Source organism: Diospyros lotus, chromosome 4, assembly GCF_014633365.1.
Source record: "Diospyros lotus cultivar Yz01 chromosome 4, ASM1463336v1, whole genome shotgun sequence".
In the NCBI taxonomy this organism is placed as follows: Eukaryota; Viridiplantae; Streptophyta; class Magnoliopsida; order Ericales; family Ebenaceae; genus Diospyros; species Diospyros lotus.
The window spans coordinates 7,876,465-8,140,105 of NC_068341.1; the positions used below are offsets into that span (position 1 = coordinate 7,876,465).

General features: G+C 35.1%; 14 protein-coding genes and 1 long non-coding RNA gene across 27 annotated transcripts; 7 read left to right on the forward strand and 8 right to left on the reverse strand.

Annotated features, from left to right (window-relative positions):
• Nucleotides 1-4,072: 4,072 nt before the first annotated feature.
• Nucleotides 4,073-5,709, forward strand: LOC127798686 (leucine-rich repeat receptor-like serine/threonine-protein kinase SKM1). Its single transcript, XM_052332232.1, has one exon. The coding sequence runs from the start codon at nucleotides 4,126-4,128 to the stop codon at nucleotides 5,584-5,586; it is 1,461 nt and encodes a 486-aa protein (XP_052188192.1). The 5' UTR covers nucleotides 4,073-4,125; the 3' UTR covers nucleotides 5,587-5,709.
• Nucleotides 5,710-21,900: 16,191 nt separating this feature from the next.
• Nucleotides 21,901-27,222, reverse strand: LOC127800271 (uncharacterized). Its single transcript, XM_052334787.1, has 2 exons — nucleotides 26,237-27,222; nucleotides 21,901-22,270 (listed from the first exon to the last, which is right to left on the reverse strand). The coding sequence occupies exons 1-2, from the start codon at nucleotides 27,005-27,007 to the stop codon at nucleotides 22,139-22,141; spliced, it is 903 nt and encodes a 300-aa protein (XP_052190747.1). The 5' UTR covers nucleotides 27,008-27,222; the 3' UTR covers nucleotides 21,901-22,138.
• A 10,219-nt stretch (nucleotides 27,223-37,441) lies between these two features.
• Nucleotides 37,442-43,119, reverse strand: LOC127800535 (uncharacterized). The gene is made up of 3 exons (XM_052335194.1): nucleotides 42,985-43,119; nucleotides 37,818-38,019; nucleotides 37,442-37,749 (listed from the first exon to the last, which is right to left on the reverse strand). The coding sequence occupies exons 2-3, from the start codon at nucleotides 38,005-38,007 to the stop codon at nucleotides 37,496-37,498; spliced, it is 444 nt and encodes a 147-aa protein (XP_052191154.1). The 5' UTR covers nucleotides 38,008-38,019; nucleotides 42,985-43,119; the 3' UTR covers nucleotides 37,442-37,495.
• Nucleotides 43,120-43,933: 814 nt separating this feature from the next.
• Nucleotides 43,934-47,033, reverse strand: LOC127798944 (probable protein phosphatase 2C 74). Its single transcript, XM_052332600.1, has 5 exons — nucleotides 46,492-47,033; nucleotides 46,016-46,195; nucleotides 45,739-45,909; nucleotides 44,406-44,585; nucleotides 43,934-44,273 (listed from the first exon to the last, which is right to left on the reverse strand). Exons 1-5 carry the CDS (start codon nucleotides 46,930-46,932, stop codon nucleotides 44,121-44,123), a joined length of 1,125 nt encoding a protein of 374 aa, XP_052188560.1. The 5' UTR covers nucleotides 46,933-47,033; the 3' UTR covers nucleotides 43,934-44,120.
• A 14,072-nt stretch (nucleotides 47,034-61,105) lies between these two features.
• Nucleotides 61,106-63,407, forward strand: LOC127800315 (uncharacterized). Its single transcript, XR_008022759.1, has 3 exons — nucleotides 61,106-61,949; nucleotides 62,048-62,538; nucleotides 63,185-63,407. It is a non-coding gene; the product is annotated as an uncharacterized LOC127800315 (long non-coding RNA).
• A 5,615-nt stretch (nucleotides 63,408-69,022) lies between these two features.
• On the forward strand, nucleotides 69,023-76,115 carry LOC127800588 (uncharacterized). Of its 2 annotated transcripts, none has more exons than XR_008022832.1 (7): nucleotides 69,023-69,580; nucleotides 71,838-71,890; nucleotides 72,240-72,332; nucleotides 72,413-72,636; nucleotides 72,781-72,897; nucleotides 73,685-73,751; nucleotides 75,699-75,750. XR_008022832.1 is itself a non-coding variant. In XM_052335291.1 (7 exons), exons 1-7 carry the CDS (start codon nucleotides 69,133-69,135, stop codon nucleotides 75,934-75,936), a joined length of 1,020 nt encoding a protein of 339 aa, XP_052191251.1. In that variant the 5' UTR covers nucleotides 69,028-69,132; the 3' UTR covers nucleotides 75,937-76,115. The 2 variants fall into 2 exon arrangements, 1 of the variants encoding a protein (XP_052191251.1); XM_052335291.1 differs by lacking the exon at nucleotides 72,781-72,897 and adding an exon at nucleotides 75,913-76,115 and having other exon boundaries at nucleotides 69,028-69,580; nucleotides 75,699-75,809.
• Nucleotides 76,116-84,487: 8,372 nt separating this feature from the next.
• LOC127798945 (uncharacterized) lies at nucleotides 84,488-85,039 on the reverse strand. Its single transcript, XM_052332601.1, has 2 exons — nucleotides 84,942-85,039; nucleotides 84,488-84,826 (listed from the first exon to the last, which is right to left on the reverse strand). Exons 1-2 carry the CDS (start codon nucleotides 85,015-85,017, stop codon nucleotides 84,594-84,596), a joined length of 309 nt encoding a protein of 102 aa, XP_052188561.1. The 5' UTR covers nucleotides 85,018-85,039; the 3' UTR covers nucleotides 84,488-84,593.
• A 13,480-nt stretch (nucleotides 85,040-98,519) lies between these two features.
• LOC127799971 (succinate dehydrogenase assembly factor 1, mitochondrial) lies at nucleotides 98,520-107,651 on the forward strand. 4 transcript variants are annotated; one of them, XM_052334291.1, is made up of 5 exons: nucleotides 98,520-98,704; nucleotides 99,532-99,589; nucleotides 104,568-104,941; nucleotides 105,443-105,644; nucleotides 107,150-107,651. In XM_052334291.1, the coding sequence occupies exon 5, from the start codon at nucleotides 107,210-107,212 to the stop codon at nucleotides 107,498-107,500; it is 291 nt and encodes a 96-aa protein (XP_052190251.1). In that variant the 5' UTR covers nucleotides 98,520-98,704; nucleotides 99,532-99,589; nucleotides 104,568-104,941; nucleotides 105,443-105,644; nucleotides 107,150-107,209; the 3' UTR covers nucleotides 107,501-107,651. The 4 variants fall into 4 exon arrangements, with proteins under 4 accessions (XP_052190251.1, XP_052190252.1, XP_052190250.1 ...); XM_052334292.1 differs by lacking the exon at nucleotides 105,443-105,644 and having other exon boundaries at nucleotides 104,545-104,941; XM_052334290.1 differs by lacking the exon at nucleotides 105,443-105,644.
• Nucleotides 107,652-108,274: 623 nt separating this feature from the next.
• On the reverse strand, nucleotides 108,275-163,868 carry LOC127798743 (phospholipase SGR2). 6 transcript variants are annotated; one of them, XM_052332317.1, is made up of 23 exons: nucleotides 160,271-160,703; nucleotides 159,464-159,859; nucleotides 149,209-149,309; nucleotides 148,453-148,659; nucleotides 147,217-147,372; nucleotides 146,769-146,840; nucleotides 146,526-146,678; nucleotides 145,256-145,306; nucleotides 141,113-141,283; nucleotides 139,998-140,147; nucleotides 131,985-132,050; nucleotides 131,348-131,881; nucleotides 131,218-131,272; nucleotides 130,940-131,064; nucleotides 130,518-130,590; nucleotides 121,187-121,289; nucleotides 117,724-117,817; nucleotides 116,505-116,567; nucleotides 113,299-113,350; nucleotides 112,964-113,067; nucleotides 112,160-112,206; nucleotides 108,685-108,950; nucleotides 108,275-108,595 (listed from the first exon to the last, which is right to left on the reverse strand). In XM_052332317.1, exons 2-22 carry the CDS (start codon nucleotides 159,747-159,749, stop codon nucleotides 108,713-108,715), a joined length of 2,901 nt encoding a protein of 966 aa, XP_052188277.1. In that variant the 5' UTR covers nucleotides 159,750-159,859; nucleotides 160,271-160,703; the 3' UTR covers nucleotides 108,275-108,595; nucleotides 108,685-108,712. The 6 variants fall into 6 exon arrangements, with proteins under 6 accessions (XP_052188277.1, XP_052188276.1, XP_052188274.1 ...); XM_052332316.1 differs by lacking the exon at nucleotides 160,271-160,703 and adding an exon at nucleotides 163,733-163,868 and having other exon boundaries at nucleotides 108,275-108,950; nucleotides 159,464-159,808; XM_052332314.1 differs by lacking the exon at nucleotides 160,271-160,703 and adding an exon at nucleotides 163,733-163,843 and having other exon boundaries at nucleotides 108,275-108,950.
• A 109-nt stretch (nucleotides 163,869-163,977) lies between these two features.
• Nucleotides 163,978-190,897, forward strand: LOC127800260 (tubulin-folding cofactor E). Its single transcript, XM_052334773.1, has 15 exons — nucleotides 163,978-164,380; nucleotides 164,593-164,763; nucleotides 167,975-168,021; nucleotides 181,275-181,421; nucleotides 182,385-182,459; nucleotides 184,484-184,593; nucleotides 184,673-184,812; nucleotides 184,908-184,969; nucleotides 187,432-187,539; nucleotides 187,619-187,653; nucleotides 188,943-189,008; nucleotides 189,722-189,813; nucleotides 189,900-189,976; nucleotides 190,067-190,144; nucleotides 190,552-190,897. Exons 1-15 carry the CDS (start codon nucleotides 164,041-164,043, stop codon nucleotides 190,648-190,650), a joined length of 1,647 nt encoding a protein of 548 aa, XP_052190733.1. The 5' UTR covers nucleotides 163,978-164,040; the 3' UTR covers nucleotides 190,651-190,897.
• A 532-nt stretch (nucleotides 190,898-191,429) lies between these two features.
• On the reverse strand, nucleotides 191,430-198,953 carry LOC127800259 (uncharacterized). Of its 3 annotated transcripts, none has more exons than XM_052334772.1 (7): nucleotides 198,578-198,953; nucleotides 197,759-198,069; nucleotides 196,417-196,602; nucleotides 196,190-196,291; nucleotides 196,026-196,100; nucleotides 195,793-195,909; nucleotides 191,430-192,988 (listed from the first exon to the last, which is right to left on the reverse strand). In XM_052334772.1, the coding sequence occupies exons 1-7, from the start codon at nucleotides 198,828-198,830 to the stop codon at nucleotides 191,708-191,710; spliced, it is 2,325 nt and encodes a 774-aa protein (XP_052190732.1). In that variant the 5' UTR covers nucleotides 198,831-198,953; the 3' UTR covers nucleotides 191,430-191,707. The 3 variants fall into 3 exon arrangements, with proteins under 3 accessions (XP_052190732.1, XP_052190731.1, XP_052190730.1); XM_052334771.1 differs by having other exon boundaries at nucleotides 196,029-196,100; nucleotides 197,759-198,072; XM_052334770.1 differs by having other exon boundaries at nucleotides 197,759-198,072.
• A 1,086-nt stretch (nucleotides 198,954-200,039) lies between these two features.
• Nucleotides 200,040-222,488, reverse strand: LOC127799444 (uncharacterized). Its single transcript, XM_052333477.1, has 20 exons — nucleotides 222,209-222,488; nucleotides 221,746-221,813; nucleotides 221,402-221,506; nucleotides 216,799-216,855; nucleotides 216,609-216,676; nucleotides 213,788-213,887; nucleotides 210,947-211,017; nucleotides 210,642-210,742; nucleotides 210,440-210,543; nucleotides 210,285-210,338; nucleotides 209,734-209,789; nucleotides 209,541-209,579; nucleotides 209,282-209,426; nucleotides 207,477-207,658; nucleotides 207,310-207,377; nucleotides 202,904-202,976; nucleotides 202,761-202,822; nucleotides 201,752-202,679; nucleotides 200,919-201,209; nucleotides 200,040-200,531 (listed from the first exon to the last, which is right to left on the reverse strand). Exons 2-20 carry the CDS (start codon nucleotides 221,806-221,808, stop codon nucleotides 200,252-200,254), a joined length of 2,847 nt encoding a protein of 948 aa, XP_052189437.1. The 5' UTR covers nucleotides 221,809-221,813; nucleotides 222,209-222,488; the 3' UTR covers nucleotides 200,040-200,251.
• Nucleotides 222,489-232,819: 10,331 nt separating this feature from the next.
• On the forward strand, nucleotides 232,820-253,856 carry LOC127799238 (uncharacterized). The gene is made up of 13 exons (XM_052333075.1): nucleotides 232,820-233,102; nucleotides 233,736-233,820; nucleotides 233,950-234,020; nucleotides 240,809-240,923; nucleotides 241,022-241,101; nucleotides 246,113-246,197; nucleotides 246,284-246,364; nucleotides 248,615-248,709; nucleotides 248,826-248,876; nucleotides 250,656-250,736; nucleotides 251,732-251,804; nucleotides 251,913-251,990; nucleotides 252,956-253,856. The coding sequence occupies exons 1-13, from the start codon at nucleotides 232,975-232,977 to the stop codon at nucleotides 252,980-252,982; spliced, it is 1,050 nt and encodes a 349-aa protein (XP_052189035.1). The 5' UTR covers nucleotides 232,820-232,974; the 3' UTR covers nucleotides 252,983-253,856.
• On the reverse strand, nucleotides 253,721-256,367 carry LOC127799239 (cytochrome c-like). 2 transcript variants are annotated; one of them, XR_008022569.1, is made up of 4 exons: nucleotides 256,075-256,367; nucleotides 254,767-254,900; nucleotides 254,197-254,306; nucleotides 253,721-254,103 (listed from the first exon to the last, which is right to left on the reverse strand). XR_008022569.1 is itself a non-coding variant. In XM_052333076.1 (3 exons), the coding sequence occupies exons 1-3, from the start codon at nucleotides 256,184-256,186 to the stop codon at nucleotides 254,011-254,013; spliced, it is 339 nt and encodes a 112-aa protein (XP_052189036.1). In that variant the 5' UTR covers nucleotides 256,187-256,362; the 3' UTR covers nucleotides 253,721-254,010. The 2 variants fall into 2 exon arrangements, 1 of the variants encoding a protein (XP_052189036.1); XM_052333076.1 differs by lacking the exon at nucleotides 254,197-254,306 and having other exon boundaries at nucleotides 256,075-256,362.
• A 314-nt stretch (nucleotides 256,368-256,681) lies between these two features.
• On the forward strand, nucleotides 256,682-258,625 carry LOC127799237 (pentatricopeptide repeat-containing protein At4g31850, chloroplastic-like). The gene is made up of 2 exons (XM_052333074.1): nucleotides 256,682-256,778; nucleotides 257,120-258,625. Exon 2 carries the CDS (start codon nucleotides 257,254-257,256, stop codon nucleotides 258,313-258,315), a length of 1,062 nt encoding a protein of 353 aa, XP_052189034.1. The 5' UTR covers nucleotides 256,682-256,778; nucleotides 257,120-257,253; the 3' UTR covers nucleotides 258,316-258,625.
• The last annotated feature ends 5,016 nt before the right edge of the window (nucleotides 258,626-263,641 follow it).

Genomic DNA, 263,641 nt, shown 5'->3' on the forward strand with positions numbered 1-263,641 from the left:
ACCAAAGAATATGTCGTTGTCGATTTGCTCATCGTTGCCACTACCACTACTGATCATCATTATTGCTGCTCATCGCTAGTTGCCATAGTCGCTTGACACTAGTCATCTGCTTGTTGTTTGTCCAGCATTGATGGCCATTGTAGGGGAACAAATGGCAATGATTTTCGATCGCCCCTCCTAGTAATGATTTTGAGCTTTATCAAATTTTTGGGCATTGAGATTTGACTTAGCGAGTAGTGTTGGGAGACCTGATTTTGGGGTTGACTCCTTATATTTAGCTTGGCAAATTGAAACAAAGAAGCCATTGGAAATGGCTAGAAACCCATCATTGAACAAATATATTAAAAAATTTAAATATCATGATGGAGAGAAAATATATAGTTTTAAAGTCGAATAACATGCATCTCAATATCAAAAACTCTCTTGTGCTATAATTTGTCAACCTTTTGGCCACTAACAACTTTTTTTTTTCTAAAACTAGTGTTCACCCATGTAATGTACGGGAAGTGTAATCATAATAAATTTAAGAATTAAATTTTAATTAATATTAAAAAAATTATATATTAGTCTTGAAAATGTAATATCTTAAATCTTAATTAGTATTAAAAAACTCATGCATTGGTATTGTAAACAATTAAAACTAGTGATTGATTAATTATTAAAATAAAATTATTTATAAATTATAAATATAAATTAAAACTTCTAAATGTGAGAAAACATGAATATTTCAATACTAATTAAAAATTCATTTGAAATTTTTAATTTCAGATATTAAAATTTAATTTTTGCAGTAATAACAAAACTTTGAAAATATGAATTTTGACTTATTTTTCTTTCACTATGTATTGATTTTCTTGCATAGTCTTGCAAATATGATATGTTAAATCTTAATTAATATTGAAAAATTCATACATTAATATTTATTTTTTAATAATTGAGGAATTATTCAAAAATAATATTATAAATATTTTTGATAAATAATATTTATAAAAAAATATTTATTTTTAATTCATTGAGAAATTATATATCTATACATGACTTAATTAATAATTTAAATTACCTATTCAAATTTTCTATTAATAATATTTATTTAATTGATAATAAAAAGTTTCAAGATACTTTATAGGAGATCTTCAATTGCTTTGAAATAATAATAAGTACTAAATATAAATTATTTTTATTTTACACAAATGAACAATTTTTTTATGAATTAATTAATAATTTAAGTTATTTATTCAAATTCTTCATAAATAATATTTATTTTTGATTGATTGAGGGATTAATTGAGAAATTAATAAAAAATAATATTATAAATATTTTTAATTAATAATATTGATAAAAAATAATACTTATTTTTAATTAATTGATGAGAAGATTAATTGAGTTTAAAACTAAGTTATAAATAAATATAATAAATAGTATTCGAAACCCCTGCTTAATTTTTAATTTAATTACTATATTTAATTTATTAAAAAATACAAACATTTAATTACTGCTATTTTTAGTAATTAATACAAGTTTTGAAGGAAAAATTATTTTACAAACTATCATACTTTTATACATATAAAAAGTCGAATAACATGCATCTCAATATCAAAAACTCTCTCTTGTGCTATAATTTGTCAACCTTTTGGCCACCAACAATTTTTTTTTTTTACTAAAACTAGTGTTCACCCATGCAATGCACGGGAGATATAATCACAATAAATTTAAAAATTAAATTTTAATTAATATTAAAAATTTTATATATTAGTCTTGAAAATATAATATCTTAAATCTTAATTATTATTAAAAAAACTCATGCATTGGTCTCATAAACAATTAAAACTAGTGATTGATTAATTATTAAAATAAAATTATTTATTATTTTATATAATTATTTATAAATATAAATTAAAACTTCTAAATGTGAGAAAACATGGATTTTTAAATGCTAATTAAAAATTGATTTGAAATTTTTAATTTCAGATATTGAAATTTAATTTTTGCAGTGATAACAAAACTTTGAAAATATGAATTTTGACTTATTTTTCTTTTACTATGTATTAATTTTCTTGCATAATATTGTAAATATGATCTGTTAAATCTTAATTAATATTGAAAAATTCATACATTAATATTTATTTTTTAATAATTGAGGAATTAATCAAAAATAATATTATAAATATTTTTTATTAATAATATTTATTAAAAAATATTTATTTTTAATTCATTGAGAAATGATATATCTATACATGACTTAATTAATAATTTAAATTTTCTATTAATAATATTTATTTAATTGATAATGAAAAATTCTAAGATACTTTATAAGAGATATTCAATTCCTTTGAAATAATAATAAGTACTAAATGCAAATTATTTTTATTTTATATAAATGAACAATTTTCTATGACTTAATTAATAATTTAAGTTGTCTATTAATATTCTTCAAAAATAATATTTATTTTTGATTGATTGAGGGATTAATTGAGAAATTAATCAGAAATAATATTATAAATATTTTTAATTAATAATATTGATAAAAAATAATACTTATTTTTAATTAATTGATGAGAAGATTAATTGAGTTTAAAACTAAGTTATAAATAAATATTATAAATAGAATTCAAACCCATGCTTAATTTTTAATTTAATTACTATCTTTAATTTATTGAAAAATACAAGCATTTAATTACTCCTACTTTTAGTAATTAATACAAGTTTTTGGCGAAATTTTTTTTTTGCAAACTATTTTACTTTATATATATAAGGATTATCTTACTTTTATATATATAAAGATATTATATATTATTATATTATATAAAGATAAAATTTTATTTAATGAACAATTTTTGTGACTTAATTAATACTTTAAGTGTATATTAATATTCCTCATAAATAGTATTTATTTTTGATTGATTGACGGATTAATTAAATATTTAATATTCACATAATAATGTATTAAAAAACTCATGAGTAGTATTGAAAAAATCATGTATTTAAAATTTAATATTAATTTTATAATAATTAGTACTTATTATTTTTAAGTAATTAAAAATTTTAAATTATTAATACAAATTACTAAACAAAAATTATCAATGCACTAACTACTAAATACAAATTATTAATATAAGTTTTGGAGAAAAAAAAAATTCAGACTATCTTATTTTTATATATATAAAAATTTTAATTTTTTCGCTGCATCTCACTTTCTTTTATTTTCTTTTTATTTTATCTGACATCTCTTTATCCAATGTGCATTTCTCATTTGTCAAATTTAACCTATTAATAGAGAAATTAATTAAGAGGTAACTATGTTCTATAATTGAAACTATAAAATAAGTCAAGTATACTATTGAAAAAAATATAAAATTTTATTCTAAAATAAAAACTACATTGGAATTCAACATTTTTTTTAATAATTTGCCTTATATATTAAAAAAAATTATTACATCATCATATTAATATTAAATATAATTTATTGAATTTGATATATGTAAGAGTATTCATTCAATCTATATTAACTCTAAATTAGGATTGAAATTCTTAATAATCCTAAATCGATAGGGGTAGAACGAGATCAAATTAGTCTTAATTGATTTAGTATATTTTTTTAAAAAATATATATTTATTTTTAATAAAAAATGAACAAAAAAATGATAAAGTGACAATAAGAGAATGTGAATGGATAGCTCTAACATGTGAATGGATTAGTCTTAGATATATAAACTCTTTACTAAGTTCAAAACCAGAATACACCTAAATTTAACTTCATCCCATTACTAAATAAATTTAAAAATGAAACTCGGAAGTTATTTATTTAACTAACTAAAAGGATTATAATTAATAATCTTATTGGTTATTAAAGCGTTACCGAGCGACTGTGTTGATTTACGACCCAAACCCGAAACCCGAATTGAGCAGCCGACGAGATTGACTGCTCCCCCTCCCTCCCTCCCACACAGTCAACCCGCCCACCATGACCAGCCCCACTGGCCTTTTCCAGAACCGACACGTGCTTTTGCTTATCCTTTCGTTTTACTCTCCGCGTCGCCCCACCACCATTAGTGGTGTCGCCGACGGACTGCTATAAATACCCTCTCCCCTTCACTCATTAAAGAAACAATCCAGACATCATTAATTATGTCTTCGTCTCTACCACCTCGTCGTCTTCTTCCGCAGCTCCTACTCCTATCCTTACTCTGCTCCCTCTGGTGTCGCTCTGTCACTGCAGCTTCATGCCACAAGGACGATGAGGCGGGTTTGCTGAGTTTCAAGTCTGCCATTACGGCGGACCCCTCGGGAATGCTCGCATCCTGGAGATCCGGCACCGACTGCTGCGCCTGGTCCGGCGTCGCCTGCGGCGAGAACAAACGGGTCACCACCCTCCAGCTTTACGGGCAACCCGACAAGCCCAATGGCTTCTTGTCGGGTACACTCTCCCCGTCTCTCTCGAAACTCCATTACCTGGTTGGAATTTACCTCTTTAATCTCCGGAATGTTTCGGGTCCTTTCCCGGAACCGCTTCTCGGCCTGCCAAATCTCCAGTTCATCTATATCGAAAATAATAAGCTCTCTGGTCCGATACCCATAAATATTGGTTCCATGACCCAACTTTATGCGCTTAGCTTTGCTGGGAACCGGTTTTCTGGCCCGATACCGGGTTCGATATCCAGCTTGACTGGGTTGAGTCAGCTCAAACTTGCCGGCAATCTTCTCACCGGGACGGTGCCGGTCGGTATAAAGCAGCTCAAGAACCTCACCTTCCTGGATTTGCAGCGGAACCGACTCACCGGCGCCATACCCGACTTCTTCACATCGTTCCAGGAGCTCAGAATTCTTAGGCTTTCTCACAACAAATTTTCCGCGAATATTCCGGCATCAATTTCGGCGCTTGCGCCGCTTCTCATTTATCTGGAACTGGGTCACAATGCTCTGACGGGACAAATCCCTGCTTTTCTGGGAAGTTTCCACGCACTAGACACACTGGATCTTTCATGGAATCGCTTATCAGGAACCGTGCCCAAGAGCTTCGCAAATCTGACCAAAATCTTCAATCTCGATCTCTCTCATAACGCACTCGTCGACCCATTTCCGGTGATGAACGTGAAAGGGATCGAATCGCTCGACCTTTCATACAACCGATTCCACTTGGGGAAAATTCCTAAATGGGTTACTTCTTCTACGATAATATACTCTCTCAAGCTAGCAGGGTGTGGGATCAAGATAAAGCTAGACGATTGGAATCCAACGGAGACGTATTTCTACGACTACATCGATCTTTCCGACAATGAAATATGGGGCAGTCCGGTTAAGCTGCTGAACCGAACAGAGTACTTGGTCGGTTTCTGGGCGGCCGGTAACCGGCTACGTTTCGATATGGGGAGCCTGAAATTTGCGGGGACCTTGAAGAAGTTGGATTTGTCGCGAAATCAGGTGATGGGGAAGCTGCCGGCGGCCATCTCTGGGCTTGAGACGTTGAACGTTAGCCACAACCATTTGTGCGGTCAAATACCGGCGGCGGCGGGGGCGAAATTCCCGGCGAGTGCATTTGCTGGGAACGATTGCCTCTGCGGTGCTCCGTTACCACCCTGCAAAATGTAGCTTAACCTTGCGCTACAGCCTACAGGGAGACGAAGTTGTGTGTTTAGAGATGAGATGCTTTCATAAAGACAGAGCATGCAACTTCCAGAATAATAATAAGAACACGAAGGTTTCTTTGTTTCATTTTTAGTTTTTAATTTTTTAAATAATAAAAATGTGTTTTTTTTAAATAAAAAAATTTAAAATAACAAAAAATATTTTGAATGTTTTCATTTAAATAAATTCAAAGTTAAAATATATTTATTTAATTATTTATATTTTATTATTATAATAAAAATATTATAAAATTAATTAATTTTAAAAAATATATATTTTTAATAATATATTAATATTAAATAAAATATTATTAAAAAAATATTTATAAAATTTTAAAAGAGCGTATTTTTTAATTTTTTATTTTGAAAAATAATTTTTTAAAATGATAAAAAATGTATTTTTAATTTTTTTAAAGATAGATTGTCAAAATATAAAATTAAAAATTAAAAATTATAAAACAGAGAACATTTCTGAAGTTTTCTTATAATTTGATGTTTAATTTCAATTTTGTTATATCAATTTACTTTTAAAGTTTAAAAGTAAAAGTATTTTACGAAGCTAAATGGACAAAACTGATCTGTTGCCGACACTAACGTGGCAACATATGATTGGGGGTGGGACCCAATTGGGTCTCACTGCCCAAAATTGAGGCTTTAATTATTTGACGTTGACATTGAAGTGGCAAATAATTGTTGCCTGGGCAACAGATAAGGACTACCTAAATGGATCCTAAGTTTTAATTTTTTTTTGGGGGGGACCAATTTGAAAAATTTAGGACGTTGCCTTTATGTCATTTTCAGATTTTGTTTGTTCTCAATTTTTCAAAACATCCAAACACGTTTAGTTATTTATTTTTAAAATTGTATTTTTTAAAACACCAAAAAATTTTACACATAAAATTGAAAATACCAAAAATACATTTTGACCATTTTCAACCAAAAACACGGTGTAAAACCCAAAACATGGAAAATACCTCCATCTACCTTTCTGTGTTCTCTCTCTCTCTTCTATATTATCTTAACTCTTCTTCTATGTGAAACACCATCGTCGACTAAGATCAGTCATTTGGATCGCCGCCGTTTGTTCTCTTCCAGCCACCATCGCCTCAGATCGACCCTCTCCAACGGCCACCGTTCGCCCTCTAGCCAAGATCACCGTTCGCCCTCAACAACCACTACCGTTTGTCCTCAGCCACAACCGTTGTTCATCCTCCAGCTATCGTTTCTTCCAGCAACTCATATCGGCCTAGATTCGCGGCTTCCTCCAGCCAGATCCACCATCTCCTCCAACTAGATCCACCGCTTCCTCTACTTTTCATCTTCTACTCTTCCTCTTTAAGTTTAAGAGGAAGAGCAAGGAAGGCAGTTGCCATTGCATCACCATCTCCTTTAATGTTTTTTAAAATTATTTAAAAATAAAAAATACAGTGTTACAAAAATACACTTCATTGTCTTTATATTCGTTTTAATTTTTTAAATAATAATAATAATAATTAATTATATATTTCTTTTAATTTAAATAGCCATTAAATGTTGAAGTAGCTTATTATTATTAAGATAGATTCTTAGACATTATTATTAACAAGTAGATATACACTATACACAAATAAAATAATTAAAAATTGGGTTAAGTAGACGATATTTTGGGAATAAAATAATTTATTTGATGATATTTTAGGAATAAAATATTATAAAATATTTTTTTTTAAAATTTAAAAGTAAACGCATTTTCAATTTTCAGTTTTGAGAAACAATTTCTCAGAATGACAAAGAAAATGCATTTTCATAAATTTCAAAACAAACACTCAAAACACAAAACTCAAAATGAATTCAAAACTCAAAACTCAAAAATGAAACACAAAGAGAACACGACCTTAATTGTGTCTTTCTTCTCTTTCTTATCAAAATAAAGAAGAAAAAATTAGTTCAACACAGCTGAAATGCTTTAACAATTTGGAAGCAATCTTAAGCGGTTAATGCTCCCTCCTGGTTTGGATTACAAGTAATGATTTTTTATAACAGTCAGTCAAATATGACTAAGAAATATGAAAAAATAAAGATACTTCTAAATTATCAAAAATTAGTGTATACTTGTGCTTAAAAATACAGTATAAATAATATTAAGATTAAAATATAATTATAATTTATACGTATTATATTATAATAATTTTGTTTGTATTAAATGCTCTGCAAAACTCAAACATATAAGATTTATAATGTTCACTAATATTGAAAATCAAAATATAAGGGCAAGTAAACAAAAAATGTAAACATTAAACAAAAAATAAAAATTAAAGTTATTGTATATTTGTTAACATTTTATAATAAAAAGAAAAAAAATTACTAAATTTATATAATAAAACATATAAATAAGTACTCTATAATCTGAACAAATTAAATATCAAACAATACATATCAATCGTTGCCGGTCGCCCTGACCGTGTCATCAACGGGAGGACCTTGGTTCGAGGTTGGAGAACCTTAAATTCCCGACCATGAGTGGTCGATAACTCTTGTGTTCCTAACCATTGGATTCTCCGACCATATGTGGTTAGGAATTTTTTAATTTTTATATTATTTTAATTTTAAAAAATAAAAAATAATAAAATAAAAATAGAATTAAAAAAATAATTTTTTTAAAATATTTGCATCTTTAAGTAACTTAACGGGATAAATTAATCAATTTCACATTTCTTCAAATATCAAAGATTCAACACCTAAAGATAAAAATATTAAATTTTGAATTAAGCTTCATACTTTAAATAAATTTTTACACTAAAAACAGCATTTGATCATCAATGATTTAAAAAAGATATTTTTATTTCTTTTAGATCATCCATGTCAAATTCTAAATATCAAGTTCTTATACATTAAAACTTACACTATTGGTATTTTTTTATTTAAAACTTACATGATATTTCAAAACTTATATTGTTGATATTTAGAATACTTAAAAATTAAGTATTAAATGCTTTTAAAATTAGAATATTCAAAACGATACTCTTTAAGAAAAAAAAAATCATAGTCTATGATACTCTTTATTTTATAGTAGTCAAGTAGACACAAATTATAATTATAATTTTATTTTATTAACAGGTATACGTAAATAGACACAAATTATAAATATAATGTTTCTAATTTTAAATATCGATTAAGGTAATTTTATCTAATTTTGTTTGCTTTCTATTAATGTTTCTAACTTTAAATATTTTATCTAAAAATATTTTCACAAAAAATGAAAAAAAAACAACGGGAAAGGGACAGACTCACAAAACCCACCCATCAACAATTTTCAAACAATACCAACAAAAGTTTAAATAATTCAAAAATAATTATTTTTATATCAATCAATTTAAAGAAGAAACCCAGCAAACGCTCACACTCGTATCGCCTCTTTAGCTGCCTCCCTTGCACCAAAACCCACCCATCAATAATGTCATGTCCCCCATTTCTCCTTTTTTTTTTTTTTTTTGTTTCCATATTTTATATTTTTTTATTTTATTTTTTCCTTCCCATCTTCTTCTTCCTTCTCCTTCACGGATAGTCAAAACCTTTTTTTTTTCTATATTTTATATTTTCTTTTCTTTTTCTCTTTTTTTTTCTTTATTTATTTTCTTTTTTCCTTCCCATCTTCTTCTTCCTCCTGCTTCTCCTTTTTTTTTTTTTTTTTCTGTGTGTATATGCATATGTGCAGGGGTAGATCCAGAAATTTATGTAGGGGGAGATTGAATTTTTTTTTTAACATGTAAAATTATACATCACAAATTTTGGGGTCCCCTGCATATGTGTGTGTAAATGCCTGTGTGTATATATATGTATGCGTATATGTGTATATATATCTGTGTGTGTTTGGTGGCAACAAAGGGCGAGCAATGGTGTGGGTGGGGGTCTGTGAGAAAGAGAAAGAGACTGGGGGAATAGGTGGGTGGATATGTGAGAGAGAGAGGCAGTGAGGGAGGGAAAGGGATGGTTTTGGGAGGGAAAAAATGTTGGTATTTGATCTCAGCCATTGATTAACATTCAAAATTCATTTCAATCATAAAATCAAACTGTATCTTAGACATTTTTAAAAATCGTTTTTGTTAATGTATTGTAACCCTGTATAATCGGCCAAACCAACCAAGAGAAAGCACAGTAAAATAGAAACAAAAACGAACACAAGAACACAAAGCTTTACGTGTTTGGATCAATAGATCTTACTCACAGCAAAGGTTCCACCTCTAGTCAATCCACTATGAATGTTTTCGATTACAAGAGATTACGACGGCTTACAATAAAGAAATCAAGATCAATATACAAGTACAACGGTATTGAATACAATATTGAAAACAAATACACTTTTAAGAACAAGAGAGAATCTGTTCAACCTGATCTCACGATCAAGACAAGTATATGTGTTCTTATCAGTTTCAATCCCACACACCTCAGGCGATTTCCAACAGAGATTAAACAATACTAACACTTACCAATAGATCTTACCAGCAAGCCGATCAATCGAACAAGATGAGGATTTACAAGCGAGAGAGAGTCTCACTTCATGTGCGCCGAACATAAGGTTTCAAAGAATGAGAGGAATAGCGATCTGAATCAATTAGAGCATGAAGTTGCCCATATATAGCAACAAGCAATGAGCTGGGTTGAGGCAAATTGCATGGGCCACATGAAAAATGGGCTTGGCTCATAAAACAAATCTCGGTCCAATGGCTATTGGCCCACAAAATAATTAGCAGATCATATACACATTTAAACTTTAATTTAAATATAAGTAAGATAAAACCTAAATGCATATATCAAAAAATGCAACCAGAATGCACATAACAAATATATGAAAATACATTTTGAATCATAAATCCTAATAGTTTTATTTTATTATATAGATGTTAGGTTGTTTGTGTATCTGACAAAATGAGATGAGGGGGAGAAGTGACCCCGGACGAGGGCCCCACCCCCAGAGAACAAATCTGTTCAACTATAGCTAGATAGAGTGGTCGCAGATGAAGGTCTTGGAATGGACGCCCACAGCTTGCTGAATATTATTATAATAAGATATGCTATTTGCATAGAAAATTGTTTATAGAAACATTTACAAATACGAAAAATTAACTATTTTGCCCCTATATAAAGTCCATCTCCTCCCAAAAATCTTCAGAATGATTGACCTCTATTTTTCACAATATCTCTCTCGTCCTCTTTCACTCTCTCAAGAACAAACAACAGTCTGGTTTAAAATCAGTTAAACACACAAGTAGGTTTTTGGTTTGTTGAGTTTGAGCACAAACAACAGCTCCCCAACGAGTTTTAAAGGAAACAAATGATATTGGAACAATTGATTTATGATTTTTAGCAGTTCTTTCTCTCTCAGCTGATATTTCTTTCAATAGAAATCAGCTGATATTTTTATTTACAAAAAAAAAAAACCCATTGAGCAATATTAAAATTGATTCTTGTGTATAGGTGATCAATAATTGATTTTTTAAATGTAGCTTAATGAGAAATGAAGTCAGTGGCAAATGGAGATTGGAGGTAGATTACATCTTTTGCAAAACAACATATTATTTAACTTTCAACTGTCACGGTGGTTTTTGTTGTAGGCTACAGGACTGGCAGAGATAGGAGCAGTTGCGGGAGGTAAATCAGTCGAAATGATCGGATTGAGCAGTCGAATTGCTGGATCTTCACAAGAAAAGCTGATGTTTTTCTCCAAGAATGACGATAAACGTCATCAAGGTGAGGGGCGATGGCACTAATCCAACGACGAGTCCGCTTCTAGTTTAAATTTAGAGCACAGTGGTCGGTGGAGAATGATAGAGAATAGTGGAGAACAATAGGTAAAGTAAAGAACGAGGCAAAATTGATTGCCCGCTTGTCTGTCCGCCTTTTTGTATTCAAGTGCAAATTGGGTCCAATTTCTCGCACAAATTTGATACAAAATATCTCCAATTTATCATGATACAAAATAGCACCAATTTGATACAAAATATCGTTAATTTCCTGCACCTGTAAAAAGCCTTCTGTACAAATAGCATATCTCTAATTCTTTTATTAGGCCATCTCCAAGGCGAAGGCCAAACCCTCACTAAGCCAAAATTTGATAAGAAAACCGCTGAAAATCATCTCCAACAGCCTTCTATATCCAACAATTTTCTTTTTAAATTTTTATGGAGCTTCAAATGGCTCCCTATAGTTGAGGGATGAAAATTTGCTTCTCAACTCTATTTCGCCAATGGCTTTCTATTGTTGAATTTGAAAAAGATGTCGATAACGAGATGCAACAGCGACTGCGAGGAGCATCGACGGTGGTGACCAGTAGCGATGAGGAGAAGGTCGTCTTCTTCGAATTGAACGAGGACCAGATCGATTTTTGTATGTGTGTGTATATTTGAACGAGGACTAGAAATTGTTTGGGGAATTTCTGTGCAATTGTTTGGGAAATTTTTTTGTATATTTATTTATTGATTTGTGTATTTAATTATTAATTTTGTGTGTGTTAAAATTATAAATAAAGTAATATAAATAGAATTTAAGTTTATAAAAATAAATAAATGTGATAGGGAGTGAAATAAAGATTGTGAGTTGGAACATGCATAGTTTTCAAGACAAGTAAAAAACAGAGAGTGATTTGTTATAATATTGTAGAGAGTGAGATTGGGAGGTGAGTTGGAGATGGCCTTAGGCAATCTCCAACAATCCTATCTTCAGCTTGACAAAGCTATATGTGGTGTGAATTTTGTAAAAATTGAGCTCCAGCAGAGCTCACTATTACCATTTTTCCTTACTAAATTTTTGATAACATTGAAATGGCTCGTCAATATTGGCAATTGAATTTTTCTTATTCTCTCTGCCCCCGCCCCCTAATTGCTCAAGGCGGGAAGAGAGAACCAGACGCGAGAGCTTTGTTCGATTGGAGAAGACTAGTTACAGGCAATGACAGAGGCGAACAACGACGAGCAGTAGTACCAGATCCAACGACATACACCAACGATGACAACGACAATAACTACGAGCAGCAGCAGTAGATCCAACGATGACGGGCACGAGCAGCAGTGGGTCTTTTTCTGTAAGTCTCAACCTTGGCGTATTCTTTGCTGGTTTGTAATTGATTTTGTATATTTTGTATTATATGATTGATATTTTATATTTATGTATTTGGTTATTGAGTTGTGTATTTAATTATTGATTTTGTATATGTGTATTTGATTATTGATTATGTATATATGTAAATTTGATTAATTTATGTATTTGATTATTTATTTTATACATATATATATTTGATTATTTTGTGTATTAAGTATTCAAAGATAATAATTAAAGCACTGAATTTCATCACATAGAACACAACAATTTTAACCAATACCAAGAGATTTGAGTAGGGGTGTGCAATTTTTCGGTCTAACCGAACCGATCGAATCGGCCGGTTCGACTCGATTATTTAGCTTAGCGGTTTGCTATTCGATCTTTAGATTAGTTTATGGCCGGTTCGATTTTGTGGTTCGGTTTGTTCGGCCGCTTACCCTAAGAAACCGAACCGGCCGATATCTAAAACGACGTCGTTTTGTATTTCTCAAAACGACGTCGTTTTGCGCTTAGAACCCATATACCCAACTCGACCCTAGGTCAGTTCGTTCGATCGAAAAGCTTCCCGAGTTCAGAGAGAGAGAGAGAGAGAGAGGCGAAATCGGAAACCCTAACCCCCCATTCTGAACCGAACCCCGACCGTTGCCGTTGCCGTCGTTCGTTGTCTCTGCCTTCCGTCGCCCTCAATTCCTTCGTCGCCTCTCCCATCCATCGCCTTTCCCTTTGCTGTTAGACATCGACTAGTCACATAGGTGACATGTGAGTCTCATGACTCTCATCGCGTCTCTCTCTCTCTCTCTAAGTTTCTGGTATTTAACTTGTTTGTTGATTTTGCAGATATAAGCGTCGAATCGTCGATCGTCACCATCTGTCTGCTTTCCATCTTCCGTCCACTCCTAGGTATTTTTTGATTTATTTGTTTTTGTGGTTTTGGTTTTGATATGCTATTGCTACTCAACAGACGACAGTTGGAGTTGGTTTGGTTTTGTGGTTTTGTAACTTTATTTTGTTTTGTGGTTTTGAGTCTTAAGTCTTAACTTCGTGTACACAGTACACTGTTGCAAGTCACTTATGCTGACCGACCGATTAATTAAAATGTATAGTTGTGGTTTTGTGTTTGCATGTTTGGTTTGGTTGGGTAGAATTAAATATTTATTTCTTTATTTTGTGTTGTCTTGAGGTTCATTATTAATTTATTGATGAGAAAAGACTACATTCCTAATTTGTTAATCAACTGATAAATATGCATGATTTATGTTAATCTATGTAAAATTGAAAGAACTTACTAGAACTACTGAACTAGAATGTATTTAATTAATAGAATATATTTAATTGAAAAAAAAAGAACTCACTAGAATTAGAAACTAGGGTTTTCTCTCTCTCTAGGTTATAATAACAGAATACATTTAATTAATAACACTATTTAATTAAGTTATTAATAGTAGAATACATTTAATTAACAATACATTTAATTAAGTTATTAATAGCAAAATATCCTTGCATAGTTGCACAATACAGACTAAACAAACAATATACTACTTATGAACATAGGTTTCTATGGATGCTAGTGGTGGTATTATTTAAACCCCACTAAGGTTATCATTCCAAGGCCATTCAAATAATAATAATGACAACATTACTATTATTTGAAAGAGACTAATTTTGATAATATTATTGTAATGTAATAGGGAGTATAAGTGTTATTACACTGGTACTTCATTCGAAATGGCAGCCTCAACGTCTCCATCTTGCAATGTACGTAAAGTCATACTCCTATATGATATTTTTGTAATTGATCCTTGTTTTCATGTGTTGGGTTTCCTAATTTATATACATAGATTCCCTTTCCAACTATAATCTTTAGTCTTAAAAAATATTTAAATTAAATTAAAATTACTCTTTAATCTTTAAATACATTTAAATTAAATTAAAATTACTCTTTCATCTTTACTCTTTGTCTTTAGTCTTTAAATACATTTTAATTAAAATTACAATTGTCAATTGTATTAATTTAATTTTAGATGGCAAGAGATGAAGACATGACTCACACCACAAATATTCCTAGTGTGGATGATAGTTCAAGGCCTACACCACCAATAGCACCAACCCAAGATAACCAACTAGAAAATGATAGAGGTACAACATCACTTGGTAAGACAAAGAGAAAACCAATAAGAGGTAGGTCAGAGGTTTGGGATAATTTTACCAAATTTACAAATTTAGAGGGTGAGATTAAAGGGAGATGCAACTATTGTTCTAAGGAGTTCCACTGTGATCCCAAAAAAAAGGGAACTACAGCTTTAAGGAATCATATAGAAAATTATAAGAAACACCCTCATGCATTAGAATCTTGTCAAATGGAATTACATTTTCAATCAACTGCAACAGGGGGTGGGAGAGAGGGTGGTGATAATGTTGCTTCAGTGGTTAATTGAAAATTTGATCAAATGCTCGCAAGAAAGGCTTTAGGTCGCATGCTGATGGTAGATGAGTTACCTTTCAAGTTTGTTGAGCGTGAGGGGTTTAGACACTTTGTGAATGTTATTTGTCCAAAATTTCGGTTTCCTTCACATTCGACTATGACACGTGATTGTTTTGAGTTATTCAAAGAAGAAAGGTTGAACATGATGAATGAGTTAAAAAATTATTGTCAAAGAGTTTTCTTAACCACTGACACTTGGACTTCAATTCAAAGGATTAATTATATGTGTTTGACAGCGCACTATATTGACAATACTTGGATTTTAAAGAAAAAATTGGATTTTAAAGAAAAAAATCTTACACTTTTGTCCAATATCTAGTCATAAGGGTGATGCCATTACTATGGCAATTGAGAAATGTCTCATGGGATGGGAACTTGATAGAGTTTTTACTTTGACAATGGATAATGTTAGTTCAAATGATGTTGTTGTGGCTAATTTCAAGAAAAAAAATGGCAAAATGGGATACTAGCATTATGAATGGGCAATATTTGCATATGAGCTGTGTGGCTCACATTATAAATCTAGTTGTACAAAATGGGTTGAAAGACCTAAATGAATCGGTAACAAGAGTTAGGGATACAGTGAGATATATTAGACAATCCCCAACGAGATTGAGAAAATTCAAACAATGTGCTGAAATAAAAAAAAATTGAATGTAAGGGCTTGTTATCGTTGGACGTTGCAATTAGATGGAACTCCACCTACTTGATGTTAGAGACCACTCAAAAGTTTGAGAGAGTTTTTGAGAGATTTGATGAAGAAGATGCTTGTTTTAAAGTTGATCTCAGTACAAGTAATTGGAATACTGACTTGAACCAAGTTATTACTATTGATGGGAGACCGAAGTCAGAGGATTGGAATAAGGTCAAACTTTTTGTCAAAGTGTTGAAACATTTTTATGAGCTAACTTTGCGAGTATCGGGTTCATCATATGTCACCTCAAACACATTTTTTCATGAGCTTGGTAAGATGCATTGTCTCTTACAAAAGTGGTTGGAGAGTGACGATTTTGAAATGGTGGAAATGAAAGAAAAGTTTGATAAATATTGGGGGGATCCGTACAAAACAAATAACTTAATTTATATTGCTGTGGTGCTGGATCCAAGATACAAGTTAGAATATATGGAATATGTATTGAAAGAGATGTATCAGGGTGAGAGAAGAGTTGGTGTAGTTTTATTATTAAAAAATTCCCTACATGTTTTATATGAGGATTATAAGAAGAAGTTGGGACCTCGAGGTGATGTTGGAGAGCCATCTGAAGTGTCTACTCCAATTGTTGTGGCGGATGACGAAGACGATTCTGAAAATCCATTTTTTTCTCGCTTTAAAAAACATAAGTGTGGCGGTGGTAGTAGACCCACTATTGTGCCTTCAGAATTGGATAAGTATTTTAGTGAAGTGTGTGAGCCTCCAGCTAAAGAATTCAACATTTTGAAATGGTGGAAAGCAAATTGTCATAGGTTTCCTATTCTGTCTTCGATGGCTCGAGATGTATTGGCAATTCCAGTTTCTACTGTTGCGTCTAAGTCTGCATTCAGCACTGAGGGTCGAGTACTTGATCCATTTAGGAGCTCTTTATCTCCTAAAGTAGTTGAAAGTTTGATTTGTACCCAAGATTGGCTTCGGTCATTTACCACCCCAATAAGTGTTGAAGAAAACTTGGAGCATGTTGAACAACTTGAAGAAGGTAAAACTTTACTCTTTTTTAAATTTATTTAATAGTTAGTTCAATACATGTTATTTTGTTATTAACTAATTCATTTTGCTTAATGATTTTAGAATTGTCAAAGGTTATCATAAACAGCAGCAGCTCAACGTTTAATATGAAAATTTAGATTTTTGATTTTGAAGATTGGTCACATTTGTAAGTATATATGTTTTTTATTTTCTAGTTATATATATTTTAGTTTCTGTAAATTAGTAATGTATGTGCTATGGGGACTATCTAAATAAGGTATTTAAATAAGGTATCTAAATAGGGTATTTAAATCACTAATATATATTTTAGTTTCTGTAAATCAATAATGTATGAACTAGTGCCTAGTGATGTATGTGATATGGGGACTATCTAAATAAGGTATTTAAATTCAAGGATTCAGAGATTTGATTGAAACTTTCATGAGAATGCAATCGTGGATATTGAAGTAGTTAAAGCATGAAACATTTCAAGCTTGATCTGAAATAGCTTGTAATGACATTGAACTGATGCTGTAGCAAGGTTTTTGTGAACTGTAGGATAGATCAAGAGGCTTTACAATCCAATTAACATAATGGATTATTTGAATTGTTAATTTATGTATGATATTAGCACGGGGAATAAACAAAGAACACCTAATCTGTAGAATTTTAAATTTTATTTACCTAGTTGCAAACTCATGCAGCCGATTCTATGAGCAGGAAATTATTATTCCCAGCTTGTGTTGCCATGAAAATACATGATCCCACCCCTCTCATTGGTTACCATACCACCTATGCAGAGACTTATAGCATAAGAACACTTACATTCTTCAGATATATGTCTGTGAATGAGAACTTTTCAAGTCAACTTCTGATCAGTGAACAAATGATTGATAATTGTTCATTCCTCATTTTCTTTATGCCTCTTGAGTTCTTGACATTTCAGATTAAATTGCCCATAATGTTTTTTTTGTTTTTTTTATTATGATTAATGGTTGTAGCACCATAACATGAATTGCCATTGCATTTTCTTGTGATTGGCTTTCTGATTGTTTTTTATTGTGATTAATGTTTTAGTTGATGGTATGATAATGCAACGTTCATGTTGTCTGAATGCAGTTTGGCCCTTTGGGGTATGATAATGCAGTTTGTGATTGACTTTATGTTGTTTTAGAGGGCGTTGCACCTAGGAAAGTAAGAATTATTATTGTCCAGTCCAGCTATCACAAGGTAGGTACAAAACAACAGTCATTTATCAAGTCTTTCTTTTTTATATACTTAGTCGAAGTTTAAAATCGATTTGGTCGGTTTCAGTTATTTCGGTTAGCTTAGGGTTTGGTTCGGTTCAGATATATACTTAGATACGGTTTAGTTCGGTTTACCGATAATCGGCCAGTTCGATTCGGTTTAACCGATTGCACACCCCTAGATTTGAGTATGGAAACTGAAAACTGTTAATCAATTTTAATCAATGTCCAACAATTTTAATTAATGCCAAATTTTGTTATGAAATTATTTCAAACAATTTTGTTAAATAATTGCTTTTTAAAAAATAGTAAATTGATTTAAAAATATATTAAATATTAATAATATTTAATATAGTAATATTTATTATTAAATTATAAAATAAATAATAAAATTTTATAATAGTTAAAAATATATGTAAGATAAAATAAATAAAATTAAAATTTATTAATAAAGAAATAAAATAGGAAGTTAAATAGAGAAGATAATAGGGAGTGTTGTTGGAATAGATATAATTTTTGAGACAAAATTAAACTAGATAGTCAATTATTTATAATATCTCTAATGGAACACCAAATTTGGTGATGGCACAAACTTCAATCATCAAATTTGATGTTTGGTGGTATACTATTCACCAAGGCTAAATTTGTTTTTTTATTTTATTTTTAATTTTTCCTCTTTTACTATAATTTCAAAACAAATTATTCCCTTTATATTATTTATTATTTTTATTATATTGTATATTTTAATTAATAATTATAAATATAAATTAAATCATTATAAAAATATATATATCAATAAAAATATTTTATTAAGATCTATAAAATGAGTATAATATTTAATATATTTTAAAATATTTAATATATATTATAAATACCATATTAATATAAAATGAACTAACTTTGTTTATATATATGATAAATTTTTATTTCAATAGTTACTTAATTGAAAGATAATATTATTAATGCAAAAACTCAAAAATATAATAAAAAATAATAATATTTCAATTAACTTAAATTAAAAATACACAATGAAAATAGAAATAAAGTTTAAAATTAAAAAACAACAATATGGCTTAAAAATAAAATACTTTCTGTACTTAATTCTAAACTACCATTTAAAAATTCGAAATATCATCTCCATTTACTCCGCAACAATTATACTTAATTCTAAATTAACATTAATTAATATTGATTAAACAATTATTTATAGGATATTCTTTAAAGATATTTTTTGTATCAATTTGACGTTGGGCGGTTGGAGTAAACAAAAATTTGGTGTTACAAAATTAGTTTAAATTACTATTGGACACCAAAATGGTGTCAAATTTAGTGTTATATATTGGAGATGCTCTTAGTGGCTAAGAAATGGCTTCACCCACCACTATAAATAGTATTCTCCCTTTCTACATAAATAAACAAAATTCAAAGGCTTATAGGCTCGCCCTTTTTTAAGATGATTTTTACATAAAATTGTGTAAAATTTTAAATTTGACTATTTGATGATATATTTGAATAAATGTCATTTAAGTTATCATTTATATAGTTCTGTGTTTGATTTGAAATAATATAATAATCTACTAGAATTTAACAAAAAGAGTAAAATGGACATATTATTGAATAATATAAATAAAATTTATTAAAATACTAATATTTAATAAAAATAAATTATAAAAATTTTATTATTAGATATTGATAAATTATATATAATTATTATAAAATATATTAATACAATATTTTATGTTTAAATTTAAATTGAATTTATAAAAATGTTAAATATATTAATACAATATCAAATATTATATAATTTAATTGTTTTATGTTTAACAATTTATATATATATACATATATCAAATATTATATAATTTATTTGATACAAATGATATATTTATATTCTTCTTTACAATAAATCTTTTTCTCTCTCTCTCTCATTCCTTTACCGCTGCTCGCATGTTCATTTTTTTCTCCAATAACCATCACATTCCTCTTGCTGTCGTCTTGCCTCTCACCACCACTTGGGCTTTCCCTGCCTTGCCTCTCAACGTTGCCTCAACCCTTGCCTCTCATTGTCGAATGCCGCTACATCATTTATTTTTACCGTATCTCGTCGTAGCTGTACACCCTCCTTAATTGTTTCTGCGTTGTCTCTTGCCACCAACCCTCTTGTTGCCTCGCCTCTTCCAGCTGCATCTTCCTTCTTCGTTGTCATTCATTGTTGCTTCACACCTCCTCCTTCTGTTGTTGTATTATTTCTCTCCGCTGTCTCTTGTTGCCAAAAATGCATTTTCGTCTATTTTATATAATTTGTGAAATAACCCAGAAACGTTTTGTAAATTACAGAAAAGACTTGAAAAACATTTCGGACGATTTTTTCTGTTTTTGAAACATGAAATGATTTGAAAATACCAAAACAACATCTCCAAACCATTTTCGTGTTTCAAAGCTCATAACTTACTCATTAGGCCATTTCTGGTGATCAAGTCGCTGAACCTTTCATACAACTGATTCTGATTGAGGAAAATTCCTAAATGGGTTACTTTAATAATAGTCACTCAAAGCTAGTAGGGTGAGGGATCAAGATGAAGCTGGATGGTTGGAAGCTGAAAGTAACGTGTTTCTATGACTACATTGATATTTCCGACAACGAAACACGAGGTGCTTAGCTTACCGATTTGACCACTTATAAGCTACTAAATTAGATTATAAGTTACATAATTTTTTTTTTTCATGTGTTTGACAATATTTAAGAGTTTTTAACAGTACCAAGTTTATAAACTATTTTAACAGTATTTGAGATAAGTTGTCCTCCCTAGCTTTTTGTATTAACCAAATAAATTATAAATTTATCCTCAAACAAAACACATATTCCCAATCTTATATTCTTATTCATCCCTCTACCCTTTTTTGTTGCCGTAGCCATGGCCAGACCCTCCTCCATGTTCGTTGCTGTTGTTCACTTCCTCCATGGCCATCATCATCGCTTTCATTTTCTTCTCCGTTCACTATATATATATATATATTTAATTTTTATATATTTTAATGTATATTAAATTAATATATTTAATATTTTTATAAATTTTATTTATATTATTCAACAACATATTTATTTTTATTTTTTTGTCAAATTCTGATAACTTATTAACTCTTTCAAACCAAACACATAACTATATAACTGATAGCTTAAAAATATATTTATTGAAATGCGTTATCAACTTAAATACTATCCAAACTTTTAAATTTTATATAACTTATAAGCTAAACAACTTAAAAGTTACTTTTAAAAAAGGTCAGCCAAACCGTCTAATTTGCTGAACTGGACCGAGTACTTGGTGGGTTTCTGGGCTGCCGGCAACCGGACATGGAGAGCCTGACATTTGCTAGGAATTTGAAGAACTTGGATTCGTCGCAAAATCTGGTGTTCGGAAAGCTGCCGGCGGCCATATCTGGCCTTCAGATGTTGAACGCTAGCAACAACCATTTGTTCAGTCCCAATACCGGCGGCAAAATTCACGGCGAGTGCATTTGCCGGCAATGGTTGACTTTGCGGTGCTCCGCTAACACCCTGCAAAATGTAGCTTAACACAAAGAAGAAGACGACACCTTGGTTCCATGAATTGAAATTTGTACCTGTGTAGTTATAGTGCTTAACCTTTCTCAAAAATAATTTAAGTTCGTATCTGTTGTATTATTAATCCATAAAGATTCTAACGTTACTTCCCCATTTTATCAAACAAATGCAATTCACTGGCCTCAGCATCCGAGACATTAAGCTGATATGTTTCGGGGGGAAACATCATGTAACAAAGTGAAGCAATAGAAAAAGAAATTCACTTTCAAGTTCATACGCACACTGTAAATGATGAGAGTCTCACGGCAACTTCTATATATGTTTATGCATAGCGCAACCCAGGGTGCATGAATTGTACAGGCAACAAGATAATGACTAGGCAATTTTGGATTTTGTCACCCCTCAAGAACTTAAATACATACATACATACATAAACTGTTTTTGCTTCCCCATTCCACAACCCGAACTTCATCTCAGGCTCATCACAGGCCATGGAGTCACTCCTGTAGCAGGCAGAGATGGCCGGATGACTGGCACCCGTTTCACCACTGAGAAAGCTTCATTGAGACGTGCAGCCCGGCTCATGAACTGAGATACCTTCTGCAGATAAGTGATCAAAACAAAAATATTACTCACCTCTGGTCATGTCCCCTGGTGAAAAAAAAATTTCCCTTCACCTAGACGATGACTCGACTGCTGTAACCAGAAAGCAATCTTGGACCAAGACTGGTTCCTCGCATATAACATAGTCAATGCATGATAAGGCACATTTGACACGCTGCAAGTTCTGTCAGTGAATCTCGAATACCATATCTTATTTCCACTTGCACCACAACAACCCAGACATCAAAACCTGAATACCACTAAAACTGACACCCAGGTTCCATACCAGGAAGGAATTAGGTCAAAGGTTAGAGGGTGTTTGGCTTAGCTTATTTTTTGGGTTAAGGCGAGCTCATAAGCTCTTTAACAGCTTAATATTTTTTCCTAAATGTTTGGCAAAATTGGAAGAACTTATAAACTACCCAGCTTATAAGCTCTTCCAACAATTTTTCAAGAGCTGGCAGTGAAGCTTATTTTTGGGCAGCTAATAAGCCATCCAAAAAAGGCTTTTATTGACCACGTAAAAGACCAAACCGCCCTTAAAATAAAAAATCTCCAACTAAACTCCTGCAGCTTATAAATCTCAAAGAATGCATCAATGACTTCCTAGTTGAAACTTGTATAGTAGTCTAACGCTGGGTATTCATGCAAGAATCGGTTATGCAATATCTTGGATTCTGGATCAAAACATTGTAAGGCATAAAACAGCTTATTGTACCAGAAACTACATATTTTATAGGGTTGGCAACCAATAAGTAAACTCAGACCAAACAGTAGATATAGGAAATCTTCCATCCTACATTTTTAAATGAGGTCAAAGTTAAAGTACTTGATAACATTATAAGAAGAAGAATATCACCAAATGGTTAGATTACAACAAGAAGAATATCACCACATCTTAATCTCCCTAGGTGGGATCAATTACATGAATTCTAACTCACTAATCCTCTGTATCCATCACCATATCTTTTGTAAGACCATTAAATCCTATGTTGTGCCTAACAGTTATGACTAGATTTTCTTAGGTCTCCTCTTTTCCTAAAACCACTATTTTTCCATCCACTTTTCTTAGTGGTGCATTTATTATACTTCTTTGTATGTATTCAAGCCATCTTAATCACATCTCGCACCACTCCGACCTTCACTTATAATTTTATCTTTCTTGTTGAGTAATAAAAATTAAATAGGTCAAAAAACACTAAACAAAACCATTCAAAAATTTGCAGACTATTAAAACTGTAAAATGACAAAATTGCTAGCCCTTTTTTTTACCTTCCAATATTTTGGATGAAAAATACAAATTTAGTTGAACATTAAAATCAATATATATAACTCTCATGTACTTTGGACTAAAACAACACATGAATGAATCTGTTTAAATCTAATGTCACTTGTGTTTCATGTGCTATTTTGGCCAATGAAATATTTAAAAATTTGGTGTTGTTTGCAGATGATATTATGTTGGTGAATGAGACAAAAGAAGACGTGAATGTTAAGCTCGAGATATGGAGAAACACTTTAGAATCTGGAGGTTCTAAGTTAAGCAAATTAAAAATTGAATACATGGAATATAAGTCCAATAAAAATACAACTGTGTCAAACCAAGATAAGATAATTTTATATCTCTCTTAGATCAACCATCCGAAAAAAAGGGAGATTAATGAGAATGTTACCCATAAAATTGAGGTAGAATGGTTAAAATGAAAAAGTGCATCCAAAATTTTACGTGATATTTTAGATTACATTAAAGATAAAAGAAAATGTTACAAGACAAGTTATAAGACCAACTTTGTTGCACGGCACATAATTTGGGCAATAAAGCACCAACATGCATAAAATATAAGCCTAGCAAAGATCAGGATTTAACATGGATACATGGTCATATAAGAATTGATAAAATTAAAAATTAAGTTATTCATAATAAGGTTGGAGAGGCTTCTATAAAGATAAGATGTATGAGATACGAATAAAATGGTTTGGTCATGTGAGAACAAGACCAATCGAGGCTCCTATGAATAGAATGGATCGAGTATTTAGTAAAAGAGGTAGAGAAAATCAAGAAAAAATTTGTGGGAGATATGGACCTCACAAAAGATAAGGTTGCAAATAGAAATAACCAGCAAGTTAGAATTTATTAGAGCACTACAAGGGGCTCAAGGAGTTATTTGTGACCAATAACATTTTTACCCATAAAATATTCTTATGAAACTAAGGACTGTTACTTTTATATTCTAGATCAAAGTATAAGGGCATTATATGCTGACTTTTGAAGTATGTGAGAACTATGTGTTTTTTTGTCCAAACCCAAGGGGTAGAAGGTAATCATATATTTTTTCTCCAAACTTAAGTTATGCTTAGTCCCAGTACTTGGGATGAATACTTGAGAAGAGAACAACAAATGGATAAAAGGTCTTCAAAATTATAAGCAACTCACCAAGGGAAAAAAGATTTTCAAACAGAGTTTCAAAGCCTAGGACATATGTTTGAAATTAAACAGTTCAACTAGTGATGATTTGAAATGATTTGAATTACAACTAGTGACCATGTCCAAACAAGATAAGATCCTATGATCTGAACATTTTTGGCCCTTTTGCCTGCATTATACTTGGATCATTAGAATCATAAATTCTACTAAAAGCTTAATATGTTGGGAAGGCACATTTAATTCACCAGTAATGGCACAAAGCCATGTACAAGCATCTGGAAGGCATAAGGAAATGCACTGACCACATGGTGCAGATAGGCATGACTGTTAGGCCATACGAGTAGTCCCTCATTATTCAGACATACGTTAGGGTCCATAACCCAACAACACAACCTAGACTGGTCCTAGTGCCAGACATTAGGATTGTCATTGCTACCAACTCTCTTAAAAGTTAAAGTTATTAGAAAACAGGTACTAAATGTCTAACAGTAATATTGCAAAACCCAGAATAAGGTGGACAAGGGGGACAACTGCATTAAGAAGCTTGTGTGGCTGTTAACTCTCAGATAATTATGCAAGCAAGTGCATAGAGGCACGTTGAGGATCTCATACCCCCAACAAGGTGTAGTGCCAAAGGCCTGCAGCCCCTTTTTGACAAAAAGGGTTCAATCTAATATAACAGCTCAAGATGTAAAATAACTCAAAACAAGATAGCCTCGGATAACATCAGAATAATCAAAGGTATGGACCAATAAAGGTAATCTATTCCATTAAATATGTAAACACCAGATTTGTTGTGTGACAAACTTTTTTATTCCTAAAATACCCTCCAATATCTTACTTAAAAAACAAAAATTAATTATGCTAACAATATTTGCACTCATGACCTCTTTAAATTCAAACAAATTTGTGAACAATTTTACCACTACACCAAGACATTTTATTTAGAATTTTGCCCAAAAGAATAAAAATTAAACTACAACCATCAAGCACCACCCATATTTGCACGTGCATAGCACGAACCACTCCTCCAGTAAAAATAAAATCAAAACAGAAAAAGAGGGAGGCAAAAAAGCATTAGAATAATCCAGCAGACAGCAGAACCAATCATGCCCAAGAAGAACCTTATAGATAATTAATTATACTCATCCCTAACAAGTCATGCCAAAAACATGTTCCAATCACTAATGCATGACAATTACCTAATAAACTATACCAAGATTACAAAACATGATAAACTATTGGATTAAAATTCAAACCTTCCACTTCATTTTGCTGTTGAGAAACTTAAGGGTAAGACAGATAAGGCATACACTTCTTTATTTACAAACTTTATCAGGTTAGCTTCTATTTTCCAAATCCTAAATCCTAAACTCGTTTAAGAAAAATTATGAATTAAATTCTCAGGACAACCTACTAACCAGATTATCTGCCAGAGCTAAATGAGGCAAGCGTAACAGCAGTTAAAACCTTAATTCAACCAAAAGCAACTACCAGACGCCTTAAAACGTAATAATCAAATGATTTAGAAACATAACCTTATCATCCATGGTAACCTTCAGCTGCAAGCTTTGCCTCTTCCGCTTCATTTTATACAATCGGCGTCCCAAGATAATAAAGCCCATAACAGCTGCAGCCACCGAGAAGGTCCATACTGGGTTGGCCCTGAAAGCACAATATTTCAAGAACTCAAGTGGAACCTTCCACCACGCAACAATCCTCTTATCTCCCTCGCCGCTCTTCCCTGCTCCAACGTCCACATTTTCTTGCTCCGGTAGCTCCGACTGATTTGGGGAATTTGCAGCATCACCAAGATCCATCACATCACGGTTCCCCGAGTCCCCAAATTCCGCAGAAAGTGGCCCGATTCCCCCAGAATGAGGGAGGGATTTTCCCAAATCCTCACCCTCCGCTCCAATTTTTCCAGTCTCAGTAAAACCTAATTCGTGTTTAGGGTCAAATTCGCCAAATTTCGCACCATCGGAGTGATCGCTCCCGGAATCAGTCCAAAATTCGCACGATTCCTTCCTGGGATACGTTGCTTCAGTCCCAGGATCAATCCAACTCGGATTATCAGACTCAACCGAAGCCTCCTCGCTGGCAGCAACGCCAGTCTTGACGTACTTGCCCTGGGAATCGAGAGAGAAGTAATCGGCTCGAATCATACCTTCAGACCCACCTCCATCGATCCCCTCCAAGTCCCAAGCCCTCGCGTTGTCGACCGACTCAGACGAGTTAACAGAGGCAGCCTCGTCGGAGCTCTGGAGCACCTCCCAATCGTCGTGAAATTCCCCGGCCTCGCCTTCCATCGGGAAATTGTCGGTGGACTCAGAAGATCAAAAAACGAAACGAGATGAACCGACAAAGAGACAGACAAACTGCAAACCCTAATAAAGAAAGAAAATCAGAGCATGATGACGATGGCGAGATCCTTACACAAAGAAAAGAATATATACACAACACCCACACACAAACATGCGCACACAGAGCGAAGGGAAGAGATAGAAAGCGGTCGTTTTGTTTGGTAACCCACTCTTAGAGAGTCCTTTAACTTCCACATAATTTTAAATAATTTTTATTTACATATAATTTCATTTCCTCTATCTACGTATAATAAGATTTTTTTTTGTCAAATAAATATAGAAGCTTTTAATCTTTGGCTAAATTTAAATTTATAATACTTTCTTACATACAGATGTTTTATTTTTAAAAATTATATTATTAATAAAAATTTTATATAAATAAATTAAATATACATATATATTAGGTTCTTGGGATGATCGCTTTTGCGTGGTCCTTGGTGCTCTTGATTACGTTAGACAAAATAAATAGTAAGTTGAGTTTTTAGTCCTTGCGCAGGGCAATGATGAAACTCGCAATTCACCGGATTGACACCGATATATTACTCATTCGACTGTTCGACCTATGCCCTAAAGGCACTATATATTATGTCCTTATTAATAGATAGCATTGAGGTGAAGTATTAAATATAATATTGACATCTGAAGTACAAAAATGGCTCGGAGGTGTTGTTTTGACATTTTTAAACTCTTTCTCATTTTGAAAATGATAGAGACGGCCCAAAATGTCTTTTAGATTGTTTCTGTAATTTGGGAAACGTTTTGGGGACGTTTCACAAATTACAGAAAATTGCAAAAAAAAACATGTTTCTCGCAATCGATAAGTTCCAATGTTCAGTCCTCTTTTTCTTTTAGTTCTTTGCATTTTTGAATCCCAAAATTCCTGCATCAAAGCTTGTTGCTCCCTTGTCGTTTCATCACTTTCGGTCATCGTTGCTTCTTCTTGCACATATTTGTGTATGAAGAAGGCAGAGAGAGAGAGAGAGAATGAGAAGATTGCTACATTGTTGGATGGATAGAAAAAAAACAAAAAAAAGCGCAAAATTGAAATAGCAAGAAAATGGATTAAGACTATCTCCAACCCAATCCCAAATTTGGGGTAAAACCCTCTCCAACCCACCCTCAAATCCTACCCCAAATTTGGGGTTGTGAATAGTATTACCCCAAATTTGGGGTTGCATTATTTCTTGACCCCAAATTTGGGGTAATATGTTTATTCCTATTTTGTCTCTCCCATTTTAACTATAACAAAATTTAATTCTTTTTGTATCTCATATTTATATATTTTTACATTTTTATTTACTTATTATTAGTATTAATAATATTTAAATAATATTAATAAATTATAATCAATTAATGAATAATAATTAATAAATGCACTATTAGAAATTACTAAATAATAATTGATTAATTTAATTTTTACGTTATATGTAATAATATTTTTTTAATTTTGTCATGTTTAATGTAATGTTTTTATTAAGTGAGATAGTAAATATAATACTTTTACCTTTTAATATTATTAATAATTATTATTTTTAGTTAATTATGTAATTTTTAGGTAATAATTTAAATTGATATATAATAAACAAGTAAATAATTTACATTATAAAAAAATGTTTAGAAAAAAAATAAAGAAAAAAATAATAAACTATCCCTTTACCCCACCAAATTTGGGGTAAAGCTTACCCAAATTTGGCTTAAAACTAGGGTAAAGGGTTGGAGATAACCAAAATGATAAAGATGATCTAAAATGTTTTTTGGATCGTTTCTGTAATTTATGAAACGTTTTGAGGACGTTTTACAAATTATAAAAAATTATAAAAAAAAATATGTTTCCAGCGATCGATAAGTTCCAATGTTCAGTCTTCTTTTTCTTTTAGTTCTTTGCATTTTTGAATCCCAAAATTCTTGTATCAAAGCTTGTTACTCCCTTGTCGTTTCCTTGCTTTCGATCATTATTGCTCCTTCGTGTACATATTTGTGTGTGAAGGAGAGAGAGAAGATTGCTCGGATAGAAAAAAAATAGAAAAGGGCGCAAAATCGAAAGAGCCAAGAAAAGGGGATTAAAGATGTTGGGGCTGTTGCCTTTTTCTTTAATATAAAATATATTTACATGCAAATCTCGGTAGCCAATGAGACAACAATTCCCCTTTATCCAATTTCTTTCTTGCATGCACAATAATGCACCTCTATCAGTCCATCTCCTCAATTGTCTTTTATTCCTTTCAATTTGATTGACAATTTTTAAAACTCCTTTGTAATTAATTAATTTATCCTTATAATATAATACATGCATAACAATTATATATAAAATATTATATAATAATTAATTACACATTGAGAGTATTTTTCATAACATTACTTGTACATATATTATCAAAATAAAATTATATATTGAGGGAACGTTTGTTAATCAAGATATGGGATAAAAAATCTAAGATATGGGAAATATTCCAAATTTTTGTCTTTTTTAATATATTTGTTAAATTTATCTGACCATTATTAAAAAAAATTTCACGTGACTTCTTATCTTATCTTTTACAAATAAATTTATCTGGTCCCCTCCAAATAAATTTATCTGACATTTTATATAGATAACTATAAATTACATATATACCCTTGTATAAAAAGCTCACCTTTCCTTCACCTGCTCATCTTAATTATTTTATTTTATTTTCATTGTTGTTCATTGTTCATATTTCTTTCATCTTCACGTTTTCACATAAACAACAGAGGAAGGTATATTCAGATCTTCTTCATCTTCTTTTATTTTATTTGTTGTTAATTTTTCTTTCATCTTCTTTTTCTGTAAATCTCCTTCTATTTCCTCCGATCGACGTCGCCTCCGCCGCAACTAACTTCTCATCCGATCGTCACCTCTACCGTAGCCTACTTCACTTGCCATCATCGTCTCCGTCGTGGCCTTTGTTCTTTTTTATTTGTTCAAATATTTCTCAAAGTGCTATTACCGGTGGTCTTCTCCGTCGCCGGTGATCTCCGCTGTAGAGTGTTGCTACCATCTTCTTTGCTCTTTGTTCAAATATTAACGGTTAATTTGCTATTTTATTTGTTCTTTGTTCAAATATTAATTGTTAATATGCTATTAACTATTAATCTCCTTGGCTGGTGAATCTTGCAATGATAGGTAAGGTAAATCTGCTATTTGTTAAATTTTGATTCACCTTAGGATAGGTAATTAAGATTAAATGCCTTTATGAGGAATGCTAATTTTTAATGTTTTTTTTTTGCTGGTATATGAAGTGGTTTAATTACTCTAGAATCCACAATATACTTATTGGATTGCCCTCTGAATAATTGAAAAGGCACATACTTTGATGTAACACACTATTAACAATTCTGTTCGCTCAAAATGTAATGCACCGTTAACAATTCATCATATCCTAAAGTTCATGTTATTTAGATAGCTAAGATTAATTTTTATATAACATTCCCAGTCCACAATGTGACATCTTTTTTAGTATTTAATTGTTCAAGAATAATCATTTATGCGTTGAAAAATAATCTTTTTTTGCCTAGAAGTTCTTATTTACCTTTTTTTTTTTTTCTTTCATTTGTAGTCGTAATGTATAATATAGATCTTGAGAAGTTTGACATTGAATGGGACTAGAACTCTTGGGACATTGATAATGATCTTGAGGGATTGATAATTGTAATATGTTGGTTGTTTAGATCTATAGCAAATGTTGTTGTAGTTGTTGCATATATAAGTATCAAAACTTAGTTTGGATGAATTTACCTCAGGTAAGGAAGAAAATTCTAGTAGAGATCTAATTTACATCAGAATTAGGTCACTAATGACATAACTGCAATATGCACCATAAGAATGGATATGAGAATTTTTAGTTTGCTACCTAATTTGTTGAGTCATGTTGGTTTAAAAGAAATTAGGTTTGTCACAATAGAAGAGATTGTGGTTATTTTTCTCAATATTTGTGTGTATTGTATGAAAAATAGCTACCAAAACACTGATTGAACTAGATTAGGGAAAACCATTAGTAAGGTTTTCCATAAAGTTTTGTTTGCCATCTTAAAACTTTGCCCAATGATGATTGTGGATCTTGAACCAATATCAACAAACAACTTAGAAATGCCTTGGAAGTTTTTTGAGGTAATATTTTATAGTAATTTTGAATTAGCTTTAAATTTATACATTAATCATATATTAACGTTAAAATATTTTCATTTCATATAACATCGTTTAGGTGCACTAGATGACACCCATATTAAAATAACAATGTTTGAAGATAAAAAGACTCGTTACAAAAATAAAAAGGGGAAATTTCTACCAATATGCTTGGAGTAGTTGATAGATTTGGCAAGTTTGTATACGTTTACCTATGATAGAAATGTTCAGATAGTAGGGTTTTGAGAGATGCAATAACCAAACCTAATGGCTTCAAAGTTTCAATTGGTAAATTACATAAAAATTTATCTTTAAATTTGGCAAGTTATTAGATATTTAACTAATTAAATAATTTTTTAACATTTACAAGAAAATATTATTTTGTTGATTATGGCTACACAAATGTACCTAGTTTTTTGTCACCATTTAAGGGCCACCAATATCATTTAGGAACCTTCGGAAGTGGATATTCTCCTGTTAGATATGAGCCCTTAAGACTAATTCTAATAACACAAAAGAACTCGATCTTGTAATTCTTTAAATATTATTTAAATAATAAGTTTATATTTTATTTAAATTATAAAATAGTTTAAATTAAACATATATATATATATATCATTTAATATAATAAGGAGTGGATATCATTCTTAAGTGTTAAAAATATGTGTGACGGATAATTCACAATTCATTATGTTGAACCAACTTGCTCATATTAATTAAGTTTTAATTATTAATAAAAATATTTTTATGATATAAATATTTTCTCTTATTCAAGCGAAAATTAAATTTATTTTGAATTAAAAGAGAATTGCTTTTTAGACATGTTTTCTTGTTTTAATCATTTATGTCTCAAAAACTTATATTTGAATTTTCAAATCTTGATTTCCCATGCAAAAAGTAAATTTATTTTGAATTAAAGGTGAGACATGTTTTCTTATTATTTGAGAAAGTTTAAATATTTTTTGAATTTCAAACTTCATATTAACCATTTCTTTAGTGGCTAAAATGCTTATAAATACCCCAAAAGCTTTCAAACGCTCCCAAGCAAAGCATCCAAGCAATCTGAGACTCTCGAATCATTATTGCCCATCCACTAAAGAGTCACAAGGCAAGAGGAGAAAAATTCTTCAAGTTTTCTACGACAAATCTGAACTTCTCTATTTGAGGTTATAAATTTATTTATTTACTTAAATATTATTGCCTTGTATAATTTGTTCTTAATTGTTTATTTGTGTTGAAGTGTGGGCAAATTATTTGTAAATATTTAAATTATTATTGAGGATTATATAGGTTTCCTAGATTCGTCAAAATCTAGGTGAATTTAGTTTCCAATATAAGTTAGGGAGAAAACATTGGTATCGTGATTGCCTAGAACCTGTTATAATCTAGGTGTGTATCAGTTTTCATGGTGAGTTAGTGTAAAAAGCTTGGTGAAATTATTTTAGTGAAACCCAAATGGTGGTTAGAGTGGATTAGGTGTATGTGAAGACACTAAATCACTATAAATTGTGTTATGCCTCATTGTATTTATTTTTGTTATATCTTGTGGCTTACATTTATTATTAATCTCAAATATAATTTATTATATTTATCAAATATATGTTTTTCAATAAAATTATTAATCAAGAATATTTATTAAAATTGAGAAAAATTTTAATCACTCAATTAACCCATTTCTTAAGTGGTCATACCCTAAGTAACCAACATATTATATTATAAATATGTTCCTGGTCATAGAGTTCATAACTTGAATAATAGTAACTTGCAAATGCCAGCACATTGTCTTCCTTCTTGTTCAGCATGGGACATTGGAAGATAAGGCTGGTGAGTCTCGTGCCATTCTATATCAAATATAGAAGGAAGATGAATAGGTGCTCGTTATAGGAACGAATTCACTGAATGTGACTGTTAACATTGAATCACATGGGTTTTATCTCACGGATCAATGATTCAATCTTAACTATGGATGTGCAACTAGTTCTTAGATTTGAGATGACATGGATATCTATGTATTGATGGATTAAGATATCAACGATATTACATGGTTGTTTTAACCAGGAATAATGATATGTATCTATGTGCCTAGTTCAGTAATACATGAGGTATGTGTGCATCAAATATGAAATCTATCACCTCGAGATTTATGAAGAGGATATCTTATGCAATCCAGTAATCACCTAACGATGAATTCTTGGTCGAGGTAATATGACGATGGAATATGTGTTCCATAAAGGTTGTGTTATATTAGTCGAGATTGATTTTGGGTCTGATCATATAACGAGATTAAGAGATTTGACATGTTAACCGTGATTTTATATTTTTTCGAGATATAGGATGATAGATGGATTGTAATGCATGGTATTGTAATAAAAGATTCACAATATCTGCTTCACATTAAATTGGGTAATTATGGTATATTACTAAATGTTACTCATGATTTATGAGAATTAATAATTAATTAATTCTCGTTACCAATTTAATTATGAATCCAAAAAGTTTCACCTAGTAAGAAATCACTTTAACGAGAAGAATGATAAATTAGTAATTATGGTGTATTTATTTATTGAATAAATAAGAATAATTAAATGATTATATTATGAATATAATTATTTAATTATTAATAATTAGATCCAATTTTTTGCTATTACATTGAACCCGACTCAATGGCAACTAGGGTTTTCAATGGTGCTCTATTAATAGGATCATAAACCATGAATCAAATATAAGTGAATCTAGATTCAGTTAGGATTTTTTTAGAATTTTTTTTGCTTTTTCTATTGAGACTCTTGGATAAAAGTGGTTTTGAGTGGACTGACTTGGCATCCTATATTTGGAGGATTTTATGGCGGGTTATCAAATAGTGAAATCAGATTTCGTCAACAGGTATTCCTGTATCTAGTCTTCGAGTTTTGTAAACCATATTTTCTGAAAATATGATGCTTGTAAAATCAATTTTATTTCATTGCACATGATCAGATCATTGTAATCTAACACCTCATTCTTCAAATTATGAGAAGTTCTTCAATTGAAGATATTTCCAAGCTTGCTGTGTAGTTGAGAGAACTTTCGGTAGTTTAAAGACTTGTTGAAAATTATTAGGTTATAGATCTTATTACTCTATTAAAACAATTAACAAAATATTTTTGACAATTTAACAATTACTCATATATGAAGCTGGGTTGTATAGAAACAGAAATGAGAAATGACATGAAATGGAAATGAGGAAATAATATTTAAAAAAAATAAAAAATTGTGGGGAAAACAGGTAAATAAAAAAATATAGGGATCTTTTTGTAAATATAATTTTAATATAAAAATTATAAAAATACTCATTTAATCTAAAAATAAATATAAATTTCATAATAGATTCAAATAAATATAAACATAAGTTCTATCATCTATAAAACATGATTTATTAATTAAAAATAAATAATAAATTAAAAAAAACAATCAAACATAATACACACTACAAGAGGTTTGATTTTTTCCGGCGGTTAAAAAACTGCCGGAAAAAGTAAAAAAACCGCCGGTAAAATTTTTACCGGCGGTAATTTCATCTGTCGGAAATACGTCCGTCGGAAAATATTACCGGCGGTTTTCAACCGCCGGGAAAAAAAATTACCGACGGTTTCTTTAAACCGCCGGTAAAAATAAGAATTCCCGACGGTTACTAAAATTTGCCGGCAAAGTTGTTTCTTTACCGGCGGTTTAAAACCGCCGGTAAAAGTCGCCTATTAAAAAACTTTTCCGGCGGTTCGAAACCGCCGGTAAAACATAATTACCGGCGGTTTAAAACCGCCGGTAACGGTATAAACCGGCGGTTTAAAACCGCTGGTAACGGTTTTATACCGGCGGTTTAGAACCGCCGGTAAAATCCGGCTATTTTAAAAAATTTGCCGGCGGTTCAAAACCGCCGGTGAAACATAATTACCGGCGGTTTAAAACCGCCGGTAAAATCCGGCTATTTAAAAAAAATTGCCGACGGTTTAAAACCGCCGGTAATAATATCATTACCGGCGGTTTTTAAACCGCCGGCAAAGGTATTCACGGCGAAAACCAAAAACGCACCAACAATACTAAATTTTTTTTTTTTAAAACCTGTATACCTGTATAACATTAATCAAATGCAATCCTGTATAACAAAAAATCACGAACAATTTTAAAAAATTCACCCACTACACACAACTAGTATAACAATTGTATAATAAATCTATTTAAATACCATTACAATTTTAAAAGATCAATCTTGTCACATCTCATTACACAATACCATTTTGTACATACAAATCAACCCCTTAAACTAAAACATGTCCGAGTGACCTCAAATAACCCTTGACTACACCACCATACTGCTCCAACCAAAATTGCATATTATATTTTTTCGATCTGCATTGAAAAACAATATATCTATAAGTATGTGCATTAACTATGAAATTACATAAAACATGTTCAAAATTGCATAACTATATACAAAAACACTTACATCTGAGACCCTCCATGGTATTGTAGTTTTACTGTTATTAGCATCCCTCAAGACACGCATCCCAGAAAATTGTCGAGGCAATGGATACAAAGGTTTCAGCACTTTCTGAATACTAATTTCAACAAATTCATTACCTAGCTCTACTCCCCCTACAGATTTGGTCGGATCAATGGATACAATAATTGCCTCAGCAACAATATGGCGAGGTATTCGTCCATTCATCAAGTGAACAAATTCACTAATCTGTTATATCATACAAAATAATAAAAATTACTTAGCATATAATATCATGAGTATCCATACATACATACAATTTAAGCTTCCAAAGCACACAGAATGATAAGCAATCACTAGCCTTAGTCCCAGTAGATGTGGCCAAAGCACACATTAACAAACTAAAGAAAAGAATAAAGAAACTTTTGGCAGCCACAAGCACATATTATCAAAGTTCCCAAATTTCCACAAGCACATATTATCAAAGCATGATTAAAGTGCGACAATCATGAAAGTTCTTCCCACACATTGGCAGGTCCACAAATTTCAAGCATCTAATCTATTTGATAGCGAATTACCTCTAAATGATGATCATATTCTGGTATTGATAATCCAGCACATTCAGCTTCGGGTGATGGTGTGCTTGCATGTGTAGCAGAAGCACTAGCATATGATGATGGCTATATTTCAAAATAGTTTAGTTAATATATATAGTAAACATGTAATTTTAAATCAAATGCACTAATGAACGACATACCTGTCTCGGTTGTGGTATATTGTCTGGAGCTGGTGGTATATGTCCCATTGCCTCAAGTATTGCACGAACTTGCATTTGAACTTGACTTTGGATTTGAACTTGAAATTTTTCTTCTAGCTCGGCAGTAATTTGCGCACGCATTTGGTCATACTGCTCTTGAGGCACTTGATATTGTTGTCTTTGTCTAACCTTAGTTGGGCATGTTCCAAGTCCTCCCATCCTTACCCTGCCATGCCCATCTTTGCCTAGTATTTGAGTAAAGACATCCTCTAGCGAATCTGGAGTTTGTTCATCTGTGGGTATTTGTGACAACCTTTCATCCATTTGTTCCTCAAAAAACATTTCACAAGTTAGTTACATAAGTCGACAAGTAAAAGAAACAAAATATATCTACAACTTTCAAATTTTAGAAATACATACGATTACATATGAAGATGTAGAATCTACTATCTCTCCGCTCTTTTTGGTGTGTGTCTTTTTAAAAAGCTTGATTCTATCTGGCTCATCTCCACTTTCAATAGTCATCTAAAAACATATATAAGATATGAAATATATTAAATATTTAAAGTTTAGGCATTACTAATTAAATTATCAATAAATATATATAACTAATATCCATTCTATTCTTACCTGGTGTTTAACCTGAGGATGTGATCGCCTACCGCTTGTGTGACCCATCTTTTGCTTATCTCGATTGGCACGATTTGTCACACTACGTTCCTACTTGTAATATGATATTAGAACTAAGCATAGATAATCCATCTGATATATCTACCCATACATAAATCATACATACCTGTGTTTGCTCACATCCCCAATACTCCACAAGAATCTTCCACTGTTCTGGGTCCACCCCAGGCGGTATTTTTGACAAACGAGCTGCATCTGTCTCATGGCAATCATAATGCCTCTTCAATGTGGCTTTGTATTCTCTCCATTTCTTGGAAGCATGTTGCAAGCAAATTGATTTCCATGTTGTGGGTACATCAGTGTTATCCTGCAATGATATCCTTATTAGAGTATAAAAGTTTAGAGTCAGATAACTAAGAATCAGAGATGTTATTTACTTACCAAGACCTCTTGCCAGATGCGCTCCTTATATGGTTCCATCCCCGGTGATCTCCAATCAGTAAATGTAAGGGGAGCAATACTCCTTACCATCACACCTAGTTGGGTTTCCAACTTAGTTGCCATCTCCCCAACTGGTTGTCCTTCAGCATCAAATTCAATATGAATCTTCTCCTTTCCCCACTTTGAAATTTGTCTTGATATTCCTCTTCCTTTCTTGGCAGTAGATGACATAGAGCTTGTACCTGCTAAAACATAATACCACAATAAATTCAAATTGAATTAGGAAAGAATAATAATTTTTGGTATTTACCTTGCTGACTATGTGAGTTTTGGGGGTTGGATTGTGAGTGGATCAAGTCCTCTTCGGGATGATGTAGATGTGGCGGGACTGGGTTTGGGTTTGGATGATGGGATGGAACTGATTGTGAATCATCGTGGTGTGAATCTATACTACGTGACATGGATCCAAATGGCCAACGAGTCTGCCTCTTAGGTGCCATCAATGTAATTGCCTATTATTGATTTGAATGTAAAAAACAATCTGTTAGCATATCAATTTAGGTTAAACAAAAATAACAAATCAAAACATAAAAAGCTAAAAACATAAACATATATACATACCACATCATTAAATATTATGCAAGGAAGACATATATATGCCACTTCAATATTAGAAATCATTATCATCACTGTGTGCAGTATAAGGAATGGAATTGTCGTCATCATCTGATATATCGACTAGCATACCATCCTCATCAGATTCTCCAGAAGAGTAGTCTTCATCAGATTCTCCTAACTCTGCATGTAAGGACTGATCATTGTTGATTTCAACATGATTACTAATTAAAGCATCTTCCTCGTCACAGCTCCCTACCACATTTCTTTTACCCATGTTATACAAATCTCTAGGTGTCATCTTCATGACAACGTACCATTCTTCATCAAGAGGATCAGCCACATACCACACTTGTGATGCTTGACTTGCAAGTATAAAAGGTTCGTCTGTTGGTTTATTCTCTTGATACATTAAACAATTAAAATTTACAGTTATGAAATTCAAACTGTCAACCTTCATCCCTCTGTTATTGTCAACCCAATCACACTTAAACAAAACAAATTTGAATTCGTTAGAGTATCGTATCTCAACAACATCTGTTAGGACTCCATAAAAGGTAACATCACCACTGATAGGACGTTTATCTTTTGAACTAGCATAACTTTCAGTATTTGCATTTAATAATACTCCACTGTTTTGAGTCATTCTTCTCCTTTCTCGACGCCTCGTGTGGAATTTGAATCCATTTACGATGTACCCAGAATACTTCCATGCCCATGAGTGAGGCCCAGCAGCTAATGTTTTCACTTCATTGGGTACATTGTGACCACTTACTTGCAATTCATAAACCTGTTTTGTAACATGTTTATAATTCATTACGCAAATAAATATATGCAAATTCTAAAATGAGTAGATATGGATGTTTAGGGTGTGGTGGCAGCATGTTAAGACTTACATGTTTTTGAAACCATGATGGGAAGTTTTCATGGTGTTTTTGTGTAATTTCACGATTGCTAGCACATCTTCTTTCCAATCTAATGGATTGTAAGTGTGTCCTGCATTGTATGCAAATGATAAGAATTATGAAATTAAAGTACACATTTTTTTTATTATGAAATAAAATTGATTAACCAGATTAAGTTATAATAATCTTACTCTCGATAAGATGAAATTGTACTACAATTTGCTAGCACATAACGATGGGCTTGTTGCAATGAAATCTCATCCAATGTGACTAATTTCCCCTTTTTTGGGATAGGTTGACCATGTGCACCCTCATAATTTCGAACCGGCCTATTAAACTTTGTTTCCACATCATCCAAATACCTTGCACAAAAAGTCAAACACTCTTCTGCCAAGTAACCTTCAGCAATAGATCCTTCTGGATGACTTCTAGTCCTTACATACTTTTTCAATGTCAATAAGAACCTACATGATAAGTTACATTATCAAGTAAATTCACAATATTTACTTAAAAACGAACAAACAAATTCACAAATTAAAAAAATCATGGCTTAATATACCTCTCGACTGGATACATCCACCGAAACATTACCGGTCCCGCAATTTAGACTTCGTCAGGCAGGTGAACAACTAAATGCTCCATTATATTGAAGAAGCTCGGTAGAAATATTTTCTCGAGGTGACAAAGCACCAATATAATGCGTGACCTCAATTGGTTACACTCGTCTACTGTAATGTTTTTAGAACACAACTGTTTAAAGTAATTGCATAATTCAATCAAAGTTTTACTGACATACTTTCTCTTGAACACCCTCCTAATTGCCAATGGAAGCAAATGTTGCATCAAAACATGATTGTCATGGCTCTTAAGTCCACTCATTGTGTGTTCTTTGAGTTGGACACGACGTGATATGTTTGATGAGAATCCATCGGGTGATTTTATACTTTTCAATACTTTCAAAAATATATGTTTTTGTTCTCGATTCAACGTGAAAGATGTAGGAGGTAAATACTTCTTCCCACTTAAACGATCTTCAGGATGCAACTTTTTTCTTATCCCTAGTTCTTTCAAATCAAGACGTGCTTTCAAGTTGTCCTTTGATTTACCTGAAACATTTAATAACGTCCAAATTATGTTGTCACAAACATTTTTCTCAATGTGCATGACGTCGAGATTATGTCGGATCAAATTGTCTTGCCAATATGGAAGCTCAAAGAATATACTATGTTTTTTCCAACCACCCATTCCTCTCCCAACACTAGCGCCAGAATTCTCACGGTTTCCATACATCTTCTTAACAAATTCAACATCTTTGAATACATCGTAGCCAGATAACTGAGGAGGAGCAACACGGTTTTCAATAGTCCCATCAAAATTCTTCTTGTCTAACCGAAAATGATGACTCATGTCCTCCAAGAATCTACGGTGACCCATATAACAAAACTTACCACCATGTTTTAACCATTTGGACTCTGTCTCTTTCATATTTCAGCTCCATTAAAATAATTTATATATCAAACCTGCTAAAAATAAGGATTCAAAGATTGAATTATGCAACTTTTATAAGAATAATATAGAAAATATATACAAAATATTAGCACAGACAATTTCCCTCATCAAAAAATGAACGTGCCATATACAAAGATCTCTCTTGTGACAAAGACCATCAAGAGAATCAATAGCCATCTGTTAATCATGTCTTCTAATAGTGGAAATGGCAACCGATTCAAATCCCCTAGCTATATATATATATATATATATTAATGGAAATGGTTCTAAGTTTGGTTCAAAGAACCCATTTCGTGGAAGCTGCGTACATTCATTGGGTCACAATTTCAATTTAATTGATACATTATTATTAAAAATTAAAGAGTTGTAGGTGTTTATGTCTACACGTGTATTTTTTAATTTTTTAATAAAAAAATAATAATTAAATTAAAATTTTATCTCTAATTTAGATAAATAATAGTACTCTTAAATATATTTATGTATGTATACAATTTTTGTATAAAATTACATAACTTATCTTTGTTCGGATGTTGAAATTATTATTGACATATTATTTTATTACATAATTCTATAAATAAAAAGAGTGAAAGCCATAGGGATATGAAAAAGAGTGAAAGCCATAGGGATATGAATCTAATTGCCATTACTTTCTTTCTCTTTGCTGCTTCTATGCTTTTCTTCAGAAATGAATATATCTAAAACTTCTTCTAGCCTCAGGTTTTTTCTAAGAGGGTAGGGTGTTTGAATTGTCTAAAGCACATCTGATGGGGACAAGCAAGTAAATTTTTGGGTAATTATTATTGTAGGATAAAATATAAAAAATAAAAACGTAATATATTTATTTTAGAAGATTTATTTCCTTCTCCATTTATTTATTTCCTAAGTAGCTCTAGAGAGATTGTGTTTTCATGCTAGTTAAGATATAATTCTCTTTTTAATATATTTCTTAGTTAGTCAAAATTTTTAATTTATGTAAATCTTTTAAAAATGTATTATTCAAAAGATCTAATCATTTGAATTTGAATATTAAGAATTGATTTGAGTTTTCGAGAATAAATATTTCTCTTATTCTTCTTTTTAAGTTTTATGTACCAACATTTGTGTATAATGTAAGGATGAATAAACAAACAAATACATAGAGAAAGAATTAAAAATCATCAATATACAATTAAAGACAAATTAATGAAGGAGGTTGGGCTGATAAGCTAAGTTAGTTGACTTTTTTGTCGACTAGTTGAACCATCGAGTATATGCATTATAAATCAAGTGACATAAGAGTTTCAAGTGTTAAGGAAAAAGCTTGATGTTTAAAGTTATCCCGCATGTGAGTGTAGTTTCCACCTGTTGCTTGGCTGGGAGGTGATTACAAGAGTGGAAGAGATCCCTACCATGCATACCCCCAAACCAATTCTTATATAAAATAAACCATACCTAAATAAGCCACCACCCCTCACTTCACACTAAATAAACCATACCTAAATATAAGGACTGAGAAATAATATATATATATATATATTATATATTATATAAAATTGGAGTTGTATGTTTATATAATATACTAAAGGAGTGGACTGTTAAAAAAATAATAAATAAGTAAATAAAATTCATTAAGTAATATTTAATAGTTACAGTTTAGTTTTTAAACAAACTACTGAATATATTTAATAGGCCTAAAACATGCATAAGCCACCAAATAAGAAACTAGCTGTTACAGAGGATATATAAGTTGGATAAGAAACTACTGCAAACGTATTTTTCATTGGATATATAAGTTGACATGATCTGTATATGATTATATAAAATTACCAGTTTATTGAGAAGCTAGCTGTTACCTAATACCTGAAAAAATAAACTAATCCTCACTAAAGAATTAATTGAATTGACTAAATCTTCGTGGGATCGATTAAAAAAAAAGTGTGAACAGGAGTTGATTTAACAATTTAAAATAGTATCCAAGCAACCAAAAGTCTTGAGTTCAGATTTAATTAATCTCACCACCCAATTAATTAACTATTTAATTGTGAACAGGAAAGTACTTAATTAACTAGAATCTCTTAATTTTTAATGAACCCGATTAAAAATTGTGGCTGGCCAGGTATAACAGTGGCAAAGTCTCATTCTTGTTTTGCCCAAGTCCAAGGTAGCTCATCATCGCTAATTGCATCTATAAATACAGACACCAACTTAGCCTATAAATGCAACCAAAATCAAAGCACAAAGCACAAGCATATCATAGCATCACCACTAACTGGTAAAACAAAATCAAAGCACAAAGCACAAGCATATCATAGCATCACCACTAACTGGTAAAACAAAATCAAAGCACAAAGCACAATCAAATCATAACATAGATGATGCTACTGATCTGGAACGGAGAAACAGAGGATCTGGGATAACACGCAAGATTCATACGTATAGAGATACATTATACACAAGCTGGAGACAAACCTGATCAAGGAAGAACAACTATCGCGGAGCAATCGAACTGTAATTTACCCCAATTCCAATCACCACTTCTCTGGTTGCATGTGCGACTGATCAGTGAGCGAGGGAGGGCGAGGCCGAGGGCGATAGCGCCTGAGAGTGAGCGAGGGAGGGCGAGGCCGAGAGCGATAGCGACTGAGAGTGAGCGAGGGAGGGCGAGGCCGACTGAGAGTGAGCGAGGGAAGGCGAGCCGAGGCGAGCGAGCGAGGGAGGGCGAGCCGAGGCGAGCGAGAGAGCGAGGGAGGGCGAGGCGAGGCGAGCGAGGGAGGGAAGGCGAGGCGAGCGAGGGTGATCGAGGGAGGCAGCGAGGCGCGAGGGTGATCGAAGGAGAGAACCGGTTAGGGTTTGCAGGGGGGGGATTTTGGAAGAAATCGAAGGGGTTAAAGGACGCGCGCGGGGATTATATAGATACTATCCCCGGCGGTTTTATAACCGCCGGTGAAGGGAAAACATAACCGGCGGTTTAAAAACCGCCGGTTATGGTCAAAATCACCGGCGGTTTTATAAAACCGCCGGAGATGTGTATTCTATAACCGGCGGTTTTATAAACCGCCGGTCATGTTGACTCCATAACCGGCGGTTCTAAAAACCGCCGGTAATGCTAACGTTTTACCAGCGGTTTTTAAAACCGCCAGTAATGGTGATGTTTTCCCGACAGTTCATAAAACCGCCGGGAAAACTTCGCCGGCAATACCACTTTCCCTTGTAGTGACAAAATGAAAAAGGAAGAAGTGATTGAATTTACAAAAGAGCTCCAAAATATTTTTGAAATTATAGAAATGGCCTAGAAGTATTATTTTTTATATTCCTCGATATTTCAATATAAAAAATATTTTAAAAACACCAAATATGTGTGTATTTCCCATATTTTAACTGAAGGAGGACATAAATTAAGCCCTCATAAGATCAACAATATCAACAAGTAATCAACTTCTCTCATACCCTTTCAACTTCAAATGTACAAGAATAATTGGGTATATGTACATATACACATATACGCTGAATATCTAATTAAACAACTGATCATTTCTTAACTTAACATAAATATTCTACTAACTATACTAATTTTAAGAAATCCTACAAAGGCTATTACTTTTCTCTTAATTGATCATAAACTGTTGAAGATCGACCACCATGACAGTTATATCGTCGGTGTTGCCTCTTGATCGTGACATTTCTACAAGTTTCTTACATGACTCTACTGAATTCTTCCCGTTATCCAGTACTGCATCAACTGCCTCTTGTTCATTAACCTGCACAATATCAACATACACAGAGAGTTATATGTATGTATGTTTTTTATGTCTAAACAAAAAGAATATATAATGAAAAACATTTAGAGATGATTGCATATATATATATATATATATATAGATGCACAGTACCTTTTCCCATAACCCATCGGAGGCCAATATGAGAAGCTGGCAATCAGCAGTTAAAGACAGCATCTGGATCTCTGGCTTAGCAATGACCCATTCCTTCAAATATCGATCCCCTATAGCTCTTGACACTGCCAGTGATCCATTTACTCTCCACACTCCATTTTTGCAGAATACGTAGCCACCCTGCTTGTTTATCAATACACATGTATACGTACGTTTAGATCCATGCATGAAATGTTAACCATTTCTTTGCAAAAATAGCTCGTTAGTTACTGGATATTGGGTTGATGAATTGCATGTACTGACAAAGAGGGTGATTAATTAATTAAATATTAACAAAAAGAGAGCACCAAAGGTAGGATTTTGTTTTTCTAAATGCAAAAATCAGAATTAAAACTAAAGCAAAATCAAAGTGGGGCTAACAAATCATCTTTCTTCTTATGCATAAGAAAGTACAAAAAAATATATATTATAATTATCCATACTAATGTTGGAAGAAAATGGATAGAGGCCGACAACAAGTGTATGAAACTCAAGGCATGACAACATGATGTTATTGACTTTAAGGATAATTTTCATCCTTTAATAAAGGTACAAAAGTTCAAGTGGCTATCTCTGATCAACATACAATAAGTTATTCTAAACATGTGTGTACTCACGAGATTTTGGAACAAAATGAGAGCAAGAGATCGTGCATGAACTTGGAAGCAGTAGAGGGAATGGACAGAGGGGAAGGACAATGGATTTAGTGACTCACAAGTGTAGTAAGGGGTTGCTTTTATAGGTAAATAAATGTGAATATTATGAGAGATAATCGGCAACTGAAGACTAGATGGATGGGAAGATGGTAAGATATATAAGGCGATCAACAAAAAGATAAGAATAAAAGAATTTGGTCTCTCTCTCAACTGTTGAAGCTCAATTTAGAGCAGTCTCGAGCAAGGGTAAAAAAAAAAAAATCAAACAAAAGATTGCAACATGCAATCTAACTAACAGATTGACCTAATTTTATGCAAATGAAGTCAAACTCTCTAACAGATTTCATAAGTTCAAATAGATTCAATGCATATAAAAAGATAGGATACAAGTTTTTTTTTTTTTTTTTTTAAATTACACGCGCTATCATTCCCGTCTCTTGCCGAACCCGTCCCTCATGAATCATCACAAGGGAGGGGAAAGCCTCTATAGATCATTTAAAGCACCACTTGATTTACAACAACTAAAAGGTACGGGACGATTTATATGTATATAATTTCATGTTTAGGATGAGAGGGGAAACATTTTAAATAATACACCGTTGCAAATATAATACGCGAGGATGGGTCTAGCTGCTTACGGAGCTTTCAATCCGAGATCGCTCATCTTCTCTGCTGAGCCGATGATCCATCGTCAACCCATAAGCTACTCCATTCCTACCCACGACTACTCTGCAATCACCCACATTCGCGGCATATACGCGGCCGTCCCTCACGAGCACGCCGGCGGCGCAAGCTCCTCCGTTAACACCCTGCAACTCATCAGAACAATCCACATATATAACAAATTAAATACATGTTATGTTATATCAAAGCAACTAAAAAGAAGAAGAGGTTGAAAGTTTTCTATTAATTTACCTGTCTGAGGAATTCTTTATCCGTGGCCAAGTAGCCTTCATGTATCGCCGCCTTTATCTCGTATTCTCCAGCTCCGGCGACAAGTTGGTCGAGTTCTTTTATGATGTTCTTTCCCAGATGTTCGCCAGCATGATCGGCGGCTGCGCGGCCGCCATGCCCGTCGATGACAGCGAAAAAAGCCTGGAAAGTAATCAATATTTAGTTATTTGAAACATTAATTATTATAATATGTTTGAAATATTTCGTACGCTCGATGATGTAATAGAAAAGAGATTCGTAACAAAATCTACTACAACAAGGCCGGCCGCATCTCGATATGCCAACTAATACTAATCCAAAATGATGGGTTTTCAGATTAACGTTGTGATGATTGAGTCACAAATATCTCCTTAATTAAGAAAGTGATACTCTTTTTCAAAGTTTAACTTCCTTTTGTTTATAATTCTGTCTTATATCCACTGTTGTAACAGACCAACCTGCTTAGGATCTCCAAGAACATTGAGCAGGATGCTGTTGGAGTCTTCCATAACATCCCTCCTCCCTTTCCTGCTTGCCAAGCAGTATTCTCTCTCTTCAACCTCAAACTCCTTGATCACGGCCATCTCCGCCTTCGTCTTCTCCGATTCCAGAGCTGGGTGGTGGAATTGAGGAAGAACGAGCTTGGCTGGCCTGTTCCGCAACCTGTAGCCGGCCGTTACTGATGGGGCCTTGTCCACCACCTGGCCATCATCGCCATCGTCGTTGCTGCTCCGATCATCCGCAGCCGCTGTATGGAGCTTGTGATTAACCATATCTTCCACTACTGATCTCTCGGCTGAGAAAAATCTGCAGCTCGAGTACTGCCATGAAGATGGAGATGGAGATGGAGATGGAGAGAAAGAGGGAGCTGGGGGAGAGGTCAGAGATATAGCCATCATAAATGTACAGATGAGAATGGATCTGTAAGTACTGATGGAACCAAGAAACAAAGTCGATTATATATATATTGATGAACGAACACGACTACTCTTAAGAAGAAGAAGCAAAGAGAGAATGAAAGATGGTTATATATATACACATGTACGTAAATAAGGGTGTAATGGGTCAATGGGTCAATAAGGAGGGGATAAGGAGGGGATGAAATTGGACATAATTAAGTAACCCAGACGAAGCAAAGCATCTTGGAAAGAGTCAATTAAATCCCATCCAATGAATGATGCTTGTCCTAGTCCTAGCTAGACCTGGTCTTCCACATTAACACACTTGCCCAATATTAATTAATATTCTTATTTCAAAAACAATATTAACCCTTATAAATAAATTACATTATATATATACACACACAAATTTAGATCAAATATTAATATTAATTAAAGGTGGGTGTGACGAATTTATAAATGATATTTAAAATTAATTAATATAGTGGATTCCATATTATATTATATTATATAATAAAAAGGCGATATTATTTTAAAATAGAAGTGAGTTAATTACCTGCCTCACATGGAACTTGGCTGGCTGCCTACCGGCCATGGCACGGCCGGCTTTTTATTAATTAAAAATGTGTGGCAACTGGCGGTGCCCTGCTGTGCTGTCTCATTGCTATCAACTCAACTCATCATTTCCAGAATAATTATTTCATGTTTGACTTGTCACGTGTATCTCCGCAAATTATAATAAAGAGGAAGATTAGATGCTAATTATTAATTATATCGCTGACCTCTCTTGCTCATTCCGAAGGACTAAGTAAGTTTGCAGCCAACAGCAGAACCTCCGACAAATTCAATGGCCATCGTGCGGTTAGTTAAGGTCTCCTTTTCTTAATGCTCCCATTGAATTTGTATAACCTGACGGTGGTGATATAATTGTCACCCCGCTTGCTATTTTGTTAGTTAATTTGTGTCTTTTACGTACGGTATTTATATCTATTATTACACCTAGCTAGCTAATTAATTTGTCTAATCTTTAATTAAAAGGAAAAACAAAATAGAACGTATATGGTAAATTTTTACGTGATTCGATTAAAATGATACCTATTTTACGACTGTTCTCTGACTATTCTGACATAGTAACAATATATTATTCTTCTTGTTCTCTTATTTGTACAATGATTTTCGACCCTATTTTATATATAGTGATGGGTGTTTATAATTGCATAAAATCCAAAATAACATGATAATATTATGGACATAATATGTCATTATCGATTCCATAAAATAGTGAGTGGACTCTGTATTATCAAGGATCTAGTTTGTTTTAGATAAAGTAGGTGAGTCTGTATCTCCGGTTGTTTCATGGCTTTGTTGTTATGCGAGTTGGAGAATCAGACCAGCGAACTGGAAACATTGTTGAGAGTTCGCTTGGTTAGGCTAGCGAGTTGGAGAATCAGACGAGCGAACTAGAAATATTGTTGAGAGTTCGCTTGGTTAGGCTAGCGAGTTGGAAGCGTCGCTGGGAGCTTGCTTGGTTCCACGGTTTGAACTTGGGTCTCAGCGATGTGTGATCTTGTTTTAACGAGCTCTGCCTTGGGTTTATTGGGCTTTTGGTGATTGAACTCGTCTGTCGAGTCGTGTCCAATTTATAAGAAGTGGTGCGGTAAATACCCATAAAAGTTGTCAAGGGGGCAATTACATATTGATCTGAATTTGTTAATTAGGAAGATTTTTTATTAATCAATGGTCTCAATTTGTTACTTAGGGATGTTGCTTGCTACAGGTGGATTTTTCAATATTGATTAAGACGTGTTCATCAGCGCAATAAAATTGAAGCTTTCAAGTTAATTAATTACAAGTGTAGTATAGATGATGTATATATTTTCTATTATTTATTAAATTTAGCGGCGGGAAGGGGACAGTTTCAATTCAAATGGAATCAGAGAAGGCCAATTCCGGCGCATCCATCCATATATATATATATATATATGTATGCGACTATTTCAATTATTTCTAGATCTAATTTAATTATATATGCTATTAATTGATGAGTTCATCCAATTAAGCCAACCAAACTTTACTATTAGTCAACTAAAACTTTTTAACTTCCTTCCAATATTATACTAGTAGTAATGGCATGACATAATTAGTTGAATTAAATTAAAGATAAGCTCCCATTGATGATGCTAAGACCATCTCCAACCCAACCCCAAATTTGGGGTAAAATCCTCTCCAACCCACCCTCAAATCCTACCCCAAATTTGGGGTAATATATTTATTCCTATTTTGCTCCTCTCATTTTAACTATAACAAAATTTAATTCCTTTTGTATCCCACCTTTATATATTTTTACATTTTTATTTACTTATTATTAGTATTAATAATATTTAAATAATATTAATAAATTATAATCAATTAATGAATAATAATTAATAAATTTTGTCGGGTTTAATATAATATTTTATTAATTGAGATAGTAAATGTAATGTTTTTATTTTTTAATATTATTGATTATTAAATTTTTTTAGTTAATTACATAATTTTTAGGTAATAATTTAAATTGATATATAATAAATAAGTAAGTAATTTACATTATAAAAAAATATTTAGAATAAAAAAATCAATAAAAACTATTCCTTTAAGGGTTAGAGAGGAATTAAGTTTTACCTCAAATTTGGAGTAAAGGGTTGGAGATGATCTAAGAGATGAATATGCTTCTCTTTCTCAGCTATATTTCTGCCTATATATATAAAATTTTAATCTCTTAAGTATCGTTGTTTAATTTATATTAAATAACGTTGATGTGACAACTCAAATATAATAATATGAGACTCATCTTATTAAGTTATAATATTAAAAGAATTAAATATGATTGAAAGAAGTGTTAAAATAATTAAATAAAGGTGAGCCTCATATAATTATTATATTTGATTTGTCACATCAACGTTACTTATAGGGGTGCAAATGAACCGAGTCGTTCGAGCTTAGCTCGATGTTTGAGATAAAATCTCATTCGATTTTGTTTGTTAAGATAAACGAGATAAGTTTGAGCCTAATTTTGAAGTTTGATTTGTTAACGAGCTAATTTTTAACTTCCTTTGAATATTATAATAGTAGTAAAAGCATGGCATAATTAGTTGAATTAAATTAAAGATAAGCTTCCATTGATAATGTAAGAGATGGATGTGCTTTTGTAAATCTAGAGTAAGTAATATGGCTTAATTTATATTAAATAATATTAATGTAATAATTCAAATATAATGATATAAGATTCATCCTATCAAGTTATTATATTAAAAGAATTAAATGAGGGTGAATCTCGCATAATTATTATATTTAAATTGTCAACTTATCGGAGATCAATTTTTTTTATATATATATATAATGTTTAATAATTGATATTTTTATCCATCTTGTTCTGTTTGGATCACACTTCAGAGAGTCAAACCGGCTAGCTGTAACATATATACAGTAGCGGAGTCACATATGTTTGAGGGGCAACAAATCAAAAAAATTATGCAACGGTATTTGGATAATTTTTTAAAATTTGTTTTCTCTCAAGTTTGTAAAATTATACATAGAATATACAAGTTGCACAAAATTTTCAAATTTGCCCCCACTTAAAAGCATAATAAAACCATTTTATCTATTTTAGATTTGGAGAGAAGTGATATAATATTTCGTATCACCTTGTTCAACTAATTTATCTATTTTAAAATTATTTAATTAAGAATGACACGTCAAAAACTATTTATATTTGTTAACCATATAGTGTGGTTGTACATATTTTAAAATTAATTTTGAAATTAGAAATTAATTAAATGTATTATATTTAATAATTTAAATAAAAATAAATACAAATAAAATAAAGAGTTAAAATAAAATTGTACCTAAAAGAACTTAGAATGTAATTCCCAATAGAGATCTCAAAGGGGTGAGAGTTGTTGTCGAGGTGACGTCAAAGATTAACGGGATAGAGAGGGGATATTTTTGTTTATAAATAAATTTTATTTTGAGTTTTGATATTTATTTTTGAATTTCACTAAATTTGGTTAAGAATTAAAAATGAATTGTACAAAATTTTATAAAATTCATTTAGTCCAAACGAGGGGTAAAAATTTATTGTTTATTCATACATACAAGTGTGTGTATATCAGTTAGTTATTATATATGAATTATATATGTTTTTTTTTGGCCCCCAGATATTTGCCAAGAACTTGGACCAAAAAATTGAGAATTATTTAAAAATTGAGTGAGTTATAGAATTGGAGACAAGTAACTTCTCTAGCAGTCATGGGAAAATTTTTTAATTAATTTTTTTCAACATAATGTTATCAGAGCTAAATTGAGATGGCTTCCAACGATAAGATGTTCCAACCACAACTATTGCAATTGATCGAGAGAAATTATAGCCAATGAAGTATCGAAATATAGGTCATATATACCTTTCAAGATCTATGAGAAAAATTATATATCTAAATGAATTAACTCTTTTTAAAGAAGACAAGAATCCTCTAAAAGTCAGTCAAGAGAATAATGAGAAGAGCTTTTAGAGCACAAGTCAAATAATTGGATCATAATAAGTTGGAATTCACATTAGTAAGTCGTTGATTTGACTCATTGTCTTGCGTAGTGAGATAAACTCTTCACATGCGATTTACCTCATCTGTTGAAATTAAGAGCACCAGTGGTGGGGGACCGCATACGGGTGGTAATCTCAAAAAAAGGATAAGAAGACACTCTACTTCATTTACCAAGCTATGAATGAAACCATTTGAGTAGATCTGGACAACAACCTCAACAAAAAGGGCTTGAGATACTCTTTGTATTGCATATAAAGGTAAAGAAAAGGTCAAGATGGCATGATTTCAAAACTTTGTGAGAAGTATTTGATTTGCTCAAAATGAATGTGACTAAATAACATATACCAAATATTACATGCCACAAAAATATAATGAAGCTTACAAAACTTATGCTTCGGACTTTCTTCTCTTTTGAAGTGCATGCTTGCACAGCTTAGAACGTTTGAATATTTTAGGGGATGAATTCAAATTAGAAAATTAATCTTCTAAGTGAGGAACATCTTTTCCTAAAAATAAAATATTTATATAAAATGTGTGCATGAAAGAAAATATAAATTTATATCCTATAGTGTCACTTGTGATCATGTTGACCTCATTTGAAGAGCTTTCTCAACTAGTTCTCTAAGAGTTTCTTAGAAGTCCCTGATTAAGTTACCTTGAGTCTAAACGGTGTAGAGAGAAAAATATAGCTATATATAATTATGAATGTGAATAAAAAAGTTAAATATAGTACGTTTTCAAAATTAATTTCTCATAAAATATGAAAAAGTCATGAAGTAAGAGTGTTGGGTTGGAGAGACCCACCTTAGGGTCTTATGTGAAAAAGGTTTTACTTGCTCTCTCAAGCCTTTCAACCTTTTCTCGATCACCTTGATGGTTAATTTTTTATTCTCTTTGTTAATTTTTTCTCTTTCTCTCTCACACTCTCTCTTTTCTTTCCTTTTATATTTTTTTTTTCTCACATTTGTTTTAACTCTCTCAAGTGAGAAACTATCCTTCAATTTATAGCACCCTTAATTTTTCTAGATTTGTGTTTCATTTTTGTTTTTGAAAGCTTTTTTTTCTTATGAAATATATCTTCACCACACATGGAAGAAAAGAGAAAAGAAAAAAAAAGAAAAAGAAAAAATGGTCGATAGGGGATAGCTTCCAAGAGTGTAACAGGCGTGGAAGTTATAAAAAATAACCCCTCTACAAATAGAAAATTCGTTTTTAGCCCTTTTTAGACAAAAAAACGTTTTTACCCCCTACAAACAAATAGTTGCAAAAAATAGCCGTTTTATCACTTTTCACCTCAACCTTTGACTTTTCAACTCCTCACTTTAATTAAAACTTAAGAATAAAAATAAAGACAATATATTACCAAACTACCCTCAATATAAAACAAACAAAGGAGTTGAATTTCTATTTTACCTCACAGGAAAATTCGAGAAACCCCTCATAATTATAATAATAAATTTTTAACTATTAAAATATTATTATTATTTCTCAATATGAATTCTTATTTTTTTAATAATTTAATTACTGGGTGGATTTTGAACCCACGATGAGTCCCCCATCTCTTTTTTATTATTAAATATATGTATTGTTACATATAAATAAAATTAATTAAATAATAATAATTGAAAATTTTAAATATACATGTATTATTAAATAAATAACTGAAAAATTGTTATTCAATGATTCTTATATTATTTTTCAATTGTAATAATAAATACAAATCTTAATTATAATAATAAATTTTCAACTATTAAATTATTAGTATTTTCAAATAAATACTATTATTTTTAATAATAATTATTTTTTTAAAAATTTAATAACTAGTTGAGTCTCGAACCCACGCTCGGTTCCCTCTCTTCATTTTTTTATTATTAAATATATATATGTAATAATATTACATATACAATAAATAAAATGGATTAAATAAAAATAATTGAAAAATTGAAAAATATATGTATTATCAAATAATTAAAAAATTGTTATTCAATTATTATTAAAATAATTTTTTTGATCTTTTTTTTTTCTTGGCCATGGGATTTTTTCAAGTTATCCAATAGTCCAAAAAATAAATTATTGCTTAAAAATTCAAGTATAATTTTTGGGTAAATTTTATAATCATTATATCAATTTAATCCAATGTTATTAGTGGTTAGAACACTTAATCATGTATTGGTTGTGTTTTATTATTATTCCATTGTTGTTTATTATGAATTATAAATTTAATTAAGCCAAAAAATGTAAAAATACATAATTTTTTATTAGATAACTTTGAAAAATCCCATGGACGAAAAAAAAAAGATCAAAAATCCATTTTATTAAAAAATCAGGTTTTGTAGCTCCACAAAACCCAAGCCGGGCTTTGTGGCCCTACAAAGTCTGATTTCTTTTATTAAAATGGTTTTTTTGATCTATTTTTTTTCTTTTCTTGGTCATGGAATTTTTTCAAGTTATGCAACAGTTCCAAAAATAAATTAATGTTTAATAACTATACTTATATTTTTGGATAAATTTTATACTCATTACATCAATTTAATCCAATGTTGTTAGTAGTTAGAACACTTAAACATGTATTGGTTGTGTATATTTTATTATCATTCCATTATTATTTATTGTGAATTATAAATTCAATAAAGCCAAAAAAATGTAAAAAGATATCATTTTTTATTGGATAACTTTAAAAAATCCCATGGCCAAAAAAAAAAAAAAGATCACAAAATCCATTTTTATTAAAAAATCAAGTTTTATGGCCCCACAAAGCCCGATTTCTTTTATTAAAATGCATTTTTTGATACTTTTTTTTTTCTTTTCTTGGCCATGGGATTTTTCCAAGTTATCCAATTGTCCCAAAAATAAATTATTGTTTAAAATTTATACTTATATTTTTGGGTAAATTTTATAATCATAACATCAATTTAATCCAATGTTGTTAGTAGTTAGAACACTTAATCATGTATTGGTTGTGTTTTATTATCATTCCATTGTTATTTCTTGTGAATTATAAATTTAATCAAGTCAAAAAATGTAAAAATACATTATTCTTTATTGGGTAAATTTGAAAAATCCCATGCCCCCCCCGAAAAAAAAGATCAAAAAATTCATTTTATTAAAAAATCAGGTTTCATAGCCCCACAAAACTCGGGCCCACAAAGCTCGATTTTTTTTTTATTAAAATGGTTATTTTTATCCTTTTTTTTTTCTTTTCTTGGCCATGAGATTTTTTCAAATTATTCAATACTCCCAAAAATAAATTATTGTTTGAAAATTATACTTTTATTTTTGGATAAATTTTATAATCATTACATCAATTTAATCCAATGTTGTTAGTAGTTAGAATACTTAATCATGTATTGGTTGTGTTTTATTATCATTCCATTGTTATTTCTTGTGAATTATAAATTTAATCAAATCAAAAAAAAGTAAAAATACATTATTCTTTATTGGGTAACTTTGAAATATCCCATGGAAAAAAAAAATCAAAATATCCATTTTTATTAAAAAATCAGGTTTCATGGCCCCCACAAAACCCGGGTCCACAAAACCAGGGCCGGGTTTTGTGGCCCCACAAAGTCCGATTTTTTTTATTAAAATGGTTATTTTTATTTTTATTTTCTTTCTTGGCCATGGGATTTTTTCAAGTTATTCAATAGCCCTAAAAATAAATTTTTGTTTAAAAATTATACTTTTATTTTTGGATAAATTTGATAATCATTACATCAATTTAATCCAATGTTGTTTGTAGTTAGAACACTTAATCATGTATTGGTTGTATTTTATTATCATTCCATCGTTATTTCTTGTGAATTATAAATTTAATCAAGTTAAAAAAAGGTAAAGATACATTATTCTTTATTGGGTAACTTTGAAAAATCCCATGGCCCCCCCCTCAAAAAAAAAGATCAAAAAATCCATTTTTATTAAAAAATCAAGTTTCATGGCCCAACAAAATTCGGGCCCGCAAAACTCGGGCCGAGTTTTGTGGCCCCACAAAGCCCGAATTTTTTTTTTATTAAAATGGTTATTTTTATCCTTTTTTTTTCTTTTCTTGGCCATGGAATTTTTCCAACTTATTCAATAGTCCCAAAAATAAATTATTGTTTAAAAATTATACTTTTATTTTTGGATAAATTTTATAATCATTACATCAATTTAATCCAATGTTGTTAGTAGTTTGAACACTTAATCATGTATTGGTTGTGTTTTATTATCATTCCATCGTTATTTCCTATGAATTATAAATTTAATCAAGTCAAAAAAGGTAAAAATACATTATTCTTTATTGGGTAATTTTGAAATATCCCATTGCAAAAAAAAAAAAAAAAAAATCAAAAAATTCATTTTTATTAAAAAATCAGGTTTCATGGCCCCACAAAACCCGGGCCCAGAAAATCGGGGTCAGCTTTTGTGGCCCCACAAAGCCCGATTTTTTTTATTAAAAGGGTTATTTTTATCCTTTTTTTTTCTTTCTTGGCCATGAGATTTTTCCAACTTATTCAATAGCCCCAATAATAAATTTTTGTTTAAAAATTATACTTTTATTTTTGGATAAATTTGATAATCATTACATCAATTTAATCCAATATTGTTTGTAGTTAGAACACTTAATCATGTATTGGTTGTGTTTTATTATCATTTTATTGTTATTTCTTGTAAATTAAAAATTTAATCAAGTCAAAAAATGTAAAAATACATTATTCTTTATTGGGTAACTTTGAAAAATTCCATGGTCCAAAAAAAAAAAAAAAGATCAAAAAATCTATTTTTATTTAAAAAACAAGTTTCATGGCCCCACAAAACTCGGGCCGGGTTTTGTGGCCCCACGAAGCCCGATTTTCTTTATTAAAATGATTATTTTTATCATTTTTTTTTCTTTTCTTGGCCATAGAATTTTTTCAAGTTATCCAATAGTAGCAAAAATAAATTATTGTTTAAAAATTATACTTGTATTTTTGGGTAAATTTTATAATCATTATATCAATTTAATCCAGTATTGTTAGTAGTTAGAACACTTAATCATGTATTGGTTGTGTTTTATTATCATCTCATTGTTGTTTATTGTGAATTATAAATTCAATTAAGCAAAAAAAATGTAAAAATACATAATTTTTTATTGGGTAACTTCGAAAAATCCCATGGCCCAAAAAAAAAGAGATCAAAAAATCCATTTTTATTAAAAAATCAGGTTTTGTGGCCCCACAAAGCCCGGGCCGAGTTATGCTTCCCCACAAAGCCAGATTTTTTTTATTAAAATGGTTATTTTATCCTTTTTTTTCTTTTCTTGGCCATGAGATTTTTTCAAATTATTCAATAGTCCCAAAAATAAATTAGTGTTTAAAAATTATACTTTTATTTTTGGATAAATTTTATAATCATTACATCAATTTAATTCAATGTTGTTAGTAGTTAGAACACTTAATCATGTATTGGTTGTGTTTTATTATCATTCCATTGTTATTTCTTGTGAATTATAAATTTAATCAATTCAAAAAAAGTAAAAATACATTATTTTTTAATAGGTAACTTTGAAATGTCCCATGGCAAAAAAAAAAAAAAATCAAAAAATCCATTTTTATTAAAAAATCAGGTTTCATGGCCCTACAAAGCCCGATTTTCTTTATTAAAATGGTTATTTTGATTTTTTTTTCTTTTCTTGGCCATGGGATTTTTCCAAGTTATCCAATAGTACCAAAAATAAATTATTGTTTAAAAATTATACTTGTATTTTTGGGTAAATTTTATAATCATTATATCAATTTAATCCAATATTGTTAGTAGTTAGAACACTTAATCATGTATTGGTTGTGTTTTATTATCATCCCATTGTTGTTTATTGTGAATTATAAATTCAATTAAGCAAAAAAATGTAAAAATACATCATTTTTTATTGGGTAACTTTGAAAAATCCCATGGCCAAAAAAAAAAAAATCAAAAAATCTATTTTTATTAAAAAATCAGGTTTCATGGCTCCACAAAACCCGGGCCAGGTTTTGTGGCCCCACAAAACCCGATTTTCTTTATTAAAATGGTTATTTTGATATTTTTTTTTCTTTTCTTGGCCATGAGATTTTTCCAAGTTATCCAATAGTACCAAAAATAAATTATTGTTTAAAAATTATACTTGTATTTTTGGGTAAATTTCATAATTATTATATCAATTTAATCCAATATTGTTAGTAGTTAGAACACTTAATCATGTATTGGTTGTGGTTTATTATCATCTCATTGTTGTTTATTGTGAATTATAAATTCAATTAAGCAAAAAAAAATGTAAAAATACAATTTTTTATTGGGTAACTTCGAAAAATCCCATGGCCCCCCCCCCAAAAAAAAAGATCAAAAAATCTATTTTTATTAAAAAATCAGGTTTTGTGGCCCCATAAAGCTCTAGCCGGGTTTTGCTGCCCCACAAAGCCTGATTTTTTTTATTAAAATAGTTATTTTTATCTTTTTTTTTTCTTTTCTTGGCCATGAGATTTTTCCAAGTTATTCAATAGTCCCAAAAATAAATTAGTGTTTAAAAATTATACTTTTATTTTTGGATAAATTTTATAATCATTACATCAATTTAATTCAATATTGTTAATAGTTAGAACATTTAATCATGTATTGGTTGTGTTTTATTATTATTCCATTGTTATTTCTTGTGAATTATAAATTTAATCAAGTTAAAAAATATAAAAATACATTATTTTTTATTGGGTAACTTTGAAAAATCCCATGCCCCCCCCAAAAAAAAAGATCAAAAAATCAATTTTTATTAAAAAAATCAGGTTTCATGGCCCCACAAAACCCGGGCCCACAAAGCCCAGGCCGGGTTTTGTGGCCCCACAAAGCCCGATTTTTTTTTTATTAAAATGGTTATTTTTATCTTTTTTTTTTCTTTTCTTGGACATGGTATTTTTCCAAGTTATTCAATAGTGCCAAAAATAAATTATTGTTTAAAAATTATACTTTTATTCTTGGATAAATTTTGTAATCATTACATCAATTTAATCCAATGTTGTTAGTAGTTAGAACACTTAATTATGTATTTATTGTGTTTTATTATCATTCCATTGTTATTTCTTGTGAATTATAATTTTAATCAAGTCAAAAAATATAAAAATACATTATTTTTTATTGGATAACTTTGAAAAATCTCATTGCCAAAAAAAAAAAAATCAAAAAATCCATTTTTATTAAAAAATTAGGTTTCATGGCCCCACAAAACTCGGGCCGGGTTTGTGGTCGCACAAAACCCGATGACATTGTGTAGTTTTGAAAAATTAATTTTTCATGGAAATCAGTATAGATCTGGAATAATATCTATCAAAATATGTTTTATTTACATCCATAAACATACTACATAACCTTTATAAGCAATGTGATCACAGAACAAAACAAATAGAAATGAAATCAATCCTTAGAGATTCAGTCAGTGAAATTGTTTGTTAGAGATAAATAATCTTGTTGAGTGAGATTTCAATGAGATCGCTGTGATTGATGAAGATTGTTAAATGACCCAACAAGTAAAAAAATTGAATGTATAATGAATGACTGAGTTTGGATGGTTTGACAATGGAGAGAAAAAGAGTAACGTGAACGTTGGAACATGAGAGAGAAGAGAAACGCAATATGAAAGAGACAAGGGTATTTTAGTAAATGAAGATAAGGACAATGTGAGATTTCTAATTTAAAATCTCATTAAGAGTATTTTAGGCATCTCATATAAAAGTAGGTATAGAGTGCAATTAGTTTGTTTGATTTGTCAAAAACATTTTTTTTACTAGAAAGTGGTTAAAAATAATTTTTAAATTTCTTTTAGGTTATTTATGAATTTCTCTCGTAAGGGGCAAGTAGCTCCTTGGTGTTGCGAGGGCCCTTACGCCCCCGGGGGGGGGGGGGGGGTTCTGCGGGCAGCCCTACTCCTTCCCTTTTTTTTCTTTCTTTTTTGATATTATATATAAATAAATATATATTGTGCATATTTATATATATACATATGTATATATATATTAAAATATAATATATACTTTATTTTATGTACATGTATGTAAATGTGTATATACATATGTCATGAACATATATACAATTATATATATATAAATTTAAGTCATTTGATCCACTTACTTAGTCAATTAATATTTTTTTAAATTAAACCAAAAAATTTATTTTGTTAAACTTTCAAATATTCTAAAAATATTTTAGAATTTTATAAGAAGATTTTCCAAAACTTGGAGGTCTGCAAGATCAAAGCCCTAGTGTTGACCTTGGCAAATTTTGCTAAACTATTCTCTGGAGACAGATGCATAAAGCATGGGAATTAGGGTAGTCTTGAGCCAATATAAGTACCCTGACAATGCCTCTAACGTAGCTTAAGGCCTCTACCTATGTTAGGGAATTGTATGCCATAGCTTGGGTAGCTCACAAATGGAGACAATAATGCTTGGGACCTCATTTATCATACATACAAATCATAAAAATCTTTTAAGGACTTGATGATATAAGTGATCCAAACACCTGAACAAACAACAATACTACGTAAGTAAGTTGTGCGGGTTTAATAATACTATTGTTTGTAAACCAAGTGCTACTAATTTTACAGCTAATGCCTTATCTAGACATGAGTTTAGTTCTAAAAGGGCATCTCCAACCCTTTACCCCCAAATTTGGATAAGACCTAATTTTTCTCCAATCCTTAATCCCAAATTTGGGATAAAGGAATAATTTATTCTTTTTTTTATTTTTTTATTCTAAACATTTTTTTATAATGTAAATTATTTACTTATTTATTATATATCAATTTAAATTATTACAAAAAAATACATAATTAACTAAAAAAATTTAATTATCAATAATATTAAAAAATAAAAACATTACATTTACTATCTCAATTAATAAAATATTATATTGAATACGACAAAATTTATTAATTATTATTCATTAATTGATTATAATTTATTAATATTATTTAAATATTATTAATACTAATAATAAATAAATAAAGATGTAAAAATGTATAAAGGTAGGATACAAAAGGAATTAAATCTTGTTATAGTTAAAATGAGGGGGTAAAATAGGAATAAATATATTACTCCAAATTTGTGGTCAAGGAATAGTGCAACTCCAAATTTGGGGTAATACTATTCACAACCCCAAATTTGGAATAGGATTTGGGGGTGGGTTGGAGCGAGTTTTACCCCAAATTTGGGGTTGGGTTGGAGATGGTCATTTGGGTTGGGATTTTATGTAATATCCTCAAATTTTGAAAATACTAATAAAAGAATAAATTAAATTAATTTAAATTAATTAAATTAATGTTTTAATTTGAGGCGGTGTGCGTGTGTTGTATATAAAAAAAAAAGAGAGAGAGATATTTTTCTCTCACATGGAAGCTTCTGGCCAAATGGAGAAATCAGAGGAGAGAAACAGAGAGTGAGACATAGAGGGAGCGAGCAGAGAGAGAGCTCACGAGAGATTGCAAAGGAGAGAGCTGATGCGAGAGAGGGAGAGAGAGACGAGGTGCAAGGCGGCCATGGAAGCTGTCGAGTGAAGCTCGGCCATGGCAGTCGAGTGAACCAGTAGCAGCGGTAAGCTTCTTCCCCTTCTCCTCTACCTTGAATCGCTGTTATAGTGGGTAAGTAGGGTCCAAGGTGAGTGTCAATTACTGTTGCACAGTGAAGCTAACTGTAACTATATAATATATATATATATATATATTGAGCACAGTGAGTACACCGTGGGTGGGTGTATTTGGCTTTTGGGCTGTGAGTGTAGCGTTGTGTGCGCGTGTTCAGTGTGTTCAGAGCCAAAGCAGAGGTCCTTGGCCGAGAGTGAGCAGGTCCCTTTTTCCTTCCTTGTTGCTCCTCCAATGTTTGTGAGTATATATATATATATATATGTGCAGTGGGTGGCATCGGTTTCGTGGGTGAAAGAATTTACTGGTGAGCAGGTGTGTGATTACCCAAGTGTTTGAGGTTTGAGGTAGTGTAGCCATGAGTGTAAGGAGCTTTGTAAGTGTGTAAATGTGTAGGGGCAGTGAGTAGGAGCTTTGGTTGGGGGTAGAAGATGCTCCACAGTGAAGGTGTGTGAGTGTAATACCGTGTGTGTTCACTGGGTGTGTTTTGTTTTATATTAATATTGTTATTGTTATTGTAAAGATAAGATTAATAGTAGTAAATAATAATTTTTATTGTTAGCTCCTGGTGATGCTCTCGCTGGAGATGGAAGGTGACCCATGTATATTTAATAGTGTATATTAAGTGTTTATATATAGATATAAACAATAGTAAATAATATATATATTTGTATATTAAGTGAGTTTGTGGTGAATTCGTTGTGAGCTAATTAAGTGAGCTTGCTGTGTCAGTGCGTGTCTAAAACACTAAAGGAAATGACCTTGGATCATGTGTGCAAGGGAAAAATAATAGAATTTTGGGAGTTTTCGGCAAAGGAAGTGATCAGGTACGTGGATAAAAATTAGTAGAGCGTGATATGTTTAAATTATAAATTTTTCGTGATTAAAATTAATTAATTTGGGTCCCGATTGTATTATTTGTTAGGAAATGATTTAATTTGCATCGGGAGCTCGAGTGAGGTCAGAATCAGCTGGTTTCAGGCAAGCTCCTAACCCTCTTCTCGTGTTCTTTAATTCCCGTGAAAGACCCGTGATTTCCTGTACTTTATTCTCTCCCTTACTCTAATTCGGCTCCTAACCTTATTTGTTATTCTTATTAATTTGTTTTAATTTAAATTAAATCTGAGACTTCTATAATTTTATTCGTTGTGAGCCTAAGGGGGTTTGTACCGCCCCCATTCCTTTCGGAATGATGCTGAACCCAGTTGGGGAACTAGGTTCCTAGTCGTGCGGGTTTACTTATAGTTTTTCTCAGATTTATTTATGGTTCGGTTAGAGCTATTGAGCAGTGGGGCAGGGGTCGGTTGTTGGTGACGTTGGGATAGACTATGGTACGACCCTGATGTGGACCGTCGGGTGGACACCCCTAGTCACTGGCCGTTGACCGGTGCTGGGCATTGCTGACTAGCTCTGCCAGTATGTGATTTACTGCATGGTTAGATACATTGTATTACTGTTCATGATTTGATATGCACATGGGTACGGGATGCATGTTGGGATATTCATTTATTGAGTATGCTTGGACACGGACATTCTAGATTCGTTAGGTTGCATCCAGCGCGGCATATGCATGGCGTGTGGTTTACTATGTGGGCGGAGCATAGCTTGATGCCTGGATGTATGAGCGCCTTGTATCACGTTGATGCTCACTACGCCATTGCATTTTTATGTGCATTGCATGGATACTGGTAGTATTTAGTTCTCAGACGGGAGTACCGTTCCGAGGGAGCCTATGGCTCGGTTGTCGGGAGTACCGACGGATACAGGTGACGGGAGTACCGGCCTGGGACAGCGCGCGCAGGTTTGTGGAGACATTTGTTGCCTTTCAGGGCAGCGGCAGGTTGGTATGGGACTTGGGTGCCAAGTGTCTTATGTGGGTCCCAAGGACCGGTATGTGCTTTTATTTTGTTATGCTATTGAGCTGTTGTGTCGTAGTGTCTCATGGCTTGTGTGTACCTGGGGGTTTATTTTGGGGAGAGTTTTCTGGTTATGTTCAGCCTTTAGCCTTTCTTTCCTTATGCTTGCTGAGTCTCTCGACTCACCTTGCTTTCCATCATTCCAGGTAGTGGCGGCGTGGGCCATGGCAAGGGAGTCAGCTTATAGCGGCAGAGTCAGTATGGTGTACAGGCAGTCCCGTCAATCCTTGTCAACTCTGATGTTCGAGTAGGATTTACTCTTTTATTTTGTACTGTGCCAGGTCTTTTCTCGAGTCTCGTGTATGTTGGCACAGGAGTTTGTGTTTATTTATTTATCTTATGACTGCTATGTTAGCGGGGTACCCGTAGTGCGTGCATGTGTTTTTCTTCGCTTCCGTTGCTCTCATCTTTGAGTATGCATGCCGGGGTGATTTTTGTCTCGAGTTTCATTACTTTTCTCCTCCCGTAAGCGCTCCCGTTCGGGTAGTCCGGGTGCTTGGGATATCCGGGCGGGGGTGCTTACATTTTACCCCAAATTTGGGGTTGGGTTGGGTCATTTTATAAACCCCAATGACGGCCACTTAAAGACCTGTAAGTGATTTATTGTTGCCCCAGATCCAAGAAGTACACCAAACCAATCCAGAAATCCTAGAATGGTAGAAAAAAGTGTAAGAAGCATCCCTATCCCCTAACTTGTACAGAATATGTAATGGGACCCTAACTCGCAAAGGCAAGATAGTTATCCCTACCAATTCAAACTTGAAACAAATTATTCTACAGGACGAAAATAATTCCCTTCTAGGAGGGAATGCAGGGGTATCTAAAACCTTTAAAAGGGTCTCCTCCAATTTCAGTTGGCCTGGAATGAAGGGGGAGATGCAAGACTACATAAAGGGATAGGGATGCCTTGCTTGCCAGCATGTGAAGTACTCAACTTAGAAGGGACTACAGCGACCATTGCCCATTCCCCAACAGGTATTTGAAGACTTATCCATGGGCTTTGTATGGGATTGCCTAACGTCTAGCATTGTAGTGCCATCCTGGTGGTGGTGGAGGAAAAACTCAGCAAGTTTGCACACTTTGGATCTCTTCCCCAACAGTACACAACAATCAAAGGAGGTCTAGGTCTTTACCCAGATGGTGATCAAGATCCATAGGTTTTCTAAGAGCATTGTTAGTGGCAGGGACACTTTATTCCTCAGTAAATTTTGGCAACTCCTCTTCAAATTGAGGTTTGGTCAAGTTATTTGACCGTTTATAAGCTACTCATTTAACTTATAAAATATCAAGCTTATTTTGTTACGTATTTGGCTTATTAAAGAGTTTAAAAACTCTCATACTAACTTTTTTCAAAAGCTTCCCACCCCAAGCTTATTTTGCGTTGACTAATTAAATGTCAATTTTACCTTCCTAGATTCAAGTTATTTCCAATCATACCCTATCTTCATCCTCTCCATCAACTGATTTTTTACTGCCAAACCCATCTCTAGCCACCACCTTTCCCGTCGTCTGTCGCCCCAGCCCTAGCCGTTTGCATCTCATCGTCACCATCGCCCTAGCTTGTCATTGTTGCCTTTGCCCCAGTTGTTCGCATCTCGACGTCGCTATTGCCCCAGCTCGTCACCATCGCTGTCGCCCCAGCCATTTGTATCTCGTTGTCGCCTGTAAGTGTGTGTGTATATATATATATATTAATTATATATATTAATCTAATGATAATATATTTGAAGGAGAAAAATAAAAGATGTGTATGTATATATTGTATTAATATATTTTTTAATAATTGTATATAATTTATTAATATTTAATAATAAAATTTTACATTATTCAACAACATGTCTATTTTCGTCTTTTCATCAAGTTCTAATAGCTTATTAGTCATTTCAAACCAAACACATAACTATTAATTGATAATTTAAAACACATTTATCTAAATATATTGTCAGCTTAAACGCTATCCAGCTTAAAAGTTTTACACCACTTAATAAGCTAACACACCCCTCAAGGATGGTATAAAGAGTTATAATGTAGAGAAGTCCCACTTAAGGCCTGTTTGGCTGAGCGTTTTGAATTGTAGCTTTTAAGCTGCTTAACTTTTAAGTTATGTAAAGTTTAAAAATTAGATAACATTTAAACTAATAACGTGTTTAGATAAATATATTTTTAAATTATCAGTTAATAATTATGTGTTTGATTTGAACGGGCTGATAAGGTATTAGAATTTGATAAAAAAGATGAAAATAGACATGTTGAATAATGTAAATTTTTTTTCATTAGATGTTAATAAATTATACATAATTATTAAAAAACAAATTAACACAATATATATATATACTTTTTTGTTTTTCTCTTTCAAATATATTATTATTATATTAGTATATATATACTTACATAAAGTTTCGGCAAACAAGCAACGATGATGGCAACAACCGTAACAGATGGAAACGACAACAATGAATTGCAAATGAATGGCGACGGCGAGAAGAGAAGACGACAAATGAGATGTACAGGGGTGACGGCGACGGGCTGGGGTGACGACAATGGGGATAGATGACAGCGACGATGACGATTAGAGATGGGTCTGGCGACAGCAGAAGACTAGTTAATGCAGAGGATGAATATGGGGTATGGTTGAAAATAACTTAAATCTATGAGAGTAAAATTGTCATTTAATCGATCAACGTAGATAAGATGGGGGGCAGGGTTTTGGTAAAACTGGGGTGGGGAGCTTTTGAGAAAAGCTAGTATGAGAGCTTTTAAGCTCTTTGAATAAACCAAACACTTAACAAAATAAGTTTGATAATTTGTAAGTTAAATAAATAATTTATAAGCAGTCAAAAGAGTAAGTCAAACACCCTTTAAATTAATGGTCAAACGGAAGTGATTGACCAAATTCTAGAAGTCTACCTTAAGTCATATGTTATTGAAGTATCCTCAGATTGGGTGCAATTATTGTCTTGGTTGAACTTTTGTATAAAATTTCTTACCAAACAACCATCAAGATGACACCATACCAGGCCCTTTTCGGGAGAGAACCGCCACAGCTTGTAGACTATGTAAAGAATGGGATCATGGTAGAAGTTGTTGAGTAGGTTTTACTTTAAAAAACTCAAGACTAACCTATAACAAGCTAAGAAAGTCTCAACAGATAACTAGATACAGATAAAATTGAAGAGAATCACTAATACGATGGTATAAATAAAAATAAATTTTTTATCAATATATTAAATATACATAGCGAAATATAACATACATGCTATATATAATTTGAATATTTAAACAACATGCATATACAACAAATGAATGCATAAATAAATGTATACCTATTACTCGATGAAAGGATGGAATACAGAATCAATTTTTGTATTGAGATAAAGTCCACCTCACGTTGTGGTGGTCTTAGTCGATCTACACCTAGTATGCAGTAGGGTATCGCTTCGGTTACTTTTTCCCGTGCTAGACACAAAAGATCTACGTATTACCAGTATATGTATCTCAAGATTATACGCGTAACAATTATATGTATAATTTTTATAATTATTTAGAGGAATAAGAAAAAAGAAGAAGAAGAAGAACATAAAACAATGTCAGAAGATAGGAGAACAAGAGGGCCTCTGCCATTTTTAATTGAATCTCTCACTTTCCCCTTTATCTTCTTTCCCATTTCCCTTATCTTCTGTGTGACCCCTCCTCAATTATTGTTTCAATAATTCAAGAGATTATTATGTAATTTTACTATGCCCTATACACTTTACAAATTTCGGCGTCGCTTTTTACTGTACAATCTTTAATTGATTTCACAGTGCACTATACATTATTTCTATGCACTATTGGCAGGGATTAATGGTCAACATTTGACCAATCAATTTTAGAGATATTTTTGGGCACACAATATCGATACCAAACGCAACACTATATGGGATATAACTTTCTAAGTTTACTATCCGCTAGCAATTAGATAACGCTGAAACCCTTTTTGGTATCGATTAACCTCTTGACCCATCACCAAAACTTCTCTAAATTCCGACGACATTTCGAGAGTTTATAAATAGTGCTTAGCAGTGGTTCATGACAGTATAAGTGGTAATGGAGTCTCATTTCAAGTAAACCTATTATAGTTGACGATTGCCGTGTGCTATAATCTTTCCATCACCTAACGTCCCGATTGAGCTAGAATTATAAAATGATAAACTCACAAACTCAATAACTATGTGTCAGACCTCATTAATGTGACTAGATAACATCTCAAGAAATATATTTCCTGATTTTTAATCTGCCTTGACTAGGGATTGTTTTGTCACATTAATAATAGATCACATAGGACGTTCACTCCATCAAATGTCGACGAGGGCGATGTATCATATTCCTAATACTTGTCTCCATATATCAGTAATACGAAACCACATAGATGAATGTTTCTATTTCACAATTGGATGGTTCGGCTCATTAGCAAATCCCGCATACCAATACACAAAACAATCGTGCCGGTTCAAGTCTAATGATCAACAAACCATCACAACCTAATAACATGACTATTATCCACCATACCATGTTGTCAGTCATCAGCGTCACATTCGATTGATCGTTTACCAATAACTATCCATAGGTTTACTAGTGACATCTCATGTCATATGGTGTTTGACACACTATTCTCCCATTAGTATCCTTATACTGAATGAGATAGTAACTTTTGTGTTAATTTATATTCGATTAATCAAAGTCTTTATCTAAAAAATCTAAGGACTAGGAATAATTTAAGATATTCTATTACTAGAGAATTTTGTCACACAATATCAACAACTTGAGAATAAAATTCTTACACAGAAAATCCACGAACTCATTCATATAATTGATTGGAGAAGATATGAGTGAATATAACCTTGATTTTTATAGATTTATACAAAAAACATAATTAATACATTAAATCAAACTCGTTAGATGTCATCTAAATCTAACATCAGAGCACACAACACTGACAAAAACTCCAACCATATAGACAATATTCCTTAGCTTACAGGGGGAATTACAAATTAAACCCCAAGTATTATGGCCCTTACCAAATGGAAAAGATGATTGGAGCAGTGGTCTACAAGGTTAAAAATACACCTTGTTTTTCATGTGTCATTACTGAAGCCCTTTTATGTCCCACCCCCTAATGAGCAAGTTAATCCTTTACCTAAAGAACATTATGGAAACAAACTTTTAGTCAATCCTTAATTGTCCTTAACACTAGAATAGTTTCATGCTAGGATATGAAGAGAAAACATGTGTTACTATAAACGTAAGGACTCTCATTTTAAATGAGGCCACCTAGGAGAATTACCAGCAATTTGTCTCTTTTTATCCTTTATCTCAAACTTGATGACACGTTTGAATTTGAGTGGGAGGAATAAAAGCAAGTATTAGAGATGAATGCTTACCAATTGCTCAAAAGAGAGGGAGAAGGGAGAGAAGGACACCACCAAGACTATTGGATTAGAGAAAGGGAGAAGCACATGACTACAAGCTAGAGAATTATCAGACAGGGACTTCTTTGTTTCTGTAATTTTGTGGACTTTTTCCTTTTGCAATTTTCAGTTGTAGAGGTCTCAAGATGTAAATAGTGGAAGCTATAGAAGTTCTTAAAAGTGAGCATACGGGAGTTTTGGGGGCCAGTTGTAAACAAGGGGTACAAGGGTGACAATTTAACTTCATTCGAATTATTAATTAGTAATAGTTTGGTTTGAATAAATTAAAAAAAAATATGTATACCAATGGACATCCCGTCACCAAGCAGTCAAGCACTGCCATGAAAGAAAGGGATCATGCCGAGCGATCTCAACAGGATAAAAGAAATGATGGAATCCTGTAGGCTTGACTAGTATGACACTCCACATTCACAAACGCACGCGAGGCGAGTGAGATGGTAGTTCATTATGGTTGTATCAGCAACCCCAATCAATCGCTCTCCAAAAAATCCAATGCCCCACAAACCAATGGCTGTTCTGCTCCATACATGGCACCCTCCTACAACACAAAAATTTAAACAGAAGGGAAAACCACCCCCTTATCCTACCGCCGCTATCCCCTGCCCTGCCCTGCTGCCTCCAATAGAATGCGCGCCCCGGTGAGGCCGCCGCAGCCGCCGCGCCTCTCGTCGCCTCTGCCCCTCCAAGCTCTCAGACCCAGCTTCCACTCCTCTCTCTCCACCTGCTCCTCGTCTTCTTCTTCTTCTTTTTCATTCCTCTTCGGTTTCAGACCGAGGCGCTTCCACTTCCTCAAGCCCTGTTCGTCCCTCAAAGAGACCAAGAAGCAGCAGACCCTCACGAAAGCCCCCACAGCGGCGCCGCAGAGTTTCAGGAGGCTCTTGAATCTTGGCCCCAAGAACGATGATGGCGAGGAGAGCGGCGGCGATGGAGGCCTGGAAGGGGAGACTGCTCTTAAAGGTACCCTTTTGGCGGGGCTGTTTCTTGTGGGTGTGGTTGGAGGGTTTGGTACTGTTGGGTACATCTTTAAGGACCAGATCAACGCCTTCTTGAACCAGTTTTCGGGTTTCATTGAAGGTAATTTCGTACCCGTTTGCGCATTCTTGGCAATTAGGTGTCATTTTCTATGCATTCGTTCGTGGTGGAATCTCAGGTGCCTTCCAGGAAAAAAATGTGAGACTTTTTTAATAGGGTGCTGTTTAAAGTGGAAAATTTCATATATTTTTAGGAATGTGCTGAAATATCTTGTTGGTTCTTTTTCCGCTGGGAGGGCCATGATCCACCTCTGGTTTTCTGATATTATCATGGGATCGAAGATTGGTTTAGATTGTTGTTAAACTTGGTCGTTCTGGATTTGTGCAAATTGAAATGTGCATTGGAGTATATGCTACCATGTTCGTAGCATATACTGAGAGCAGCTTTGAGGATGGTCTTGGTGGCCATGTGTAGTTTCCTGCAATTCTAGTTATGTAATCATACAACAGCAATATACCAAACCTTTGTTCCAATACGTGGGATTGGCTACATGAGTTCTAGCTCTTTAGTCTAGTTATGTGGTCATCATAGTGAAATTAACCACTTCATAAATAGGGAGTAGATAAGTCTCTTGGTGGCCTGATACACGCATAGCCATAGGACAAACAACTTTACAGGCACTTGAAGGGGCATTTTTTAAGTGTGGGATCTGTTTTCAAAAAAAATTACTTTTAAGATTGGATTTGGGAACAGTAAAATTTTGGCTTGAAACCTAGGTATGAACTAATGTTTAAAGAAAAGGATTACATCAGTCCTCAAGACTGTTAGGCCTGGAAGTATGGCTTAGTAGAAGGCACATTATCATCTCAGATTTTTGCCAAATTTGAGCAGAAAAGCTATAGCCGGCAAGATGTGGTGCCAATTGGCACTCTTTTTTTCTTATGAGGTAGCTTAACATTTTGAAACCCTATTTATTCCCAAAACTTAGATAAGCTGTTTATCACCAACAATAATGCATATTGAGTTCTTTCCACTGAGTGTAGCACCATGTATTGCTTATGTCCACCTGTGGAAATATAGCTGTCCTTATGGTTGAGTTCACACACCCGCAAAAAGGGGAAAAAAAAGAAAAAGAAAAAGAAGTTGAGAATTGAACCCTTTGGTGTTGGAACATCCATTACCTTGCATGGTCAAATTTTTTGGCAGACAAGAGAAAATGCAATTGGATAAGGCTGCAGGCAATCAGGGTGAAATCAGGCAGCTACATCAGTACGGATGTGTTTGGTAATAATCTGGTTAAGTGAGGGTGCATAGTTGCTTTGCTGTAAGAGAAAAAAGTGTGGCATTGTATTTTACTTATGGTGGATATATATATATATATATATGATTTCTACTTAAATATGCATAGGCTTGCACCACCTTTTGTCCTTTATCTATTTTTAAGTGTCCTTCAGATTCCAAGTACCTCTTGAGTATTGCCTTTTTTTTCCCCCCCCTTAGTTTTCATGTTTAATACCCCTAGTCATGGTAACTATGAATGGACTGGAAATTAGTTGCTTAGAGACTGGTTTGGAGTTCTGTCTGAATATTCTGGCCCTTTGACCTTGTTCCATTCCCAGCTTTCTGCCTTTAGAGATAGGATAGGAATTCAGTCTAGTGAAGGGGCATTTCTGAGATCTTAAATGTGCTATTGGGACAGTGCGATACTAAAATAAACTTATGGTGGCGATCATGACAGAGGATGTTATATAATGTTCAGTTGGGAAGTTCTACCTTTCCTAACTTTGCTTAATATATACAGGAGCTAAAATCTTTAATCTATCCTTTCCTTTGGGTAAGATGGCAAACAGGGAAAGGAAGTCTGTTGTGCAAAGCAGTTATTTTTCTATGATGCTATGGCAAGATACCAAACAGAGAAAGGAAGCCTGTTGTGCAAAGGATTTTTTATTTTTTATGATGCTATTTATCTGTAATAGAAAAAAGAGAGACAATGCCCATCTTTATGGCAATGTGTATGAAGAGAAAAGCACTCTGATAAGAGCAAAAAGGTTATCAATGAAGTCAACAAATAACCATCTGCTTCTAAACTTTGGAGTAAAATTTTTTTCTGGCGAATTAAACATTGCACAATGACTCTACATCCTCATACAATTCTTGCTCTAGAAATATACAATTCTTATGATTCATATGTCTCCCTTTTGCAAAGGACTATGGTCTAACCAGATTTATTGTGTTAATCTTTTCTGATTTGAAGCATTGGTTTAATAAGATTTTTGAGGTGAACTTGAAACTTGTTTCAACTTCTGTTTCTTCATGAAGCATGTATCTCTTCTGCTATTGATGATCTGTTAACAAACAGGTTATGGGCCAGCTGGATATGCTTTATTTGTAGCAGTTTATGCTGGGTTAGAAGTAAGGCCCTGCCCTCCCTTTAATATATATTGTATTTATAGAAACTTATTAACCTATCTCTGATATCAAATATCCTGTACTTGAGGTTCTTTATGTTAAACTTTGCAAATACTACGTTTGAATTTCTTACCACACAAGGTAAGAGCAGTTGAACTTCTAAATGCTCAGAAATCCATAGAATGCAAACATTAACTCAGATTCTGTGAATAGTTGCTTTAACCTAGTATTTATCTTTGAGCAACATCTGACATTTGTAGGGTTCCTATAATTATTCATGTAGAGTAAAGAGTCAAGATATTGAGTTATTTTATGCAAATTTACTGATAGTTTGATCGCTATGTTGTCATAGATCCTTGCCATACCAGCTATTCCATTGACCATGTCGGCTGGTCTCCTCTTTGGTTCTATTACTGGAACTATCATTGTCTCCATCAGTGGAACAGTAAGTTGAACTATTGCTGATTAAGAAGAACGAAGTTAAAGCAATTGGGTACTTGAACTTGCAACTTCTTGCTCTTTCAGGTGGCTGCAAGTGTTGCTTTTCTAATTGCCAGATATTTTGCCCGTGATCGCATTCTTAAGTTGGTGGAAGGAAACAAGAAATTTCTTGCAATTGATAAGGCGATTGGAGAAAATGGTTTTAGAGTTGTTACACTTCTCCGTTTGAGCCCTTTGCTTCCTTTTTCTCTTGGGAATTATTTATATGGACTCACATCTGTGAAGTTTGTTCCTTATGTGCTTGGAAGGTTTGTGTTTGCTATTTATTATTTGCATGATATTACTGGTGTCCACTTTTCTTGATGTTACCGGTTGTATTGCAGTTCGATAATTATAATCTTTTCAGTTACTGATTGGCATCTTTTTTATTACTGATGTCTGAACTATTTTAGGGTGCTGCTTTTACCCCTGAAACAATACACTTAATACTTTATTTGAAGATGTAGACTGTCATTTCTGCTAATAATGGCATTCCTGACAGAAATCTTTAATTACCGCACTTTTATTGGGTAAGGACCTAAATTTAGTTTCTTCTGTTGGTGTTTTGTTTCCTTGCTGACACAATTCTGGTGTAGATAATGAAAACAAATAGAAAGGTGATAAGTTCCAGGAGGCTTTTCGGTATATATCTCTTGAACAATAAACTAATAGAACTTCTAAAAGGGCCGAGGCATATGCCTCATTGCCTCTGTATGACAGCTAAATTGATAGTAGAGCCATTTATGGTGCTACTTTTCATCAAGATTGTTCTTTCTAATGCTCAATGAAATTATCAACTATTGTATGTAAAAAAGTTATTACTGTCATGAATCATGATGTTTATTCTGCTGGCTGTTTAAATTGCCTTCAAAAACTAAAGTTGTTCACATCTCTGTCCTCTTTTTGTCTGGCGTTACCGCTATGCAATAAGTATATTACTAATGCTTCATCTCATAAGAATGGCTTTCAAATTTTCCATTTAATTTTTGTGGTGTTTAGCATGTGAAATGAGCCCAAAATCCAGACCTTCTGTTATGTTCTTCTGAAGTATGGGATACTGTGTGTGATATAGGCCATATCAACTGTTATCTCTAACAAGTAAAACAATTCAATGAGTAAAGTGCTATTTGCAAAATGACATCTTAAAATTAGCCACAATATCAAATTCCAGAAATTTGCCACTGGCTGAATTGTTGATATGAAGTGCTTGGATTCATATAGATACAACTGCATGTGTTTGGGAACTGCCAAGTGTATTCACACAGAACAGTGTAGTTTGTGTTCAATAGAAAAATTTAACCAAGGTTTGTTATGCAGTTGGTTGGGGATGCTTCCAGGAACATGGGCCTATGTTAGTGCTGGCGCATTTGGGCGAGCAATAATTGTGAGTTTAGTATTTCCTTTTTCCTTGAGTTGCAAAATCTTATTATTTTTTTTTTTCCTTAGTCAAAATCTTATGCTTCCATTTGAATAATCTGAGTGCTGTCTAAGCCACACTTGTGGTCTTCTTCTTTAGGGGAAACCTTCTGAAATTCCATTTTACCATAGAGCATTAAAAAGAAAAAAAATCTAAGAATCTATCCCGTTGTTGACAAATTCTTTGAAGAATTTCCTTCCAAAGCAGTTAATCAACAAATCATTTTCCCAGTTCAAATTCTATAGAATTAGAAGGATTCATTCCAAAGCAGTCATTAGCTTGATTTGTATATTGTTTATAATAAAAGTAAAAATTGTAATTCCATCCATGGTACTTGAAATACTTGGTAAAATGATCTATTCAATAATAAGGGGCTTAGAATGTGAAACTCTGGTGGCAGTCAATAAATAGCATCTCCAATTTAACAACTTTGTGGAAATCTAAATTTTTCTAAAGAATTATCATGGATATTGTCCAAGGCATTTTTACCAGAAACTGGAGTGGGATAAAGGCTGGATATGTTGTTGTTGTTGTGTACTGAAACTGAATCTGTTTAGCAAGCATTTCAGTGTAACAATGTAAAAGCAATGTAAAAGCAGTTGAAACAGATTTAACAGGATATAGATAATACAACTCAGCTCAACAAAGTCTTGAATCCCAATCAATTGGGCATTCAACTATGTGAAACTCGTGTCATCACTCTTATCTTCTTTGACAAATTTTAATGGTTCACTGTCCTTCAACTAATTTAAAAGTTCATATGAATTAGTGAATGTGTCTACGGAATCATAAATAAATAGTAACCCACAGAAGTCTCACATCTTGCATTCCAAGTATCCATGAGATACAGGGCTTCTTTCTTGAAGTACTAGGTGAAGCATGGGCCAGAAATTTTTTCATCATCATTCATTTCCTCTGATAATATCAGCTTTATGTTTGCCAGAGTTAATGTGAAAAATGTTTGCCCTTCAACTCATGCTGCATGTGCATCCACGCAACTTAAGAGCCATGTGGCATAGGCATGAAACTATTTGATGGACGGACCAGCAACACTTGGTGTATATTCAATCCAAAACTTGGATAAGTAGTAGTCAACCTTCTCAAGATTCGACAAGAATCTAGTTTCTACCTTGTGTTTCTTCACCTAAGGGCTAAGTCAAGATATGGGAATACTAGGACCTAGGTTCATTAATGACTTGGCATATACTGTGTCCTTGTTGGATCTTGTGGGTTAGTGGCCATAAATAAGCTTCACAGCTGCAACACAGGCTATGGATATAGTACTATAGATAGTTGAGCAAGTCTTAAGCCAGCAATTTCAAGAAACAGAGGCTATTTTATAAATAAATATCACATACTTACCTGTGCTATCGATCATGTCAAATTCATGTTCAAATGGTTTATGGAATTATTAATATTTTCTCACAAGTGGTCCCTAGAGGCGGACCGCATTTCCAAACTTTCTAACATTCAAATGCATGCTGCTTGTTCCCAGGCGGACCTCGTAGTCATGGGATAAAAAAGCCTTGCATAGCAGCTGAACATTTTTAATGTTGTAACATGATGAAGTCTTTAGTTAAAGGGTTGGTCATAGAATGCTAACAGTATTATGTTACTTCCCTAATTATCTAAGGCCTGCTAAGGCAATTAAATAAATATAATGAGTGATAATGGGATGCAAGTTACTAATCCATGCCAATGAAAAAGAGAAAAATGACAGTAAGAAAGATAATTGTGACTGGACCGAGCTGGAGTTTAATCCGCTAGTGTTTATAATTGCGTTTGTTTGGATGACTTACTTTTTGAAATTTTGCTCCCTAGTTCTCTGCTTACTTCTCCAGCTTTTCATTTTACTATCAAGTTCTGTTACTCCATCAAGCTATGTCTTTATTGTTTTCAAAACGGGAATTACAGCAAGAAGATACTGATCTGGGTCTGTCCGGGGGAAACAGTCAGCTAGTTACACTCGGTCTAGGACTACTGGCAACAGCTCTAGCTGCGGCGTATGTTACAAAGCTGGCTAAGGTATTGTCTTAGCCCCCATATTCTCCATATTTAGATACCTGAAATTGATTATTGTGCGTAAAGAAACAATCCCAAACTTTCATCTTTTGTTTTTGTGATACAGGATGCTGTCAAAGATATTGAGTAGATAATGGCTGATGACTGTTTGAATCAAGCATAGATGATACCGCCCGGATTTATAATCCTGAAGGTGTTAGTTCATGTAAATTGAATTGTATCAATTACCCAAATGAAAGAACTGACAATTTTTTAGCTGTATGGACCATCTACCATGCATTATAGAATTAATGAATGATTTTAGTTGTATATGTCATCTTTATTGGGGATGGGGTTGGGAATTGGACCCCTATTTCGGAGTCTCTGGAGTTGAGAATCAGAATTCTTCCTGTGCCACAAGAAGGGGCATGTAGGAACTTGATTGGTGATGTGCAAATCAATAATAAATTCTAAAACCTTTCAATATATAGCTGTCCATGTATTGGAATTAAGTCAACGTGGAAAGGATCATTCATGAATTCAAATATCAAGTATGTTACCATGATTTTCCATAAATCTATAACGATCCATTTCGAGTAGAAAGGAAAGCTCTTTAGGACAGGAGACACTCAAATCGCCCCTACTTTAGATTTGCCAGGAATGCTCTTACTCACATACCTCTCTTGTAAGTATAATTTGTCAGGTCATTCATACATTTTTTGGGTTTAGGGATTCCCATATTAGTTTTGCAAGTTTTTAAATCTGTTAAATCTCATGGTTGATATAGTCAAAGACCAACTAAGTCAGAAAAGACAAAGTGGGCCATTCATGAGTTTATAAATCTGTGGTTGTATGCCTACAATCCACAAGGGAGCCAACCAAAGCCCACTTATTGGGTGTGAAACTCTTATCAGGGATTTCTTTAGTAACATTCTCTATTAGAAGCCAATTAAAGAAGATGGAGCTTGGGATCCTTTTCTTAAACACATGCATCACCAGGTCTATCACCTTGGTGATAATATTGTACTATTTTCAATACACCAGTTTTAGAATTTCAAAATTAATTAAACAAGACAAAAAAGATATAATAAATGGCAGTTGGATTACAACAAATTACAAACCATCATACTCCCAACAACACCAAAAACATTAAAGGACTTGCATGTAATTACAAACTAACTTTGTCACAATATTCATAGAGGATTCTAGATTGCTTTTTCAGGATTGGAAGCGGCCATAGAATCTAATTATTCTAAACTCGGTAAAATCGTGCTTTGATACTATGAACAAAATAGGGTTTGGAATAAATTCACCTCACTGATTTAATTGATCACGCTAATATATATATATATATATATATAGAATAACATAGCATAATCTAGGATGTTGAAGAATATATAAAGTATATTTTTTAATTTAGGAGAATGTAATTGTTCATTCCTAACCAAAAAAAGGGTGATAGGAGGCGAGGTCGCAACGGCAGGGCGTGAGCTCTAGTGACGGGTCCGTCCGAAGATGGCTGGCACCTGCAAGCACTTCGACGTTCGAGTGAGTAAGAGTAAGAAAATAGACAATGTATTAGTAGGTCAGAGGGCAGAACATACATTGGCTCTAAAAAGAGCTGGTTGATATAGAAGGAGGAGATGTCCTCTTACATGCATGCATCGTGAGTCTGCAAGTGATGAGAGTGACTATCTAGCACCGGTGAAGATTCTCAGATAGTGGCATGGTGGCAACAGAACCCTCATGAATGTAGATGGGATCTAAGGTGGCTGCGCAGATACCCAATGGGGGTTACAATAATGTTTGCTGTAGGCTGGTGCATGATCAAGAGATGGGCCGAGAGGGAGGGCCTAGATTGGGGCCAGAGACAGGTCGAGAAAGGGGGCCAAGATTAGATCGAAATTGGGCCCAGAGACGGTCGAGAGAGAAGGCCAAGATTGGATCCGGATGGTCCAGTAATATATACATGATTACTTTCCTAATCTAAAATATGGATTGAGAAATTTAGAAAGATTTTGTATGCTGTAATTCATTACAATAGCAAAGAAATAAATGCTAAGATATTATGTCATCCAAATTCTCCAACAAATTACAAACCATCATTCTCCCAACGACACCAAAAACATTAAAGGACTTGCATGGATATATATGTATATATATCCCTTGGGCTCTCAACAGGTCTTTCAGAAACTAAGACTCCATGGAGACTCTCAGCGTGGGTCGTCTGGTTCTTCTCCTCTTCTTCGTCGCCTTCGTCCTCTTCCCTAAACATCCATGTTAGCTCCTTCAATATATATATATATATATATATATCTCGTCTTGCTCATGGTTTCTCCCTGTAATTATTGCACAGTACTATACTGATGTGTTCTAATTCTGTATATATAAAACAGGCGGTAGTCATGATGATGGCGGCGGCGGCGATGGAGGCAGCATGAAGAAGACAAAGATGATGAAGTGGGATAATCATGAGGGAGAGGAGAAAATAAATCTGGATTTATGCGTGAAGGACAAGTGCAAAGAGGGTCCATGCTGGTGTTGCAAGATACCAGGCCTCAGGGATTGTTATGGTGATCAGGCTGATTGCGAGGCCCGCTGTCCTCCTTATCATCCTCCTCAATCCACACCCTCTAATTAATTACTTCAGGGATTAATAATAATCCATTCATCTCCCTCCCTGTCCCTCTTTATCTCATTCATTTTCCTTTTTATATTTGTATGCAACTGCATTATTACATTGAATAAATATCGTTATTTAAAGAGTTTATCTCTTTTGTAATTTAAGGGAAAGTGTAATAAATATAAATGTCTATATAAATAATTTTATTTTAATAAATAAGATATAAAATAATATTATCAAATTAACGTATGCATTTTAATGCCTTCCCCACACAAGCAAGATTGCTCACATGATAATAATAGGGACAACATAGTTGGTGTCATGAGCAATTCTATATATTAATAGATATGCAATTTTCTCGTGAGACAATTAGACTATTTTTCAAGTATAAAATCAAATTTTTGAATGAATATAAATTGGGTGGGCCTTGTTTATTTAGAAGCATTGACCATTTAATAAGGGATTGTATGTATATGTAATTTTAGAAAATGTTTTCTAGTTATTTTACTCTAATTTTTAATAAAATTCTTAATTTTCATTTTTTATAAAAATTTAAAAAACAAGTTCAAATGTTACCGAAAGAACTAATTTTCAATCTAAAAAATTACAGAGAAAGGGTCTTTTGTGTAACTTGTGTTAGAAAATGATAGAGATGGAGATAATTTGAAAAATTGTAAAAAATCACATCTTTCAAATATCTGAGTATATGGATGGACCATCCACTCAATGACTGAGATTTAATAATATCATCATATGATCAAATCTTGATGTTACACCCAATATATATACTAAAGTATTTTTGGAGTTGGATGTTTGGATAAGCAGCCCCAATGCAAAGCCCTCTACTTGTAAAGCCCATGGCTAACTTGTATTTTTTCAAGATAATTTTACATGAAAAACTATTAAAAGGTTCACCATCCAGTTCCAACTCAAGCATCACATATATATTACCTGACCATATTCATCAACCAATTAACAATATGGCTAATATTTTGATCAGTTACCAGTTTCAAGACTAATTACACAACAACCAACAGAAACACTACAATAAATGAATTACAATAAATAATTTCGCACTATCATCCTCCCAACCATAACATCACAAAACATTAATTTAAGGACAATACCATTCAGCTTCCATTCCAACAAATCGCCCCTACTTTAGATTTGCCAGGAATGCTCTTACTCACATACCCCTCTTGTAAGTATAATCTGTCAGGTCATTCATACATTTTTTGGGTTTAGGGATTCCCATATTAGTATTGCTAGTTTTTGAATCTGTTAAATCTCATGGTTGATATAGTCAAAGACCAACTAAGCCACAAAAGACAAAGTGGCCATTCATGAGTTTATAAATCTGTGGTTGTATGCCTACAATCCACAAGGGAGCCAACCAAAGCCCACTTATTGGGTGTGAAACTCTTATCAGGGATTTCTTTAGTAACATTCTCTATTAGAAGCCAATTAAAAGTAAAGATGGAGCTTGGGATCCTTTTCTTAAACACATGCATCACCAGGTCTATCACCTTGGTGATAATATTGTAGTATTTTCAATACATCAGTTTTAGAATTTCAAAATTAATTAAACAAGACAAAAAAATATAATAAATGGCGGTTGGATTACAACAAATTACAAACCATCATACTCCCAACAACACCAAAAACATTGAAGGACTTGCATGTAATTACAAACTAACTTTGTCACAATATTCATAGAGGATTCTAGGATTGCTTTTTTAGGATTGGAAGCGGCCATAGAATGTAATTATTCTAAACTCGGTAAAACCGTGTTTTGATACCATGAATAAAATAAAGTACGAAATAAATTCATCTCACTGATTTAATTGATCACGCTAATATATATATATATATATAATAACATATCCTAATCTAGGATATATGTTGAAGAATATACAAAGTATATTTTTTAATTTAGGAGAATGTAATTGTTCCTTTCTGACCAAAAAAGAGGTGATAGGAGGCGGAGTCGCAACGGCAGGGCATGGGCTCTGGTGACAGGTCTGTCTAGAGACGGCTGGCACTTGCAAGCACTTCGACGCTTGAGTGAGTAAGAGTAAGAAAATGGGCAGTGTATCAGTAGGTCAGAGAGCAGAACATACATTGGCTCTGAAAAGAGTTGGTTGATATAGAAGGAGGAGATGTCCTTTTACATGCATGCATCGTGAGTTTGCAGGTGATGAGAGTGACTATCCGACACCAGTGAAGGTTCCCAAGTAGTAGCATGGTGGCGACAGGACCCTCATGAATGTGATGGGATCTAAGGTGGCCGCGCGGATACCCAAAGAAGGTTACAATAATGTTTGCGGTAGGCTGGTGCAGGATCAAGAGATAGGCCGAGAGAGAGGGCCCAGATTGGGCCCAAAGACAGGTCGAGAGAGGGGGCCAAGATTAAGCCGAGATTGGGCCCAAAGACGAGTCGAGAGAGAAGGCCAAGATTGGATCTGGAAGGTCCAGTAATATATATAGGATTACTTTCCTAATCTAAAATATGTATTGAGAAATTTAGAAAGATTTTGTATGCTGTAATTTCATTACAATAGCAAAGAAATAAATGCTAAGATATTATGTCATCCAGATACTCCAACAAATTACAAACCATCATTCTCCCAACGACACCAGAAACATTAAAGGACTTGCATGGATATATATGTATATATATCCCTTGGGCTCTCAGCAGGTCTTTTAGAAACTAATTAAGATTCCATGGAGACTCTCAGCTTGGGTCGTCTGGTTCTTCTCCTCTTCTTCGTCGCCTTCGTCCTCTTCCCTAAACATCCATGTTAGCTCCTTCAATATATATATATATATATACACACATATCTCGTCTTGCTCATGGTTTCTCCCTTTATTGCACAGTACTATACTGATGTGTTCTAATTCTGTATACGTATACGTATATATATAAAACAGGCGGTAGTCGTGATGATGGCGGGGGCGGAGATGGAGGCAGCATGAAGAAGACAAAGATGATGAAGTGGGATCATCATGAGGGAGAGGAGAAAATAAATCTGGATTTCTGCGTGAAGGACAAGTGCAAAGAGGGTCCATGCTGGTGTTGCAAGGTACCAGGCCGCAGGGATTGTTATGGTGATCAGGCTGATTGCGAGGCCCACTGTCCTCCTTATCATCCTCCTCAATCCACACCCTCTAATTAATTACTTCGGGGATTAATAATCCATTCATCTCCCTCCCTGTCCCTCTTTATCTCATTCATTTTCCTTTTTATATTTGTATGCAACTGCATTATTACATTGAACAAATATCGTTATTTAAAGAGTTTATCTCTTTTGTAATTTAAGGGCAAGTGTAATAAAATATAAATATATATAAATAATTTTATTTTAATAAAATATTACAAAAATAAGATATAACTCATAATATTATCAAATTAACGTATTTATTTTAATGCTTTCCCCACACAACCAAGATTGCTCAGGTGACAATAATAATCACAAAATAATTGGTGTCACGAGCAATTTTATATATATAATATATAGATATGCAATCATCTGGTGAGACACTTAATTGGATTATTTTTTAAGTATCAAATCAAATTTTTGAATGAATATAAATTGGGTGGGCCTTGTTTATTTATAAGCATTGACCCTTTAATAAGGGATTAATTGTATATGTAATTTTAGAAAACGTTTTCTAGTTATTTTACTCTAACTTTTAATAAAATTCTTAATTTTCATTTTTTATAAAATTTTAAAAAACAAGTTCAAATGTTACAGAAAGAACTAATTTTCAATCTATAAAATTAGAGAGAAAGGGGTCCTTTGTGTAACTAACTTGTGTTAGAAAATGATCGATAGAGATGGAGATAATTTGAAAAATTGTAAAAACTCACATCTTTCAAATCTGAGTATATGGACGGACCATCCACTCAATGACTGAGATTTAATAATATCATATGATCAAAGTATTTTTGGAGTTGGATGTTTGGATAAGCAGCCCCAATGCAAAACCCTCTACTTGTAAAGCCCATGGCTAACTTGTATTTTTTTAAGGTAATAATTTTACATGAAAAAAAATATTAAAAGGTTCACCATGCAGTTCCAACTCAAGCATCACATAAATATTACCTGATCATATTCATCAACCAATTAACAATATGGCTAATATTTTGATCAGTTACCAGTTTCAAGACTAATTACACAACAACCAACAGAAACACTACAATAAATGAATTACAATAAATAATTTCGCACTATCATCCTCCCAACCATAACATCACAAAACATTAATTTAAGGACAATACCATTCAGCTTCCATTCCAACAAATCGTATTCAGAAAGGCTCTCTCTCAATCCAAATCCATGGAGACGCTCAGGCTCCGCGTGGGCCGTACGTGTTGCAGTCCTCCTCTTACTCGTCGCCTTCGCCATGTAAATTCCCTAGCCATCACTGTTAGTTCCTTCAATCACTGTACTGTCTCTCATCTTCCTCATTTCTCTCTTTACAGTACTATATATATAGTACTGATGCGTTCTTCTGTGTGTGTGAATATAAAATAGGTGATGATGATGATCATAGTGGGGGCAGCATGAAGAGGACAAAGATGGAGCAGCAGCAGCAGGACGAGAACAAGTACTGGGTGAAGACGAATAAGGGATCAGAAGGGGAGAAAATATACCTGGATTTCTTCAAGAAGGAGAAATGCAGAGAGGGTGAACCCATGTTGGTGCTGCTTAAGCCCATTAATCCAGAAGGTTTGTTATTATGACAGACCTACTTGCGAGCTAAACTGCTCTCCTCCTCCTCCTCCTCCTCCTCTCCTGCACGACCTCTTCTCTCTTCTCCTTAATTCATCCCTGATCCAACTTCCTTTCTATTATATTATGCATATGCGGCTGCAATATATATTAAATTAAATTCAATTAAAAAAGCAACCTTTGCGCCACCTATTATGAAATCATAAAATTTTAAATAATGTGACCATGTTTGTTAAACTTCCGATTTTACGAGTATAATTTTATGATTTTTTGCATTGAAAATTCTTACAATTTTATGATTTTAAAGTTGAATTACACTCGATTTTACAATTTTACATGTCGAAAACCCTTTTACGATTTTAATAATCTTGAATGTAACCAAATCTCAATCATCGGATGCATGGTCCACCTATACACTCATAGATTTGAAATATGTGATTTTGTTACAATTAATTTTTCAATTTATCTCCATCTCCATCATCATTTTTCTAACACAAGTTACATAAAAAACCCCTCTCTCTCTCTAGTTTCTTAGATTGAAAATTAGTTCTTTTTGTAACATTTGAACTTGTTTTTTTAAATTTTTATAAGAAATGAAAATTAAGAATTTTGTTAAAAATTAGGGTAAAATAACTAGAAAATATATATTCTAAAATTACATATACAATCCCTTATTAATGGGTCAATGCTTATAAATAAACAAGGCTCACCCAATTTATATTCATTCAAATATTTGATTTGATACTTAGTTATTGTTTGTTAATCAAGATATAGATCGAAAAAAATTAAAATATGAAAAGTATTTATATTTGTTAAATTTATCTTAAAATAAATTATGTGACTTCTTATTTTAAACTTTTCAGATAAATTTATCTTGTCTCCCTTTGGATAAGTTATTTTAGATCTTACATATGAATTATTTTGATATTAAAGAAAAATTATTTTGATATAACCTTATTTTACTTGTTTTAACCAATGTTACCTTAAAAGATTCTAACTAAATTTTGAGTTAGAATTACTCATGAGACAATTGCATATCTATTATTATATAAAATTGTTCGTGACACCAACTATTTTGTAATTATTATTATTGTCACGTACAATCTTGCTTATGTGGGGAACGCATTAAAATACATATGTTAATTTGATAATATTATCAGTTACATCTTATTTTGGTAATATACTTTATTAAAATAAAATTATTTTTATATATAACTTCCAATTTTTTGACAAATGGTTAGAATATAAAACCGTGCATCACATTATATATATATATATTTATTTATTACAGTTGCCCTTAAATTACGAGAGAGAAACTCTTTAAATAACGACATTTATTCAATGTAATAATGCATGCAGTTGCATACAAATATAAAAAAGAAAATGAAAGCGATATGAGGGACAGGGAGGGAGGGAGATGAACGGATTATTAATCAATCCCTGAAGTAATTAATTAATTAGAGCAGAGGGATCTGCAGGAGGAAAAGTAGGACAGTGGGCCTCGCAATCAACTAGATCACCATAACAATCCGTGCGGCCTAGTATCCTGCAACACCAGCATGGACCCTCTGTGCACTTGTCCTTCACGCAGAACTCCAGATGTATTTTCTCCCCTCCCTCATGATGATCCCACTTCATCATCTTTGTCTTCTTCATGCTGCCGCCATCATCATGGCTACCACCTGTTTTATATATACAGAAGTAGAACACATCAGTATAGTACTGTGCAATAATTACAGGGAGAAACCATGAGCAAGACGATATATATATATATATATATATATTGAAGGAGCTAACATGGGTGTTTAGGGAAGAGGACGAAGGTGACGAAGAAGAGGAGAAGAACCAGACGACCCACGCTGAGAGTCTCCATGGAGTCTTAATTAGTTTCTGAAAGACCTGTTGAGAGCCCAAGGGATATATGTATACATATATATCCATGCCAAGTCCTTTAATGTTTTTGGTGTACGTTGTTGGGAGTATGATGGTTTGTAATTTGTTGGAGAATCTGGATGACATAATATCTTAGCATTTATTCCTTTCCTATTGTAATGAAATTACAGCATACAAAATCTTTCTAAATTTCTCAACCAATTTTCTATATTAAGAAAGTAATCCTGTAAATATTAGATTCTCCTAAATTAAAAAATATATTTTGTATATTCTTTAATATCCTAGATTAGGCAATGTTATTGTACATATATATATATATATATCAGTGAGATCAATTAAGTGAATGAGGTGAATTTATTCAAAATTTTATTTTTTTTAAGTAAGAATAATATTAAAAAAAAAAAACAACGCCGAAATACCGACCACAAAAAAAAATCAGAGAGAACAGATCACCAATCACTCTAACCAAACCAAATGAAAATAAAAATAAAGGAATAAAGAAATGTATACAAAAGTCATAAGGAACACCCCAAACTGAAAAGAGCAATAACTAGATCATTTACAGGACATAAACTAAATAGATAACAATCCCATAAAAACAAGACCACATGGGGAACTTTGTTCATGCATGGTATCAAAGTTCGATTTTATCGAGATCAAAATAACTAGATTTTATGGCCACCTCCAACCCTAAAAATGTAGTTCTAGAATATTGTCTCAGCTTAAGTTAATTTATCATCACATTAGTCATAACAAGTTTGTCTCAAAAAAGTATACATTGTGACAAAATCGAATTTTGTCACAATATCATCACTTTTATTGTGACAAAATATTTAATTTGTCCCTAAGCATCAAATCCTGCAATGTATATATATATATAATATTCATTTCTAACTTAAATTTATTTTCTTAATAAAGATAAATGTAGATATGATATCTCTTATTGGAAATTTATTTTTGTATATCTTTTTATCATAAATGTAGATATTATATCTTTTCATGGAAGTTATCTTTCCTATATTTTTTTATTAGCAATTACTTTCTTAAATAAATTTTGATCAATATTTCTAATTAGTTCAGTGTTATTTTTAGAATAAAGATAAATATAATTTTCATATCATGGACTGCTGCCACATGGCATCAGAATTTTTCTATTTGACACGTTTTTGTGTTTATTGAGTTACGACTTTGATGCCCATATATGGTTATATATATATATAACCATTCGGCTCCCATTCCAACAAGCGAATCTCAATCAAAATCCATGGAGACACTCAGCGTGGGCCGTCTGGCTCTTGTCTTCTTCTTCTTCATTGCCTTGGCCATCTTCCCTAAACATCAATGTCAGTTTCCTTCAATAGATATATACATACATATCACTGCACCGTACGTCTCGTCTTCCTCATGATTTCTCCCCTTATTCCACACTAGTACTGATGATGTGCTCTTCAATCGATCATTTGTGTGTATAAGAGGTCATGAATATAATGGCGAGTTAGGCAGCATGAAGAAGACAAAGACGATGAAGTGGGATGATCATGCTGCATGATGAGGGAGAGGAGAAGCTAATTAAATCTGGATTTCTGCGTGAAGAAGACCAAGTGCAAAGAGGGGAGACGATTCTGGAGTTGCAACAGCGCCGGCCCAACCTAAAGCCATTTATGAGGTCGCATAAGGCCCCAAATATTAGAAGAAATTTATAATATATATATATTATTTTATTAATAATGATTTCTTAACCTTTATAATTGTCAAATCACAACTAACTAACTCTTTTGCGATCTTATAATTTGACAATTTAGATCAATTTGATTTGATTGATTGATTTAAGCAATTTTATTTTTTACTTGCTCACCCTAGCTTGTCCATGCCTTCATCATCACACAAGCCTGCAGATTGCTGGCGTGACAATAGCAGCCACAAAATTAATTGATAGTGTAATAAGCAATAGGAAAATAATATGGATGCAACTTATTTATTTACAACCATTAATTAATTGGCCTCTAACCTTTGAAAATCTATATTTTTACTGTCTATTTAATTTTTTTAAAAATAAATTCCAGTCCAAAATTTGAAACTCACCTAATTGGGTATTTTATTGGTCTAGGATTGAAAATCAATTCAAACTAGATTAATTATTACATATTTATAATTGTAAATAATATTAAATACATTCTATCTTAGTCCTTACAGATAAGAAAAAATGACGCATGTGTTCTCAATATATTCTAAAAAAAATTAACAAACGGTTTGATAAAAATCTTAAAATACTTTCTAACCTTATTTTGACCATTTTATATATTGGTTCGAAAAGAATTCAATTTTATATTGATACAATATTATCTTATTCATTTTAACAAATGCTAACTTAAAAACAAACAATTGCTTATGTGAATAAATCGTAACTGATGGAAACGAAATTCTGGTCGTTTCTGTAATTTGCAAAATATTCTCGAGTTGTTTCACAAACTACATAAAATGGTCAGAAGTGTATTTTTAGTGACTAGATGTGGCAGAATCGAAAGATATAGCAACAGAGGAAAGGGTATGTAGTGACAAGCAAGGCGACGACAATAGAGAGAGGGGTATGCAACGGTGGCGAGAGGCAAGGCAACAAGAAGGTAGATGGCGAGAGGTGAGGTGGCGACGTTGAGAGGAAGGTGGCGACAAATACTTGCTAGAAAAGAAGAAAAACATGTAGGTGATTGTAAAGGAAGAGGAAAGCTAGAAAATGGTTTCTTGGAAAGAGGAATATAAATATGATAAATGATATAATATTTAATATATGTATATGTATGTATAAATTATTGAAAAAGAAAAGGAATGTGATGTATGTATGTATATATATGTATATATATACATAATATATTATATAATTATATTTGTTAAGCTTGTGATTTTGATGATAATAAAAATATTTTTATTATATAAATATATTTTTTATTTATTCAAAATATAAATTTATTTTGAATTAAAAGTGGGTACAAAGAGAAAATTTATTTTTAATTAAAGGTGGATTATCTTTAGATATATTTTCTTATTTTAATCATTTATGTCTCAAAAGTTTATGTTTAAATTTTTATATCTTGATAAATGCATTTCTTACTTATGTACATTGTTGTTAAAATTTTGATTTTACGTAAACGATTTTACGATTCGAAGACGTCTAAACGATTCAAATTCCATATAAAATCCAATTTAGGATAAAATCCTATAAAATCTCGATTTTACATATACGATTTTACGCTTCAGAGATTCCCAAACGATTTTACGATTCAAATATCTTTATTGATTTAAATTGTAATTTAGAGGATGCTTCCAACATCTCAATGTCACATAACATCTGACATTGGAACTTATGCAATGAATTGTTATATTTTGCCTCTAAATTGAAACTTGATTTAACATTAATTGCATAAGTTTCAATGTCACATAGCATCTAACATTAATTGGATAAGTTCCAATTTACTTTGATTTAAATTATAATTTTTACTTAATTTAACATTGATTGCATAAGTAAATCAAGACAAACAAGTAATTAATTAATGGACCACCCAACCCCAAATCGGGATTTTACTTGATTTAATCAATATTAAATCAAGAAAAAAATGCAACCTAAATCTAATAGAAGACGTTGAAAGAATCCTCTAAAGAATTTAAGTTATATTTTACCTTTAAATTACCTATATTTTGCCTCTAAATTGCCTATACCAACTTGCTAGTTTTTAAGCTATATTTTGAAAGTATCATCTTTTGAATTATAATAAGGAATAATCAGGTTATTAAAAGATATTAATTTATTTCTACAAAATTACGTTATTATAAACATATATTTACAAAATTTGAAAGGTATTTTTAATTATCTCTAAAATCTTAAGATTTTACGATTCGATTTTATAGACACTTTTTCGAGCCTACTTAAAATCCCGATTTTAACTACTTTGCTTATGTATAAAATAAATTTATTTTAAATTAAAGAGAATTATTTTGAGACATATTTTCTCTTATTCATGTAAAAAGTAAATTTATTTTGAATTAAAGGGGAATTGATTTTAGACATATTTTCTTGTTTCAATCATTTATGTTTTAAAAGCTTATATTTGAATTTTCAAATTTTGAATTAAAAGAGAATTATTTTTAGACATGTTTTCTCTTATTCATGCAAAAGTAAATTTATTTTGAATTAAAAGAGAATTGATTTTAGACATGTTTTATTGTTTTAATCATTTATGTTTCAAAAGCTTATATTTGAATTTTAAATCTTGATTTCTCATGTAAAAAGTAAATTTATTTTAAATTAAAGGTGATACATGTTTTCTTATTGTTTGAAAAAATCTAAACATTTTTTGAATTTCAAATTTCATATTAACATTTTCTTTAATGGATAGTGTGTTTGGAAAATGTATATATATATATATATATATGGGTAAGTATAGAGGTTCAAGGTAGAACAAACTTGATAGAGCATTCAAACAAGAGTGAGAAGCTTCGAAGTGCTGGAAGTGTGCTGGCTTGTGAAATTTTTAACCGTTGGTGACTTGTTTGTAATTGCCTCTTGTTGTAAGTTTTTTATTTTTACTCACTTGTTGTGTGAGGGGATTGTATTTGCTATTAGTATGCTAACGGTTCTTGCTTAGACAAGAGATTATATGTTGATTATAGTTCCAATTAAAAATTAGTATTGATTCTCCCTAGTGAATCTCAAACTAAGTTTTGAGAGAGAAAATTAGGCTCTTTAGAGCTGAACCTCTATAAATTTCTCATGTTTTTGTGATTGTGTGATTTTATTATTATTAATTATAGTGCAATCACTACATATTAAAATTATAAATTTAAGAGTTTTTAAAAGAATTAAAAATTATTAATTAATTTTTAAAAACCCAATTCATTCTCCTCAGGGTATTTTTCTAGGACAACAATATTTATAAAGAAAACTCTTATATTTTTTTAATTTATACTTTATTTCATATTTTCGTTTCTTATTTTTTCAAAAAAATATTATTTTTCTATTTTCATGTATTGAAAACATATTTTATATTCGTTTTCATGCAACCTAAACTGCTAGCAGTCTTAAATGGCTTTCCATGTATGCAATTCAAGGGAATGTTAAAAAGGTTCATCAAACATCAAGCACATGCAGGTATATATATATATATATATAGAGTGAATCAATAATAACATGCATTAATCATATTTACACAGGCGCATTTACTAACATGCATTAATCATATTTACACAGGCTAACATGCATTAATCATATTTACACAGGCGCATTTACTAACATGCATTAATCATATTTACACAGGCGCGCGCACACACGCATATATATATATATATATAACTATTCAACTCCCATTCGAACAAGCAGTACTCAGAAAGAAAGAGACTCTCAATCCATGGAGACTCTCAGCGTGGGCCGTCTGGCTCTTGTCTTCTTCTTCTTTGCCTTTGCCATCTTCCCTAAACATCAATGTCAGTTCCTTCAATTAATAGATATATACATATATATATCACTGCACCGTCTCGTCTTCCTCATGAATTTTCTTTTCATCTGTGTGTGTGCATATATATATATATATATGTATATAACAGGTCATGAATATTATCATGGTGAATTAGGCAGCATGAAGACGACAAAGATGATCGAGTGGGATGATGAGAGAGAGGAGAAATTAGACCTGGATTTCTGCGTGAAGAGCAAGTGCAAGAGTTTAGCCCATGTTGGTGTTGCAGGCTACCAACCCGTAAGGATTGTTATGGTGATGAAGCTACATGCGAGGCCAACTGTCCTCCTCTTCCTCTTTCTCCTCAATCCTCTCCCTCTAATTAATACAGGGAAGGGATTAATAATTCATTCATCTCCCTCCCTGTATCCAATTAATTTTCTTTTTTATTATATATATATATATACATATAGGGTGCGACAACTTAAGTGAGAAACCAATTTATGAGTCGATACAAAAGAAATCTCATTTTAATTTTGGACTTTGCTAAATGGCTAGAATAATGCTTGTTTTATATTATTTTATTTATAATATTTTAATGATATTTAACCAAAAAAATAATTTTAACCTTATAAAAAATTCAAAAATTATGATTAGAAAGGATATTATTGGTAAATAAAATGAATCATAACCTTTCCATTTGTGCAGAAAGGCTCATGAATTCAAGCATCAAAACATGGATCACCAAAGTCATCAATGAATCAATAATAAATAGGCCGTTCAATTACCATAAATAATTTAACACTCGAATCATCCTCTCCCAACAACACCAAAATGTTAATAGCCCTGTTTGTTGCATCTTAATTAAAGAAATTATATCTTCTAGCTTTTTAGATTATAGCTTCTAAAACTTAGAATAAGTTGTGAACCTGTTTGCTGCAACTTCTTAGAAGTTGTAGTTAAGTAGTTGTGGTGTTTGATACCATAAGCTGTAAAATAACTTATTTTTGTATAATTGTCCATAATACCCTTAGTAGTTATAGAATGATAATTTAAAAATTAATTAGTGTATATGTATAAGTTTCAAGTGTTATAAAAAAATTAATTAAAGTATAGAGAGAGGGGAAGATGGCGAGAGAGAGGAAGAGATCTGAAAATGAAGATGGCGGTGGAGAAGAAAAACCCATGATTGCGTAGACAATAAGGTAATTCTTTGTTAAAAATAAGGGCAAAATTATCATAAAAATATAATAATTTAAGCAAAAGTTGCAAAAGTTGGGTATCCCAGTTTTGAAAAAGCCAGCTTCTATCCCTTCTAAAAGCTAGTAGAAACTATAAGTTAGAATTCTATAAGTTAAAATAAACACTACATCTCAACTTTTTTGAACCTAGAAGTTAAAAGTTGTAACTTTTAAACTGCAACAAACAGGCCCAATGAAAGGACTGCATATATTATATATATATATATATGTAACCATTCAGCTAATCCCAACAAAGAGTACATCAGAGCAGAAAGAGACAGACTCTCTGGCTCTTAATCGAATCCCATGGAGACTTTCAGAGTGGGGCGTCTGGCTCTTTTCTTCTTCTTCTTCTTCTTCGCCTTCGCCGTCTTCCCCAAACATCAATGTCAGTTCCTTCACTACTCACCCCTTTCTTTACCACTGTTTCATCTATATATTAATTATTAATTAATCCATCGATATCAAAAACAGGTGGTCGTGAACATGAACATGATGACGATATATGGCGATAATATTGGAGGCAGCATGCATGGTGAAGAGGACGATGAAGATGAAGTGGGATGAGGAGGAGAAAATAAACCCGGATTTCTGCAAAGAGAGCAAATGCAAGCAGCTGGCCGGGGAAAACATGTTGGTGTTGCATGAAACCGGGAAAGTTTGACTGTTACATATGATGATCGTGACGATTGCGAGTTTTTCTGCCCTGCCCTGCCCTGCCCATCCGCCTGCTCCTAATCACTCCTCACCCTCTCCCTAAATTCATTGATGGGTTTCATCCATCTCTCCGTGTCATGCCATGTATATATCTAATTTAATTTTGCTTTATATAAATATAAATATAAATATATATTGACAATAATCAAGGTTCACTAGATTAATTGATTGGATGTCCTGATTCAAATGATTATTGGATATGCATGAATGGATCTAAAAAGGGTTCACTTAACTTGAATATTTTTTTAACTTTTTTTTCACTAGAGTAAAAAGAAAAATAGAGTGATTACCATATAATAATATTTCTCTTTAAGAATGATCATAAGGGTTAATTTGTCAATAAAAAATGTTTGATTTGAGCTATAGAAACTGTTAGGAAGGTGAATCTATCACTTTAGACCCCATTACAATGGGCCAAATCAAGATCTTGAGTGGCGGAGGGGGCAAAGATCTTCTTGGTGAGGGAGGGGCCGGGTGAAGTGGCATATATGCTTTGTGAATGTTACAAGAATTTTGAACAATTTCATCATAAGATTTTTTTTTTTTTTTGTTAATTATAAGGATGTTGAACTACATAATATGAGACCAAAATTTTTAAGCAAACTTAGCAACATTGAATAAAACATATTATATAAAGATTCTTAAAAGAAATTAATTAGAAATCTTGCTCAATTGCCTTATAGGAGTCTTAATATTTTAGAATCATTACATAATTGTCTAATTGTAAATGTTTTTGAATATAGCTTTCTCAATATATGCAATCCACTTATATATATCATTCATTCATTGAACATTAACTCATAAAATATTTTAATTTGGACATATTAAATTATGAAATTTCTCAAGTAATTTGTATTTTATTTCTAGATATATTAATTCTTTATGAAACTTTAGGGGGCAAGATCAAATAATTTTAACATTTTTGTGTAATTATGAATAATAAACCTATTTGATTGTCAAAAATTAAAAAGGGAGAAAGCCTCCACTTTTTGCTTGGGTTTTTAAGTTTCCCATCACCAATAAAGAATTGGTTGGTTACATTGTAGGGAAATAGTGAAAAAGGGTTTAGATGATGGGTATAGAGTAAAGAGTCATGGCTAAGAAAAGCTTGATGGCAACATGGTTTTAGTGTGTTGTGGTGTTGCTTGATCTTGTATTGTCTAGTGAAAGGTAGCATGAGTTCTAGAGAGATTGGTGGTTGCAGAGCATGCAGAGCATAGTAGAAAGAAAGGGCGATGGTGACCAATGACTAGTAACGAAATAGTGATAGTGAAATCAATGATTGGTGTTAAGAGCAATGACTGTGTAATCATCAAATTTTTAAGAAGATTTGAAAATAAGATGACATTTTTTATAGAAAGAAATTAAATGGCTTAAGGGTGTTCTTCTAATTTGAATTGCTGTCCCAAGAGTATTTTGGTAATTTTCAAAATTGGGGTACTAATGTAATTCATCAAAAGTTTTGAGGTGCTTATGCAATTTTCTAAAAATCATAAGGTGTTAGTGTAAATCTTGAAAGAATATGGGATGAAATTGAAAATAAAAAACTTGAAAAGGGACCAAGTGACATTCTTTGAACCTAAAGGACCAATCTACAAGTGTTAAAATGGAAGAGAAAATGAAATAGAGGGTTAAATTGTAGGGTGAACACTGCGATTGACAGATGATCATTTATTTTGTAAAGATTTGGGCCATGGATTGACAAATCTCAGTTAGATTTGGCCTAGTAGTGAGCCTTGGGCAAGAAGAAAGGTTTTGATTGGTTGGATTAAGTGGTTTGGATGTCCAAATATGACTATAAAAGGAAGTTTAAATTGACCAAAGGTTTAAGGCATTAATTGACCTTGTTTCAAGCCAATTGAGGGTCGTGGTTAAAGGAGCTTTAAATTAAGAGATTAAAGCGTATATGCATTGAGTATGTGGTTATTTGGATAAATTATATGTGTCATCATTTAACTATGTTTGGAAATCAGTTCAGATGATCATTTAGATTAACCCCAAAATGGCAAATTAATAGGATGTATGTTGCACATGCATTGTGAATGAAAATGCTTTTGAGCTCTTACGTATTAAATAGTTTAACATTTAATATAACAAATTTAAATTAACATGTTAAGTGATTTCTAAGTTAGTAATAGTAAGGAGAATAAGAAGATACACGACTAGCTCGCTACAAAAGGGCATTGTTATAATTTTACATCATTTTGAATCTAGTTTACGATTTCGATTTAGATGATGTAATTCTAAATCAGTATATTTTATGAATTTGAATTTATATTTAATTAGAATAAATACATATTCAAAATTATATATTTTTTCATCATTAAGTTACAATCTAAACTACATTCTATATATGTATTATTTCTAATTACTGGCATTAACTTCAATTTTATTGAGGAAGTTATGCCAAGAGAGTAAAAAGGGAATTTTGAAAAACTTTTGAATCTAAGAGTGTGTTTGATTGCACACATTTTTCATGAAAAATATGTAATTTCTATAGGAAAACAATCAAATACTCTTAATTTTTTCATGAAAAAATATATATGGCACAACCATTTAAAGTTTCTTTCCATGAAATTCATTTTCCAAGGGAGTGAGATAGTTTTTGTTTTCTAAGCAATATTACCTAGAATTAAATTCTAGGTAATACAATCAAACACACCTTAATTGTAATTATTTAGAAAAACCCCAAATTCCCTACAACATAACATACTTAGATAGAAAGTGGGGTGTTACAAATTGTGTCGTGTAATTAGTGTTTTTCTCTTTGTTTGCTAATTGTCAACTTTATTTTTAGGCCTTTTTTTGGTATACTTATGTTTAACTTGTCTTTTATCAGGGGCTCATGTGTTTAGTTAGTAGTATTTTGCTTATTTGATTATTTAGCTCGTTTGTTCAATCTTGTCTTACCTTTGAGTCACAGTACACCACTCTCCTAGGCATGTTATGAAATTAAAAAATGAGAATATTTTCTTAAATAAAAATAATTATAATTAATTTAACTTCAACTGTAAAATTAATTTTTTTTCTTGGCTCATCTAATGAATTCCTTAACCCATTTTCATTTAGCTAAGCAAGTCATACCATTAATCACTAGAAAAGTCTCATCTTAATCCATTAAAAATAGAACCATTTATTCCATGATCATGAATAAAGGTGATAATTAGAGTTTTAAGACATTTAAATGTATTTAAATTGAATCTCAATAGTATTAACATTTTATATTCTTTTTAAGTATCCTTAGTTACCATATTAGACACCCAACCACTTTGATTAGAGATCTCATGAATGGAGTTCAATGGGAACAAAACTAACTTACACGGTCACTGGGTTGAGCACTTATATATCAATATATATATATATATATATATATGAAGAGTATCTCTAGTTCCTTCTTGTGATTAGAGTGCTCAAATTGTGACTTCAAGGTACGTAGGTTTTTATAGAGTGTTGGTTATAGAAACTGTTTCAACAATTCACCTAATTGAATGTGATAGTGAGATCGCTATTATTGTTGATTGACTACAATAATATAATTTAGATGTTGAGAAATTGTCTTTTAAGCTATCAAAGTGTCACAAAAAGAAGGGCAATCAGGGAATGCAGAGCAATATTTGCCCAATCCCTCAAATGCTTAAGTGAAATTTGTCAGAAGTAGAAGATCACAAAAAATTATTGAGCATTCATAGCAGTATTCATAGCATACTTAGAAAAAAAGGATCACTCCCTATTTATAAAGGTGATGACTGACAGGTTACAAAGTCTCTCCATCTATTTCAAGATTAATTGTTCTAACTTTTAAGAAGAAAACTTAAAGAGAATACAGTTTGCATTAATATTAAGGGACAGTACTCTTGTGTAAGACTACCCGAGAAAGTTTTTACGAACCTCATTAGAGCATTTGGCGAGGGGATCTCCTAGCTAGGAACCCTTTGACTAATAGGGTTTCTAAGGTCCTTTTGCTCAGCAAACTTGTTCTTCTTTTACTTCAGGTATTGTTTTTAATTTTTGGATTTCATCTTTTGTGTGTCTTTTGAAAATAGATTGTGTACACATAAGTTATTATAGGAAATTAGACAATTCCTTAAAGACACTCAATAAAATGCAAGATACGTGTGCATGACTGTAAAACAAAAATACAAAAAATATATAGTGCAAAATTTATTGAAGTGAAGTTTTTGTGTGTCACTTATCGAAGTTTGAATGAAAGAATATTATTCAAAATTTATCTATTCTTATTCTTTCAGTTGAAAATTATTCTTACATAATTGTAGGTTCAAGTTGGAAGACATTGACACTTACTGCATGGTAAAAATATTCTAATTTTTTTTAATAAATTTTTTATAAAAATAAATAATCTTGTGCGGGGGGGGGGGGGGGGGGGGGGGGGGATTGTTTAATTTTCTTTGTTGTCTGTTGACTTAGTTTACTAATTCTATTACTAAAACTCAGCCAACAAAATATACACGCAAAATTAGGGATCAAGTTTTGCAACTATTAAGTAATGGTGAATCGGGAGAGGGCACTTCGGGCGGAAACAAAGCATTATTCTCTCTCCCTCTTAATTACTTTCTCTCACTCAAGGTGTCCCCTCATATAGTTGTACTAATTAACAGAAAGGAAACTACGTACCATTTCTATCCTAAGGAAACGCTTAGCATGGGGCGTCTGGTTGTCTTCTGCTGCTTCTTCGCCATCTTCCCTAAACATCAATACGTATTACTTCCTAACTAGCTAATTCACTACTTTCTATCTCGTTAATAATTTACCTCTCTGAATTACGGATTAAATTAATCCGTCAACTGTTGCTTTCTATCTAGCTATATTCTGGGTGTGTGTGGCCATGACGATCGATCGTGATTGATGAAGAAGAAGAAGAAGAAGATGAAGTGGGATGACGAGCGAGAGGAGAAAATGAGCCTGGATTCGTGCAAAAAGGCACAGAACCTCTGCTTGATGGTTCTTTATTTGTGGAACGGCAGCAACTATATATCTCATGCATGCATGGTGTATAACATTCACCGACAAAATATATTCGGTCATTTGTTTTGGTTTTTTTGCGGCGGTTCTAATGGCCGCGTCAAAATAGGCATTTTGCGATGGTTTTAAAATTACAATTAATAAATTATTTTGCCAGAATTTAAAGAATCGTTGCTAAATTTAGTATTTCTACGACAATTTTAAAATTATTGTTACTAAACTGCTTGCTGACGGTTAAATATTTTAACCATCACAAGACAATTTATTGGATCAATTTAAAATTGTTGTTAAATAACCATCGCTAAAAATAAAAATATAAGCAAGACAATTGTTGCCCTAGATTTATCATCGGGTCAATTATTTCGACTCTTTGTATGATTACTAAAACAATTTCAATAACAAGAAAAAAACCAAATAAAAACAAAATCACCCATTTTAATAGAATTGATTTACTTAGTTTTGTCTCAATATTTCATAAACAAGTTTTATGAATTTTGATTCGATGAGTTTAGTTTAAATTCAATATAAATGGATTCAAATTTGACCGAGTATGAAAAAGAGTAAAGTTTAAGTCAAATCTAACCTATTGATAATTAATAATCATATTTTAAGTAATTTTTGCGAGTAAAAAATTAAATAAATGAATTTGAGTCAAATTTTAAATTCAATGAATTTAATGAGTCTCCTCTTAGACTATTATAAATGGACTTGATTTCATGAATTTGGGGAGAAATAGATTTAGGCCAAACGGTTCAAACCTAACTCATTAACAAGTTTAGAGAAAATCGAGATTGATTGTTTTTTTAAGATTATTAATTAATAAAAATTATTGTTATTTGTTTTTAATCATAAAAAATAATTAAATATTATTATTAATTAACAACTATATTTACAAAAGAATTTTTTAAAATTAAAACTTTATTCGTAAAAGAATTTAGAAAACCTTTATGATTTTATTTTAAAATTATTAGTTAAAAGATTTTAAAATATTATTAAAAGTACTATTATTTGTTTATAACAATAAAAAATAATTAATTTCATTAATAATATATATAATACTAAAGACTAATTAAATTTTAATTCATTTATTAGAACAACGAATGCCCACGGAGAGAACACACGAGAGTGAAGATTTGGAGGGAAGAAGAGTCCTGCACCGCCCGGTGAGCCCCTCCGTCGCTGCCGCTCACCTCCGTCGCCGGTCTCATCTCCATCGCCGGCGAACAGTTTAGTACCGCCACTGCCGACTGCCACCGCCACCGCCCCTGCAAACAGCCAAACACAGGTATATATATATACCCATTTTTTAAAGCTAGATCTACTAAAAATCAGCTGTTGGATGATCTTAGTTTTAGAGTATATTAGGCACCATGACCGGGGCAGACTCCTTATATGCTCCGATCACCGGAAACCATCGTCCACGTTGGCCGGCGGCGTTTTACCGAAAATATATAATGTTTGGCTGAAAGTTAAAACTTAGATATGCAAAAATCTAACCATTGGTTTATTCTACTTTTGGGATGTATAATTCGTCGTAGTTGGGGGAATTTGATGATCTGCCCCGATCGTCGGAGTCACCGGCCGGTATCGGTCGCGGGCGACTTTTAGGCCGAAATTAATTTCAGATCTACTATAATCCAACCATTGGATCACTGCCTTTTTTGTTATGTTAATCACTGAGATGAGAGGAATTCGGTGGTTGGCTTCGATTACTAAAATCACCGGTCGGATGCCAACGGTAAGAATGAATAAAAAAAAAATGAAATATATGAAGAAAGAATACATCTCATGTTACCAAAAAATAAAAACAATGTGGTAGTGTATATTATAAATTATAAACACTAATATATTAAATATGTGATTATTAATATAAATTATAAATAAAAATAACAATATATTTTAAATTATAAACACTAATATATTATATGATAAATAATATATGATTTACTAATATAAATTATAAACACCGATATAACTAATCAAGAAAATAAAAATATAAATTACATGATAATTAATATATTATGTTTTATTGTAAAATATGTATATAAATGTATTCCTTTTACATATTTCTAATAGATTAAGTACTAATTATGTTATAATTTTGTTTTGCAGGATTGCTTTATTTTGTGGAGTTGCGGAGAAATTATCTTCAGTATTTGTGCTGTGTTAGGTATGCAGCCCATAAGTGATGGGAAAATACTCCCTCCGTGTGCCGGTTGATCACCCTTTTTTTATTTTTAAGTTTAACACTTAAGGTGCATTTGATTGGAAGATGAAAAGTGGGGTGGAATTTCAATTCTCACCCCACGCCCTAGGAATTTCAATTCCTTGATTTCAAGGAAAATCTCCATTTTTTGAACTAAGATGGAATTTGAATTCCATGGAAAAAAAAAGTTGTTCGATAGAATTTCCTGGAATTTGGATGGAAAATGAATTTCACCCTCATTTTCCACCCCTATTAAACGCACCCTTAGTTAGTTATTTGATATATGGAGGAGGATGGGATTAAGATTTGGACCTCCAAATGTTATTTTGATTTGTTGTGTGATGAATATTATGCTTTTTTTTTCTTACTTGTGCAATTGGCATATATATATATATATATATTGTTCTAGTTTGGTTGGGTAAGATATTATGTTTTGTTTTGGGTTGTGTATTTTTGTTGTTCCCCCAAGTTTGATATAAATTAGGATTTATTTTGTTTTCTTATTATTTGGTTTTTTGTATTGGTTTTTTTCTAATTTCAAAGCTTAGAGACTCGTCCAAGACGTTCTCAATAGGATTAAGTCTCAAATAGTCCCGTGTTTGGAATTGTTCTTGGATTTTGGTGACTCACTTAGGTAGTGTGGGTATACCAATTAACTAATTTGGGGTTAATTCACAACACGTAGTTCTCCATGTTTATGTTCTATAGGTACATACTTATACTTGAATAACTATATAGTGTTGTGTATTTGGAGAGCCGTGGGGAGGTGCTGTCAAAATTTCTCCAAATTAGTTGATCTTGTATGCTTGCATCAATGAGATTCACCACATCCAAGCATGGGATAGCAGTCTAACCCATTATATCAACTATATTAATGTTGAAATACAAAACTCGTATAATAGCAGTATTAATTAAGTCCCATTTATTGTATAGTAGGATTGTGTTGACATACCAAAATATTAATAATCTGTTATTCCCCCCAATGACAACCACCACTGTAATGGATAAGTCTTGGATTACCAAGCATCAAAATACACATGAATTTGAAAAAGGGTTAAGTCTTGGATTACCAAGCATCAAAATACACATGAATTTGAAAAAGGGATGTACGTAATTTTGGATTTTTTCTTTGCACATTGATGCATTGAAGGCAGAATAAAATGTCCTTGTCCTGATTGTGTTTTTGGAAATTGGGAGACTAGAGCAGTGGTTCATGATCATTTGATTTATAGAGGGTTTCCAAACTAATACACCACTTGGTTTTGGGTCAACTGATGGAGAGATTTTCAATAGCACACCTACAACAAAAAATACTTTACATAGTTAAGATCTAATACATAACATGATCAACGAGGCTTTTAGGATATCTAGACACTATGTGAATATAGAAGGTTGCATATCGCATCAACTAGTAAATGAAGGTGTAGGCAGGATGCCAAAATTGAATCAAGGACCTATGAGAAAACTAAGGCATTTTACAATTTAGTTAGAGATGGAATTCAAGAATTGTATGAAGGATGTACGAAGTATTCAAAGGTATCATTTTTTGGTAAAACTATATCACATCAAGTGCTTTTGCAGATTGAGTAACAGAGGAATGTCTATGATTTTGGAATTGTTAAAAGAAGCTTTCGAGCATGCAAAGATTCTTGATTCCTTTTATGAGGTGGAAAAATTAATTATAAAGCGTGTTCTTAATTACAGTAAGATACTATAAAGACCCTAGGTTTCGAATCTAGGGTTTCTAGTTGACAATTGAGAAAGAAGAAAGAAAGAGAGAGAAATGAGAGAATTAGGAAGAAAACAGAAAGAAGAACAAAGGGAAACAGAGAATGGATAGAGAGAAAATGAGAGGGCTTCAATTAATTCATTCATAATCTCGGTACAAAGTGGCATAGCCTTATATATGGCTAACAACAACAGTTATTTACATTAGTTATTCTGTTATTTGAAGCAGATATTTGGTTATATTGTTAACAGATTTTGCTAACAGTTGTAACTATAAAATAACACATCAACTGTTGCTTTCTGCTATCTCTTAATTCTTCAGGTCACGACATTTCCCTTTCCTTCAAAATTTTATTTTTCTCAAGAAAATCAAAGAAACTGAGCAACTTGAGGAAATTGAGCTAAGAGATCTGGCAAAAATTCCCAAGTATTGTTATCCGAGTGCAATGGGTCCATAGAATGAGTATTTGAATAAGGGAAACTTGGTTCCTGTAGATGCTTCTTGAATATGGCCTCTTCTATCAAGTCTTGTAGTTTTGCCTTCTTTGTTGTCTACTTAACTATTGCAGGCTGCAGCATTTTCACTGCTTAACTCGAAACAAAATATGCTTTCGAAAGAGAGGGATTGGTAATGATCATTAGTGATTTAAGTTCTTCAAACTTGGTTTGATATTCCAAAACCATTCCAACATGTCTCAATTTATTGAGTTCTTCGATAACATCATTCATTTTCTTGTCCCCAAATTTCTCGCAAAATTTTTCCACAAAGTCCTGTCAAACACATTCTTCTCTAAGACTCGCCCAACCTTGAAACCATGCATCTGCTGCATTGTTCAAGTAGGCCGAAGCCCGATTAACCTTCTGAGACTCTCCTATGTTGTAGAACTGAAAAAAACTTTTGACATCTCCTTACCCACCATTTAGGATTCTTACTGTCAAACATAGGAATCTCCCATTTTGGCCTAGGAACAACACTATTGAGAATAGGAATTATTCACTAAATTGTTTTCCATCCTTCTATCATTCATCCTACCGGCCATAAACTCCCTGTCATACACATTTTCCACTTCTATTACAGGAGTTCTAGTTTGTCTAAGATTTAAGCCATTACCTTCCAAGATTAGATCTCCATTCTCCTTGGGTGAAAAATCCTCTAGTAGGCTTAACTATGGAATCTTGGAAAACATCTGCAAGAATCCATCCATCCTCTTGGCCAAACCCTCCATCGAAGCATCCAGCTTGTTTTGCAACGATTGAATAGTTTCATGGTTCTTGCTCGCCCTAGACTCCAATGCTTCCATTCAAGTCTGCAAATTGGTTGCCAGAGAGTTAGTTTGGTTGACCTATGCCTCCAGTTGCTTCATTCGAGTATCGTCCACCATGGCCCTAAACTTGCAGATTCTGGCTGTTGTGGATATCAATCTATGAACCGACCACTCTGATATTAATTGTCAAGACCCTAGGTTTCGAATCTAGGGTTTCTAGTTGACAGTCGAGAAAGAAGAAAGAAAGAGCGAGAAATGAGAGAATTTAGGGAGAAAACATAGAAAAAAATAGAGAATGAATAGAGAGAAAATAAGAGAATTTCAATTAATTCATTCATTTATAATCTTGGTACAAAGCGGCATAGAATTATATATGGCTCTCCATAGTACTTATTTACAGTAGTTATTCAATTATTTGAAGCAACTATTTGGTTATATTGTTAATAGATTCTACTAGCAGTTGTAACTATAAGATAACACTTCAACTGTTGCTTTTTGCTATCTCCTAATTCTTTGAGTCTAGACAGATGCATGCATGTCCAAATGACTGTATGTTGTATTAGAGAGAAGATAAAAATAGGGAGACGTGCAAAGTATGTGTGACACATCTAGATGGAAACTAAGTAGTAGAGGGAATTCGACAAACATGTATGGTGGGGGTAAGAGACGAAAAAACAAACCTGTAAAAGTTTTATGGTACATAAACCACATTTGCAAAGGTTATTTATGTCTTCTAAAACTGCTGAACAAATGAGGCGGTATTCTATGGACAATAACAAAGATGATTTGATGAGGCATCCGAGAGACTCTGAGGCATGCTGTGGCTTCTCCACACAGGCTCCTAAATGTCAGTGGAATTGTAAAGCTTGCATAACTTGAGAGGATTAATCAATCATATGCCAAATCTCAACCAATTTTGTTTGTTGGGCTTGATTGCCTCTTTTGCATCCTCTCATGCATCTAATCATAGCTCCTAAGTGAAATCCCAAACACAACTATTGGACCTTTTTCCTTTGATACTGCTTGAGGTAGGTGAAATGAAAAGGCAAAAATAAGTGCATAATTAGGGCTAAATGCAGAATCAAAACTGAAACTATAATTTAGGATTTAAGAAAATCTCAAATGTTGAATCAAGATAATAAATAACGGAGGCTACAAATGTTTTAAAAGCGTTCATGCTAGGATTATAACAGTGATGAATCCCAGCCTTTGATCACAACTTCTGGAATCCAACCATCAAGTAAGAATTAAGTCATATTTCACAAGTAAATTAAATAAAATTTTCAAAAAAAGTCCAACGTTGGTTCAAAATAACTAAACATCATAGAACACACAAATTGAAAAACCTAGGCTACGTTCTCTTTGCTTTTCAATTTTTAGTTTTGAGTTTTGAATTCATTTTCAATTTTCTGTTTTGATAGTCTGTTTTTAGAGAATTGAAAACATGTTCTCTTTGTCATTTTGAAAAACTATTTTTCAAAATAAAAAAATAGAAAACGCGTTCTCTTTGAAATTTTGAAAATATTTTTTTAATGATATTTTATTCAATAAATTTGATTATTAAGTAAATTATAAATATTTAATGTTAATATATTATTAAAAAAATATATACATTTTAAAGTTGATGAATTTTGTAATATTTTTTCCCATTATAATAATAAAATATGAATAAGTAAATAAATATATGTGTTTTGAGTTTAGAGTTTGTTTTGGATGAAAACACTCAAAACAATTTTTTGTTGTTTTGAGTTTTCTTTACAATTTTTTTTTTTGTTTTCAAAAATACATTTTTAAAAACAGCAAAAAGAACGCGTTTTCATTATTTTAGAAAATTAAAAACTAAAAATGACTTAAAAACAGTAAAGTGAACGCAACCGTACTGTTTGATTGTTCATGTATTTAACCATATGATACTGCCGTTTTTAGTTATGATTGGAACTTGGAACCAGGGTTCACAGAAGAAGCAAAATAGATACGCAGTATTCCCCAAGCTGCATACAAGCAGAACCGTTCATCTACAACAATACAATACACTGTGCACCATCATATGGTTAAGCAAACATCAGGGGCATTATTTGAAGGGAATTCAGGCTGCGGAACACCAGGGGACAAATCAACTTCTGCCCTAATTTCCAGATCCCCGTTTCCTTCTTTTGGCTGAGCAAACAGCAGGGGAAAAATCGAGAATGGCTCGAAGGGAATTCAGGCCGCTGAATACCATCTCTGAATTCCAATGGTTTGTGTCGTTCTTCGCATTCTGCAGTGGCATTGATTTATTCTGGTTGGTGGCTCCTTGATCTCCTGTGAACTCCAGAGCTTTCAGGTACTGATTCTGTTTTTTTTTTTTTTGTCCTTTCCTGCAATTTTTGTGAGTGCATTGCATTATTGTAGATGAATGCTTCAGTTCAGGGAATACTGTGCATCTGTTTTGCTTCTTCTGTGAATCATGGTTCCAAGTTCCATTCGGAACTGAAAACTGCAGTATCATATGGTTAAATACATGAACAATCAAACAGTAGGTTTTTAGACTTGTGTGTTCTATGATGTTTAGTTATTTTGAACCAACAGTAGGATTTTTTAGATAATTTTTATTTAATTTACTTGTGAAATATGACTTAATTATTACTTGATGGTTGGATTCATGACTGCTATAACCCCAACACGAAGGCTTTTAATACATTTGTAGGCTGCATTATTTATTATCTTGATTCAACATTTGAGATTTTCTTAAATCCTAAATTATAGTTTCAGTTTTGATTCTACACTCATTAGTTGACTAATTATGCACTTATTCCGTCTTTTCATTTCACCCTGCCTCAAGCAGTATCAAAGGAAAAAGGTCCTACAGCTGTGTTTGGGTTTTTGCTTAGGAGCTATGGTTAGATGCATGAGAGGATGTGAAAGAGGCAATCAAGCCCGACAAACAAAATTGGTTGAGATTCAGCATATGATTGATTAATCCTCTCAGGTTATGCAAGCTTTACATTGCCAATGACATTTGGGAGCCTGTGTGGAGAATCCAAAAGGTGACTACGATTAGATGCATCTAGAAATTTCTTATATATTGGGAAGGTAACTTGGAGAACTATTTTGAGTGAAATTAATGGCAAAAAGTAGAGAAGTGTTATTTGTAGAGCTTAAATGGCATAATGAAAACTGTATCTGTGTCTATCAAAAGAAAGATTTTCTTGATCTACTCAAGCAAACTGGTACATATGGTCTCAAGAATGGTGATGGTAACAAGGTTGACGAGGAATGATATGAATGAGCTGTTGAAATGCACCTGTATTTGTGTCATTCCCATATTAGCATAACCTATGTTGTTGGAATAGTCTGCTAATTTATATTATCCATGATTAACTCATCTATAAGATGCTATTGGGTTGTGAGGTACTTTAAATCAGCATGAGGACAAGGATTGTTCTCAAACAAATAGACACGTGAAAGTTGAAGTGTTTACGGATGCTGATTGGGCTGGTTCTTGAAATGGTAGAAGGTCTGCCTTAGGCTTTTGCACTTTTCTTGGAGACAGCCTAATACATTGAGGAGCAGGAAGGAATACAGGGCCGCAGCTCATGGGATATGTCAGGTTTTGTGGCTCAAGAAACTTTTGATTGAACTTGGACTAGCTGAGTACAAACCTCTCCTGATGTATTGCAATAATTAAGCCCATCAACATTAGTCATACGTAATTCAGTACATCATCATAGAACGATACATATCAAGATAGATTCATAATTTCATCAAGGGAAAGGCTGGATGAAGATCCAGTATGCATTTCTTCTGTAAAATCAACAGAAAATCTTGTTGGTGTATGTAAGAAAGAGTCTTAGTGACAAGAGGTTTCATTTATGCGTGCAAGATGAAACATAGAGATAGAGTATGCAAGTTAATCTGGTGAGAGATTTTTGGTGATGGCGTGATTATGACCTGACTTTATTTGGAGCAAAATCTGTAACATCTTTGTCATCTCTTCCATACTATAAATTATGCTTGTGGTGAAGAATGTTCAGTCTCAAACCCTTCTAAATAATTCTACTTCTCTTCCACCACCTCCAGTTTCAACTTGCAGATGTAACTAATGTGCATATATGATTGTTCACAATCCTTTCCACCTCGCTAATTTTTACTTTGAAATACCAGTTATATCTCAGTCTCCCAATTTTTGTTTGTAATACATATGCACATAATGGAGTTGAAGAAATTTTTTGCTATTCATGATATTTTTAGTAGCAAAAATTGAATTAACTTCTATGGTTTGGGGCTGTGATCTGTTGGCGGTTTGACGGCAGCCTTTGGAAGGGCTGGCCCTTGGCTTTCAGGAGTGAGGATCTATGGGGGAGAATATGAATAATATATATACATATATTTGCTGTTGGGTTGGAGATTTGTGTTAACTCACTACGAGTAGGGCTGTGCTTAATAACTTATTTAATGAATTTCTACCATTTATTTGACAATAAACTTTTATTCCTTTTTCCTTCTGTCATTTAGTGGTAACGAACATTCTTTTTCTCATGTTCGGTTGCAGTGGAAGGCAAAGAAATACAAGAGAGATTGCAATCAGGAGTCAAGAAGTGAACAAGATGCAATGGGAGGTTCTAGTGGGCCAAAGCTTTCTGGAATGCAGAAGCAAGTGCTTGGTCTATACAGAGGGTTTTTGCGAGCAGCGCGTGCCAAATCCCCTGAAGATCGATCCCGAATTGAATCAATCGTGTCAGCTGAGTTCCGTCGCAATTCGAAAATAGTAGACCGCAAGAATTTCACCTACATCGAGTACTTGCTTCGGCTTGGTAAGAAACAGCTTGAGCAGCTTCAGAGCCCGGATACCATTGGATTGTCACACTTGAATGTAGAACTCTCCCACACTAAGAAGTCCTAATCCCACACTAAGAACTCTTGTACCTTACCTTAGGATGTATCCTAAAGTTTTGTCATCCTCTGGTCTCTGACCGAATGTTTTTTTGATTACTCAAAACTCATGCTTCTCCAACTCCAAAATTCAAAATAAATGTTTTATATGAGAGCTGCAATGGGTTTTGAGCTATTCATTTAATTTAATTCAATCAAAGTTGCCCCAGTTGCCCGCCAGAACTGGACTTTTTTTTTTTTGTGTTTAGAAAAAAAAATCCTAAAATAATTTGATTAGTAACTCCCCCTCCCCAACTGCTGCTCAAGTAAACAAAAATACAATTAAATCAAGAAAAATTAAATCAACAAAAATTACGTTACATGTATTGACGAGAGATTACAAGTCTGATGATTGAAATTGATTTCATCCGATGATAAAGTTTAATTAGATTTCATATATTAGATTTCATCATCAATTATTAAAGTGTCACGAACCAGAAAAGACGCATTTCATGAAACCGGATTGGGTTTCACCATGGGATGAAACTCGCTTGGACTTGGTTCATAAAATCTGAGGCTTAATCCAAAAATAGTAGCAGCAAATTAAGTGAGAATATTTTTATATTTTATTATTTTTAATTATTCTCTCAATAATCTAATTATTTGTACAAATAACATTTTTCAATCAAGAATACCACTCATCTTGCTCCAGTTAAGGCGGTTTTCCCCTTTATATAGGGCACTCCTTTGCTCATGAAAAAAATATAAAATATTTCCAACCAAAAAAGTGCTGAGCCAAAACTAGTTTAAGAATTTATACCACTCCGAAGAAACATTTTCCATTCACATATCTCACTGGCCAATGTAATTTAATACTGTTTATAATGCACAGCAACCTTAATTCTATTCATGCAATTTATCACAAACCATTCTTCTAGCTAGCTTTTTTCTTTTCATGTACAATGCGGAAGGCGAAGAGCCATATGTTCTATTAGCAACAAATTTAAATTTCTGTTGCTCAAGTCTTTTTTCTTTTTTCTCTTTTAACTCTTGAAATTCTACATCCCTAGAGCACTGCATGACATATGCCAGTCTCCTTCAGGACAGGACTTACTAAACCTGTTAACTGCAAAACAAGAATGGTGCAGTTGGTAACTGCACTGCTGACTTTACTGCTGGGAGTCAATCTTTAACTTTGAGGCCAACTAAACTTACATTTGCACAACAAATGGATCAGAAAACTTCAGCTCCTTTTCGCAATCTTCCTTGCACTCCTAGAGAAGTTTCTTACCAAAACTGCGTCAGCAAATGTTAGAGGGAGTTTCTCGTCCATAGCCTCGCTCTGGTTTGACCAGCCTTTAGAACCGTTCTCGTCTTTTGATTTATATTTGGTTTCTTCAAGCAGCTCAGGCTCTTGAGGTATATCTCGATACAAGTGTTTCAGTATGAAAAGGGCTGTATCATAATCTCTCCAATAGTTTCTGAGCATCAAAGTAATTATCAACCAGTAAATCATAAATAAAAAAAAAAATTGATTTTAAGCAGTAACAGAAGACCCAAGCTAATGAAATATCACCAAATGTTCCATTTTTCTCAAACAGTAGAGTTGGAGAAACAAATATTACAAATTATTGAGTATGACCATGCCCCAAAAAATATTCAGGTTTTATGTGAGTTTCAGAGAATTCGTCTTTCAAATATCCTCAAAATTCATTTTGCATGGATTCTGAAAAATCATCAATTTTCAGTGCATAAAGGTCTTTGCTTGCACAGAGGTCAAACCTAGTATATTACTAGAGAACCGAGTTCATTACAAGCTCTCTAGTATAGGCTTTAGTGCAAAAGAACCCACTTTGTGCATATTAAGCAAATCTCCAACAGCCTGAGTACGGTGGGGATCAAGCTATTGAAAGGGTATACATAATTACAGACATGCATAAGCACAATATGGACAATAATTGATCTCCCATGTCCTGAGGCCTACTTTTGGCAAAATGACTCACACAACCTAAAAATGAGGCATACTAGTCAGTTCTTAAAGTAGAGCTTGCATTTTCAATGAATTGTCACACAGATCATCACGTTTACATCCAAGCCAATAAAATTATAGAACAGTAACTTCCAAAATCTATTAATCACACATGCATAGTGACCATGAAAAGAGATTTTTATAGCGGGGAGTCTTTAAGGAATTGGGGATGAGTTTAAACTAGTGTGAATTGGAGCAAAATTCAAACCTTCATCAGGGGCATAGTCTTGGTGTCCAAAACTAAGCTTGTTCAATAAAGCCTCTAGCTAGATATTGTGAGTGAACCTAAAGGACAATGGACAACTATGATGGCTTATAAATTTGAGTGCTTTTTTTTTCTTTTTCTTTTTCTTTTTTTTTTATCTTACATTTGGGAGTTTGGAAAAGCATTCCCCAAGTCTGGGAAAATTGTATCCCAAATGTTTCTGACAAGGTCAGGGTGGCCTTGAGAGTCAAATACTTACTGGATTGTGTTATTATAGACTTCTTGGGGAAGGTTCCCCAACCACTTTGTGTTGGCTAGGGATACAAAAGTCACTGTACAGGATTCTTAAAAGACATTCTCATGAAGATATAGGTCTCAGTTTAGGCAGTCCAAGATTGGAAAATTGACTCAATGGTATTTGTTTTTTGGAATGCTCCATGACCAAGTTTTTACTAGGGATGGGGAGGTCAGCTGGATATGGCACCCAACAAAGGGAGGAGAGCTTTACCTTTTGTTTAGTTGTGGAAAACAACCCTAGTTTTCTAGAAAATTACTCCACATAAAATGGAAAATTAGAAAACTTATTCAAATACAAAAAATTTCTAAATAAAAAATAGAGATATAGAAAGCACAGTTCTCAAAAATTAACTAAACTTGGAAAAATCCCACAATGAGTGTCCAAATTTTCCTTACCAATTTGGAGATTTGGAAAATAAAATTTTCTACAAAATTTTCTCTAAATCCTCTTCATCACCTTCTCTGACACAAGTTCCCCAAATTTCTCTCCTTTTTTTTTAACATGTGAATCGATTTTCTATATTGGAAATTAATTTTCTGTACTTCTACATTTGAATGCATTTTCCAATTTTTCCATGGAAAATGAAAACTAGAGGTTTTATAGAAAATTGGACATAGAAAACTGGAAAAGATTTTCTGCAACTAAACAACCCTTACTGTCTACATTTTTTTTTTTCTAATTCTCTCAGTGATGCTGAATATGGTGGTTTCCCTTGGAAAGAAATTTGGGAAACAAAATCATGATAACAGGTGGCCATTTTTGTTTGGACTGCCTCACTTGCCTCCATCCTCACTATTGCTAACCTTTGAGAATCTGAAGAGGAGACATTCTAACTGACCAGTGCTACATGTGAAAGGACCCCACCAAATGGAATTAAGGTTTGGTGGTAGTGGCGTGCTACAAGTCCAAAGAGTGGAAAATAGTGGACCACCTTCTCTTAATTCCCCAATGGTGAGAGAGACACGGTGCCCTTTTGTTTATTTGTTCAGAATAACTTTATGATGCCAGTCAAAAATTCCAATCTGTTAATGTCTTGCAAGTGGAGCTGTCCAAGGTGAAGTGTGAGAAGTGTGAAACATCACCTTTTCATGTGATGTAAAGCATTCGCAAAGAAAGAAAGGAATATTGTTTTCCTATTTTTGTGGCTGAAAGAAGACTCTTTGTCTATCCTCTTTTAGCTTGTTCTAGATAGAAAGTTTTATAGTGTTATCTTTTCCTTTACTCTTTCCTCTCTTGTATGTAGCTTGCCCCCTTTGACACTGATTCAGGTGATATTTATCTATCAAAATAAAATATGATAGGACTGTACTCTTTTTTCACTCCGCAGCAACTGAGGGTAGCATTTATTGCATTTAATAGATGGTCCAATCCCACTTAACTACTTTCACTCCCTATATTAATAGGAAGATTCTTGCATAACTGGTCTTACAGAAACCCCAGCAATCTAGGGAGGGTAACAGGGTCAGGTATAGATCTGCTTCAATACTAACCAACCCAATAGGAAAATCTTCCCCCATAACCAATCCAAACTTGCAATAGGGCCTTGACTGAAAATCCCATCACCCTTTTTTTTTTCCCTGCTAGAATCCAAATCCATCTCATTGATGTTAAACGAGTTTTGCTAAGCTAGTTTCAATTAGGCTATTTGACACACAGAAAACTAGCAAGATTGTAGAAAAGAAAAAATACCCATAAAAAAAAAGATTGTAAAAAATTTTACTCTTACATGAGTTGGATTTTGGACTTACTAAACAAATATGATGGATACTTTTATAATAAACATGGTTGGGGTCTTAAAGACATGATATACCCTACCCAACCCAAAACCTACCTCAGGTTTTACAAAAAAATCCCATAAGCTACCTTATTATCTGTATATATAATGCATTCCAATACTCAACCTATTAAAGTTGGGGATGGGTTGAAAACCCCCAGTTCCTGGGTCAAATTTCCATTCTAAGCATTACACAAACAGAATCATGAATGTGAATGAATACAAAAAAGAGAAACAATTACTCAGCAAACTTTGACCTTGTAAACTGTAATAAGTTTGTTATTTTAAGCCAATTTATTTCTCAGCAGAATAACAAAAAGTGAAAATGATTGATAAGCATATAAATACTTACTTAAAGTTTAAAGTAAAAAACAAATGACTTACGTATGTGATCCAATCGCTGATATGTATGGATGTTGAAAAGTTTTATTCTGAATTACAAACAATGAAAATAGGTCAGAAATAAATTGAAGTTAACAGCATCTAACCATCCATAAAGATCAAATGCTAAACTTGTTTTCTGAATTACGTATGTGGTTTCACTCTGGTGCTACATGTGCAGGACAACTGTAGAATCAATTGAGAATCTTCTTTTACATTGAATAGTGGCTAGGGATGCTTGGAGTTTGATCTATCTTTCGTATTGATTGTGCATGCCAACCTCAGTTTCAGGTCTAATTTTTGTTTGGGTTCATGCTTGTCTGAGTCTGGTTGTGCCTGGAACACTACATTTTTAGTATAATGTTGTGCATTTGGGATGAAAGGAACAAAACAACTTGTCATGATGTAAAGGGTTTGACTCATACTGGGAACAATCCATCATTGTCGTCTTATTTTAGGGCAAGATTGTCTATAAAACCCCAAGGGCAAAAAGGGAGCATGTAACAATCTGATCTAATTGAGGCATTTTCCCCTTTTTCTTGACTTTTTTGTGCAGATAACCGTTCTTTCATACAGGTTTGCCATCATTATGGCAGTTCTTGTCATGTAGTTTATCTATTTGTAGAAAAAAAAAAAAAAAGGAATAGAATATTATCAAACAATGTATCCAAAAGAATATTGAAAATTTGTAACTTCCAAAATAATCATTCTCATAGAGAAATTAAAAATAGTAAAGAAAAAGCATGAGCTTTAAATGAGTGAAATATAAAAGCTCAGAAGTTGGCATCAAATGTTACAAGTGCATACTTGAAGCACGTGATCTATTCGTCCATCCACACTACCAGTCAATTTCTCCATCATAATTGAACCATATGATCTCTCTTCTTTTGCTTGGGTATCTTCTGGTGTTTCTGCAATATATGAACAAAAAAGGAGGTAGAAACACAGAAGTCATAACAAATTAAGCAGGGCACATGTTGGGTCCCCTGGAAAGGGTCGAGAAAAAGGAAGACAGTCCCTTAAGCAAAATGATTGTTTATTTCCTCTTTTACTTATTACTTTATTAAAGGGGAAAAGGAAATATTCAAAAAGCCCAAAGGCAAGAAACAACAAAAATAAAAGAAAAGGTATATTTGTATTACCATCAAAGTTATCGTTGTTTCTTGATGATTCGCATAGAGTAAGCACTTTGACCTATAAAAAGAAATTGACATTTCAGGATCTGCACTTCAGCTACAAGGGAAAGGAGAAATAAAAGCATGGAAAATACTTATTTTCTTAATTCTCAAAGAATGTACATGGCCCTCTTTTATGGAGGGAGAATGAATACAAGAAAGGAAACAAAGATGATACAAAGAAAGGAAAACTGCAGATTTACAAAGGAAAACAATATACACGAACATTAGGAAACTTTCCTAAGACCAGATTAGGAAGTATCCTAATCTGGTTTTAGAAACTTCCAAAATGCATGGTCACTTCTTCAAGACTTCCCATATCTAGGCTGCCGTATCCTTACCATAACTAGAGTTGTCGTAGCCACTAATACTTCCCCCTCAAGCTGGAGAATGGATATCCACCATTCTCAGCTTGCATACTAGATCTTCAAACCTTTTGTGAAAATATCAGCCTAGATGAAACATGAGGGATTTGAATGAGGCCTACATCTATCTTTTCTTTTATGAAGTGACGATCAATTTCAATGTGCTCCATTCTATCATGCTGGACAGAATTGTGTACAATACTTATGGCTAACTTCTTGTCACAAAACAGCCTAAGTGCACCTTGAGTCTCGATCTTCAAGTCCTCTAGAATGATCCTTAGCCGAAGCAGCTCACATATGCCAAGAGCCATTGCCTTAAATTCTGATTTTGCACTTGATCTAGCCACAACACTCTGTTTCTTGCTCCTCCAAGACACTAGGTTTCCACCTAGGAAAACACAATACCTTGTAGTTGATCTTCTATCAGTAAGGATCCAGCATAATCGGCATCAGTAAAGCCTCTAACATCCAACTCATTTTCTTTTCTGAATAGTATTCCTTTACGTGGGGTAGCTTTTAGGTAGCCAAGGATTTTCCTTACGGCTTGCATATGTTCTTCAGTTGGGTTGTGCATAAGTGTCAAAAACAAACTGATCAGGAGTCATATGGTCAGTGGCACCCGAATCAAGGATCCAAATATCATTTTTATCAGTTTTAGGGGTAGTAAAAGAGGTAGAATGTAAACAATTACCTTGTTGGGCAAATGCACAATTTCCATCATGGATAGTCTGGAGGAAAGCCTTCAATTTGTTGATTTCCTCAGCATTAAGCTGGATAAGAACAGAAGTAGAAGAAGATTTTGTCTTACCAATTATGTCCTCCTCATGCTCCTTGGTGGAAACATAAGCCTGATTCTTTTGTGCCATGCTTCGAAAGCCTCCCATCTTGCTTAGGACAACCTCTTTCCCATGGATTTGAAACATGTCTCTCGGGTATGTCTAGGTTTCTTACAAAAAGTGCACCACAGCCCCTCACGGTTAGTAGGTGGTTTATTTTCTGGTTTCTCTGCCTTAAATCGTGTTCCTTGCTTTTTATTTGAAACCACGGTTGACCCTTCTATCCCTATCTCATTAAGCATAACCCTTCTCCTATTTTCCTCACTTCTTACAATAGAAAACACCTCATTCAAGGAAGGCAGCTTTTCCCTACCAAGGATCTGAACCCTTACTTGATCAAATTCATTATTAAGACCTACTAGGAACTCCACAACTCGATCTCTCTTAAAAATCCGGTTAAGAGCGGCAACATCAACGCTGCACACCATTTTAATTTCTTGGTATTGGTCGAGTTCTAACCAAAGCCCATTCATCTTATTAAAAAACTCAGTCACAGTTAAAGAGGCTTGGCGAGTATTGTTAATCTTTGTCTTAGGGTCAAAGATTACCGAGGCATCTTGAACCTTAGAGTAGGTTTGCTTTATGGTGTCCCAAATTTCTTTAGCAGAAGCTAGAAACATATAGTTTTTACTAACCTCGGGTTGCATGGCATTCCATAGCCATGACATGATGAGGGAGTCCCCTACGTCCTAGGCTAGAAAGGATCAACAACCTTTGGTGGAGTAGAGGTGAGGTGTCCAAGCTTCCCTTGACCTTTTGAGTACAGTCCTCACTAGTTGTGCCCATTGTAAGTAGTTCCTATCATCCAAACGGTAGGAAAGATGCACCCCTGGGTAGCTCTCCAACTTCAGCACTCACCCCAGCTCCAGCACCGGTACTTGCACCAGCAATTTGGTCCACCGGTGATGACTCTCCAGTTGTCATACTGGGTGTGGCTTCTGAAATTTCTGACATGGCAAGGGATCGGCTAGATGGAAATGAAGGCCTAAGGGATATAGCCAAAGAAAAAACAGAGGCGAGAAGGGTAAAGGCAGGGCTCTAAGAGACCGATTTGAAGGGAAGCAGTGACCAGTGTAAAGGGAAGCAATGTTGTCCAAACTAAGGGCGGCATAGATGTGCAATGAAGGCACGATTAGGGTTAGGGTGCAAGGAATGGCTCTGATACTATGTAGAAAATACTTCTTCTCTTAATTCTCAAAGAATGTACATGGCCCTCCTTTATGGAGAGAGAATGAATACAAGAAAGGAAACAAAGAAGATACAAAGAAAGGAAAACTACATATTTACAAAGGAAAACAATATACACCAACATTAGGAAACTTTCCTAAGACCAGATTAGGAAGTATCCTAATCTGGTTATAGAAACTCCAAAGAGGCATGATCACTTCTTCAAGACTACCCATAACTAGGCTGCCGTATCCTTACCATAACTAGAGCTTCCATATCCGCTAACAAAAAGGTATATTAAAAGAAATGAAGCCATGTATAGGATGGACAAATAAACAATAAAATTGTCAAAAAGAGACGTAAAGACTAGTATCATCAGCTTCATGCTGTTTCTAAAGAATACCTCCAGTGGAAGATTTCAAAGACTCCACTAGAAGGGGGAAAGAAAAAAAAAAATTAACAAAAGAACAGCTCTGCTCTCCCCAGAGAAAAGTCAATTTTCTGTAGTCAAATTCTTATGCTCAAGAGAGCACATAGAGGATTCTATAAAACTAATGGTTCACACAGGTGTGAAGCAGAAAGGAAGAGGATAGGAAAGAAAGAAGCTAGTTAAATGTTAATTGGAAAAGTTATGATTCAAGGAAATTTATGAATATTGTGTGTTGCCTGCAATTTTCTCTTCAGTTAGTTTCATATTTGTCATTATTTTGTTTCCCAAAATGTTTGCTAGACTGCTAAGAAAGAACTCCACATTTCAAAGATAATTAATCTGTCAGTTATGCAAGGCATGTCTATTATATCGCACCCTTACAGACTTCAGTTGATCCTTTATTGCCTGAGACCGTAAAGCTAAATCTTCAGTAAATTCCTGCATAAAACATAGTGTAAGAACAGAATAACAGAAATGTATATAATCCAAAATGATATCTGCTGGAGTGTATACTTGGAAACCAATATGCAACCATTTTCCACCTTAGGGGGTGTTTGTTAACCAAGATAAGATGGAGAAAAAGTCAGATATGGGAAGTATTCCGAATGTTTGGCATTTCCAACGTGTTTGTTAAGCTTATCTGACCATTTCCAAAAAACCTCTCATGTGACCTCTTATCTCCTCCTTTCAAGATAAATTTATCTAACCTCCCCCCTCAGATAAATTTATCTGACCTCCCCCCTCAAATAAATTTATCTGACTATTTCAAGATAAGACTCAATTACCTATATGCTCTTTGTAGGATAGTTAATGTCCTTTAATGTATTTTAAAGATTTAAATTTATTAAAAAAACTTATTTATTTAAGTCTTATAATTAATATTATTTAATACATTTTTAAATTGTTATATGTTTTGACAATTTTTAAAATTTAAATGACATTATTCCTTTCATTAATTTTTAAAATTTAAATTTCTCTCTATCTATATATATATTTTATTAACTAATACAATTCCATTCACCAATTTTTAAATTATTTTATTTAATTTTATATTTTATTATCTATTATAAAAATATGTTTTGGCCATTTTTAATTATCTAGGTGGAATTATTGTAATTCCAACAAGAATTATTTCTACTTTTCAACTCTTTTTAAATCTATTTTTGAACATGGATTTAGAAAATAAAATATTATTCTTATTTTTATTTTTTTGACAATTCATATTAATCATAAAATACTATTTTAATCATAAATTTGTTGTTGATGTTAACAAACAATTTTGAATGAATTTGGTAATAGGGATATTTAGGTAAAAAAAACTCTTATCTTGGTGTTTATCATATGCATTAACAAACACATAAAAAGAAAAAGTACAATTATTAGTGGATTCCAAAAAATTTAACAAACACTCTAATAGAAATTTTGGAATACTTCCCAGTCTTATCTTGACAATTCCATATCTTGATCCGAAAAGCATTTCAACCTTATCTTGATGCCTCTTATATTGTTCATTTTAACAAACATCCCCTTTTAGTATAAGAACAGAATAACAGAAATGTATATAATCCAAAATGATATCTGCTGGAATACATACCTGGAACCCAATGTGCAACCGTTTTCCACCTTTGTGGTAGGGGATAATAACTGGGCGTCTACTTATGTATTCCTTACAGACTAGTGGCTCAACTCTGTATGGAAAGGCAAAATAGCTTCATTTAAACTGTTTTATATCTAATTAACTAAATAACATATTCAACATAAGCTGGTCAACAAATATCAAACAAATTTGTAAAAATTTGTTATGAGGTAACAAAAATGTAGTATAAGTGCGTATGTGTATGAGGGTAAGATATGAGGTTGTAGTAATCATACGAAAATTTCTAGGAGTTGAAATAATTAATTTAGTGAAAGTATCACAATTCTAGCAGAAATTGATATGTGGTCATCACCATAACAGAAAATAGGAAAAGGGGAAATTGGGGATCGGCATGCAAAGTGGGTGGGTGAATTCAGCAGGCTCCAAGTGCCAACTGCCTCAATCCAATCCTAGAGTTATTGGAGAACCAGAATAATTGGGTTACTAGATGAGGTATCGTCAAAGAAAAGACAAACAGACACACAAGACTAGGCTGGACACAATATTGGGCATATCAAACTTGGTCTTCTATCAGGAAAAATCAACAATAATCAAGAAAGGTAAAAGACTGAATGAACAATGATTATTTTTATAGTTAAAATTGTAAACAAGTGAACCACCCCCTTTGTAAAGAAAGGATAAGGTTGCATAACAGAGATGACCTTATCCCAACCTCACAAAGCAAGGAGTCTCATGCACTAGAGACGCCCTTTTGGTAAATAAATGTCGTGTACCTAATGGGGAATTATTGTAATAAGTATAAATGCTGATAGGATAGATGTAATTGTGAGAAGTATAGAGATTTGAATGCGGGAAGTGGCAACTGTTTCTGGCGCCAACTTACCACTAGGGCTGAGTATATAAGCTTGCCTTGTTTCATTGTGAAGGCATCAAATACCATTTTGAAATAATTCATTCATACTCCATTTCCCTCTCAAATTCTCTCTCCCTCTCATTTCATTCTCAATTCTTCTCCCTCAGTTTCTCTAATTTCTCTTCCCTCCAACATAATTCCCGCCTAGTTCTCTCTACAAAACGAGAGAGCACTTTGCTGAATCCAGGGGATTCGACAATAAGTAAATTCATATTTCTATTAATTATATCCTAACAAAAGTACTTATGTTGAATATATTCCACTTCTAACAAGATTTCAGCATCCAAGTACATTAGTTTATATTTCTTAACTAATCTCTGTGTTGAGTATTATGAAGCATCAACAAAAACGATGCCGTTTTGGAACTAGGGTGATGGAAGGCCAGATGGCAACCACACACTGGCTACTCCAAAGCGCTGTCATTTTGGAGCCCGTGTGCTTGGAGGGCCAAAACGGCAACCTTCCTTGTCGTTCCGTTTATTGGCACGTTTGATTTGTCCGTTGCATTTTGTCGTGTTGCTTGCTGCTATGGATGCCGTTGATCTGATCATTAGGGCTTATCTCTACCGTTGCTTTGCCTCATACCCTACCTATTTAAATCCTATTATTCCTTGGGATCCGTGACACAGTTGGGTTGTTTTTTTCATGGGGTTTCTTCTTGTTTTATCTTTGTACATGTTCTTCTTCTTCATTTTCTCTAGTTCCTTAAGTATTCTTTCTGATCTGTATGTGATCTTTGGGTGTTTTTGTTAGAGGACCAGTGAGTGTATAGTGAGGGTGGAAGCTTTGTACACGGAGGGTGTAACCATTTTCGACTAGTGCAGTGAACTCTTCTTGTCAGAGCTCAACGTGAATGTAGCCCTATTTTTTAGGGTGAACCATAGTAAAAATCTTGTTGTGTTCCTTTTATGTTTTGCTTACTGTTTTTCGTGTATGTGTATGTGTGTGCTTCCAGCCTTCAATATTTTTCAGATTCATTTGGGTCTAAGTGTTAGAGGTGGCCGAGCCCATTGCTCGTCCCAACACTCTATAAATGTAGTGCAACCAAAAAGAAAAGGAAACCTCAAGTCCACCAAATATAAATTCCACAAAGATTTAGTGAAAAGTAAGAGTGCTTAAGATTGCTTTAGTTGTGACACATTAGCCTAGAGCAAACAATTTTATGCTATTCATTAATTGGGAAATTATGGAGGTAATGCTTTAGAGATGGAAAGAAAATTAAACCTCTTGTAACCTGATATTCAATGTTTTCCTCATTATGTTATAATGCAGTAAAACCCACACTTACACAGTTAATTAGTATTCATATAAGATTTTTCACCTACCATCAATATTTGAGGATTTTGTATTTCTAGTCAATGAAGTCCATATTTTAAGCCATAATCCTCTTCCCATAATTTACAACTATTGTGCAGGATCTGAATGTAAAGATACCACCACAAACACACCCATTCAAAAGTGTTATGCTAAAAAGGTTCTGAGGACCTATGCTCTGTCTCTGGTTTCTTTTTAATAACTTAAGCCTGTTTGAGGAGGGTGGATGGTGGAGGGGAATGGGTGGTAACTCTACGTGCACTATCTAAGACATTTTACTTCATGTTTGGTTCACAAAAACTTGGGCAAACCACAGCTGGCACCCGAGTTTAGCGAAAATATATCCAGCACCCACATGCTATAGAAATGACAAGGACCTCCCCATCTGACCTTGATATGAGGCTAAACCAGTGAGGGTTCAGCCTCAAGCTAGTCACACTGAGAGAGAGATAGAAGGAGGGGGGGGGGGGGGGGGGTGAACGATGGCAATGGGAGTTCATTGCAGAAACCCATTGCGATTGATGGGGTTTGTAGAAATCAAATCCACCTACAACTCATACGTGTTGGTCAATATCAAAACAATCCCTGTGAATATAAACTCCCTTATTCTCCTTCTCTCCTGTGCCTGATGTTCTCCTTCTCTCAGTTTAGATCTTCCCCATGCAAAGCCCCATCTCACAACCTTAGCCATGCCCCTCTCTCTCCTTCTCACCAGATTTCCAATGAACCTTTGGCTGGCCATGGCAACTGGACAATTGCCAATAAGAGAGAGAGAGAGAGAGATGAGGGTAATTTAGGCACTTTTAAAATTTTAACAGCAGTTAAATAATGGTCCGAAAACACAAGGGTACCGCCTATATTTTCACTAAACCTCATGCATGCCCACTATATTTTACCCTAAAATCTTTTACCAACTCAACAAGCAATTGCTGTTATGTTATCCTTTCATTGCACATGAGCTGCAGCAAACCACTGCATATGATCATGTGCATGTAATTTTGTTATTAGGCATGATAAGAAAAAGGTATTAACAGTTGAACCTTGTGAAAGTATTGATAAAGTATTATTGGGTAAGAACCAAGTGACTTGCCTTGCAAAAATACACTGGATCAAGGACAGACTGGAAAGATACTCATTAAATGCTCTTGTTGAAATCATGCAAGGGATGGATGTAATGTGTGAGATTATGATGCAGCTATGAAAAAGTATCATGGCATCAGGAGTAAGATATACCTATATGCCACAGGATCAAATGGATGAAAAATGTTGAACATTTGTCGACAACCTGGGATCTCCTCAGTTATATTTTCTTCTTCCCAATATTCTTGGCCTTTACCTATAAAATCAGAAAGACAAGACGCAAGTAAATAAACAATTCTCAGAACTACACTAAGTTCTGGAACTGGACAATTGTTCAAATATCACTGTAGTTTTTTTTTTTTTAACTCCAGTTGGCCATGTGGAAAAGCTGGGAATTCAGAAGAATGCCACAGAAAATATGTAAAACAACAGGAAATCTTGATTAATTCAAATGAAATGGACCAGAAATATGTTATATAAGAGTTGATTAAATAAAAGACTAAATGTTCATAAGGTGCTGTATACTCCCCAAGTAAATACATTAAAGCAATGAAACACGAGCACGTCACCAAAACATTGATAAGGAATCTTAGAGGAAAGGCAAGGACAACATGAATACATCATAATCCATAAAAGAGGAGGGTTGTGTTAGGTAGCCGACAGCTAACGTAAAACTTAGTTGGATCCAAAACACGAACTCTAGACAAACTATGAAAAACCGTTGGAACATAACCCTTCATAGCGACGCGCTACACTGCTCGCGTGTAGTGTCAAGTGAGTTAGGGCCGTTGCATCGGCACTCGGATGTAGTGACAAATGAGCAAAGATCCTCGCATTTGCTTGGACGGATGCGGGTAAAGAAGCTAGTCCAAAATCAAAACCAAAATCAAAAACAAAATAAAATTAAAAGTCAAAGCCAAAATCAAAATCATAGATTAAGGATTGGGTCATGGAACATAGGAACATTAACAGGCAAAGCTATGGAAGTAGTAGATGTGATGATTAGGAGAAAGATTAATATTATGTGCCTTCAAGAGACGAGATGGGTAGGGAAAAAAGCAAAAACATTATCAGAAACTGGATATAAAATATGGTACATAGGAAATGATCGAGCAAAAAATGGAGTGGGGATTATTATGGATAAAAGCTTAGTAGATGAGGTAGTGGATGTAAAGAGAATAGGGGATAGGATTATTATGGTGAAAGTGGATCTAGGAAGAATGACTATGAATATCTTTAATACATATGCACCACAAACAGGGTTAAGTGAGGAGATAAAAACAAAATTCTGGGAGGACCAAGAGTGACTCATACAAATGATACCAAGAGGAGAGAGTGATTATAGGAGGTGACTTAAATGGACATGTGAGTAAAGACGGACACGGTTATAGAGAGGTACATGGAGGGTATGGATTCGAGGAAATTAATAATGAGGGTAAGTCTATTCTAGATTTTGTTATGGCATATGGGCTCATTATAACCAATACTAGGTTCAAAAAACGAGACAAACACTTAATCACATATAAAAATATCACATCAAACACCCAAATAGATTACTTCCTCATGAGACAAGAGGATCAGTTATGTTGTAGGGATTGTAAGGTGATACTGGGGGAGTGTTTGACTACTCAACATAGACTTTTGGTACTTGACGTCCAAGTAAGAAATTGGAAGAGAAAAAATCATATAAAACAAAATTCAAAAATTAGGTGGTGGGATTTAAAAGGGGAAAAATAATTAATCTTCAAAGAAAAATTAAGGGGTAGAAGGGAAGGGAATGGAGAAGGACAGGCAAACCAAATGTGGAGGGAAATGGCTATTGCCTTGAGAAGCACGACAAAGGTAGTCCTTGGAGAGACAAATGGTAGAGCTCCAAACTTTAAGGAGTCTTGGTCGTGAAATGAAGAGGTACAATTGAAAATAAGAAATAAGAAAACTTGCTATAAGGCTGTATATCAGTGAAGCAATGAAGAAAACCTAAAAAATTATAAAAAAGTGAAAAAGACAGTAAAAAAAGCTGTTAGTGAAGCAAGGTTAAAAGCATATGAGAATCTATATAAACGACTTGATACAAAAGATAGAGAAAGGGATATATATAAATTAGTTAAAGTAAGAGAAAGAAAAACAAGGGATCTAAACCAAGTAAAATGCATAAAAGATGAAAAACAAAATGTATTAGTGAATGAGAGAGCGATTAAGGAGAGATGGAAGGAGTATTTCACAAAATTATTTAATGATGGTGGGGACACAAGAGTTAGGTTGGGACATCTTAGTAACTCCGAAGGGAACGTGCGCTATACATTTTATCGACGCATAAGTTCAAAAAAAATAAGGCAAGTATTAAAAAAGATGAAAAATCATAAGGCAGTGGGATCGGATAATATACCAATAGAAGCATGGAAATGCATAGGAGAAGAGAGCATCTCTTCACTAACGAAATTATTTAACGCGATCCTTAAATAAAAAAAGATGCCAGATAAGTAGAGGAATTGTACTTTAGTTCCTATATACAAGAACAAATGAGATGTTCAAAACTGTGAAAATTACAGAAGAATTAAGTTAATGAGTCATACCATGAAACTCTGGGAGAGAGTAATAGAGCAAAGGCTCAGAAAAGAAACAGACGTCTCGGAAAATCAGTTTGGTTTCATGCCTGGTAGGTTAACAATGGAAGCTATATACCTACTGAGGCGCTTAATGGAAAAGGTATCGGGATCATTAGAAGGATCTGCATATAGTGTTTATAGATCTAGAAAATGCCTATGATAGGGTCCCTAGGGAAGTATTATGGAGGGTTTTAGAGAAGAAATGACTCTGAATAGCTTATATACAAGCTCTTAAGGACATGTATCACGGTGCAAAGACAAGAGTCAGAACATGCGGAAGGGATACTGAACCATTTAAAATTATAATGAGACTGCATCAAGGTTTTGCACTAAGTCCATACTTATTTGCTTAGTAATGGATGGACTCATTAAACACATTCAGATAGAGGTGCCATAGTGTATGCTATTTGCAGATGACATAGTGTTGGTGGATGAAACAAAAGAGAAAGTGAACACTAAGCTTGAGTTATGGAGAATCAATTTAGAATCTAAGGGATTTAAATAATATAGAAGGAAAACAGAATATATGGAATGTAAATTTAGTAAGAATGCAAAAGTGGAGGATGTTATAATAAAATTGAAAGACCAAATCATACAAAAAAAAGACCATTTTCGATATTTGGGATCAGTGATTCAAAAAGATAGAGAAATTCACGAGGATGTCACGCATAGAATTAAGGCAAGTTGGCTAAAATGGAGAAATGCATCGGGGGTGTTATGTGATGATAAAATCCCATTAAAACTGAAAGAAAAATTCTATAAGACAGCTATAAGACCAATTTTGTTGTATGACTCAAAATGTTGGGTAGTCAAATACCAGCATGAGCAAAAGACGAGCGTAGCAGAGATGAGGATGCTAAGATGGATGTGCGGTCATAATACAAGAAAAGATAAAATTAGAAATGAGGTTATTCGTAATAAGGTAGAGTAGTGTCAATCGAGGAGAAGATGAGAGAGACTAGACTAAGATGATTTGGTCATGTGAGAAGAAGACTAAGAAACGCTTCTGTGAGGAGAGTTGATGAAATGGAACAATTAGTCAAAAAAAGAGGTAGAGGCAGACCCAAGAAGACTTTGGGAGAGATTAAAATTTGATATGAAGTGTATGGACCTAAATGAAGATATGACAAAAGACAGAAATACATGGAAGTCTAGAATTTATGTAGCCAACCCCACATAGTGGGATAAATGCTAGATATGTTGTTGTTTAATAGGAGGATTATCTCAAGTATTTGGAGGTCAAATGGCAAAATATGTTTCCTTCTCTTGTATTGAACTTTGAGAGGGAAACATATACACAAGCTAGCCTAAAATATCTCCTAAAATACAAGGATAAAATACAAACAAATTCAAACTAGATTCAGATATTACAAAAAAATCAAAAACTTTGAATTTTGGTTAATTGATCTCTTCCTCTCTTTTCTGGAACTTCTTTATCTCTTCTTCCTGTTATCTCTTTAGTTTGTAATTCTTGTCTTTTCTTCCACAACTACTTTATATCTTGTTTCCCATCCATGGTAGAAACAATTTGAACTTTATTCTTTTCTTATTTATTTTCTTCAACACTCCCCTTCAAGCTGGTGAATATCCATCGTTTCCAACTTGCTTCTAATTGATTCAAAACCTTGTTTTGGCATTGCCTTTGTAAGAATATCTACCTCCTAAGACTTTGTAGGGATATAGAAAAGACTCATACCTCCATTTTCAATTTCTTGTTTGATAAAGTGTCGGTCAATCATTACATGTTTCATCCGATCATGTTGCACCGGATTATTCATGATACTTATTGCTGACTTGTTGTCATTGTACAACCTAATTAGAGAGGATAAAGGTATATTTAGATCCTTCATTAGTTTCTCCAGCTAGATAACCTCACATATATCTTGAACAATCGCTCGATACTCAGCTTCTGCACTGTTACAAGCCACCATAGTTTATTTCTTGCTTCTTCATGTAACTAGGTTACCTCATAATTTTGTATAATAACCCAATGTAGACCTGCTATCCTCAATAGAACCAACTCAATCTGCATCTACAAACCCATAATTCATCTATCCTGGCTCTTTTTAAATAACAACCCTTTCCCTGGTGTCCCCTTGAGATACCTGAGGATGTGACATGCAGCATCAAGGTGTTTTTTAGTGAGAGAAAGCATGAATGGACTTACCACACTCACAGCATATGCAATGTCAGGAGGAGTGAGGGATAGGTAGATTAGTTTCCCAACTAAACGCTGATATCTTCCTCTGTCCACCTGATGTTCACTTTTGTTTTCTTCTCTATAATTATAGTTTGGTTCTAATGAGGTGTTGGTAGGTTTATAGCTAAGTTTTCATGTTTCCTTCAACAAATCTAGAGTGCATTTCCTTTGGAAAATGAAAATACCCTTCTTACTTCTAGCAACCTCCATTCCTAGGAAATATCTAAACTTACCCAAGTCTTTCACTTCAAACACATTCCTTAGCTGCTTCTTGAGTTATATACTTCTTGATTATTATCGCTTGTGATGATAATATCATCCACATAAACAATTAGGATTGTCCTTTTTGCATCTATAGCATGCTTTGTAAACAAGGTATGGTCAGCTTGCCCTTGCTTGTACCCAAGTTGATTTAAAGTAACACTAAACCTTTTGAACCATGCTCTAGAGGATTATTTAAGGCCATATAGGGATTTCTTTAGCTTACATACCTTCCCTTTTCTGTCCTCTATCTCAAAACCAGGAGGTATTTTCATGTAGATCTCCTCTTCTAACTCATCGTTCAAGAAAGCATTCTTTATGTTCAGTTGGTGCAATTCCTAGTCTAAATTAGCTACAAGTGAAAGTAAGACTCTCATAGAATTTAACTTAGCAACTGGAGCAAAGGTCTCCTCATAGTCCAATCCTTGAGTTTGTGTAAAGCATTGGGCTACTAGTCTAGCCTTGTACATGTCAAGGCTGCCATCTAACTTGTATTTAACTATAAACACCCACTTGCTTCTAGCCACCTTCTTGTTATCAGGTAATCTTACAATATCCCAAGTACCATTCTTTTCTAATGCCTGCATCTCATCCATAACTACTGCCTTCCACTGTGAATCCTGTAGAGCACTATATATATATATATATATATATATCTAGGAATCTCAATTTCATCAATACTAGCAGTGGACTAGCAGTGAAAGCCCTGAACTATGGAAATAAGTTTGAGTATATCAAATGATTAGAAATAGGATATTTAGCACATGATCTCACCCCTTTTCAAAGAGCTATAGGTATGTCCAAATCATCAAATTCTACAGATATCACCCTTTCCACATCATCAGTCACTGGACTTGTCTCCGGCTTGGACAATGGACTTTGTTGAGGATCACGAGGCCTTCTAGAATAAACCAATGGTAGTTTTTCTATAACCTGGACTTGGTTGTCCTATTCTCCCCCTTGATCAGTCACAAAGATTTGGGTAGGAATAGTGACTGCTTCAGTGTGCAAATGAGGAGTAGGATGAGAAATAGGAAGTGAGGAGATGGGAAGAGAAATGGAAGGATCCCAATACTACTTTGTACTGGACCTACCGCCCTGCAGAGAAATATTGGGATAAAATGGTTAATGCTCGAGAAAGGAGACATCACAAGACACAAGGAATCTCCAGGTCTGAGGGCAATACCACTTACATCTTTGTTAGGTAGGAGAATAGCCAACACACACACATTTAAGAGCTTTAGGTGCAAGTTTGGAATGAGAAGGATGATAATTATGCACAAAAGCAGTACACCCAAAGTTCCTTGGGGAAAGAGAATTAAGGATCCTAGTATGATGAGGATAGAATTCAAGGAAGACAATTAATGGAGTTTGAATGCAAGAATCTTGGAGGGAAGTTAATTAATGAGATATGAGGCTATGAGTATGGCTTCCCTCCAATAGGAATTAGGGATTGAACTGGTAAACATGATAGATTGAGCAGTCTCAAGAAGGTGGTGATTTTTTCTTTTTGGCATCCCATTCTGTTAACAATTGTAAGGAGAGGAACTTTGATGAGTGATTCCTTGCTCAATTAGATAATGGTTGAATTCATTTAAGAAATATTCTCGGCCATTGTTTGAAGGGAGAACATGGATTGAGGATTGAAACACACTACACACCATCTTATGAAACCTTCTGAAGACAACACTAGCTTCAAATTTGTCTTTCACTAGGAGCACCCAACAAACCCCTGTATGGCATCTATGAAGGTGATAAACCAATGAGTATTAGTTAGGTTAGGAATCCTTGTTAGTCCCCAAATGTCATTGTGAACCAAGTAAAACGGTTTGGATAGTTCATAAAAATGAATAGGATGGAGAATTCTAGTTTGTTTAGCAAGAATACATTACTCACAATGAAATGAAAGTTTCTCTTTATTGATGAAAAGATGAGGATACAATGCTTTAAGGTAGCTGAAACTAGGATGCCCTAAACGTTTATGCCATAACATTATTTCAAAATCTAAAACAGCAAAAAAAGAAGACTAATTATGTAACCTAGATCCAAGGAAATAACAGGATCCTGAAATGTAGTAGAGACCATCATTTTCCTCAACACTTCTAATTGTCTTCCCCGAAGATAGGTCCTGAAATTCACAATGAGATGAAAAGAAAGTTACCATACAATTCATGTCTCTAGTTAGCTTACTCACGGATAATAAATTGCATTTTAGATTTGGAACATAAGACAAATTTTAGGGTTAAGCTTACTAGATATACTGATCATTTTCCTTCAGTCAAAGAAACTATACCATCAACCAAGGAGATTGTTATATCTTGATCACATGTTTCATAAGTTGGTAAGGCCTTAAGTAAACCTGTCATATGGTCTGAGGCACCTATATCTATAATCCAAAAATCTATAGTGAGTCTATGAGAAAGTAAGGATTGCCTAGGTATACCTTGTTTGGCCAGGGATGCTATTGGTTTAGGATTTTTTGTAGGATCAAAGAGTTTTGGTAATCTTGTCAAGTTTAGTATCTGCTATAATAATTCTAGTTGATCTGCGATAAAGTCAAATTGGTTGGTTTCCCAGCTTCAAATTCTACCACATAGGCAAATTGAGTTACCTTTCTCTAATTTTTTGGCTTCCAATTTACTGGTTTATCATGAATCATCCAACAGGTTTCCCTTGTACAATATGGTTGTTACAGTGGTCACACCACTGTTTGTCTCTTTGGGACTCTCCACAAGGTGAGTTAGTGGCTTTCATCTTTAAGGTAGCAAGGGCTGACGTTTTAGGGCTGGCATCATTCTTCGGAAACACTGATGGATTTAACATCGCTTTCTTTTGGCTCTCCTCTCGTCTCACTTCTGCAAAGGCCTCTTATATAGATGGGAAGGTTTAGTTCCAAGCAACCTTCCTCTTAACTTCATCTAACTCAGTGTTGAGTCCATGGAGGAAGTCAAACACTCGCTCTTTTTCCAACATCTTGTTGTATTTTATTCCATCCTCGAAACATTCCCAATTGATCTCATAGAACAAGTCCATCTCCTGCCACAACTCAATCAAAATGTTGTAATATTCAGTGACTAAGTTGTTGCCTTGCCTTGCTGTCCGAATAGCATATCAAATTTCAAAGCACTTAGCAGTATTCTCCGTGTCAGCATATATTTCTTGCACTGCTTCCCATATCTCCTTGGTTATTTTGTAGAATAGGTATGACCTTCCAATCTTTGACTCCACAAAGTTGATTAACCAAGCCATGACAATGGAATTTTCAACTTCCCAAATACCATAGGTTGCTGCTTCCATGTCAAGCATAGGTGTTGCTCCTGTATGTTATCCAACCTTCCCTTTGCCCTTAATCACCAGTAGAATAGATTGAGACCATTCTCTATAGTTAGTTCCATTCAGTTTATGCTGAGTAATCTGAAGAGAGTGGCTATCAAGTGACATTGAAGCGGCAGGAACCTGTGTGACTCTAACCAGATTAGAGACGGTGGATGTTTCACTGGCTGCTTGGTTTCAAGCCATTATGTGTACTCTAGAACTTTACAGCTTGTAGGTTGAGGAAAGAAGCTCTGCCACAAGAACCGATGGCTCTGGTACTATGAATAAATTTGAATAATCCAAGTGAATAGGAGGATTATCTTGAGTGTTTGAAGGCTAAATGGGAAAATAGGTTTCCTCCTCTTGTATTGAATTTTGAGACAGAATATACAAGCTAGCCTAAAATATCTCCTAAAATACAGGGATAAAATACAAACAAATTCAAACTACATTCAAATATTACAAATAAATCAAAAACTTTGAATTTTGGTTAACTGACCTCTTCCCCTCTTTTCTGGAACTGCTTTATCTCTTCTTCCTCTTATCTCTTTAGTTTGTAATTCTCTTATCTTTTCTTCCACAACAACCTTATCTCTTGCTTCCCGTCCATGGTAGAAACAAGTTGAACTTTATTCTTTTCTTATTTATCTTCTTCAACAATTTTGTATGCATATACATGATTACCATCTAGATATATTTCTACTAGAAGACCACTGTTAGATGAGGATTCACATTGATATTTGCAATTACATATATAGATAACATATTGTACACAACATTCTCTTCTTGTGTTTCCGCTTTTTTTTTTCTGTGATATATCATATTAATGCATCAGGGAGTAATCACTGGCTGCTTGAATTGTTGTGGCAACACTTCCTTCTTTTTCTTTCTTGAAGAAAGTTAGCAGCTTATCCCTATGAATTGTGTAGGTTAAAAACAAATCTCAGATTACAGACCGTACCTTATCAATTTCACTCAAACAATAAAAGTAAAAGATATCTTCCAAGAAAAACCACAAAGTTCTTCCCATGAACAGAAAGTATAAAAGTATGCATGCATCAAAATGAAGCAATTATAGAAGTTTTCAAGGATTGAGTAATACCAGTCCCAATACGAATATTGCGGAGGGCAAGAAATACACCAAGGGGAGATCCAACTGCAAAAAAGGTATCTACCTGACAAAGAATCGAGGTAAAATAAGAAATACAATCTAAAATAACATAAGTACAACTGAGGGGAAATTTTGAACCCGTGAAGGGATTACAACACCTAAGTGATTTTCCATGGAGAGAGAGAGAGAGAGAGAGAGGATGGAACTGGATTGTTGTAGCCTTTCACTTCCTACCATTGTCTCTAGTTGCAATTGGTAACCTGCTTTAAACTTCATCATATCCCTCCCTCCCTCCTCCCTCTGTTTCTGTTTGTCTGTCTCTGGAGTGTCACAAACTCAACCAACATTTCATCCATGGAAACAACAGTTACAAAAATGGTTCTAAATTTTAAAATTACAAGGAAAACTCTTACCTTGAATTCTAACTTAGTATATTTAATGTAAGGAGTATAACTCTTTTGCATGTCACTTTGTCCAGGTGGTGGGATTTCAGGAACAGATTGATTCATAATGGTTGTAGGTGGAATCACCTCATTTCCTGTTTATATTACACATCAAATCTCAAGTTTCATATTCATGTAGAAAATTATTCTACCCAAAAGAACAAACCCGCGCCCCCTGAACACCCAAAAAAGCTCAAAAGGCATTAACAGATGAGGACCCCAATTAACATCTAGCTATCTGCATTTACCTTTACTACCACATTGAGACTCCAATTCTGTGATCCTCGCTTTTAGGGAATTAATCTGTCACAGTAAACGTTCTATTCACTTTAGGGGGGGGAACACAAAAATTAATGAACCAAAGTTACTGGATACCACCTCTTCTGTCATCAGTTGGATTGCTTTGTCTTTATCACCGTCAGACACTCCCTCAGATATTCTCATTGAATCGGCCTCTGGAACTCCAAAGTTCATGCTTAAGGCTTCACAAAGACTGTCGCTTTGGTAAGAAAGCATGCCCCTAGAATCAGAGGCTTGTTGCACACTATCTTTCTCCAGTGGTGGTTGTTTCAGGTTCATAACCATTGCAGAAGGTTCAGCTAAATCTAGGGTGACAGAAGAATCTTCCATGTTTTCATTTTCTGGTACTTGCAATGCAGGTCTTTCATTTGCATTAACTTCTTCAAAGGAACTTATCGTGATCTTAGTTTCATTATTTGTTGAGACATTCTTGTCCTGATTGGATGTAGAGTGGAATTCAGAAGATTGGGTGCTGATACTGGGGAAAGATTCTTCATTTTTATTGTGTTCTTTGTACATCCACTCCATTGGAAACGGGGAGGACAAATTCTCTTGATGGCAAAGAATATCATACGAGAGAACACTTCCCAGAGAGTGACCATACAAAGAAACCTACAATAAGCGGAGCATATCCAGAAAATATTCAGCATGAGTCATAAAATTAAATAATTAAAAAGCTTAACAAGGAAAAAATGACATTCAACCAGTCATATACCTTTCCATCATAACCAGGATTTCTCTTCAGGAACTTCAGGTATAAGCAGTTTAGTTGGTTGGAGACCTGGAAAGGAATCATCTGCCGAGTCAAAATATATTGCTACATCTAGTCTTAGGTATCTTGAATCAGATTATCCAATTAGGCAATTACAAAAGAAAATAATTCTCATTGCATTTCTACATGAGAGGAGTATAATGATCTGATGTCTAAGACAATATCACAATCTTATGCCTACTGAAAAATGGTATACAGAATTGAGAGAAGAAGAAGAGAGGAAAAAGAGAAATTGGAGGGGAAAAAATAACTGTTCAAAATCTATTAAGCTAGGGTTAAACAATATAATTCCTATGTACAAGGTACAACTAGTCTATACAGCACACTTAATACAAGCTAATATGAATTCTCAACACTCCCCCTCGAGCACGCACATATCATATGTGCCTAGCTTGGAATAAATACGTTTAACCCTTGTACCTCGAACAGCCTTAGTAAACAAGTCAGCCAGCTGATTTACAATCCCAACAAATGCTGTGGAAATCTGACCAGAAACTAGTTTTCCTCGCACAAAGTGACAATCTATTCCAATATGCTTGGTTATTTCATGAAAAACCGGATTAGAGGCAATATGAAGAGCAGCATGATTGTCACACATAAGCTGCAAAGAACCTGAATCGCCAAACTGCAGCTCCTTAAGAAGCTGTTTCAGCCAAATCAGCTCACATGTAACTAATGCCATGGCTCTATTCTTAGCTTCAGCTTTAGACCTAGCACAACTTAGTGCTTTTTACTCTTCCTAGAAGCCAGATTGCCTCCAACTAAAACACAATAGCCAGAAGTGGACTGTCTATCAAATAGACAACCTGCCCAATCAATATCTGAATAACCAATCACCTGTGTATGACCCTTATCCTCAAATAATAAACCTTTACCAGGTGAACTCTGAATATATTGCAAAATATGCACCAAAGCCTGCCAATGACCATCACAAGTATAATCCAAAAACTGGCTAACCACACTACAAATGCAATATCTAGTCAAGTCACTATAAGATAATTCAGCTTCCCAACTAGTCTCCTCCAACGCCTTGGATCATGAAAAGGCTCCCCCTGTCCAGAAACAAGCTTAGAACTGAGATCTATAGATGTATCAATGAGACTAGAATCCAACATGCCTGTCTCCTCCAGAATATCAAAGGCGTACTTCCTTTGAGAGAGACAAATGCCATGTCCAGATCTAGCAACCTCAATACACCAAGAAATACTGCAATCAATAAAGACAACAACTCAATTCGATCCTTCATCAAATAGAGCCAAGTACAACAAGAATAATCATCAATAAAAGTAACAAAGTAAGAAAAACCTTGTTTAGATTTAACTTGACTTGGACCCCAAATTCAGCATGCACAAGAGAAAAAGGAGAGTCAGCAATTTTATTAATCCAATTAGGAAAAGAAAAGCGTATATGTTTGCCCAATTGGCAAGATTCACAATCTAAACACTGTAAAGAAGACTAAGGTAGGACCATTTGTTTTACTAAAGAAAAATGAGGATAGCCCAATCTACAATGAATTGACAAAGGTGTGGTTGTAGTAACAGTACAAACAAAAATTGTCCAGTATTCTGATCTTGCACCAAAACAGAATTGGAATCAAAGATAACCCAACAATCAAGAGATTTAGTCAAACGACTAATAGAGATTAAATGATAAGGACCATGAGGTACAGGCAGGACTAAATTAAGAGATAATGAAGGCAACGGATTGGCAATATATTAGAGGACTCAATAAGGGAGAACAAAAATTTATTATCAGAAATATGTTGAAAGGCTGCAGAATCAAGGATCCAAGGACTGAGCAATGAATGAGATACACAAACAGAAGAAGAAGAATCTGCTATTGGAAAAGTAACAGAACCTGCAGCTTGTGTAACTGAGGTTACAGAAGGAGATGCCTGCTTTGTTGCCTGGAACTAGCAAAATTCAACTAACTCCTTCCCGGGAATAAGCTGAGAAACAGCACCGGTGTAACACTCGAAATTTTAGAAAGAGAAATAAGAGCGAAACCAAAACCCAAGAGGAAATAGAATTTCTAAAGCCATTGTAGATTACAATAATTTAAAGTTTCAAATAAAATGAAATTGAATTTAGATTCTAAATGGAGATTGAGATAAGAGGGGATTATCCTAGTTGTTGAGGGATTTAAATGGGGTTGGAATTTTGAATTAATGAGGTCCCTTGTACACTGATTGGATCTAGGATTATATTGCCCACTGAGATATTTAATGAGATTTGAATTGATTATGGAATACTATTGTGACTCCCTTGGTTAATTGATGTTTTATACATTGTGAAAAATTGTTAGCTACACCGTATGATTGGATGTGATATACTGTATTGATGATACTTGCTGCATGGCGAATACCGTCAATCTTTAAGCTTGACCTAAGGTCTGGATATCACCAAATTTGAATGAACCCCATTGATATTCCTAAGACTGCTTTTATAACTCACCATGGGCATTATGAATTCACTATAATGCCCTTCGGTTTTACCAATGCACCAACAACTTTCCAAGCCCTAATGAATCATATCTTTGAACCCTACCTCTGCCAATTCGTGTTGGTATTCTTTGATGATATCTTAATCTACAGCTCCTCTTTCACCCAACACTTAGAATACCTTAGAATTGCATTCCAAGTCCTTAGACTCAATCAGCTATGCATCAAAAAGTCCAAATGTGCCTTTGCTCAAACGCAAGTGGAGTATTTGGGGTATGTGATCTCTAGTGCTGGAGTTAGCACCGATCCCAAGAAGATATCAGCTATGTTATCGTGGCCTAAACCAAGGAATGTTAGATCATTGAGGGCATTCCTGGGATTAACCGGCTACTACAGGCGTTTTGTAAGGAATTATGAGGTTATAAGCAAGCCATTTTTTGATCTATTGAAAAAGGACAGCTTTAAGTGGGATGGAGCAAAGGCTGCATTTGGGGATCTTAAACAAGCCATGAGCGAGGTTCCTATACTCGGCATCCCAGACTTTAACAAACCATTTACCTTAGAGACTGATGCGAGTGGAACAAGAGTGGGGGTTGTTCTATCTCAAGATGGCCGACCTTCGGCCTTTATGAGCCAAGCCTTAGCCCCAAGACACCAAGGGCTAAGCACGTATGACAAGGAATTATTGGCAATCCTTATGGCAGTTGAAAAATGGAGACATTACTTGGAGGCGGGACAGTTCATCATAAGAACTGACCACGAAAGCCTTAAGTTCCTGGCTCATCAGAAGTTGAACACTAATTAGCAAAGAAAGGGTATGGCAAAATTGATGGGGTTGGATTTTGTGATTCAATACAAGAAGCGAAGAGAGAACGTGGCAACCGATGCGTTATCATGACGCCATGAGGAAGGGCATTATGCAGCTACCTCAGTAATGATACCCGATTGGTACCAAGAAGTAGCAACAAGTTATGATAAGGGGTCGTGGACAAGGGAGCTAATGGAGCAACTGAGCATCGACAGTAGCAGCAAGCAAGGTTACACCATCTGCAACGGCTTGATTCGATACTGGGGACGGCTGGTGATAGGGGATTGTGAGACATCGAAGGGAAGAATACTTCAAACCATGCGCGACTCACCCCTAGGAGAACATTCGGGAATTCAAAACACTTATAGAAAGGTGAAGCAGGTATTTTTCTGGCCAGGCTTAAAGAAATCAATTATGGAGTACATACTACAGTATGATGTTTGTAAAAGGTGCAAGCATGAATCAGTGGCTAAACCAGGCCTTTTGCAACCTCAGGAAGTACCAGACCGGGCCTGGGCTAACATTACAATGGATTTTGTAGAAGGACTACCACGATCAGAAGGGAAGAATTGTGTTTTGGTAATGGTGGACCAATTGACTAAGTACAACCACTTCCTTAGCCTATCCCACCCTTTCATGGCACAAGAAGTGGCCAGAGAGTTTTTGGATCATGTGGTGAAGCTGCACGGGGTACCCTAGACAATAATATTAGACATATCACGCATGGTTGGCCCATTGGAGAGAGTCAAAGAGTGCTTGGAGGCCTATCTAAGGTGCTTCTATTTTATATAGCCTAAAGGATGAAACAAATGGTTGTCCTTGGCGCAATGGTGGTATAATTCCAGTCACCATTGCTCCATTGGGATGACGTTATTTGAGGCCTTGTACAGGTACAAGCCCAATTTAGTATCAATGATCGGGGAGCCAACCTTAGTGGCAAATGTGGATACATATCTACAACACCGGTAGAACATCTTACAAACTCTAAAGACTGAGTTAGCTAAGGCACAGAACCGGACAAAACAATTAGCAGATAGAAAGAGGAGTGAGAGGGAGTTTGAGGTAGGATAAAGTATACCTCAAACTTAGCCAGCCCCAACTTAAGTCCATATCAAAGCAACCGATGACTAAGCTAAGTCCAAAATTCTACGGGCCCTATTCCATTGCATTAAATATTGGACCAGTAGCTTACAGATTACAACTACCGAAAGGAATCCAAGTCCACCTCGTGTTCCATGTGTCCCTTCTTAGAAAGGCTACTGGGAGTCAAACGGTCAGTCAGCCCCTACCATTGCCTCTCAAAGAGCAGGAGCCAGCAACTAGCCCAGTGGCCGTCTTAGACAAGAGGATGATTTTCCAATAGGGGGCCCCTATCACCCAAGTGCTAGTGCAATGGTCTGCACTACACCCTGACAATAGTACTTGGGAATATCTCCTGGAATTCCTCCAATAGTTTCCCAACACGGCCAGTCTGCTTACCATTCTTGGGGACAAGAATTAGCTCAAGAAGAAGGGAGTTGTTGTGTACCTAGGGGGAGATCTATTGTAATAAGTATGAAGTAAGGGAAGCAAGTGTAATTATACTATAACTATAAACATTTAAATGCAGTAACAGTGACTATTCTGTTTGGCACCAAACTGCTGGGGATCGAGTATATAAACTCGGCCCAATTTCACTTGTAGGCATTGAATCATTTGAATTGATCCATATTCAATTTCTCCCTCTAATTCTTTAATTCTCTTCCCTCTCAATTCCTTCTCCATTCTTTTCTCCCTCTACTCTTTGAATTCTCACCTAAACTCCCCTACTAAAGGAGAAACCCTATCGGATCCAAGGGATGCGACATTATATACATATGAAATTCTTTATTTTGTTATTGATCTATTATGCGAGCTGACCTTCACTAGGCTTTAAGCTCAACACTCTCCCTAACATATTTTTCAAGTAAGCAAGATTAGGGGTCTAAACATGGACTCGGATCCGGGGATTATCAATGGTCTCAGTCTGGGATAGTTTAATTATGAGTGATTTTATCTTATTTCAATTACATAAATATGGAAAGATTTTTAGGCTTCGTGACCTTTAAGCCTTCGTTTAGGGTTCATGACCGATTACACAACCAAACACTGAAATACCACCCTATCCAGCTGACACTAGGGTAGGAATAGAATCGGCAATCAGTTGGTGGTATCATCCATAGATGCCACATTTGCCTTAGGTGGTCGACCATGTAATACATAACAGGTCTCTTTATAATGACCTGGTTTGGGGCTATACAAGCAAAAAGGTTGTTTTCCCCCTTTTCCACCACTGTGGCTGCTTATTCTTAGACGGATTACCAAAGGATGTAGCCTGAGAAACCATAATAGACCACTCAGCTGCTGAATCAGAGCCAATAAAAGTCTTTGAGTACAACACAGCAACCTTGCAAGCACTTCTTCCATAGGAGGAATGACAGGTCCACTGAGGATATGTGTCCTAACACTCTCCAAGTCAGGTCCTAATCCAGCCAATGTAAGCACCATTAACAGTTTATCACGTTGCGCATGCTGTTCAGGAACATTTTTGGTTATTGGAAAAATGATACTGAAGGTTAGCCATAAAGTAAAAGAGTACTGAGCAAGAAAGCTAACAGTCTAGGGGTCCACCTGTCACAGCAGATTGAACCTTTCCCAAATATGTTATCATACCTAAATCCCCTTTTTGAAGATTAAACAATGTACTAATAATTTGTGTACAAACGAAGGATATCATTTGTATAAAGCCTCTGTGCATGTGACCGTCAACTTTCGTAAACACGAAAAAGAGGCACTAAATCTAGTTCAATGGACTGCCACAACACGGAAACAAGCTGTGCATCAATTTATCCCCTCAATGTCCTATCATTCTCTGGTATCTCACTCAATTTCTTAGTTAAATGATCACTAACCCCTTGGCCTCGAAACAACATTTTAACTGAAGCTGACCAGGAAAAATAATTTTTCACATTTAGCTTTTCAGTTGTAATCAAGGAGTACCAGATATATTTGGAACAACAGAAGTGTTAAGAGATTACCTCTAAACAAGTCATGTTGTAATAAACCCTAATTTCAACATCCACTACAACAAGAGACCACAAGAAATCACTAGATTGCAACTCCAGGAATTCCAGAACAGATCACACCAGCTTCAACCAGCAGATCACAGATCAGATTGCAGCAGATCGCAGTCAAGCAGCAGATAGACCAGATTTCCAGAGGGCCAGAGAAGATAGATCAGATCCAGCAGATTGGATCAGAGATCCAGAGAAGATCAGATCCAGCAAAGATCAGATCAGAGATCCAGAGAAGATCAGATTGCTCAGATCGCAGCTCTTGGCCTAAATGAAAGATAAAAGCCTCAAACCAAGAGGATACAATCCTATACAAGATTTGATGACTGAATTACATGAAATCTGCTCCAATTCTCCAGATTTACTGCTCGATGGCTCTGATACCATGAAAAAAGGTATACAGAATTGACAGAAAAGAAGAAAGGAGAACGACAAATTGGAGGGGGGAAAAATAATTGTTCAAAATCTATTAAGCTAGTGTTACAAGTATTTATACCAAAACATTATAACTGATATGTACAAGCTACCTATGCTAGGTACAAGGTACAACTAGTCTATACAGCACACCTAATACAAGCTAATATAAATTCTCAACATATACATAGATGAGGATTTGAATAACCATAAGACAGTCTGCCAAGTATTTTAGGAGAGAATCAAAGAATAGGGCAAACTGAAAAGAAGCACAGATAACAAGATGCAGTGGTGGGCATGCACCAGTTGTTTGGACATGATTACAAGATATCAAATCTTTTATCACCAAATCAGCCAACTGTATGTTTGGAACACCCCTCTCCTTCATCCATATCTTTGCTCCACGTGGAAATAGAATTCACTATCTTTCTATCCTGAGTAGTCACTTACTATGCACAGAAGACTAGCTGTTGAAATAGTTTGTTTTTTTAATTACAATGTATGTTAGTTGGTCTGTTAACTCTCTTTTAATTTGCTGTAAACAGTTTATTGGTTGGCTGCACTGTTAGTTGGAGGATAGTTAGATAGTTGAGAATTAGTTGAAAAGTTCCCTCCAATATTCCAGTATATAAGATGCTGCATTCATTTCCGGGGTTAAGAAAATAAGATTGCAGTTTCCTTTCCATCTCTTCCCTCTCAAGAATTTCTCCTTCTCTCATTCTGTTTCAGGGCTGATCACTGGCCAGCAACCCAATTCTCTGTAAACCCTAATCTTGAAAGTTCTATCAAATTCTATTTTGAAATGAGAAATTAAGCTCCTTAAGGATTCATGAGTAAAACCTCTGATATCAGCTACAACGGAACTGCCTCAAAATATCCCAAATCAATCTTGTACAGAATACTTTCGAGTATTTCTTAAGGAGGCTCCTAGCCAAACTTAATTTTCACAAAAATTTACAAAAAATCCATACATCTCTATTGATGTTTTATTATAACTAGTCCATGATAAAGCAATTAATAAAACTTAATTTACCAAAAGTCACAATTGAGCTACAAAATAACAAACTACTACTTGGTTTGGGTAGAATAAAAATTGCCGTCTGCAGAAAATTTGGAACACACAAATAGGATATTTTAAACATGAAATAGAATGGAAGTAATAAAGAAAAATTGAAAACTTTTTTAGATGAAATATATAATACCGAATTGATGATGTCCTGGCAGTAGATTGGGCTCATGTAATACAATACATCATGAACTGTAGCACTTAACATCACACGCAAGCCCCGTACACCATCCAGAGTAATTTGTTCAACTGCAGACTCACCGCTTAACTTCAGGCCTCTCCTCCACTGTACAAGAGAAATCCACAAGGAAGGGGGGAGCAACAGAATGATTGTGAACAACAATTTTGAAAACAATCCTTGCATAAAAGTGGAGGCCACACAAAATGAAATGAGTAAAAGGAAAAAGCTAGAAAGAAGCAAAAGAGAAAAACAAATTTAACTTTGCATGTTTTAATTATAAGCAATCGCTACTACAGTAATCCAATTTTGAAGATAAAAATTAGTAAACAGTTATCTTTCTTCACTAGTTATATATTACCCATATCCTTTACATGACTTGCAAGCTAGAAAGTGAATGTTCATACCTGTAGAGGTAAAGGATGAAGTGTTTCCATCAGTTGATACCAGTCACTGCAGCAAGCTTATTACTATGATAACGCAAAGTCCCATCTATTATTTTGAAGTTACATGTAAGAGTTTTTGGACCTGCCTCAATCTTTACTATGTTTCATACCTTATATTTAAGTAACAATTTGCATAGCTACATAGGGCAGATTGCTTGAAAAATAAAACTTTATCCAAAGGGAAAGGCATGTTAAATAAAGTGGTCGCAAGTAGTTAGAAAAAACAAGATAAAAACTCTGAGCATGGGCTACCCACAACTGCCTTTGCAGGTAGCCAAGATACTTGCAAACTGATCAGGAAGGAATTTACTAATGCTCCCCAAACAAATGGAAGAGACAAATGGCATCCCTACTCTTTAGAAGGTTATACATTGTCAATCCAACCTCTAATAACTTTTAACCTTTCAGAGAAAGAAAAATAGACTGGATATCTGAAACTTGTATGTCCTGTACCTATGATGGAAGTAAATAACATATAAACAAGGTTTGCAATGGCAAATTGACAATAATTATCTTCATATACACATGAAAATTGAGAAAACTTGCAAATTCCATTTCATAAGAATCTCATACAGGTCACGAATGCAGAACTAAAGAATGCCTATGGTGAGAGAATATATTGTCTACCTGGCATGGGATGAAAAGCACTCTTTGATTGCCGCGCTGATATGAAGTTAGATGCTGTTGAGCAAGACTTGCAGTGATGTGGTGAAAATTACCCACATCATCAACTAAATTTGATTTCTCCAACCTTTGACCAATACCATGAACCATAAATACTAAATGCCGAACTGGAACCTATATAAACAGTAAAAAGTTAAATGGGGCAACCATGGACTCTATATGAATAACTAGAACTACCAGAAATATATGAATCTTGACTATAGAATGCAATGTCGTTGGAATGAGAGACACAAACAATCTTGGTTCAAGTGAGAATGGAATACAAAGTAATAAAAGCCAGTTGCTTAGTCCTACTAAAAACTACATACAAACTGGAAATTTAGCATATTTCAAAATACAAGGAAGACACATGCATGTATAGTCAAAAATATGAAAGGTCTGGAATGGGCAGAGGGGGCATGCATGTCACAACTCATGGGTAGTGAGAAGGGCATTATTGTAATAAGGTTGTAGTAGTTAGTAGGAGGTATTTTGTGAGTTGTTAGGAGCACATGGGTGCTATTTTCCAGATTTCAGTTACTATTGAATAGCTTATAAATAGGCCCTAAAATGTAGAGAAATGCATGTTAATGAATGAAGTGAATTCTTATATCCCTAATTTCTCTCCCTCTCGTTTCCTCTCTAACCTCTCCCTCTCTTTCTCTTTTGATTTCTCTCTCCCTCCTTTGAAGTCTATCATCCAGTTTCTCTCCTCAATTCCAATCATAACCCTAGGTAACCCTAGGTATGTGACAAATGGTATCAGAGCCGACGATTCTCGGCTGTGAATCGGAAGTCGTAGCAATTGACCAAGGTGATTCTGCAGCAAATTCAGACGATAGATTGCGGAATTGATCGAGGCAGTAGGTTTGGGGATTTGAAGCAGTGAGTTCTAACAGTGATTTTGAGAGAATCTGAAGGTAGTTCAGGGTGACGCGGTTAGAAGTGGATCGTAAGTGATCGCAGATGGAGACTGAAGTGGAGTGATCAACTTCAGGAGGTGATTAAATTTTAGGAGAATCCTTCAGAACATTGATTCTGTGGACCTGGGCAATTTTAGCAGGCGATATCAGGGGACTAATTCAGATCTATCGCCCAGCAGTAATTTCGATTTGAATTTAAAGTCAAATCAGAGTGGCGCAGCAGATTATAGGATCAGAAATGGATCTTGAAGGCGGAGTTAGGAGTTAATTCCGACTGTGAATTTTGGTAAATTGTGTTCGAAACTCGGAAGGCGATTCCGACGATGACTGCGAACATACGCAGTCATGTGCAGTTGATTGAGGCGAGCTTAGTACTGCAAAATTTGGATTGTGAGGAAGGCAAAGGCAAGAAACAATCTCTTGTGTGATTGTGGAACATCAGCGAATTGCTGATCAGAAGTGATCCTAGCGAAGTGGAACTGCTTGGTTGTCTAGAAGCTGAGGGAGGTGAATTCCGACAACTAGAGGTCGATGATTGGGTGGAGAAGAAGGCACTGACTTGGGTGATCATTGAATCCGCTGGACCATGGGTAGATAGCGATCAGTTGCAAGCAAGTTCAATAATCAGCAATTCAATTGCAGATCAGAAGTGTTGATTCGAAAGAATAGGAAGCATCATAGCCTTGAGCAAGGCAAGAAGGAAGGCGAGGTCACTGCATGTGATCGAGTTGGAAGGCAAGCACCATTGGAAATGGTCCAGAGGAGAATTCCGCAAGAAGCGATTCCCAATTGCCTTGATTTTGATTGTGATCCTCAACTTAGATTTGAAAGTGAGCGAGAGGTGAGTCCTAGGCAAATTCTAACTTGACTCAAGCGAGAAGTGAAGAAGTCTTGCGGCTGTGCATTTCGGCTCATATTTGAATTGCCAAGGCGAAGCAGGAGGAATCCTCGGCTGTGTGACCAAGACGACTACTATGAGGTGGGTGATTCTCCTAGGCGACTACTATGAGCTGATTTCGGAGGGAATTTTGGTGACTTGAGAAAATGGGAGTCAGCAATTCACAAGAAGTTGCAACAGGAGCCAATCAAATTGTTAAGAAGCTGAAATTTGGAAGGCGACAGTCCTTAGATACTCCATCGTAACTAAGGCAGAGGTTTTGGGTGAGTTGGAAGCTGATAGTAGGCTAACTTGAAGGCCGAACAAACTCGATCAGATCTCGGAGATTGATTTAGAGGACATTCAGCTGCAGCTAAAAAGCTGATTCAGGTCTAGGCTATTGCTAGGGCAAGGTCTGAGGCAGATTAAGGTTGCTGAATTGGAAGTAACAACTGTATTGGCTTGGGTTGCTGAATTTTAGTACAGGAAAATTTCTGAAGAGATTTTTGGAAGCTGATCAAGAGGCGGTTGCAAGGTGTAATTTCAAGGAATTGAATTGAGGAGATGGCCGAAGGATTAATTGCTGCAACAAAAGAAATTAAGGACCTCCGTAGGCAACTGGACAATTTTTTGATCCCGCATTCACATAAATTTCAGACTGCTAATCAGACTTTGTCAACTTCAATTCCAAGTGCCGATTTGCCCACTCTTGCTCCATTGGCTATTCCGGTGTTTGACAGGGATAGGCCAAAATGGTGGATTCGGCAATGTGAACGGGTGTTCTACCAACACCAAGTAGCTGAAAAGGAGAAGGTAAAAATGGCCGCAGTTAATCTGAGTGGAATTCCATACGTTTGGTTCCTGAATTGGAGCTGGGGAATGGTGGAATTGAGCTGGCCGCAATTTGTAATTGACTTGTGTAACCGGTTTGGAGAAAGGACCAAAACCTATATGATCAATGGAGCTTCTAAGGCTGTTAATTTGGAGATGCAAGAAGCTAATGAGGAAGAAAAAGAAGCAGTAGAAGGGATCGAAGAATTGGGGGATGGCAGTCCAACAATTGGCAGCATCTCAAGCACTCTCACTGGAACTGAAAATCCAGCTGCTAAAATCCTCAATATGACACTGTTGGAGGAGGTAACTGTTGAGGATGAAGCTGAGATGTTCCCTAACAGTCTGGGAGCCAAAGATCTTGGAATGGAAACGCCCACAACAGCCTTAGATTGTGGAGATTTTAAATCTATTTCCCTTGAAAGAATAGGAATGGAAGGAGTGGGTAGAGGGGGCATGCATGTCACAACTCATGGGTAGTGAGAAGGGCATTATTGTAATAAGGTTGTAGTAGTTAGTATGAGATATTTTGTGAGTTGTTAGGAGCACATGGGTGCTATTTTCCAGATTTCAGTTACTATTGAATAGCTTATAAATAGGCCCTAAAATGTAGAGAAATGCATGTTAATGAATGAAGTGAATTCTTATATCCCTAATTTCTCTCCCTCTTGTTTCCTCTCTAACCTCTCCCTCTCTTTCTCTTTTGATTTCTCTCTCCCTCCTTTGAAGTCTATCATCCAGTTTCTCTCCTCAATTCCAATCACAACCCTAGGTAACCCTAGGTATGTGACAATGCAGTGATGTGGAACATCTTGCAAGTGTCTATTTGGACCAAATAGACAAACAAAACGAAATCCTATGAGCCCTTTCAGTTTTAGGGTTTTTTATGCTTCCTACTTCAATTAGGATTTGGTTTTCTATGTTTCCTACTTCAATTAAGATTTGACTTTTTGCTTTTATTTTCCCGATTCAACTAGGATTTCCTTTTCCTAGTGAATTAAGGTTTAGGATTAGCCTATAAATATTCTTGTTCTAAGTATTAGAGAGCAGCTTTTGAATAATATCAGATTTCTTCTTCTAAATTTGGTTTCGTCCTCAGTTTCAACGTGAAACTGGTTAACATCGCTTCCTAGGCTGCATCATGCAGCTCACATAAACCCACCATAAAAACCCAACTATTAGCAGTTATGTGTTAATGTCCTAGTGTTTCTTGCATCACCAAATCAGACTCTTTAGTCAATGTACCATGATGGTATACGGTTCTCACTCCCTGTTACACATATAAACAACTGATCTTCCACAGACTCGTATGTCAGCAATAAACATTTAGCAAATCTATAATGTTTAATAGGATGAACTTCGACTTTTAAGAAAATAAGTTTAAGAGACTTTTCATGGAGGTAGGCATGAAGTTGCATATAAATGTGGAATACAATAAAATGAAGTTCCAAAAAATGACCCAGCAAAGTGCCACACCTCTGAACAATAATCATCCATTTCTTCCTCCTTCTGCTGACGTAATTCATCCTAAAGCAACAAAATAATTCAAAAATTGGATGGTGCCTTCTTTCAGCAGTACAGCATGAAAAGAAAGTTGAAAACGAGATTATGATTACTAGCTGAAAAAAAGAGATTATGCACAAACAACCATAACATTCAATAAATCAAAATAAGGAATCAATTTTGATGAATTGAATGCAAAAAATAGGGGAAGCAAACAAAATATAATGTAGAAACATGTAATAAAAATTTAAGATAACAATTAACAATCTTCCCACAAAGGAAAGTTCATACTTACACAAGTTATTTATATGTGAAAGAACACAGATGGAAAAGCTAACAATTAACCTTACTTTGTGCAAGCAAAGCAATGCACTGTAAACACAATGGATAGTTGGCAATTATTTTCGAAACTGAAGCTAATCAAGTAGACTAGGACTAACCTATCAACTCTGAGAAAGTGAATTTGAGCAAAAAAAGGCAGCCTAGCATATGAAACTCCCTCCAATGTAGATGGAAGAGGGTTTCCAACATGCGACTATGAGTGATACACAATAACAAAAATTTCAGCACCAAATCAATGAGCAAACTGCTTCTAGGATCAAATTTTAGTTTTGATGTGGGGTTTCGGTTAGAATGGGAATGGGAATGGGAATTCTTCACAAAACACTTTGAAAACATGATGAAAAAAAAAAAACTGAAAACATATGAAAAATTTAGGAAACTAAGAAAAAAATAAATATTTATGTACTCAGTCATCAAATAATTAAATTTTTTGGGAGTTAGAACCAGCCCAGCAACTGTGGTTTACTATATTTCACGACATTTTTGGTTTATGCTCAATCTAGCTCGATCATTTTGCATACTCCATCTTCAATCTGCTTGCTCAGAATAGTTATTCCCTCTTTGAATTTGAAAGAGAGTTCAAGAGGAAGATTGTTATGACCAAATTGCCTGTTCTGCAGTTTCCATCTCATGCTTGCTGTGCAGAGTCTACAACAGACCTGTGGTTCAAGCCTCCAACTCGCTCCTCTGATCAGAGCAGAGGTGGACTCTTCTATAACTCACCACACATTTGATCAACCTTTGATAAATTTTGCAAGTGCTGGTTAAGAAGTAGCTTGTACTTTTTTACCATTCCTTTCAAACAAAACAAGATGAAAAGCAACACAGAGTATGCAGTATGTTGACCATGGCAAATTTTTGTCTAATTAGACCTTCTAAAGAAATAAATAATAAAGACAACCTGAGTAGGTTTTGATGATTGAGATGCAGCATATCCACGCCTCAACATAATGCCATTTCCTCCTAAAGTGATTACACTGGAAAAACCAGAGGCATCAACATTTAGCCAAGCCTCCCATGTATCATCTTCTCCAGTAAAAAGAGCATGCAGTCCCTACAAACACAGAGATCGGAGAAATATACATACAAGCTATTAATAATTTTAAAACAGTAAAATTTGCCTTTTTGCATGAGAATATAATACCAAGGTAGAGCCTTGCAAATCAACTCGAGCTGCAAAAAGACCTGAAGGCTGAAATGCTCTCCGACGCCAAACCTGAAGGAAACAAAGAGAAGTTCTTCAACCCTCTATTCTCTATATAGTTGCAAAAGGAGAAAATACATAAGCCTTAAATATAATCTTTAGGGAAGAAGAAGAGAGAAAAATAATAGATACAAATGATACCCCAAGAGAGTTCCCATGCACTGACTGAAGGTTAGAATGAATAAGCCATCATCCTTCAGAACCCATACCAAGTGTTCAGCATTCATTTTTCCCAATTTTTTTGGCAGTCAAGTAGGAACGTATTAGCCCCCCCCCCCCCCCCCCCCCCCCAACTTAAATATCAGAACTACCCTAAATAATTATTCACATAGAACCTACTAATTTGATGACTTCAAACAAAAGTACCAAGTCCTGAACTCTTCCAGACCTTGCTACGATAAGCAAACTCCAACTGTTCACTAACATCTTCACGGAGTGGAAGCCAATCCAGGCCCCCTTTACGAGCAAACCAGTGACCTCTTAAAACACGCCAATTTTCTCCATTCCAGTAAACAGGGAAGCAATGTCTCTTCACCAAGTCTACCTGCAATAATGATCATTTTAATAAACTTGAAGCATTCAAAAACCAAAAGTTCCAAGATGCAATTGCCTAGGACTAGCACGTTGTGATGTCAATGTTCCATGATCATCGATATGGAAACTAGAGGAAGAGAAATGACAAAGAATTAACACTTTGAGCACATGCCCTTTTAAGATTTGGTTTTCTCAGAAGAATCTGGAATCATAATGCATCAATGTGCGTGCTAAAGGATAACAAAAAGAAAAAAGAACAAATAAGATACGACAGATAACCTGGGACTATAACTATTGTCATAGTCTTCTGCATAACATAAACTTAATGCAGGACTACTTCAGCAGCACATGGAGGCCAAATAATAGGCACAAGAAAACTTTCACTAGCATCTTGAATACTTTGCACAATCACCTGGAATGCAGACAGACAAGGACAGATATGTGGAATTTGGTATTCCATGTGGCTAAAATGTATTACGATAAGGACAGGCTTCATAGATCATTTAAGAATTTCTAAGATTCTCTTAGACATGCAAGCAAACTTTTTGTTGACCAATAGATATCAAAATGAAAAACTACCTGTTGTATTCAAATTAGTACCATGAAAACACATTTCTAAGAGAATTATGGTTTTTGTCATTGTATTCCTTCTAGTCAAAACTCCCATTTTAATTTATTATATTCAGTTCCTTTCCAGAAGCTGTCAAGGAAAGTGTTAATGAAATCGATAGGAGGGAAGGGAGCAGTTTTAGAAAAAAAAAAAATGCATCATGTTAACAGACAGTACAGAAACATAAATTGCTAGGATGTTAGTGTCTCCAGAGAATTCTGATCCAGTACCTTCATGTCAAGCAGACCAACACCAAAACCCAAAACCAGTCCAAGAAGTATAATAGGACACCAGCACTATAAGATAACAAGGAAAAAAAAAAGCAGAAAAAAAAGAAAGAAACTGACTTGACACTACAATTGCTAGCATTGGGGGTCACATTTACTGCCAACCGAGTTGTTGGAAGTTCAAAATAGGACTCTCATGCAATTTTTGTCATATATAACAATAACAAGAATAGAGCAGCAAACGAGCAGATACCTCATACAACCCTCCCTTCACAGGGACCCCAACTCTCTCTTTTTCTAAATCAAACAATTGGCTTGATTGTGCACCCTCTAAAGAAGAAACTTTTGATTGTGGCCTTGATTTAGCACTTGAACTAGGATGGCCCCTGGGACCTTCACTGCACTCTGCATACTCCTTCCACCAGCTAGAAAGCAATTCTTCTTCTCTCTGTAGATGCATCTTGAACACACAAAGTATTACAACTGGGATGCACGAGGTGCTCATGATTGTATATTGCATTTTTAACTAAACCATTTTTGTCCTGCAGATACAGACTTGTACTCAATAATATCTTTTGCTGCTTTTATATCCAATATGGATTAACTGGGGAATGTTAGATGACTTCTGAAGGAGTGAAAGAACCCTTTTTTGAAGCTGAAAAGTAAATTTTTCACCTTTTTATAAGTCAACTCTGGGGTGTTATTACCCCATCTCATAACCAGTTTGGCCTTTGTACAGCTTTTTAGGTATAAAATGCTGTCTTGGAAATTTCAGTGTTTGATTTTATGCATACAGGAGGCAACACTTTTTCCATTTCAAATGAGAAGGAAGCAACTAGAAAAAGTTTTATTTGTTTCTAAAGAAATCCAATTGGTCTTTGAACATCATTTATCAGATAAAGACAATTACATTGCATGAATAAGATCCTACAGCCTCGAGTTTTTCCATAATTTGTGGAGGAAAATACTAAAAATATAAACAACATAATCATGAAGCAGGAAAAATGACCTGCAAAAAAGATGCCTCTATTGCAAGAGAGTCCCTCATGCCGAATCGAAAGTAATCCCCTTTCCCTACAATTTCGGTGCGAGGGACTGAGGCAGCCAGCTCTGTAGAAACACAAAAAGGTAAAAAGATCAAATTAAGTATAGACATGCACTCAAAGATCCGACGCCAAGAATTAAAATACTTGACGGAAAAGGGAAAAAAATGGAGTCTGGGAATAAATTCATTATTTTGTGACCCAACCTAAAAGGATTAGGGCATGGGATTCTCATTGTTGCTGATTAGAAAATTTCAAACAGAAATTACAGTCCTTTGGTGGAATTTAATGCTTATGTCTTGACTAATCCCTAGTGTCCAAGTGCCATCTGGGTGACAATATCTTTAGGGTCTTAGAGAAGAAGTAGCCTGCCATCGCAGAGAGATCCATCAAAACTAGTCCCTTGTGCATATAGTAGTGTGTTTAGTACGAAAGGAACAAGAGAGCCTTTCAAGACAAATTGCTTGGTTTTATGTCTGAAGAGCAATTAACTTCATATACACTTTTTGAAACAGACTCCTTTTTACTTAGCCTCTACTTTACAGTTTTTCGGTGATCTTCATTCTACTTCCTAATTTCTAGCAGAAGCTCCTGGTTTCCAGCCCATTCTTTCATATACGGTGTGGCCCTTAGGCAAATTCTCTGCACAGGGTTCATTCTCTAATGTCTTCCTTCTTTCAAGTGACCAAAATCCTTAATAGTTGCAATTCAATTACTTCGTCTTGACCTCATAAGCTGTTCTAGAAAAGAATTACTCTGCACCACCATGGTACAAACAACTTTAACAAGGACCCTTTCATACAGCTCCGGACTGTAGCTCGGTTGTTCCATATATAGCATGTAAAAGCTTTCAAGCTGTAATATGAAAGACTCTAATATGTGATATCATATTGATATCAAGAAAAATATTGAAACATCTAATATGCACAGCCAAAACACTTCAATCAAACAGTCAATTTGGATGTGGCTTTTTCCATGTTTTGCGTGTCCAATTGAAATTTTTTATATAATTAATCTATAACAGTTAGATTTTATTAGGAAAAGCATTAGAAAAATGTAGTTCCAAAGTTATCGGATCCTGTTTGTAAAAATAGTCAACAATAAAAATTTGTTTTTGAAAAAATCCATAACAAAAAACTTTGCTTCATCATTTTTGAAAATTAATTAACAATTGAAGTTCAGAAGAAAGGGCAATAACAGTATACATAAAGCCTAATTGTGAAACAAAGCAAAAAATAACTGATGCGTATTCCATCTCACAATTAACAATTTGATGCAATCTGGATGGAGAGTGAGTATGCCTTCACCAGTTACTCCTCCCTCAAGCAGAGTAGCAATGTGTCAAGGCTTGAGCCTGACAATGAGTTCTTCCTAATCCGGTGTGAATTAGGAATAGGGGTGAGCAAGAGTTCGGGTAAACCGAACTAACTGAAGAGGGTTGAACCCCTTGCTGCCAATTCCCCATGGATACAGCCTTTTGCTGCTGCTTCTGTTTTTTCATCAAGGCCTCAACTACCAACTCCTGCAATTTGGCACTCTCGGCTACTTGCTCCACTATTCACAGTCTTATCATCTTCACCATGGGCCTCAAATCCTCACTAAGGCCGCACAAGTGAGGGTCATGATTACTCATTAATGACCTCAACTCTTCGAACCTCCTCAAGTATGACCCAACATCCCCACCTTGCCTTAACTTGTTGAACTCTTCTATGGTATCCAACATGCTCCTTTCTTCAAATCTCTCACATAGCTTTTCAGTAAATTCCCCCCATGTATAATTCTCCCTTGTTCGGATCCATCATTGGAACCATGCATCCATCATGTCATCAAAATAGGCAGCAACCAAAGCTACCCTTCTCTCCTCAGGCTCATTGTACCATTCAAACAATCGTTTACACTTCCTAACCCACCGTCTAGGATTAGTTCCCTCAAACATGGGTATTTCCATCCAGGGCATGAGGAACCACGGTTGAGGTGGATTAACCCAGTCCTCACGACCTCTGCTTGTCATAGTTTCAACCTCATCCTCCTGTTCTACTTCAATTTCAGATGTCCCATTTCCCTAGTTCACCCTCTCATTATGTAAAATCAGTTCTATTCTAGTTCTAGGGGGAAAGTCAGGGGCCATTCTTACTTGATTTTGCTGGGTAAACATCAACATGAACTATTCAAGTTGGTTTCCCATCTCTTCCCTCATCTGGTTGATGTCTTCCCTCCTCTGATACACAAATGTCATGACCCTAGGGTTTAGCTAGGGTCTAGGAAGGAAATTAGAAGAATTCGAGAGAGAAACAGAAAAGAATTGGAGGGAGAGACAGAACTGTAACAGAGAGAATTGGGGGAAAAGTGAAGAAGAACTGAGGGAGAGATTGGAGAATTAAGAGAGAATAGAATTTCAATTCATTCATCAACATGATCCCCCATTTCCTACAAGTAGCCTTTTATAGGCATCAGCTAGCATCTAACTAAAAGTATATTCTAGAATAATAGCCCCCATGTGTTGTAACAAAATTACAAAATAGCTCATAACCAACAATGGGGACTACTCACAATCTTGCCCCTCTAATTTCCTTGAATCGTGACAATCCTCCCTCCTTGAAAGGTTTCTTATCCCCAAAAAACTTACAGCTGCTGACCCTATTCTTCATCCAATTCCAGCCTTCACAATTTGATTTCTTCTTCGCCTTTTCTTGTTCTTTTCTCGTATTTCCCTTTTCTTTTGCTTTCTCTTTCCTCTTTCTTCAACCGTAACAGTACTATGACTTGCTGCAACACTAAGTTCAACCATCCACCCCTTCCCTATTGCCCTTGAAAATGGCTCCAATTGAGCTGTCATTCCTGTAACCATATCATTTCCAATCATAAGAAGAAATTCAAACTTCTCTACAGGCAACCCATTGTCCATTACTTCCAATTCTTCTGGCTGCAACATCACATCAACTCTATCTGATTTCCGACCTTTAAGCAAATCAATCCTTTTGGCAGCTGTTGTCTTGTCTTGTGTGCCTATGCCCAGTGAATTCTTTCTTCCTTCTCCTCAAGTACTTGGTAAAGAGGCTTTTCAAGCTCCTTCCTCTGCTACTTTCGGAGATCAATAGCATTAGTAGTCTCAGCACCAGTGGGAGTGCTTGAGAGGCTATCAATTGATTGAATGCCATCCTCCAATTCCTCTTCTTCCTCTTCTGCTTCTTTTTCCTCCAGATCACCCCAATGTTTGGTCTTATTAACTAATTCTTCCTCATAGTTGGGCTGATCTTGTTACAGAACCCCAAAAACATCACCATCGAGCGGACTACCATATTCATTAGCAAGAGGTTTTCCCCAACCTCTTGGATGATAACCACAACTAGCTCCAGGGGAAATAGGAGCATTCAGCCCCGGAATTTTCAAATGAGAATAAGAAGTGGGTGGACCATACCTCCGCATGTTGATGAGCCATGGGGGAGGAGCACCTTCAGGCATCCCAAGAGCTACTTGTTGATTGTTGGAGTATACCCTAGGCACACTTTCAGCAAATATTTCCTCCTGTAGAACCTCAGTCTCTTCTTCAACAATTGCCATTTCTTTCTTGTCATTCAGAATTGCTTGATTCACTTCAGGTTTTTCCTCATTCTTTGCAGCTACTATTCCCATTGTTATGACCTCATCAGTCCCATACTTCGCATCAGTTGCATGTACACCATCCTCCTCTTCCACTGCTACCTTATCAGCTTCCTGCACTACTTGATTAGCAGCCTTACAAGCTCCATTGATAACATAAGTTTTGGTCCTTTCTCCAAACTAGGTACACAAGTCGATCACAAACTGTGGCCAGCTCAATTCCACCCTCTCGTGGCTCCAATTCTAAAACCAAGCATCTGCAACGCCATCCAAATAAGTTGCAGCCATGTTCACTTTCTCCCTTTCAGCTACTCGGTATTGGTAGAACACTTGCTCGCACCTCCTAATCCACCATTTAGGCCTATCTCTTTCAAATGCCAAAATCGCCATCTGCAGTGCTAGGATGTGGAAGGGTTTCCTCCAACTCCTTTGACCAGATCTCCCTCCTCTGCCTCCGACCTCTCCCTTGCTTCAATAGGATCATTAGGCCTCTGCCTAGATCTTGGCGTCGTTAGAATTGGCGTCGATGAAGCTCTGGGAGTGAATTATGTCGAAAGGCGGACGTTAGACTGTCGAGCTAACATGCTTAAGGCAACATTCAACTGCTGGCTGATTTTCTAGCGGAATCCAGCAATTTCCTCCTGGAGCCCGCTAAAGGCTAAATCCAAATTACCGGCATACTCCTCTTTTTGAGCTTGCCAGGACCCCATCTCCAAGGTCTCCATGAGGTCATCCACTTGCTCTTGGTTCTGGCGTTTCCCACTTTTGATAGCATCCAATCAAAATTCCATCTAGTTCACCTTGCGTTGCCTTCAATTCCGCCTTAATTAAGAATCGTCCCCTTCTTAATCTCAACTTTTGGACCTGTTTTCGATCCAATAACTTGCTGCGCCACTCTAATTTGCCTTCCTCGAATCTAAATTCCGCAGCCTGAGTTCGCCCAAACCCACTGCACACGCAACGATTAGACCCAGAATCACACAATTGAAATAGTCGGTTTAATTCACCTTCCAAAATCGCAACAGCCACATATTAATCAGCTATACTTCAATTCGCCCCAAGCCTGCATCCCTTCTTACCCAATCATTGACCAAAAGCTCCGCAATCACCGAAATTTCTTATCTCTATCTTGGCTCAAAATTGTGCAACTTTGCTTCAAAGGAACCAATCTGATCTAATACGCAATCAAGGACACTTGAGTTTATCCCCACTTTGAGATTGTAGCTAGGATAAAGATCAGGTGCGTTAGATTCCTCTCTGAGGAAGGTCGCCTCCATAATTCAAGTCAGATCGGATTACGAAATCTACTCCACTTGTTATTTCCCATTTGTGGATCAGCTCCAAATTTGCCTCCGATAATCGCCTAATCCAGCAGCTCAGAATTCATTGAGATCTGAGTCGTCTTCCTCAAAATCGAAATCATCAATTGTACATGGCCACCTATGTCTGCAATTAGCGATGATCAGCATGCTCAGGGATCTGCTTCCAACACTCGCCTTCCTTCCCGCTATCTACTCACGAACAGAGCCGATAATCGCAATGGATAAACACCCTCTGGCCTTGCTCGTGATCGCTACAAATTCAGCGATAGTCCCCAATCGCTTCTCCTTCTCCACAACTGAGGTCACCTTCATTGCCTTGGCCACATGCACGCCTTCCTTGATCGAACAATACTTCCCGGATTTCTCAAGTCGGAAGCCAATCCTCCTTCAAAATCACTGGATTGAATTCGCCTAAATTCAGTTCGCTCTACCTAAACCTCCACCTTCTGTAATTGATCAACTCAGTTGTTCGATCAATTCTACCACTACTTCCGAAAACGCCTACTACACTCGGTTAGTGCTGCAATCTATCGCCTTTAAATTTCCGAACTCAAATTACAGCCAATGAATCGATCGGAATTCACCAGCGAATCTCCGTTTGCGTAATCACCTTGGTCGATTGCTAACACTTCCAGGTCACAGCTGAGAATCGTCAACTCTAATACCAAATGTCACGACCTTAGGGTTTAGCTAGGGTCTAGGAAGGAATTTGGAAGAATTCGAGAGAGAAACAGAGAAGAATCGGAGCGAGAGACAGAACTATAACAGAGAGAATTGAGGGAAAAGAGAAGAAGAACTGAGGGAGAGAATGGAGAATTAAGAGAGAATAGAATTTCAATTCATTCATCAACACTAACATGATCCCTCACTTCCTACAAGTAGCCTTTTATAGGCATCAGCTAGCATCTAACTAAAAGTATATTCTAGAATAACAACCCCCATGTGCTGTAACAGGATTACAAAATAACTCCTAACCAACAACGGGGACTACTTACAATCTTGCCCCTCTAATTTCCTTGGGTTGTGACACTTTTCTTGCTTCCCAATAGGGTACTAGCTGTTAGAAGAAAATCCCCCTCCAATTCATTGTTGTCACATCCTTCTTCTACCGCCTGAATTGAGAACAATTGTGAAATTTGGGCCCACGTATTCCTAAACACTTTTTGTAACCTTCTGCCAGTTATCATCTTGCAAGCCCCGGTTTCTTTTCCACTTGGAATAGTCATTTTTCTCCTTTCTTTTTCAAATGATACTTTCATTCTATTAAAATCGAAGCTTATGGGGCTTAGTCCTTTCATCCAATTTACACCCAGCACTATGTCACATCCACCCAGCTATAACAACCTTAGGTCAGCTTCGAAATCTTCTCCTTGCATTTCCCACAAAAAGTCGGTGCAAGCCGACTTGCTAACTACTCTGTTCCCATTGGCCACTGTCACACTCAAGGGTTGTGTACTCGTGAGTTAGCAATTTAATCGCCTAGTTGTTCCCTCATTTAGAAAATTGTGGGTATTCCCATTGTCTACTAGGATCATGAGGCTGCAATCCTTCACCCTTCCCTCTACTCTAATGATCTTGTTGTTCATTAAACCCTTCACTGCGTGTATGGATATCTCCCCATTATCCTCATCCCCATACTCAATCAGTTCACTAGTTTCTGCTTCCTCAATCAACTCTCTATCCTCCCCTTCTAAAAGCAGCAATTGACGTTTACATTGGTACCCAGGATAATACTCATCCCCACACCTAAAGCATAGCCCTGCCTACCTCCTCTGTTCCATCAACCTCCCTCCTTGTTGTGGCATAGTGTGGCCAAAGCTTGGGGCTTCCAAACTTTTGGTCCCTGAATTGCCCCTAACAATCTCCTTACCATACCCTTTACTTCCTTGGGATGTTGTTCCCAGAATTACCCCCCTGGATTGTTTCCTTTGTTTCTTCGTCAAGGCCTCTACCACCAACTCCTATAGTCTGGCACTCTCGGCTACCTACTCCACCGTTCGAGGTTGTAACATCTTACCATCGGTCGGAGTTCATCGCTCAGGCCGCTAACAAAGCTGGAGACAAAATAGGTTTCGGATAAGTAAGGGTTGTGGTTGATCATAAGGGATCTCAGTTCCTCAAATCTGAGCTGATAGGCCCATACCTCCCTACACTACCTGAGTTTGTTGAATTCTTCTATGATATCCATCATACTTCTTCCTCTAAATCTTTCACATAGTTTTTCAGCAAATTCCTCCCATGTACAATCACCTCTTACCCTCAACCATCCTTGATACCAAGCACCCCTGCATCATTGAAATAGGTCGTGGCCAAGGCTACCCTCTGCCCTTCGAGTATATTGTACCAATTAAACATCAGTTCACACATTCTTAACCACCACCTTGGATTGATCCCTTCAAACACTGGGATCTCCATTTGAGGCATAGGAAACCCCAGTTGATTTTGGACAACATGCCCTTCCCGCCTTCTATCCATTACCTGCTTCTCCCACTTCAACCGGATCCACCTCAATTTCAAAGGTTCCGGTCATCCAATTGTTCACCCTATACTCGAGTAAGATCGAATATGTTCTCTCCCTAGAAGGGAAGTTAGGGAAGATTCTTATCGAGTTCTGGTGAGTAAACATCACAATGAATTGTTAAAGTTGGTCCTTGAATTGTACTCCCATCTCCTCACGGATCTGCAAGATGGCTCCATCCAACCTCCGTTCTAGCCCTTCCATGGAGCTATCCAACTTCCGATCGACCGCCATAATTGCTTCATGATTTCAAGTAGATACGATCTCCAATAGATCATCTATGTTCTAGAATTCAGACATCGTCGAACTGAATTGCTATAGTTGAGACTCGAAATTCCCCATGCGAGTACCCTCTGCCATCGATTTTGATTCCTAAAGAACTTCGGCCGAGAACCTTGCTCTGATGCCAAAATTGTCAAGGCTTGAGCCTGACAATGAGTTCTTCCTAATCCAATGTGAATTAGGAATGCAAACACAGAGAAATGGAGGGAGATACAAAGAATTTTAGAGAGAGAGAGAGAAGTGTGGGAGAGAAGAGAGAATTTCTAATTAATTTCTAGATACCCCAATCCGAGAGGATCAATGGGGTTATATATTGAGTTCTTAATCCAATCCATCGGTAGAGGTGCAAATTGGATGAGGTCCTCGCCACTTGCAATCTTCTAAACTCTTTTATAGTTATAACCAATTACACATGACTAACCCCCCCCCCCCCCCCCCACACACACACACGTAACCAAATTCACAACTAAAAGTACATGACACGATGATGCAATAGCACCCCTTCTATCCACTTATTACAAAAGCCTATATAACTTTTTCTTCATGTTATCCCCATGCCATTTTGGAATTATAAATATACACCTATTTCCCACTTCTTGAAAAATGCCTAGCATTCTCTTAAAATTTCATCTAATTCACTCTATGTAAATTTCCTAATACATCCTCAGGTTCAACTCCAAACAACCACAACATCAATCTCCTTCCTCCAAACCTCAATGTCAAAGCTCACCCTTGTGTTTAAAATTGAACAACCCACAGAATATTATTGACATTTGACACCAATCAAACATTTTGACCAAACAGAACTTGGACTCTCAAATTTTCCAAAGAAGCATGGGTTTTGTGGTATCCTAGGATTGCTTGTTTAAAAGGATACCTGACATTTTCTATGCCATGTTAAAAAAGTATCACTCAGGATATAACTGTCATGACCCCAAGGATAGTTTAGTAAATATTTATATAATAGTAGGAGTTGGCATGGAATATACAATAATTGTAATTTCTTTCCTTTTTTCTGTGATAGGGCTTTGTCATAATCTATAAGCAGTTAGGCTAGCTGTTATATTGCATATGGGAGCATGTGAGAGGCTGTTAGGCTCTATATAAGCCACAATTAAGGTTGAAGGAGTATGCCTAAATTGATTGAATGAATACTCTTGATTTCCCTCTCTTTCTCTCGTTTCCCCCTAAATCTTCTTCTCTATACTGTTCTCCCTTAATTCCCTCCCTCAATTCCTTCCAATTCCTCTTTTAACCTATCACAAACCCTAGGTTCGTGACAATAACTAAATTGAACTTGCTCTGCCTTGAACCCTGAAAACACCCATTGACCACCAGGAATTTCCAAACAATAAACTTCATTTAATTCTTGGAAATGGCCACTTCTATTAAAATCTGTAACCCGGTACTGTGATAGAAATAGACCTAATTAACATCAGTGAAGTGATTCATGGTGGAAATTATTATCAAAAATGGTTAGCATACATAATTCCATCAAGTACATAAAAGAAAAACCAATAAAAGGCAATTATTGACTTGGATTCATATTGCCTACCTCTAAGACCCAAACTCATTTGGTTACAACAAAGGCATTATTTCAGTTATTTTTTGGGTTACAGCTGAAAGTTACGAGAACTAGATATACGTGAAGCACCAGAAGCATGGTTTTAGGCACAAGGTAATGAAATATTTTTTCATGGTATAATTTTTGTGTTTTGGTTGGTAACACGCTGATTCATTCATCAGTTTCAGATCAACTGCATATTTACTCAAGACTCCTTAAAAATATAGCAGCCCACATTTGTAAACATGCAATGTAGCCAATTTGAACCCATCATTCCATGAGTTTAACCTGTATTTTATAGCCAAGCTTAAATATTAGGAAACAAACTCTGAATTTTTTAGCTTAGATAAGCATGATTAGAAACAAAAAGGATTCACATAAAGGGATCATAAATCTTGAAATTTCCAAAAGTCCTAAAAAGTTTAAATTTTAACTATAAAACGCACTGTAGATATGTGAGATGTGTGAGCCAAAAAACACACTGTAGATATGTTAGAGGATCAATCAGGACAACGACAAAGGACTCTTATGGCATATTTGAACTTATGGTATGAGTCCATCCCATGTTTTAATATAGGCATGAGCTTGCTGACAGGCAATAAGGCTGTATGAATGAAATACAATTAGTTTTGGCATCTTCAAATTTCAAAATCCTACTCAATCAGATATTAGAACTTATGGCATTAGTCTACCTTCAAATTTCAAAATCCAACTCAATCAAATATTATAACTTATGGAATTGGTCTACCTTTGTTTTAATGGAGGCATAAGGTTGATAAGAGCTAAATAAAGGCTGCATTAATGAAATTCAACAGTTAAAATCCCATTCGTGACCTTACTTTCCATCCATGGTACTCAATTTTCCTCTATAATTAATTAATCAGAAGTGGGAAAGTATTGTCAAAATCTAAAAACACAGTACCAAATTGACTCACCATTCTCTGCCAAGTGAACTTTGCAAAAATACCAACGAACATCTCCACTGTCGGATGGACTTCTTGTCTGAGCAAGATACTTCTGTCTACCCTCGCATTGCTGGATCTCATGTGCATACTTACTTATGTTTGATGGTGTATTCTTCAACAAATCAGGGGAGGTTTCTTCAATCCCATGAGAACCAGCAGCATCTACAACAGATTTCCCAGTTTCCCCTTCATGTTTTCTGATACTTCCAACCATTCCAGCCTCTGTAACTGCCCTGGTTACCTCGGAGCCAGTCATCAAACAGGCGCAAAAGGAATTTGAGGCTCTCTTTCCTCCAAGCAAGATGGCTCTAGCCTCTAAAACAATGTGGGCAAATATGATTTTCCATGAGCTTCTAGAGATATTGTCTGAACAAATATTAGCAATCCAGGTTCTAATCAGATTGAAACTGAACTAGCAACACTATAAATGATGTGCTAAACAGCACAATGCTCACTGAACTTTATTTCAAAGCATAAAAAGATTAATTAACTTTAATTCGTAGCTGAAAAGTCACTAAATTTTAATTTAATATATAATTCTATAAGTACCGTTAATTGTCAATAAAAGCAACCAAGGGATAGCTGACATAGCTAACAACATCGACTCGTATATAATATTAAAATGACACGTCACTTGAACCCAATCCAAATGGATAGCCCGACCCAATAAGAGCAAGAACTGAAACAAGATGAAAGAGATGAAGGAGGACACCAGACTCTCAATTTCTGTATCTTTGACCGGTAGATGGATTTCAAAGAAATATAATAACTTCGTACCCCTTTAAGCGGAATCGACGGCGGAAAGGGGTAGCGACGATTTGTGTTGCACGGGAACGGCGGCACCGAGCACGGAAACGTCGATTCGTGTTTGAGAGTCGACGGCGGCTCGGCCCAGTTTGTGTTTGTGAATCGACGGCGACACCGAGCAATCGGAATTCTGAATCGACGGCGGTTCGGCCCAGTTTGTGTTTGTGAATCGACGGAGGCAACGAGCAATCGGAGTTCTGAATCGACGGCGGCACGGAGCAGCAATGTGGAACGATGATAAGGGGACGGTCAGAGATATAGAGAGTAGCTGCTGTAAGCTGTGACGAGACGTGTTGAATGTTCGGTTTCGAACAACCGACTGGCGGACCAAACAGAAAAATGGCAGTTTCGTTCCCTTTCTAGCTAGCCACCCTTCTCCTCTCTCTCTCTCTCTCCCCTCCCCTATTTTTTTTTTTTTTAATAATGTTACTGAATATCAATTATAACAATTATCAATATATATGACAGCTAAGTGACAGTGTTTAATTAAAAAAATAAAAAAATTCTTAACATATTTCACAATCAAAGACTCTCAGATGATTATCATAAATGATGACATATAGCATTATTATTTTTTTTATGTATCATTCTCATTTTTATTAATTATTAAGACAGTGCAAATGTCAATCCTATGGTTAATACATTATTTTTAAAAAATATATGTTATTATTATATTTTTTATTACTAATTATTTTTTATAGTTGATGCTAAAATAAATATATTTATTATAATAAAATTAGTTAATAATTAGTGTTTCGACTATTTGTGTTGTTGAGTCTAAATAATAACATGTTAAAAAAATTATAAAAAAATACTATTTAAACAGTATCTTATAACTGAATTAAAATTAATTTATAATTACTCTCGCTTTAATTGAATTGAGTATGATTCAAATTAATTATTAATTGTTGAAATTCAAATAAATCAAAGAAAAAAAAAACACATGAAAGGCTATAATAATTTAGACCCGAATATAATACAAGGGAAGTAATTCTTCTCGTCGAGAGAATAAAAACAAATATAAAAAAATGAACGAAGGAAGGAATCAAAGAATAAGTTAATAATAATCAAAATCAATACTAAAACATAAATATTACAACTAATTAACGTTTCAAGTAAATAAAAAAAAAATTGATTTAGACAACGAAAAATGCTATTGATACATCAATTTTGTACATCTTAGACTACATAAGGGGGTATTATGACAAAAAAATCCCTCATCAGACGCATATAAGCACGTGAGGCGTATGTGAGACGAAGGGTATTTTGGTCATAATACCCTCTTATGTAGCTCAATATGTATAAAATGAATGTACATCTAGCATGATTAGTTGATATTAAAATATATATATTTATTATAACAAAATTAATTAATAGACAGTGTCTAGACTTTACTAAATATCATAAATGTAGTTATATGAAATCAAGCATATTTTGATATGTTCGTTACAAGTAATGATTAGCATTATTCTTTATTAGTATAATTTGACATGTAATTGTTATTTTGTTGATTATGTTATTGTATTTATATTTTAGATGGTAATATAATTAAAGTCCAAAATATATAATTGTGTCTCTTAGCATCTGAATTAACTAAATGTTACATAAGTATTATTGCATAATTTTTATCTTTAAATGGGCTTTTATAAAAAAAAAAATGACTAAATTCTACACCACAATTCACCATTTATTATTGTTTATTGTATGATGGTCATGTTCTAAGATAAGGTTTAAATCAATGATAATTTGTGATAGAATGAACATGGCATCAAATTCTCACATTGATGTGAAAAATATAAAATAAAAATTATTTACACAATTAGGCACGTCAAATAAGTCTAATTAAAATGTGAGGTTTCACATTTTATATATCAGATTAATCATAACATTCTAATTAAAAGAATAAGATAACCTTATGTTCCTTATTAAATAGTGAAATTAACTTTAAATCCAAATCAACAATTTTAAATTTAGCCAAATGGGTAGGTTTATTTTTATTTTAATTTATATTTAAAAAATATTTACAATTATTTAAAATTAAAATAAATTCATTATAATTCCAACCGGATGCATGCATGATTATGTTTATTGTTTCGAGTATTTTTCTTCTATTAATTTTTTTGCTAAGTTATTGTTAAGAGTTCAATATTATATGTAATAATTAATTTAGAAAAAATATATATTAATTAAAGAATATTTAAAATAGTAAATACCACCACAAAAAAAATAAAAATAACTAAAAATATAACCTTTGGAAGTCTACGAGACTTAATTTATTTTAATTGTAGACATTATTTAAATTTTAGATATTTTTAAGGTTCTGAATGTAATTTAACCTGTTATTTGGCTGCAAAACTTGAGTGCGATTTTGTTCACCCCTTTAACGGGGTGATGGTCACCCTCACAATTTCTGTGAGGGTGAAACAGCAACGGAACGGCATTTAAATATTTTAAATGCCGTTCCGTTGCTGTTTCACCCTCACAGAAATTATAAGGGTGACCATCACCCCCGTTTTTGAGGATGAACAAAATTGCACTCGCAAAACTTGCCCACGCCAACGAGTGCAATTTTGTTCACCCCCTTTAACGGGGTGAACCTCACCCTCACAGAAAACGAAACGGTATTAACATATTTATGTCGTTCCGTTATTTTTTTCACCCTCACATAAACTGAGGGTGACGTTCACCCCGTTAAGGGGTGAACAAAATCGCACTCCACGCCAACGGGAAATTCTATTTGGAGCCCACTTTTTTGGTCAGTACAGCCATCATCTAATATACCAAATTTACCCATAATCAAAATTCCTTTATTACCCTTGTGTGCAGTCTCTTATTCTCCTCCTCTTTTCTTCTCTGCAACTTTCTCTGTTCTCTCAATTATATGCGCCATTTACTACTTCTTCTAAATCTCCTATCCATTTTAAATTTTTGATTTTTTTTCTTCTATTTTCACCTTTCCATATGGATGATTACATCAAAAAATTAATAACATGGGGGGAGTTTGACGAAGAAAATAATAATGAACATCAATGGTCGGAATTTTACGAAGAAAAAAATAATGAACAACAATGGGGAGAGTTTTGTTACGGAAAAGAGAATAATGAACAACAATGGAGAGAGTTTGACGAATAATGCAACAATGAACAACGGGAGCAGGTTGGGAGTTCCAGGAGCCTCGACCCAATTGGGTGGGGGCTCTGACCGAATTGGGTCGAGAGGCTCCAAGAACCCCTATTGCGGCGGTTTTGTCGCTGGTAGCGGCGGAACCGCCGCAATAGCCGCTCTGCGGCGGGTCGGAACAACCAGCGGCCGTGCTGGTAGACGGCCGACCCACCGCCCTCGGGGTGAACACCCTCCCTCCCCACCCAGTAATGGCCGCCCAACAATTTGCATGTGTAAAACAAATACGTAAAAAACAAAATACGAAATTACCTGTGATGCTGTCTTTTACAAGCGCCGCGGCAACTGGATTTGATGGAGTTTCTGATCAGAGAGTTTTTGGGTGAGTGGTAGGGGGTTTGAAGATAAATGGTTGCGTGGGTGTAAAAGATGATGAGGGCTATTTTGTAAAAAGAGTGGGCTGCAGTGAGTAAATTAGTGGCTGGATTGAGCAATCAAGAGAAATCCTATTTTGGTGGCTGTACTGAGCAAAAAAGTGGGCTGCAGATAAAATTTCCCCACGCCCACGCCCTCTCCGCCGAGTGTCGTTTTCGGGTTCGCATCTCTCTGCATCATCGACAATGCAAAGCTCTTCCGCGCATGGCGAGATATCGGATCCGGACAACTCGGAGCTCCCCGAGTTCAGGATCGGCCGGAGAGTTCACTCGGCCGGCGACTCCCGGCGTATCGGGACGGTGAAGTACGTGGGTCCTGTTCAAGGTTACTCCGGCAAGTGGGTCGGCGTCGATTGGGACAACGGCGACGGAAAACACGACGGCTCCCTCAATGGGGTTCGCTATTTCCAGGCCGCTTCCCATAAATCTGCTTCGTTCGTTCGTCCCCATAACTTGAGCACTGGGATTACCTTATTGCAGGCCCTGGAAATCAGATACCAGACTACTTCATCCAAAGAGGAAGAAGGTTAGACCCATCACTGGTTACACTCAACTTCTAACTATCGGAAAACTGGATACCATACCACCCCGAATTTGTTCTTGTTTTGTTTAATTCAGTGGTTTTTTTTTTTGGGGGGGGGTGGTAATGATCAATGTTCTTCTGATTGTTAACTCCCACGACTTATTAACGTCTTGCTGGACGTGAATTGACATGTATTGTCTGCGAAATAACTGCAGATGAAATGTATGTCCTCTCTGCAAGCAACAGACGGGTGCCTGTTGAACTTCTGGGCAAGAACAAAATTCTGGACAAGTTAAGTCGACCAGAAGAATTGACAAGTGCGTCGGTACCTTACTTGGGCGTTAGCTCTGCTGGTCCTCCATGCCAAATCAGTGCTACGGTGCCGAGTAAGTTACGTGCTCGTTATTCCCCATTAATCTTTCAAATCATTATGCCGTGCAACTCTGCTTTTTTGGCATTTATGAATGCCTTATGAAGTTTATTGTGTCTGTTTAGGCTTAGTTCCCCTCTCTCTCCATCAGTGTGTAGTGCGACGTAAAAACGTTATGGTGCAAAAGTTACCGAGGGGACGCCCAGATTAAGCAAAATACGATCACTATTGTCATCCAAGGCAAATTATCACCTCAGTATTATGTTTTTTTATTGTTGGAAGTAGAGTTTGGTCTTTCTTTGTGAAGGGTTCGCGTTCTCTTTGTGGTCCTGTGTTCATATAGTTGGCTTATCAAAATTTTATTTTTCATGTTAAGTTTTTACTTCTCCATTGACCATGTTAAAGTTGTAGCTAAAGCCAAATTTCATTAGGACTGTTGACTTTTATTAATAACTCTCATCCTTTCTGCTAAATAATGCATAGTATATTCTAATTTTTGTCACTCATATTTAAAGTTCGATTCCAGATTCCTTACTTGGTTCTGCGGTGATATGATAGTCAGTTTTACAGTTCTCAAGGCTCCTTCATTATAACTTTTTCTTGTCCATTCCAGAGCGCCAATATTTTGTTCTGGTGTGATTTTTCCTCTCAAGCACCTAAGTTACTAGAGTTTTAACCATGTCTTTGACAATAAATATTACAAGGGGGGAGTACATTTCTGGCCACCCAATCCAAACTAAATTTGTTTGAATTAGGAGAAAAGCAAGAGCAGTTAAAGATACAGCTTATGTTGTGGCAACTTGACAGTTACCTGGCCAACACAATTTCTTTTTTGTTGTTTATGCAAGATATTTCCGGACCTGCTATTCAATGAATGTCTTTTATCTAGTTGTATCCTGGATAAATAAAAAGAAGCGATATCCTTCAGTCTGTTTTAGGTCAACAAGTTGGGGTGGTTGAACAGATCCTGGGTGCCAAGTGCCAACAAGAATTCGTTTCACCGTAATTTCTGGTCTCATCCACTATATTCTTTTAGTATTTTTGTCAGGAACACAGTTACATAGGGGCAGACAATAAGGTGGAAGAGGAGAAATTTACACTTGGCGGTTTGCTGGGATAGTTTCACCTAAAAGGAGAGTAAGTAGGCAGTAATTCCTTGCTCGGTCAGTCTGGCCTTACCACAGATGGTGCAATGCCACACTATTGGAGTCATCAAACCATTGGGCAGAGTCATTAGCTTAGCAGCAAACCGCGGGTTGATTCCTCTGACTGGCTTTCTGTTCCTTGGTGACATGGTCATGAACAATGCTTCCCAACATCTCTCTTTCTTTGAGCAAAATCAAAATAGGGTTTTATTCATTAGTTTTTCTTTTCTCTGACAAGCAAACTAAGTCCATGATTTGGCTATCTTACATATAACTTACTTTCAATAATTTTTCAGAAAAATTAAATTTAGGAATTTTATTTAGGTTAATATGGTCAGGAATGATGATCCTGGTATTGGATGTCCGGAGTTATTCAATGTCAGCTAAGGTCATGAATAGTAGCATCATAATCATCTCATGTTGAATGCTTGGTGGAGCACCATCTCCATGAATGTTGCAAATTTCTTCTCTCAGTTAGCTAGATGCTAAGATGTCATGGATGGTTTGGGAAACTTGACATTGTTCTACTAGATGAATGTACATACTTTATAAGGTATGAAAAAGTACATTCTGTAAAAAAGAAGACTAAGTTCTATAAACGAATAATTATTACATTTTGGTATAAAATTCCTACAGAGATTATAGCATAAGAGGACAAGTTTGAATGTTGTGAAAACAAAATATATGAGAAAGGAGAAAAAATAAAATTAGGATTTTGAATTTAGATTAAATATTGATTCTAGAAAGCACAAGAAAATTCACCCCAGAAAAGAAATGAACCAGCCATTCTTGGAGTTTTCTAGAAGAAATCCCTAAAACAATTGCTAAAAAAATTAACAAAATGGTTTTGGGGCTCTAACTGGTTTAATTTGTCCAGTGGATTTCACAATGTGAATTGTTGATATTGATTGTGGAATTGTCTTCACACCAATTAGACAATATGAATGGTTTCATGCATGGTGTTTCAATAAGACCCTTGAGCCCTTTGACTGTGCAAACTGATTCTTTTGTCTCATGTTCTTAATTCTGATTGGGTTCTGACTGTTTATAAAAGATTAGTTTGTATTTAGAGATTGAGGATTTTTTTCTTTTTGGTTCATAGGAGTTGCATTGCAAATTCATCTTTTTGCCTTTGTTTAAGGGCGTGTCCTGACCACATGTATTGACCATGTGCATGTGTAGATGTTTGTACAAATTGATTTAAAAATTTGAATTAAGCTTTTCAACTCAAAATAAGTAAATTCTCAGTGCTACTCCTCCAGGAATCTGGGATGCCTCATGGGTTTTTGCATCTGCATTCTGTGCCTGCAAGAACTCTCTCTTTTTAGAGGAAGCAAGTGTCAAGACCCTAGGGTTAATACAGTAATTGCTGTAAACTTTCAGTTACATTTCTGTTATGCTAATTGAAGCTGTAAACTCTCAGTTATAATATGTAACTGAAAGAACTGTCATTAATAGTAGCTATATAAGTTACTCAAGACTGTTTTGGGAGAATGTTGAGTAATAGCAGATTGAATTCTTCACTCTCTTCAATTCTCTCCCTAATTTCTCTCTGTTTTCTTCCCCATCTTTCTCTCTTTCTCTCTGTTCTTTCTGATTTCTCTCTCTCTCTCGATTTCTTCCTAATTACTTAAGGAACTTGACAGCAAGGTTTTATTTTCCTGATTAAGATGATCAACATATTTAGTGGAGATCTGCTTCTGCTTTCAAAATTTTTGGATTGGAGAGGAATACATCCATCATGTGAAATAGTTACCCATAACATAAGCCATACTAAATGATTAAACAGTCAGAACACCTTAGTTAAACTGTTCCAATTTATATTATGCAGTACTCCTTTTGTTTAGTTATGAAAATTAAAGTAATATAAGAAAGAGGAAAGTAGGTTGGACCATAATACTACCCATTTTGCAGCGTCCCTTACAATGTCTCTTGTACCTCAACTCCTTCCCTGATCTTGATAGATCCAATCTTCTTGAATGCTTACATTTGAATGAGATGATCCTATATTGTCTTGCAGCTCTTGCTTGATGATTATTTCATATAATTGGATTGCTATAAATACTTAGCCTTTTATTGCAGATCTACAAGAGCTCGATTTGACTGGAAATCTGCTTTCAGAATGGGAAGTATGTCTTTTTCCAGCAACTATATGTACTCCAGATTATGACACTAGCAGATGCTGCATTTTCATGTGCTTTGCTGTTATACATATCTGTAGCAGTTAAAACACTTGTTTAACCTTTTGCTACACTTCATTCAGCTATGAACATTGCAGTTTGCTGATAGGCAGCCCATAAAATTCTGCTACCAAAGAAGTAAGAAACAGGGGCAGAATAGGGATTGAAAAAGGCCACTGGGTGCATGTGCTGGCAAGCAAATGGGGGCATGTGCAGGCAAATGAGGGGCATGTGCAAGCAAATGGGGGGCATGTGTATGCTGTAGAGAAACCCTAGGAATAGATCAGGGACATAACAAGAGAGAGAGAAAAACAATACCTCGAGCAGAACTTTTATTCAGAGAATCACAAAATGAAAGTTAACCTGTACAAAAGGACTGTGACCTACTTATATAGGCAGCTTGCTTAACGGAAAGAAGAATACTGCCTATACTAGAAACATCAATAATCAAAGCATAACAACAACTACAAACTACATCAATTAAACATAAACATAACAGTAACAACAAACTGTTATAACAGACTATTAAATGCTTCCACAGGCAAGCAGATTCCGTTGAGGAGGAGTGGGGGAGCTAACAACCTATAAATAGGGAAGCAAATAGATTAGAAGGTGTGTATTTTGGTGGGTGAATGTTGTGGGAGAGCTTGGACCTCTCGAATGTCAATTTTTCTTTGATTTTGTCAGTTTCCAGCATTGCAATTCCCTTCCATTCTCAGTAATACAAGCTATATTATCACCAGAAGCCCACCATTTGGTATCAGAGCAGAAATCAATCCCTATGGTAAACCTCACTGAGCGAGTAGGAGACTTGGTGGTACGGTTGGACGAATTGCACAGTGGCCTAGACTCACTGAAGTCGGAGATGCAGCAAATGCAAAGCTTGGAGGAGAATATGGCGATCATGATGGAGCAATTCAGCTTCATGAGATCGAAATGAGAAGAACAATAAAGGGAGAAGAAGTGCAAGGAAATATTGGAGCAACCCACGCTAGAATCCATTTTGAATTCTAGGATTTCCCATGGTGTTGAGAGCGACAAGAGAGAAAAAGGGGAAGTGGGCAATGAAAATTGGAGGGGGGAAGTCTGTCATAGAAGATTGGAGATGTCGATCTTCAGTGGAGACAACCCGGATGAGTGGCTGTTTGGGGCAAAAAGGTATTTCGAAGTGAATCAGTTGACGGAGTCGGAGAAAATTGAAACGGTAGCGCTGTGTTTCGAAGGAGGAGCCCTGGCTTGGTACCAATGGGAGCGACAAAGAAGGGGATTTCAGAGTTGGGAGGAGCTGAAGATCCCCCTACATTAACGATTTCGGTCTTCGCATGTGGGATCCATGGAGGAGAGGCTCTTGGCCCTCAAGCAGGACGGCTCCATGTGGGAATACTGCCTCCTTTTTGAGACTTTGGCGGCCCTGGTGGGCGAAATTTCAGAGACTATATTGGAGGGCCTCTTTGTTAACAGGTTGAAGCCATAAATTAAGGCAAAAGTTAGGGTGTTATAGCTATCAGGTCTAACGCAAATCATGGAGACAACCCAGTGAATTGAAGACAAGAATCACATACTCCAAACTTATGTAGGTCTTGGACCAAGCAAAGGTAAAAATGTCCCTAATCTAATCCACTCGTCAACCCGCATGCCATTCGTTCCAAACATGAAACCCATCACCAAGTCAACCATTCCTTAGTAACCGATGCTTCCGGCCATTATAGGAGCAACTGTTCCACCCTTCAAAAGTCTGAGCGAAGCCAAATTGAAGGCCAAGAGAGAAAAGGGGTTGTGCTTTAGGTGTGATGAGAAGTATTCCATTGGACATCGGTGCAAAAATAAGGAGCTACAGGTTATGGTGATTTATGAAGAAGAGAAGGAAGAGATGGGGGAAAAAGAGTAGGCCGAAGGAAGTCATGAATGGGAAGCTCCGGAGGCTAATAGAGAGGTGATCGAGTTGTTAATGAATTCGGTGGTGGGACTCACCCCACCTCAAACTATGAAGGTGCGGGGGCAAATTATTGGCCAAGAGGTAGTGGTTCTTACAGACAGCAGGGCAACCCATAATTTTGTGGTTGCTGAGTTGGTACAGAAATTGGGGTGGCCGAGGTCAGAAACTGCTAGTTATGGGGTGATTATGGGAACAAGGTTGGTTGTGCATGGTGCCAAAGTATGTAAAGGCGTGCTTCTTTCTCTTCAAAACCTAGATGTATTGAGGATTTTCTTCCATTGGAGTTGGGTAGCTTGGATGTCATCTTGGGGATGAAATGGTTAGCGACGCTAGGCAAGGTGCAAGTCAATTGGAAGTCCTTAACTATGAAATTCCTGGTGGGAGGGATGATGGTTACATTGCAAGGGGATCCCGGTTTAAGCAAAACCCTTGTAACCCTAAAGGCAACAATGAAAGCGTTCAAGGGCAACAGAGAGGGTGTGCTTCTTAAACTTGGGAGTTTGTCGGTAGAATTTGGGGAGCTAACAACCGCAGTATTGGGAGGAATACAACAGGTGCTATATGAATTTAATGGCATTTTTTATGAACCTAACAGGCTGCCTCTGAGAAGAGAACAAGACCATGCCACCAACTTGCAGCTGGGTTTAGCTCCGATAAGTGTAAGGCCTTATCGCTACCCCTATATATAGAAAAATGAAATTGAGAAATTATTGTAGGAAATGCTTGTTGCCGGAATTATTAGACCTAGTACAAGTCCTTTTTCCAACCCTGTATTGTTGGTCAAGAAGAAGAATGGGGGATGGAGATTTTGTGTAGACTACTGAGTCTTGAATAAGGTAACAATACCTGATAAATTTCCCATTCTAGTGATCGATGAATTGTTAGATGAGCTTCATGGGGCCACTATGTTTTCAAAGCTAGACTTTAAGGCCGGATACCATCAGATTTGAGTTAAGGAGGACGATGTGCTGAATACTGCATTTCTTACCCACGAGGGGCACTACGAGTTCTTGGTCATGCCCTTTGGGCTGACCAATGCCTTGGCAACCTTCCAGTCCCTAATGAATGAGATCTTCAAAGGTTAGTTGAGGTGATTCCCATTGGTTTTTTTTTTTAATTATATTTTGGTGTTTAGCCGTGACATGGAAGAACATGAGCAACATTTGTGATGGGTTTTAAGAGTGTTGGCTGAAAACCGACTACATGCAAACAGAAAGAAATGCCAATTTGCACAGCAAGAGGTGGAGTATCTTGGCCATGTCATATCACATAAGGGAGCAGGGGCGAAGCCAAGATACTTAAATAAGGGGGGCGAACAACAATGACAAAAAACGTAAAGCTTAAAGTTATACAACAATTGTCCATATTGATAAAAAAAATATTGTAATATGACATTAAAATATTATACCAAACATCATTATAGTATTTCTACATAAACTCAAACACATGTTTCTCAAAAAAATTCTTTAGTTTCAAAAGCAAAAATATTGTACTTACATTTAGGTCTTCAGCAAATCATAGATGCTCTTGCCGAGTCTTCATATTCTAAAGCCATTGCATGATTTTTTCATTGTCAATTGTATCAAATGTTTCATTCTCAATATAAGTAACCAAACAATCATTCATTCATTAATCACTAATTCGACTGCGCAAACAATTTTTAACGAGATTCATGGCTGAGAAAGCTCTTTCAACGGTTGCAATAGCAACAGGAAGAATTAAAGCTAGCTTCACAAGCATATACACCAATGGATATACAACATTCTTTTTCATTTGGACTAATTTCTTTGCAAGACCACCAATTCCATTAACTTCCAAAAATTCATTATCAGACCGCACATCAATTATATAAGTCTCCAACTGATTCTTAAGTGCCATAAGATCAACTTCAGAAAATTCTAATAAATAAAACTTAGCAAGACGAACCAACTTATCCTTGTCAAAAGTATGAAAAGAATTATTTGGATTCAAACATGCCACACAAAGAAGTAACTCAGTATTTGTCTCTGTGAAACAACTGTTGAGCTCATGAAGTTGTTTATCTATCACCCAATAAAAAAGTTCAACTCTATAATGATGCATATTAGTATGATGTTCAGCATTACGCCTTGAGCGCCTCGGAACAACATAAACATCATCCATAATCGGAATTACAATCTCATGTTTTTCACAAAAAGAGGAAAGCTCATCAAGTAACAATTCTCATCTATCATCCCTCATTGTTTGTAAACGTTGTTTGGATAATTTAACCAATGTTATGGCATTTACAATATCCTGATCTTTTCTTTGCAATGCTTGTGACAATTCACTTGTAATGCGCAAGACATTTTTCATCAAATGTAAATTGAATACAAATTCAAAAGATTGAATTAAACTCAATAAAGCACAAGCTTCACCTCTTTGCTCTGAACTTGTACCATCTTCTTCAACAATTTCCAGTACATCAATAACAGAGGAATATAAAACAATTAAATTCATCAATGTACCATAATGTGATCCCCACCATGTATCACCAGGTCTTTGGAGATTACTTTCTTGATTTAAACCACGTCCACTTTTAATTTCCCCATTACTCAATGCTTTAATGACTCTATTTGCTTGCTTTTCTCTTAAAATATCTCGACGCTTACATGAACCTCCAACAACATTCACAACATTACTAAGAGAATTGAAAAGAAGAGCAATTTGACTATGACTTTTTGCAACTACTACAAGAGCTAACTGAAGTTGATGAGCAAAAGAATAAATATAGAAATTAAATTAATTCTCTCTTAAAATAAGACTTTTAAGACCATTGAATTCTCCCTTCATGTTACTAGCTCCATCATAGCCTTGACCACGTAATTTTGGCAAACTCAACCCATACTTTGAGAACAATGATTGTATTGTTGTTTTAAGTGATAATGAAGTTGTGTCATTAACATGAACTATACCAAGAAATCGTTCAATGACACTTCCCTCTTTATTCACATAACGCAAAAGAACAACCATTTGTTCTTTGACTGCCACATCACGAGACTCATCAACTAAGATAGAAAAGAAATCATCTCCAAGATCATGAATTATTGCATTAGTAGTTTCAGTTGCTGTTGCATTCACAATTTCTTTTTGGATATCATAAGCTGTTACTTTAAGATTTTTTGGAGCATTATTCAACACAACATTGTGGATACTTTCATTGTGATCAACAAGAAATTTTAGAAGTTCCAAAAAATTACCTTGATTTAATGAACTTTCAGACTCATTGTGACCACGAAATGCCAATCCCTGACGCAAAATAAATCGAACACAGTCTACTGTTGCAGTCAAACGGATTCGATACTCCTTTCGAGCTTGTTCGGATTGTCTAGAATAAAGAGTTTCAATATGTTTCCTTTGATTCATTAAAGCTTGACATTTGCTCCAAGCATGATTGTGAGCACCCGTGGGGCCTCCTACATGCTTTTGAAGTCTATCTTTTTTCTTCCAATTTTTGAATTCCTCTGAAACAAAAGATTCACTTCAAATGCATTGCTTGCTAACATACTCTCTCATAAGATAGCAACACAAACAAAATGCAACATCTTTTTTAATGCTATACTCTAACCAATTGCTGAACTCATCAAACCATTCTGGCTGAAAATGACGCATTTCATTTCCTTGTTCTTTTTGTGGAAAGTGGTGCCCTCGTGGTTGACATGGACCTCTCAATAAATAGGCTCGTCAAATTTCATCTCTCTCATTAGGATGATAATCAGAAATACTCTTTCATAATCCTGGATCTGCTTTAAGATTGTCTAAATCAACATGCTTTTACTTAGAATGTTCTCGATCCTCCCTTGCTTCAGAAATTGAATTTTGCTCTGGCCTTATTCTTTTTATGAGAAATTTTTTCATATCTAAATAAAAAATAAATTATTATAATTCATGTAAAGAAATGCTAAACCCAAATCACATATATATACATATATGATATATATGAATTTGTATTGAAAAAGTAAAAATAATTGCTGAAAATTCTAAAAGACTTACCTGCTTATAGATTGGGGCCACTTTCATGATGAAAATACGATCAGATCCAAGATCAGGCAGTTATATTTTGTAAAATCAATGATTTATAGATGTATTGGTGAGAGAATAAAAAGAAAAAAGATTAGGAACATGGTTTGTCCTTTCAGATTTTGGCCGAAGGATGAAGGAGACAGTGGGTGGGGTAGGAGAGAGTTTAATGGGAATGTGGGAGTCTAGGAAAGCTTTAAATTTTAATTGGCTGGAAGGGACGGATGGACGGCTTTCCAGATTCTCGTACGGGAGGGAGGGGAGGGGGGGCAAAATAAATATTTTTAATTATATATATATATTTTAAAATAAATATAATATATATTTTGAATTTTATTTGAGCTTGGGGGGCACCCCCCCCCCCCCTCCCCCACGTTAAATCGTCCCTGTAAGGGGGTGGCTACCGACCAATCCAAGGTTAAGGCAATGCTCGATTGGCAAAGTCCTGTATCAATAAAGGAATTACGAGGGTTTTTGGGGCTTTCGGGGTATTATAGAAGATTTGTGAAAGATTATGGGAAGTTGGCTTGGCCTCTTATAGAAAAACTACGTAAGAACAGTTTCGGTTGGGATGAATTAGCCAAAAAGGCTTTCCAGAAATTGAAGGAGACTATATCTTTACCGGTGCTTGCATTACCCGATTTCGCTAAGTCCTTTGTGGCGGAAACGGATGCTTCCGGATCAGCTTTGGGGGTTGTAATAATGTGTCACAACCCTAGGGTTAGTTAAGGTTGTGATAGGAATTGGGGGGAAGAAATCAGAATTGTAGGAGGGGGAAAATCAGCAGAAAGAGGGAGAGATATTGAGGGAAAAGAGGGAGAACTTGAGGGAGATTGGAGAGAGAGACTTAGAGAGAAAATAGAGATTTCATATCAATTTCAGCATACCATCCCCTCCATTTACATCAGCCTTATATAGGCATATTTGTCCCCTAACAGCCTTGCACATGCAATCATGTGCATCTAACTAATTGCTAGAATATCCCTAACAAACTATTCTACCCTATTACAATAATACCCTTTTATTACTCATAGGGTCATGACAATTTCCCCCTCCATAAGAGAGTTCTTGTCCCCAAGAACTTGCCGCAAGTAGCCATTGCTCTTCATCCAATTCCAACCTTCTCTATGCGGATAATCCTCTTTTCTTTCTCTCTACTTCTAGGTCTCTTCTTCTTCATTCTTAGGTTTTCAAGATCAATTCCAAGTATGAATTGACCCAGAATTTCAATAGGGAAAACTTCATTACTATCCAAAACAAGTAAAAAGGGCAGATCTTCAGCCATTGTTGCTGTTACTCTATCCCCATTCAACCCACAGCCATGTTTTGCTGCAGAAATATCAACAGCAGCCTCAAAATGCAGCAATGGAGGTTTGTATTCTTTCCTTGAATACTCATACCAAGGCTGTTTGTGAGCATTAACATTAGGAGCTGTTGCAACTTCACTTCCAGCCAACGATTGCTCAATAATTGACACCTGGCCAAGTGTTTCAGCACTAGTAAGAGTGCTTGAGAGGTTGTCAATTGATTGAGTGTCATCCTCCAATCCCTTTTCCTCACTTTTTTCTTCCTCATCCTCTTCCCCTTCTTCCTTAAAGTTGGACTGCTCTTGTTGTAGAATCCCTAAAACATCACCATCGAGAGCTTCTTTTCCAAAGGAATCGGTGTGTTCCTTTAATTCTCCTTTTGCCCACACACCTTGTATCGAACCCCCGCAAAGTCTGCTATTGCTGCCAGCATTGTCATTATCATCACCTTTCTTGTCCATTCCACCTAGGCCAATATACTTCTTCCACTCTGTATTGGAGGTAGGCAGTGAATTTGCTTCTCGCCTCCTAAATTTCTCCTTCGGCTGCTCCATTTTAAGGAATTCATCTTTGTTAAAACTTCCGTGATAATTATCAAAGTATTCCACCGGAAAGTTGTAATGATACTTCTTAATTAGTATCATTGCAAACTCTTGCAACTTCTCGCGGAACATTCGACCTAATTCCTTGCACTCTTCTTGTATTACACTTCTTGTTTCCTTATCAACTTGGCTAATCCCGTTCTTTTTTTCCTTGTTGCTGCCCACTAAAATTGCAGCCTTCTTTGGCTGCCATTGAGACTCCATTCCAGCTGAAAAGGAAGCTTTCTTCTGTTGCAATTGAAGGCTCATCTGCTCCATGTATGCACTGCCTCCCCTAGCTTCACGAGTAGGACACCCTACTGAAAATGCAGCACTGTTCCGCTGCAATTGAGGCTGCTCTCTTACATGAAAATTAACCATTGAACATGCAGCATCATTCAACTGCAATTGAGACCCCATTTCAACTGAAAATGAAGAATTTTTCTGCTGCAATTGAGGCTCCCAGGGTCTCCTACATGCACTGCGCCCCTTAGCTTACTAGCAGCCTAGGATTTGATTGAAATTACCACCTGAAATTACTGCTTCGTTAATAAAGTCGGACCACAAAAGAGCGCTGGAATTCACAGCCCAGAATCACCCATCCAAATTCGCCTTCCACAATCCACTCTCAGTTGCTCCAAACTTTGCTGGAATCAGATACCAAAATTGCTGGGCTTCTTAGTCAAGATCCAAGACCTATTCCACCACCTTCAGAACCATCAAGAACTGGGCAGAGGACTTGCCTAACCTACTTCACCTCCCAACAACAAACAAGAATTTTCAAACTTCTGTCGAGCCGGCTTTGATAACCCTCGAAGCCAATTGGACAGTGCCACTATGGGTTCTCTATCGCTGAATCGCTCCTGGGAGCGGCCGAGAATCATCGACTCTAAATCTTCAACCAAGATTGCTTAATCTTGGACAATTGCGATCCCTTTGGGTCTGCCTGCATCGCCTTGGACTTGGTCCACTTCACGCCTGTCACTTCTGGCCAGCTTCGTCCTCAATTCCGTCCCAAAATTGTCGGAAATTTGTTTGGATGTTAAACGCAACTAACACCCAAGAGTGCTGGAATTCAATTGTAACCAAAAAACCCCTCGTCTCAGCTATCAGCAGCGAAACAACCTCTGGGTATTGCTGCTATCTATTTCGACAGTCGAAATTCCAGCTTTGAAGCTACCACCTGCTTCCCTCTCAATATTCGAACAGGAGGGCCCAGATTCAAGGCGACAATCGCCTCACCTTAGTCGCCCAGGGAAGTCGCCAACCCAATCACCGTCCCCTACTGGCCGTGACTCCTATTTCCATGTCTGACTCAATCTCTATCACCTACCAATTTCGAGTCCGACAGTGCCTTCCTTGAGTGATTGTGCTGCAACCAGCGAAATTCTACAAAATCGAGAATCGATGGCTGCAGTTTCTTCAAAATTCTCCTGCAAACAGCTCTGAGGATGGGAAGGCCTTGCTCGTCTGGGAATTCCAGTAAACTGCAACTCCCCTAGGAGTCGCCGTATCGCGCCTACTCCAGCTGCCCAATTGCGCCTCCAAAATATGAGCCCAACCGTTAAGAATTTGTCGGAGTCACAATCGGATCTATCTGGCCAAGTCGCCTACCAATTCTGAATCGTTCGGCCTGTTCGTTTGCGATTTCTAACCAATGCTCACTGAATTCACAACTGAGGGACACTGTCGGCTTAGCCTTCAAGACTCGATCGAGAATTGCTTGCTCACTCGTATCTGCCGGAATCGCCGAATTCTGCAACTCATCCACTTCTGCTAAGAGTCGCTTGAATTCGCTTTTAATGACCGTCTTGCTCCTCTTCAAATCTGGCTTGCTTACTTCAAATCTGATCGGACACTATTGATTTTCCAAAACCACAGCCAAGGAATGATTGCTCTGATACCAATTTGTCACAACCCTAGGGTTAGTTAAGGTTGTGATAGGAATTGGGGGGAAGAAATCAGAATTGTAGGAGGGAGAAAATCAGCAGAAAGAGGGAGAGATATTGAGAGAAAAGGGGGAGAACTTGAGGGAGATTGGAGAGAGAGACTTAGAGAGAAAATAGAGATTTCAGCATACCATCCCCTCCATTTACATCAGCCTTATATAGGCATATTTGTCCCCTAACAGCCTTGCACATGCAGCCATGTGCATCTAACTAATTGCTAGAATATCCCTAACAAACTATTCTACCATATTACAATAATACCCTTTTATTACTCATAGGGTCATGACATAATGCAAGAGCATTGCCCCATTGCCTTTTACAGTCACACCCTCAACCCTAGTGGCCACAACAAGCCTGTGTATGAACGCGAGCTGATGGCGATAGTGTTCACTATCCAGAAATGGAGGCACTATTTGTTGGGCCGAGAGTTTATAATGTGCACAAATTAGAAGAGCTTAAATTTTTTTATGGAACAGAGGTTGGTGAGTCTAGAACATCAGAAATGGCTGCTGAAGTTGATGGGCTACCAATTTGAAATACAATATCGACCGGGGTTAGAGAACAAGACAACGGATGCCTTTTCTAGGGTCAACCACTCAGCTACCCCTTTGGCTGTGACAATTCCTAGAGTGATTCAGCTAGAACAACTAGCTAAGGAAGTTGCGGCAGACTTGGGATTGTAGAAAATAGTACAAGAAATCCGACGTGATCCCTCGGCCAAACCCAACTATCAGTGGGTCAACAACCAACTCCTGTTCAAGGGCAGATTATATTTACTTTAAGGATCCACTTTAATCCCTATATTGCTCCAAGAAGGACACAACGGGAGCTCGGGTGGACATTCGAGGTTCCTAAAGACATACAAGAGAATAGCAGCCAATGTGTATTGGATCGGAATGAAGAGGGATATTCACTACTACGTTAGTTAATGTGCCATTTGTCAGCAGCATAAATATCAATCTTGTTGCTAGGGGGCCTTTTGCAGCCACTTCCAATTCCAAATCAGGTGTGGGAAGATGTGGCTATGGATTTTATTGAAGTGCCTTGGTCCGGTAATATGGATATGATATTGGTCGTTGTGGACAGATTGAGCAAGTATGGCCACTTCATAGGACTCAAGCACCCCTTTAATGTCAGCAGTGTGGCTGCACTTTTCATGAAGGAAGTGATACGCCTACATGGGGTGCCCCGGTCCATCGTGTCCAACAAGGACAAGGTCTTCATGAGTCACTTTTGAAAAGAGTTATTCCGCCTCCAAGGCACTAAGCTGTACCGAAGTACAGCTTACCACCCTCGATTGGACGGGCAATCGAAGGTACTTAATTGAACGCTGGAAACATACCTACGATGTTTTGCATTTATAAAACCAAAGGCTTAGTTCAGTTGGTTGCCCTTGGCGGAGTTATGGTATAATATGTCTTACCATACGATGTCTAAGATCACTCCATTTCAGGTGGTTTATGAGCGTGAATCCCTAGTGTTATTGAGATTCAAAAGGGGTTTTACCCCGGTATCAACTGTGGAGCAGCAACTAGTAGAAAGGGACCAGGTGCTGGAAGAACTAAAGGTTGAATTGCTGCAGGCACAGGCTCAGATGGAGAAGGGGGCTGATTTGAAATGAAGGGATGTTCAATTTGACCTTGGTGGCCTAGTCTACTTGAAAATCCGGCCTTATTGCTGTAGGTCGCTGGCTTCCCGTCCTAATGAAAAGTTGGCACCATGGTTTTACGGTCCATTTGCTATTGAGAAGAAGATTGGACAAGTCGCTTACAAGCTTACCCTACTTGTGACTTGCAACAACATTCATCCAATCTTTCATGTGTCCCAATTGTGCAAGGCCAACAGGGCATTGCAAGCACTCAAACTCAATGAGGAACTAGAGATGCTAGTAGAACCAAAGGTAGTAACCTACGAGGTCTGGATGTACTCATACAATGAGAAGGGGCTGCCACCTTTGGAAGCCACTTGGGAACCCTACAACATGCTCCAGCAGCAGTTCCCTACTTTTCACCTTGAGAACAAAGTGAGTTCCGTGGGGGGAAGTATTGATAGGCAGCCCATAAAATTCTGCTACCAAAGACATAAGAAACAAGGGCAGAATAGGGATTGAAAAAGGCCATTGGGTGCATGTGCAAGCCACAAGTGCATGTGCAGGCAAGCAAATGGGGGCATGTGCAGGCAAATGAGGGGCATGTGCAGGCAAGTGAGGGACATGTGCAGGCAAGCAGATTCCATTGAGGAGGAGTGGGGGAGCTAACAACCTATAAATAGGGAAGCAAATAGATTAGAAGGTGTGTATTTTGTTGGGTGAATGTTGTGGGAGAGTTTGGACCTCTCGAATGTCCATTTTTCTTCGATTTTGTCAATTTCCAGCATTGCAATTCCCTTCCATTCTCAGTAATACAAGCTATATTATCACCAGAAGCCTACCATTTACCTTGTCAAATTTGGATCCTAATAAATAAATGAATGAATGAAGTTCTATTAAGAAATGCTTGCATAAACTTTTATTCTTTGGATCTTAACTTGACAGTGATGTATTCTTTCTATATTATTCATGATAGAATCAGAAGATGCATAAACTTTCTACTGGAGAAATATTATTTCTTAATAGATTTACCACTTTGAGGCAGGTTCATGGAATGAAAGTAATTTGTAGAGAGAGTAAAAAAAACTAGGTGGGTAACACTTAGTCATGGCATGAGATGACTAGAGAGCTAGAATTCATATAGGCGACCGCACCTAATAGATTTAAGGGTTGTGAGGATGAGATTGATAGCTGGTTGTTTTTGTTTCATCTGCAACAACTTATTACCTTGGAATTATTTTGTGTGTGTGTGTGTGAGCGTGTGTATCTCTCTCTCTCTCACACACACGTGCACACACATGCCCGAGATATAATGACCTTATCAAAGATATGATGGTGGATAGAGATGATTGGAGAGAGAGAATTCATGGCACTAAGCCCACCTAGTGGATATAAGTTTCTGATGACGATGGTGATGAAATTTATAGCCGGTTGTTTTGATTTTATTTGCAACAACTTATTATCTTGGAATTGTTTATGTTGTTATTCTCTCTCTCTCTCTCTCTCTCTCTCACACACACACACACACACACACACATTAAGCCATATCATTGTTGCAATTTGACTTTCAAAGACCTTAATCTACTCTTCTTCTGAGTTATTAAATTGTTGTTGTCTTGACTTTTGATAAATTTTGATTATCTTGATTATCATGCTCTAGTCAAGTGTTTTTGTTTGAGATGGAATGTTTCTTTTTTCTTTTTGGCTAGGAAATGGCTGTTTGAGGCTTATTAGTGAGTAATAACTATACTTAGTGAAAAAAGAGTATTAACTTTCTCTTCTTTTGGTTTGCTTTTGCTGCAGGAAGTTGGAGCCATATGTGAGGCCCTACCACCTCTTGCAACTCTCAATCTAACCAACAATTTCTTGGTCCATGATGTGGTTGGCCTACCTCAACTAAAGAATGTGCGGATTTTAGTTCTAAACAATACATGCATAAATTGGATGCAGGTAAGGCACAATATTTTTATCTATAAGCTTATACGGGTCAACCTAGGCCATTATATTGTCAGATAAAGGGTAACCTAATGCACAGGACTCCTTCTATCACAGGGTCTGGTAAGACTGATGTATGTAAGAGTTACTCCACAAAGTTGCCATGTCAAGTTTCTAAGTATTTTGTCCCACGTGTTAGCCCCTTGAGTTTGACACCAGATGTTGCTAAACTACTATGTTACACTAATTTATGCATGCCTTGGTCTCAAGTCAATATACTTGGGGTCAATCTCCAAAAGCCCTATGCATCTTGAATTCCTCTTTCTCTGTCAAAATGGTTATTCACCAGATTGTGTCCATTTCCACCCATGTTTCATTTATTTGCATGAGTATGTTTCTTTCATGAGCTTTTGTTCCTTACCAAAGGCATTGTAACTCCATGAAGTTAGCCTAGATAGAGAGTTGAGAGTTGTCAATGTTCCGTGTCTCATTCTCCCTCCCCATAGAGACAATAATAGGTGATCACATAGATATGCAAGCTGCTCCACAACCTGAAAATGGGGAGCATGCTCAACCACTATTGCAGTTGCGATGTGATAGCCTTTGGGCCACCACACCAATAGTGGGTTTTACCTTCAAGTTACTGGGCCAAGCGGAGGAATTCATTTGGCTGTTTGATCTCGCTTGAGCTGGTTGCGTATGCCCTCACCAGCCTATAAATAGAAAACGTCCTCCTTTATCAAGATATTACTTGCATGCATGATAACTGCCTTCTGTTATGGTTCTCTTAACTGAATCCCATTACTTTGATTACTTGTCTCTCCCTGGCCCATCTCCACTGGTCTTCATCATTTTATTGCCTACCAATATTTCTTAGAGGGCTCCACAACCAACCATACTCTCAAGCATCTAAATTCTCTTCTTTTGCGTCATTTTATTTAGATTGACATTATAACCAGTATCTAGTTTATTTGACAGATTGAAACACTTAAACATTCACTACCGGTCATTGAAGAGCTACATCTGATGGGAAATAAATTGGAGGCAATAACGGTATACAATCCCTACTTTGTGTGTGTTTATTGGCTCCATATCTTCAGATGATGATTAACATGATAACTTTTCTTTTTTCTTTTTGATAAATAATGTGATTACTGTTGAACTCTTTGAGCTATATAGAAGAACTTTGACTTTCTTTTCCGGGAAATGATGACAATATTTAGCAAAAGAGCTATATATCATTTCTGTAGTGAAGCAGAGAAAAGCTATAACTTGAATGGCTATGGCAATCTCCTTATTTAACTTATGATATTTGATAAACTTGAAAATTGAGTACTGAGAAATTTTGTAACCAAAAATTTAAACCTGAACTTTCTGAAAATGGAGATGATGATGATACGTTAGATATAGAGCAGAAAGTTAAATCACTATTCTGAGGATATGTAACATTTATTGATTAGGTAAATTGCATTTGTTACCAACACATATGCCTCCTTTCTGATCACCATATTTGCTTTCAAGAAGCTGTTTTTGCTGGTGGCCAAGACATATACTCATGAATGAGTCCGGCTTTGGATGCTATGGAGGAACAAACTAAATAAAGTTAATGACAAATATAATGGAGGAACAAGGGAGTAGTGTAGGGGAATTGCAAAGAAAATCTGACCCATAATTACTGCAATCGTTGAATGTTTCTAAATATCGATTAAAAGGTTGGTGCTAAATAGCGTGTCCAGCTGTGGGAAGAGAGAAAGATCTTTGCTTATAATTTAACTAGCAAGAGAAGTTTGAATGCTTTTTTGAGGACATGACCAGTACCTATGTGCACCAATTAGATGCTGTTTCCAATAGTTATGGGTGTTTGAGTTGAATACACCAGCAAGAATAGTCCAGAAGCTCCAATTAGGGTTAAAGTTACAGTAGACAATTATAAAGCTGCTTAATATTGGTCAGAAACTCACATTAGCTTGTTTGGCATGAATTGTAAGAGTTCATGTTTCATAAAGGTTTTAGCATAACTCCTTGGAGGCTAGGAGTACAACTTATGTTACAGACTTGAGAGCCATGTCTTGGGTGCAAGCGGTTTCATATCTCCTTTACTCCATTTACTACAATTGGAAAGCATTTAAATTTAGTAGTAATAAAACATGCATTACAGTGTATAAAACATAAACAAAAAGAAGATTATCATGCAATACATCATTACAATTTATAAAGGTCAATAAATATTTCCAAGAAAAAGACAAAAAGGGAAGTCCCAACTTTTAACTTCCAAATAAAACTTAGCTTCAACCAAGTCATGACAGTTGGATATGCCTGGTGGAGATTTTGATGCATACGTTTAGTATGTTCATATGTCATCACCATTGGATATGGTAAGATATCATTTGGTGTGCTTGATACGTATTTTGGCACATGTTTGTTAAGAATGTGTGTTTGATGTGTCAAACATGGATAGAATGGGTAAGATGGGTACAGGTTTGAGGACATGTCTTCCATGTGCTTGTGTTACATCTGTTATCATTTTTTTTTTTTTTATAACAGGCATGAATTGAAGTGAAAGGCACCAAGGGGCATGTCTCCATTTATAGAAGAAATAAAAAGATTAAAAAGGTCCTGTAGACAGTAGATCTCAAGCTTATACCCCTATCTGTAATATAAAATTAAGTCAATGATGGATCCATGCCACCAACAAGAATAGAAAAGAAAGGTACACTCTTAACCATCAAATGTGGAAAATTTACCCCCTCAATTGGCCTTTTTGTATGTTGCCCCCATTCACGTACCTCAAAGCCAAAGATACAAAAAGTTGTATGCTGGTGTTTTTATTTTCATTATTTTGAAGAGTGAACGAACAAGGTGGTTGAACAGTATTCAGTTATCAAAGCCATCAATCTTATAATTTTGCTATTAGGATTAGATTTGCACGAACTACTCATGTTTCTGGGATATCCGTTAGTTTTTTGTATTTGTTATTTCATATTATTGAAGAACTGCAGTGGGTACAATATAACACCATATGGATTGTTTATTCCAATTTATTATTTATTTAGCAGTTTATATGTCTTCTCTTCCAGCCTTCATCTTCTGTCACTGTTCAAGGATTTGATTCTCTACGTCTTCTGAATTTGGATGGTAATTGTATAACTGATTGGAATGAAATCTTGAAGCTTTCTCAACTAAGAAGGTATCTAAAAGGTTAGCCATTTTTACATTAAATTTCTTGAAAGATTTAGTAGTCACTGTCAATTATTTCTTGTGTGCAGTTTGGAGCAACTTTATTTGAACAAGAACAGTTTAAAGAGCATATGGTACCCTGATTCTGATAAAGTACATGAGCAAATCAATCATTGTGAATCAGTTGATAACTGTAGGCCTTTTCAAAATTTACATTGCCTTCTTCTCGGTAAATAACTTAAAAATTCCTTTTGTGAATACAGTAGGTAATGAGTTCCTTGTTTATTGTCTTTATAACTGGCTGTTTCTTATCATGCCCACCAGGGGGTAATAACATTGAGGATGTGGCTTCTGTTGATTCACTAAATTATTTCCCGAGCTTGACGGTAAGGTTTTGTAACATGAGCATTTCAGTTTATTCTGAAATTTTTCAATTATTCAGTTTGATAGATGTATAGTTTGCAACAGTGTGATATGAAGCATGGTCTTTGAAAAGTATAAGTTTCCGGTAGATTGTGTCATGGTGCTTCCCGTTCTGTGTACCTGGCCAAAAGTTTTATTCTTTCTAGCCAACTACTCCAAGTTATTGTATGTTGCTTACCAGAAAATTTTAGGGTCTTTTTGATAGAGCTTTTGTCTTCAGAATTTTGGAAATGAAAATAGAAAATGGTGTTTGATTGTCTTTTTATTTTAGAAAAATTTTAAAGTTTGTAGAAATTTTTAGAAAAAGCAACACTTAAGATGGTATTTTTGTTTTCTTCATTTCTTTTCCTTTTAGTTGATCCTTGAACTTCTTGCTTCTTCTTCCCTTATTCCCTTGGCATTCTTCTTCCTTTCCCAATTTTTGAATGTAAGATCATGCTTCAGTTTGATACTTCCAACTGTAGCATTCTTCAAGAAGTATGCATGTTTATATATGTTTATGATGGTAACCAACTGTGTGATTGCTGTTCGAACTGTCTACTTCTTCCTGTCTTACTCTTTTGAGAATCCACTAAAAGCTATATATACTCATCATGGTATCAGACCATGTAAACCTGATTCAAACTGTCTATTCCTCCTTTCTTACTCCTCCTACTTGAAAATCCTGTAAAGAACTATATATATGCATGCATATAACAATCTTTATCATTTTAGGAAAAATGGCTGTGTCTCCGACAACAACTTGTTTTTCTTTTATGCCTGCCCATATCTTGATCATCTATTCTGGGTTGGCAGCTAGTATAAGGTAGCTTTTGCTTTTGCATATCGTTAAAAAAGTAATATTAAAGAGCAAATCAACTGAGTTATACCCCTTTATGTTCCTTTTCTTTTTCATTTCATTTTTTTTGATCCAGGAGAGGGGGGAGGGGAGAGTATTGCTAAACGTTATTGCTTGAAACTTAAAAGGATTGAAAGTTTCTAGGAATCCATAAATCCTGTAACAATTGAGCAGGTGAGCTCTGCAATAAAAGGCTCTTTGACATTAACTCTTGAAAGCCTTTTGTGCACCGACTCTAAGATCTATCTTCTTTGTCTGGTCTTATTATCGGTGCAGCTTGTCATCCTTCTTGTTTTCACTTATCTACCATCTCACAGTTGACATTTTCTACTGTTTATGTGCTATTTGTTTAGTTTTTGTGCATGCCTACCCTGTAAGGTATGTGATCCTTAGCTACTGTCTGATTCATTATGTTTTTCTGTCCTCCAGCTCCTTAAATTTTCTCCTGTTCAGGGTGAACTGGACCAAAAATATAGTAGGCTATCAGCTACTATTTTTATGGGGTTTGTATTACACTCATTGCCATTTGTAGATTCTTAATTTTCCTCTAGTATTATAAGTGCTATAACCTCAAGGTCATATGTGAAGATTCAACACTATTTTAAGAGTAACATGCATCATGCATTAGCTTAAATGTGTCAGAAAGGTCTGTGTCTTTTTTTCTGTTTCTTGAAGTCAGGCATGCATTAGACTTTTGTGTATTAGCATGACACTATCCGTGTATTACATATTGGCATAATTTGCAAAATTTGAAAAATAAGAATAAGTAAAGACTGCAATCAAAGAAAACATGGACATAGACATAAATGCTACCTGATTGGTAAGAATGCTTCCTCTTGTCCCAATTGTTATGGGAACTATATCTTTCTTCCAGAGTTAGACTATGCAAGTTGACCTTTGCATTTTGAGGAAGATGAAAACAGGGAGATTTTTACAACCAACTGACATTCTTATCAAGATCTGAAAATGCATTAGAGATGTAGGCGTGTCTTGGCTATCAAAACTATTTAACAAAGTTATAATGACAAGGAGAATGTGGAACAAATGGAGGAGCATCTTTTTTCGTATAGATGAAAATGAGGGAGACGGTCATTTTGGACAAATAATTGGGTTTTGTGCATCGCACTGTGAAGAAGTTATACTAATGACAGATAATGAGTTGAGACTTGAAAGAGGAATATTGACTAAATGGTTTGGTTTATGCATGGGAGGTCAACAATGAAAGTATACCATTTATTGAGTATGTTACAGAATCAGTTTATTAATTGGATGATCTGTAATGACTGAAGGTTGAGCTGTCTGCATGAGTGCAGCAACTGATATGTCAACATCTCCAATAGGTTGATTCATTGGTTAGCTCCTAATACGTAGTATTAACATATGAAGGAATATTCAGAGAGGAGGTCTTTTCACTATGTCAGCAATCTATAAGCCAATTACACAAGGATCATTTATTTAGGGACAAAGTCTTGCTACTGATGAACTTGCATGGCTGTTATATCTCAATCATCAGGTCAATTTTGAGCTGCCCTTTTATTTAATTGGTATCAGGTTCTATACTGATTCTTTTTTCCTTGTTTTAAGCAGGATGTAAGACTTTATGGAAATCCAATCACTGATCCTGGCAAAGGTGGTATCCCAAGATTTGTTTTAATTGCTTGTTTAGCAAAAGTTGTAATGTTGAATGGGAGTGAGGTAAATGCTACAAGTGTGCAAATATTTGTTGCCTGCTGAGGTTGTCAAATCTGATGCCTTTTGTCTTTCAAAAATTCAGGTCAATCCTCGAGAGAGGAAGGACTCTGAGATTCGGTATGTTTCTCTTCCCAAGCATATAACAAAAACCAATGTAGACACAAGAGATAGATACAGTATGATGTGGACAATCTGACTTGGAAAAACTAGGAGGCCAAATATGGATATATATTCATTTATGTGCATGAATTGAAGTACGGACTAGTTCTTTGTTTTTTACATCATCAGAAATTTATATATTATCATGTCCAGGCAGTAAGAAATCATTTTTTCCTTGGTGCAGAAAAACAAGTATGAACAACAAGTCTTAATACAAAACTCTTTTTCAAAATCAAATTGGACATTTTGGGTTTTGAAGTGTATAAAATTAAAAAATCTAAAGCATGAGTGGGTATTACATGTTTGATGATTTTTTATTTCATGATTGGGTCCCAACTTATTTTCTTCAAACTTGCAAATATTTGACAACCATTTGAGATGTGCTTGGTTCAAACAGATAAAAAGCAACAACCATTTGTACGTGTTTGGCACTTGATGAGGTGGCATCTCACGTTTGTATGTGTTTTGATTCACTAATTGCTTTTCTTGGTTCTTTTTCGGCCAAACTATCCCTCTTGTTTTGATTCATTAACATTACAACATTTATGTAAAGTCTTGTAGCAAGCTCTTTTAGTTTTGATTTTCTGCTGCTTCTTCATTCCACCACCAATATTTGTTTTGATCTGTAACTTTTACCTTTGACTCTCCTAGAACCATTTTTGTCATATTTCAAATCATAGTGGTCATTTCCTTCCACATTTGGTTAGTCTCTCTTTCTACAATCTAATATCTCTTGTGTCACACTTTTTCCTCTAGAAAAGTTTTTTTTTTCACCTTTTAAACCCACCATCTGATTCTTGGGCTTTGTTTTGTATCATTTTTTCTCCTCCATTTTTTGATATGGACATCAATGACAAAATGCCCATGTTTAGTGTTCAAACATTCTCCCATTCAACTTTATGATCCTTACAACATAAACAGTCCTCTTGCCTCATGAGAAAATAGTCTATTTAGGTAGTTGATATGCCATTTTTATATGTGATTTAAGTGCTCATCCCTTTTTTTATACTTAGTGTTGGCTAAGATGAGCTCATATGCAAAAATAAAAGGCACCATCAAATTTAAATTCTATTAAATGAATATAAAGTCCTCAAACTTATGATCTCCATCACACACACGAAAAGAGAGTTGACATAACCAAGAAATAAACTGTAGCATAATGTACAGAAGAAACTATGTACACCCACTATAAATAAGAAGATTTATTAATATGTTGCATGGTGCTTGATGTAGAACCTATCTTGCAGGTTTGTTCGCTTAGTTATGTCAAAGTTGCATGACCATACTCAAGAGATTTTACAGCTTTATCCCAGGTAATTTTTATATAGGTAGTGTTTTGCCTGTTCTAGCTAAAATACTTGCCTAAATTTACAGTAGTTATCATCTAGCAAAATATATATAATAGTTATCTAAAAGGGCTGGAAATTTTATTTTTTGTTTTATTCTAAGCTTGCTAAGATTTGACCTATGGTTAAGGTGGATTATTTTTTATTTTATTGATGAGGATAAGAACTGACTGATTCAGCAAGTACTTTTGACATCTATGGTACTGCATTTATTTATACTTTCTCCTCTGCTTATTTATTCAAAATTTTGCAAACATTTAACTTGACTAAGTTTGGGATATGCTAGAAGAAAAAAAAAATCAAAATTTATAGAAAACCCATTATTAGTTTATATTTTTTTAGTTTGATTTAAATGCTTGGAGAAGAAAATCAAAGTTTAATAGACAATCCATTTAGTTCGCGTTTCTTTCAGTTTGTTAATCTTGTAGCTTTTACCGAAGGAAATGAAAGAAAGGGTAGAGGTTACTTCCTTTGTTTAGTGATCATGAGAATGGTACTGTCTTGTAGAATGCAGATGCGTAAGAAAAGATAAAACCAACCATTTTTGGGGTATAGTTTATTGATTATCATTCAGCATGGTTGGAAGTTGATCTGATATTCCGTTTGAAATGAAAGAAACAATCTTAATAAAAGTATGGGTTGGTTAGTTAATTTCAATGAACTAGTACTTACAATTGCAGGTTTCTTGAGCTTAAAAAGTTTCACGGGATTGAGGATGAAAGGCCATCCATTGGAGGTCCAGGCTTTCAGAAAATGGCTTCAGGACTTATTTGTATGAATCTAATCTTTTTGAGATTTGCTTCTGTATTGTCAGATGGTTGAAAATTTTCTGTGGATTTTTAAGTCTTCTCTTTGCAGCAATCACCCTGAAATGTGTGGGAGCATCATTTGGTGAAAAGCCCCCAATGACAAAAAAGCTTCCTGCAACCACCACGGTGACTTATCTTTTACCCAATTCTTAGATGTTAGATAACCGGGTATTTATTATAAAGCTAAGAGCAAGTATTACATTTATTTTGTTTTAGGTTGGCAAGCTAAAGATTTTGTGCGAGACTTTCTTCAAGCTAAAATCCGTAAAGCCAAAATTGTTTCTTCAAGAAGAGGTCTGTATATTATGCCACTCAGCAAATTTCTCACATAATTTCATGCCTCATTTTTTGACGAACGAGTTTCTTGTTTTATATGAAATTAGATGGCATGAGCTCGGTTTGCAAGATTTATGCTCTTAAATAATCGGTCTTCACTTATTTTTAATCAATGTGACAGTTCTATAAGAAAAGAACATTGCAATGAACTTTCTAGAATGGTTGAATGTTCACTTAGCCAAAAAAATAAGGGAAAAAAGGAAAAGAGCTTTCCAGAATGGTTTATTGGGTCAGTGTAAAGAATTTAGCTTGGGGAAGAATTAGTTGCCAGACTGGATAATCCTTTTGGCTGATAACTAAGTGTTATTTACAATTGCAAGATTCCGCATTACCAACATATAATTAAGTTTTCTCTGCACTTGCAGGGTTCTCCATTACCAACATTGCTTGATGATGATATGGCATCCTTGATTGAGCTCGGAGTAGGCAATGAATCAACCATTCATGTAGATGAAGAAAGTTGATGAAAATCCAAAATTTGTTGTTGCGTACCTTAAAAATGCGGCGTGAGGTTTACTGCTGTCTTATCGTTTGTTTTCCAGGATTTTACCATCCATCCCTCAGATTTTCCTAGAGCTTCAAATCACTTCATATTGGTAGTTTCAGAGAGAGGGAGAGAAATTGCCTATTTGGTGTGTTACGATATCTTTTATAAAATTTCAGCAAAACGGTTCGCAAGCCTTTGCATTGAGCAGGCAGGCTTTAATTTTACTGGGAGTTTCGTTTCGTCCCAGTTTGAGCGACATTCTTAATTTCTTGTATGGCGTAGGCAGCAAAGTAACGTGGCCATTCACGCTAAATATATTTAAGACAATTACTCTTAAAATTTTGTGTTCAATGATTCAAAAGATGCCTTGAAAAATAGAAACGTTCCGGAGTAATTGTGTCTCTTAAGCATATTTTTTGTTTCGGCACAACCCTGGTGGGTCAATATCGCTATCCTACAGCAAAATCTGAACTTCATAGCACAACAGACGTCCAAAGCATTGAGTTTATGGACTTCTTTTGTTGCCAAACTACGAAAGAAATTGGAAAATACTTGCACAAACATGATAGATATCAGAGCATCAAGCGGGGCCTACAAGAATCTGAGTTTGCATCACCACGCCTACTGTGCTTAACTCCTAAATTATTACCTGCCAAAAACCAACTTCATAAACAAGTGACAGACCATTGCAAGTAAAATGCGATAACAGTTATAGGAGATATAATCAGACGTTGCATCATTCTCATGACCCAATACTTCCATGGAAATCTCTCACATACCCTGCAATTCAATACCTAAATTCATGTGGGTCATTCATACCTCATAATCTCTCTCGACCCAAATGCAGGGACATTCAGCCCAGTACAACCTGAGGAGGTTCATAAACAATTTTCAGCTTAACAATATTTTCTAATTGCATGCTCAATAGTTCCCTAGTAAAAGTAACACTTCGCCAATGCAAACTACAACTTCCGATGGAAACAAAAAACCTATTTTTTCTGCTCCAACTTATCCTAAGGTCAATTTCAAAAATTTCAGCGCTGGGCTCCATACATCTGAGTTGAATCATACTGGGGATAGCCTGATTGGGGTGACAAACTTTTCCCATGACCGACAGGCGCACCTCCTGCTACATTTCCATAACCACCTGACTGTGGAACAGATTGATCATAGCCTGGTTGTGTTTGAGCTGGTTGAGCATAACCAGCTTGCCCGGTCGGTGGTGCACCATAAGCCGAACCAGGAGCACTGACATAGCCAGGGTCTGCAGCACCTTGGTAGCCATAGCCTAAATTATTTTGAGGTGCTGGCTGCTCAGTGTAACCTGGTTGTGAAGATGGGTAAGAAGACATATAACCTCCAGTAGGACCTCCTTGAGCATATCCAAGAGCCTGCGGTCCCCCAGGCTGACCATATCCTGAAATAGGCTGACCGCCTTGCTGGGGATATACTGGGGCAGAACCCGAGGGAGGCTGCATCTGATTGTACCCATCAGTAGTAGATGAACCATATGGAGGGTAAGATTGCTGCTGCATTGGCCCACTTGAATATGGGTACCCCTGTTGAGATGGTGCAGTTTGACCATAAGGCTGGGTTGACGAGACAGGACCTTGATACAGTATATCACCTGGTTGACTAGCCCGAGGCTGGCCATAATGTTGGGAAGGAGGTCCAAGTGGCGGCATGCCATAAGATGGTGGCTTACCATACTGGTCCTGAGCATAGCCTGGATGTGTTCCTTGAGGGTAGACCCCTGGTTGTGAACCTCCATATCCACTGTAAGGAGGATGACTGGCCGCCTGATTTTCATATTTTGTCTCATTGTATCCATGGACATAGCCCTGTGGAGGAGGTCCAGATTGGGAGTATGGAGCTGGCTGCCCATACTCCGGAGCATGTGGTTGCCCATAATTGTAATTTGCATGCGAATGTGGGCCCATAGCAGTGGAAGGACCAGAACCATGGGCAGGAACAGGATTAGATAGTGGGATGGATGTTGGAGCACCAGACATATGACCCTGCCCGCCATAATAGTCATAACCACCGCTCTGGGGTGTGGCTCCTTGCATCATCGATGAAGGCCTTTGCTCCCATCCTGGACCAAAGCTGCCTCTTGCAGCCACTTGTTGGGGTGGATAATTACCATATGCTTGAGGAGGATATTGTGAATTCTGAGATTGATATGGCCCCCTCTGCTGGTAATCATAGCCAGCTTGTGCAGGATAACCTCGGGGTCCCCATTGTGGCTGACCAGCAGGTCCACGTGGACGAAACACCTGCTGATTATAACCGCCAGAAAGAGATGGCCTCGCAGGCTGTAATCAATGCAATATATAATAGAGGAGGGGGAAAGGAAAAAGAAAAAAAAAAAAAGCAAAAGGAAAAACAGATTAGAACATTTTAGTTGGTCAGTTTCAATTTAAAAATATAATAAAGTTAAAATAAGAAACAGAATGAATTTGAATGCTGCTGCTGCCTCATAACGCGTGGGAGGGGGCTCATACTCATTAGCTTGTCACATTTGAAAAGAGGCAAAAGTAGCAGGCATGCAAACATACAACTAACAAGATTTCTATCAAGAAGAAAAAAGATATGGTTGAACACAACGCAGTCATCTGAAACCTAAGAAAGAAGCTTTGTGCACATTGAGAAATGATGGTTAAATAATCCCAAGGAACATTAACATAGCACATAGATGGTGAGCGAACACAAGGACATGTGACCGTATACATCCAAGATTGCACACAATTCTTATGTGAGCTAAAACAGAACACAATATGAAAATAACACAGCAGAAATTAACGTACTTGAATGTAAGAGATTTATACACGATATTTCAATTCTTAAAATTCAAAACCTTAACCAGAACATAATCCTACCACCACTTGGACTGCAATCTTCAGAAAAGACTGAAGCAGGAAGATGTAATCAAAATAAGGATTATAACCAAATCATACACAAATATTAATAATCTCTTGGACATGCAAAATATGGCTTAAAATTTCTGGTCAATAGGGACTGATTACTCCTTGGAAGTCATGTGCAACACCTATGTTGCACAACCTTGGACTAAAAAGTGGGAAGTTAATGTCTCAACTAGGCTTTTTGAAGAGAAATGTAGCATATCAAAGCCAGAACTTGAGTCCTAAACTGAAAGTCAATAACAGCCCCATGTATCTATGAATTATAGAAAAATGATGATTCCGAAAGGCTCCTGTGTATTCTGAATTTTGCAGAAATGGAAGTGGACCGTGATTAGAAGATTGTGTAGAAGCACCAACCACTAGTTCAAATGGCATTTTGATAGGGCCCATATCAACAAAGCCAGAGATGATAAGATCTTCACATTCTGAGCAGCAGTTAATATCCAAAATAAAGGCGAATGTATTTTCATTTCTTTTCAGATAAAACCAAAATAACGTTAGACTGTTCCAAATTAAGATATAATAAAAAGCAGGGCAAGAAAACAAAAGCACACATGGATGAGTAACACGGAAATGAATCATCAGCAAGTAGGACATTGCACACAAGCTCTTTCATAATCCTTATGGAAAACAGAGTGCCAAAACTGATGCTTGACTCAATGACTTGCCAACACTTGTGCCAGAGCTAATGCAATAAAGGGCATTCAATATTCTTCAAGCGTTGCAGAATAGATAAAGTTTGGGAAAGCTTGACATTCAAAATTCTTCAAGTTGCAGAATAGATCAGATTTGAGAAATATGAACCGCAGACAAGCTTGTAATAAGATGTATAACCAGGCATGGCAGTTTCAACCAACAGGGTCCATGCATAGAAAGATGGTGACGCCAGAGAGGGACTAGGACTAGCATAGTTCTTAAGTCTCAAAGCAATCTTACCAACTATTAACATCCTGCAATCGCGAGAGTTAATGCCTGATACCTCTCTTCATTGGATAAGAGTGAATAGTGGTTGTTTATTGCTACACCAAGAAGGAAATGCTGACCCCATGAGGAAGGCAATAGCCAAATCTGCATTTTTAAAGCCAACCAATTCGAAATCGGCACCTTCAAGATAAATAAATCATCGCAACCCTCAGTTTGACAATAAGATCTTCCTAACTGCAGTCATGACCTTTGACATGGATCATTCATCAATATCGCATGCTCTCAAGATTTCTATTCAAGTAATGAAACTCTCACTCTAATGCATAACTATACAATTCTTTCTTTTGCATATGGAAGGGCCTCCCTCAAGCAACACAATGTACAGTTGTCACGTGTATGAATATTGTTTCAATACATCACATTCTTGTACGTATGTACTCATGCATATGCAATTTCTTACAGAAATATTTATGACAGTGAATTCATTTTTATTTGGGATGCGGAAGAACTAATACAGTGAAAGTCCACACACGACCCTAGACTTGAATAGATAACATTGCAAAAGAAATTTCCAGTTTTAGCTAGTCAATCCTACAAAATCATCAAACTAACACATTATTCACAGGCCTACGGATATGGGCAATTACAGCCACTAAGCAATACTGAATATATAGGTGAAGTCCATGTGTGTTTTTAAAGAAATCCTCAGGTATTATGCTGGGCCCTAGACCAGACAAAATGGTATAATACGGTATACTAAAAGAGCTGTATACAACTTATCGAACAAACAGCGATCTTCTACACATGCAGTAGAAAAGCAAAAGCAGAAGCAAAAGAAAAACATATCAGCTATGAAATAACATACTTTTGGAATAAAGTGCAAAATCAGGCAGCCAAGAGGTGCTTAAGCAAGATGGCACGTGCTATTCACTGTTCAGATTTAATAACATAAGTCCCAATATTCATGCATTAACATTTTAGCCATAGATCCGAATGAGATTACTTACAAACCCAACCAAGAACAATAAAAGAATTCAGAACAAGGCATTGAAGTTTGTCATGTGTTAAATGATATACTATCAAAATCAAAATGTTTCAATCATCTCCAGCACGGAAGTATGCCATATATAAACATCTGTTTAACTTATTTCATTTTATAGCCCTTGAAGACCTGAACTATACAAAATATGCACGTAAAATAACAACTGAAAAGTAGAGAGCAAATATCCACATCAATTTATTCAAATACAAGGAGAATATTTGAAACAAACCTGACTCATAACTTCTTTTATCATGTCTCGTGCTATCTCAATCTGCTTCTTATCACCAGAGACACGAACTGTCCTTTCTTTACATTGCTCCCCTTCAGCAACATGTTGAGGCATTAACTAAACAAGACGACACTGTCAGTATATGTATAATAACATAACTCATTGGCTAGTAATGACCACTGTTGATAATCACATGCTCCATGCATGTCAGAGAAAGGCCACACAATATCAACTACCTGAATGCGTGCCCCTGATCTTGTCTGTAGGCTTTTAATAGTCTCACCACCTTTGCCTATGATTAGACCAACCTGGCACGTCGGAAAATTGAAAACACACCACATCAGAAGCACTATTTATATAGCGAGAGATAACTAATAAAAAAGGAGATCATAATCACCTTCTCATTTGGAACTTGCATAAGAATTTGTTCTGCAGCTCCAGCAGCCTGCACAGAATTGAACCCCCTGGCCACAAGGGCAGGGGACCCCCCAGCCTCAGCCTACAAAACAGTAAACTAGCTTTTAACAAATGCAACTTAAGGTACTATTACCACCAATATATCCATAGATACATGCAACCATCTATAAAGAAAAATAAGCCAACAACAAGCCAACAACATTGCACCTCAGCTATAACGTCTTTTATAAGTTTCTCAGCTTTGCTTATGCTTTCCAAAGTTCCTATTAGTTCCACAGCCCTAGAGGACGAAGAAGGATCAGCATCAACATCTCTAGTAATCTGAATCTTGGCACCCGAATTGATTTGCAGAAACCGAATTGTATCCCCAGCCTTGCCAATGAGAACTCCAACCTGAACCAGAAGTTGCAAATAACATTTAAGTAAACATCTTTAATCAAATAAAATACTATCTTAATTTACCTAACAAAATAAAATAAAATATAGTACTAGTTTGATGATTCCATAGATGAAAGTAATCAAGTATTTGATCAGGTATATGATGGAAGACAAAGGGGCAGGAAACAAACTTTTCCCCTTGTGCAGTAGGCAGCTCCAATACAAGAAATCACTGTATTCCTGCACTCCCCATTAGTTCTTCATACACTTGTGTTCTACAAGTTAGATATTTCAGCAGCAAGAAAAGAAGATAACCTAGTTTAGAGTCTAACCTACCTTCTGCTAGTGCCACATACCTCAACTCAGTTACAAATAAATGCAAACCATGAACACAGGAAATAACTACCCTGATCCCCCTTCTGCCACACATCTGATTTGAGTAAAAAACCTCACTGATTAAAGTTTAAAATCAAGTGAAAATGATGCCAGCCACACAGCCTAGATTTGTTTGGATACTGACCCAAAAGAAGGGAAGCCTATTGAGTTAAAATTTTGCATCAAGGGCAGTGTGGCCTGTGGAAGAGCTACTGAATAGTATTATAACTTAAGAAACTGAAGTGCTGAAAGGGAAAAATACCCTTGAAAGCGTGTGCCAAAAGGTCAAAGTAAAATGAAGTTCCAGAACCAAAACTTCTGAGCCTATCTACTTGTTTTGATAATATCTTGCCTAACGAAATTAACTCACTCCTTTTGAATTCCCTTATTTTAAAGGCCACAGCATTCCAATCATTCCACAATAAATCCATAACTAAGTAGTGCCTGGATAAAGAAGTTGTAGATGAGAGAACATTTTCATCTATATTCAACCATCATGCTAGTCCCTATTCATAAAATCTCTTTGTACCATGGATTTACAAGCAAACTTCAATGGATTAATTAACCAATTTATTCCCTGATTTGCAACAGTGAATTACTACAAGTCAACAATCAAAGTTACACAAAATAATGTTAACTCAATACACTTTGTTTTACCTCCTTTATTTTAGGCAATAAACTTCTACACTTAGAAAGGCCCCTTTCTTGCCAACACAAACACGAATCAGACAATAAACTGGATAAACAACATTCCTTGAAAACATAAATGATAGCAATTAAGGTGTATAATATTCACCTTTGTATTAGGAACCTCCATCTTCCTTGACGTGGGTTTTCCATCTGATACAGGTTCTTGTTCTACTGAGGATTCCTTGAGCACCTCTGCTGGCGGGAGGGGCTGTGAATTGTCAATCTGATTCTCAGTAGATGATTGCTGGATCTCCTCTTTCTGGTGTTCGCCAGCAGGAGCTTCCTCCATATTCACCGTTTCTGGATCATCCTCAGCTGGTTGCTGATCAATTTCAATCTTGCTCTTATTCTCTTCAGTAGGCTGATCAGCTTCCTTATCCACAGGCTTGTCAATCTTCTCCACCCCATTCTCAGTAACTACTATCACAAACCCAATTTTAACAGTCACCACAAATTTTACATTCCAAAAAAAAAGAGTTTGTGATCCGAACTCAGGAATAGCACAAGCACACACACAACTATCTAACCCCTTGCACGCATCTCTTCCCTTCCCTTCCCATTAGGGCACAACAGGTTGTTGCAATTAATTTTTCCCAGAATATACATTTTTATAAAAAAAGAAATCCAATAGAGAACATATTATCGTGGACGTTAATAATAAAATATACTGTTATAAGAATTTTAAATATAAGTTCCAACCTTGAAGTGCATGCACACAAAATACGCATATATACCTATAAACACTGAAATATGCATGTCCAGGGTAAAAATTTATGGAACTCGTTACATTCCATGTATTTCGAACCAAAAGGTAGGTGAAAACCTAAAAAAAAACTAGGGTTTCAGAGAAGCCCACAGAAAAAACAATGCCAAAACACTAGCCACGCTAGGGACGAAATATCGGAGAAGAAAAAGAAAGTAATACCTAATCCATCGGAGTTCTGCTCCAAACGAGGCCGTTTCGCTTCGGACTCGTCGGAATCATCATCGGCAACAGGCGCCTCCTCCTTACCCTCGCCCTCATCAGCATTCTCGACCGGTTCGGGTTTCTCCTGGCTCGCGTCCTCGTCTGAGTCGGCGGCGGGCGGTTTTGGAGCTCCCGGCTCCAACTCTTCATGCTTTCTCTTATGATCCAGCGGGACAGGGCTTGGCGCAGCCACAATCTCTTCCTCAGCCATGGGAAATTAGGGTTAGGGTTCGAAGAGAGCGTTGATGAGAAAAGATCGTTTTATGTATTTTCTGTTGTGGAGACAGATACGGAATGTTGATTGGGTAGAGCGAAACGAGTGAGGGGGAGATGCGGTGCGTTTCCTTTATTTATAGACAGATACGTACAGATATGGAGATATTTTTATGTTTCGTTTAGGGTTTGAACTACTGGTAAATGGTAATCATCGCCAGCTACGCCGTCCCACTCGCTTATCATACGGTCCAACTCTCAACCGTTCGATAAGACATGATGTGAAAATATTTGGATAAATTATACTAGCACCCCTGAGGTTAAGCCTAATTACAGAAACACCTTCTACCTTGAGAAATTACAATGATTGTGAAAAAACCGTAAAATCATCGTTCCTTTTTTCAGTGGTATTAATTAACCAAATAATGGTTGTGATGTCGAAAGAAATTATACCTTAATAATAAATTTTTATATAGATAAAAGCAGTTTAGATAAATTTTGTCACTTTCACTTAATAATGATAAAAAAATTAAGATTTTTTTTTCGTACTCTAATTTTTTATTTTAAATTTATTTTTAATTTTATATATTTTAATATCTATTTTGAAATTGTTAAAAATGTATTTTTTTATTTATAATATTTTTTATTTTTTAAAAACTTTGAACATATTTATAAAAAAATATTTAAAATAACTTTTTATTATTCTGAGTTTTCTTTATAATTTTTTTTATTTTTAAAAATATTTTTTTAAAAATATAAAAATAAATATATTTTTATTATTTTAAAAAATTAAAAATAACCTAAAAACAATAATAAAAAAAACATGACCTTAATTTTGCTAGATATGGCTCTAAATTCAAAATTATAATTTTATTATTATTTTTTATTAGTCAGAATATTTTATTATACAAATTTATTTACTATTCTTTAAAGAATAGACAACTAAATTAAAGTTCTTTTAATTTAAAAGTGGGGTAGGAGTTTAATTTTATTGTCCCACTAAAAAATAAGGTGGGATATAGGGTGTCAAGGTCAAGGACGTGTAGGGTAGACCCACCCATCCTACCCTAATGCCATCTCTACTAGTCTCACTGGTTGCTTAGAGAGGAAAAAGACAAGAAAAAAAGAAAAAATATAAAAATTAGAATAGAGTTGAAAACAAATTAAAGCAAAATAAAAACAAAAAAAAAGCTGAAAGCTCGGTCAATTACTCCAAGTCACATCATCATTTGCTTCCTTGTTCTTTTTCTGTTTCTCTGGCTAAGCATCACTTGCTTCCGTCCGTCTTAATTATTGCTTCTAACATGCAAGTTCAAGATTGCCACATCTCCAGCAAAGGGAATCATGAATTTTTTAACTATCCTCAAGTTTGCATTACAGGCTTTACAACAGCAGGGAGTTGTAAACAATTATCCCGTGTCAAACAGGCAATATCTTATAAATGTAATCAAGCACTAACTGTGCAAAGCTTTTAGAATCGTCCTGTTCTGGCAACTTGAGAAGCTGCGCAACTTTAGCAAACCCTGCATGCTGCACATCTTGAATTGGGCCATTGCCCACTTCAACTTCGGTCTCCTGACTGAAGAGCTTTGGCTTTGTAAGAGCCCACTGCATCGCCCAGATAGCCATCGGGCGCATGTAAGTCGGCGATCTGTACTGGCAATCCGGGGTCCAGCCTTCCGGGGTTTGAAAAGAAAATCTGCAGCCAATACAAGTAACAGTTTGACAAGCTGGATGGAGAAAAGATTTGTCCGTGTAAGGTGTTCACCCTTGGAAACGTCAAGGCGTTCAGGAAGGACCTATACGTGCATTCAGCACTGTTGGTTTTGTACTGGAGCCTAATATGACAAGTTTTGAAGAGGAAGCAAACAAAAAACCCTACTGAAGAATTAACTGAGATCCCTTCTCTGTAGCATTAACCAGAGATCCCGACAGACTACAAGCTACTAGCATGTAAAGCAGGACAGCCCCCATCACTGTAGTTTCCATAAATGCACAGAACAGAAACATCTAGAGGGAGATGGATTTTAATTGAAATAAACCACTTTAACTTTGAATTATATAGGAAGGAGAGGAGACAACTCACCCAAGACCCTTCGGGGACCATGCCACTTCGTAGACTCCAGACGCAGTCTGGAAAGCCATTTCCATCATCTCCTCCTGAATCATAGAAGCGGCAACCGAATACGTAACCCCCGCCCAAATCTCTTTTGACTGCAAAGCAGACATATCAACTCTTCCATCCGGTAGCATTCCATTGACTGCCCCGCATGTCCCTCCCTTTACCTTTAACACGTTAAACTTGTAAACTTTCTCAAGTGCACTCCTTACTTTATCTTCATCCGCAATTGGTAGAAGACCACTGGCTCTTGCATACCTATGAAGTAATTACATTCCAAGTCCATGCTCATATTGATCAAAAGAATAATAATAGGAGAAAAATAAAGCCATCATGTTATTTTAAATTATATTCAACAAGCACGTGCATGTTTGCATGTTTTTTGCAGATGAAGCTTTAATTTCTTATGCAAAAAACCATAATTGGTGAAATATCGTGTGATAATTTTTGGGGAAGTTAGCAGTTACTCCTTTTCTTTTATCTTTCAGTCATCTCGCATTTTATTTGCTGCATAATTAAGATGTTCACTGCTAAGGTTTTGTTGAATTAACTTGAAATGACAGTTTGGGGATCTTTGTTTAAGAAATGTTATATACGGCATTCTTCTTGTATGTAACCCGCTATATGAAAATAATGTAGTCACGTACACCACGAATAAAGGATTGCAAAGAATTTTAATGAAAGAATAATGGTAAATGAATCACTATTATAATCAATGCTAAAGAGAGTAAATGAAATGCTCATTGAAAAATCAGTATGTCCCAAGTAAATATAACTATGTCATGAGTACTTCTACTCACCAATTTCCAGCCAATTGATCAGCCTGAATGGATTGACTTGAATGACTGCTGCCATTGTCATAATTAAAGTAGGAACCGTTCCATAATTCACTGTATACAACCTTTGCTTTCTGAAACCTAGCCCAGAAGTAATCAGCAGAAGCAATATCACCAACTTCACGTGCCATGGCTGAAGCAGCTTGGAGAGCTGCAACCCAGAGGCCACCACAATATGCACTCACACCACTAACAGTCCATGCATCATATGTCTGATCAGGAAATCCTCCATTCTCAATCATCCCATCACCGTCATTGTCAAACTGATCCAAATAAGCCATTGCAATAAACACAGAGGGCCAAACAGCTTGTGCAAAACTTTTATCACCAGTAGCAACCACATCTCTATAAACTTGAAGAACAAATTTTGAATTCAAATCCTTCCATCTGTCCGTATCGAAAAAGTTGTATGCGTTTACTTCAATCCATGGATCATTCAGACCAATATCATGGGGAACAGCACCAAGAACCTTACGTGGCACCCACTTTCCATTGCTCATAATTTTCATTTTAGTTGGATCATGCATTAGTACTGCCATTGCAAAATCTCTTTGGATGCTTAATTCAAGTTTTGGGAATAGCATTAGGAGAGCAAAAGATGAATAAAAATGGACATCATAAGTGTTCCACATATGATATTCAGTCCCTTCCAGATGAAGGAACTGACCAATGTTCTCTCCTCCATTTTGAAGCAAACTGGTCCCAGAAGCAGAGTTTGATGCTATTGGACCATGTACCCGTTCAAGTGTGGATGACATCCTCCCTAGAATTTCAACAGCAGTGTCATTTTGGTGGGGAATCTTAATTGTTTTGTCAAACATGAGTCTGGAGTTATCAAGGGTAAATTTCCTCTCGCCAATGGTTGCAAGGCTTTGCATTGGAGGCAATCCATCTGCAGAAAGCCAAAAGTTAGATTAACCTTATTTTACAATAAATTAGCTTTCCTGCCCATTGATTTGAAGATGCATAATACCTGTCCAGATTGTCCCCCCTGCATTAAGGTAATAGAGCTCATTGAAAAGGACCATGGGGTACCTGAGGAAAAACTTCATGATGTTCGCATTCAAATGTGTAAGAATTGAAATATATGTTTAGCACCGGAGTTCTTTGATTTACCATTCAGGAAGCCTTTTATCCTCCATAGTTGGCTTCTGCCAAGATTCAATCTGAGACTCCCAATGGGCATGCTCTGGTTCCAAAAGAGGTGCAAACAAATTTAGCTTATCTTACCAACCTCATATATTTCTATATGCATCTCCCTCCCTCCCTCTCTCACGCAGGTCATATTTGTTGACTTGGAGCTATAGAAGTCTACTCTCGATGGGAAATGTCTCTCTCATGTGTGTCATATTTGTTGACTTGGAAGTGGTATAAGTCTACTCCCAATGGGAAATGTGTCTCATGTGTGTTAGTCATATCTGTTGACTTGGAAGTGGTATAAGTCTACACATTCCCCATCCCACCTTTCAAAGAAGATGATTCATTACCTCTGGTATTAAGCTCAGAAGTCAAGAAGAAAACTTATTGATTTTTTTTAATATAGAGAAAAGAAAATTAATATGCCATAATTGACTTCTAGAAAAAATCAGCCATTCAGGGTGTACTACTTGGGATTTTTAAGATAATTTGAGAAATATGAATTATTATTTTTCAGAGAAACAAAGTTGGGCTTAATGGTGATTTCTTATTGTCGTGACCCCAAGAATTAGGAAGATATTTTTTTATTTTATTTTCAGTTGCTATATATTTATTTAGTATATTTAAATAGTGGTTATATTATAGGAATTACAGTTATGGAGTAGTGGAGAGGTAGTACCGTAGTAGAGTGATTTAGGAGCAGTTATTGACAGGGAGGAGTGGTAACTGCCACAACTAACTATTAGTTAGCTTTCTATATAAAGTTGTAACCCCTACAGTGCCGAGATCATGTTATGAGTTATCAAGATTATTGAATTCTCTTTGTTCTCCCTCAATTCAGTTCATTTTCTCCCCCCATTTCTCTTGATTTTCTTCCACATTTCTGTTAGTTTTCTCCCTCAATTCCAATTCTATCTTCAAAGAAAACATCAAGTTAGGGTTAGGGTCCTGACATTTGGTATCAAAGCAGCAGTTTCTCAGTTATGATTTAGGGTTCCTACCAATTGATTTCGATCAAAACAAGGTGGTTATTTCAGCAATGATACATAATAAAATTTGAAGAATTTGGATTGTGCATATGGCCGAAGGAACTCTTCAGAGACTACAGTCACTGGAGGAAGTATTCAAGGAAGAAACCAATAAAAAGTTGGACGAACTCATGATCTTGATGGCCAAAAGATATTAGGTTAGTTTTCCAGCAGAATTACTTTCTAGGGAATATTCCGATCCAATTATTAAACAAAAGGGACCAATCCCTGTGACAGAGGACTGTCCACTGAAGGAGAATGCAGATCAAGTTTTGGAGGGTATTGATGATGATGCTACTAACACTACATGTCCTAATTAATTTGCAAATGAACAAAGCAAAGAGCCAAGTTCAAGCAACAACAAAGATGTTCATGACTTCGATTTGAATTTGTTCAAATCATATGACCCTATCTCTGTCACTAGTCCATCGAACACAGTCAAAGATCATCTTCCTTTAAAGCATCTCCCTCTACTTGTGTATGGAGAAGTTCAGTTGTTTGTAGGCATTATTGATTCAAAGGACATTACAATCCATGGTGATTCTAGGTTTGTCAAATGATTCCAACTAAACCAACTCAAGACCTTTCATTCGAGGTGGAATAAGTGGATACGCTATGGAGTGATCTGGTTTTGTAATGAGAATCAGAGTAGGTACCTTCGATGTTGTCCATCATGTTGATTGGAAGGGCTCAAACGTATACAGCTTTGAGGTGTGATAATGGGAAATTACATGGAAAACTGAAATGGATGAAGGGAAGGTAGACGAAAAAGACGCTACAGGGATTGGATGAAGCAACTATGGTCAGTTACTAGATTTCTTGGGGACAATAAATCTTTTAAGGGAGAAGGAATGTCACGACCCCAAGAATTAGGAAGATAATTTCTTATTTTATTTTCAGTTGTTATATATTTAATTAGTGGTTATGTTCTAATAATTACAATTATGGAGTAGTGGAGAGGTAGTGGAGTGATTTAGGAGCAATTTTTGCCTTTTTGGTAGTGGAGGAGTGGTAACTGCCATAAATAACTATTGGTTAGCTTTCTATATAAAGTTGTAACCCCCTTAGTGTCAAGATCATGTTACAAGTTATCAAGATTATTGAATTCTCTTTTTCTCCCTTAATTCTGTCTATTTTCTCCCCTCTCCCCCCATTTCTCTCAATTTTCTCCCACATTTTTGTCAGTTTTCTCCCTCAATTCCAATCTTATCTTAAAGGAAACATCAAATTAGGGCTAGGGTCCTAACACTTATAATTTAAGGGCATTTTGGTAATGTTGCAAAGGCCTGAGACCCTTTACCATGAGTCAAGGATATTTTGATAACTTGTTAAGAGGTTTCATTGAAGTGATTTTCCAAAGTGTGGCGCCTTAGTGTAATTTTTTAAAGATTGTTAGCATAATTCTCAAAAGTTTTCAAGGCTTAAGTGAAAGCTTAAGTTGTAGTGGTTCTTGGTATTTATAGAAGTCATGGTGTAATATATCAAAAGTAGAGGGCTGGAAGCAAGGGGTTAAACTAGAATTTAACCAAACTAGAGCATTTGGAGTGTAATTTCCCCAAATCCTGAAAGTTGCCACATTGCCACACTGTTATTGACAAATCTCTAGGATCTGGGCTAGGGATGACAAAAGAAAGAAAGAACGGAAGAGATTTGAGGATTTGGGCGATGGGTTTTTGGCTATAAATGGGAGCATTCAAATGAGGGTTTTCTTCACAAAAATCAAATCGGGTTCTTACTTGATTGAAGAGGTTATAGGGGTTGTTGTGAGGATTTGGTTGAGGGTTTTTCTTTCTGGGTTCAAGAGGGTTTAATTGGAACAAAAATGGAGTGTTTTGGAGTTGTCTTGGGTGTGGTTTGATAGCTTGCAAAAAATTTGCAACTCAAATAAGCTAAGTCTTCTCCTGTGAAATTGATGGCCTTCTGAGACTCCTTTCTAGAAATTGATGGTTTAAGGAGAGAGAGAGAAGGAAGACGAGGGGATTGGGTGTTTCAAGGACTGTTTTCGTGGAGTTTTGAGTGATTTGAGGGCTTGCTAGAAAATTGACCGTGTTGGAGTTTAAACCAATCCGATGACTAGTTTGATAGTTGTGGTAGTGATTGAGGCATAAGGAGGAAAAGGAAGAAGAAACAAAAGGAGAAGGAAAGAGGAAGAAAGAACGAAGAATTAGTCGTGTTGAAGTCAGTCGGCGGTCAGAAGACTATTGAAGAAGATGATTGGAGGCAGTGCACTTGGGTGTGTGAATCACACATGCTAGGGTAAGGTTCATTGGGGTGGGGCGCATGCACTAGATGTGCTAGTGTGGAAAAAGAAAAAAGGGAGAAAATAAGAAAAAATTACAAAAAATAAAGAAAATTATTTGAAAGAATATCAAGTGCTAAAAAAGCATTCAAGGCTTAGGAAAATATTTTTTGGGCACATCTTGGTCACAAAAAAGAAATCAGAAGTTGACGTCGACATAAAGGTTTTCCTAATTTTTCTTTGGAAATAATCATGGTATGAGGTATAAGCATTTTATTTGCATAATTGGCATGAAAATACATGATTTCATAACATTATGTTGACCAGTATGTGATAAAATGTGGAAGATGGTGTTACACATGTCGGTCACTATTTTTGGAAAGTTCATGTGAATATGCGATCTATGGTATTTTTAATGCTGAAATATTTATTCATGTCATGAACCTCATGCAAAAATATTTTAAAACATATGATTCACCCTCAAATGTATTTCCTTCTATCAAATGTATATATATGTAGATGTGACAGGATAATTCACAAGATAAGGTATTGGTTAACGAATGAGTCATGAGGATAATTCAGACTTCACTTGCATATTTATATATAATGTTTTGGATTTGTAATCTTATTTTGTTTTATCTTGAACAAATTTAGATTGTTATTTGAAGTTAACTCAGATGTTTCAAATTGTTATTTTGTTGTTCATTGGAAGTTCTATACTTCATTTTAGGTTCAATCTAGACTATGTTATGTGCCATACTCTGATTACCTGCCTTAAATTTACTTTTATTGAGGTTGTTGTGTTAAGGGGGCAAAAAGGGAATTTTGGTGAACTTTGGGGCCAAAGTGCAATTGTTGGAAAAAAAATCCCTAATTCCCAAGGTTGTAACACGCTTGGAAAGTGGTGTGTTACACATCAAAGCCTATGAAATAGTTCCAGATAGGAAACTTCTCACTCATGACTTCTCTAACAAGAAAATCTTTATCAATCTAGATTTCACAAGCCTACATTATTCAGATATATCTGGGAATTTAAGTGTATGTCTTTCCAAAGAGAGTCAAATGTATAAGACAAGTACATCTCCTAACAACTAAACTAATTATGTCATGAAGATTACCAAGGATAGCATCATGTGCAATGCTTGCTGCTGCCTCCCCATGAGTGCCATAAAATTTTGTGTACCGCCTGTTAAAAAATATTGCTAAGTTAGGTGTATAGTCCCTGAGGATATCTGAAAGTAGTAAGGGGAGAAGGGGGGGGGGGGGGGGGGGGGGAGGCACTGACCTATGATAAGCCTTTCCACTAGGAAACCTTACTTCAGGGCAGGCCCACGCTAGTGAGAATGTGGCAGTACGGGCTGTACCAGGAGGAACAGTCAGAGAGGCTGCTATGGCAGCTCCAATAGATGACCCTGGTTCTGAAGGCTTGGAATCTTGACTGCACTTGAGGTGGTCAAATGACCCATGCTGCCAGGAAAGTGGAAAAGGTAAGGACTGAGAGGGTCAACATAAATAAAAACCCCGCCGTGGGCCGGGGAGGGGGGGGGGGGGTTGTTGGATGTGGTGAGCCTCTTTTCTGTTAAAGTTTTCCCTCATTTTACAGGCTGTGACTGAAGTTTCTTGATATAGGGTTTGAGGGTATACTTTCGTCATTGTTCCAGAAAAGAAAATTTTACGTATTGCTGTGCCAATAAAGATAAAACCAATGGGCATGCTTTGGGCATGTGCACCATGTACAGCCAAAAATGCACCATGTATTTGGCTAAGCCACTGAATGCTCCAAATGAAACAGGAATTTATAGCCAAAAATGCTCCAAATGAATCAAGTACTGAATTGCAAGACTAACCCACTGTTAAACAGCTCAGGCATCAAGTCCACATGCACATTCTGGATCTGTTTAAGATTTATAGTGATAGTTTTGACACTCTAATGTGATTGAACATTACTTGCCACAAATTTATCTTAGTAGAAGGATGAGTACAAGGAAAGTTGAAGTACCACCATATCAAATGGATATCAAATACTTTGTTCAAGCATTTTCTAAAAAGAGAACAAAACAAATAAATAAATCATCCCTAACAATGACAATATATAGGCTTATCAAAACACAGGAGTAGCTATCATTTATGATTCAAGAAATGTAGGAAAATATAGTGCAACACATATGCTCATAAAAATTGCATATCTAATGTACTACTCTTCAAATCTGGCTCAAAAAATAGATAAACTGTTTTAGACAATTAAAAACTCTGCTTCTGGATTAAGTAATCCCTTTTAGATTTCTAGTGTCAAAGGTATTCCTCCTTATCACGGCCCATCTGAAGTCCAAATAATGGAGGATTGCATTAGCTACGGGACGGGACAACCAACATAAAAATTGTCAAATATTTTCAACATAGATTCTACACAAAATATTTGGGGAGTTAGAATCCATTGTAACCAACCCTACCTACTGAGATTAAGACTTCTGATTATTATAGTGTTTAATGTTGAGTGTTAGGTTGTAACTAGGTCCATTCTAGTTGTTTCTGTCTGGCTGAATCCATGTATACTCATAACATAGTTAATAGTTAGCTCAATATGAAGAAGTATGAACTTGGATTATCACAACTAACTGACTATTAGAAAGCAACTGTTAGGATGACAAAAACATGAAACACACATTCGCCACTATAAAAAACTGCTTTCTTCCCACCAAAGTGTTGCAAAAACCATGATTTAAAGAAGTTGATACTGTGGTTCATTTATTAACAATTTACTACATATAAAGACTGGTCAAGAAGGGTGAAGCATGAAAATGGGAAGTGAAATTCCTTTCCATTAGACTGCCAAAACGTTTCTGCTTCTTAGGAGACAGTAGTGAAAGCATGAAATTCCAGTTTTCCTAAAAACTCAGTAAGCTACAGCAATAGGAATTAATATATCCATAAATGTTACTAGTCAAAGAAAAATAACATAGAATTTTCCTGTGGTAGCTGGCTTCCTTCCTACCATGCACCATAAGTGAGATAACAATCTTTATGCATTACCAACAACAGGAAAATACTTAAAATATTAGGGAAACACGATAATAGAGAAGATCAGCTAACCTCCTTTATCTCATTCCATATGTCTTTTGCTGTAATTTCCTGGGAATCTCCAGATATTGAGAAGCAAGGACATGTTGAGACATGAACTTCAGGTGTCTCTTCAGCAGCAATTGCAAAAGTGACTGGAGGGTGTCCATTTGCAGTTCTGAATGGATCAACTTGGATTAGGTATAAAAGTGGCTCTCCCAAATAAGGAACAACTTAACTGGTTAAATTCAAGGATTTAGAACTTCTTATTTGAAAGTAGGAGAAAACTTGCCTGTGATGCAGAAGTACTCCATGTATGCCATCTTTCATCCTAGTAATTTTTCAATACATTGTATGTCAGATCATAAAGCTGGTATGGAGAGTTTAAGGCACATTGAGGGGTGAATTACAGGTGAATAAGCTATCATTGAGAAAAATTCTAATGAGAATTCACGAGATATTAAAAATCCTTCTGGAGTTCTTACATAATCTTTGAATTGAAGTGATGACCAGAAAATTCTGAGTCCCCGCCTACTGAATTCTGAAAATCCACAAAAACAGATGAGATTAAGCTGTCTTTTCGGTCTAATTGAATGTGCAGACAATATATGCTGGATCTTGATATTTATAACAACAGCAGTTAAACCTGCCTAAGTTGCCAGCACTCATGTCTCCCCAGTTGATGGACAGATGGAGATTCTATAATTACATATCAAATTTCTAGATGAGTTGGGAACACTGATCACTATAATTTCAGGATTTGAAAGTACATGCATTTTTCAGATGAGTTATAAGCTTGATTTGACACAATTTTTCCATTTTTGTTCAAACATAAGAAAATACTTTTATAGACTAAAACACATTGAGCAAAACAGGATGCTGATATATGAATGTGCCAGAACACGTTGAAACAGATGAGAAGCAGTTTAACGTCAAAAGATTTAACAATGAACTTTTGGAAATTTCTCCAATTACACAATAGTTCGGTCAAAATTTTGAATGAATAAACATGAAAATTTGAAAGCTTTCAACTTACAGCCCATGTGAAAAGCAAGGTGACATCAGCAGCAGATTTTCCTGAATTTGAAAGCTGTGGAAAAAATCAAACAACAGCTAAGGAACAAGAGTACTCTTTCTAGATAAATTATATTTCTTACATTTGAATTCTATTTTTCATCAGTCATTTCTTACCGTGAATGAAAATACTGCCACAGGGAAGCTGCTCTCCTTATAATTGTGGGGAATGAATGGTGAAATCTGACGACAAGTGATACTGAGTTCTGGATCAGGTTGACCTGAAATCAAGACATTAACAAGAGGATAAATACTAAGCACAAAGTACAGTGATCCATTAGTGCGACAAGATTCAAAAATCCAAAGCATTTATGAGTACCATCATACACAGTCCATGCTCTTGGATACAGAGCATGATATGTGCATCTCTCTCCATCAAGGTTCCAGTCCCATGATTCAATGCCTGAACCTGTACCTTTTCTGCATACAGTAATTACCACTAAGGTTCAGTACCTTTTCTGCATATCCAGTAATTATCACTAAAATTTGTTCATCCTTCTGTTTCTAACAACTTAGGACTCAAAAGAATCTTCTCATAAAAGAAAGACATACAATAAAAAAGAAGACAGAGTTAGAGAAAGATGTAATGAGCTAGAAAGTGAAATTAGAAATAAAAGAACTTACTTGGACACTTCTGACCTCTCAGGGCACAGTACAGTAGAATATTTGACTCCATTTGGGCGTGAAACAAAAACCTATATGTGTTCAAATCATAAATACATCTTCAAATTGCAAAGAAACATTTGATAAAATCTTAAAGTTTCTGTCCTCCTTTTTCCTCTCTTAATGGAGATTTGTATTTTTTCCTTTTCTGTGCACAGAAACACAAGAAGAAAGCATTATCTTTTATCTGCATTTATTTTCTGTTGCAATAGGGCTTTACTTTCCATTATAAATAGGCCCTTTTGTTTCTTTTTCTTTCAGGTGCTCGGGAGTTGGTGGCAGGGCTGCACTTGATTCAAAGACAAACAATGTAGTACTAGAAAGTTTATTTTTGTAGTATGTTTCATACAATCATGGACATACAAGCCTAGAGTGGTTTGTTATCAGTTTATAACTGCCCAAGAACATATAGTACAATTATCTCATAACAAAAGATTGAGCCTCCACAATAGCTGGTTTCATTTCTACAACTTAGGCTGGCAATAAGTGTCTCAATCCACTATTTTAGCATGAACTAGAAGGGAAAAGTTCATGCAGTCTAATGAAGCATGAGGTTTTATGTATCTACAATCCTATTCTATCCCATGCTGCATTAACCTCCACTTAAGATATTGTATTCATGATAATAGACAAGTTTGGAGAGAAATACAACAATATGACGATTGCATAAGCTGACACCATCTAGTTGGATTAACACTTGTGATTGTTGTTGTCATAAGAATAGCATAAAAGAAATTTCCGAGCCTCCTCAGTTAGTGGTGTTAAAATCTCCCTAACTATTTGGAAAAATATAGAAATGCCTATACATAATGGGTGAGAAATAGTGCAGGCAAAGGAAAAGTCATTTCAGCACAGAACTATGCTTAAGCTCTCATACTATTTCTGACATGTGTACAAGTAAATTCAATCAGTTGGTCAGAATTAAATTACCAGGGTGCGAATTCAGAAACAACTTTTTTTATCAGCTGAGTCACACAGAGTTGATGGGATAACTCCAGCATCTTTATGAACTAACATGCTATGTTCTATCTACATCCATTCTACTTTCTAAACCGAGTGAATGCCAATAACAATTTTTTAGCAAACCCCCCCCCCCCCCCCAAAAAAAAAAAAAACACACACACACACACCCAAAAAAAGAATTATGCATATACATACATAATACTTTTTATGGTTAACAAAATTGTTTAATGTGAATCTTAAATCAAAAGGATGTTGTATGAGTGGAGGAAGAGCACTTTAGTGCCTATTTACAAGAATAAAGGAGATTATCCAAAACTGCAGAAATTATAGAGGAATCAAGTTTATGAGCCACAATGAAACTTTGGGAGAGAGTGATTGAGCAAAGATTAAGAACATAAACCATAATATCTGAAAACCAATCTGGTTTTTTGCCTGGTAGGTCAACAATAGAAGCTATACCCTTTGTTGAGGCACTTAATGGAAAAGTCTAAAAATAAACAAAAGAATTTACATATGGCATTTATAGATCTAGCAAAAAGCTTATGACAAAGTTCCTACAGAAGTCTTATCAAGGGATCTAGAGAAGAAAGGAGTCTGGTTACGACAAATTTCCTAAAGAAGTCTTATTGAGGGTTTTAAAGAAGAGAGGAGTTTGAATTACTTGCATACAAGTTATTAAAGACATGTATCATGTAGCAAAGACGTGTGTGGAATGTGTGGAGGAGATAATGAGAATTTTACAATTACAATGGGATTACGTCAAGAATCTACATGAAGTCCTTACCTATTTGTCCTAGTAAAGGATGAAGAACTGTCTAAACATGTCCAAATAGAGATGCCTCAATGTATGCTATTTGTAGATGATATGGGCTTGGTGGATGAGATAAAAGAAGGCATGAATACTGAGCTCAAGATATGGAGGAACACTTGAGAATCTAAACGTTTTAAATTGAGTGAAAACTGGATCACAGATAGAATATACATTTAGTTAAAAATATAAGTGTGGAGGAAATTATGGTAAAATTAGAAGATCAAATCATACCAAGAAAAGATCGATTTAGATATTTTGGATCAATCATCCAAAAACATGTGGAGATTAATGAGGATGTTATCAATAGAGTTAAGGTAGAATGGTTAAAATGGAAAAATGTATCTAGCATTTTATGCGATGGTAAGATCCCATTAAAGCAAAAAGAAAATTTTTATAAGACTAGCTTTGTAAAATGGCACATAATGTTGGGCAGTAAAGTGTTAACATGTGTAAAATATGAGAGTAACTAGAGAAGGATGCTAATATGGACATGTGGCCATACAAGAAAAGATAAAATAGAAGTCAAGCAAAGGTTGAAATGGCTCCTACTGCAGATAAGGAAGTGGGAGACACAATCAAGATGATTTGGACATGTGAGAAGAGTGGATTAAATGGAACAACTAGTTAGCAAATGAGGTAGAGAAAACCAAAAAAACTTGGTGGGCAACACTTGGGTTTGATATCAAGTATATGGGCCTTACAAACGATAAGGCTATCAATTAAAATTAATGGAAAGCTAGAATTCATGTAGCCAAACCCCACATAGTGGAAAACAGGCTTGGTAATGTTGTTGTGTACATGATACTTTTTACGTGCATATCCACAACTTGAAATACAGATTGATGCCATGGCCTTGTCTCCAGGAAATTAGGTGACTACTAAACTCATCCAAGCAGCTTCAAAATAGATTGCAATATGATATACTTCAACAGTTTGGAAGATAAACAACAGAGATAAAATGAAGTGCACTTACAAGTTATCTTAGGTTTCAGGAATCTAAATAGAATTAAATGATATACTAAACTTACTGAGAATTGGTTTGTTAGAACAGCGCCATCTTCACATTTTGCAGGGAAAAGCTGATAGCGTTGGAACTCGCCTTTGATACTTCTTCCAATGCTTCCTGAACTGAAAATAATGATTTCCAAGCATTAGGAAATGGTTACAGCTATGCTTTGCCGCAATTTTCACTGATCAGTTAGAACGATTACAAATGGAAAAGTAAGAGAATATGTAGGATGGCCCATACAACAAAACCAAATTACAAGAAGCATCCTGATCTGAGCAAAAATTTCAACATCACTTTTCAATTAACCATACCGGATTTTTTGGTTACTAACAACATGGACAAGCAGCCAATAAGCACAAGCCCAACCCTAGTTTCTCAAGGAATAACAATTCTGCTTTTGAGATTCCAAAAACAATGATGCACTGTGATATTGGAATATAGACCTTCCCCTATCTATAACTCCAAGAATGTAGATTGCATTTCAGATCATGCAAGGTCGGTGAGGAAGACCAACTTAGGGGTAGATGAGGAAGGGAGATTTTCCTTACACTATATATGTATTTCTGGAGATGTCACTCTGTGATAGATGCTTTTATGTTGATGTACTGAGTTAACTGTGTCAATGTGACACGAAGTGATAATGAAGTGTGTGTGTGTAGTTGTTCTATCTCATCTGTACGAATAAGCTTCGTCATGGGCCAAAACTGAGTCTAAGGCAAGCAGGGAAGGACTAGTCAACTGGAGGTTGATTCTGGGCATGCAGTCGACTACTTCTTCGATTACTAGAAACCAGAATTGAAGAAAAGCCTGATGGTGGCTGGGATAGTTGATTGTCGCCTGAAAGATTGATAGTAAGGAAAGGGGCAGTCAACAGTGGGCCGGTTGTCCACAACTGAGAGGTTTTGGAATGAGAGTCAACTGATCACATTGACTATGATCCTAAGAAATTGAAAATAAGAAGAAAAACACTTCCAAAGTGGGCGTACTGTACAAACAAGATAAAGGGGCATTTTTTACTCATCGAGCAAGGACTCTTCACAAGCCTCAGGTTTTGTGAATCAGGTCAGTCCATGAGGTGTGGCAGGTTATGACCACACTAACACTTGCTGAGATAAGGCATCAAAATGGTATACCCTATGACAGAGGGGTGCCACATTTAGAATCTTACAAAGTTTAAAAATATGTAAATTAGTACACGTGTGTATATGAAGCATTTATTATTTTTTATTTATCATGTAATATTTGCTTTATTAGGATTCAACATTGTGATTTGGTCTGATCATGTTGGAGTTAACTCAGGTATCATTAACTTGAGAGGTAAATGATCATATACTACTTCAAGGGGTTTTTTTTTTTTTTTTTTTTTTGGGGGGGGGGGGGGGGTGACTTTATTCAGATATTTTATTAATACAAATATTCATATTTCTACTAAAATTAAAATTTTATTTATTCATGGATTTTATTAAAAGAATAGATAAGAATAAGAACTATCATTGATACAATGGATTCTTTGGAAATTATTCTAAAGATGTTTATAGCTACCAAAATGTTTTGAAATACACTCTACGAATTTAGTTTATAATTAAAAAGTTGGGTCTTATTTGGCTATGATCTAAACTCGATACCAATGGGGGATAATGATTAGCATATATGCTAGCTTTCATTCGAGTTTTGACCATAGAGTTAAATGTGGCTTTGGATCTTGCCACAAGCTTAAGGTGGACTTAGTCAAAAAGACTTGGGCTTATTTTTATTAAACATGTATTGGCATGAGTGTAAGTTGTTTAACTGTGTTTTCTATCTACGTGTTCCTCAAATAATGAGTCAAAAATCATGGTTATATAAAATGTTTCAAATGTAAATAGATTAGGATATGTTTGTTATTAATTTTATTTTGTGTGATTTAATCTAGTAGTGGTAAATGGTAGCTAAGTTATGTAGCCAATTCATTGCTCAATAATTCCAAATTTGGAGGAATAAGTTATTTGGGTGATTTTCTTAAAAGAACAATGTCATGATCTTTTTGCACACAATATGTTTTATTCATGGTTTGTAACAAGTTTTAGTTATTGTGGACAAATTTCATTTAGCTATAATTATCAGCCACTGTGAAACCTTTGGGATTGGGAATGAATCATCCAAGTAGAAGTCTATGGATAGTCAAGTCTTTTCCTTTTAGAACTTTTAAGTCATTGATACTTTTATGTATTTGAGGTTTTATTTATATTCCATTAGATATGATCCATAACTGTATGGTGTTGTTCCTGCCAAGCTTGTTGGCATGGAGTGTGACAATTTTGTAGTGGCAACAGAGCTGAAACAAGACCATGTGAACCAGATGATATGTTAGAGACTGACCATTTATAAAAATTCAATCCTATGTCGTTAGTTTAAGGGGAAGACATTGGGTACATTACTAAATCCTAAGACCTCAGGAATTAACAACTAGCCAACTTTTTCTGATCTGTGAAACTATAAACAAGAAGTAACTGAACATCCCTAAATGTTATAGTCCATAGGGAATCCAATGGTTTCTTATCTAGTTAGGCACATGCAGCACGAACTTTTTTTCATATATAAACTTTTGTTTCCAATACATAATGCATGATTTTTCAACTTTTACTAGCCAGCTTTTTTCTTGCACTTCTTATAATTACCTTTTTTTTGTCCATTCTTTCTGGTTCTCAGAAGGATTACATGAATCATATGCCAATTTCTCACTAAAAATCACCTTTCAGGGAATTAACTTCAGGAGGATTCATGGATTTAACAAAAAAAATTAGAAGACAGTTCATTGGAGTTACAAATCAACAGTTGTCAATAGGTAAGAATGCACCTACCCAATACCACCTAGAGGAATACCATGATGTACTGTGACCTGCCTGGTGAAAAGATCAGCTAAAGGAACCTGGATAAATTTTTATGGGATCCATTATCATTGTAGGCAAAGTAATACTGGAACCTAAACATTCAGTCTGAAAGTTCAACAAAAAAAATATAGAAACATCCATCTTAAGGTAGAGATAATACCCTTCCTTTAGCAGTTTCTTCTTTCAGATGCTGCTTAAGCCTTAAAATGAATAAAGCCTTCCAAAATTTCAAAAATCTATGTAAGAAATAGTGGATAAAAGACAGGAACCAAAATAAAGTGGGAGTAACATGCATTAGTGAACGTCAATGATAAAAGAGACAGACTCCATTATTCTTTACAATAAACTCTGATTAACTCCATTATCCTTGTACTAGAGAAATTTTGAATCATTTTTTATATATTATCGAGATGTCTTTTATTCTCATTTACATTCCTCTTTGTCTATGGTTTAGCTTTTCTTTTACTCAAAGTGCCAGCAATAAGAATAACTGTACACCTTAGGGAAAAAAATAAAAACTACATGAATAGGAAAACAAAGTTCATGTTATAGGGCAAGAGGCTGTCTCTTTTAAGGGATAAGATTTTGGGAGATGAGTAATGCCTACAGATAACTCACTGGATTAGGAATACGTAGGGATTACATTTGAATGATGGGACATTTATCCCATGTTTGTTTAAGGAGAGACTAGTACTCTAATTTCTACCTTGTATTCAATCCAAGGAAAACAACAAAATTTCTTCTCGTTTGCATCTTCAGTGCTGAAACATTTCCATTTCCAGCACAAACATTAGTGGAAGAACCAAATTCCAACATTTCCACCTAAGCATAAGGAAAAACAACAAGGAACATATTTAACAATTTTCCCACAGATATCAGCAATTCCAACAAAGTCATCTGTTCTCTTTTATTGTTACCACAACTAATTTTTCTCTTCTTTACAACTTCTAAACCCTGGTTCTCCTTATTTTTTTCTCTTACAGTGCCAAACACCATCTTCAGTCCTAACCCTCAATTACTTAAACTACTATTCATTGTATTCTAATTTGTTAATTTTGTTGAGTATTATTTTCAACCTTACTAAAGCTCCTTTTAACCTTCTTACTGGAAAGATATTCCCGCCACTTTTAACCCCTTTGACACTTCCTTTATTAATGTTATTAATATTCAAATGTATTTGTGATAATTGGTTTATATGATCTTATGCACATTGAGAATCTTAAGCTTGTGGTTTGGTAATTTGTTTGACTTTTATTTAATGTTACTGGTTTTCATAGGCATTTGTATAAATTCTATTCCCTTCTGCCTTCATAGGAATGGTCTAATAAACCTCAACGTGTTTGCTTATTCAACTATTATGTTATGTGATTTTAGATAGGTTCTAGGTCTGTTTGTGAGATTTTTTTCCTTTTCATGTCTTTTACAGTCATATTTCTGCAATCTTTTGGAAATGTTTCTTTTTCCAGACTAAAAAAAACATATCAAAATGGAAGTTCTTGATCCTGAAATTCAAGGTATAAGCATATAACTTATGGAACAGTGATCCAATTTAAAAATGCCCACTAAACTTCTCCATTGTTTTTGACAAACCAGTTTCAGGAAAGACATACTCCATGGGTGTAACACATTCACATAATTTGTTCAGTACTGGTCACAATTTTTATCTCTATCAACCACTGTTTACAACAGACCTCTAAAGCTGCGTAGACAAATTCTGCATGTCAAATATTAGCAAGAATTTCTGTTGACAGTCTGAGACATGTAACACCCTGAAATATTTTTAGAATATTAGATGCTTAAGGAAATAAGTTAAACTTAATTTTGAGAAAAAATTATTTGGCCAAGTGAGTGGGTCAAATGGCTTAAATATACATATACATGATTGTCTATGTATGCACAATATATTTACACGTAAATAAAATAATAAAGTATATATACATATAAAAAATGATTAATTAATGAGAGGAGGCCCACAGGCTGGTCACTGCAGAAACGTACACAAGGTGCATGTGCAGTGGGGGGGGGGGGGGGGGGGGGGGGGGGAACGAGCAGTTGCTGCTGCTCACTCCGCCAAGGCAGCCCCCTGCCCCCCATCCCCCTGACACCAAAGGGGATGGCTTGGAAGTAGTGGCGGAGCCACATATGTTTTGAGGGTGGGCAATTGCCCCCCTTCAACTTCTAAAATTACCCTAGGCCCCTTGATGTTGTGCGTATAAATTATTATGCCAACACTTGCCCCCCCGAAATAAAAATGATGGTGGGCAATTAAGTAATGCCAATTAAGATGAGAAAGAGAATTGAGAAAACAAAAGAAAAAAAGAAGGGAGGAGAGAGAAGATAGATATTGTTTGGATAGAAAAAGTAGGAAAAAGAAGTTTCCTTATAGTTTAGGAAGACAAAGAGACAAACCCACTTTTAGTGTGTTATAAAAAAAATTTAGTATACAAACTTGAGACTTTTGCCCCCCTTGACCCAAGGTCCTAACTCCGCCACTGCTTGGAAGCCATCCCCCATTGATCCCCCTTTGACTCCCTTCCCCTTTTTCTTTTCTCTCATGTGCATATAGATATATTTCACAAGAAATGAAGGTTTCAAAAAGACAAAAATAAATAAAAAATTCCTCAAGTCAAACTTCTTTATGGGGAAAATCAAGGGTCCTATAAATGGGAGATTAGGGGGTGGTCTCCCACTTGAGAGAGTTGAAGTAAGTGTAAGAGAGGAGAGAAAATAGAGAAGAATACAGAAGGAAAGAAGGGAGAAAACTAGAGAAAGGGTAGAAGAAGTTTCCATCAAGGTGGCTAGGGAGAGGTTGGGAAGCTAGGAAGAGCAAGCAAGATCTTCTCCAAAGAGATCCCAAGGTGAGTTTCCCTTGCCCACAAACTCTTACTTCGTGGCTTTTTCATGTTGCATGAGAAATCAGTTTTCGAAATGTACTCTATTTGGCTTTTCTTTTGCATCCATGATCATGTATGGACATGCTATTTTGCTCTATGCCACTTAGGCCAGAGGTGACATGACTGAGGACCTTCTAAGAGGTATTTAGGGTGTCAGTTGAGAAAACTCTTAGAAGCATGCCAACATTGTCACAACTAGCATCACAAGGTAAAAACTTGCATTTTCTTTCATACACACATTTTATATAAATGTTTTATTTTTGGGGGGTTCCTCACTTAGAAGGTTCATCTTCTATCTTGAGTTCATCACCTGGAATATTCACACATTCCAGGCGAGACAAGCGGTTCAAAGGGAAAAAAAAAGTTCTTGAAGCATAGGTTTCGGAACCTTCATTATTTTTGTGACATGTCATGTTTTGTACATGCTATACATTTTTCTATGTGACGCACTAGAAACATGTACATGTTTTATTTTGGTGACATCAAGTATATCAAACATGCTAAACCCATTGTACAAACTAGGTTTTCATTCAGGCACATCATTTTATTTTGGTGGAAACAAACAACTTTTACGTTCATATCTTAGGTTGCAATGACTTATAAATTTGTTCTAAGGGCTTTTAAAGATTTCTGGTCAGGATGCCTAAAAAGTCTTTTTCTTTTCTTTTCTTTTTGGTATTTTGGAATGAATTGAAATTTTGAACTCCTTAATACCACATATGAATTAAACTAGGTTCAATTCATGAAAATGAGTGCACATACAAAGACCTTGACTCGATAAACTAAATCAAACACAAGAGTTTAGGTGGAAAGGCAAGGCCACTACAGTAAACCTCCCTAAGCATCGCTTAGGAGAATAATCTCTAGTGAATTTGAGGAAAATAAATAATGAAAATGTAAGATCAAGCAAATGAAGGTTTTGAAAGCAAGATGTAGATGGTAAGGGTGGGCAACGGGACTTTATGGGAAATGTTTAAAAAAAAAAGTTCTCCAAATTGTGATGTAGAAACACACTCCAAAAAGAAGGGTGCTTCAAGACAGGCATCAAATATTACAAATGAAACATAGCTAATCTCCATTAAGAATAAATCTTCATCAAGAATGATTTATTGTCATAGGCTTAAATGTATTCAAGGATAATGGCTTCCATGAGTTGCTTACATATTCTAAAATTGCTATCTTTGTAACATGGGCTACAAGGATCTTTATTTGGCATGTTTCTTTGTTTATTTCATCTTTCTAGCATTAGATGCATTCTTTTAAGTTTATTAATGGAGCTGGGAATACATTCAAGATGACTAGTTTATAAGATATAATGCATTCTTTGAGAAAGGGATTCTTATTGTAAGCAATGAAAACCACAACAATCACCATGACACAACTAGAGTACCTCTGCTCACTACTGCAACAACTACCCTCACCGCCACTTTCTCCACCAAAAATCCTTTGATAACTTTCTTTCAAGGATGAGCACTATAAGGCTTTAATGGAGTTCATATGTTTTACCTTAAAGTCACTGAATCATAATTTACCTTTACACTCTTAATTATGGTTGAAAAGAATATTATCTAGTCAGATGATAGAAAGCCTGATGCATAGTTGCTATTTCATATGATTTATCACTAATCACTACATTACTTATATAGATGTACATATAAATCTATATATATATATATATATATCAGTACTCATTGCATGATTGCTGCTTCTTGCAAATGCAACTGTAGGTTTGATCATCATAGTTCTGGACTTTGTATTTCAGCAACCTACTTTTGCAGTTTACACATCCATGTTACCTTCTTCTTCAATCATTAGTTTAAGAAACTAGAACCTGAATACATGATATTACAGATATTATTGTAGCCATACCATATGCATCTTTTCTCGCAAAGTTAAGGCGAACTCTGGAGGAACAGTATCATCATAATTCAATTTCTGTTGGAAAGTCAGTGGGGCAGGTTTTCCAGGGTCAACCTACAAATAGAAAGTTCAAAACTAATTATAAGCAAAATGAGAACATTGAGGTTGCCACTACATAAATTTGGCAAAGCAATGGCAGTTTATTTCTGAAAATTCAGAATTGCATGCATTCTAATCCTGTCATCAAATGTTCGTCCAACAATTGGAGACAACTACTAAAAAAGTCAAGTGGTTATGTTACTTTCTATCAGAATGGTAAGAGGACGAAAATTAATCTACTTTGAACAACCAACCTTGGGTGCAGAAGAATTAGATGAAGGCTGCATTTTCCTTTCTTCGAGATCGTTTCCAGACATCCTCCCTGACAGAACAGATTAATATAGGTCATATTAATAAACTGACCAAATTACCAAATTTACAATATGAGAAGAAAAAGGGGTTGACAAAAAGGGGGGCAGAAATGAAAATATAGGGATTTAGATCAGCTATAGAAAATCATGTTTATCCATTCCCAATAACTTGTCAGTGGAAGGAATAAATTCTGCAAAAACTCGGTAACATTTGCCCGAAAGCCAATCAAATTGCCATAATGAAATTTCCCACAACTGGTATATGACTCTCTATGACCAAATTACCAACCAAAATTACGACTTGGAATCACAGTTCTTCGTATATCACTATTATCAATCTAAAACAAAACGTGCATTCGCGATGGATACAGTAGTAGAATTCAGAAGTTGGAACGAGTTGAAGTACCTGAACGGTAGCAGACGGGAACAGGAAGATTTTCACCCGGAAAGAGATGGAGATGGAGATGGAGATGGAGATGAAGAATGATGATTGAGTTGGGTTGGTAGATCGTTTGACGATGATGTACAAGCGGATGAGGACGATACTTTGTTGAATCGCTCAAGTTTCAACTTGGAATTCCAAGTTGAAGTTGGTGTGATTGACCTGTAGCAGGCCAATGGAGATGGGAATCGGACGCAATCCACGTTTACGGCCATGGGGTCGCAGACTCGCAGCCAGAGGCCGTGAGATTGATTATTATAATAGTTTCCACGGGGGCGAGGTGTCGTCGGCGTCACGGCCTGATTGGACTATTTGTGCTCAGCCCAAAAACAAAAGCAAAGAACCTTTTGTCTCGACTCTGGCTGGCATATGAAATTTGTTGTCTCCTTGTTTAGTCATTTCATTAAGTACTACTAATCAGTTCAATTAAATGAGAATAACAGTTGATAAAAGAGGAGAAACCCACGGCCACGGCCAAGATTAATGAACATCGCCTTTTTTGGTAATTTAATTTTAATTTTAGGGTAACAATTAAAATAAATTAAAAAATATTTTATATGATTAAACTAATTAAAATTAATTTTAACAACTCAAAATCCGGACACTCCAAAATATACCTGACATATGCACTGACATACTGAGGTTTCTTTCCTTTCCTATTTTAAAATATAGGGAAATAAAATTAAAAAAAAAAAAGGTCAGAGTCAATAGTCAAATTATTATATTTTAATTTTAATAATTAGACTTTTCCTAAGTACTTGATTTTATAATAATTCTCTAATGAGATCATATTATTTGTATATTATTTATGTATATCTTGAACTACATAAAATATATAAATAATATAAATATCCTTCATCTCATTATATCTCACCATTTTAAACATTAATACATCATCGTATAGCTTAAAATATATATAATAATACATCAATAATATTTTTTTTCTCTAATTCGAAACGCTGGTAACGACTTTAATCCAAGGAGCTGGGCATTATGCAGCACCAAACGATATTACCAATAAAGGCTAAAATTCCACGGCATTGCAATTCATTCTCTCTTAATTTTAACATTAAAAATGGTATGAACGCGGCTCCCTTTATAGTTGACCAAATAAATAATATCTATTAATTTTAAAAATTAGGGAATTTGGTAGGTAGGAGACAAATTAAGTGGGCAACCGGACCAAGTAGTTTGACACTACTAGTCACTAATAAAGATTTTGAACAATTAAGGGAGAGTGTCGACATTTTTTTAGTTGAATTTTTATTGTTATAATATTATTATTATATAATACATTTTTATTTCAAACAAAATTATCTTATAAAAACTAGCCCATGAGCTCACACATTGTGAAGGTTACAACTTAATGTTTATTTTTAAAATTTATTGTTTTATTTTTATATAATTTTAGAATATGATTTTAATATATTGTCTTGTTTCGAAAAAGGCTCCAATTGAATATGCCATTGTCAATAATTTTTTGTAATCCTGATCCAACGTAGTTCAGTAGACTCTTTGATATTTTTTTATTCCAAAATTTTATAAATTTATTTAAGGGAACTGTTAATGCATAATTAATAGATATATAAATCCAATCGCATACGTGATTATTTAAAACATTAAATAAAATTGAGTTTGTAAATAAATTTAATTTCGCATCCATCTTCGCAAGTGATGAATTTGGCACTGAGAATTTTCCCTTCTTTCTCTTTATGAGTTTTTTTCAAAGGGTGAAATAATTAGAATTCGTATTATATGATAAAAGAGGAGACATAACTTCACCTTTATATAAAATTCCCACAGGTTTCCCCACCAGGGACTTGATGGACTTCTATGGCCTGCTTAAAAGAATCATTAATATAGCAGTATGAATAAAAATAATTTTTTTAATCATATATTAGATACATAATAAAATATAATATATAGATTATACATAATTTAATTATTTAAATAATATTAATATTCATCAAATAAATACATAATTGCTATTTAATATAAGGATGGAGTATAAAAATAATTTTTGCATTGAGACTAAAATCTATCTCAATATGTAGTAATTCTAGTCGGTCCACACCTAATATGATGAATGATGTTATTTTGATTACTTTTTCTCGTGTTTGACACAGATAATTCATCTATCACCAATACCCATATCTCATAATTATACACGTATATAATTTATGACAGCAGTAAAAATTATAAAAATATATATATAAAAGGAATAAGCAGAGAAATCTACTTCCTTTTATAAAATTCTCCCCCATCCCAATTTCAATTATTCTACACATCCACCATCCACCTCCAATTATCTCAAATAATTCTCTCTCCCTCAATTATCAATCTCTCTCACTCTCTAATTATTCTTTCTCTCTTAAATTTCAATTCCGATTGAAATCTATAGGTTCCCACCAACTATTTCAAATTTGCACCACTAAAGGAGCTAATTATTGGCATTTAAGGGGTCAAGGGTCAATTTTTAATCAATCATTTCAAAAGACAATTCGAGAACATGACGTCGATATCAAATGCAATATTATATAGTCTGTGACTTTGTAAGTTTACTACCCGTTAGTAATTAAATAATACCAAAACTCTTTTCGGTACCAATTAATCCTTTGACCCATCATCGAAATTTCTCCAAATTTTAATGATGATCCAAGAGTTCTTGAATCGTATTTAACAACAATTCAATATAATATAGGTGTCAATGAAATCTCGCTTCAAGTGATCCTATTATAGTTAATGATTACCATGTGTTATAATCTTTCAACCACCTAATGTCCTGACTGAGCGAGAGTCATAGAGTGACAAACTCACAAACTCAATAATTATATGTCAAACATCATTAATATCATGACTAGATAACACCTTAGAAAACATATTTTTTGACTTTCAATCTACCATGCCCAGGGACCGGCCCGTCACATTAATAGTAGATCATATAGGACGTTCACCCCATCAATTATCGACGAGATCGATTGATCTTATTCCTAACACTTATCTCCATATAGCAGCAATGCAGAATCATATAGATAAATATTCTGAAGGGAATCACTAGTACGACGATATAGACAAAAATAAAATTTTACCATGTATTAGATACACACAACGGAATATAATATACATACCATACATAGCATGAGTATTTAAACAACACGCATATTCAATAATTGAAAACATAAATAAATTCATACATGCTGTTCGATGTAAGGTTGGAATACATAAATTATTTATGTTCTAAGACCGTGTCTCTCTCACATTGTGGTGGTCATAGTCTGTCCACACTTAGTATGCAGTAAGTTACCGTTCCGATCACCTCTTCCCGTGCTAGACACAAAGGATTTACGTATCACCGGTACCCGTGTCTTAAAATTATATACGTAACTATTACATGTATAATTTCTCTTATTTTTCAGAGGAAGAAGAAAGGAAAGTAGAAACGTGTGAGGAAGAGAGAGAGAGACTATAGACGATAGGCAGAGGGCTCTACCATTTTTATTAAAAAAAAATCCCTTCCCCAACCATTTTCCTTTTCCTCTTCCCTCAATTGAATTTTCTTTGAAATCCAGCAGCCATACCCCTTAATTATTCTCTCAATAATTTAAGAGGTTACTATGCAACTTCACTATGCATTATTACTATACAATATGTACTATTGGCAAAATGGGCAAAGAGTCAACTTTTGACCAATCATTTTTAAAGACATTTTGAACACATGATGTTGAAATCAAACGCAATATTATATAATGTGTGACTTTCTAGGTTCACTACCCCACTAGCAATCGGATAACACCAAAACCCTTTTCGGTATCAGTAAACCCCTTAACTCATCTCCAGAACTTCTCCAAATCCCGATGACGTTATGAGAGTTCATGAATAGCTCCTAGCGATAGTTTAGGACAGTATAGATGGTAATAAGTCTTATTTCAAGTGAAACTATTACAATTGACAATTGCCATGTGTTATAATCATTCCATCACCAAACATTCCGATTAAACAAGAGTCATGGAGTGACAAATTCACAAACTTAGTAATTATGTGTCAAAACTTATTAATGTGACTAGAGACACCTCATAAAACATATTTATTGACTTCCAATTTGCCTTGCCCAGAGACTATCCCGTCACATCAATAATATATCACATAAAACGTTCATCCCATTAGATATCAACAAGGGCGACATATTAGATTCCCAACACCTATTTCCATATACTAGCAATACGAAATCACATAGCTGAACGTTCTCACATCACAATTGGATGGTTCGGCTCATTAGCAAATTCTACACACTAATACACAAGACAACTATACTGGTTTAAATCTAAGGATCAACACACCATCGCAACTTGATGACATGATTATTATTCACTAGGCCATGTGGTTAGTCATCGGCGTCACATTTGACTGATCGTTCTCTAACGACCACCCATAGATTTACTAGTGACATCTTATATCATATGGCGCGTGACACATTATCCTTCCATCAGTATCCCTATACTGAACAAGATAGTAACCCTTATGTTAGTTCATACTCAATTAATCAGAGTCCCCATCTAAAAAATCTAAATACTATAAATAATTTAAAATATTTTGTTACTAGAGAATCCTGTCACATAGTCTCAACATATTGAGAATAAGATACTCACATAGAAGATCTATGGATTCATTCATATAATTGATTGGAGAAAATATGTATAAAGAAAATCTTGTATTTTATTAATTTATACAAAAATACAATTAATGCATTAAAATGAACCCGCTAGATGTCATTCAAATCTAGCATCAGGGCACTTAACACTAACACGTTACCTCCTCCCAATTGTTGGATATGTGTGTTTCTTAAATATCCAAGCTAGTGTATGGTGTGTATATTATATTTCGCTGCGTGTATCTGATACATTATAAAAAAATTATTTTTGTCCGTATCACCATACTAGTGATTCATTTCTGCCATATGATCAGTCATCGATTTCACATTCAATTAATCATTCTTCAACGACTATCCATAGGTCTACTAGTGACATTTCATGTTATATGGCGCGTAACACACCACATTCCCATTAGTATCTCCATATCTAACGATGTAGTAACTCCTGTACTAGTTCATACTCGATTAATCAAAATCCCTATCCAAAAAATCTAAGAACTATGAATAGTTTAAAAAGTTTTGTTACCAGATAATCCTATCACACAATCTCAACATTTTGATAATAAGATTCTCACACTGAAAATTTAATGATTCATTAATATAATTGATTGAAGAAAATATGAATAAATAAAACCTCACTTTTTATAGATTTATACAAAATATACAATAAATGCATTAAGCAAGCTCACTATATGTCATTCAAATATAGTATGAGAGCACATAATAATATCACTATACTAATAATTTGGCCTGTAATACAAACTAGTTAACTTTATTTATATAAATTATTTATAGGCTACTCAATGTCTTGTAATAGACCAATTTATTTTAATCTGATTTAACTTAAAACTAAAACCCACTTGGGCGACGTTAGTTGTGATTGAGTTGTAAAAGATTTTAAAAATGAAAAAAAAAATATTTAGGTTAAATTAAAATTTTAAGGGCCCAATTTTTGTAAAGAAAACAAAATTACATGGGAAAGTTTCCCCAACTGTTTCTCAATTTTAGTCTTGAAGATTTTAAATTTGTCAAGAGCTTCAGATTTGTCTTTAATCTAGAAAATATTTAATCATATTGAGAAAAAATGTTGTAAATTATTTGCAATTGCAAATTGTAAGTGAATATGGACATTTATGTCAATGTGGATAATTTTCAAAAGATCAAAACCACGAGTTGACCTTTTTTTTTTCTTAATCTTAGTCAACTTATCCCTACAACAGTCAACAACATGTCTCTAAGTTATTGAAATCATTAGTATGAAAAATATTAGGCTACATTCTTTTTGTTTTTTAATTTTTAATTTTGAGTTTTGAATTGATTTTTAATTTTTTGTTTTGATAGTCTGTTTTTAGAAAATTAGAACCATGTTCTTTTTATCATTTTGAAAAACTATTTCTCAAAACAGAAAATTAGAAAACGCGTTCTCTTTAAAATTTTAAAAATAAGTGTTTAATGATATTTTATTCAATAAATTTGATTATTTAGTAAATTAGAAATGTTTAATGTTAAAATATTATTAAAAATATATATACATTCTAAAATTAATGAATTTTGTAATATTTGTTCTCATTATAATAATAAAATATAAATAAATAAATGTGTTTTGAGTTTGTTTTAAATGAAAACACTCAAACAACCTTTTGTAGTTTTGAGTTTTCTTTATAATATTTTTTTGTTTTCAAAAATATATTTTTAAAAATAATAAAGAGAACGCGTTTTCATTATTTTATAAAATTAAAAATGACTTAAAAACAACAAAGAGAATGCAACCTTGTCTTTTGTTAATCTTTCTACTCTTTTTTTAGGGACTTGGCCAAGTCTTTTATGCCACAAAATAGAAGACTTTTCCTTAATTAGGGTTTTTTTTTTTTTTGCAACAATCTTTTCAACATTGTATAAGGTGGAATAAATTCATTTGGAGCTAAATATAATTTATATAAACCATGTGACAAAACACAATGGCCAATACTTTTGAGTAAAAAAAAAAATTAAACAGACCATTATTAAATCAAAAGTATAACTTTTTTTGTCTAACGTGGAAATAGAAATCAAATTCTACCTTAAAGACAGTATATAAAATATGTTTCTTAATATAAATTTAAATTTAGAATCCAAATTTAAACAAATTATTTCTACTAATTTTATATCCACCTTTTTATTGTTGCCAACAGTGAGCTTAGACTTTTATTTATTTGGCTTGCTCTTGTTTTTGAATCACAGCAATGTAAAGGCAATATGATTAATTGCTCCACAAGCCACCAAGAATTGGATGGGGTCATAGGTAAATTTGTATGTATATTAGATTCACATACAAGAAGAGTCCATAAGTTACCTTCATGCCATGTTTTTCTAACCAAGCTTTATATTTGGAACACTCATATTTATTATGACTTTTTGAACAAATAAAAAAATCAATTGAACATAACACTTTACTCGAGTAATTTGGAAGCAATTTACTTAATTAAGAGGAGATTTAATTGAATGAGGGAAGCTTAATTTTATTGATTTCATGAATGAGGTATTTATACAAGAAATATCCTATAACATCTCATTAAAAATAGAAAAGTATTTAAAAAATAAGATAATATAAAATATATTAGTTACAATATGTCTTTATCTCTTGAGAATACTGTCTCATTTTTCTTAAGATTTCTTATCTATTGATTCTTATCTCCAACCAACTTTAGTCATAAAATAAGTTATCAGCGTTTAGATTTTGAATCCTTATCCTTTTATTCTCGAAATTTCAGATAATTCAAATTCTTCAACACTTTTATTCTCACAAAAGAAGCACTAAACTTCTTTCTTAAAAGCACCTTTAGAGACACCCACGCTGATAAGTTCCACTTCTATTGTTTTGAATAGGTTTAGGAGCATTAAGTTTAAGTTTTATACCCTTCTTCTTCTTATTAAGAGGTTTAGAAACAAAATAAATTGTTTGGGATTTTTCATCCTTGAGTTTGTCTTCCTCGATAATACAAATAGTGATAAGGTCATTAATTTTCCAAACTTCATATTGAGAATTATAAGTTGTCGCACGTGGGCAAAACAAGCATTAGGAAGAGTGATATCAAGGGCTTTCAACTTAGAGTGTGTTTAATTGCAAGCATGAAATTTGTATAAAAAATAAATATTTTATAAGCAAGTGAATTACCTATAATTAAATTAAGGGAAAATGTCAATTGAAGGTGTTTGATTGACTTAATATTTTGTCTAAAAATTGTTGTACTTTTCTAACTTTTGATGTTTGATTGTCATTATTTTTCATGAAAATAATCACATACACACATGTAGATAATTAATAATCAACTATATAAAATAATCAAATATACACATATTTAAAAAATAAATCAAATATACATACACAAAATATTTAAAAAATAAATCAAATATACATACATCTAGCCACGATAAATGAGATATGAGCCAGGTGTTGATGTAGGCAACGTGGAAACCGTGGCTACATTGCGACAGCACTCGGACATCATTTCCGACGACATAATCAGCAAAGCAAATAGTATTTTCTTATTAAGGCCTTTGTTCCCCGGCATCGTATGAAGGGAATGATCGGTGAGACTATGGATCCAGGCGCATCGAGAGACGACGATAAGGCCGAGCACGCTGCTCATTATCGTCGATGGTCGCTACAATCATCAGTGTGTGTATGTGTGACCGCGCGCACACGTGCTGTGTGGAGGTTAGGGATGATCCATTCATCTGATCTTCTTTCTCGCTGTTGTTGCTGTTGATGAATCAGATAGATGGGGAGCTTCTGAGGATGAATGAGGGTCAGGAGTAAGCGTCCAGTTGCCTATAAAACAATTTCTCTACCCCCAATGGGAATTTCTTTTTCAACAAAAGTGGGAAAAGAAGCTCATGTGACCAAAAGATGGAAATCATTTTTCATGAAAAATTTGGATAATCAAACACATCAAAATTTGAAATTTGAGTGAAAAATGAACATTTTTTATGAAAAATATAACCAATCAAAGAGGGCTTAGTGTGTTAGTAGACCATCTTAAGGTTGTATTCCATAACCCTTACACCATCATAACTCATGGAATAAAACTCTTTTAGAAGGATACCAATTTCAACATTAATGGAAAGTTTATACCATTGTGCCATAATACCCAAGAAATCCTTTGCTATAGTAGTCTCAAGTAGTAGACCACTAAACAAAGATTTAGAAATTGATTTATCTATTGTGAGATAACACATATGATTAGATTTTACTCAAACTATATGAGATTGTTTTTCTACATCATTACTAATAGCAATGAGACATGCAAGCTTATATGTACTCATGGCCAGATCCACATTAGCCATTTCTATAACAAACTCCACATTCTTTTTCTATCTCTTAAAATTTGAGATAGCCAAAAGCTCATTAATGATCATATTATTGTTGACAAAACATGTAACTAAAAATAGATTAAACAATACAGTAGTATCATTAGTATATAGTAGGACAATCATATTACTGTAAACCACGAATGAGTATCACATCTCATAATTTAGGAAAATCATTATACGAATACCTTTGGGTAGAATGCACAATATACAATTTAAAATTCTTTACATGAAAACAAACTAGAGAACTTATTCCTATCCAAACTAATCTATCACCTTTGGGTGAATAGATCACTTAGATGGGTTAAGTCCTTACATGCCATCTCTAAACTAAATACATAGTCAACATCTTTGAATGGAATAACTGCATATTTATAAATATTATTTAGTAACAAAGTGTTAATACTATTAGTAAGAAAGTGGGTGTTCACACAATTTAAGGGAACCATTTACTATTTTGACTAAAAATAAATTATATGTAGTGTTAAAGTAAAATGTTAAAATTATAAAAAGTGTGATTTTGTTCACCCCTTTTAATGAGGGTGAACATAACTCGCCAATTTTGTGAGATCCTGTCATATTGTTTGAGCTTCTTCTTCATTATATATATGTATATATCTTTACCATTTCTATATCTCTTTTCATTGTCTCAATATTTTGCTGTCACCGCTGCCTTATCGCCTGGTGCCTCACCCACGCTAACTGTTGTTACATCATCCATCTCCATATAAAGGAATAATGTAGCGACGGTCGATGCGTTAAAGGCGAGAAATGAAACAACAGAAGGGGATGACAATTGCACGTGAGGCAAGAAGTGGTAGACAACAATCGTAGAGAGAGAGAGAGAGGGGGGTGTAAAGAGAAAGGGAAAGATATGGGTATTCAAATGTTAAGTGTGCATTTATCTTATTTTTTTTTAATAAAAAGTAACAAGAGTTGCGCTCATTAAAGAGGTGAACAAAATCGCACTCATTATAATAAGTGTACAGACAATTTACTTTTTTAAAAATTATAAATTCTTTCACAGCTAAATGCTATTTTTTTATCTTACCTTTCTTTAATGTATCCCAAGTATTTTGTGTATTTAAGATATCAAGTTAATTGGAACTAGATTAATCACATATTATTTTTTTTTTGTAACATGGGTAAATAATTAAATATTGCAAACATAATTTTAACAATATGTAAACATGCAATTGATTTGAAATGTCCTAATTACCCATTATTCTTTAATTTTTTTTTGTTCAGATCTATTCTATAGAGATACTTAAATTAGATCAATTATCGATTTTTAGATTTCATCATAAACCTAATTGATTACTGCTAATTACGTAAACTAATAATTTAAGTCGCATTCAAAAGTAAGGTATTTTTTATTTTTATAAATATTTTTATACAAAAAATAATGATATCTCCAACTACAGCTCCTATGTAAAAAAATATCTCTTCTTCCCCATTCCCGTAAATATATGAGACAAATGTTCGCGGAGGATCGTATTCGATTGTTACGATTCTACCGTATATTTTTTAAAACACAAAATATGTAATTGGGTTCTGATGTCATGATACGCTTTTGTGGCCAGATAGGCAGGGCGAGGATGACGTGGAACCAGGGCAAGCATTTCAGAGAAAAACGCAAATCGAGGGGACAACGCGACCGAGCAAGAGGCGGAAGAGAGCGATCGATCAAATCATCAAAATCGAATTGAAGTAATCTGCAGATAATCGAGAGATGGATTCGTCGCCGAACGCCTCTGACCTGAGCTCCCTCCCCGAAGAGAGCTCCGAAGAAGAACAGCAACCCAAGCGGAGCACTGCCCCTTCTGCATTTTCTTCCAAACCTCATCGTCCTCCTGTTCAGTGAGTCTTCTCCTCTTCTCCCCATTCACGTCCTTTCATTTGTTTCTTTTATCTTTCAACACCATAGGGTTTCAATCTTGTTATTTTTCTTTCCCAGTAATTTCGATGCTTATTTTCACTCATACGAGCACACGATCGTTGTATATGCCTCATTTCGTTGAAACTTAATCAATTGTCTCCAAGTACATGTATACGTACGTGTGTATTTACATGTAAATGCACATATGCGTGCACACAAAAATTATATATATATATATATATATGTAGACATGCATGCGTGTGTGTTAAGCCCTAAAAAAAAAAGCCCTTGTTGATAATTCACAAGTGCTTTGAAGTTTGAACAAAGAGACGGGAATGACTCTGTACTAGCATATCCACACGACGAGGAGTAAATTGACTTGCAAGTTATAGCTAGGAGTATAAAGAGCATCATTTCAAACACATCCCAGTATTTGGATAAAGGTGTATGTTCTAGACGGTCTCAGTTCTTTTTATGTTGTGTTTTTTCAATTTTGGATTTGTTCGAGGAAAGAAAAGAATCCATTGTATCGGGTATGCTAATACAATTCCCATACTTGTCCACCGTTTATTGAATATTGATCCATATCTTTTCTCTCCCTTTTGTTCTTGTAGGGCTTCTTCACAAAAATACTCACCTTTGGATTGGCTGGCCTATTTTGACGAAGAGGAGGACATTCAAATTCCAGATTCAAATGATGTAAATGAATTCTGTCTTTTGCATCAGAAATTACATGGGAAAGTTTTGATTGCCTTTTAAAATTTCCTCTTCTTAACTTTCAGTTCTTTCCTTCTGAAGTTAAATCAGTACCATGCCTTTTCATTTTAGGTCTTTCATATATATAAGGCAGGATCAAATGGACCGGTTGCGTTTTGTCTGCATGGAGGTGGTTATTCAGGGTATGCTATGCAGCTGTGATTTTAGTTTAGTTGAAATGTGTGAACTACTTTGCAGACTGTATATGTAATATGTTACATGAGTCTGAAACTAGACAAACATGATATTGTCAAATTTATTGATCAGATGTCTGCTTTTATTGATTGGGTTGGTGACGAAGCGCTGATGGGTTTGCATTATCTTGTTACATTGCCATATAAGAGGATTCATGCGATTGGTACTTCTGGGACTTGCTTTGGAAATTGCTGCTTTGTGTGTTGACTGGATGGCACAAATTATTGTTGCTGGAGATTCTATAATATAGGTGTACACACTGAATAACCTAAATAGGAATAACTTGGGTAGGATTGGAGACTAACAAATCAACTTGTTTTCTCACTTTGTATTGAGCTTAGAACGGATAAATATACAAGAGCTTAGCCACGGCCGCTCCTAAAATATAGGGATAGAGTACAAAATACAAGTTCAAACATGTTACAAATAGATAGGGTAGAATTTGAACTTAAGTGGTAGTTTTATCCTATTTTTATGGACTTTATATTCTCATTTCTTTAGTTTCAAACATTGCTCATCATCTCATCACCTTTCAACTTCTATTCAAACACAACAACTTGAAAATTCCGTTTTTCCATCTTATCTTTCTTCAACACTCCTCCTCAAGCTGGTGAATAGATGTCTCTCATTCTTAGCTTGCCTCTAATCAATTCAAACCCTTGTCTAGTCATAGCTTTGGTAATAATATCAGCTTCCTAAGAATCAGTAGGGATATAGGTGAGGTTCATACCTCCATCTTCAATTTATTGTTTAACAAAGTGTTGATCAATCCTTACGTGTTTCATCCAGTCATGTAGTACCAGATTATTCACAATGCTTATTGCTGATTCGTTGTCATTGTACAACCTTGTAGGAATAGATATAGGCATATTCAGATCCTTCATTAGTTTTTCAAGCCAAATAATTTCACACACACCTTGATCAATGGCTCAGTACTTTGCCTTTGCACTAGTTCGAACATCCTCATTTTGCTTCTTGCTTCTCCATGTAATAAGGTTTCCTCATACCTTAGTACAATAGCTTGATGTAGACCTGCCATCCTCAATCTATCCATCCCAATTCGCATCCATGAATCCCATTATTCCTCTGCCCTCATTCTTTTTGAATAGCAACCCCCTCTCCTAGATGTGCCTTTAAGATGTTTGAGAATGTGACAGGCATGATTGAGGTGTTTGTCAGTGGGTGAATGCATAAATTGGCTCACTATGCTCACATCATATGTAATATTAGGTCGTATAAGGGATAAGTAGATTAATTTGCCCACTAATCACTGGTATCTCCCTCTGTCTACTAGACACTTTGCTCTATCTCCTTCTTTATACTTCCACTTTGTTGGTTTAAAGGCAACTTTACTTTTCTCCTTCAATAAATCCAGTGTGTATTTCCTTTGAGAGATGAAAATACCTTCTTTGCTTCTAGCCACGTCCATCTCTAGAAAATATCTGAGTTTCCCTAGGTCTCATACTTCAAAAACTTGTCGTAAGTGCTTTTTAAGCTTCTCTATTTCTTGAGTGTTATCCCCAACGATAATAATTTCAACCACATAAACAATTAGAATAGTTTTTTTTTGCCATTAGCTGCATGTTTAGTGAACAATGTAAGATTAACCTGCCCCTTGATTGTACCCTAGTTGGCTCAAAGTAGTACTGAACCGTTTGAACCAAGATCTAGGGGACTGCTTAAGTCCATATAGAGACTTCTTAAACTTGCAAACCTTTCATTTCTTGCCTTTTTTCTTAAAACCCAGAGGAATTCTCTTGTAGATCTCCTCTTCTAAATCACTATTTAGAAATGCATTCTTAATACCAAGTTGGTGTAATTCCTAGTCTAGATTAGCTACAAGTGAGAGCAAGACACCTATAGAGTTCAATTTAGTGTCACGGACATGCCATCTTTTAAATTTTTTGATTCCTATATACTTACCGTCAGCATGGTTATTTTCTGCTACATTGTAGTTGCTTTATTTCCGTTATTGTATTTCCATTCTAGCTGGCAATCTGTTAGGATTTTAGGCCACGGGTAAGGCCTTAGGAAAAGGACAAGAGAATCTGTTAGGGAAAAGGACAAGGCTATCGGTTGTAACTGCTTGAGTGGGCGTGATTCTGACCCCACCCGAGTGAGTATATTAACTCTTCCAACCTTTTGGGAGAGCATATTGAATGATAGAACTTTTTCTCCATTACTCTCTCTCTACAGCTCTCTGTTCTCGTATTCTCCTCCCTTTCTTGCATCTCTGCTTCTCCTTCCTCACTCTCTCTCTCTGTTCACCCTTGAATCACACTGATTCAAGGTAATTCTTATTGTCACACCGTGACATTTAGCAACTGGAGCAAATGTCTTCTCATAGTCTAATCCTTGAGTTTGGGTAAATCCTTGGGCTACTAATCTAGCTTTGTACCTATCAAGACTCCTATTTGATTTGCATTTAACAGTAAACACCCACTTGCTGCCAACCACCTTTTTGTCATCAGGTAAGGTTACAATCTCCCATGTACCATTATGTTCTAATGCATGCATTTCATCTATCACAACATTCCTTTATTGTGAATCTTGTAAAGCACTGTGTATATCCTTAGGAATCTTAATTTTATTAACACGTATAGTGAAAGCCTTGAATTGTGGAGATAATTTGGAATATAATAGGTGGTTAGATATGGGATACTTGGCACATGACCTTACTCCTTTCCGTTGGGCTATTGGTATGTCCAAATCATCAAATTCTGTAGGTACTACTTTTTTTCCATCCTCTTCGGTCACTACCCTTTGTCCATCTTCTTCAGTTATTGGACCTGCCTCTTAAGGTGACAACTGACCTTGTTGAGGATCATGAGGTCTTCTAGAGTAAACCAAGGTTGGTTTTTTAGGAACTTGAACCTGTCGTTCTCCCTCTTGATTTGTTACATAAGTTGGATTAGGAGTAAAGATAGTGACAACCTTAGGATAGAAAAAAGAGGTATCCTTGCATTGCTTTGCATTAGTGATCCCCTCTTGCAGAGATATGGTGGGATAAAAGTACTGATTCTCGAGAAATGAGACATCACAAGAGATAAGAAATTTTCTAGTGTAAGGACAATAACACTTGTAGCCTCCTTGTGTCGGAGAGTAGCCAACAAACACACATTTTATAGACTTAGGTTTCAATTTGGAATGGGATGGAGAATGATCATGCACAAACGTAGTATAATCAAATACTTTTGGTGATAATGAATTAAGCATCTTAATATGAAGAGGGTAGCTGTCAAGAAAAGTACTCAATGGAGTCTTAAAATTGAGAATCCTGGAAGGGAGTCTATTAATAAGATAGACAGCTGTAAGAATTGCCTCCCCCCAATAGGAAGTAGGGATTGAGCTGGTAAACATCAAGGATTGAGCAGTCTTGAGGAGGTGGTGGTTCTTCCTTTTAGCCACTCCATTCTATTGTGAATTATAGGGATAAGAATTCTGATGAATAATTCCATGTTCAGCTAAATAGTTGTTAAACTCATTTGAGAAGTATTCCCTACCATTATCCGATCGAAGGCCATGGATTGAAGATTGAAAAACATTACATACCATTTGATGGAATTTTCTGAAGATTGTGCTAGCTTTAGATTTTTCTTTCATTAAGAAAACCCAACAAATCTTGGTATGATCATCTACGAAGGTGATAAACTAGCAGATATGGGTCAAGTTAAGAATTCTTGCTGGTCTCCATATGTCACTATGAACCAATTAAAATGGTTTGGAGGGTTTGTAAGAACGAATAAGATGAGATACTTTAGTTTGTTTAGCTAGGATACACTGTTCACATGGGAAAGAATCACTCCCTTTATTGTTAAACAGGTTGGGACACAAAATTTTCAGATAGCTAAAACTAGGATGTCCTAATCGTTTGTGCCATAGTTGTATATCAGAATCTGAGACAGTAGAAAAAGAGAATCTGTTATTTAACCTAGATGCAGTGGGGGTACAGGCTACTCCTGAAAATAGTAAAGACCTTCTCTTCCCTCAACATTGCCAATCATCTTCCCTGAATTTAGGTCTTAAAAAACACGATGAGATGGAAGTAATGTCACCATACAATTCATATCCTTTGTTAGCTTACTGATGGACAATAGGTTGCATTTCAAATTAGGCACTTATAATACAAATCTTAGGTGCAGGCCTACTATATAAACTGATCCTTCCCCTTTAGCAAAGGACACTGCCCTATCAACCATTAAAACATTCCTATCACACTTCTTATAAGTTGACAAACTTGTCATATGATTTGAAGCTCCTGTATCTACAATCCAAACATTTGTAGTAAGATTTTTAGAGAGTAAACACTAATGTGATGTACCTTGTTTGGCAAGTGACATTGTTGGTTTAGGAGATTCTGCTGAATCAGACATTTTTGTGACTTTCATTTGATTTAATACTTGCTATAGGATTTCCAGTTGATCCATTGTCAAGATTAGGTTAGTTGTTCTCCCTTCTTCAAAATCCACTGCATAGGCCATCTAAGTAATTTTCCTTTGATTTTTGGCCTTCATGTTTGCTAGTTTGCCATGGAGTTTTTAGCAAGTGTTTTTTGTATGATAAGGCTTATGACAGTGATCACACTACTGTTTGTCTCATTGAGATTCGCCACGTAGTGGTGTTGGTTTCAATTTGGAAGCGGCACGGGCTGAATTTTGAGTGCTATTCTCATTGGTAGAGGAAGAACTCAACATTACCTTCTTGGGGCTTTCTTCTTGTCTTACCTTTGCAAATGCCTCCTAGATAGATGAAAATGGTTTAGTTCCAGTAATCTCCCTCGAACCTCATCTAGGTTAGAATTAAGTCCATGGAGAAAGTCAAAACACTCATTCTTCTCCACCATTTTATTGTACTTGATTCCATCTTCAGTGCACTCCCATCTAATTTCATAAAACAAGTCCATCTCTTGCCATAGCTTAGTCAAAAAGTTATAGTATTTAGTGACCAAGTGATTATCTTATCTGGTTATCCGAATGATTGACTGGATTTCAAAGCATTGAGCAGTGTTCTCCATATTAGAATAGAGTGCTTGCACTGCCTCCCAAATCTCCTTAGCTGTCTTACAGAAAAGATAAGTCTTGCCTATTTTTGGTTCTATGGAATTAATAAGCCAAGCCATAACAATCGAATTCTTAGTATCCCAAACTTCATAGGTTGTTGCTTCAATATTTGGCATAGGAGTGGCACCAGTAAGATATCCCACTTTTCCTTTGATAACCAACAAGACTGATTGAGACCATTATTGAAATTAGTCCCATTTAGCTTATATTGTGTAATTTGAAGGGTGTGGTTGTCCAGAGAGATTGGAACAGCCGGGTGTGGTTCTAGTAGGTGTAGGACCGGTGGTTGAGTTTTCGCTAGCAGATGGATTGCTGGCCATTACTACAGTTCGTTGAATGGGAAGGATAAGGTATTTAACCACAAGATTAGTGGCTCTGATACCATGAACAAACTGAATAACCTAAGTAGGAATAAATTAGGTAGGATTGGAGACTAACAAATCAACTTATTTTCTCACTTTGTATTGAGTTTAGAACTGATATATATACAAGAGCTTAGCCACGACCGCTCCTAAAATACAGGGATAGAGTACAAAATACAAGTTCAAACATGTTACAGATAGATAGGGTAGAATTTAAATTTAAGTGGTAGTTTTATCCTATTTTTATGGAACCACTTTATCCTCTCATCTTCTCATCTCTTTAGTTTAAAACATTCCTTATCATCCCATCACCTTTCAGACTTCTATTCAAACACAACAACTTGAAAATTCCGTTTTTTCATCTTATCTTTCTTCAACAATAGGCAATAGGAGAGGGATGTCTATTAGAATAAAGGGTAAAATTGCTTTTGATGCAATACAATAGACTAAAAGAAACATAGCTAACAGGGAATTCTTATGGGCATTAGTAGAGGTAAGAAATATTGTATGAGTATGGATAGAGATGATTGGAGAGCTAAGGGCAGGGAATTCTTAAGACATGTGATGTTATATATAGTAATATATGTTACCTGGTTTCATCATACGCTGCTATTCTAATAATTTTTATTTATTATTTTATTCTGCTGTTCCTCTGAAATAGCAATTTTTTTTTTAATTATCTTAGTGAAAATGCAAAAGACAATAATTTGTTTGGTAAATCATAGACAAATTCCAGCATCTAATCAGGAATATCTACCAACCCATTACAATCAGTGATCTTATACAGGTTCTCCAATTAAATTCTCCAATATTCTTATTCTAATTTAAACAGAAAGATGGAAAAAGTTATACACCTGTTTGGTTACTAGTTTCTATGTTTGAAACCAGAAAAACAAGGAGAATGTGCTTCATGAATTGGTTTCAGAAACTTGGAAAATTTCTAAAAGAGCCCTGTTTCTATAATTGAGAAAGTTGTTTCTGAAACTGCTTTAGCACACACACAGAAAAGAGAAGGTATAAACATGGTGATATTTTCAAAGTCTTAAATATTTTTGGTTCTAAAAATAAGAAAAATAAGAAAAAGAAAATCAAGAACTAAATACAGAAACCAGTAAATAATCAGGCTAATGGTAAAAAAATAATTTGCCTAGGAGCTTAATATTGCTTTACCCATATTTTGCTTTTATATGGTTGAAGTTCCAGATTGAAATGATATCTCAGAAGAAAACAGATAACTATTGCTTATGCTGATTTGTTATTCTAACCGCTCCACAACAAATTTACTTTGGCACATGATCGGATTCATCTGTACAGGCTTTCATTTGCACTGGCAGCAGGTAAAATTAAGGAGAAAGCCAGGGTTGTGGCAATGGATCTAAGAGGACACGGGAAGTCATCCACAGAAAATGAATTAGACCTGTCAATAGAGGTATGTGTTCCTATTATCTAGAGCATCCTACTGAGAAAGAATGTGCTGAAGTGCTCATATACATCATCTGGATATAAGTGGTATCACATTGGTTGCAGACTTTATGCAATGATGTAATTGCTGTTTTGAAGACAATGTATGGAGATTCTCCTCCTGCAATTGTGCTAGTTGGCCACAGGTTCTGATTCTTTTCAATAAGTTAGTACAGCTCTAATTGTTTAAAATTTGATATACACTTGACATTTTTTCTGAATGAGAAACTGAGCATGTGCTAACAATTATTAAGGCAAATCTATATGTTAAAACCAGCCTCCTTTTAATGACCATGTGATTTCTTGTGGCATGTTGTGTGTGATTATAATTTTGTCTGCCATGGTTAGATTTTGTAGTCTTGAATTGCTGTTTTGGATGTTAAATCATAACAAGGGAAGTATAAGAAAGCATTGTCAAAGAAATGTGAGCCTTGGTCGGTCTAGGAAGCATTGGTGTGCCAAGAGGAAGGCATATATTCTGTTGGAAATGGAAACACGTGGACACATCAATGACACCTCTTGAAGGGCTCAAATTTACTTTTTCTTTATGCACATGAAGGATGCACTGGGAACTTGTTTTCCCCTCTGAGATTGGGGGTGGACATGGTGGGGATTTGCACCGTGATATAATTGCCATAATTGTCATGTCTTTTGGTGCAACTGGCCACTAGCTAGCTTCAATTCAACATCTGCCTTGCTCATCAAGATACATCCACACATCATGGGACTATGTATTTGAGGGACCTTGTGCACCACATAGATGTAATTTGCCTTGGTTGTGCCTCCATCATTCCACGTGCATTGCCTTCAACATTAACTCTTAGGCATGCCTCCCTTGTGCCTTTGAACATGTAGCACGAGCGCAAGGTGTTGCCATGTCAGCTTGTTGCTAGCCATTAAGGCTTCAATAGATTACCCCACTAGTAGAACCGACATCCTTGTCAACAGGGGGAGAGGTAATCCGATGTCTGTTTTCCAATCTATCACCAGGTAACGTCCCTTTCCCATTTATCTCCCTTTTAGAGAACCCTTCCACGTTACTAAATAGTTGGTTCTTGATGCAGTGTGTAGCGCATGTGTGAAAAAAACACACCAAAATAAACCCTCGAAAAGAACAAACTTCAATGGCCGAAGCTTGGCTTTCAAGAAGACGCAAAAACAAGATTGTTTTACTAAGAAAACCCAAATAGGTTGCTGAAATTTGTATTGAGATAAATTTCATTACAACCCCTAACTTCTAGGTATATTTATAGTATTTGGCTAATCTAAATTCATCTAATATTTGTAACTAAAATCCAACTAGAATAAAATCATCTAACTAGAATCCTAAAAAAAAACTTAAGTAAAAGTCAACTAGAATCCTAATAGAAATAAATCCTAGGTAAAATTTAACTAGAATCCTAATAAAAATAAAACTCTAATCAAACATGAAGTAGAATCCTAAAACATATCGTATTAAAATATTGTTTGCTACTGTTTTAGCTCTACTTTTTCGGCGTTACTGTTCCGGTTTGGTCGGGTCAGCCTTGGGCTGAGTCTTGATTGGTGACCACATCATTCACCTCCACTTGAGAAAAGATCTCGAATTTTGATCCGAGTAGGACAAATCCACGTCCGACAAGTACAAAGAGAGATTAGCCACATTGAATGTTTGAAAATACACATATGATTAGGCAAATCTACAACATAAGCATTATCATTGATTTTCTTTGTACTCTTGTAAGGACCATACTTCTTTGGCTTGAGCTTGTTTTGCTTTCCTGCTGGAATCTGTTCCTTCTTCAAGAATACCATGACTTCATCTCTAATCTCAAATACCTTGTGCTTCCTATGCTTGTCAGCTGTCGCTTTGTACTTCTTATTTGTGCAACTTTTGCTTGACATCTTCTTGAACCGCTTGAACTTTTCTACTAAAGGAACACGAACAAAGACATTCCTCCCCCTCTTAGCCCTATCTTCGTTGGCATGGGTCCAACCATCACCATGTTTGTTGCCTTCTGCTTCCATTGTATTATTACTATTAGATTGAGGACATTGAACATTCCATCTTGAGCGCTTCTCTAATCAAGTAGATCTTATCCCATGTCCTTATCCTCTCATCAGTTTTCTTGATTTTGACTCCTCAACAGTTTTCGAATTCATCCTTAGATTTTTCTTGCCTAGAGAAGCATTCTTTTGCAACTGTTTTGAATAGAGGCTTATTCCATGACTACCAGCAGTTATGGTTGGCAATGGTTCGGTTTGGTTTCGGTTTTTGCCAAAACCATAACCAAACCAAACTTAAACTACTAAAACCAAAACCAAACCATTACCTATTGGTTTTAAAAATTAAAAACCATAACCAAACCATTCGGTTTCGGTTTTAACCATAGTTTTTTTAGTTTGATCTATACCAACAAAGAAAGACAAACTCTTGCAAATAGCATTCATAAAAATTTTTGATAACTTCATAACAAACAAAGATAAACTCTAATAAAATTACCTTCTTCTTGCATAAAGTTACAAATTAACTTCAAACTTTTTGGATATAATTATTTGATTGATAAAAATAAAATAATTTAAGATTAGGTTTTATTTTTATTTGTTAATTACTTTATAAATGTTAAATATTTTATATATTTGTAATGCATTAGTTAAAATACATGTAAAAAAAATGCATTAGTCAATATATATATTATGTGTATATATAATATATTAAATAAATAAATATCTATTATATATATGCATATTCAGTTCGATTACCCATACATTCGGTTCGGGTTTTGGTTTGAATTTAGTGAAAACCATAACCAAACCATACCCATTGAAATAGTGTTCGGTTTTTCCCCAAACCAAACTATTACCCAGTCAAACGGTTTTTAATTGCGTTGACCGGTTTGGCTTCGGTTTGGTTCCCCACGGTTTTGGTTGTAATTGCCATCCCTACCAGCAATCTCTCAATCACTTAAAATATTGATGCTTGAATCATTCTTTGGTTCAAGCACTTGATCAGCTATAGCAGTAGCTGCTACAACATTCTTAGTTTCAGAATCTAAGTTCAAATTAATATCGAAAGCAATTGCACTACTCGAGTTAACTAGTCTGGGAGATCTAACACCCATATCCATAAAGAGACCCCTTTGACTATTTTGCTTTTGCAATCGCAAAGGTGAATATGTTCCTATTGCCTTCGATTTAACCATGCCAGAGCCTGAATAAACTGTAGAAGGATTTGCTACCATTGCCTCCATCTCCTTTACAATCGCAAGTTGATTAGAAGAAACACCATCATCGTTGGATTGCGAAGCAATGCCTGAGCCCTCTGGACTGGAAAATACCCCAGTATGAGTCAACAACCTTGGAGTTTCTGTCATGTTAGCAGCATAAATAAGACCTGAGTTTGCAAACGTTGAGGTTGTTGGGACAACGTAATGTTCGAGATCAAGATCCAAACTCATCGAAAAACCATTCTTTAGTTTATATTTATCGTTTCCCCAATGGTTGTGTGGCTGCGCATTCCTCCTAACTTCTCTACCACTAGGGTTGGCTATCATACGATCAAGATCATCTTCATCGTCGCTATCATCCATAATTGGCCTTCTAGGATTAATGAGGACATAATTAATGGCTGGTCTTCCCTGTTTAATATAGCCGGTTTGATTCACGCCATTAGTCTGGTTCCGATTATCCTTAACTCGTTGTAAAACGCCTAATTGGTTGCGGATTAGCTCCAATTGCTGCTGCATTGTACGAGTTATTTCCTGTTATTCTTCGATTGCTCTCCAAACTGCGGGTTACCCCTGATTACTGTCACGAGGCTGGTTGCTACCGTTACCTTCAAGATTAGCCATTTGACTGATTGATGAACCGCTCTGATACCACCTGACACAGTGTGTACCGCGTGTGTGAAAAACACACACCAAAATAAACCCTTGAAAGGACAAACTTCAATTGATGAAGCCTGGCTTTTAAGAAGACGCAAAAACAAGATTGTTTTGCTAAGAAAACCCAAATAGGTTGTTGAAATTTGTATTGAGAAAAACTTTATTACAACCTCTAACTTCTGGGTATATTTATAGTGTTTGGCTAATCCAAATCCATCTAATATTTGTAACTAAAATCCAACTAGAATAAAATCATCTAACTAGAATCCTAAAAATAAAACCTAAATAAAGTCAACTAGAATCCTAATAGAAATAAATCATAAGTAAAATTCAACTAGAATCCTAATAAAAATAAAACCCTAATCAAACATGAAGTAGAATCCTAAAACATATGAAGTATTAAAATACTGTTTGCTATTGTTTCAGCTCTACTTTTCCAGTTTGGTCCGGTCGGCCTTGGATTGGGTCTTGATTGGTGACTGCATCAGTTCTATTCTTTTTCTTATAGCTTAGAGTTTTGTGGTGTAGCAGTTCTATGTAGTTTTGAAGGTTGTTTGACACATAGTGCCTCAGATATTCCCCAAAATAGTGTGTCAAATATTCCACATAACCATGACAATGACTGATCCTTTCTTCATGCAGAACTTAAATTCCTGATTCATATCTCTATTTGTAAAATGCAATACCACATTAATTCTCTGGTAAAGCATGACAGCTATGTTGCACGGAAATGGAAACGGGAAACGTTTCTGATACGAAACGGAAACGCTGAAACATACATATTTTTAAAAAAATAGGCATAAATAGGGTCCGAAACGAGAACAAGAAACGTTTCGGAAACGGGGAAACGGCTCCTTCGAGAAGTTTCCGTGCAACACAGCATGACAGGCTTCCATTTCTTCTTTTCTTCTAGTTTTTAGTATTACAATTAGGGAAATCATCTAAAAGAAATATTATCTTATTATTGAGAAATTTAAAATGTGAATTTAAGATTTGATGTGAAATAATTTGTTTCTTGCCATCATAACACATACTGCTGGTATGACAGAAATCAATATTTACTGAAGCAATTTTTTCTTATCAAAGAAAAGGGGGTGGGAGAGGGGAGGAAGATACTGAGGCCATTTCTAACATGATATAATAATGACTTCTTACCTCTACGTTTCTTGCTATGGGTGGTTCATGCCATAATTTAATATGGAGTTCATTTATCAAGATTCTCAACTTCTTGTTGGTTCTTATTTTATGGTCTCACTAAGTAATGATTGAATCCTGATACCAAACTGTTATGCAGCATGGGAGGCTCAGTTGCAGTTCATGTTGCTGCAAAGAAAGCAGTTTCTAGCTTGTGTGGGATGATTGTTGTGGATGTTGTTGAGGTTTAGTTTTCAACTGAAAGCCTTCTGAGCTTTGCCCTTGTTTATTTATTGTGGTCAGTTTGTCTGACAATTACTTAAAATTTCAGGGAACAGCAATGTCATCATTGGTCCACATGCAGAAAATTCTATCAAACAGAATGCAGTATTTTTCAACCATAGAGAAAGCTGTAAGGGATGCCTTTGATTGAACCTATCACACATTACCATTAGTAATTTTATATCGTTTTTGTTTTGAAATGTTGCCCTCAGTTATTTTGTGATTAAGGATAATGTAGTTTGATTTGATCCTACGTCCCTTTATTGAGTTGCCTTTTAACTTATGTAACTTGTATTTTGATGTTAGGATACATTCATGTTTTTCTGCAACAAATAAAAAATATGATGCTCTTTTCCCTCGTTTGTCTATAGCTAAAGCAATGGGTGAATTCTCTAACTTGCACATAGTAAGACTACTTAGTAAGACTACTTATTCATCCAGTATTTTTCTCTTGGTTGACTTTATAAAAGAGAAAAATAAACCCAAAAAACCACTGGGAAGAAACTAGTTTCCTAAACCCTTATATTATTACTGTTTTTATTTGAGATATAGGAGTGTTGGGATTTTGGCAAGAATGACTTGTGCCACTCTTATTTGATGTTTGACATAGATATCATTCAGGGAAAATTACTATGAGAATTCATCACTTCTCTCCAATCTGAATGGTCAAAAGTTTTTAGGGTGAACTGAACCTGTGTTTATAAACTGTGGAAAGGATGCAAAGCACTTAACAAGGCTCTAAGATAAAATATCTGTGCCATAGTATTTCATGAAGTAAAAATAAATAAAATTAATAGTGACTTTGTTAACCAGGACTTGAATTATACCCTTAGGCGAGAAAACCCTCTCATAAACCCTCTCCAACACGCACGGATGCGGTGGAATTATAAGAACAGAAAATGAACAACAGAAAGAAATTAACATAATTGAAAAGATCAAATCATAAAGGAGACACAATAGATTTATTCTAGTTCAAGCCAATTTAATTGGCTCTACATCCAACAGTCCAACACCCCAATCGAGCAGCTTTTATTGAGAAGAAATTGATCAGTACAAAACCCAAGCCCTCATACAATCCTATCGCTCAAGTACAATCCCTTGTTCACTCCAAGAAAGCCCAAGAACTCAATACTCAAGTCTCACTTTCTCTATAACAAATCACAATAGTAATCGAGAACTTGAAAAGAAAGAAGAATATGATGCTTGACTACCGCCTTGCCCTCTTATTTATAGAGGAGGCAGAACCCCTTTAAAACTAACAACTATACGGAATTTACAGTTAGACCCCAAAGTTTACATTAATTACACTTTGGCTTAAAAAACTCAACTGTCTAATAGCTTCCACTGATCTTTCAATTGAAAAACTCTAGGCAAACCTCAACAGACTTAAATATTGAATACTATATGACCTCTAGCTGATTATATATGCTTCACTTTTGAAAGTAGACTAGATAAACACTGCAATTGTAATAGGGCTATTATTTGAGCAAAATAAGATAAAATGCACTGTGAACCCAATAACCAAATCAACTTAAATTAAATTAATAAGAAGGGTAAGAAAACTCGGAAACTAATCAACCGCAAATACCTAGAAATACTATCTCATGTTGTCAAAATCCTGTTTGCAATAGGGCCAAAGAGCATGCTGTGGTGACAAGTATGGAGGTGATTTAAGTGAACTTACCAGAAAGTGGCTATAAACCAACTACACTGGGCAGTAATTCAGTCAACAACATAAGTAGCAAAATTGTATTTGAATCTCTAACTTAAAATTAATTTGAATAGTATCTGGTGTTCAATTGCCACTTTTCTCCATGTAATAATCTTTTGTGTGCCTAAATATAGTACATTAGTGTAACTATAATTTCATGTCTGACTTAAACTAAATGCTATACCATACGGTCAAATGGGTTTCAAATTCCATGGCCACTGTTCTCTATGTTCTTTTCCTTACTGTGTAATTTATTTAAATGCTTACTTAAAAAATAATTGCAATAAATTCTTTGTCAATGGGGTTTAAGCTCATTGCCCCCCCCCCCCTTTTTTCATCATTCATATGCTATCTTGTTATAACTGTTTGCATTTTATTCTTTTAAACTCATCATCTTTCCCTTCAGTTATTTGGACTTTTGACTGACTGATTATGTATCCTTCTCAAAGAAAACTTCCTCACCCCTTTTCCTCATAGAGGTGTGAATGATTATAGAGTTGTACAAAAAAAAAATTCATGATTTGGTACCTTCCGTAATTATCTTGGGCCACTTGTTTTTCTAACAAATTATAATTAGATCACATTTAAGTTGACTATATATTTTCATATCCTCTGTTTCTTCTGGAAATTGATGTCGCTGCCGTATTGATTGACTTTGTCTCTGAGTAGATTGAGTGGAGCGTCAAAGGAGGTTCTTTAAGAAACATCGAGTCTGCTCGTGTATCTATCCCTAGTACATTGAAATATGATGATTCAAAAAAGTGGTAAGTATATCTGTTATGGTTTCAAATTTACTATCTTTCAGTTGCTTTTATGTTTTTGACTAGCTTTGTGCCCTTTTCCTCGGTCTAAAAGGTATAACTTAATGTTGTTGTTGCAGTTATGTTCACCGTGCTCGGCTGGAAAAAACAGAAGAATTTTGGAGGGGCTGGTATGAGCTAATGTTTTTATTAATGTATTTTTGCACATTTGAGAATTGGCTCATAGTGATCCTGGTACTATTCACAGTTATTTTATATATAACAAAACCCCTTACTCATCAAATGTATGAGAATGTTGTGTGTATTGGGATACAATTAACATCTGAGATTTCCTACGGATTAGTAAGTAGATGTGGCCATAAGTGTGGCTTGTAGGTTTTATGTGAGCTAGTCCCAGCTAAATGAATGGCTAGCTAACCATCCATCCTCTCATTTTCTTGTTGTAGGTTTTTATGTTGTCCCTCTTTTTCTTGTTTATTCTCTGACCTTTCTTTTCTGGTTCTTCCTCCTTTATTTTTTATTTTTCATCTTACCCTTTCCATCTTGTTTGGGAATAGGAATGTTGGCATGGCTACCCATCTTGGGAACTGGGAAATGATACAAGGAAGCAGAAAATATGACTGAGACCAAATCTACTATAGGAGAAATGGGTAGTGGGGAAAGCATCAAGAATCATCTTCGGACACTTAATGAGAATTTAGTGAGGAACTTCCATTAGACATATTCAGGGAACTTATTGGAAACTTGTATGAGTATTTCAAGGGATATTTTAAGATAGTATAACTTCTTACTAATTGGTGCTTAAGTAAACAGAAGAAAACAATAAGAATATCTGACTATCATTAAAGGAGTCACTTAGGCTTTGTTTGAGAGAGAGAGAGTGGTGGAATGAAATGGAATAAAATATTTTCTTCTCATTTAGGAGGGTAGGGGATGGAATTATGGAAAGTAATGGAAAATGTTTCTATTTGTTTGAAAGAGCTATGGAAATGGATGGAATGGAGGATATTAAATAACTAGATCGTTAATACATTGTTAAGAAAGGTAGTCTTATAGAACAAATTTGAACTTTGAAAATATTATTAAGGTTAATGCTGTCAAAGCACATTATTGAGTTTTCCATCAATATCCACTCCATCCACTTTCCTCCAATTTGGAAGAGGAAAAAAGTAGAGGTTTGCAGGAGAATGGATGGAAAGTGTTTCCATCCATTTCCATTCCATTATTATTGTTTCTCTCAAACGAGGAGAACCCTTTCCATCTATTTCAATTCTATTCTCCTCCCTGAAATGCACTGTTAGGAAACAAAAAAATAGAGCATCAATTTTACTTCAAGGCAAATTCAATGGAGAACTCTCAAGGGAAAAAGTTTAACCGATGAAGGTTTGCATGCTAAATTTCATAGTAGTTTTGATGATTCATGATTGTTCTTGCAACACTTTAAATGGATGTCTTGGAATTATAAAAAGGAATAAAGGATTCATATTCCTAAATTGTAGAAAAATTGAAATCTGGGAGAAAATCCAGGATGGTACCCAAGTTAAAAAATAAATTTTATGTTTGGTAGAAAACTCTTAAAACAAATTCCCAGAGCAGAGCATGCTAAGTTTATAACTATAGCATAATGTAAACCAAGAAAATGTCTCAACTCAGAGCGAGGACATATCTTCAGCAAGTTAGTCTTATTCTTGAATTTTTTCATGATTCTTTAACTTGAAATTACTTGGTACAGGAGGTCATTTACTTGATATGCAGATGCAACTTCTGAAAGAAAGGGAAAAAAATGAACTGATTTAAAATATCTTTTCTGCTTAACTTTGTTATGATGCTTTATGCCAATTCCCTTTCATTAACCTGATGTTTGTGGAGGAAATATCATTCTCTTACTGATAATGCTCTTAACTATTTCTTGTATCTACTTCAGCTTAGCTCATCTCCATATATTGCAGGTATGAAGGCATTTCAGAAAAGTTTCTTGCATGTCCTGCTCCAAAGCTCTTGCTATTAGCTGGAACAGACAGGCTGGACAGGTTTTCTCTATTGAACTTACCCCAAAAGAAACAAACATGAAAGAAATGATGCTCAAGTTTTCTTAGACCCTCTTTGCCTCCATATTTTCTGATTTGCAAAGAACCACTAGATCCCTTGTTTCTTTATTATTTATAGTCCACATTGTTTAGGTTTTTGTTAGTGTCTGTTCAAATGCCTACTACAGTCAGTGTACTAGCCAAACAATATATGAAAGCCCCCTCTCTGTTGGCCTTCAAGTTTCTATCATTTTGCACCAGATTTTTTGTTGAGAAGATCAAAGTCTTGTAACACCTGTACAGTACTGATGGGCATGGATAGGCTTCCCATGGAATTGTAGTAAGATAGATTGCTGTGTTGCTGATTTGTTGACTTGTGATGATGGTGAAAATTGTGAACAAAATTTCTTGCATGCATAAAATGTTTTGGGTTATGTAAGAAATACTGGGACATAATAAACCTTGTATTCTTCTTTCCCTTTGCTATAAATCCAAGTGCTAAACATTAATGACTGATCGGCCTCTGTTGTTTCATTGTTTAACAAGTGAAGAAAACAATGGCAAAATGGATGCTAGAACCGTGTTGAGGTTGCAGGTGAAAGTTTTGTAAACAAGAAATACATTTTCTTCAACATTAGCTTGTGCCTTGTGGTGATAAGTCACTTGTTAAGAGTCAGAATGAAAACTGATGCCTCATTAAAGAGTTTAGGGTTGTTTTACTTGAAGATCGCTGGATGCTGCAGATTGTAGGCCATGAAAGTTTGCTGGAAGATTTCCCAGGAAGGAAAATAAAATCCGCAGTCTTTGTTTTTACGAGAGTTAAAACTATGATGTTTCTTTTCTCCGCAAATTTAAAACAATATCACAGGTTTTAGGTTAGAATGGACTGACTATACAACTTTACATGGTACTTGGGACGGCTCATATTTTGCTGAACATATAACAGGTGGCGTTGCTTTAGCGAATACATTTCTTACTGATTCTCTGTACCATTTCAGAGCTCTCACAATTGGTCAAATGCAAGGCAAGTTTCAAATGGTAGTTGTCAGACATACTGGGCATGCCATACAGGTCCATTTCATTTTTTTTTCCTTTTTTTTTTTTCAAAGTTTTTTCTTACAAATTTTTTGGTTTAGATCACTATATTTCGATTTCCATTTAAACTTCTGTACCATGCAGGAGGATGTACCTGATGAATTTGCTACTCTCGTAGTCAATTTTATATCTCGCAATCAGATTGGATCCCGTGGCATTGAGGTCTGCATTTATAACTTGATATTGGATTATTGAGAACAATTTTATACTATTGAGGAGAAGCTTTTTAATTCACATCATCCAACCCATGATCACCCTCAAACACAAAATAAAATAAAAATAAGGAAGATAACTAGTAAACAGAACAAGCAAGAATATTTTCTAGCTCTACCCCTCTACACATCTGCATACTTTAAGCCAAGCTTTTCTTATAGGCTTAGGCAAAGCCTTAAATAATACCCAATAGCTTGGCCTTGTTTAATATTGATAGGCCCTAGTTCAATTTCCAAGGCTGTCAAAAGAGGTCCATGCCTTGGCCTTCAAAGGTTGAAAAGCAAAATTTGAATAGAACTCTAATTATGTAATGCATTAATTCGTGTGGTTACAAAACTATCAATTGAATTTTGTGATTGCAATTCTTAGTGGATGCATTACCTTGCCCTAAATGACGTTTTCTTCTCATGGTTTATAATGTTTTCTATTTCAACCAGAGACCTCAATGTTATGAACTCTCAGTTTTTGGCAGGTTTTGGGCTTGTGTTCCCCTGAATTTGTTCATCTCTAGAATTTCACATCCTTGGTTGAGTTTAGGTGTACATTCATGTCGTGACTTGTCAGATATTTGATCACTCTGAGTTGCACGTACTTGTTCAAGAGATTTTACATTCTCTTTTAATTCTGGTACCATTCACATCCAGTTTAAAATTTTTTGTAAAACTTTTAACTGATTGAAGTAATTTGACTTCATCATCCGTTTGTCTTTCACTTGTATATAAAAGACGAGTAACTAATTTCTTTAGGTTGTTTCTGCAGTCAAACTTCAGTACCATGGACTGGAACTGAAAAATTATTACCAATCTTGTTCCATCTTCATGTCTGTCTATGCATCTTTGAGCGCATTGCCATAGGGTTCTTGTCCTATCTTTTTTGTTCTTTCTGCTAAGTGCTACTTCACCAACTTATTGCAGATACCGGGGATCCGTCGAGCATCATAACTGCAATCCTGAATACAAGCCCAAACCATGGCAATTAGTTGACAGCTTTTTACTTAGCATCTCTCTCTCTCTCTCTCTCTCTCTCTCTCTCGACATTTAATTTGGTCGTTTGACAAATATGCTTTTGGAATTGATGTTTTTGCTAGGTTTCAGTAGATGTATTATGTGGCATTCTAACCTTTTCCACTCGGATATGAGATTTGGACCCCTTGTTGACTAATATCTGTTCGGATACTTGAAATTACAACTCGGGGCAAAAGTTTACGCTCAGCAAGGTCTTGTACCCTGAAACTGGCAAGAGACCTTTGTTGCCCTAGGTCCTCACCGTACGAGTGCAACTAATTAAAGGTCTCTGTGATCTAGATTTCAGCTTTAAGAAAAAAATACATGCTCCGAGCAATTAAACTATTACTGCGCGAGCTTTTACTTGTCTAATATATAACTACATCCCAAAATTCTAGCAACACCCATTGCCCAAATAATTTCTCTAGCTTCTTGGTACGGATAAACCCTAAAATAGGGATACCTTATTGCACAAATAATTTCTTCTGGTTTACCTTTTCATTGAACTAAAAATGCCCTGATGGCATAGCGAGACAAGTTGTAACACCAGAATGTAAATCCACAAATTGCAGTACGGATATAAATGTTTCTCATCAGGCCAATCTTGAGTGGATTAACCATAGAAGTATCTAGCAGTATCATCAGCAAGAATCAACTTCACACGACACGCGAATGTAGGCCAAAACTTTAAAAGGAAACCAAATGAAACGTTATTGTTTCACATGATAACGTTTAAATATTCAAATGTGGCTAATTGGATTGGATGTTGTCTTTGTGCCTAAGGCACTACCTCTTCCTAATGAGGCAATTTCTGTCACTGATGCTTCAAAAACAAACAAGGTGGACCTAGAAGGTCGGTGAATCAGTTCTTATTACTAAAGAATGCCGTTTTCCTGCTCAATCTCAGCAAAAGCAATATCACCTGGAACTGCAAAAAGAAATAAGGGAATAAGGCAAAGGAATCGCTATGCTGTGGATTCCTTAAGATATGCAATCAGGTCCGCGCGCTCCTGCGGCTTCTTCAATCCTGGGAAAACCATCTTAGTTCCAGGGATGTACTGCACATGTAAATGAAAGATTAGCCAAGGAAAACGCACGAGACAAGATAGAGGCGTGCTAAAAGCAAAAGAATATGGAGCTAAGGGGACAACCGATCAAGTCTAAAGTCCATTTGTATTGGTTGTATTATTATGTACAAGGAATCATTGATATTTGCACCGGAAGCATCTTAGACCATCCCATGATACCTACAAACAAGTAACTAACAAAAAATACACCAAGTATGGTCAACTCATATCCATGCTTTTGTATGCACAAAAAAGATAAGCCTGGGCTTAAAATGCTCAACTTGTGGCCGCCTATATTTCTTTCTTAAAACGGAATAGACCATGAAATTAAAGCAACTTCACCTTTTTGTGTTATCCGATGCATACTGAATCAAACGAACGGTAGGGCTTCTAATCATATAGCCATTCATAGTTCAACTGGAACCATTATCATTTTCTAATTTTTATGGACATGGGAGGACATTCTTTTTTTACCTGTCATTTAATGTGATGTTTATAGATGATTTTCACCTATACATAGATGGTGCAAAACTCTAGTTTTGCTCTACTTTTTTTGCATAGCATCTGTCCCTCTAAGGCACTTCTTATTATTTACGTTCTTATTTATCAAAACGAAAAAAGAGAAATAAATAATGTGTAGGGAATCACACGGACCTTTTTTGGGTTCAGCAAATAATCATACAACGCGTTTTCCCCCCAAATGACGGCCATGTTCTTGTTAGCAGCAGAATAAGAGTACCCGGGGGTTGTTCCAGATTGCCTGCCAAAAAGGCCATTCAAGTTGGGTCCTGCAGATGTCATGAGTTGAAAGTTAAAAACATTGCAGGGATAAAGAATTCCCCTTAGAACGGATGTGTGTATGTGCATGTATAGACATAGAGAGACAGCAAGAGAAACATAGATACTCTCAATAAAACCGTACGAGAAGCATGCTAAGACTGCAATGTCCTTAGTCATGCCAGTTCAAGTTAAAGAGAAAATCATATCATTAATAGGAAGATTGAATTTGCATTTTAATGGTGTCATATATCATACTAGTCAAGAAGCAAAATAGTAAACCCAAGAAACAAGGCACTAGACATCAGCAGCCACCTCAAAATCCATATGAGCAACAGTAGTAAGACAAAACAAGCTACAAGAAACGCTGAATATTGGAAAGCTGAAACCAGTGCTAGAAGCAACAATGACCAAATCAACCCAGAAAATAAATTAATTGTACAACTAGAAACAGTGAATTTCTTCATCTTGTCTCACTAATAATAGGAGTTCAGAACTTGAAAGATGCTCTCTTAATACGAGCAACAAGCAAGCAACACAGCAATTTTAACCTTCAAGCGTACCAAGTTAAAGCAACACAGGTTTCTGTGACTTTTTACCACCCTTAATTAATTGAGAATCTAGAAACAAAGCGATACTTTCTACGGAATTCTCCAGTAGGAGTGGGGGAACCTGATTTCTGGAGCTCGCTGCCAGGCGTCCCATTCTAATCCATCCGATGAAAAGATCTACCTACTTGGTATGTAAATTTCCTGGGGCAGTTCAGCATTATTATTGTTTTGCAAAAGTTCACATCAAGGATTAAACAACCGTGAAAGGCCAGCCCATAGAGAAAACACACATGATACAAGTAAACGTTTTGTGTGTGTGTTTTTATTTCGTAGGCATAAACAACAAAGGCCCTTATCCTGCCATAATGAACAGATGATTACACAAATAGGAGCCTAAACCGCAAATAAAGTGGAGAAACGGAGAGTAATCGAGAAATGGTGAGGACTAAGAATTGCAAGATAGACGTTGAGATCCGAAGATGATAGAATTGGTTGGGAAAACTAAGGCGAGATTGAGAGAGGCTGAGCGAGGAACAAACAGACAGACACAAAATGAAGAAGCACATTCAACAGATCCGTTCAACAAACACAAAATCCAGAATTAAGAATGAGGAAAGAGTTGTGATTCGTTTACCTTGTTTGTGGCCGGCACCTTTGTCGACAGTGTGGCACTGAGCGCACTTGGTCTTGAATATCTTCTCCCCGGCTTTCAGATCTCCGGCCGGAGCTTCTGCAAACGACGCCATTCCTTTCTTCCTACTAGTCTGTGGATCTCCGGCAACAACCCAAGAGAGTTTGTTGGGAGCAACGCAGGTGATTGTTAGGGTTTGCTTCTGCCAGTGCCAATTGTAGAAGTTTTTAATAAACCACGCCTCGCCGGTCGCCTCGGAAGGCGAAGAACAAAAATTATTATTGGCTTAAATTTGCACAAATTATCGCTGGAATAAGGCCTAATTACAATAACTATCTCTCAACTTTAAGAAATTATGGTGACACCCAATACTATACTATTCAAATAAATAATAATAATAAGTTAAAATAATTATTTAACCCATGTTGACTATAATCAGGTTTCACCTTAATCATGGTGTGTTATTTTACTCAAAATTATTTGACACTAATAAGACCTTGCATTGCAGCATGTCCAAGTCCTGAGCCCAAATCACACTGGGCCGGCCCAATCAAAAAAGTGCACTCTAGCCCAAGCCCTTCCAGAACTCGAAAGTCGAAACCCCCTCTGCCCTCGCACAGAAGGTGGGGAGGAGTGGGTGGCTGTTCCAGGAAGGGGAACGAAGCGCGAAAGCGCGAGATGGAGATCTGCAATAAGAGGCTTATCAGGTACTTCCCAATCCACTCTTTCCCCCCTTCCCTCTTCTTTCACTCTCAACTAACGGACAATGTTCTCAACATTTCTCCCTTTTCTAATATCCTAAATCCTTCTTCTCATCGTTCCCCTTCAAACCGCCATCAACTCCACGCAAATCCCGCTTCGCAGCTTCTGTTTTCCACAATTTCCTCAGCTGGGTTGCCTTCGTTTTGTTCTGTAAAATCTCCAATTTCTGAATCTTTGACTTCTCTGGCTAGTTATCGGTGTTCCCACAGTTTTTTCAACCTAAGTTTTGGTATTGGCTTAGTCGTACCTCACGGTCAGTTTCGATTGCTTTCGATGTCATCTTCAGGTAAAATTACTGAATATGAGAGAAAGGGTATTGTTGGCTCTGATAAATCTTTCAGGGTGAGTTCAGATCACATTTCAGAAATTGTTGGGGTTATTAGGAGTGGCGGAGATGACTTGGGATGTAAGTTAAATTTGATGGGTATAAGTACTTCGGTTGAATCCTTAAGTGGGATATTTGGGGGTTTGAATAGTGAAGGAGTATCTGGTTTGCGTTTGTTTGCTTGGGCACGTGGTATGGATCCTAGTTTGTGTGATAGTTCTGATGTTTGTAGTTTAATTATTGATAACTGTGGTTGGTTGGACGATTATGGGACAATGTTTCGCCTGTTGAAGGAGTTCAGCTCGAGACAAATATGCCTCAATGAGAAGGCTTTTGGATTCCTACTTTTTTTGTGTTCCAATAAAGCTTCAATGTTGGAATCTACAAGAAGAGTGGTAAATCTTTTAAATGAAGTTGGGGGTTCCTGTCTTGGTTCTGGCATTTGCGGATTGTTGAAGATGCTTTCTAAGCTGGATTTATTTGATTTGGCTAAGTTTGTGATGGAAATAACGGACAGGAGGGTGCCCTACTACAATATTTTGATTCTTGAAATTTGTCAAAGATGCTGTTTTGAAGAAGCACACGATATGATTGAAGAAATGAGACAATTTGGCTGTGATCCGGATTCCAGAACTTACAACTATCTGCTTAGTTCTTTATGCAAGCATGATAGAACAGCTGAAGTTTTGAATGTTTTCCGAGAAATGCAAAACAAGGGTTGCCCTCCTGATTCTTTAACGTATGAGATAGTTATCTATTTCTTATGTAGGCTTGGCAAGCTGGATATTGCAGGTCATTTTTATGATATGATGGTGTCTAGGGGTCTTGAACCTCGACTTGCAACATTCACTACCCTCATCGAGGGTTACTTCAAATCAGGACAGTATGAGGACGCATATAATTATGTTGTTGCTTCAGGTGACAAGTTTTGGCACTCAGGCAATAGGATTTACAGCTTTCTTGCGGACCTCTACAGGAGGAAAGGACATCTCATGACTGCAGCAAAAATACTCATTGAAATGATGGATAAGGGTCTTATTCCTGAATTTCCAGTTTATATGACAATTACGAAGCGGGTCTACAAGTGTGGTGGGGGACAATTAGCAAGTGATTTAAAGAGAAGGTTCACTAGGTTGAGATATAAGGGTGAAGTATGATGACATAATAGTTTCTTTGAGATTCTGTGATATTTTTGCCCCTTCTTCCTATGTATGTATTTTTGTTCAATGTTCTGTGTCTAGCCATGTAAATTAGAATTTAGGAGAGGTTCCAACAAAAGAAAGGAGAATCACTGCTAGATTTTGAATTAGCAATTAAGCTTGTAACATATTTTCAGTAGGAAGTTGGTAGATTTTCACTTTTATTTTAACCTTTTCTGTGATTGCTCTTTGGATCCATTGATGTAATGAAAACCTTTGTTGACTTAATACGGGAAAAAAGATATCATGGAAAAGACAGTTCTCTCAATTTGCATGATTATTTCAGTTGTTTGGCATGAAGTTTATGAGGGTCTTCCTCCAAACAATGATATATTTCTCTCGATTTGCATGATTGTTTCAGTTGTTTGGCATGAAGTTTATGGGGGTCTTTCTCCAGACAATGATATATGTTATAATGGAAAAGGCAAACTGCTCTCTCCATTTGAATGGTTGTTTCCGCCATTAGGATTGGAGTTTATGAGGGTCTTTCTCTAAACAATGACATATGTTAGGCTCATTTTTTGTGGCTGGCAGCTCAGGATGATGCTGTTCTTGATTTCCTTTTTCATTTCAGGAGAGACGGGAACGAGAAAATCTTCCGAGGAAGATGGTTCCAAGGCTGTTCTTGACATTCTTGTCTCTTTATGCTTAAGGAAGGTTGGTTGGTTCATGGTTGTGGCTGGGACGAGGTAATGCCCCTGTTTTACTTGGAAACAAATTTCAAAAGAATTTCACGATTAATTACCGTCTTGGAATATGATCCCCATCACAGCCTTTGCTAGATGTTACTCCCATTCACACATCGTGGGAATTGCTGGACGGATTGCTGAATGGTGCTCTGCCTGTCTATTGGAATTTCGTTTATATGATTGAAATGGTTAAGCTCTCCATTCCATTTGGTCAGGAACTTACCCAACCGGTTCTACCATTGAAAACTAAAACTACACTTCTACCTCTCGACTCTTGGGGTTACTTACAGTGGGTAGCAAGCATACCCCATGATTGAAACAGTGAAGCCTGCTTTGACATCCTCGCCACCACCAGTTTCTAGTTAAAACGCTTTTGGGTATTCTTCTAATCTAGTCCGATCATCGTTTTTTTCTAATTGAAGTTGCCTACTGTCAGATGCTTTTCTTTCTAAATCTCTTATGATCAGAGAAGAGGGCAAGTCTCGGTAGTAAATTAAGGTTACTTATTGAAAGAATAAATTGCCCCAAGTGTCAAAAAAATAGAGAAAGTATTTGATGCGGATTGGGAATTCGTATCAATAGAACTTGCCAAATATGAATTGTTGCTGGTTCAATCTTAGTTTTCGTCTTGATAGCTTCAATCAACCACATTAATTAAAATAAGGGGCATGAGCAAAATTTTTCTTACATTACTTGACATGATAATTTGATTTTATGAATGCTACTTTGAATATCTTATGAGAATGTTGAAAATAGCCATGCGTATACTTGTTCATTACTCTTGTAAAAAACATGTTATATGTAGATATCTTGATACATTTGAAGTTTGTTGAAAATGCAATATATGTCAAATACTTATGCAATGCTTGATAAATATATAGTTCACCCCAAATATATTTTTTGTTCTACAAAATGAATATATATGTAGATGTGAGAGCTGATCTTCCAATGGCAAAGAGGAGATTGATGAATGAATATGTTTTGAGAATAAGATATGATGAATGTTTTATTTAGTTTTGATTATATATAATATTTTTGTGAATTTAGTAGGGTTTTGTATGAAAATGAATTCCTTTGTAGCAATATATAGTCCATTAAAGATTGAGATGTAAAGAAACCTTACTATGACTGTTTGGAATGAAATATCTATGTTTTATAACAGTTAGTGTTTTAATTTAAATCAGAGTTCTTAGTATATGGTTATGTGCTTAATTATATTTTTCTTAGAAATTAACTAGGATGTTTTGTTGAACTTTTGGAGCAAGAATCATTAAAAGGATTTTTTTTTTGTATTTAGTTATGAATTTTCTTGTGAAAACCTATCTAAATGGTTTACAATAGAACATTAGTATGAACCAATTCGTTTTGAGTTTTGACGATTCTAAGAATGGTAAATAATGTATAAAATTATAAAAAAACAAAATTTAAATGATGGTTAAGGAAGTTTAGTTTCTAAAACATTTGATTTCAAGTCTTTCAATTTTTGTGAAAAAAGATATGTTCGATTTGGTAACAATTGTGTAATGTAGCTATTCAGTTAGATTAGCTAACTTAAGAGTCAAATTTGAGAAATTCAAAACTTTAAAAAATCAAATGATTTTTGGATATATTGTATTTCATTAGGAGATATGACTTTCATAAAAGACGAGATTGATCGGTTAAATATCTAAAACACATAAATATATCATAGCAAAGAAGGAAATTGTTAACAAATAAGTTTTTATAATTTTTCAAAGGGGTCAAATAATGTTATTTGAAGTTAATATTTTTATAGTTATTGTGAAATTTTCAAAAAAATTTATAACTATTTGTGTATTTTAAATATTAAACTTTGATTAACAACTATATTAAAAAAAAATAAAATAAAATTGTGAGCCTTTCAATTCTAAGGGTGGGTTGAAAATGACTTGAAAAGAGTATAAATAGTAATACCATTAAGGTTCAATCTAAACTTGAAATTTTAATTATCAGTGTTTTAATCTTAATTATTGCAAATTTAGCACTTCATGTCTGCTTTTCCGCCTTTCCATGTACACACACACTACACGTCTCCTTGCATTAATTGCCCCCTTCTCATGCACGCCTCCTGGTGTTTATCACTGCTTGTATATAGATTGATGCATGATGTGGATTCATTATTCTTCTTCCTTACTTTGTCTTTCCTTGTACCCTTCATATTTCTTCTTCTTTGAAATCCCAAAGCTCCCTCTAGCACATCCATGGCCTATTTCGAAGCTAACCCTATTCCAAACTCTAAGGTCAACTTCATTAATCATCCAACTAATTCTATTACTCCTCGCCTCTTTCTTTCCTTTAAAGAATGTAAGAAGTGTAAGAGGTTGCCCCCAAAGTGCAGGTTGAATGGCAAAAAAGTAAAACACTAGCTTGGTGTCAATTTGATGGGACGTGAGTTAGATTTTTTCTTGACACAAGAACGAAGTCTTATCTGTTATTTATCTCTCCTTACATAATCGAGAGTACGAGCACATAAAGCCATACAAGAACGATCATCTCAAGAATGTAAGAAATTCTTTTTAACTACAAAATTATCATTAACTAGATAGTTAATTTTGAATCCCCATCCCCCCATAGCCCTTGCAGTCTAGTGAAAGGGCAAATATGCCTTTTTTTTTTATTGAGCTTTTGAATATGGGTTCTGCCTGTCCACCAGGTGAAAAGTTTTAGACACATTGTTGATTACTATATGGCTTTTCTACCTCTCAAACTTTCTCCCAATGTCCATCTGTTCGCCTTTTTCATACTTTGCCATGAAGTGAAAGTCAGGTCTCATCTTGAACTCTTCTTCAACTATTTTTTCTTTGTAACTCGTAACAACAGTTGGTACACATTTCGTCCTCGCCATAAGCCGATATCCTCAGCAAATGGGGTAAAATATATCATCAGCGAGAGCGTCAATCCATGGCATTCTAAATATGTTTTTGTTTATCCTTCTCCTTCAAGGAAAAATGAAGCTTGGGAAATCAAGAATTGAGTCCTGCGCTCATGCCCCACAGTACGAGAAGAAAAAAGTGAAGAAATCATTTGCATTACTATAGAAGAAGTTGCTAAAGGTTTTTCAAATAAATAGTTCCATGAAGCTAGACTTATCGAACCTCACCTACGTGGCTATACAGGTTTGTAAGCTAAACACCCTTTTAAAGAGGAATGGCTAGTTGTTTCAAGCATGGCACAAATAATAAAACTTTCAAATTATTTTTAGGAATGGCAGGAAATCGACTCTTGATAGAAATAAATATTTAATTTAATAAGAACTTATGATGTGTTCGTTTGAAAATGTATAACTTGCGATCACATCTGATTTGATCAAAGACCAAACTAAGGGAAATGTCAGTCTCTTCCACGAACAAAGTTCGAAACCTGGAATATATATATAAAAAAAAAAGAAATGGCCAGTTTTTACTATATTTTATTATTTTAGTATTATGTGCTTGATTTCTTCCTCTCTTGGGGGGGGGGGGGGGCATCGAACGAACCTTCGTCAACCTGAAACGTTCTCATCCCACGTTATCTTTAACCCCAAAGGGCACCATTCCACCTAACAGACCACAAAAGTCTACCCCACACAACAACAACTGGCTATCCTCTCGAAGAAACAGTCTTCCGAAACCCTTTCGGACCTTTGCATCCCTAAGAAGACAAAAATTAAAATAATGGAAGTGAAGAAAAACTGAAGGACCCATTGGACCTTCTATCGGAGATCTCTTCCTAAGCCTATCAAGTGATGATGAAGAGAACATAGCTACAAAGACGATCCTAACAAAGAAGAAAAACAACAAAGCCTCCTTCAATACTCATTCATCCTAGAACGAAGTTGGACCTTCCTCCAAAGCTCCCTTCATCCTCAAGGGGTCTTCCTCTGATTTGGAAGGAAGACTACCTTCAAAGATTCCGAGGTGAAAGATACTTCGTTGAAGCTCCTTCCACAATCCCCCGAGCCTCTTGGTATTCATCCTTTTTTTTTTTCTTTTTTCTTCAACCTACTTTTGTTTCATGCAATTTAATTACGACTCCTCCAGCCAAGCACAAATCAACACAGAGCTCGCTTTGATCCCTTTCGGCAATACCCCCAGCGTCTCAATTGATTATTGAAACGAGATAATAATGCCCAACTCTTACAAGCAAGCAGAAGCAGTCGTTATCTATTTAGCTAGACGAAGCCCAAGAAAGAATAATCTCCATACACTAAGGCAGAAAGAACAAGCCTCGAAGTTTAGGAGAAGAGAAGCAAAGCTCAGGAAGTAGAAAACCTGAAAATCCATGTTGAAATAGGGTTGGGCGATCAAAAACAGAGGAATTGGTTGAGTTGAGCAAGAGTCTATCGAGAATAATAGAAAGAATCTAGAATTGGAGCTCCTAGAGGTTCGAAATAAGACCCTACAAACTGTAAGGCAAAGAAGGAACTTCAACGAAGTTTGCCATATTACAGACTTGCACACAAAAAATGAAACTGAAAAATTTCGACAACAAATTATGAGGCTTGAGCAGGGAAAGAGAAACGCCGCCGATCGAGGAACTTGGGGAACCTAATTAAAACCTCCCTTTCTGACCAAAGGAGGGTAAGCGCTGTAATAAAT

Coding starts and splice junctions, on each gene's coding strand:
- LOC127798686 (XM_052332232.1), top strand. CDS start 4,126: ATGTCTTCGTCTCTACCACCTCGTCGTCTTCTTCCGCAGCTCCTACTC.
- LOC127800271 (XM_052334787.1), bottom strand. CDS start 27,007: ATGGAAGGCGAGGCCGGGGAATTTCACGACGATTGGGAGGTGCTCCAG. Junction 22,271..26,236: donor AGGTTACCATGGATGATAAG/GTTATGTTTCTA, acceptor ACTTATCTGCAG/AAGGTATCTCAGTTCATGAG.
- LOC127800535 (XM_052335194.1), bottom strand. CDS start 38,007: ATGGCACCTAAGAGGCAGACTCGTTGGCCATTTGGATCCATGTCACGT. Junction 37,750..37,817: donor AAACTCACATAGTCAGCAAG/GTAAATACCAAA, acceptor ATGTTTTAGCAG/GTACAAGCTCTATGTCATCT.
- LOC127798944 (XM_052332600.1), bottom strand. CDS start 46,932: ATGATGGCTATATCTCTGACCTCTCCCCCAGCTCCCTCTTTCTCTCCA. Junction 44,586..45,738: donor GATCTCGGATTGAAAGCTCC/GTAAGCAGCTAG, acceptor ATAAACAAGCAG/GGTGGCTACGTATTCTGCAA. Junction 44,274..44,405: donor CCGATGGGTTATGGGAAAAG/GTACTGTGCATC, acceptor GATATTGTGCAG/GTTAATGAACAAGAGGCAGT.
- LOC127800588 (XM_052335291.1), top strand. CDS start 69,133: ATGCGCGCCCCGGTGAGGCCGCCGCAGCCGCCGCGCCTCTCGTCGCCT. Junction 71,891..72,239: donor CAGTTTATGCTGGGTTAGAA/GTAAGGCCCTGC, acceptor ATGTTGTCATAG/ATCCTTGCCATACCAGCTAT. Junction 73,752..75,698: donor CATTTGGGCGAGCAATAATT/GTGAGTTTAGTA, acceptor CGGGAATTACAG/CAAGAAGATACTGATCTGGG.
- LOC127798945 (XM_052332601.1), bottom strand. CDS start 85,017: ATGGAGACTCTCAGCGTGGGTCGTCTGGTTCTTCTCCTCTTCTTCGTC. Junction 84,827..84,941: donor CCTCTTCCCTAAACACCCAT/GTTAGCTCCTTC, acceptor TATATAAAACAG/GTGGTAGCCATGATGATGGC.
- LOC127799971 (XM_052334292.1), top strand. CDS start 107,210: ATGGGAGGTTCTAGTGGGCCAAAGCTTTCTGGAATGCAGAAGCAAGTG.
- LOC127798743 (XM_052332316.1), bottom strand. CDS start 159,749: ATGACTGGCTCCGAGGTAACCAGGGCAGTTACAGAGGCTGGAATGGTT. Junction 141,284..145,255: donor TGGATGATTATTGTTCAGAG/GTGTGGCACTTT, acceptor CTGTTTATATAG/GTTCCAGTTCGGCATTTAGT. Junction 112,207..112,963: donor GAATAGATCACGTGCTTCAA/GTATGCACTTGT, acceptor TTTGTAATTCAG/AATAAAACTTTTCAACATCC.
- LOC127800260 (XM_052334773.1), top strand. CDS start 164,041: ATGCAAAGCTCTTCCGCGCATGGCGAGATATCGGATCCGGACAACTCG. Junction 164,764..167,974: donor AATCAGTGCTACGGTGCCGA/GTAAGTTACGTG, acceptor CTTTTATTGCAG/ATCTACAAGAGCTCGATTTG. Junction 184,594..184,672: donor AAGCTTTCTCAACTAAGAAG/GTATCTAAAAGG, acceptor TCTTGTGTGCAG/TTTGGAGCAACTTTATTTGA.
- LOC127800259 (XM_052334770.1), bottom strand. CDS start 198,830: ATGGCTGAGGAAGAGATTGTGGCTGCGCCAAGCCCTGTCCCGCTGGAT. Junction 198,073..198,577: donor GCAGAACTCCGATGGATTAG/GTATTACTTTCT, acceptor GGTTTGTGATAG/TAGTTACTGAGAATGGGGTG. Junction 196,101..196,189: donor TGCAAGTTCCAAATGAGAAG/GTGATTATGATC, acceptor CCGACGTGCCAG/GTTGGTCTAATCATAGGCAA.
- LOC127799444 (XM_052333477.1), bottom strand. CDS start 221,808: ATGTCTGGAAACGATCTCGAAGAAAGGAAAATGCAGCCTTCATCTAAT. Junction 221,507..221,745: donor CTAATTCTTCTGCACCCAAG/GTTGGTTGTTCA, acceptor TTCTATTTGTAG/GTTGACCCTGGAAAACCTGC. Junction 202,823..202,903: donor GATAAAAGGCTTCCTGAATG/GTAAATCAAAGA, acceptor GTTTTTCCTCAG/GTACCCCATGGTCCTTTTCA.
- LOC127799238 (XM_052333075.1), top strand. CDS start 232,975: ATGGATTCGTCGCCGAACGCCTCTGACCTGAGCTCCCTCCCCGAAGAG. Junction 233,103..233,735: donor CCTCATCGTCCTCCTGTTCA/GTGAGTCTTCTC, acceptor TTGTTCTTGTAG/GGCTTCTTCACAAAAATACT. Junction 248,877..250,655: donor GAAGAATTTTGGAGGGGCTG/GTATGAGCTAAT, acceptor CATATATTGCAG/GTATGAAGGCATTTCAGAAA.
- LOC127799239 (XM_052333076.1), bottom strand. CDS start 256,186: ATGGCGTCGTTTGCAGAAGCTCCGGCCGGAGATCTGAAAGCCGGGGAG. Junction 254,901..256,074: donor AGGTGCCGGCCACAAACAAG/GTAAACGAATCA, acceptor TGACATCTGCAG/GACCCAACTTGAATGGCCTT. Junction 254,104..254,766: donor ATTTGCTGAACCCAAAAAAG/GTCCGTGTGATT, acceptor TTACATGTGCAG/TACATCCCTGGAACTAAGAT.
- LOC127799237 (XM_052333074.1), top strand. CDS start 257,254: ATGGGTATAAGTACTTCGGTTGAATCCTTAAGTGGGATATTTGGGGGT.